This window comes from Oncorhynchus kisutch, linkage group LG9 (genome assembly GCF_002021735.2).
Source record: "Oncorhynchus kisutch isolate 150728-3 linkage group LG9, Okis_V2, whole genome shotgun sequence".
Lineage (NCBI taxonomy): Eukaryota > Metazoa > Chordata > Actinopteri > Salmoniformes > Salmonidae > Oncorhynchus > Oncorhynchus kisutch.
The window spans coordinates 15,841,734-16,117,952 of record NC_034182.2 but is presented as its reverse complement, the minus strand read 5'-3'; the positions used below and the strand labels follow the sequence as shown (position 1 = coordinate 16,117,952).

The following is a 276,219-nucleotide window of genomic DNA, read 5'->3' as shown; positions in this document are numbered from 1 at the left end:
GACCTTTACAGTGTATTGTTGTGCAAAGATGGGTGCTAAGCCCTATTGATCTGATGATGCAGAGAAGAGGACCCTGGAGATATGACGGGCCACTGCAGATATAGATAGACAGAGAAACGACTGATATAGCCTGCAGGGTTAACTGAACAGAAACCATACACATACACACACAGACAGATATACACACAGTACATGCATGACTAATAATAAACATATGCACATACATCAAATCTCTGACACACATTAACACACATGCACAGATACATATGTATTACACACTGAGTAAACATAATAATTACATAATGTAAACGTTATGCATAGAAATAGACACATACATTAAAGATACTGTGGGGGGGATAGAGAGAGAGGGAGAGAGAGGTACAGATCGCACAAGCGAGAGAGAGAGATGGATATAGGGAGCTGGAAAGGGACTCGGCATGTCTGCTGAGTGATTGACATTGACAACCACTTTAATGTCTCTGTTGTGGTCTGGAATGGACAGACAGAAGTCCTCTCGTAGCATGGTGGTAAGACACAGTAGGGCACAGGGTCGGCGACATGTATAGTCTACCAGTAACACAACAGTCAACAATGGCTGACATGGGCATATAATGCATGGCATGGGTATGACTCAGAGCTCGGGCTACCCTCTCCAAGGGCCACATTTATCAATATTGCGTAGAAACTATCCTAAAATACGACTTACAAATGAATGTTTATACGCATAGAAAAAGTGTGATTTATCAAACAATTCTACTAGCCTCTTACGCACACCGGAAGGAGATTACCATTGATAAATATCAATTGTTCTCAGCCTCAGTGCTCATGTACGACCTTGGCTATTTGCATTTCGAAACGCCCCTAATTAACCAGGGGTTAATCCCTTTACAGCCTGTGGAGAATATACAACGCTGTACAATGGAATATAAGAGCTCAACAACAAACAAAAAAGCTAAGAGGTACAAGTGTCAGAGATTGACACTACAACCAAAAGGTTGTATTTTGCTAGCTCAGTTGTGGCTTGACCAGTAAAAATAAAAACATAGCTACAAAGAGAACCATTAGGACAACTCGAGTTGCTTTAGCAATGGAAAATGTGTTTAAAATGAGTAGACAACACTCACCAATAAGCCATCCATCCTCAACAGCACCCTCCTGTAAAGGCATATAAGCCACCATTGCTGTTCTGCAGAAAAAGTCATGCTTTTCACCTGGCCACCTTTCCACCACATTCAGCAGCGTCTTTTGCGCATCACATAACCTATCATCTGCACACAAAGAGTTTTTGGGATGCTGATTTTATGACGATGTGGGTGCCGTCTATTGCTCTGTTCATATTTGTGAACCCATTGGATGCATCATGACAAAGAAACCCCTCTTGACTTTAGCCTGTTGTGCAATGCTGTATGGAAACTGTGTGTTACTGTTCGTTTTGATGATGATTGCATCCAAAGCATTGGTTTATCAAGGGCTGTGAGATGCTGACCAGCAAGCTCTCTCTGAAACGTGCCCGTTGCCAAAAACCCCGAGGGTGCATAGCACTTGGATGTGCACCGGAAGGGCACTGGTTTGACTTTTTAAAGTCTTAAATCCTTACAAAAAATTCTATAAGATTGGTTTTGGGAAACAATATCTTTTGAGCCGATCTGTACTTTCTGCAGCAAAAGTAGCACCTGTCTCTAAAATCCTGCTCTCTGTGAAATGCAGCGTGCCTTCAAACATAGCAAAATCAGCCATCTCTCATTCGATTTCCCATTATCTCAGTCTTTTATAGTATTTAACCAATGGTTTCACTTTCACACGTACCTCTAATTTAACAAATTACTGTACTTGATATTATTATCTTACAAAATGCACTGATGTGGTCAAATTATATAGCATGTCAAGCAAGATATGTTGCATCAATTCACAATGGATATACAATTCAATCTAAAAATGATTTTCCATTTATGCATAACCATAAACCATGTGAGGTAGCTATATTTGTTAAGGAGATCCAATGTACCAGTTATGATGCATTCACATTTCTTTAAATGTTTCCTGGAAATGTTTTGGCTGCAGGGGAAATATTGATAGAATTTCAACAAGATTGTTGTTTAATGTGAATATCGCTAATTCGGCTGTAGGGAATGGATGATGTAAGAGATATAGATATCTGTCTGGGCCCTGGGTTCATGGGTTTGACAGGCTGCCTTAGACTGCTGTGAAATGGCCTACATCACTGTGTGTGCGTGTGCAGTGGATAAATTGGGATTTGGGAGGTGAGGGTTCCCTTGTTCGGGGGGGCGGGGGCGAGGGTGATATCATTAATATACTAACCTAAACAATATATACTGACAAAAGCACATATCACAGCATATTACAGGTTATGAAGGGACTTACAATTTTGAGGGAGAGAATGACTGTGAGAAGGTCAGTTCTGGTGACCTTTTAAAAGGACATTCTACTACAAAATGAATTCAAAATAAAATGATGCCCCAGCAATGAAGCAAACAGTCAGCTGCATCCCTACTTTCAAAACGTATGTTTTTGCATCCCCCAACTGTTTGTTAAAAGTCAAGCACCCATGCAGAGATCTAAAACATAATTTCCTCCCCAGAAATGGTCCCAATGACATATTGGTCCTTGGCAGGTGTGCTATTTAGTATTAAGGATTATCACCTGATGTAGCCCAGTTGATGCAGCACAGTGGGTAGAAATAAATAGGTTGAGGGTTGCCCATGAAGTTACAGGTCTGTGAGAGCCAGAAATCTTGCTTGTTTGTAGGTGACCAAATACTTATTTTCCACCATAATTTGCAAGTAAATTCATAAAAAATCCTACAATGTGATTTTCTGGATTGTTTTTCTCATTTTGTCTGTCATAGTTGAAGTGTACCTATGATGAAAATTACAGGCCTCTCTCATCTTTTTAAGTGGGAGAACTTGCATAATTGGTGGCTGACTAAATACTTTTTTGCCCCACTGTATACTTTCCATTGTAAGAGCATGGTATCTCAAAACAAATTATGGTTGATTTTTCTTTGGATTTTCTCCTACCATATCTATTGTGTTATATTCTCCTACATTATTTTAATATTTCATCAAAAGTCAAAGTGTTCTCTTTCCAATAGTACCAATTATATGCATATCCTGGCTTCAAGGCCTGAGCAACAGGCAGTTTACTTTGGACATGTCATTCAGGCGGAAATTGAGAAAAAAAGGGGCCTAGCCCTAACCAACAATGCAGTTTTAAGAAAATAACCCCAAAAAAGTAAGAGATAATAATAACAAATCATTAAAGGGCAGTAGTAAATAACAATAGCGGGGCTATATACAGGGGGTACCAGTACAGAGTCAATGTCAATGTGCGGGGGCACTGGTGTCGAGGTAATTGAGGTAATATGTACTTGTAGGTATAGTTATTAAAGTGATTATGCATAGATAATAACAGAGAGTAGCAGCTATGTTCTGGTAGCCATTTGATGAGCTGTTCAGGAGACTTATGGCTTGGGGGTAGAAGCTATTTAGGAGCCTCTTGGACCTAGACTTGGCGCTCAGGCACCACTTGCTGTACGGTAGCAGAAAACAGTCTATGACTATGGTGGCTGGAGTCTTTGACAACTTTTAGGGCCTTCTTCTGACACCGCCTGGTATAGAGGTCCTAGATGGCAGGAAGCTTGGCCCCGGTGACGTTCTGGGCCGCACGCACTACTCTCTGTAGTGGCAAGCAGTTGCCATACCAGGCTGTGATGCAACCAGTAGTTGCATAATAATAATAATAATAATAATAATAATAATAATGCTCTCGATGGTGCAGCTGTAAAACCTTTTGAGGATCTGAGGACCCATGCCAAATCTTTTCAGTCTTCTCCTGAGGAGGAATAGGCTTTGTCATGCCTTCTTCAAGACTGTCTTGGTGTGCTTGGTCCATGTTAGTTAGTTGGTGATGTGGACACCAAGGAATTTGAAGCTCTCAACCTGCTCCACTACAGCCCCATTGATGAGAATGGGGGCGTGCTCGGTCCTCCTTTTCCTGAAGTCCAAAATAATCTCCTTTGTCTTGATCACGTTGAGGGAGAGGTTGTTATCCTTGCACCACACGGCCAGGTCTCTGACCTCCTGTCTCATCATTGTCAGTGATCAGGCCTATTGACATTAATGATGGTGTTGGTTTCATACCTGGCTGTGCAGTCATGAGTGAACAGGGAGTACATGAGGGAGCAGAACACACACCCCTGAGGGGCCACCGTGTTGATGATCAGCGTGGCGGATGTGTTGTTACCTACCCTTACCACCTGGGGACAGCCCATCAGTAAGTCCAGGATCCAGTTGCAGAGGGATTAGTCCCAGGGGGGGCGTGCACAGCCCCCTCCTGTACTTAGTCCCAAATCCTTATTTAGTCCCAGGGTCCTTATTTTAGTGATGAGCAATAGATATTGCATCATCTGTGAATCTGTTGGTGTGGTATGCAATTTGGAGTGGGTTTAGGGTTTCTGGGATAAAGGTGTTGATGTGAGCCATGACCAGCCTTTCAAAGCATTTCATGGCTACAGACGTGAGTGCTACGGGTCGGTAGTCATTTATGCAGGTTACCTTAGTGTTCCTGGGCACAGGGACTATGGTTGTCTGCTTGAAACATGTTGGTATTACAGACTCCGACAGGGAGAGGTTGAAAATGTCAGTGAAGACACTTGCCAGTTGGCAGGGGAAGCTCAGAGTACACGTCTTGATAATCCGTCTGGCCCTGCGGCCTTGTGAATGTTGAACTTTTTGAAGGTATTATTCACATCGGCTGCGGAGAGCGTGATCACACAGTCATCCGGGACAGCTGATGCTCTCATGCATGTTTCAGTGTTACTTGCCTCAAAGCAGGCATAGAAGTTATTTAGCTCATCTGGGAGGCTCGTGTTACTGGACAGCTCTCGGCTGGGCTTCCCTTTGTAGTCTGTAATAGTTTGCAAGCCCTGCCATATCCGACGAGCATCGGAGCCGGTGCAGTCCTGTATTGACGCTTTGCCTGTTTGATGGTTTGTCGGCAGGCACGGTGGGATTTCCTATAAGCTTCCGGGTTTGAGTCCTGCTCCTTGAACTCGGCAGCTCTACCATTTAGCTCAGTGTGAATGTTGCCTGTAATCCATGTATCTGGTTGGGGTATGTATGTACAGTCACTGTGGGGACAACATCCTTGATGCACTTATTGATAAAGTCAGTGACTGATTTGGCATACTCCTCAATGCCTTTGGAATAATCCCGGAACATATTCCAGTCTGTGCTAGCAAAGCAGTACTGTAGTTTAGCATCTGCTTCATCTGACCACTTTTTTATAGACCGAATCACTGGTGCTTCCTGTTTAAATTTCTGCTTGTAAACAGGAATCAGGAGGATAGAATTATGGTCAGATTTGCCAAACCAGTGTATGTGTGCTCTCCGTCTGGTCTTGGTCAGAACCCGTGCTGCAGCATTCTGTATGTTTTGCATTTGACCAATGGCTTTCTTGGGTAGACCAGACAGGAGAGCATTAAAGAGTCTCTCTGTATCAGCCTGAGAGAGAAATGGCTGCATTAAGAATATTGTACAGTAACTGGGCATGCATACTTCTCTCCCTGTGCGGCACTTGTAATTTGAATGCACCTCTGATTTTGCTGTTGCTTACTCATTTTGTTGGCTAAAGAAAATTAAATGTGGACAACAATTTTTCAGCAAAATGTGCATCAGCTCCTCCTAGCTCTCATTTGGTCACGGACACAGCGGGATCCGACCCAATTTAACCCCTGTGTGTGTGTGTGTGTGTGTGTGCGTCAATAGAGAGCGATAGGGCGAGAGAAAGGGAGGAGGACGGGGTGTGTATTGAACACAAACACTAAGATAACACATACAGGGTTTGGGGAGACATCCATATCAATCAAACAACAGGGAAATGGGGATACCTAGTCAGTTGTCCAACAGAATGTATTCAAATGAAATGTGTCTTGCGCATTTAACCCAACTCCTCTGCTGCCTTAATCGACATCCACGTCTTCGGCACCCGGGGAACTGTCCTCCTGAGAGCTGAAAATCAGACACACACAGGCAAAAAGATACACATTCATCCACCCTCACACATACACACACACCTGCCAGGTACTCAATGCACTGGTCGATTTACCAGTGTGATCCCAGGGTGTGTGTTGTGCTCCATTAGGTCTGGTGGTAATGAGCTGAGAGTGACTCCCTGTGACTCCGGCAGGGGAGCCCAATGGCCGCTGTGTGTGTGTGTACAGGCAGGGGAGCCTGACGCTCGCTGTGACTGTGTGTGTGATGGAAGAGGCACCCAGCAGTCACAGCCTCTTTTGCACAGTGTGAGTGAGTGAGTGTATGTGTTGAGAGCCTCTTATGCAGCTGATCTAGGCAGCAGGGGCTCCAGTGGAGCCATGCATGAGAATGAGCCTGAGCAGAGCAAAGCAGGCCGGGAGGGGTTGAATGGCACCCCGCTGTGTGTGTATATATGTATGTGTGTGTGATTCTCTCTCTCTATATATATATATATAAATGAGAGAGAGAGAGAGAGAGAGAGAGAGAGATGGGAAGGCTGTAACCTCACTGTACCCCATAAGCTGCACTTGGGATCCTACAGTAGTCAAGCCAAAGGGTTTTCCGAGCTCTAGAGCTACTGGAATGTGTGTACTTAGAAAGGTCGACTTTGTGAGACTGCAGTGTACAAACAACATGATGCAAGTACCCGCTCAGACCAAAGCCTCTTGTATGTTTAGCTGATCTCAATGTTTATGAATCTGTGTTGTATCTTTGCATTGTGAATCTATTTTTCAAATGAGCTGAGATATTGTTGCTGGCATTCTGTTGTAGAAAGGCTGCTTTAATTGAAGTCTTTGTTAACCCTTTCCAAGAAAATGGGCAATGAATCCTTTGTTTAAAGTCTGCTAGTTATTACACTGTCAAACATGAATGTTTTATGCACAATATTCTCAGCTTGTCTGTTAAGCTCGTTCTTTCTCCATCCGTTCTCTCAGCGTGAGTCCAGACAAACAGCATGGCTTCCAACAGCACTTATTCTCCACTACCACACTACCACCCACACAGGCGTACAGTACAGCAGCCCCCCCCCCCCCCCCCCATATATATATATATATATATATATATATATATATATATATATATATATATATATATATATATATATATAAATGGACTGGTGGTAGTGTGAAGAGAAGAATAGAGAGGCTGTCATGAAAATATGAATTCATAAGCAGACAAACGCACTTTACTGGATGGCTGACAATGGGTTGAGTATGTACATGTAATAGAACCTAGCTAGCCAAGTTCAAATAAATATTTAATTGCACATTACACTTAATGGTTGGCTGGCTGCTCGCTGATGAGGGGAATATGTAACGCGTCTCTGATCACTGAACACTAAGCCCTGCTGAAATGGTGGGTATTTCACATGAAAGGATGAAATTACAGACACAAATTGCAGCAAATAGGCTACAGAGATGTTGCCTTGTTAATGACGGCTATGATTCGTTTATGTAATTTCATGATGTGTCAGCTAGGATGCGTTAGCATATTGCTAAAGGTCGTAGGTTATGAATGTCCATGTACGGCTCAGTTAATGCATTAGCTGTAAGCAATTGAAGCTATAGCTGGTTTGGTAAAGTGAATGAGCACAAGGAATACAGAAATAGATATACTGTACAATGAGTGAAAACAGGAATTATAGCACATTTTCCCCCAACATCAGACACCCCTTAACTTCGGACACACTAGCTGTTGGAGGACTAAATCACCTTGAGCTCAAAATGTAAATGAACTGGAAAAGAACAGTATGTTTTGCGACTAAATAGTGTAGTACTGTATCTACTGTGCCTGCCAGGGGGTTGCCCTTCACCAGACAGAGGCTGATGAAATACACCGACAAAATAAGCGGGTATTTGGTGTTCTATGTGTACATGCATGTAGAATGCTGGACTGACTGTTCTCAATGTGTGTGACGTAAAGGTGGATGTGTATGGTGATCACAAAATTGAAATGTTCATCCTGGATGGACAATTCCTATTCTATTCTAGGTTTAGGCACCCAGGGGAGCAATCCCACCACTGGGGAAGAGGTGATGGGAAATGTTGAGGAGGCACAAGAACCTGAGCATGAGGAGGCCGGACACCCTGGACAGGGAGAAGATGAGTGTGCCACCCGTCCAACATTGGACACCTTCTCCACTTCTTGTGAGAAGCACTTGGAGGAGAGTGGGTTGAGGGAAAAACCCAGACAAATCTATAACTGTGATGAGTCTGTGTTTCGTAGCGACCAGAGCAGGCACATAGTGCTGGCTCACGGAAGCGCAAAACATGTGTACCAGCAGGCTCTGGGGACCAAGGAGTACATCACAGTGCTAGCCTGCTGCAACACAGCTGGGGAGGACATCCCCCCCCAAGCCTTGTATGGAAGGTCCAACAGTAGCTACATTGACAGGGACCTGTTTCAGGAAGTGGTTTCTGCACTTCATTAAGCATGCAGTAAAGGAACACCCTCTCCTTCTCCTCTTCAATGGGCACAGGAGCCACATGGACCCGGAGGTGCTGCGGGCGGCACTAGGGGAAGGGGTCATGCTTCTTTGTCTACCACCACACACCCCCATGTCCTGCAGCATCTGGACGTGAGATACTTTGTCCCTTTAAAGACTGGTTCTCCAAGGTAGCTGGAAACCTCAGCCATTTCGACTACTCCGACATGGTAAACAAATCAGAATTTACCTGATTATTCTGCTACCCATACCAGTGCTGCCAGGACATGCTCTATGTGATGGAAGGGATTAAGAAGTGTGACCTCTTCCCTTTGGACTCTTCAGCCATTGAAGGATCCTGTTTAATCCCATCTCGGTCCCTACTGGGTCACAGCACAGCCTCTCCTGAAACCAGAAGCACTGTGCCGTCGACCAGCACACCCTCCCCATCCTCAGCCCCTGCTCAAGGCCTAGCCGTAGAAGAGCACCCCATAATAGAGGGGGTGCTGATAGCGAAGGACCTGGGGCACATCCTTACTGTCCTGAAGTATCAGCCCAGACCAATACAGAAAACTCCCTGTGGTCGCCACATGCCTCTCTGGGGAGGAATATGTGTGCCAGTGACAGGAGAGGGGTGAGATGGAGAGGGCCGAGGCAGAGGAGAAAGAGTGTCGGGCAGCGCTCAGAACAAAGAAGGCACAGGAGAGGGCTGCCATGGATAAGACCATCGATGCCATCGCCTCTGCTGGACCCCCACTGGAACCACTCCTGACAGCTGCATCACCACCGCCAGTGCCTCCCTGTGTGCAACACCTGTAGGAGCCACTGGAGCCCCCAGCTGTAGAAGAAGGCTACGTGACTGCTCTCCTGGCCACACCACCATCGGCCCCTCAACCCCACCACTACCAACACCAGCTCCTCCAAGCCATCGGTGGTTTCGTCCACCACCACCACGATGCACACCAGACCCCCGTCTTTCACCACCGAAGCGGCCTCCTCTGGACCAACTGCCTCCTCCATCTCACCTGGTCACCACCACAGCAGGCTCGTCTTGTGTCCCTGCCCCCTGCAATTTGAATACAGCCACCGCCACACGTTAAAATCTGAAAAAAATACTGTTTGTTATTTGTTTTATAAAACTGATATGTTAAAAAAAATATGTATTATCTTTACATACCGTATCTACCGTCCATATCCTCCAAATCTTCTGCAGCTTCACCCAGTGGATGATGTAAAACAAAAAAGAAACATGCTCTGTCTGACACTACTTTTACTCTCAACTGCAGCACAGAAAGGGAAGAGGAAATCACCACCTTTGTCACGCCACCACCCTCAGGTACTTCATCATCTGTTTGTTTTTGTCTCGCTCAGCTTTATCAATTACTATTGTTGCTCTATTACTTCTACATTTGCAAACCATGTTAATCAATCTTATTGCATGATCCATCTGTAAGCTCCCCGCAGGACTGTGAGTCCGATGTGCCATGGGAGTGCTGTGACTTCTGCCAGCATTAGTTCCACTACAGGTGTGTGCAGTGGGATCCAGAGTTGGCGATGGAGCTGGATGTTTATCGTGATTTCTGTGACAATATTGGGATGGGGGTTGAGATTGAATTGTTTTGTTTTCATTTGTTAAAAAAATACATTTCTGAAATGTAATACAGTATATATAGTACCAGTCAAAAGTTTCTAATTCAAGGGTTCATCTTAATTCTCACTATTTTCTACATTGTAGAAAAGTAGTGAAGACATCAAAACTATGAAATAACACATTTTGAAATCATGTACCGTAATTTCCGGACTATAAGCCGCTACTTTTTTCCCACGCGTTAAACCTCGCGGTTTATACAATGACGCGGCTAATTTATGGATTTTTCCCGCTTTCACAAGATTCATGCCGCCAAAAAACTGAGCACCGTCCCATAATGTGACGTAAATCGAGCGCGCTCAAACTTCCCATCATTCTGATTACAGTAGTCATTTTGTCACCCTCATCATGGCAAAGACACAGATAAATGCATATGATGCAGCTTTCAAGTTGAAGGTGATCGCTCTGGCTGTTGGAAAATGAAATAGAGCTGCTGACAGCGTGGAGCATTGTCAAAAAATCCACTATCATCAACCGGTTTCGAAAGGCTGGACTGCTGCGTGTTGAAGAGGGCAGCGATCCAACATCGGATGAAGCAATTCTGAGGCTATTCAACTCCGACACCGAAGGAGATGACTTCAGTGGTTTCAGTGCACAGGAGGAGGAAGATAGTGACCAATGACTTTCTTGGTAGGCTACTGTTTAATTTTTGTTACAAACCGTGTTTCGTTAAAGCCAATTTATTTTTGTTACAAGCCGTGTTTCGTTTAAACTTCTTAAGGATGACGCAGAATGCTGTTCCCATGCAGGAACAACACTCAGCGGATTTCAGAGCGCCACCTATAGTTTTTGATAAAACTCTCAAACTTTCATTAAAATACACATTCAAGGTAGTGAATTAAAGCTACACTCGTTGTGAATCTATCCACCAAGTCAGATTTGTAAAATGCTTTTCGGCGAAAGCATGAGAAGCTATTATCTGATAGCATGTACCCCCAAAATACTACAACGTCACCTAACACGACAGATTTTGCGGTAGCCGGCGCTACCCAAAACGCAGAAATAAAATATAAAACATTCATTACCTTTGACGAGCTTCTTTCTTGGCACTCCTAGATGTCCCATAAACATTTATTTGGGTCTTTTTTTCGATTAAATCGGTCCATATATAGCCTAGATATCGATCTATGAAGACTGTGTAATCAAGGAAAAAACTGAGTTTGATAACGCAACGTTATTTTTAAAAATTAAAAAAGTCGACGATAAACTTTCACAAAACACTTCGAAATACTTTTGTAATGCAACTTTAGGTATTAGTAAACGTTTATAATCTATCAAAATGATCACGGGGCGATGTTTTTTCTATAGCTCCACGTCTTGAAATCATGTCCGTATATTTCTCAACCCAAACATCCTGTCGGAGACCGGAATAGATCGGCTGCCTTGTTTCGGTTTGACCAAGAAACAAATCCGAGACAAATGACAAGACTGTTGACATCGTGTGGAAGCTGTAGGTATTGCAACCTCGGCCCCATTTAATGTGGGTCACTTTTAACAATGGGTTGAAGTGGCGCATGGATATATTTTCCCATTTTCAGTGATCAGATTTTCCTGCACTTTTCGATGAAATGCACGTTCTGTTATAGTCACAGCCGCGATTTAACCAGTTTTAGAAACGTCTGAGTGTTTTCAGACATATGCATATGCATATACTATATTCCTGGCATGAGTAGCAGGGCGCTGAAATGTTGCGCGATTTTTAACAAAAAGCTGCGAAAATTCGCAGCCTCCCTAAGAGGTTTTAAAGGCTGTGTAAAGTTAATTTGTTTCAATGTACCGGTAGGCACCTGCGGCTTATAGACATGTGCGGCTTATTTATGTACAAAATACATCTTTTTTAATAATTCAGTGTGTGCGGTTTATATTCAGGTGCGCTTAATAGTCCAGCAATTACAGTAGTAACCAAAAAAGTATTTAACAAATCAAAATATATTTGATATTTGAGATTCTTCAAAGTAGCCACCCTTTACTTGATGACAGCTTTGCACACTTGTGGCATTCTCTCAACCAGCTTCATATGGAATGCTTTTCCAGCAGTCTTTAAGGAGTTCCCACATATGCTGAGCACTTGTTGGCTGCTTTTCCTTCACTCTGCAGTCCAACTCATCCCAAACCATCTCAATTGGGTTGAGGTTGTGGAGGCCAGGTCACCTGATGCAGCACTCCTTCACTCTCCTTCTCAGTAAAATAGCCATTACACAGCATGGAGGTGGGTTGGGTCATTGTCCTGTTGAAAAGCAAATGACAGTCTCACTAAGCGCAAACCAGATGGGATGGTGTATTGCTGCAGAATGCTGTGGTAGCCATGCTGGTTAAGTGTGCCTGGAATTCTAAATAAGTCACTGACAGTGTCACCAGAAATTCAACCCCACACCATCACACCTCCTCCTCCATGCTTCACGGTGGGAACCACACATGCGGAGATCATCCGTGCACCTACTCTGTGTCTCACAAAGACACGGCAGTTGGAACCAATAATCAAACATTTGGACTCATCAGACCAAAGGACAGATTTCCACCGGTCTAATGTCCATTGCTCATGTTTCTTGGCCCAAGCAAGTCTCTTCTTATTATTGGTGTCCTTTAGTAGTGGTTTCTTTGCAGCAGTTCGACCATGAAGGCCTGATTCACTCAGTCTCATCTGAACAGTTGATGTTGAGATGTGTCTTTTACTTTAATTCTGTGATGCATTTATTTGGGCTGCAATTTCTGAGGCTGGTAACTCTCATTAACTTATCTTCTGCAACAAAGGTAACTCCGGGTCTTCCTTTCCTGTGGCGGTCCTCATGAGAGCTAGTTTCATCATAGCGCTTGATGGTTTTGATGACTACCTCATGAAGCTGGTTGAGAGAATGCCAAGAGTATGCAAAGCTGTCATCAAGACAAAGGGTGACTACTTTGAAGAATCTCAAATATAAAATATATTTTGATTTGTTTACTACAGATACCATATGTGTTATTTTATAGTTTTGATGTTTTCACTATTACTCTACAATGTAGAAAATACATATTTTTAAGAAAAACCCTGGAATGAGTAGGTGTGTCCAAACTTTTGACTGGTACTGTATATTTATTCAACCCACCTTCTGTGTTTCTTCCTTTACTTTCCACGTGCATCTCTGACACACAAACTCCAACACAGTGTTTTCTTTGTTTTTGTCAATGCACGTCACTGAAAGTTTTATTTGATGTTATTATTCGTACTCATTTATATTTTAATATTAAACTGTTATCTACTTTCTGAAAACATACATTTTATCTGTAAAATAAATTATGAGACATCAAAATGATGATAGTAGTAGTATTTCCACTGAAATGTCAACCATGCTAATTGCTAACCGGTTAGCTAACATTTTACGACACCAATAATCACAAAACAGTGACGGCTTGATCACCAGATAACATTGAAGGTAATATATATCTTAAATGCTCAGGATAATACGGGGTTCCAAGCTACATTATAAAAAAAGCACTATTACAAAACGCTCAAGGATAATAATAAAGTAAGGACTTATTTCCGGAGTGGCCCTGCCTAGTTGGATGGGTTGGGCCAATGGCCTTGGTTGGAGGTCTGACCATGGGAATGATATGGCTCATACTGTATATGGCTCATATGGCAAGGGTCCATGAGTCACCCAGAATGCATCAGGGCATAAATGTGGATAACTTACAACAACATTATAAGTATGGGAAAAGCATACACCACTACAGTCACGTTGGCTAGATCATATATAGATGGATCATCTACAGCAGATAAAAAATTGACCTTTATCCTGCGAATGAACCTCGACGACGTCAGACAAACATTTAAACGTTCAATGACTCCCTGTGCACGGTCAACAGGCAATGTAGAGCGTTGCCAATCGCTCAGAGTAGACCTCCTTTTCGTGTCGCTACACAATGCTCGATGCCCTGTCATCCCAGAATCACTGACCTTTTAACAGAGAGTTAGATAGATAATACCAGAGTAAAGTCTTAAAGTAAACAAGGTAACGACAAACATGAGTAATGGCAGGCATTTTACTCTCAGGCTGTTGTGTAAGAGTGAAGATTTACACTTTGGGAAATGCTGCGGTTCAATGCTTTAGAGACACATCAATCAAATGAAAGCTATTCAGCCTTTCTCTATATAGACACCTGTTCAAGACTTCTAACACTTATACCACACTGAACAAAAATATAAACACAACATGCAACAAAATATTTGACTGAGTTACAGTTCATATAAGAAAATAATACATTCATTATGAACTAAATCTATGGATTTCACATGACTAAGAATACAGATATGTATCTGTTGGTCACAGATACCTTTCAAAAAAGGTAGGGGCGTGGATAAGAAAACCAGTCAGTATATGGTGTGACCACCATTTGCCTCATGCAGCGTGACACATCTCATTCGCATAGAGTTCATCAGGCTCTTGATTGTGGCTTGTGTAATGTTGTCCCACTCCTATTTAATGGCTGTGTGAAGTTGCTGGGTATTGGTGGGAACTGGAATGCACTGTCGTACACGTCGATCCAGAGCATCCCTAACATGTCTCGTGAGTATGCAGGCCATGGAAGAGGTGGGACATTTTCAGCTTACAGGAATTGTGAACAGATCCTTGCGACATGGGGCTGTGCATTATCATGCTGAAACATGAGGTGATGGTGGCAGATGAATGGCACGACAATGAGCCTCAGGATCTTTTCACAGTATCTCTGTGCATTCAAATTGCCATAGATAAAATGCAATTTTGTTTGTTGTTCATAGCTTATACCTGCCCATAGCATAACCCCACCCCCACCATGGGGCACTCAGTTCACAACGTGACCACACATCGCCATACACAGTGTGCTATCTGTATAGTTGAAACCACGATTCATCCGTGAATACTTTTTTTCGGCTTTCGTCGATTCCGGAGCAAACATCAATTATTCCGGAGCTAGCCAGCTGAAGAGTTCCATCAATCACTCCTGGGCTACAATCACCTATCCGGACCCGTTTTACTACCTACGCGGAGCACCACCAGGCCTTCACAACTGGACTGCCGACGTTATCTACCCGAAGGAGTTATCCGGCTGGCTCCTCCGTCGCGACTTTACCTGAACGCCCATCTGCGGCCCGCTAACCGTTAGCTGTCTTATCGGCTGCTATCTGAATAGACAATCGGACAATTTATTTATTTATTTTTATTATTTTGTGACCCCCAACCTCTCTACTCACTGGACCCTTTTGATCACACGACTAAGCATGCCTCTCCTTAATGTCAATATGCCTTGTCCATTGCTGTTCTGGTTAGTGTTTATTGGCTTATTTCACTGTAGAGCCTCTAGTCCTGCTCACTATACCTTATCCAACCTATTAGTTCCACCACCCACACATGCAATGACATCTCCTGGTTTCAATGATGTTTCTAGAGACAATATCTCTCTCTTCATCACTCAATACCTAGGTTTACCTCCACTGTATTCACATCCTACCATACCTTTGTCTGTACATTATACCTTGATGCTATTTTATCGCCCCCAGAAACCTCCTTTTACTCTCTGTTCCAGACGTTCTAGACAACCAATTCTTATTGCTTTTAGCCGTACCCTTATTTTACTCCTCCTCTGTTCCTCTGGTGATGTAGAGGTGAATCCAGGCCCTGCAGTGCCTAGCTCCACTCCTATTCCCCAGGCGCTCTCTTTTGACGACTTCTGTAACCATAATAGCCTTGGTTTCATGCATGTTAACATTAGAAGCCTCATCCCTAAGTTTGTTCTATTCACTGCTTTAGCACACTCTGCCAACCCAGATGTTCTAGCTGTGTCTGAATCCTGGCTTAGGAAGACCACCAAAAATTCAGAAATTTTAATCCCAAACTACAACATTTTCAGACAAGATAGAACTGTTGCAATCTACTGCAAAGATAGCCTGCAGAGTTCTGTCCTACTATCCAGGTCTGTACCCAAACAATTTGAACTTCTACTTTTAAAAATCCACCTCTCTAAAAACAAGTCTCTCACCGTTGCCACCTGCTATAGACCACCCTCTGCCCCCAGCTGTGCTCTGGACACCATATGTGAACTGATTGCCCCCCATCTATCTTCAGAGCTCGTGCTGCTAGGCGACCTAAACTGGAACATGCTTAACACCCCAGCCATCCTACAATCTAAACTTGATGCCCTCAATCTCACACAAATTATCAATGAACCTACCAGGTACCTCCCCATAGCCTTAAACACGGGCACCCTCATAGATATCATCCTAACCAACTTGCCCTCTAAATACACCTCTGCTGTCTTCAACCAAGATCTCAGCGATCACTGCCTCATTGCCTGCATTTGTAATGGGTCAGCGATCAAACGACCTCCACTCATCACTGTCAAACGCTCCCTGAAACACTTCAGCGTGCAAGCCTTTCTAATCGACCTGGCCGGGGTATCCTGGAAGGATATTGATCTCATCCCATCAGTAGAGGATGCCTGGATATTTTTTATAAATGCCTTCCTAACCATCTTAAATAAACATGCCCCATTCAAGAAATTTAGAACCAGGAACAGATATAGCCCTTGGTTCTCCCCAGACCTGACTGCCCTTAACCAACACAAAAACATCCTATGGCGTTCTACATTAGCATCGAACAGCCCCTGTGATATGCAGCTGTTCAGGGAAGCTAGAAACCATTATACACAGGCAGTTAGAAAAGCTAAGGCCAGCTTTTTCAAGCAGAAATTTGCTTCCTGCAACACTAACTCAAAAAAGTTCTGGGACACTTTAAAGTCCATGGAGAATAAGAACACCTCCTCCCAGCTGCCCACTGCACTGAAGTTAGGAAACACTGTCACCACTGATAAATCCACCATAATTGAGAATTTCAATTAGCATTTTTCTACGGCTGGCCATGCTTTCCACCTGGCTACTCCTACCCCGGTCAACAGCACTGCACCCCCCACAGCAACTCGCCCAAGCCTTCCCCATTTCTCCTTCTCCCAAATCCGTTCAGCTGATGTTCTGAAAGAGCTGCAAAATCTGGACCCCTACAAATCAGCCGGGCTAGACAATCTGGACCCTTTCTTTCTAAAATTATCTGCCAAAATTGTTGCCACCCCTATTACTAGCCTGTTCAACCTCTCTTTCGTGTCGTCTGAGATTCCCAAAGATTGGAAAGCAAGGGGGATGTATCCTACCATGGCTTTCTAAGGTCTTCGAAAGCCAAGTCAACAAACAGATTACCGACCATTTCGAATCTCACCATACCTTCTCTGCTATGCAATCTGGTTTCAGAGCTGGTCATGGGTGCACCTCAGCCACACTCAAGGTCCTAAACGATATCTTTAACAGCCATCGATAAGAAACATTACTGTGCAGCCGTATTCATTGATCTGGCCGAGGCTTTCGACTCTGTCAATCACCACATCCTCATCAGCAGACTCGACAGCCTTGGTTTCTCAAATGATTGCCTCGCCTGGTTCACTAACTACTTCTCTGATAGAGTTCAGTGTGTCAAATCGGAGGGTCTGCTGTCCGGACCTCTGGCAGTCTCTATCGGGGTGCCACGGGGTTCAATTCTTGGACCGACTCTCTTCTCTGTATACATCAATGAGGTCGCTCTTGCTGCTGGTGAGTCTCTGATCCACCTCTATGCAGACGACACCATTCTGTATACTTCTGGCCCTTCTTTGGACACTGTGTTAACAACCCTCCAGGCAAGCTTCAATGCCATACAACTCTCCTTCCGTGGCCTCCAATTGCTCTTAAATACAAGTAAAACTAAATGCATGCTCTTCAACCGATCGCTACCTGCACCTGCCCGCCTGTCCAACATCACTACTCTGGATGGCTCTGACTTAGAATACGTGGACAACTACAAATACTTAGGTGTCTGGTTAGACTGTTTTACTCCATGTGTAACTCTGTGTCGTTGTATGTGTCGAACTGCTTTGCTTTATCTTGGCCAGGTCGCAATTGTAAATGAGAACTTGTTCTCAACTTGCCTACCTGGTTAAATAAAGGTGAAAAAAAAGACCACACTTCTCCAGCATGGCAGTGGCCATTGAAGGTGAGCATTTGCACACTGAAATTGGTTACGACGCCAAACTACAGTCAGGTCAAGACCCTGGTGAGGACGACAAGCATGTATATGACCTTCCCTGACACAGTTTTAACACTTTGTGCAGAAATTCTTCGGTTGTGCATACCCACAATTTCATCAATTTAATAATGCCACTTTAAGAATGTTTACATATCTCACATTCTATATTATCTATTGCATCTTAGCTGCTCTGTCACTTCTCATCCATATATTTTATATCTATACATTCTTATCTCATTCCTTAACTAGATTGTGTGTATTAGGTTTTGTTGTGGAATTTGTTAGCTATTAGGTTTTGTTGTGGACTTGTTAGATATTACCTGTTAGATATTGCTGCACTGTCAGATCTAGAAGCATAATAATTTCGCTACACTCTCAATAACATCTGCTAACCATGTGTATGTGACCAATACAATTTGATTTGATCCGCTGTCCAGGTGGCTAGTCTCAGTCTCTACCAGGTGAAGAAGCCGGATGTGGAGGTCCTTGGCTGGCATGGTTACATGTTGTCTGGGGTTGTGATGCCAGTTGGATGTACTGCCAAATTCTCAAAAATAAAGTTGGAGGCAGCTTATGGTAGAGAAATTAACATTCAATTCTCTGGCAAAAGCTCTGGTGGACATTCAGCTCATGAAACATGGGACGAACACTTTACATGTTACGTTTATGTTTTTCTTCAATGTAAAAAATGCTCTTTTAAATCTTTTCGTTATCACTTCACAACATGTTTTACTAAGGTTTTCACCATTAACATGGAAATATTGTATGTTGGCGAGTGCTGGGCATGCTTACCCATAAATGCGGGCATCCCACACAGTAGATTCATATCCACCGTTTTAGTCTGCAGTGGCTCTGATTGAGATTCCTCCTTATTAAAAACCCTCTCACTGCCTGGCTGCCTGTCTGTCTTTGGAAAGAACCACCGTTGGCTGGGGCGAGGGGGTTGCTGTGGGGAGCTGTTTTGAAGTTGTGAACTCCTCATTTGTTTTGCCTAGTAGGCTGCCAAGTGGAACATTTGCAAAATGTTCTTTTAAATCTTTTCATTGAGAGAAGTCAATTCAGCATAGATGCTCTATAGATGGAGGGAGGGAGGAGATGAGAGGGGGATGCCGGGTGAACTGCTAGAGAAAGAAAACAACAGGTGGAGCAACAGAAGTTTGGTACCTGCTCAAACAACTTCACTGATCTGTACAACGGAGTTTATCAAAATACACTGAGTGTACAAAACATTAAAAACACCTTCCTAATATTGAGTTGCACCCATCCCTTTTGCCCTCAGAACAGCCTCAATTCGTCAGGGCATGGACTCGACAAGGTATCGAAAGCGTTCCACACGACTCCAATGGTTCCCACAGTTGTGTCAAGTTGCCTGGCACCTACTACCATACCCCATTTAAAGGCACTTAAATCTTTTGTCTTGCCCATTCACCATCTGAATGGCACACATAACACAATCCATGTCTCAATTGTCTCAAGGCTTAACAATCCTTCTTTAACCTGTCTCCTGCCCTTCATCTACACTGATTGATGTGGATTTGACTGACATCAATAAGGGATCATAGCTTTCACCTGGATTCACCTGGTCAGTCTGTCATTGAAAGCAGGTGTTCATAATGTTTTGTACACTCAGTGTAGCTCTCTCTCTGTGTAATGAATAAACAGGTGGGACCATAGCAACCAACACATTAGAATATCCCATCCCCTCCTTTCCTCTCTCTGTGTATTTTCCTCTATGTGTACCAGTATCCACAGCCTGTGTGTGGTAGAAGTAATGGCCTTTATAAAAACACATAGTCCCCACAGCCCACCACGCTTAGCTTAGCGGAGCGGCAGAAGCTTCAGGAAAGAGAGGTCTGCTGCCCGGAACAAGGTTTAATGCCTAATTAACATTTCTGTAGCGAGCTGAGACTCAATGGGAGCCCAATTCTTTCTCTCCAATAAACAAGAAGAACTAGGGCTCACCAGAGAGATGCCTGGGCTGTGGCTCTCCTGAACTACTCAGTCGTCAACTCAGCCAGAGAAGGTTAGGACATGAAAAGCGCTTTGAAACACTGCCAGAACACACTCTGACACAATTAGCTACAGTTTAGGACGAAGCCAGCATGTTAAAGGGACAGCCAGTCTTTTCTTGGTAATAGTGATGGGACAGAATGAGGTTCACTAGTTGAGTTTACTTAGCACCCGACACTGTTAATAGAAACACAAGGGAGGCAAAATTAAGTCTGCTGTAGTTGAGCAACAATATCTTTGTACTCAAATAAAAGTAAATGTTTTATTCAGTTCAGACCCAAAATCCAGCAAGAAATAAAGAAATATGTAGACAGGATTGATGTTCCCTGCTCGGGGTTAGTCTGCATTATAATCCAAAGGAAAGTCATGTTTAGAAGAATGAATGCAATATTAGGCTAGTGGCAAGGCTTCCAACATTTTGAGATACTCCCACCCAAGTTAGAAAAAAAACACAACCATGTTTTTTCACATTTCTAACGTCTCCCATTTCTGAAATGGATGACTGTGAAAAAAAATATGTTTTACTGCAAAAGTGGTAAAATTGATAGATATTGGGACACACCCACCAAACAAAAAATGTGCAGAATAATGCCTTGGTGGAGGGGGAGATGGGCCACATAAACTTATGTAACCCAATATTGCAAGCTCTAATATTGCACAAACTTGGAATACAAGTAGTTAGTTGTCTGCCCTACATACACAAACAAACAGCATTAGGATGTCTTAAAATCTTTTAGATGTAAAGTCCCCTGTTCAGGGGACCTTTGTGGTTCTGGTACCGGTTCCGACCGACATTTCTGCTTATAAATTGATCTGTGGACACCATAGATCAAAATGCATTGAGCGATAGCCCTGGCTCCCATGGACATAGTACTGAAATAAATGATCCCTGAAATAATTTGATCCAATCAACATTTACTGGTCGCGTTCACAGATTTACAGATTCATAGTTATAGCAGGTGTAGTGAAATGCTTATGTTACTATCTCCAACAGGGCAGTAGAATGTCTAGCAAATGCAATACAAATACACAAATAACAAAACATCTAAAAAAGAAATGACAGAACGAGTCCAATTAACAATCCAAAGTAGATATTTTAGTGTGAGCATGTCAGAATCCAGAATATACAGTGCATCCTGAAAGTATTCAGGTGCCACTTTTTCCATATGTTGTTATGTTATAGCCTTATTCTAAAATGGATTCAATAAAAAAAAAAACTCTTTAATCTACAAACAATACCCCATAACGACAAAGCGAAAACAGAATGTAAATATCTTCTTAACATAAGTATTCAGACCTTTTGCTATGAGACTCGGAATTGATAAAACTATACTAAATATAGTCACGTCACCAAATAATTGATTAAAACACTATTCTGCAAAGGTCTACAGTAACCTCAACAGCACTCTGTAGGGTAGCAACATGGTGTAGCCGGAGGTTCCGTCCTTCTCTGGGTACATTGACTTCAATACAAAACCTAGGAGGATCGTGATTCTCACATCCTTCCATAGACTTACATGGTAATTATGACAACTTCTGGAGGACATCCTCCAGCCTGTCAGAGGTCTTGCAGCATGACCTGACATGTTGTCCACTCAATCAAAGGATCAGAGAATTAATCTAGTACTGAAAGCAAAAGCTACAGCTAGCTAGCACTGCAGTGTATAAAATGTGGTGAATAGTTGACAAAGAGAATGAGACAATAGTTGAACCGTTTTGAACAAAGTCATTTTTTTTCAATATGAAGGGGGAAGCAAGAGAGAAAGAGATAAATATTGTAATTTCTTTCACTTTCAGTTTCACTTACTTAGCTAGCAAATGCAGCTAGCTAGTTTAGCCCACTGAGACACCCTTCTCAAACAAAGGGATGTTATGTTAGCTAGCTGATTATGACTTTCCAACACAACACTGGAACTCTTCCAAGTCAAGGTAAGCGATTGGTATTACTAATTTATTGCCTCAGGGGCACGCCGGTGTAACTGCTTTCTGACCTGTACACTGTAGCCTTACTGCATGTAGCGGGTTTACAAACATGTTAGCTCTATTAGCTATGCTAATTATGAGTTTACTTCAGCTAATATGGAAAAAACGATGTAGGCTGTGTGTAGCGGTTTGGCTTGGAAAGGTTTTTTCACCTGGTGAACTGTATTTACACGTGATCAGGGGGGGAACTCCTTCCACCGATTCTGTTGAAAAAGGATTCTCTAAATGGAACAAAATGGGGATAAACATATGTTGGGAAAATTATGATTAAATTACTGAACAAATCATTTTAAATGGAACTGTAACTAAGTAAAACTTATACTCTGTTTTATTATATCTGATTAACAATATGAGTTCATAAGAAGGGATTGTGTGACACGGACAAGGAGTAATTAAAGTTAATGAACACCATTCCAACTAGGAAGAAACTAATGGGTTGGGGACTGTGTAAACACATAAGGTCGTTAGCCTATGGTTGACCCTACAGAAACTTAGCTCTGGGGTTTTTAGAGAAGACAGTGAGTGCATTCCTACGTTTTCTGTTAATTAGAACTGTCAGCTCAGTGGTGATCGATAATGTTGAGGAGTCAAAAGTTATCTGGGAGTGTGTTAGTAAGTTAGAATTAACTTTTCACCTCACTTTGTCCCGGTCGAGAGGAGGGAATTCTGTTAAAGCAATGAAATTACGTCATGATCTGTATATAAACTGTTGCTCGTGGTTAAGTGTCAGCGCGCTCCGAGAATAAATTCTGTTACCTATTATTGAAAGACTGGTCTGCGTCTATTTTATGCAAACAAGAATATTATAAATTCTCATAAAATAGATTAAGGGTTTTCAATTGATGAAAGCACATTGGCATAATTAAATTACAGTAACAACATACCCCAATTTGTCCAATAGAAACTCTTGTTTGCAACTGATTACATCCTATATCATCTAGATGCAGGCAAGAGTGTGCAAGGCGGTATTAAATGTCACTGTCTGTCCATGCGTCACTGTCTGTCACCTCATGATGGATTGTAGCAACCTCATGATGGGTAATAGGGAACATTTGAGAATCATGTAGCCTAAACCTATCGCTGTTACATTGAACTGGGTGAATGGGAGTCACATCCAATTTCTGTAATAGAAATTAGGCCATGCTCATGAAAAAGAAGAAGAAAATGTCCTCCCTCATCTTAATAAGGCTCAGACCCTTTTTAAATATATATTTTTGTCTAAAATGACATACCCAAATCTAACTTCCTGTAGCTCGGGACCTGAAGCAAGGATATGTATGTGATACCATTTGAAAGGAAACACTTTGAAGTTTGTGGAAATGTGAAATTAATGTAGGAGAATAACATATTAGATCTGGTAAAGGTTAATACACACAAAAAACGTGTGTTTTTCTTTTTTGTTGTTGTTCCATCATCTTTGAAATGCAAGAGATTGGCCATAATGTATTATTGCAGTTTAGGTGCAATATAGCAGTGTGTGTGTGTGCAAAGTTTCATTTTGATCCAGTGAAGCATTTCAATACTGGACAATATTTTGTATCAAGTCTGCCCAAATGTGCCGAATTGGTCAATTGATACATTTTCAAGTACATAACCATAGAGAACATACAACAATTATATGGTAATACAACATTTAAGTTTATACACCCAGGAATGTCATACATGATGGATCATTAGCTCATACACTAACTTTCACACATCTCGATGGCAGGGTGGGTATGGAACTAGACACAGCAGGGGTTCAAAACTGTAGAAGCCAATTCTTACATTTGAATATAAAATGGATTTTATCAAACAAAACTATGCTACATTTTATCTCTGCGACCCTCAGGATGACAAATGTGAAGGTGAAGGTATCAAACCAGTTGTCGTGATTAAAGTTTTTTATTGTTGTGCAGTCTTCTCAAACAGTAGCATGGTATTTTTTTCACTGTAATAGCCACTGTGAATTGGACAGTGCAGTTAGATTAACAAGAATTAAAGTTTTCTGCCCATATAAGGCATGTCTATGTCCTGGGAAATGTTCTTGTTACTTACAATGTCATACTAATCACATTAGCGCACGTTAGCTCAACCGTCCCGGTGAAGGGACACCGATCCCGTAGAGATTTAAACAGCACGGACCGCCACTGCTGTATATACACAGTCAATAAACAACAGCATATAAACAGAATATGAGGTGACCAGCATTCAATGACTATATACATGGGGCATTTGTCTCGAGGTGTAGGGTAGTGTATTGGGCAAGTAGCTGGGTAGTTCAACAGTCTGATGGCCTGGAGATAGAAGCTGTTTCTTAGTCCCGGCTTTGATGCACATGTACCGTCTCTGTCTGCTAGATGGTAGCAGAGTAAACAGACCGTGGCTCGAAAGGCTGATGTCCTTGATGATCTTCTTGGCCTTCCTTTGACAGTGAGTGCTGTAAATGTAAATGAACTGCAAGAGGGGGACTGATGGTGGAGTGGGCCTATCGAGGACAGTTCTGGGAGATGTAGGATGGCATTTAAATTGGAGAGGTGTGTTGGTTCAATGTGGTGAACACCTGCCATATGAGCTCATCATCACGTGGTTGGATCCTCCCCATAATGTTACCAAGTCAACATGTACGGCAACTCCAGGGCAGACTGGGAGATTCAGGATGGCATTGACATTGCATAGGCACAATACCTATGACATGTGAAGGCCCACTAAGTTGATTGCATTTCTTGTCAATGCGTGTCAGGTTGTTGTTTGATTGTAGTGAATACCTGCCTTATTTGCTTGTCATCATATGTGGTTGCATCCACCCCATACACCATAATGTCCCCAAGTCAACATATAAGTTAACTCCAGGGCAGACAGCCAGGTTGGTGAACATGCCAGCTCAACCCAAACAGCATAAGAGTGCACCGGAACATCCCAATGTGCATCACGAATGCAGTGAGCCAGTGGAAGGTCATGTTGGATTCAAGCAGCCATATTGGACGAGCAATGAACCAAAGCTTACTTCTAAATAATAAGGAGGTGACAGAAGAGCCCAATCCTGGAGCTACAAGCTGTACCACAGTCCGAGTTGCCTAATTGATCCTCAAAGTGGTTTGTGACTTAGAATACTTAGTGTTGCCATGCCAAGCAGTCTGCCATATCCAGACAATGGTGTTTGAGTGTAATTAGGACAGGCCTATTGGATTTCCAACATAGTTAAATTACACAAAAATAGTATTGAGTACAGTACACAAATCTAAAAGATGTCTCTCATTTAAAACACGTACAGTTGAAGTCGGAAGTTTACATACACCTTCGCCAATACATTTAAACTCAGTATTTCACCATTCCTTTTTTATTTTTTTATTTCACCTTTATTTAACCAGGTAGGCTAGTTGAGAACAAGTTCTCATTTGCAACTGCGACCTGGCCAAGATAAAGCATAGCAGTTTGAACAGACAACACAGAGTTATACATGGAGTAAACAATTAACAAGTCAATAACACAGTAGGAAAAAAAGAGAGTCTATATACATTGTGTGCAAAACGCATGAGGAGGTAGGCGAATTATTACAATTTTGCAGATTAACACTGGAGTGATAAATGATCAGATGGTCATGTACAGGTAGAGATACTGGTGTGCAAAAGAGCAGAAAAGTAAATAAATATAAACAGTATGGGGATGAGGTAGGTAAATTGGGTGGGCTATTTACCGATAGACTCTGTACAGCTGCAGCGATCGGTTAGCTGCTCAGATAGCAGATGTTTGAAGTTGGTGAGGGAGATAAAAGTCTCCAACTTCAGCAATTTTTGCAATTCGTTCCAGTCACAGGCAGCAGAGAACTGGAAGGAAAGGCGGCCAAAGAGGTGTTGGCTTTAGGGATGATCAGTGAGATACACCTGCTGGAGCGCGTCCTGACATTTAATCCTAGTAAAAATTCCCTGTCTTAGGTCAGTTAGGATCACAACTTTATTTTAATAATGTGACATGTCAGAATAATAGTAGAGAGAATGATTTATTTCAGATGTTATTTAAATTGTTTAACTTGGGCCAAACGTTTTGGGTAGCCTTCCACAAGCTTCCCAAATTTTGGCCCATTCCTCCTGACTGGTGTCAGGAGCTGGTGTAACTGAGGCAGGTTTGTAGACGTCCTTGCTCGCACATGCTTTTTCAGTTCTGTCCACAAATGTTCCATAGGATTGAGGTCAGAGCTTTGTGATGGCCACTCCAATACCTTGACTTTGTTGTCCTGACGCCATTTTGCCACAGCTTTGGAAGTATGCTTGGGGTCATGGTCCATTTGGAAGTCCCATTTGTGACCAAGCTTTGACTTCCTGACTGATGTCTTGAGATTTTGCTTCAATATATCCACATCATTTTCCTCCCTCATGATGTCATCTAATTTGTGAAGTGCACCAGTTCCTCCTGCAGCAAAGCACCGCCACAACATGATGCTGCCACCTCCGTTCTTCACAGTTGGGAGGATGTTCTTCAGCTTGCAAGCCTCCCCCTTTTTCCTCCAAAAAGAATGATGGTCATTATGGCTAAACAGTTCTATTTTTTATTCATTTCTCCAAAAAGTACGATCTTTGTCCCCATGTGCAGTTGCAAACCGTAGTCTGGCTTTTTTATGGCGATGGTGGAGCAGTGGCTTCTTCCTTTCTGAGCAGCCTTTCAAGTTATGTTGATATAGGACTCGTTTTACTGTGGATACAGATGCTTTTGTACCGGTTTCCTCCAGCATCTTCACAAGGTCCTTTGCTGTTGTTCTGGGATTGATTTGCACTTTTCGCACCAAAGAAGGTTCATCTCTAGGAGACAGAAAGCGTCTCCTTCCTGAGCGGTATGACAGCTGCGTGGTCCCATGGTGTTTAGACTTGCGTACTATTGTTTGTACAGATGAACGTGGTACCTTCAGGCGTTTGGAAATTGCTCCCAATGATGAACCAGACTTGTGGAGGTCTGGTTGATTTCTTTTGACTTTCCCATGATGTCAAGCAAACTGGCACTGAGTTTGAAGGTAGGCATTGAAATACATCCACAGGTACACCTCCAATTGACTCAAATTATGTCAGTTAGCCTATCAGAAGCTTCTAAAGCCATGACATAATTTTCTGGAATTTTCCAAGCTGTTTAAGGGCACTGTCAACTTAGTGTATGTAAACGTCTGACTCACTGGAATTGTGATACAGTGAATTATAAGTGAAATAATCTGTCTGGAAAAATTACTTAGTAGATGTCCAACCGACTTGCCAAAACTATAGTTTGTTAACAAGAAATTTGTGGAGTGGTTAAAAAATGAGTTTTAATGACTCCAACCTAAGTGTATGTAAACTTCTGACTTCAACTGAATATACAGGTGATTAAAACCACAATTTAATGGCATTGTAGCAGCCGTATTGAATTTTGTACACCATAATGGATTTGGAGTCAAACGGATTTTGAGCCTAACATGCCGCTTGCATCGCGTGCGTTACAAAATAAATTTAAACATACATGTTATTCAATTATTGCACCCACACTGCTCGCACACGCCAACGAGCGTCTGCGTTGCGAAGCGCTAAAATAGATGTCAGTTCAATTTGTGACGCTGACCGCGGTGCAAGTCCTGCATCTCCCATCTCCTCATTGGTTTATAGAAGCAGATACCCACGTGCCATCTCCTCATTGGTTATACCCACGTGGGTGATTGAAAGATGAACTAGTTTGGTCGGTCGTCATGGTAACTATGAAAGTTAGATGCCAATCACCATATAAAGTCCAAAGAAGAAATATCCTGGAAGGAGGAGAGAAGACTAGAAACGATTCGATTGACCGCTTTATGTGTGGATTAATTGTCGGAGTAGGAGGACCTTGTGCATTTCATTTAAAATAACTCAACATTTATATCCCAGGACAAATCTACAGAGGAACCTTTGACTGAAAAGAAATGAGTTTTCACTCTCAACCCACTTATTTTCCTTAGAGCCGATTATATTACAATAGCCACAACATCATAAAACATATGTAACTGTATGTATTTCTGTCAGGCAGGATCATACATCACTGAATGAGAGAAAATTTGACTCGGAAAGTTCTGCATATTGTATCTCTGTGTTATCGGTCTACATTCCAAGACGCATTAATATCCTAATTCTGTTTCATTGTGTATGTAGTGGAGACAATTGACTACCTGCATTCGATATTTTAGCAATATCAATATTCGTTTACATGAGCTTATGCGGCCTACCCCCCTTTAGCCAGGCATTACTCTGCACTTATTGAGTTTAGGGAATGTTTTCTTTAGAGCTGATTAAAATAGGCACGTGTAACTGTTATTTTTGTTGTCAGGCAGGACCATAGAGCACATTTGCACATTGAGGTTAGTGGGTGTGCCACAATATCTACCAATTTAACTACTTTTGCAGTACAACTAGCAAAATTATTTTTGACCACTTTACACATATTTTGGGATTCCCCCTCTCACAAGAGGCTGGTGATGGGAGAACAGCTCATAATAATGTCCGGAATGGCGCAAATGGAAAACATGTGTTGGATGTTTTTGACACCAATTCACCCCTTCCGCTCCAGTCATTACCACGAGCCCGTAAACATCATTTGCCTGATGTGCTAGTGGACAAGGAAAGTCTAATTTCATACAAGCTCATTTGTTTCCACATTTCCTCTCCTCGCATCCTCTCCTCAATCACTTTTGAACTTTTACAAAAGAGGTGAGGAGAGGACAGAGGTAGGAGGAGTTAGCAAAAACCAACTGAGAATCTCTTAATGACACAATGGGACCTTGTATGTTACATATTTACCTAGGGATGATACTCAATGTTTTACTGTATACTTTGGGAGCGTTCCACATTGGCAAAATCATCTTGCATCATAAATATCTACTCAATATTATTTGTAGATCAGTCAGTCACAATTTACCCATGATACATCATGGGTTTGATACTCTTGAACATGGCCTTTATGTACGTACATTATATACATAAAATGACCCCACAAGGGTTGCATGTTGGAACACAGGTCACCTCTGAAGCATGGTTACATGGTTGCAAGTGAAGGCCACGTATATAAAAAAATTAAATAAATGTGGAGCAGAAAAGTGAACACTTAGTTTTATGAGTGGAAAAGTACATTTATAGAAAACTAAGTGCCCCACTTTCTGTGACAACAATACACAGTAGCCCTCTTTCACATTTCATTGTCTACATGAGTGGGAGTTCAACAGCCCCTCTACATCAGCGTGCCTCGTGCAGCGTGCCTCGTGCAGCGTGCCTCGTGCAGCGTGCCTCGTGCAGCGTGCCTCGTGCAGCGTGCCTCGTGCAGCGTGCCTCGTGCAGCGTGCCTCGTGCCTCATGCAGCGTGCCTCTGCTCTTATTATGAATGAAGCATGGATGACACCATGAAGCGCTGCTCTCTGGCTCTGCACCTCTAGAAACATGCCTCTTCTCAGTCTGAAGTGTGTGTGAGCACCTCTGTATGAATCAGGCCCTGCGTTAGCTATATTGCTGTGGTACTCGGTCGAGCTATCTAGCTAATCCTGTTTCCTTCCCTGGGTAAAGCGGCACAGGAGAGCTGAGTCAGGAGGAGACGGATCCACCCAGCCCTCCCTGCATTCATCCTCAATTTACACAGCCTATTGAAATGTTAATTCAGAAGAAGTGATTCCATATACAACATTCATAGGCCCCACACTGAGTACAGAGATGACATACATTTTTACATGATTCTACTGCTGCATGGATCAGAGATGTGATTTACCCATATTAATGTATAATATGTGTTACAGATGCGTGCATGTGTTGTAAGACAGCTGAATAATGACTACACTGTTTTAGGCCTACTGCACACACACCACTCAAGGATTCTATGAATAAACACATGATCCTAAATGGTTGTTGACTGTGTGTATTAGTTTCATAGCGATGCAATTCATAGTGATGGAATCTGTTTGGTGGCAAATTTGATCTTCTCATACACAATTTAGATTGCGAAAGTGCAAACCAACTTCAATAGCAACATATGTGTAGACTTCTATCACTACAACATGCTAATATACCTATGTCTATGTGCTTGACGTAAAGGCATGTGGGTAAGCTGAGCTCCTCTGGATCAGTGGGTTTGTATTATGATTCAAGTATCTGATCCTGTGGGAAGATGTTCTCAGCTGTGCTACATGTGAGATACATGGTTTTGTCAGCGGGATGCTTTTGTGATGCGTCCGTCACAGAGAATTCTGTCCCAGAGGATTCCCAGATTTATAGAGGATGCACCCCAAATGTCACTCTATTCCCTATATAGTGCACTACTTTGGGTTAAAACGAGTGCCAATTGGGACGCACACAAACATGTACTGCTAAGTGAGATGCTTCACAAGGCAGCTAAACTAATCAGAAAATCTATACTTCATGAGACCAACACACATATTCATCAATACATCTTGACATTTTTAACGGGGCCTAAGATGGTAAGAGTGCTTTGAAAGGAGGATGCAGTGACCACACTCCTGTTCATCCAGCATATAAATCAATACAGACAGTAAGGAATCTTTATATGGTCGCCATAACAACAAACTCCAAGACTTGTACCACGGTAACAGGTAGGCAGGTCTATGATTCTACCAACGCATGGAACGTTCTGTGGCTAGAGGGAGGGAGTGCGAGAGAGAGAGAATACCTGCGTGGTATTTGCTATAAAAGGAGAGGGGCGAGTTGCAACTCAAAATAACAATAACAATCAACTACAAACAGCGGGCTAAAGCTAAGTAGAGCAGAGTTTACTCGACTGGGGGTTCGGCATCTGTTTAAGTCAATTAGCAGTAAAACAATGAAATGCAACTGGAAAACATAGTGCCATGTTCAGCTCAGTGAGGGGTCTTAAACAGGAACCGTGTAGTCCACACTCACAACTAGGCTAATGTGTATTAGCTCATCACCATCATGGCACTGAGAACCCAGGGAGTTCAGAGACTGCCAGGGGCTTTCAGAGCCTCCTGATTAGAAGGGGAATAATCTGAAATAACATCAACAATGATTTTTACAATAATAAACAAATGCTTGGCAATATTATGGTGCGTTTCTCTTGTCAGACTTTACACCAGTGTTTTGGCCCAAAGATGTTTCCTTTTGTGCTTCCACCTACGAGGCCTGGCCCAAAAAGTCACTTTTTATGTGTTGATGAGGAAACATCACTTTGAGCTTCTTATATGGCCCTTGACCTTACAATCAGTCAAACACCACTTGCTTATTCATCGGGGTGCAACATTGCAAAACATTGCATATGCCTACCCCTGTGTTGCTCCTTTCCAAACACTTCCTTTCACACTAAACTTTGCATTACATCTACAATAAAGAGAACAAACAGCTGCCTTATTCTGTGTGGGCAGCACATTCCCTCCTGCTTTGGTTGGGTTTGGTTACTTCTACAATACACATTGTACATTATACAAACAGATGCTTAGCTAACTGTTTCAGTGGGCATCAGCCTTCTTACGCCTTGTGTTTTGGTTTCGTTGTGAAGGTTAAAAAACACTGGATGCTCAGCTTCTTCCTAAGCTCCATATCCTCTCCTTGGCCGCCATGCTTCTCCTTGCCTGTATGAAAATGCAGCAGCGAGAGGAGCTCTGCTCTGAAAACAAGATTAATATTAAATCACGTCTGCTAACGAGGCGGACCGCATAATAAGCAGACAAAAGGGCTCTGATTCACTCCCAGCGCTTCCTGATAAATAATACTGCGATTTCTGGAGGATATAGGACAGCCCAGGCTAGATTCGTGTGTGTGTGTGTGTGTGTGTGTGTGTGTGTGTGGAGGGGGGGGGGGGACTGTTTCACTGTAGTGTGATGGGTCAGGACAAGGAAGGGCAGGGGAGGGGTGTTAGGGATCGAGAGGGCATGCTGAGACATGACACACCTTCCTTGGACAACTTAGCCCAACCAACCAACTCACTCCCTCTGCCCGCCCAAGTATATGCAGGCTCATGCCTTTGAGCACTTTGTCCTAGGCTGCATCCCAGGTGGCACCCTATTCCCTATTTCGTGCTCTACTTTTGACCAGGGTCAAAGTAGTGCACCACATAGGTAATAGGTTGCCACTTGGTACGCAGGCAGAGACTCAGAAAGCAGGGCTGCTGAGTCATAAATTACGTCTGCACTTCGCTAATAATTAGCTTCTCCGTATTCAAACGTGGCTGCTGGAGCTTCTACTGTAGCCTACATTATGCGTGTGAGAGAGAAGAGAATATGAGAATATGTTTGAGCAGCCCACCATTGCTACACATACACATTATCATCATAGTTGTGTGTGTGTGTGTGTATATAGTCCAAGCATGCGGTTCTTTAGGGGTAAATGCGCCAAGCTAGCACGTTATTATTCCATTGAGCTGTCATTTGAATAAGTGGTTGTGACGTTTGGCGTTAGGAGGGAATGAGTGTCCAGGGCTCAGACCGGGGCTGGGGCTTATCCCTCGAAGGCAATTATGTGTTCCACATGAGCTGGCTGGGCAGCATCAAACCATTCTGTCTTTATCACTGCAAGACTTAGGGCTGCCAAGCCTACAACAATTCCAGCCAGCACAGCAGCAGATATATAGCCTATAGCGTGAGGCAAAGGATCAGAATCTCAAGGACAAAACTTTGATGAGTAGCTAGTTAGATGGAATGTTACATTGTTCTTTGTAAAGCCTTTCTTACTTTTCTCAGTAAAAATAGACATCACTGCATAGGGGAAGATGGGAGGAGTGAGAGATAGAGTGTTTGTGTGCTTACTTTCGCTATATGTGTTGACATTGGTTAATAGCTGTTAATCCAATCTCTGTAGCAGTATTAATAAGCGTCTACTTTACAAATAACTACACATCTAAACTCAACTCAAACTCATCAACATCCGTGTTATGACTTCAGCCATCAGGAGCATTAGTTTGTAGGCCTTAGTCTTTTTCATATTGTAACATTGCCCACGCTAGATAAGTGGTTTTCAAAACTCCTCTGGGGGACCACCAGACATTTCACAATTGTGTTGTATCCCTGAACTAATTCACCTGATCAAGGGCTGGATAATTAGCTGACAAATTGGGTCAGCTGTGCTAGCGCTGGAATACGTTGGCTGGGGGTCCCAGAGGAGCGGTTTGATAACCCCGGGTCTAGATAGCCTATATCCTATCTGTCACGGCTTGATATTTGCTTCAGCCTTGAAGTCACAGGGACATTTGTGAGCGTACAAGAGGGGCACTGTGTTTCCACTTGAAAGAAAAAGGAGAAGGGAACAGGCTGCAGTGTTCACTGAAGCAGATCTTTGAGCGACAGAAGCAATGGGAGGATGTCAGAGCATAGATACAAGTCTATTGGTGACTGGAGAGTAGCACTAAACTGTGTGTGGGTGTGTGCGTGTAAGAACACTGATACAATTGCAGCTAGCTAGCATGCAATGTTTTGATTATGCCTACTGTACGGTGGTTGAGGATGGGGAGAAGCCCAAATACAGAGGTGTACAGAGATGGCCATAACTGTATGGAGGACTAAGTTATAAGGCAACTCCTGAATTACTATTGAAGTGTGTTGTGCTTTCTGGCCCCTTGTGACTGCCGTACCATTATCCAAGTGGGTACTGCATTTTGGTAGTACAGAAGAGTAGCTAGCTACTAGTCCAGCGGCTAGTGTCATGACATTGTTATTGTTAATATGATGACATGCTATTTATCATTATCAAATAATTAACTATGTTTATAATTACATGATTTAATTAATCAGGTAACCATTAACTCAGTAACCTGGGGCACCACGGGAAACGTTTGTTTAATGAGCTACCGTTTCCCGAATCAACTCAAAGAATATCAGAATATCGATTTCATAGCAGTCACCAATTAATTAATTTCCTCATCAGTCTCTTTCTGAACGTCGCATAATTAGTAAATCTGTGCAAACCCGGGTCTCACTAAATCATTCCGTACCACACAAATTGAGTTTATTTATTTTCTGGATACATTTGTAAACTATGCTTAGTTTAACCCTCACACCTTGCCCTGAACTGCTGCTCATATGGGTCAGAAATATAATGCCTTTATTTACACTACTGTTCAGAAGTTTGGGGTCACTTAGACATTTCCTTGTTTTTGAAAGAAAAGTACATTTTTGGCCATTAAAATAACATCAAATTGATAAGAAATCTAGTGACTATAGTAGCTGGAAACGGCTGTTTTTTTTAAATGGAATATCTACATAGGCGTACAGAGGCCCATTATTAGCAACCATCTCTCCTGTGTTCCAATGGCAAGTTGTGTTAGCTAATCTTAGTTTATCATCTTAAAAGGCTAATTGATCATTAGAAAACCCTTTTTCAATTATGTTAGCACAGCTGAAAACTGTTGTGCTGATTAAAGAAGTAATAAAACTTGCCTTTAGACGAGTTGAGTATCTGGAGCATCAGCATTTGTGGGTTTGATTACAGTCTCAAAATGGCCAGAAACAAAGAACTTTCTCCTGAAACTCGTCGGTCTATTCTTGTTCTGAGAAATAAAGGCTATTCCATGTGAGAAATTGCCAGGAAACTGAAGATTTCGTACAACGCTGTGTACTACTCCCTTCACAGAACAGCGCAAACTGGAGGAGTGGGAGGCCCCGTTGCACAACTGAGCAAGAGTACATTAGTGTATTACTGAGTACATTAGTGTGTCTAGTACATTAGTGTGTCTAAACAGACACCTCACAAGTCCTCAACTGGCCGCTTTATTAAATAGTATCCACAAAACACCAGTCTCAACGTCAACAGTGAAGAGGCGACTCCGGGATGCTGGCCTTCATAAGCCAAATGCCTTATGAACCATAAGCCATTCCAAATAATACCACATTTGATCTGTAGGCCCATCTCTTGTACATCTCTTAACATAGTTCGAGAGAAGCTAAGGGATTGTTTTTTGATAAATCTGGAAAGACTATTTTACATGTCCATTTAAATCCACTTCACAATGGCTTATCAACTAGAAACGTTGTAGGCTAATCAAATACTTTACCATGATAAGGAAACTATTAACAATTCATTTTTTTTCACTATGTAATGCTAATGCTTAAAATAATAATAAAAAACCTTCATGGACTAAGCCGAATTCACGCCAAATGTGATATTTGGACTCATCACAATAGTCCCTAAAGAGTTTGAGATAATACCGTTGATGCATTAAGAGATTGCCACACTGTAGATGCATATTAAGACGGACGTTAATATGCAAAAAATACTTCTAAAATCTTATTTGCATGAACCATAGGACAAAATGACAACACATTTGGAATGTAGGCCCATGGTATATGTCTTCACTTAAAAAAAAAAAATGTGCCCATTTAAACCACTGTAAATCCATTCCACAGTGCCCCCCTCAATCTACATACAATACCCCATAATGATTCAGCAAAAACAGGTTCATAGATGTTAAAAACTATTTATTACATTTACATAAGTAGTCAGAATGTTTATTCAGCTTTGGCAGAGATTACAGCCTTGAGTCTTCTTGGGTATGATGCTACAACCTGGCACACCTATATTTGGGGAGTTTCTCCCATTCTTCTCAACAGATCCTCTCAAGTTCTGTCAGGTTGGATGGAGAGCGTCGCTGCACAGCTATTTTCAGGTCTCTCCAGAGATGTTCAAGTCTGGGCTCTGCCTGGGCCACTCAAGGACATTCAGAGATTTGTCCCGAAGCCAGTCCTGCGTTCTTGGTTTCAATAGACCAGAGAATCTTGTTTCTCATGGTTTGAGTTCTTTTGGTGCCTTTTAGCAAACTCCAAACGGGCTGTCATTTGCCTTTTACTGATGAATGGTTTCTGTCTGGACACTCTACCATAATGGCCTGATTGGTGGAGTGCTGCAGAGATGGTTGTCCTTTAAGAAGGTTCTCCCATCTCCACAGAGGAACTCTGGAGCTCTGTCAGTGACCATCGGGTTCCTGGTCACTTACCTGACCAAGGCCCTTCTCCCCTGATTGCAGTTTGGCTGGGCGGCCAGCTCTAGGAAGAGTCTTGGTTGTTCCAAACCTCTTTCATTTAAGAATGATGGAGGCAACTGTGTTCTTGGGGAGCTTCAATGCTGCAGAAATGTTTTGGTACCTTTACCCAGACACAATCCTGTCTCGGAGCTCTATGGACAATTTGACCTCATGGCTTGGTTTTTGCCCTGACATGCACTGTCAACTGTGGGAGCTTATACAGACAGCCTTTCCAAATCATGTCCAATCAAGTGAGCTCAATTTCAAGTCAAATAGCAGAGTCTGAATACTTATGTCAATAAGTTTTATTTTTTATAAACATTTGCAAAAATGTCTAAAAACCTGTTTTTGCTTTTTAATTATGGGGTATTGTATGTAGATTGACGATAAAAAAAAACATTTCGTCAATTTTCAGAATAAGGCTGTATTGTAACAAAATGTGGAGAAAGTCAAGGGGTCTGAATACTTTCCGAATGCACCCATGACTGCACATAAAGGAAAATAATTCCTACATGATAGAGGGCTTGCTTTATCATCCATCTGATTGCATGTCCTTTCTGTCATCCTGTGAACCCTGTTCATTGCTGCTCACAGCTATATTTAATATTATTTTTCATTACAGACTGGAGGAGCACTAAAGCAGAGTTCACTGATGATAACCATGGCAACCTTATGTACTGTACAGTATGGACAGCTCTCTGTGCACTGCGGTCTCTCTATGGAGACATTCTGTAGACATAGCTACAGCATGTAGAGCCATAGACATACAGCAGCTACAGATTTCAGACTAATCCATTACAAACACTCCAAACACTCTTGGAACATGGCCACCATTATAATTCAAAGGCAAAATCCCAAATGACTTCCTATTTACCACTGTACAAATTAGTACCACTGTAGGGTGGTATTTGAGCCATCATCAATCTCAAACAACGTTTGCCAAACTCTATATTTCTCTGCTCTGTACAGCAGTGTACATGCCCTACAGCCGAATCTACCTCTGTAAAAGGGGGTCATTGTGAGTCCCATCTCGGCCCATGCCACCTGTACCATGTGTGAGCGACTCAGGAAGTCCAGGTGATTCTAATGACTTTTTAAATTCCTGCTACTGTGAACATCAGTTAGCTTAATGAGAGAGAGGGAGGGGAAAAGGAGAGATAGAGAACGAGGGACTCCCTCCACACACGAAAAGGGCCTAATTACCACCACCACTCCACAGGATCACAACAAACCTGTTTACCAGCCGAGGCAGTGCGTGTGCATGCGTCTGTGTGGGGAGCAGCAGCCACACGCATATAATACAGAAGTTATTAATACAACAGTCTAGGCAAACAATGCAGAAGCTATTACAGCCCTTATTTATGCAGTTGCTAGGCATGCCTGGGATGAAGTGCCCTCAGCCGAGGTGAAAGTCATTTAAATAACAACGTAAATACTTGTAATTTTCATGTTTTCATTGTGTGGTATGGAGACTTGAAACCACTGGGTAATTCTGGTGTTGAATATATACAGTTCTAATCTTATTTGATATTATAAATTGTTGGTTTGAGCCCTGAATGCTAATTGGCTGACAGCGGTGTTATATCAGACCGTAAACCACGGGTTTGACAAAACATTTATTTTTACTGCTCTAATTACGTTGGTAACCAGTTTATAATAGCAATAATGCACCTCAGGGGTTTGTAGTATATGGCTAATATACCACGGAAAAGCACGTTGCGTCGTGCCCAAGAACATCCATAAGCCGTAGGATATTGGCCATATTCCACATACTTAAGTCTTATTGCTTAAGTATACCACGGGTATGACAAAACATGTATTTTCACTGCTCTAATTACGTTGGTAACCAGTTTATAATAGCAATAAGGCCCAAGAGGGTGTAGTATATGGCCAATACATCACAGCTAGGGCTGTTCTTATGCAAGACGCAACGCAGAGTCGTATATATTGAAGCATGATATTCAGATTTGATATTATAGTACAACGTGTTTACATCCATGAATATATACAAACAGTTTGGTCATATATAGCATTTATTTACACTTTTCTATTTACAGATCTTTGTTTCAAAATTCATTTGCTCTGTACACATACATTTAAAAAAATAATAATCACAATCCCTCTCCACTGTATGAGATTCACACTTTCAGATGTCTTAGTCAGAAGTCAGAAGGGAAAGAGGACCAGTCTTAGTTTGGTCAGAAACATTTTAACATCTCTGAAAAGAAACAGAACAAAAGAAAGAGTGAAATTCAACCCTTAAAAAAAGCTTTAGTAGGGAGACCAAACATGTTAAGGTCATGCCCCATGAGATGCTGACCGCAATGTCCAGTATGTGTGTCCGAGGGCTCCAGCCAGCAGACGGACACCTGGTCACCACAGTAACCATGGTAACCAAGGGCTTGTGACTTTTACAGAAGGTGTGTCTGTCTGTAAGGTTTGTTGGGAGCATCAAACCAAGTTGAAACACATAAGGATACCAGAGAAGGCAGCTGCTAGACTTACCGATGTGATTCTGTGTACTCACTGGTTGCGTCCCAAATGGCACCCTATTCCCTATATAGTGCACTACTTTCGACCAGAGCCCATAAAGTAGTGCACTATATAGGAAATAGGGGGCCATTTTGGATGCAGTCACTGTCATGGCTTAGCAAACACAGAGAGTGAACGCATCAACTGAATAAACGTCCTTGTTTCATTCGCAGAGCTTAAATTAAGGTAAAATAAATATCTATGATGATCTGCTCTCTCTACATTAGGCACAACTTAACAGGCTCATGTAAACAGTATGTAAAAAAGGGAGGAGAGAGACGCGGATTGCAAATAATATATTTCGTACAAAAAAAGGGAAGAAAATGTACTTTTATCAAGTGCAGTTTTTTAAATTTCTAATCAATGTGAGATAGGAAATTGGGCCTGGAACTGACATGGAGCGCAAAAACGTTACCGACATGATCAAAAGAAGCTGAGGAAGTTCAAATACTGAGAGTATTAAGCTGCCCCATCTATACATACACTCCCAACCCCACATATCAACAACACACATCATCGAGGGGCTCATGCAACAATTATTGATATTCAGTGTTACCTGACAGGATGTTTTTTGATGATACAAGTTGTACATATTATTTCAACATCTAATTTACATCATATATCAATCCTCTACACAAAGGGGTATACAACTCTTACCCCACGTGGTGCAGAGCCTGCTGGCTTTCTGTTCTACCTGATCATTAATTGCACCCACCTGTTGTCCCAAGTCTAAATCGGTCCCTGATTAGAGGGGAACAATGAAAAACAGGAGTGGAACTGAGTTGAATTTGAGCAGTCAAATGAAGGCAAACGGAGAGAGTTAATGTATTACACCCTAACGCCCTCAGTCAGTAAGTGTTTATGAATAGACTGAATAACCAACAAAGCTACTGGACTGGGTACAATGACCCATGTCAGCAATTTAGTTTATCTTTTCCAAAAATCTAACTATAGGCCCTAGTTCTGGGCTATGAGCAGTTAGTTAGTTAGTCTAGGAGTTTTGCCTGACCACGTAGCCTGACCAGAAAAGAAAGAAAAAAAACTTGTGGTCCTATTTCTGTGTTTTGGGGAGTCATTTTTACCCCTTTACACTCGTTGAAATCGGACTATATGGATAGGGCTAAATTGAAATGTTTCTTACAGAAGAAATATGAAAAGCATATGCATGACCATGGTAGCAATTGAAAGGGAACAGTTAGGAGTTTATGGGAAAATGATTACACATGATTTTATGTGCGTTCTACATTTACTGTACTTTCACTGCGTTTGTTGGTAACAAAATCTGAAAATACTCTGCATATATTCAGTAACATGATAAGAACATTCCTGGAAAATGTGGGGTAGGTGCAACATAAGACAAAACGATTACAAGGGTTTGAGAGCGAGGACTAACTGGTGTCTCCTTGTGGCCACATACCTCTCCAGTGTCCACAGCTCCTAGGTCATTTCAAAGCACTATGTCTTCAACTATAAGGTGCCTTTATGAGCTCTCCTAGCTGTGCCGTTGAGGAACTAGCGCAAATACATTTGTAGTTGTTTTGAACACAACCCTGCATTCGCATCATCACACAATCACTGTTGTTGTTTACGCAGTCCAAAAACGGTCCATTATAAATCGCAATCTGGGTCAGGTGGCCTCATTTGAAAGCTTGTTCTACTGCCAAAATGACTAGCTAAGTTATAAAATGTGATATTACTTGCTTTCACAATGCAATTCAGGGAAACAGATGATAATCTTGGTGCGCAAAGAAAGAAGTCTTGAGTGCATTCAAGTGCGTCTGCCGTGGCAAATTCTCATTCTGTTCAGAACAACGCAGTGTATGACACCATGCCATCTTGTAACTGTATATCAAACATAGTGATCATAAACGTTGACACTATATATGACAATGAGTTTTATGGGTGTTTGTCTTGCTTGCATGACAAAACGGTATTTATTATAATCCTCTATGCCTCACCTTTCAAAAAAATGTACAGCAATTTTCAGTTTTACCTGGTAAATTGACTGAAAACACATTCTCATTCACAACAAGGTCACGCGAGGTGCTCAAGTTCAGAACGGCTGTCAGTCAAAAACCCATACAGCGATGTGAAGCACAGAGCAAGAGCTCCGACATGTATAGCACGTTACTGTACAGCCACTGCATTCCAATTTAGTTGTTTACTAGTACCCAAATCTGCCATTATCAACCCGTATATGGTTACGAGTGTAAAGGGCTACGGCCTGGAGTTGGGTTTTTTTCAGACCATGTGACCTAACTGGGAAATCTCCTGGCCTAAAAGGTGACTGCTCCCCACTGCATGGTGCTGTGCCAACGTGTCTAACTGATAGACTGATCGAGTTAGGTAGTGAGTCCTAGGTTCAGAGACGATCGTAAGTCAGGCAGAGTCACGCGACACTCGTCACTCCCTCAGCCAACCGACAAATATCTGACATAATACAATAGAGTTCAGAGAGTGTTGTTAGACCTTATATTATTAGACCAGCCCTGCGGACCATGTCAGAGTCAGAATGAAACCATCCATAATAATACATACTTTCTGATCTCCCTATTAGCTAATTATTGCCTTTTATGTGAGTGTGTTTCTGTTTTTAACAAAAAAAAACACTTGTCTCTGGGGGATTGACCGCTTGTCTTAAACTGAAAGCATGGAGCGTGGAGATGAGAGAAGAGCTCGATGCCAGCTAGGGATGACTAGAATGATGACGTGTGTGTCCTCAGTTCCCTTAGGAATTAAACATGACAGATATCAACCTAGTACAGAAGGTCTCGCTCTCTATCCCCCCCCCCCCCACACACTGGGTTAGTTCAGGACTACAATTAATTCACTAGGTCTCGGGACATGTTGAGGCTGCTGTGGCCAGTCAGGGACAAACAGTATAGTACAGGACAGGACAGTCTAGAACAGTCATCCATGGGTCTGCAGCAAGATCTCCATTATCATACTGACTGGAGATCTTTCTTTTTTGGTTGGGGTCTACTTCAATGGGACAGGCATTGATGTTGTTGCAGTGTTGCACAAATGTAATTTCATTGTTAAGAACAAAGAGGAGTTAAGAAGAACAGTCGGTTGGAAAGGTACACACATACCAAGGAGCACTGGTTGGATGCTTCCCAAATGGCACCCTATTCCCTACATAATGCACTACTTGGGGCTCTGGTCAAAAGTAATGCACTTTGTAGAGAATAGGGTGCCATTTGGGACCTAAATGTGGTTTTTGTTTTAATCTATTATTAGCAATGGTCGTGGACTGCCGAGGGACAAGAAAGTCGTGGAGGGGGTCCATCCGTCCTCCAGGGGGCCTCTGTCAGGGGTTCAGTAGCTAACTGTCAGGGGCCACATGGGCCAGACTCATCTCTTGTAGTGGTTGGGGGCGTCAGCGAAGGCAAACTTCAGCCTGTAGGCCTCGGCCAGGAGCACGCTGACCTCCTCGTTGCCCCAGTGCATGGTGGGTAGGTTCTGCAGCAGGATCATCAGACCCTGTGGGGCAGAGAGAGAGAGAGAGAGAGAGAGAGAGAGAGAGAGAGAGAGGGGAACAGAGAGAGAGAGAGAGAGAGAGAGAGAGAGAGAGGGGGGAGTGCAGTGAGACAGAGAATAAGTGATATGGCCACAGAGAGAGAGAGAGAGAGCACGAGACAGAAAGACAACGAGGACCAAGTGAGAGAGAAGGGCACACCACTCTGTGAACATTACAGTGTGTGAATGTGAAGGTGTCGCCAGGGGCAACAGTAGCGAAACAATCAGCTCAGAGGAGCAAGAGGAACACACTTACACTTTTAATCAGCGAGTAATTCTATTTAACAATCTGCTGTGTGTCATTTCATTCTGAACAGAACCAATATGTTTTTCATTCAGTTCCACTGTTCTGACCAGCATAATACAATTCTAAACCGGTTTGAACCAGAATAAAAAAGTACTGGTTCATATAGTTCCTTTCTTAACTTGTGAAATCAACAGTTTTTACATTTAGCTCATTAAATTACTCAAAAATGTGTGCAGATAAAGCAGGTTTCTATGAACCAGGCAAGCTAGCTGTTTTCATACTCGATAGACAAGTGTAGGGAGTGAGATGTGACTGAAATGCAACGGGGTTGGGGGAGCGCAAGAGATAGGGCTGGACATGGAGGCTTGGCTTAAAGCGCTGGGCATCATGATAAGACATGCATTACAATGTGTTTAGTATTTTAGTAGGCCTATCATTACTTCACTGAATCAAATAAGTATATCCTAACAAGGACGAACGTCGGAAAGTTGGCTCAACGCTGAGGCTAGCTCAACTCCTTGGACCAGAGCTAGCTAACAACCTTGTGTGCGCAGCGGTACCAGAATTCAAATCACATCTTACCTTATTGTTGTAAATAAATCCAATGTGTAACGGGATAATTATAGTATCTTTAAATAGCCTAGAAAACTAGATGGCAAGCAGACACCGGAAAGAGAAGCTTCTGAGTGACAGAGTGAGTTTTTTTTGCATTGATGGCGTTTTTTTGTGAGACTGAAAAAAAAATGCTTGAAATTTAAAATAATGTTAGCAACCGGTTCCCATGATTTGGATATGAAGCGCAAAAACGCTAATATAAGTACCACCGACTTGCATTGGATTTGTGCCATTAACGCTAAAAAGTTAGCATTTGAAACAATGGCCAGGTAAACAAAACCAAAGCATGGGTTGCTGTCACACCTGCTCCATAGACTGATTACAGTTAGAAAACAACATGTATTTGTAATTTAGGTGAACTATCCCTTTAACAATGGAGGGGTATTCTTAAAAAATCACCCAATAGCAGAACAGTGTCATCTATTCGTCAGAACCTGGTATTATCAGGATATTTTCCTTGCCCAACAAAACGATACCAACAACCGATATTACATTTTTTAGTACAGTTAAATAGTTAACACACAAACATGGACGCAGCGACCTAAGGCACTGCATCTCAGTGCAAGATGCGTCACTACAGTCCCTGGTAGGAAATTATTTTATTTAATGCAATTAATGCATTACAATGTGTTTAGTATTTTAGTAGGCCTATCAGGACCCTTCTGCAAATAACAAATGTGTTTCTGTTCCAGGGTTTTATTTCTGTATCAGAAAGGGGTCAGATGGTAGGCGTGGTAGGGGCGATCCCGCAGGTGAAGAAGCTGGGCTGGCGTGATTACACGTGGTCTGCGATTGTGAGGCAGGTTGAACGTACTGCCAAATTCTCTAAAACGACATTGGAGGCAGCTTACAGTAAAGAAAAGAAAATAACATTTCTGGGATCTTTTATTTCAGCTCATGAAACATGGGACCAACACTTAAAACCTGTTTGGGATAGGAGGCAGCATTTTCACATTTGGATGAAAAGCATGCCCAGAGTAATCTGCCTGCTACTCAGTCCCAGTTGCTAATATATGCATAATGTTAGTAGATTTGGATAGAAAACATTCTGAAGTTTCTAAAACTGTTTTAATGATGTCTGGGAGTATAACATAACTCATATGGCAGGCGAAAACCGGAGAAAAATCCAACCAGGAAGTGGGAAATCTGAGGTTTGTAGTTTTTCAAAGCTTGGCCTATCGAAAACACAGTGTCTATGGGGTCAAATTGCACTTCCTAAGGCTTCCAATAGATGTCAACTGTCTTTAGAAAGGAGGGGCTCATAAGGGCTCTTTGAGTCAGTGGTCTGGCAGAGTGCCACAAACTCGTGACACTTGTTCACGTGAGAGGTAGTTCTTGTTCCATTGCTTTTCTACAGACAAAGGAATTCTCCGGTTGGAACATTATTGAAGATTTATGTTAAAAACATCATATAGATTGAATCTATACATCGTTTAACATGTTTCTACGGATTGTAACTGAACTTTTGGACTTTTTCTGGACCTAGTGCTCACACCTCATGAAGGTGGATTACTGGGCTGAACGCGCTAACAACAAGGAGGAATTTGGACATAAATTATGAACTTTATCGAACAAATCAAACACTTATTGTGGAACTCGGATTCCTGGGAGTGCATTCTGATGAAGATCATCAAAGGTAAGTGAATATTTATAATGCTATTTCTGACTAATGTTGACTGGCAGATATTTCTTTGGCTGATTTGGTCTCTGAGCGCCGTACTCAGATTATTGCATGGTGAAAAGTTTTTTTTAAATCTGACACAGCGGGTGCATTAAGGAGAAGTCTATCTTTAATTATGTGAATAACACTTGTATCTTTATCAATGTTTATTATGAGTATTTCTGGAAACTGATGTGGCTCTCTGCAAAATCACGGGATGTTTTGGAAGCAAAACATTACTGAGCGTTGCGCCAATGTAAACTCCGATTTTTGGAAATAAATATTTTTATTTATTTTTAAGTCACCTTTATTTAACCAGGCTAGTTGAGAACAAGTTCTCATTTGCAACTGCGACCTGGCCAAGATAAAGCATATGTAACAGTATAACTTTAAACCGTCCCTCGCCCATACCCGGGCGCGAACCAGGGACCCTCTGCACACATCAACAACAGTCACCCATGAAGCATCATTACCCATCGCTCCACAAAAGCCGCAGCCCTTGCAGAACAAGGGGAACCATTACTTCAAGGTGCGGGTGCAGGCAATGAATGGTTGAAAAGCATGCATTTGGTTATACTAGCGTTTAAGAGCAGTTGGAGGCCACGGAAGGAGTGTTGTATGGCATTGAAGCTTGTTTGGAGGTTAGATAGCACAGTGTCCAAGGAAGGGCCAGAAGTATACAGAATGGTGTCGTCTGTGTAGAGGTGGATCAGGGAATCGCCCGCAGCAAGAGCAACATCATTGATATATACAGAGAAAAGAGTCGGCCCGAGAATTGAACCCTGTGGTACCCCCATAGAGACTGCCAGAGGACCGGACATCATGCCCTCCGATTTGACACACTGAACTATGTCTGCAAAGTAGTTGGTGAACCAGGCAAGGCAGTCATTAGAAAAACCGAGGCTACTGATTATGCCGATAACAATATATGCACTTTATCGAACAAAACATACATGTATTGTGTAACATGTAGTCCTATGAGTGTCATCTGATGAAGATCATCAAAGGTTAGTGATTCATTTGATCTATATTTCTGCTTTTTGTGACTACTATCTTTGGAGGAAAAATGGCTGTGTGTGTTTTTGTGACTTGGCTATGACCTAACATAATCATATGTTGTGCTTTTGCTGTAAAGCCTTTTAGAAATCGGACATGATGGGTAGATTAACAAGAAGTGTATCTTTCATTTGGTGTATTGCACTTGTTAATGTGTGAAAGTTACATATTTCAAAAACATATTTTTGAATTTCGGCACGCTTTCAGTGGAATGCTAGCGGAGCCCCTAGCCATTATAAGTTTTTAACATGTTTGCGTTCATATTTTTGTTCAGTGGGGCAAAAAAGTATTTAGTCAGCCACTAATTGTGTAAGTTCGACCACTTAAAAAGATGAGAGAGGCCTGTAATTTTCATCATAGGTACACTTCAACTATGACAGACAGAATGAGAAAAAATCTAGAAAATCACATTGTAGGCCTTTTTTTAATGAATTTATTTGCAAATTATGGTGGAAAATAAGTATAACAAAAGTTTCTCAATACTTTGTTATATACCCTCTGTTGCTGGTATTTTGGCCCATTACTCCATGCAGATCTCCTCTAGGGCAGTGATGTTTTGGGGCTGTTGCTGGGCAACACGGACTTTCAACTCCCTCCAAAGATTTTCTATGGGGTTGAGATCTGGAGACTGGCTAGGCCACTCCAGGACCTTGAAATGCTTCTTACGAAGCCCCTCCTTCGTTGCCCGGGCGGTGTGTTTATGATCATTGTCATTTGTCCTCCAAACACGACGAGTTATTACCAAAACGTTATATTTTGGTTTCATCTGACCATATGACATTCTCCCAATCTTCTTCTGGATCATCCAAATGCTCTCTAGCAAACTTCAGACGGGCCTGGACATGTACTGGCTTAAGCAGGGGGACACGTCTGGCACTGCAGGATTTGAGTCCCTGGCGGCGTAGTGTGTTACTGATGGTAGGCTTTGTTACTTTGGTCCCAGCTCTCTGCAGGTCATTCACTAGGTCCCCCCGTGTGGTTCTGGGATTTTTGCTCACCGTTCTTGTAATCATTTTGACCCCACGGGGTGAGATCTTGCGTGGAGCCCCAGATCGAGGGAGATTATCAGTGGTCTTGTATGTCTTCCATTTCCTAATAATTGCTCCCACAGTTGATTTCTTCAAACCAAGCTGCTTACCTATTGCAGATTCAGTCTTCCCAGCCTGGTGCAGGTCTACAATTTTGTTTCTGGTGTCCTTTGACAGCTCTTTGGTCTTGGCCATAGCGGAGTTTGGAGTGTGACTGTTTGAGGTTGTGGACAGGTGTATTTTATACTGATAACAAGTTCAAACAGGTGTCATTAATACAGGTAACGAGTGGAGGACAGAGGAGCCTCTTAAAGAAGAAGTTACAGGTCTGGCAGTAAGCTCAGTGACTTTCAACATGGCACCTTTCCAACGAGTCAGTATGTCAAATTTCTGCTAAAGCTGCCCCGGTCAACTGTAAGTGCTGTTATTGTGAAGTGGAAACATCTAGGAGCACCAAAGGCTTAGCCACGACGTGCTCACAGAATGGGACCGCCAAGTGCTGAAGCGCAAATTGTGTAAAAATCGTCTGTCCTCAGTTGCAACACTTCCAAACTGCCTCTGGCAGCAACATCAGCTCAAGAACTGTTAGTCAGCAGTTTAATAAAATGGTTTCCATGGCCGAGTAGCCGCACACAAGCCTAAGACCACCATCTGCAATGCCAAGCATTGGCTAGAGTGGTGTAAAGATCTCCAGCATTGGACTCTGTAAAGTTTGGTCTGGGACTGTTTTTCATGGTTCGGGCTAGGCCACTTTGTTCCAGTGAAGTGAAATCTTTACGCTACAGCATATAATGACATTCTAGACAATTCTGTGCTTCCAACTTTGGGGAAGGCCCTTTCCTGTTTCAGCATGACAATGCCCCCATGCACAAAGCAAGGTCCATACAGAAATGGTGTGTCGAGATTGGAGTGGAAGAACTTGACTGGCCTGCACAAAGCCCTGACCTCAACCCCATCGAACACCTTAGGGATGAATTGGAATGCCGACAGCGAGCCAGGCCTAATGCCCAACCTCACTGAGTATATGGACCAGAGAATATTCTATAGGACAACTCATTGGTATTCAGTGTCCTACCTAATGTGTAGAATAAGCCAGTAGTCAAAACCACCTCCCTGGTGACTGGCTGGTGAGAGTCCTTCATTAATGACTTAAACATTCTAATGACCAGCTGTTGGCTATCATTTATATTCCGCTAATGAGCTTAATAGACCTTAATTACACACATCTCACAAGCTGCTGCAGAAATCACTTTACTAACACAGGAGGGGCACTTCAGAATGAAGGGGGTACAATGTCTGTGTGTCTAAATCTTTTAAGTCACATTCAAAACAGCATCAAAAGAGGCCCCCCAGAAGACTCAAAAACATCTGAACAATTAACAGCCTCTCTAAAGAAGCAAGGCCAGTGGCAGAAATGTATAACGTTTAGAAAATGACGGGTCCGTTTGTTAAAGCATCCTCTTCAGGAAGTACAAGGCCTTTCAAGCCGACCACTTACGCAAAGTACAGTTCTATGGAATCAAGGACCTGCACAAAAGGTAAACCAAAGACCCATTGATTCAATTGTACCACGACGAAAATGCTCTCCTCACACTGAATAGGACATTCCTGGATGGTGCTCAGATTGTATTAAGTTAAATGAAAAGCCTGGTATGTCTCAAAAGGACTCTGCTGTCTTTTCTCCCCACAGAGCTAACGAGAGATCGAATTGGATAGATGGATAGAGGGTGGACTGTGTGTGTGTGTGCTTAGCGTATGTCTGTGTGTGTGTGTGTGTGTGTGTGTGTGTGTGTGTGTGTGTGTGTGTGTGTGTGTGTGTGTGTGTGTGTGACAGTCCATTATGATCCCCAGGAGCACTAACACATTACACAAGATTTTATCTTTGGTTTAACCGAGATTAAGGCGCAAGCAGACACACAGTCACAGACGCAAAGCCAAGTCACAGACCCAGAGTAAACGTCACAGGCCCAGTAGAGGTAAAAGTTCACAACCCCGTCTCTCCAAGTTGTCCTTGTGTCCTGGTCTCTCTTCCCCAAACCACCTCCGAAGATAGCTCCTCAGCCAAATCTATCTCCGCTGCTCTCACTGCTTTCTGATTGGCTCTTATGTAAGGCAATAATGAAATTTATTTATTTAGCCTCTCTGAAATCACTGAAATGAAGAGGCGGCTATGGTTATTGAGTCCTGTCCGTATCGCAGGTGGCACATAGCGAAGCAGGAGCCAGAAAGAAGCAGTTTAATTATTTAGCTGCGCTTTTGGCTCACTGTGGTGGGTCCGGACCGAGCCAGACACGTAGCCACGCACACTGATAAACTGCAGGGCCAAAGACAGGTCTGGCAGCAAGGCAGACCGCCGCACCACAGGCCGCTGGCGTGGGGAGTGATAACTGCTTTTAGGACATTTGTGAGTACGGATGAAAAAACAACAATCGACTGAGCCCCTCGTCAGCATCAGAGCCGTGTGGCACCCTGGTGTGGTGTTTATTGATCACCGATGGAGAATGCAGGGGCAGTCACTATCATACTGCAAAGAAGTCTCAACACTTATACTGTATATCACTGATGGAGAATGCAGGGGCAGTCACTATCATACTGCAAAGAAGTCTCAACACTTATACTGTATATCACTGATGGAGAATGCAGGGGCAGTCACTATCATACTGCAAAGAAGTCTCAACACTTATACTGTATATCACTGATGGAGAATGCAGGGGCAGTCACTATCATACTGCAAAGAAGTCTCAACACTTATACTGTATATCACTGATGGAGAATGCAGGGGCAGGCACTATCATACTGCAAAGAAGTCTCAACACTTATACTGTATATCACTGATGGAGAATGCAGGGGCAGGCACTATCATACTGCAAAGAAGTCTCAACACTTATACTGTACAGTTGATGTCGGAAGTTTACATACACTTAGGTTGGAGTCATTAAAACTCGTTTTTCAACCACTACACACATTTCTTGTTAACAAACTATAGTTTTGGCAAGTCGGTTAGGACATCTACTTTGTGCATGACACAAGTAATTTTTCCAACAACTGTACAGCCAATTCCAGTGGATCAGAAGTTTACATACACTAAGTTGACTGTGCCTTTAAACAGCTTGGAAAATTCCAGAAAATTATGTCATGGCTTTAGAAGCTTCTGATAGGCTAATTGACATCATTTGAGTCAATTGGAGGTGTACCGGTGAATGTATTTCAAGGCCTACCTTCAAACTCAGTGCCTCTTCGCTTGACATTATGGGTAAATCAAAAGAAATCAGCCAAGATATCAGAAAAAAAAATGGTAGACCTCCACAAGTCTGGTTCATCCTTGGGAGGAATTTCCAAACGCCTGAAGGTACCACATTCATCTGCATAAACAATAGTACGCAAGTATAAACACCATGGGACCACGCAGCTGTCATACCGCTCAGGAAGGATACGCGTTCTGTCTCCTAGAGATTAACGACTTTGTGAAGATGCTGGAGGAAACAGCAGTATCTATATCACCTCCTATTGGGCCAGTAAGCAGACCCTGGGTCTCGACCCTGCCCTGTGCAATTGGGTCCTGGACTTTCTGAAAGGCCGCCCCCAGGTGGTGAGGGTAGAAAACAACATCTTCACCCCGCTGATCCTCAACACTGAGGCCCCACAAGGGTGCATTCTCAGCCCTCTCCTGTACTCCCTGTTCACCCATGACTGCGTGGCTATGCACGCCTCCAACTCAATCATCAAGTTTACAGATGAAACTACAGTGGTAGGCTTGATTACCAACAACGACGAGATGGCCTACAGGGAGGAGGTGAGGGCCCTCAGAGTGTGGTGTCAGGAAAATAACCTCACACTCAACGTCAACAAAACAAAGGAGATGATCATGGACTTTAGGAAACAGCAGAGGGAGCACCCCCCTTATCCACATCAATGGGACAGTAGTGGAGAAGGAGGAAAGTTAAAGTTGCTCGGCGTACATATCACGGACAAACTGAATTGGTCCACCCACACAGACAGTGTGGTGAAGAAGGCGCAACAGCACCTCTTCAACCTCAGGAGGCTGAAGAAATTCTGCTTGTCACCAAAAGCACTCACAAACTTCTACAGATGCACAATCGAGAGCATCCTGTCAGGCTGTATCACCGCCATGTACGGCAACTGCTCCGCCTACAACCGTAAGGCTCTCCAGAGGGTAGTGAGGTCTGCACAACGCATCACCGGGGGCAAACTACCTGCCCTCCAGGACATCTACAGCACCCAATGTCACAGGAAAGCCAAAAAGATCATCAAGGACAACAATCACCCAAGCCACTGCCTGTTCACCCCGCTATCATCCAGAAGGCAAGGTCAGTAGAGGTGAATCAAAGCTGGGACCAAGAGACTGAAAAACAAGGCCATCAGACTGTTAAACAGCCATCACTAACATTGAGTGGCTGCTGTCAACATATTGACTCAAATCTCTAGCCACTTTAATAATTAAAAATTGGATGTAATAAATGTATCACTAGTCACTTTAAACTATGCCACTTTATATAATGTTTACATACCCTACATTACTCATATCATATGTATATTCTGTACTCTATACCATCTACTGCATCTTGCCTATGCTGTTAGGCTATCGCTCATCCATATATTTATATGTGCATATTCTTATTCATTACTTTACACTTGTGTGTATAAAGGAAGTTGTTGTGGAATTGTTAGATTTCTTGTTAGATACTACTGCACGGTCGGAACTAGAAACACAAGCATTTCACTACACTCTCATTAACATCTGCTAACCATGTGTATGTGACCAACACAATTTGATTTGATTTATATCCACAGTAAAACGAGTCCTATATCAACATAACCTGAAAGGCCGATCAGCAAGGAAGAAGCCACTGCTCCAAAACCACCATTAAAAAGCCAGACTACTGTTTGCAACTGCACATGGGGACAAAGATCATACTTTCTGGAGAAATTTCCTCTGGTCTGATGAAACAAAAATAGAACTGTTTGGCCATAATGACCATCGTTAGGTTTGGAGGAGAAAGGGGGAGGCATGCAAACCGAAGAACACCATCCCAACCGTGAAGCACGGGGGTGGCCGCATCATGTTGTTGGGGTGCTTTGCTGCATGTCAAGAATTGTGAAATACTGAGTTTAAATGTATTTGGCAAAGGTGTACGTAAACCTCCGTCTTCAACTGTATATCATTTTAAGTGTATACTCTCCCCGGGTGGTATAGAAAAGCCAGTGCTACGATACTTCAATCTCTGTATCATATTGTCGAGCACCGTGCGATATGGTTGTGATGGCAGCAACATATGAGGCAGTCACACTCCCAACCTGTTCTATCACAACTACCAGGTGAGACCTATCTTAATCATGCAGAAGTTTACACCTCCTCATCTCAGAGTAGAGGTCTTAATAGACTCACAGCCATAACTCACAACAGCCAGGCATCCGATGCCTGACAAGCATCCGATGAGCTCCACACATCAATCTCTACTCCCAAAATACATTTGGGGAATTTGTTTATATACAAAAACCTTCATTCAATCAAGGGCAATTTTTTATTTTTTATAATAAATTAAATTTAACCCCCCCCCAAAAAAGGAGCATCATTTCCATTTCTTTTGGGAGTAGAGATTGATGTGTGGAGCGTGTCGGATGCTTGTCGTTTAGCTGCTGGCTGCTGTGAGTTATGGCTGTGAGTCTATTAAGACCTCTACACTGAAAGATGAGAAGGTGTAAACTTCTGCCTGATTAATACAATGCCCCCACCATTCATCAAAAAACATGTAATTTTGTCCAAACTTTGGCTGTGAGTGGAAACTCATTTAAACTGCGTGTAGCTTGTTGAATCACCGTGCGCATGCATGCACGCCGGCACACACTCATTCACTCACTCAGAGGGAGGGAGAGACGGGGAGAAAAGGAGTTAGAGAGGAAGGGAGAGAGCGAGAGAGCTAGAGGCAGGGCCTCCCCTGTAAATTGGCTTTAAAACACTCTGTTAATGGAGTCTCTCGCATCGGCAGTATGATTCCACTCAACACAGGCATTTACTGAAAGGAATGGAAAAAAACAAGATAATACTGTGGATGTAATTGTATAAACTCTCTCCCTGCATCGTTCTCTCTCTCCCTCCCCCTGCGTGTCTCTCTCTCCCTTTCTTTCTCTCCTTGCTTCTCTCTCGTTCTCTCTCTCTCCTGCTAACGTGTGTGGCCCATTGTGTATATTATCCATAAAACCCAGGACCTCCTGATAAATAGAGCTGTTGGTAAAGTTGCACGCAATCAATCACCCGTCTGTGGTGGTTAGTGTGTGTGTTCGTGTGTTAGTGCCTGTGTGTCCGTGCGTTGGTCCAGTGTGTCCGTGCGTTGGTGCCTGTGTGTCCGTGCGTTGGTGCCTGTGTGTCCGCGCGTTGGTGCCTGTGTGTCCGCGCGTTGGTGCCTGTGTGTCCGCGCGTTGGTGCCTGTGTGTCGGTGCCTGTGTGTCCGTGAGTTGGTGCCTGTGTGTCCGTGCGTTGGTGCCTGTGTGTCCATGAGCGTTGGTGCCTGTGTGTCCGTGCGTTGGTGCCTGTGTGTGCATGTGTTATATACCTTTAACTAGGCAAGTCAGTTAAGAACATTCTTATTTTCAATGACGGCCTAGGAACGGTGGGTTAACTGCCTTGTTCAGGGGCAGAACGACAGATTTTCACCTTGTCCGCTCGGGGGATTCAATCTTGCAACCTTACAGTTAACTAGTCCAACGCCTGCAGAAGCAGGTGCGTAAACATTCATTCAAACAGCACTTTTGGGCGTTTTGCCAGCAGCTCTTCATTGTGCGTCAAGCATTGCGATGTTTATGACTTCAAGCCTATCAACTCCCGAGATGAGACTGGTGTAACCGAAGTGAAATGCTAGCTAGTTAGCGCGCGCTAATAGCGTTTCTAACGTCACTCGTTCTGTACCTTCTAGTAGTTGTTCTCCTTGTTCTGCTTCAATGGTGGCTTTTGTCATTGTGTTTCTGGTTCGAGCGAGGAGAGGGACGGAAGCTATACTGTTACACTGGCAATACTAAAGTGCCTATAGTCCTATAATTCCTATAATAACTACAATCTAAAACTTCTTACCTGGGAATATTGAAGACTCATGTTAAAAGGAACCACCAGCTTTCATATGTTCTCATGTTCTGAGCAAGGAACTGAAACGCTAGCTTTCTTACATGGCACATATTGCACTTTTACTTTCTTCTCCAACACTTTGTTTTTGCATTATTTAAACCAAATTGAACATGTTTCGTTATTTATTTGAGGCTAAATTGATTTTATTGATGTATTATATTAAGTTAAAATAAGTGTTCATTCAGTATTGTTGTAATTGTCATTATGACAATGTTTTTTATTGTCTGATTAATCGGTATCGGCTTTTTTGGTCCTCAAATAATCGGTACCGGCGTTGAAAAATCATAATCGGTCGACCTCTAGTCAATACATGTTAGAATCCCCTTTGGCAGGGATTACAGTTGTGTCTTTCTGGGTAAGTCTCTTTGCACCCCGGGATTGTACAATACTTGCATATTATTATTATGTTTTATTTCTTCAAGCTTTGTCAAGTTGGTTGTGGATCATTGCTAGACAGCTATTTTCAAGTCTTGCCATAGATTGTCAGGCCCATTTAAATCAAAACTGTAACTAGGCCACTCTGGACCATTCAATGTTGTCTTGGAAAACAACTCCAGTGTAGATTTGGCCTTGTGCTTTAGGATATTGTCTTGCTAAATGGTACATTTTTCTCCCAGTGTCTGTTGGAAAGCAGAACCTTGCCTGTGCTTAGCTCTATTACATTTTTCTTAAATCAGCAACAACAAAAAATCCATAGTCGTTGCTGATGACAAGCATACACATAACATGAAGAAGCCACCACCATGCTTGAAAATATGAAGTGGTACTCAGCGATGTGTTCATCTGGATTTGCACCAAACATAACACTTTGTATTCAGGACAAAATCATAAATCCTGAACTTATTTAGGCTTGCCATAACAAAGGGGTTGAATACTTATTAACTCAAGACAAAGAGCTTTACATTTTTTATGAATTTGTAAAAATCCATAAAAACACAATTCCACTTTGACATTATGGGGTATTTTGTGTAGACCAGTGACACAAAATCTCTATTTAATCATTTTTAAATTCATGCTGTAACACAACAAAATGTGTAAAAAGTCAAGGGATGTGAATACTTTCTGAAGTCACTGTGTACACTCAAAAGTATAGGCCTACAGACATTGAAGTAGCACCGATATTGCTATAGTATAGAGTTATACATTCAGTACACATAAAGTCTAACTATTTTCTCTCTCTCTCTGCTAAGAGTGTCTATGTTTGTGTGGGTGTGCCCACGTCTGTTTCCCACAGTGACATTGTGATCTTTGATTTACACCAAACAAATAGCTTTATGTGCACATGCCAGTCAGGCCGGAATTAACTATCCAAATGAAGTTCCAAGCATTTATTCAATACCAGATAGTAATGAAATCATAGAGAAATGGCATGGCGGCTGTATCGAAGCCATTGCTATTCATGCTACATGAAACATTTCCTCAATTAAATTTGATGAATTCTAGGAAAGAAACATAACAGGCTCCCCACTCTTCTGTCCACTTGACCTTTTGTCACTAGCTGACTGGTCCAAATGGAAAGGCACCATTGAGTATAATTTGATATGATAGCCTTGACATCAACTTTGTGAATGCTCGTAATTCTTAGCAAAACATGACTGTGCACTTTATCCCTTGATACAGCTACAGGCCAGAGTGTTGGACGGATCAAGAGTTCTAGCATAGCGCTACTGTGAGCCAGTTAGAGCCAAACTCTTAGTCAATGTTTTTGGAGTATCTAGGGGTATGGTGGTAATGTAGAATGGCAGTGAGTGCTTCAGCCTTCTGAAAACAGCACCTCGGGCACTCTGCAATTCTTCCAGAGCCCTGAACAACACATTGTGTGTGTGTGTGTGTGTGTGTGTGAGTGAGTGAGAGAGAGGTAGAGGCAGAGTTTGTGCATGTGTTAGAGAGAGAGAGAGAGAGTCAGTGAGAGAGATCGTGAGAGACAGACAGAGAGGAAGAGAGAGAGTTGGTGTGTGTGTGTGTGTGTGTGTGTGTGTGTGTGTGTGTGTGTGTGTGTGTGTGTGTGTGTGTGTGTGTGTGTGTGTGTGTGTGTGTGTGTGTGTGTGTGTGTGTGTGTGTGTGAGAGAGAGAGAGACAGACAGAGACAGAAAGAGAGAGAGAGTTGGTATGTGTGAGAGGGTGAGAGAGCGAGAGAGAGTCAGCGAGAGAGATCGTGAGAGAGAGAGAGAGAGAGAGAGAGAGTTGGTGTGTGTGAGAGAGAGAGAGAGCGAGAGAGAGAGTCAGTGAGAGAGAGACAGAAGAGAGAGAGAGTTGGTATGTGTGTGAGAGAGAGAGTTGGTGTCAAGTAAGTTATTGAGGCAGACAGAGCGGGATACCAGTTACAGTCGCAACGGTTCCCAGCCACCTGACGTGGATCAGTAGAGAACATTTTCAGAGAACGTTCTGCCTGCTAGTTTCCACTTAGTCATTTACCTGCTTAACCAATCGAACCCTTTTTCTTCTCATTTAATTACTTACAAAATGTTGTTGTTTTTCTGTCTCTATTGTTTCATTACACTGCCTATTAGGGGTCTAGGAGGGCATCAGAAACTTCCCTGAAGTAAGTGTGATGCCTCCATGCACCTCACTTCAGTGTGCCGGTGAACCGACTCTCCCCAAGTAGAGCCCCACCAGCCATATAATTTGGGATGCTTTTAAGGCATACATTTGGGAATGATAATTTCATATTCTGAAAAAGTTAAATCTGAGATAGTGATTTATTTATCTTTCATTTTAATTTCTATCTTAGAAAAAGCCCATAGAAAATCTTTACAAGGTAAAGAAGAACATATATTTTCTTAACCTTTTTGGGATAGGGGGCAGCATTTTCACTTTTGGATGAATAGCGTGCCCAGAGTGAACTGCCTCCTACTCTGTCCCAGATGCTAATATATGCATATTATTATTGGTATTAGTATTGGATAGAAAACACTGAAGTTTCTAAAAACTGTTTGAATGATGTCTGTGAGTATAACATAATTCATATGGCAGGCAAAAACCTGAGAAAAAGTCCCAACCAGGAAGTGGGAAATCTGAGGTTGGTAGTTTTTCAACTCAGCCCCCATTGAAGATACAGGGTGATATTAGTTATGTTTCACTTCCCAAGGCTTCCACTAGATGTCAACAGTATTTAGAACATGTTTTGAGGATTCTACTCTAAAGGAGGGGCTCATACGGGCTCTTTGAGTGAGTGGTCTGGCATAGTGTCACAGCCTCAGTCTGGAGCGCTCACGTGAAAGGTAGCTACGTTCCACTTCATTTGTACAGACAAAGGAATTGTCCGGTTGGAACATTAATGAAGTTTTATGTTAAAAACATCCTAAAGATTGATTCCACACTTAGTTTGGCATGTTTCTACGGGCTGTAACGGAACTTTTTGAACTTTTTGTCCGATGTTCGGCGAGACCTGAACGCGCTTTTGGATTTGTTTACCAAACGCCCTAACAAAAGAAGATATTTGGACATAACTGATAGACATTATCAAACAAATCAAACATTTATGGTGGAACTGGGATTCCTGGGAGTGCATTCTGATTAAGATCATCGAAGGTAAGTGAATATTTAAAATGCTATTTCTGAGTAATGTTGACTACCCAATATGGCAGGTATCTTTTTGGCTGCTTTGTTGTCTAAAGGCTGTACTCAGATTATTGCATGGTTTGCTTTCTCTGTAAAGTTTCTTTGAAATTTGACACAGTGGTTGCATTAAGGAGAAGTTTATCTAAAGTTTCATGTATAACAGTCATATCTTTATCAATGTTTATTATGAGTATTTCTGTAAATTGATGTGGATCTCTGCAATATCACCGCATGTTTTAGAACTACTGAACGTAACGCGCCAATGTAAACTCTGATTTTTTTTACAGAAATATGAACTTTATCAAACAAAACATACATGTATTGTGTAACATGAAGTCTTATGAGTGTCATCTCATGAAGATCATCAAGGGTTAGTGATTCATTTTCTCTCTATTTCTGCGTTTTGTGACTCCTCTCTTTGGCTGGAAAAAATGGCTGTGTTTTTCTGTGACTTGGTGGTGACCTAACAATCGTTTGTGGTGCTTTCACTGTAAATCCTTTTTGAAATCAGACACTGTGGCTGGATTAAAGAGAATTTTATCTTTAAAATGGTGTAAAATACTTGAATGCTTGAGGAATTTTAATAATTTAATTATGAGATTTATGAGAAGCCCAGTCCTAGACAGGTTAAGCAGGAAAATTATATTTTACATTTGAAGAGAGCCAACAACTACAGGTTAAACTCAAATAAAGAGTACTACAGTGGTTCTTCCGTTAAAAGTTATGAGCTTATGCCGCGACTGTTAGTGGTAGATGGTGGCATTCTGTCATTGCACCACACTATCACAAGGGGGAGTAGGAACGCTGCTCTATCGGTAGTCTAAAAGTAAATTAATGGAGGCGTTTTCAGTCTGAGAGTCTCTCTTCTCTCTTCTCTGGCACAAGAGTCCTGCATCAGGCAACAACAACAAAAAACTGTCGGTGGTCCTGGAGTTAACAGAACTTGAGTAAATGCAATGGGGGAATTACACTTGACATGTTGCCTGAAGATTTTCGAAAATTAGGCACAGTGGGCTTTTGTTTTCTCTTCCTCTAAAAATTGAAATAATTCTAAAAAACTAATTGGCTTTATTTACAAATGAGTAAGAATGGCTCACCCCATGTTCAAGAATGGCGTTTTTTACTTTATTCAGATTACAACCGCTCACTTTCGGTTATTTGAAAACAAAATCTCCAAAATATAGTTATTTTTTAAACAATCAAATAAACCTGGTAAACACAGCCCTCACAAAACCAACTAATACACACCAAACTAGTTAAAGATACACAAAACATTGCAGAAAGCCTATACAACTAAACTATTGGAACCAACACCTAAAAATAACTGATAAGGGCACATAATGGAGTGAGTGTTAGAACACAACAAACTAAATGACAGTGTAACAAAAATGTATGCTTAATCCAGTATAAACTAATGTACAGAATTGTTTATACAAGAGACTCTGCCGTTTACAGCACAACGGCAGAGTCATCTCTAAAACTTACAGTGCTAGAAAGTCCAAAAGTTATGGGCGGAGTTAGAGTTGGCTGTTTTACTATATCAATGAATTACAATATCAATTTTAAAGACATGGCATATGAGGGTGCGGTGAGATACCCAATGGGTTGGACTCATTGTACTTTTGTCAATCATCAATCATTTTTAAAAACTTTTGCTAAAAAACTGGAAATCCAGACAGTGGATAAATCAAATGCATTATTATCTAAATACTAAAAAAACATGGGCTACAGAGAGAGGCAGAATTGTGCAGTTCGAAGCTAGATGGCATGAAGTATTGCAAACACTGGTGATGTCCAGGGGATGAGAAATGAGAAAGTGTTATTGTGAGACAGGCAGGATGGGTGAAGTTACAGTGGGAACATGTGGGTCTGAGTAAGTGTGAGGTCATTAATATTTGTGTATGTAAATGTTGAGTTGTCTACTGTTTTTGTATTGTCCAAAAAGTTGACAAATATTATTTAAACAATTAAAAATAAACCAAGTGTTATAAACCTGATGGCAGAAGAAAATGTAAATGGCAACTGCAGTCTAATATTAAGGGAATGAATGATACAGTGTGAGTGAGGCATGTATTATATAATGTGATATTGTAAGTGTGAGTTAACATGCAGGTTATTACATGGCCATACATCCTCTCTTTTTAATTAAAGCCTGCACTCATGTATGATGTCGATAATAAGAGTGCATTACTTCCAAGTTTTCTGCTACACACGTTTGATTGGCTGCTGGAGCTGCAAGGGCCATCTCGTGCGTGTGAGTATGTGTGTATGTGCCATTGCTCGACGACTGTAAGTGTGTATCAGGGTAAGTGCTCCAGGGCTGTGGTGTAGAACTGTGAACAGATACAGATTACAGAACCCTGGAACAGCCATACAACAACCCCTGCACGACAGCGTCTCAACTCCAAGCCCTCACCATTAGAGGCTAAACTCAATTTAAATCAAGTCAAACAGTGGAAGATTGATTAGACCCGTTTCTATTTTCTTTCTCTCTCACCCCATCTATCCACATTTAAACGTGTTACACTGGTTTCAGACTGGTCACAAAGATCACAGGTGTCTTTCACAAGAGAGTAAGAGACAGACACACAGAGATAGAGAGGGTGACAGAGGCCTACGACTCTGTTCTGTACAGGGCTAGGCTGGGAGGGAAGGTGTGTGGGAGGTGTCAGGTGAGCCAGCCCCTGGTGTATGGCAGGACAAAGACATCTGTATCGGACAAGTAATGGACAGCTAAGACAGCAGCTACCGCTAGATTGCTTGTAGACTGCTGACTTTAGACTGGCTAATGATGCTCTGAGGAATCTGTATGAGCATAGGAATGGCTGTTTAAGTAGCTCCTGTATATAAGCCGTATAAGCACAGGTTATATCCTGCAATAAAGATCATTTCGCCCCAGTGCCTTTGTTAAAATTTTTGTTGTGTTGATTCAACGGAGAAGAGGAGCATCCGGCAGCATGGTAAAAAATATTGCGGTACATAATCTGCTGTTCTATCGCGCGTGCGATGATGTCAGAGGTTAAAAACAATAGTGTTCATTGATTGCAGGAACTTCTTTGTTGTTGTAATTTCCCAAACGGACATGTCAGGATTTCTCCAATTAAGGATTCTAGCTTTAAGGTAATGTCCAGGATGCATTACAAGATGTTGGGCCTAGATTCTGTCCTGATTTGTAGACAAGTTATATCATCACATCATTTTCTGTGGAACCAGAGGCCAGGGGAAATGTAATCGCTAATCAAAGGCTGGAAGGAAAAACAATCTTTGGATGAATCCCAAATGGCACCTTATTCCCTACATAGCGCACAACTTTTGACCAGAGTCCTGTTCAAAAACAGTAAAGGGAATAGGGTACCATTTTGGGCTGCAGCCTTTGTGTCTGTTTCATTAGCCTGAGAAAAGGCTTCCCATTATGTGATAAACAAATAGATAATGAGGGCTCATTTGCTGCATATTGGCCTCAGTACATGCCAGCGGGCTCTGACATTTGGCTGTCTGTGGCCTGTGGTGGCTCACTGCAGGGGGGCCAGGAGGGGATAGAGGCGAGAGGGGTAGAGGAGAGAAAGAGGAGAGCAGATGGCAGGCACAGTGGAGAGGAGTGGTGAACTCTTCAACTCTCTGTCAACACACACAACAAGAAAACTAACTCTGTGTCTGCACATGCATGTGCGCACACCCATACACAAACCCGATGCACTTTGTGTCACAAGCAGTGCTCTTGGGAGCTATACGAATATACTCAGTGATTAGAGTGGCTGACCAGAACAAGGTCTGTGAACCACAGGAAGCTGTCATTATCCTCCCCCAGGCTAACAGGCTGACTACACCGCTTGCGTTGCGTGCGCTGCAAAATAAATTTAGACATACATGTTATTCAATTATTGCACCCACACTGCTTGCGCCAACAAGCGTCTGCGTTGCCAAGGGCTAAAATAGCAGTCAGTTCTATTTCTGACGCAGATCTCGCTGCAAGTCCTGCCTCTCCCATCTCCTCATTGGTTTATAGAAGCAGGTACCCACATGCCATCTCCTCATTGGTTATACCCACGTGGGTGACTGAAAGACGAAATAGGTCGGTGGCGGTAATGCACCTAATTTATGAAAGTTGCCAATCGCAATATGAAGTCAAGAGAAGAAAAGGCCTGGAAGGAGGAGTTGAAATGATTCGGTTGACTGTTTTATGTGTGGATTAATTGGCGAAGTAGAGGACCTTGTGCATTTCAGGTAAAATAACAACTCAACATTTATCCCAGGACAAATTAGCAAGCAACAACAAGCTAGCTAAATAGGACAAATTAGCTAGCAACTGAAAGCTAGCTAGCTAAATTGCCATGAATGTTTAATGCTTTTCGACCTCTCCCCAAATTAATATAATTGGTTCAGAGTTTGTTTTGATATTTTAACCTGCGTGTCGTGATCGCGTTTGGTGTGGGCGGACAAATTCAATTTGCGCACAATGACGCACGCACGCGGACGGTTTGGGTACAGAGCCATGGCATCACTATGCACTGCACTTACTACATAACTCCTCTATGGGTCATTCAGTTTACTGGAGGTGGAGGAGGGATGCAATAACCCTTTAGACTCGGAGTCAATTCAATGTTCTATCCTGCATTGAGTTGAATTGCATTGGAATGACCCCACAATCCAACCACACAACAAGGAAGCAGTGAATAATGGATTACTGAAGCCTGTTTTCTTTTAATAATCAGTCATCATGTCAATGACTTGCTACACCCTACCAGGGGGGCCCTAGTGTTCACTCCATCAATACTGAGCCTTGCTGTAGTCCAGTGAGGAGAGAGGAAGAGTGTATGTCTCAAATGGTACCCCATTCCCTTTATAGTGCACTACTTTTGACGAGGGCCCATAGGGCTCTGGTCAAAAGTACTGCACTATATTGGGGAAAGAGAACCATTTGAGACTCAGTCAGAACATTTGGGAAAGAGTAGCTTGGAGCTACCAGAAGAGTACAGTAGTGTGAGAGGAAAGCAGAATAGTGGGAGTTAGTGTGGTCTGTACTGTCACTGGATGGTAATCACAAGACCCAGACGAAAGGTCACTGCTGAGAGAGACAGACTGGGTGTGGGAGTAATGGAGCAGACTGAGGCCTGGCCAACCTGTGGAGATGGTGCCAAGGCCTGGAGCTGGGCTGGGTCAGGGTGGGTGGGCTGCTGGTGGGGACCAGCCCCACTGTGGGGGGGATTTCCTGGGGCTATCAACTAGAGTCTGAGGTCGGTTTGATGGAGGCTAAGGTCAAAGCCAAAGCCACTTAATAGGGTGGGTTAGTTAGCTTGGAGCCAAAGACACAGTCTTGGATGTGAGTTTGAAGGGAAGAAGCCCAGAGGTAGGATTGTTTTTCGGGGGATCAAAGCCCTATTACTGGGGTGGGTTTGCTTGAGGCAGGTTGGCCTGAACAGCAGGCCTCGGCCTGGGATGATGGAAGGAGGTACGGTCTGGTCTCTGGTCCTCCCCTGCCTGCCTGCTAAATAATGGACCTGAGATTGGGAGGGGAACTCGAGTCTAATGTCAAGTTCTGGTCCTCCGCTGCCTGGCAGCCTAATTAGGTCAAACTTATTACCAGCCTTTCTGCCAAGAATAGGCCTGGCCTAGAAGACATCAGTGGTCAGTACAGAGGAGGGGACTGGCTAGCTGGGGCTGCAGATGGTCAAAGAACTGTCAGAGCAGGAGGCACAGAACACTGACAGGGAGAATGTCAGCCACACAGACACACAGACTCAAACACATACACACAGACTTGCACACACACACACGCACGCACACAGCGGCATTAACCTATGTCTCATCCTGTAACACGGTCGCCGTGGTGACTCATTGTATAGCCAATCCACACATTTAGATTGAACACTCATTTCAGTTCTCATAATCACACTTCACTCTTTTCTCTGCCTATACCTCTCTTTGATGCCTATCTCTCTGCAGGGTATCACACTTATCCCCAGAGGGAAATGCCAAACCTCCATCCCATTCCAAGTAGACTCGATACAGTACTATATGGAATTAAGTAAGAAGAAAAGTGAATATGGCCCGTAGCTCTATAGTCAAAAAGGTATAGATGTTCTCTTGAGGTTTCACAGTGGGTGTAAGGTATGGGTGTAAATCAGTGGTGACTGTATATATACAGTGCATTCGGAAAGTATTCAGAACCCTTGACTTTTTCCACATTTTGTTACGTTACAGCCTTATTTTAAAATGGATTAAATAAATACAAATCCTCAGCAATCTACTACACACAATACCCCACAATGACAAAGCAAAAACAGGTTGTACATTTTTGCAAATTTATTACAGATTAAAAACAGAAATACTTTATTTACATAGGTTTTTAGAGCCTTTGTTATGAGACTCGATGTTTCTACAACTTGATTGGAGTCCACCTGTGGTAAATTCAATGGATTGGACATGATTTGGAAAGGTACACACCTGTCTATATAAGTTACCACATTTGACAGTACATGTCAGAGTAAAAACCAAGCCATCAGGTCGAAGGAATTGTCTTAGAGCTCCGAAACAGGATTGTGTTGAGGCACAGATCTGGGGAAGGGTACCAAAATATTTCTGCATCATTGAAGGTCCCCAAGAACACAGTGGCATACATCAGTCTTAAATGGAAGATACTTCCTTGAGCTGGCCACTCTGAGAAACTGAGCAATTAGGGGAAATGGGCATTGGTCAGGGAGGTGACCAAGAACCCGATGGTCACTCTGAGAGCTCCAGAGTTCCTCTGTGCAGATGGCAGAACCTTCCAGAAGGACAACCATCTCTGCAGCACTCCAACAATCAGGCCTTCATAGTAGAGTGGCCAGACGGAAGCCACTCCTCAGTAAAACGCACATGACAGCCCGCTTTGAGTTTGCCAAAGGCACCTAAATACTCTCAGAACATGAGAAACAAGATTCTCTGGTCTGATGAAACCAAGATTGAACTCTTTGGCCTGAATGCCAACTGTAACGTCTGGAGGAAACCTGGAACCATCCCAACGGTGAAGCATGGTGGTGGCAGCTGTGGGGATGTCATGCTGTGGGAATGTTTTTCAGCAGCAGGGACTGGAAGACTAGTCAGGAACAAGGCAAAGATGAACAGAGAAAAGTAGAGAGAGATCCTTGATGAAAACCTGCTTCAGAGCGCTCAGGACCTCAGACTGGGGCAAAGGTTCACCTTCCAAAAGGACAACAACCCTAAGCACACAGCCAAGACAACACAGAAGTGGCTTCTGGACATGTCTCTGAATGTCCTTAAGTGGTCTAGCCAGAGCCCAGACTTGAACCCGATCGAACATCTCTGCAGAGACCTGAAAATAGCTGTGCAGCAACGCTCCCCATCCAACCTGACAGAGCTTGAAAGGATCTGCAGAGAAGAACGGGAGAATCTCCCCAAATACAGGTGTTCCAAACTTGTTGTAATATCATTTTTTTTTGTTTTTGCTGTGTCATTATGCGGTATTGTGTGTAGATTGATGAGGGAAAAATTGAATCAATTTTAGAATAAGGCTGGAACATAACGTGGAAAAAATCAAGGGGTCGTATACTTTCCAAATGCACTGCATGTTCAGCTAAAGAGAGAGAGAGAAGAATGGAGGTAGAGAGAGCAAAAGAAAATTTGCAAAAGCAAAAGGTAGAGAAAAGGATAAAGAGAGAGAGGAACACTGAGGGTCTGAAGGAGGGAGAGGTACAGAGAGTGATGAAATAAAGACAGAGAAAAAGAGAGCCACCTCTCTTCCCCCTCTCTCTCCCAGGGGAGGAGGAAAGGAGGATAGATGGATGCGAGTGTTAGGGCCTCTGGCACGTCGGTGGCAGTCTGCATGCCAAGGTGTGTGTGTGTGTGTGTGGTGCAGCAGGGATAATACTAAATCAGTGGGTACTGTAAACACTATAAATCAACTGCGACACACATACACACAGGCGCATGCTCACACGTGTGCACACACACACCGACACACACACACAGAGCCCCTCGCAGCATGCACCACTGAACCTCTGCATATTCAACCACACACCAGTTTCAATTCAATTTGCACAGAGAAGGAAGAAGGAAGAGGGGGAGGGAAAAGGAGGGAGAGGAAGGTTAATGAGGGACTAGGAGGTAGAGCAAAGGAGAACTTCGAAACGGGTCTTATTAAAGTTGAAGAAGCACTCATTGACCTAAAACTCTTCAGAGTATGGTTGAGAGAAGACAAGGGAAGATACATCCGTCAATAAGAGAAACGGAGAGAATAGAAGAGAGGAACTAGGGGAAAGGGCCCAAAGTCTGATTCCTGCTTCATGCCAATGTCACCTTGCAGCAGCTGCTGCTGTCATCCCACTAATGCAGCCATTGTGACCCCTGATCCCTGTAGTTAATGATGAGCGTGGTGCTGGTCTGGGATGTGCTGGGGGAGAAGAGGACACTGGCTGGCACACTCTGTTCAGCCCTACTGGGACTCACATTCATACTTAGTGGCACAGTCTCAAATGACACTCTATTCCCTGTATAAACAGTGCACTACTTTTAAACAGCACCATCTGTGGCCAAATGACCAAAGCCCAAATTACACAATTTCTTAAATAGAGCAACATGGGAATAGAGTGAGACCTCACTCACTCTCAAATATAAAATGATGGAAACATCACTATTAAGTGGGGTATTTTTCTCACCCAGAACCTCAGAAAAAGGTGATGTAGGTATGACAACATACATTTCCATCCTTCTCTCTCTTACCTGGAAATCTCTCTCATCCAGAATCTCTTTCCTCCATCGCACCAGGAAAGCAGCACACACGTAGAGATGGAAGTGAGAGAATCCCTCTGGTTCAGCCTGCAAAGAGAGAGAGAGAGAATTACACAACAAAACACATTTTCTAACATATCAGGCGTTAGCAGCAGTGGAGCGACAGCGAAGATAATACTGTAGCATCCTCCCAGTGCCCTCCATCTGCATCTCTCCACTTAGGCCTACTCTACCTTGACATTATGTTTGATAGGAAGACAAATCTACACTCAGAGTGGGAATTTGGACACTTACTGCCTGGCAGAGCGAGAGAAGACAGGAAAAAGAAATAAAGACAGAAGATATTAAATATTTTCTGTCACAATCAGAGAATTTACAATCGACTAGAAGCTGAAAGACAAATCCCTGTTAAATTTGCCCTTTACTTTTTCTCCTGCCTTCTTTCAGACGCTCATTACATTTCCAGGCCGGCTTTTACAGGGCTAAATAAAGGAGGGGAATTAAAGTGAGAGAGAGCGAGTCTGAGATAGCCCTCTTCTATAGCCCTGGATAGCCCTCATCTAAAGGGCTATCCAGGGGAAGACAATTAAAGCTCTTAAAACAGACTGAAGAACTAAAGGAGTGGAAATGGGACAATATGTTCAAGTGCTTACAGTAATACTGGTCTTCACAAACTCTCAACATCCAGTCAACTCAACTGCATACAGTTGAAGTCGGAAGTTTACGTACACCTTAGCCAAACACATTTAAACTCAGTTTTTCACAATTCCTGACATTTAATCCTGGTAAAAATGTCAGAATAATAGTAGAGAGAACGATTTATTTCAGATTTGATTTCTTTCATCACATTCCCAGTGGGTCAGACGTTTACATACTGTAAAGGTTCTCTTGTGGTGAAGGAGAGTCGGACCAAAATGCAGTGTGTAGATTGCGATCCATGTTTATTCAACAAATGTAACACGAATCTAAATACAAACACTACAAAACAATAAACGTAACGAAAACCGAAACAGCCAACTGGTGCACATACACACAGAACAAGGACATCAAGACACTAAGGACAATCACTCACAAAACCCAACACAAAACAGCCTACCTTAATATGGTTCCCAATCAGAGACAATGACTAACACCTGCCTCTGATTGAGAACCATATCAGGCCAAACATAGAAATAGACAAACCAGACACACAACATAGAATGCCCACCCAGCTTACGTCCTGACCAACACTAAAACAAGGAAAACACATACGAACGATGGTCAGACCGTGACAGAACCCCCCCCCCCCCCCAAGGTGCGGACTCCGAACGCACAACCTAAACCTATAGGGGAGGGTCTGGGTGGGCATCTTCCGCGGTGGCGGCTCTGGCGCTGGACGTGGACCCCACTCCATAGTTGTCTTAGTCCACCTCCTTAGCGTCCCTTGAGTGGCGACCCTCGCCGCTAACCTTGGCCTAGGAAACCTCGGGACTGAGGGGAAGCTCGGGACTGAGGGGAAGCTCGGGACTGAGGGGAAGCTCGGGACTGAGGGGAAGCTCGGGAGTGAGGGGAAGCTCGGGAGTGAGGGGAAGCTCGGGAGTGAGGGGAAGCTCGGGAGTGAGGGGAAGCTCGGGAGTGAGAGGAAGCTCGGGAGTGAGAGGAAGCTCAGGCAGGTTGATGGATCTACCAGATCCTGGCTGGCTGGTGGTTTCGGCAGATCCTGGCCGACTGGCGGATCCTGGCCGACTGGCGGATCCTGGCCGACTGGCGGATCCTGGCCGACTGGCGGATCCTGGCCGACTGGCGGATCCTGGCCGACTGGCGGATCCTGGCCGACTTGCGGATCCTGGCCGACTGGCGGATCTGGCAGATCCTGGCTGACTGGCGGATCCTGGCTGACTGGCAGATCCTGGCCGACTGGCAGTTCTGGCAGATCCCGGATGACTTGCGGATCTGGAAGAGTCTGGTTGACTGGCGGACCTGGAAGAGTCTGGTTGACTGGCGGATCTGGAAGAGTCTGGTTGACTGGCGGATCTGGAAGAGTCTGGTTGACTGGCGGATCTGGAAGAATCTGGTTGACTGGCGGATCTGGAAGAGTCTGGTTGACTGGCGGATCTGGAAGAGTCTGGTTGACTGGCGGATCTGGAAGAGTCTGGTTGACTAGCAGATCTGGAAGAGTCTGGTTGACTGGTGGATCTGGAAGAGTCTGGTTGACTGGCAGATCTGGAAGAGTCTGGTTGACTGGCAGATTTGGAAGAGTCTGGTTGACTGGCGGATCCTGGCAGACTGAAAGATCTGGCTGCTCCATGCTGACTGGCGGCTCTGGCTGCTCCACGCTGACTGGCGGCTCTGGCTGCTCCATGTAGGCTGACAGCTCTGGCGGCTTCTTACAGACTGGCAGCTCTGGCAGCTCTGTGCAGACTGGCAGCTCCTTACAGACTGACAGCTCCTTACAGACTGACAGCTCCTTGCAGACTGACAGCTCCTTGCAGACTGGCAGCTCCTTGCAGACTGGCAGCTCCTTGCAGACTGGCAGCTCCTTGCAGACTGACAGCTCCTTGCAGACTGACAGCTCTGGCTGCTTCATGCAGACTGACAGCTCTGGCTGCTCCATGCAGACTGACAGCTCTGGCTGCTCCATGCAGGCTGACAGCTCTGTCTGCTCCATGCAGACTGACAGCTCCTTGCAGACTGACAGCTCTGGCTGCTTCATGCAGACTGACAGCTCTGGCTGCTCCATGCAGACTGACAGCTCTGGCTGCTCCATGCAGGCTGACAGCTCTGTCTGCTCCATGCAGACTGACAGATCTGGCTGCTCCATGCAGATTGACAGCTCTGGCTGCTCCATGCAGACTGGCAGCTCTGGCTGCTCCATGCAGGCTGGCAGCTCTGGCTGCGCTGAACAGGCAGGAGACTCCAGCAGCGCTGTAGAGGAAGAAGGCTCTAGCTGTGCTGAACAGGCGGGAGACTCCGGCAGCGCAGGAGAGGAGAAAGGCTCTGACAGCGCTGGAGAGGCGGGAGACTCCGACAGCGCAGTAGAGGCGAGGCGCACTATAGGCCTGATGCGTGGTGCTGGTACTGGTGGTACTGGACCGAGGACACGCACAGGAAGCCTGGTGCGGGGAGCTGCTACCGGAGGGCTGGGGTGTGGAGGTGGTACTGGATAGACCGGACCGCGCAGGCGCACTGGAGCTCTTGAGCACCGAGCCTGCCCAACCTTACCTGGCTCGATGCCCACTCTAGCCCGGCCGATACGAGGAGCTGGAATATACCGCACCGGGCTATGCACCCGCACTGGGGACACCGTGCGCACCACTGCATAACACGGTGCCTGCCCGGTCTCTCTAGCCCCCCGGTAAGCACAGGGAGTTTGCGCAGGTCTCCTACCTGGCGTAGCCATACTCCCTGTGAGCCCCCCCCCCCCAAGAAATGTTTGGGGCTGACTCCCGGGCTTCCTTGCCAACCGTGTTCCCTCGTATCGCCGGCTCCTCTCTCCAGCTGCCTCTGCTCTCCTAAGTGCCTCCACTTGTTCCCATGGAAGGCGATCCCTTCCCGCCAGGATCTCCTCCCATGTGTAGCAACCCTTGCCATCCAATATATCGTCCCATGTCCAATCCTCATTGTGCCGCTGTTGCTGCCTTTGTTGCCTCTCCTGTGGCTCCTGCCTGTTGACACACTGCTTGGTCCTTTTGTGGTGGGTGATTCTGTGAGTCGGACCAAAATGCAGCAAGTCGGACCAAAATGATTGCGATCCATGTTTATTCAACAAACGTAACACGAATCTAAATACAAACACTACAAAACAATAAACGTAACGAAAACCGAAACAGCCTAATACTGGTGCACATACACACAGAACAAGGACATCAAGACACTAAGGACAATCACCCACAAACCCAACAGAAAACAGGCTACCTAAATATGGTTCCCAATCAGAGACAATGACTAACACCTGCCTCTGATTGAGAACCATATCAGGCCAAACATAGAAATAGACAAACCAGACACACAACATAGAATGCCCACCCAGCTCACATCCTGACCAACACTAAAACAAGGAAAACACATACGAACGATGGTCAGACCGTGACACATACACTCAATTAGTATTTGGTAGCATTGTCTTTAGATTGTTTAACTTGGGTCAAATGTTTCGGGTCGCCTTCCAAAAGCGTCCCACAATAAGTTGGGTGAATTTTGGCCCATTCCTCTTGACAGAGCTGGTGTAACTGAGTCAGGTTTGTAGGCCTCCTTGCTCGCCCACACTTTTTCAGTTCTGCCCACACATTTTCTATAGGATGGAGGTCAGGGCTTTGTGATGGCCACTCCAATACCTCGACTTTGTTGTCCTTAAGCCATTTTGCCACAACTTCGGAAGTATGCTCGGGTTCATTGTCCATTTGGAAGACCCATTTGCGACCAAGCTTTAACTTCCTGACTGATGTGTTGAGATATTGCTTCAACATATTTTTCCTCCCTCATGATGCCATGTATTTTGTGAAGTGCACCAGTCCCTCCTGCAGCAAAGCACCCCCACAACATGATGCTGCCACCCCCGTGCTTCATGGTTGGGATGGTGTTCTTCAGCTTGCAAGCCTCCCCCTTTTTCCTCCAAACATAACGATGGTCATTATGGCCAAACAGTTCTATTTTTGTTTCATCAGACCAGAGGACATTTCTCCAAAAAGTACGATATTTGTCCCCATGTGCAGTTGCAAACCGTAGTCTGGGTTTTTTATGGCGGTTTTGGAGCAGTGGCTTCTTCCTTGCTAGCGGCCTTTCAGGTTATGTCGATATAGGACTCGTTTTACTGTGGATATAGATACTTTTGTACCCGTTTCCTCCAACATCTTCACAAGGTCCTTTGCTGTTGTTCTGGGATTGATTTGCACTTTTCGCACAAAAATACGTTCATCGCTAGGAGACAGAACGCGTCTCCTTCCTGAGTGGTGTGATGGCTGCGTGGTCCCATGGTGTTTATACTTGCGTACTATTGTTTGTACAGATGAATGTGGTACCTTCAGGCATTTGGAAATTGCTCCCAAGGATGAACCAGACTTGTGGAGGTCTACAATTTTCTTTCTGAGGGCTGATTCCTTTTGATTTTCCCATAATGTCAAGCAAAGAGGCACTGAGTTTGAAGGTAAGCCTTTAAATACATCCACAGGTGCACCTCAAATTGACTCAAATTATGCCAATTATCCTATCAGAAGCTTCTAAAGCCATGACATAATTTTTTTGAATTTTCCAAGCTGTTTAAAAGGCACAGTCAACTTAGTGTATGTAAACGTCTGACCCACTGGAATTGTGATACAGTGAATTATAAGTGAAATAATCCATCTGTAAGCAATTGTTGGAAAAATGACTTGTGTCATGCACAAAGTAGATGTCCTAACTGACTTGCCAAAACCATAGTTTTGAACTTTGTGGAGTGGTTGAAAAATGAGTTTTAATGTCCCCAACCTATGAGCATGTAAACTTCCGACTTCAACTGTATGTATATTTGCATATTATCTCAGCCAAAATCAACAATCAAACAGAGGGAGCAGAGAGATGGAGCAGAGATATATAGTGTGCGCATACTGTGTGTGTCTGGGAGCGAGCGAGCAGCTCCCACTAAGCAATAACCACATTGGGTCGGACTGGGCCAGCTTATGATTAGTTCCACCAGTGTCTCTACAAAACTTCCCGAGGACGTCTCTTACAGACGCAGCGCCATGTCAAAGACCCTCTGAAGGAAGGGAACTTATTCCCACTTTCCTGAGTAAATAGTCAGGACTAATGCTGTTCTCACTGGAGAAGAGGGGGTTGTTCAAAAATTACATTCTCCATTCCGGGGCAGGCGTGCTGCAGTTCAGTGGCGCAGCACAGTGAAGCGAAGCAAAGCACAGGGCGAGGGTGATATTTGCGTATTCACAGCGAGGGGCGACGGGCCGTCATTTATGCCAGACACGGAGAGAACGTAATGAAAATCAATGGCTGTGTTCCTTCCTCAAGCCAATAAACAGGCAGGACAGACAGGACAGGGATAGTGCTCTTCAAGGGTAACTAACTGTTGGAGGTACGGCTGTGGAAACATTCCCTTCACATTGAGGTTAAAACATACACAGGTTTGACACACTGCAGAGTGCAGACTGTTAATATGGATATAGCTGTGTAGGGAACATCGACTAAGCCAACAGCTAAGCAAATCACTTCTCTGCATGGAAATTCCAACACATCTATGCTATGTACATATTATGAATAGAGGTCGACCGATTATGCTTTTTCAACGCCGATACCGATAATTGGAGGACCAAAAAAGCCGATACCGATTAAATCGGACAATTTGTATTTTTTTAAATTATTTTTATGTATTTGTAATAATGACAATTACAACAATACTGAATGAACACTTATTTTAACTTAATATAATAGATCAATAAAATCTATTTAGCCTCAAGTAAATAATGAAACATGTTAAATTTTGTTTTAAATAATGCAAAAACAAAGTGTTGGAGAAGAAAGTAAAAGTGCAATATGTGCCATGTGAGAAAGCTAACGTTTCAGTTCCTTGCTCAGTACATGAGAGCATATGAAAGCTGGTGGTTCCTTTTAACATGAGTCTTAAATATTCCCAGGTAAGAAGCTTTAGGTTGTAGTTATTATAGGAATTATAGGACTATTTCCCTCTATACCATTTGTATTTAATTAATCGTTGACTATTGGATGTTCTTAAAGGCACTTTAGTATTGCCAGGGTAACAGTATAGCTTCCGTCCCTCTCCTCGCTCCTCCCTGGGCTCGAACCAGCAACACAACGACAACAGCCACCACATCAAAGCAGCGCTACCCATGCAGAGCAAGGGAAACAACCACCCCAAGGCTCAGAGCGAGTAGCGCGCACTATCTAGCCAGCCATTTCACTTCGGTTACACCAGGCTCACCTCGGGAGTTGATAGGCTTGAAGTCATAAACAGCTTGATGCACAATGAAGAGCTGCTGGCAAAACGCACAAGAGTGCTGTTTGAATGAATGTTTACTCGCCTGCTTCTGTCTACCACCGCTCAGTCAGATACTTAGATACTTGTATGTTCAGTCAGATTATATGCAACGCAGGACACGCTAGACAATATCTAGTAATATCATCAACCATGTGTAGTTAACTAGTGATTATGATTGATTGTTTTTTATAAGATACGTTTAATGCTAGCTAGCAACTTACCTTGGCTTAGTGCATTTGCGTAACAGGCAGTCTCCTTGTGGAGTGCAACGAGAGAGAGGCAGGTCATTATTGCGTTGGACTAGTTAACTGTAAGGTTGCAAGATTGGATCCCCCGAGCTGACAAGGTGAAAATCTGTCGTTCTGCCCCTGAACGAGGCAGTTAACCCACTGTTTCTAGGCCGTCATTGAAAATAAGAATGTGTTCTTAACTGACTTGCCAAGTTAAATAAAGATTAAATAAAAATAATAAAAAATAAAAATAATAATAATAATAATAATAATAATAATAATAATTCGGCAAATCGGCGCCCCAAAATACCGATTTCCGATTGTTATGAAAACTTGAAATCGGCCCTAATTAATCGTCCATTCCGATTAATCGGTCGACCTCTAATTATGAAGCATGACATATGGTAGCTTCACATGAGTTACTATCAATTATTATTCCTTTATAACCTTTAATTTAACTAGGCAAGTCAGTTAAGAACAAATTCTTATTTACAATGACGGCCTACCCCGGGCCAAAACCGAACGACGCTGGGCCAATTGTGCACCGCCCTATTGGGACTCCCAATCACGACCTGATGTGACGCATTCGAACCAGGGACTGCAGGGACGCCTCTTGCACTGAGATGCAGTGCCTTAGACCGCTGCGCCACTCGGGAGTCTACTCCATACCATTCCCCCATAAAACTAAAACATACAAGAAAGTTTTGAGTCTTTCTTCATCATCCAACCGCTCTAACATCCTACTAGAGGTCACTTTCAATAAGCAGACAGTATTAAATGGTAAACTAGACTAGTGGGTGTAATCATACATCATTAGAATTATACATGGCAGTGATGCCAGGGTACACCTTAAAGGAAAAAATACACTATATTTTGGTATCTTTTTCATTAGTCCACTGTTGATACGGAGTAAGATGCTTTTAGCTCCGAAGCAACTTTGCAGTATTTTTTATATTCATTATTTCTGACATTTTTAGCCCAAAGCGTTTTTTGTTGTTGTTGTGTTATTACATCCTACCGGAAAGCAATGCCACTCCGACATTTCACGTCCTATTATTTATTTAGTTCTTAATTCTATTATTTGACTTTTAGATTGGTATGTATTGTTGTGAATTGTTAGATAATACTGCACTGTTGGAGCTAGCAACACAAGCATTTCGCTACACCGGCAATAACATCTGCTAAATAAAATTAGATTGATACAGTCCCAAAATGTTGTGCGTGTCAGCAGTCACGTTTTCAAGAAGCAAATGTCACATCATGATGATTGTGTTTCGCAATATCTTGAAAACTTGCATGCAAAACATTTTGGGACTATATCAAATAAGGACTAATGAGAAAAAACAAAGATAATTTAAGTGGAGTTTTCCTTTAAGTGTCAGTTAACTGCAGCAGCGTCTACTCGTGGATCATTTTAATTGTTTCTCTCTCACTGCTCCTCGGGGGAATGGGACCTTAATAAATGACCACAATAAAAGAAAAGGCACTGGATGCTCTTTCTCCTTCTCTCTCTATGACTTTCCTTGTCCTTTATGCCTTCCAAATTTGTGCCTTTGCTTTCTCTCAAAACATTTTTTAAATATTTTTTTTTAAATGTAAACTTTATTTATCTAGGCAAGTCAGTTAAAAACAAATTCTTATTTGCAATGACGGCCTACCGGGGAACAGTGGATTAACGGCTTTGTTCAGGGGCAAAACAACAGATTTTTACCTTGTCAGCTCGGGATTCGATCCAGCAACCTTTCGGTTACTGGCCCAACCACCTGCCGCCCCAAAATACATCTTTGCACTCTAGTTCTTTCTTAGCCTCTGTCTTCCCTCTCAGCCACGCTCTCCTTCCCTCTCAGCCACTCTCTCTCCTCTTTCCCTCTCAGCCACTCTCTCCTCTTCTTCTTCCCACTCTCCCGCCCCTCCCTCTCAGCCAATCGCTGCCTCTCCTTTTTCCTATTAGCCAATCTCTGCCTCTCCTCTCCCCTCTCAGACAATCTCAGCCTCTCCTCTTCCCTCTCAGCCTCTCCTCTTCCCTCTCAGCCTCTCCTCTTCCCTCTCAGCCTCTCCTCTTCCCTCTCAGCCTCTCCTCTTCCCTCTCAGCCTCTCCTCTTCCCTCTCAGCCTCTCCTCTTCCCTCTCAGCCTCTCCTCTTCCCTCTCAGCCTCTCCTCTTCCCTCTCAGCCTCTCCTCTTCCCTCTCAGCCACTCCTCTTCTCAGCCACTCCTCTCTCAGCCACTCCTCTCTCAGCCACTCCTCTCTCAGCCCCTCCCCTCTCAGCCCCTCCCCTCTCAGCCTCTCCCCTCTCAGCCTCTCCCCTCTCAGCCTCTCCCCTCTCAGCCTCTCCCCTCTCAGCCTCTCCCCTCTCAGCCTCTCCCCTCTCAGCCTCACCCCTCTCAGCCTCACCCCTCTCCTCTCAGCCTCTCCCCTCACAGCCTCTCCCCTCACAGCCTCTCCCCTCACAGCCTCTCCCCTCACAGCCTCTCCCTCTTCCCTCTCAGCCTCTCCCCTCTCAGCCTCTTCCCTCTCAGCCTCTCCCTCTTCCCTCTCAGCCTCTCCCTCTTCCCTCTCAGCCTCTCCCTCTTCCCTCTCAGCCTCTCCCTCTTCTCCCCTCTCAGCCTCTCCCCTCTACAGCCTCTTCCCTCTCAGCCTCTTCCCTCTCAGCCCCTCCCTCTCAGCCTCTCCCCTCTCAGCCTCTCCCCTCTCAGCCTCTCCCCTCTCAGCCTCTCCCCTCTCAGCCTCTCCCCTCTCCCTCTTCCCTCTCAGCCTCTCCCTCTTCCCTCTCAGCCTCTCCCTCTTCCCTCTCAGCCTCTACCCACTCAGCCTCTCCCCTCTCAGCCTCTCCCCTCTCAGCCTCTCCCCTCTCAGCCTCTCCCTCTGCCCTCTCAGCCTCTCCTCTCAGCCTCTCCCCTCACAGCCTCTCCCTCTTCCCTCTCAGCCTCTTCCCTCTCAGCCTCTTCCCTCTCAGCCTCTTCCCTCTCAGCCTCTTCCCTCTCAGCCTCTTCCCTCTCAGCCTCTTCCCTCTCAGCCTCTCCTCTTCCCTCTCAGCCTCTCCCTCTTCTCCCCTCTCAGCCTCTCCCTCTTCTCCCCTCTCAGCCTCTCCCCTCTACAGCTTCTTCCCTCTCAGCCTCTTCCCTCTCAGCCCCTCCCCTCACAGCCTCTCCCCTCACAGCCTCTCCCCTCACAGCCTCTCCCTCTTCCCTCTCAGCCTCTCCCCTCTCAGCCTCTTCCCTCTCAGCCTCTCCCTCTTCCCTCTCAGCCTCTCCCTCTTCTCCCCTCTCAGCCTCTCCCTCTTCTCCCCTCTCAGCCTCTCCCCTCTACAGCCTCTTCCCTCTCAGCCCCTCCCCTCTCAGCCTCTCCCCTCTCAGCCTCTCCCCTCTCAGCCTCTCCCCTCACAGCCTCTCCTCTTCCCTCTCAGCCTCTTCCCTCTCAGCCTCTTCCCTCTCAGCCTCTTCCCTCTCAGCCTCTTCCCTCTCAGCCTCTTCCCTCTCAGCCTCTTCCCTCTCAGCCTCTCCCTCTTCCCTCTCAGCCTCTCCCTCTTCTCCCCTCTCAGCCTCTCCCTCTTCTCCCCTCTCAGCCTCTCCCCTCTACAGCTTCTTCCCTCTCAGCCTCTTCCCTCTCAGCCCCTCCCCTCACAGCCTCTCCCCTCACAGCCTCTCCCCTCACAGCCTCTCCCTCTTCCCTCTCAGCCTCTCCCCTCTCAGCCTCTTCCCTCTCAGCCTCTCCCTCTTCCCTCTCAGCCTCTCCCTCTTCTCCCCTCTCAGCCTCTCCCCTCTACAGCCTCTTCCCTCTCAGCCCCTCCCCTCTCAGCCTCTCCCCTCTCAGCCTCTCCCCTCTCAGCCTCTCCCCTCTCAGCCTCTAGCCTCTCCCCTCTCAGCCTCTCCCTCTTCCCTCTCAGCCTCTACCCACTCAGCCTCTCCCCTCTCAGCCTCTCCCCTCTCAGCCTCTCCCCTCTCAGCCTCTCCCTCTGCCCTCTCAGCCTCTCCTCTCAGCCTCTCCCCTCACAGCCTCTCCCTCTTCCCTCTCAGCCTCTTCCCTCTCAGCCTCTTCCCTCTCAGCCTCTTCCCTCTCAGCCTCTTCCCTCTCAGCCTCTTCCCTCTCAGCCTCTCCCTCTTCTCCCCTCTCAGCCTCTCCCCTCTACAGCTTCTTCCCTCTCAGCCTCTCCCCTCTCAGCCTCTCCCCTCTCAGCCTCTCCCCTCTCAGCCTCTCCCCTCTCAGCCTCTTCCCTCTCAGCCTCTTCCCTCTCAGCCTCTTCCCTCTCAGCCTCTTCCCTCTCAGCCTCTTCCCTCTCAGCCTCTTCCCTCTCAGCCTCTTCCCTCTCAGCCTCTTCCCTCTCAGCCTCTTCCCTCTCAGCCTCTTCCCTCTCAGCCTCTTCCCTCTCAGCCTCTTCCCTCTCAGCCTCTTCCCTCTCAGCCTCTTCCCTCTCAGCCTCTTCCCTCTCAGCCTCTTCCCTCTCAGCCTCTTCCCTCTCAGCCTCTTCCCTCTCAGCCTCTTCCCTCTCAGCCTCTTCCCTCTCAGCCTCTCCCCTCTCAGCCTCTCCCCTCTCAGCCTCTCCCCTCTCAGCCTCTCCCCTCTCAGCCTCTCAGCCTCTCAGCCTCTCCCTCCCCTCTCAGCCTCTCCCCTCTCAGCCTCTCAGCCTCTCCCCTCTCAGCATCTCCCCTCTCAGCATCTCCCCCTCTCCCTCTTCCCTCTCAGCCTCTCCCTCTTCTTCCCGCTCAGCCTCTCCCTCTTCTTCCCTCCCAGTCTCTCCCTCTTCCCTCTCAGCCTCTCCCTCTTCCCTCTCCCTCTCAGCCTCTTCCCTCTCAGCTTCCCCCTCCCCCTATTCTTCCCTTTCAGCCACTCTCTCCTCTTCTTCCCTCTCAGCCACTCTCTCTCCTCTTTTTCCTCTCTCTCAGCCCATTTCTCTCTCCCTCCCTCCCTCCCTCAGCCCGTTTCTCAGTTTCTCTCTCTCCCCCCCGGCCCTTCTCTCTCTCTCTCTCTCCCTCCCTCGGCCCCTCGCTCGCCTCCTCGGCCGCTCCCTCGCCTCCTCGGTCTCTCCCTCGTTCGGTCTCTCCCTCGGCCCCTCCCTCGTTCGGTCTCTCCCTCGGCCCCTCCCTCGTTCGGTCTCTCCCTCGGCCCCTCCCTCGTTCGGTCTCTCCCTCGGCCCCTCCCTCGTTCGGTCTCTCCCTCGGCCCCTCCCTCGTTCGGTCTCTCCCTCGGCCCCTCCCTCGTTCGGTCTCTCCCTCGGCCCCTCGCTCGTTCGGTCTCTCCCTCGGCCCCTCCCTCGTTCGGTCTCTCCCTCGGCCCCTCCCTCGTTCGGTCTCTCCCTCGGCCCCTCCCTCGTTCGGTCTCTCCCTCGGCCCCTCGCTCGTTCGGTCTCTCCCTCGGCCCCTCGCTCGTTCGGTCTCTCCCTCGGCCCCTCCCTCGTTCGGTTTCTCCCTCGTTCGGTTTCTCCCTCGGCCTCTCCCTCTGCCTCTCCCTCGGCCCCTCAACTCAATAAGGACATGTCTGTTAAATAAGTTTAGACTAGCCAATACATGTAGCGTGGAATGTAGGCTAGATTGGGAGAAAGGTCTTGCATAAAACGCTAATATGACTGGGATTCACCTTCTCGAGAAGGAGAGATGAAGTTGGAGGAGGAGTGGTGGAATTAGAAAACAGAGGGAGAGATTGAAGAGAGAGAGCTAAGACATGGCAGAACACACACCTCATCTTCCCTGTCAATCACTCAGGCAGGGGACAGGCAGAGAGGGTACAGGGCGGAGTAGTAGAGAGAGAGAGATCCGAGAGAGAGAGAGAGAGACCGAGAGAGACCGAGAGAGAGAGAGACCGAGAGAGACCGAGAGAGAGAGAGACCGAGAGAGACCGAGAGAGAGACCGAGAGACCGAGAGAGAGAGAGAGAGACCGAGAGAGTGAGAGAGCCCGAGAGAGAGAGACCGAGAGAGAGAGAGAGAGAGACCGAGAGAGAGAGAGAGAGACCGAGAAAGAGACCGATAGACTGAGGCATAAAGAGAGAAACAGATAAACTGACAGAGAGCGAAGGAAGAAAAACAGAGATACAGAGATAAAGTGAGTGAGTAAGAGAGGGAACGAGAGAGTGAAGTGTTTTGCAGAGTGAGTTATGGTCTGGCTGATGATTGCCTATTGGTCTACCCTCACAGCTTTAATCTGACCAGCTGATGGGTAGGCACACACACACACACACAGACACAGACACAGACACACTTTATTAACAGAGGGACTTCTGGGAGTGAGAGCGTGATCACCAATCGCTTGTGATTACCTCAGCCCCATGTTCTCCAACATTTCTCTGGGTCTATATCTCACCTCACACTCTCACTCAATATCCCCCCATTCAACTCTATCTTCCACCCTCAGCCTTTCATACAGACTACCTCATCCTCCATATAAGTCTTCACACTAAAAGACTACAGTACACCCTCTGATAATTACTGACTTCAAGTTTCTCTATATTGTGCAGTATGCTTCCATCTCCTTCCCTATTGTTATTCCTGGTGCCAGTCCCGGTGTCAAGAGTCACAGAATTGGAGAAGACAGGCATGGGTTTGTCTGAGTGGGCCTGACCTGCAGACATGGTGTACAGTACTGAGGTTCTCTATGTGATCAGGAGAGAGGTGCAGAGTCAGGGAGTCAGGTGCTCCAAACTGTATCGCAAGCGGTCTCAACCTTAACTAGTCCTATTTGATGTGGGACTAAAACGTCTGCTCTTTGTGGAAAACTGATAACCAGGATTCAAACCCTGAAGGTGAGAGTAACCAGGAGAGTTGAGGTAGTGGGTGATGTGTGTGTGCCTGTGTGTGAGGAAAAACTCCTGCTGAGAAAACACATCTACAAAAGGCCTGTTGCTGTATCCTGAGTGAGACAGAGGACATCCATGGGAAGGACGTGTGTGTGTGTGTGTGTGTGTGTGTGTGTGTGTGTGTGTGTGTGTGTGTGTGTGTGTGTGTGTGTGTGTGTGTGTGTGTGTGTGTGTGTGTGTGTGTGTGTGTGTGTGTGTGTGTGTGTGTGTGTGTGTGTGTGTGTGTGTGTGTGTGTGTGTGTGTGTGTGTGTGTGTGTGTGTGTGTGTGTGTGTGTGTGTGTGTGTGTGTGTGTGTGTGTGTGTGTGTGTGTGTGTGTGTGTGTGTGTGTGTGTGTGTGTGTGTGTGTGTGTGTGTGTGTGTGTGTGTGTGTGTGTGTGTGTGTGTGTGTGTGTGTGTGTGTGTGTGTGTGTGTGTGTGTGTGTGTGTGTGTGTGTGTGTGTGTGTGTGTGTGTGTGTGTGTGTGTGTGTGTGTGTGTGTGTGTGTGTGTGTGTGTGTGTGTGTGTGTGTGTGTGTGTGTGTGTGTGTGTGTGTGTGTGTGTGTGTGTGTGTGTGTGTGTGTGTGTGTGTGTGTGTGTGTGTGTGTGTGTGTGTGTGTGTGTGTGTGTGTGTGTGTGTGTGTGTGTGTGTGTGTGTGTGTGTGTGTGTGTGTGTGTGTGTGTGTGTGTGTGTGTGTGTGTGTGTGTGTGTGTGTGTGTGTGTGTGTGTGTGTGTGTGTGTGTGTGTGTGCGCGCGCGCGCGAGTGGAGACAGTTCAGCAGCAACACTTCACACACAGGGGGTTAGCACTTGGCGAAATGCTGCAGCATACTGCAGACCAGAGCAGTGTGGAAGCACAGCAAGGTGTTTACGGTGTGTGTTGGGTTCTGTGTGTCAGTGTGTGTCCTCACACGTGAAAGCTCAGTCCTGAATGGATTCCGACACAGCTTGTCAGTGTGTTTGTATGTCTACAGCATAGGAAAAAAAGGACAGAGAGACAGAGGGATGAAGCGAACATGGCCGTGGAGGAGAGGGATAGAGTGAAAGAGAGAACGGTGTAGAGGAGGAGAGAGGACAAGAAAAATGGAGAGAGCGGTGCATCAGAGGAGAGGTATAGAGAGATGGAGTGAGCGAAGCGGCAGAGTTCTGTTTTTTAGAGAGAGCAGAACAGATTAAGTATTGATGCTTGGGGCCGTGTGGCTGACCCCACCTCTAACCCTGTCTGTGCCTGCTGGGGATTGGCTCTCTGTGTCACCAATCAGCCAATCATTAAGAGGCCCCTGGGGGCCTGGAGGGGAGGGGTAAAGGGGCTGGGGCCACATCCCCGAGGTTCATTTTGCCGTTCCTGTGCCCTGCAGAGGTATACACTCGCTCTTCCTCACTCAATCTCCCTCAATATCTCTGTTGCGCTCTCTCCATCTCTCTCATTACTTCTCTGTAAGCCCTGCAGTCTCCATCTGTCATTCTCTCTTTCCTTCTCTCTGGATAGACATAACGTAATAAGGTAAAACATTACAGCAATCTCTGACAATATAGTCAACCAAAATATAGGAAAATAAATAAATAAAAATCTGAACAGACAAATGTTGGCTATACCATTGCCAAAGATAACACTCACATTTCAAGTTAAAGTAGGGCCATTGGCAGCGTGTGAGTTTCAAGTTCGGGGAAGCAACAACAACAAAACTCATGTTTTGTTTGTTTTATCTTTAATGATAAGTATTCCATGCATCTATCATCGCATTTTCAGACTCAAGTAAGATAGTGTACTAGTCCCTAATGTGATGAGTAGATTGGATAGTCCAGAAATTAGGCTAATAATATAACTGACTCACTGTTTGCAGGATATTTCATGCAGACATTCTACGACACTTTGCTCTCCACGACTGGAGATAATAGCAGCCTTTTTAATACACAAAAATGACAGGGCAGACTACTCTGCTGACACTGAAAAAGTGAGAACGACATTGTCGTGAACGCATCCATCTAATTGAGGCCGATGAAAAGGGGAGACATGTCGTAGGCTTTGACGTCCATCAAGCCTGGATGAGGTAATTGCTCTAAAAGAAAACTGTTCAGGAGCACGGACTCACCCAATGATAAAGACAGTGAATATGCGCATGGCTGATGCTCTCCCAATAAGATAAGCTACTGTTCTCTCAATAAATAGCCTATTGCGAGTTGAGCATTTTTATGGCCTCCCTAAAGACAGGTTCTAGTTTTATCTTTGTCTCCTCTCTTTTGTGTTTTTCCAGCGATTGTATTTTGAAATATTAAGATAGACCTAGGCCTATTTTAGATGCATTTCGCTGACAGCCGCAAATCAACAATCATCTATTTGACATGTTATGCGCGGTGCCCAATTCGCACGCCTCCCGACTTTAGGAAATGCCCTGGCCTTGTTATTTAAAAGAATCTGCAGCTATTGTTCAAAAATAAGCTAATGATAATCTGTGGCTAAATCATGCTCTCTGGTGTAGTGTTTTGAAGGATTGGAATATATTTTTGGAAAGACAGCAGTAATTATATACTGTCATTTTCTTTAGGGGAAGCTTCTATTGGAGACGCCACCTATGAATAGGGCAGATGTGCTGTGAAACGTTCCAACAGCTAGCACAGTTCTGCCTAAACCTAACACTCTTCTGCCCATATGAACAAAGTTGTTTCTGGCCATATAAAGAACAGGGACGCATGATTTCATGAAAAGCAGCAAACGGACAACATTGCGTCTTTTATTAAAGAAAACAAAACAGAAAACAAACAGAAACAAGCAATTGGCCACAGCTCGCTTCACAGTTTCCCTGCCAAATAGGCCTATATGATACCTTCCACAAACAGTTTTGCTCGACAACAACACACATAGGCATAGTTCTAGAGGAGGGTATCTACCTCCCTGCCTTGGGGCTCTTTACAATGGAGCGGTGTAGCAGTAGTGATGGGGGGGGGCAAAAAGGTATCCGGTTGCATATCGGGATATTCTTTTTGACCATATATCGTATCGTTTTTGACATTATCGTACCAAAACTCCAATATTTTTCCTTCACAGCTTGTTCTCCTTTTTTTTTTTTTAATAGAGAGCCAATTTGTTTTCAGCACTCATTTCCATGACTGAGCACAAATCGTTTTCTCATGGCTCTCGCAGCGGACATGTGGTGAGAAATATTTTGGGGGGTGGAAATGGAATTGCAATAGATATAAAATCAGGAGAATCGCAATACATATCGTATCGGCACCTAAATATTGTGATAATATCGTATTGTCAGGTCCCTGGCAACTCCCAGACCTATGTAGCGGCAGACATTCTGCACCATGCATACCGTGTTTCTATCTTCCTGGTTACACAAAAGGGGGGGGGCTTTCTGCTCCCTAACACCCCCTTGCTAATGCATTCACACAGAGCCACTTGCTAATTTCATGCTCTGTGCAACAAGGATAATTTGGACACCCCTCTGTCAGGGACGAGTGGAGCGTGGAGGGAAGGAAGGGTGGGAACAGTGTGAATGTGTGTGTGAGGGGTTTTAGGAACAGTGGTTTGGGTGAGTGTGTGGTATGGGTATGAGAAGAAGCCATGAATGAACATACACTACATGCAAACACACACTTTGTCTTTCTCTCTGGCGCACACACACACACAAACACAATCAAAGCCCACCTTCAAAAGTAATATTTACTCTATGTCAGTCCTGCCAGTCATATTGGTAATACAATGGTAATTCACACATTAACTTCTCTGTGTGAACAGCTGTGGAGGGCCGCTGCATTATGTCGCCTGTTTGACATTTGACCTGTGATGTGTGGCAGAACCACCACCGTACTTTAGCGGAACCCCTAAGGGCTGTACATGCCGTACCCTGATCCTGCCTGCATTAACGCGACACACACACACATTGACACACATGAGAATAGCCCTAGGGCTGGCTGCAGGTGTTTCCACCTCCAGGTCTGTCCACGGTAACTGTCACGGCTGGCTGAAGGACTGGACCAAGGTGCAGCATGGTAAGCGTACATTTTCTCTTTATTAGAAATGATGCCGACAAAACAAAGAACAAAACCAAACCGTGAAGCTTTGGGCTATTTGCCCTGAACAAAGTCAAAGTTAACTTCCCACAAAACAGGTGGGGGAAGAGGGTACCTAAGTATGGTTCTCAATCAGAGACAACAATAGACAGCTGCCTCTGATTGAGAACCACACCTGGCCAAACACATAGAAATAGAAAATAGACTGCCCAACCAAATAACACCCTGACCAAACCAAAATAGAGACAAAAAACGCTCTCTACGGTCAGGGCGTGACAGTAACTACCTGTGAGAGCAGATACAGAACCAGTCATGCAACAAACGCATCCGATGGCACGGCAGTCATTGCATGGCCAATACCAACCTGATACAAATCGAATAATCCCACATGGATGTGGTTAGACTGTGTAATTTACACGCATATGTATGTCATTTATAAAGCAACTAAAGCAGGCAACGATAATGAATTAGAAGGTCTTGTGAGTGCATACGGGCACATGGCATTACATATGGAGGATGTGTTGGAGAGCAGATGGGCTAACTGCAGAGAGAGAATTTCAACACAGGTTAAACCCTCCCCTGACATACTGCTGCTCTAATGGCACAATACAGCCCTGTTGAGGCTCAGCGGCTCACATTGACCACACACACACACACACACACACACACACCAGCCTAACCAATAACTACATATGCTCTGACATTGCTTTGCACTTTCTCTGGCGTTCATGAAAACAAGCACCAACTGTGCAACAGCACACTTATGCTGCCACTCGATGGACAACATTCTATACGTGACATTCTACAGCCTACATTCTACAGGCTTGGAAACAAAGCCAACCTCTCCAAAATCTCACCTTGACTTCACAACACAAGAAGTATACATACATGTACTCATACGTGTACGTGTACAGACTCTCAGGTTTGAAAGGTAGAACTATGTCCTCCTCCTGACACAATAACCACTAATGTAAAGAAATCCCCTCTGAACCTTGTGTGACCGAATTTATCTTTGGAAGCATGTCGAGAGCAGCCTTTGTAAATACAGTATAAACCTACCCAGTCTGATGGAGAATGTAGGGGAGGCATAAAGGAAGAGAAGAGGCGAGAAGAAGAGGTCTCCAAGACAAACATGCCCCAGTGAGAGCAACATCAAAGACAGTGAGGTACTGTGTTGTCAAAAGGCCATATGGCTCAGCAGGAGATTAAATATTAAGGTGTGAAAGTGGGCTAATTCGGACACTACTGAGATTTCCTCATGGTGAGTTAAGGCGTCCGCATGCTTCCCAGTTGAAACAGTTCAATAATGTAGTGTATATGCACAATCTCTACCAAATGTGTGTGGACAACTGCTCATCGAACATCTCATTACAAATTCATGGGCATTAATAAGCAGTTGGTCCCCCCTTTGCAGCAAAAACAGCCTCCACTCTTCTGAGAAGGCTTTCCACTACACGTTGAAACATTGCTTAAGGGACTTGATTCCATTTAGCCACAAGAGCATTAGTGAGGTCGGGCACTGATGTTGGGAGATTAGGCCTGGCTCGCAGTCGGCGTTCAAATCCATCCCAAAGGTGTTCGATGGGGTTTGAGTTCAAGGCTCCACGCAGGCCAGTCAAGTTCTTCCGCACCGAACGACAAACCATTTTGGTATGGACCTTGCTTTGTGCATCGGGGAATTGTCATGCTGAAACAGGAAAGCGCCTTCCCCAAACTGTTGCCACAAAGTTGGCAGCACAGAATTGTCTGGAATATCATTGTATGCTGAAACGTTAAGATTTCCCCTTCCCTGGAACTACACCATGAAAAACAGCTCCAGACCACTATTCCTCCACCAAACTTTACAGTTGGCACTATGCATTGGGGCAGGTAGCGTTCTCCTGGCATCCGCCAAACCCAGATTTGTCCGTCGGACTGCCAGATAGTGAAGCCCGTTTCGTCACCCCGGAGAACATGTTTTCACTGCTCAAGAGTCCAATAGCGGCTAGCTTTACACCACTCCAGCTGACGCTTAGCAATGGAAACATATTACATGAAGCTCCCTACGAAAAGTTAATGTGCTGACGTTGCTTCCAGAGGCAGTTTGGAACTCAGTAGTGAGTGTTGCAACCGAGAACAGATTATTTTTACACGCTACGCACTTCAGTACTCGACGGTCCTGTTCTGTGAGCTTATGTGGCCTAACACTTTGTGGCGAGCCGTTGTTGCTGCTAGATTTTTCGACTTCACAATAACAGGACTTACAGTTGACTGGGGCAGCTCTAGCATGGCAGACATTTGACAGACTGACTTGTTGGAAAGTTGTCATCCTACGACGGTGCCACGTTGGAAGTCACTGAGCTCTTCAGTAAGGCCATTCTATGTTTGTCTATGGAGATTGCATGGCTGTGTGCTCGATTTTATACATCTGTCAGCAACAGGTGTGGCTGTAATAGCCAAATCCACTAATTTGAAGGTGTATGCACATACCTTGGTATATATAGTGTATTATGACGAGACTTTGAGATGTTTTTATTCGTTTTAGACTTCGGGGAGTCTTTTTCCGGCTGTTTAGGCACATTGCGAGGCAAGTCGAAGAATGGAGCCAAAGTCTACGCCCCTTCGTCTGTGACTGATCAACAGTAGGTATTCTTCAACAAAGTCTTTGTTGTCATTCAACGAGAGACGACTTGTTTTCATGCACATTTTCTCATAAAAAATAACGTAAAATTGCGCGACTAAGATCTCTTTGGCAAAAACGTTAAATTTAATGACAGATTTCTTGAGTTTTCTTAGATTAATTCTGACTATTTTGAGGAAGTGTATGTGGACAAACAGTACTATTGCCGCTTTTTTCTTGTTTGTCAAGCGAAGGCTTTTAAAGGGAATTATGGGAGCACACTCGCTCGGTTCGACTAGGCGCCAGCTGCACTGAAGTATGCTGATGCCTTAACTGTGGCACAGACTGTCTCAGGAGCATGTGGAAAGGAAAGGAGGAGAGGGAGGGACACAGACCGTCATAGGTCCCTCAGAGAAGGAGGGAGAGAGTGTCGTCATTCTCAACTATTTTGCAAATGTATTAAATATTAAAGGACTGAATTACATTCTATTTTTGGGTTTTGTTGAGGAAATTAATCTGTTTAAACTCTTTTTTTATGGTATACTTTTTCAAGTTGTATAATTATTGATAATCATTTCTCCACCTTGCTACAGCAGCCTAAACTTCAAAGTTAATCTCAGTGCCTAGTCTTCAATAGTTACTGGGTTATAATATAAACCATACAGTGACTTCCGAAGTTATTAAGACCCCTTGACTTATTCCGCATTTTGTTGTGTTACAGCCTGACATATGATTAAATATACATTCTCACCCATCTACACACAATACCATATAATAACAAAGTGAAAACATGTCTTTAGAACATTTTACATTTTGCTAATTTATTGAAAATGAAATACAGAAATATCTCATTTACATGAATTCACACCCGAGTCAATACCTTGTAGAAGCACCTCGGGAAGTGATTACAGCTGGTAGTCTTTCTGGGTAAGTCTAAGAGCTTTGTACACCTGGATTGGACAATATTTCCATTTCTCCTTTGCCAAGATAATCCATACATCTGACAGGTATGCCATATCAAGAAGCTGATTAAACAGCATGCTCATTACACAGGTGCATCTTGTGCTGGGGGTAATAAAAGGCAACAATAAAATGTGCAGTTTTATCACACAACACAATGCTACAGATGTCTCCGGTTTTGATGGAGCGTGCAATTGGCATGCTGACAGCAGGAATGTCAAATCTAGTCCTTTTATTTTTATCCTAAAAAACTCCCTTATCTTTGCCGACAACAAGCATAGCCATAACATGATGCAGCAACCACCATGCTTGAAAATATGAAGTGGGTACTCAGTGATGTGTTGAATTTTCCCCAAACATTACCCTTTGTATTCAGGACAAAAAGTTAAATTTCTTAGCCACATTTTTCCCAGTATTACTTTAGTGCCTTATTGCAAACAGGATGCATGTTTTGGAATATGCTTTATTCTGTACATGATTCCTTCTTTTCACTCTGTCATTTTGGTTAGTATTGTGGATTAGTAATGTTGTTCATCCATTCTCAGTTTTGTCCCATCACAGCCATTAAACTCTGTAACTGTTTTAAAGTCAACATTGGCCTCATGGTAAAATCTCTGAGTGGTTTCCTTCCTAACCGGCAACTAAGTTAGGAAGGACGCCTGTATCTTTGTAGTAACTGGGTTTATTGATAGACCATCCAAAGTGTAATTAATAACTTAACCATGCTCAAAGGGATATTCAATGTCTGCTTTTAAAATGTACCAATGGGGTCTTGGTTGTTGAACCTGTGTTTGAAATTAACTACTGGACTAATTCTATGTGTAGGATACAGAGATGAGGTAGTCACTAAAAAATAATGTTGACTATTATTGCACACAGAGTGAGTACAAGAAACTTATTATGTGACTTGTTAAGCTAATTTTTACTCTTGAACTTATTTAGGCTTGCCACAACAAAAGGGGTTGAATAGTTATTGACTCAGACATTTCAGCTGTAAATCTTTTAGAATTTGTAAGCATTTCTAAAATCATAATCCCACTAACATTTTGGGATACAGTGTGTAGGCCAGTGACATAATCTCTATGTAATTATTTGAATTTTGAGGCTGTAACACAACAAAATGTGGAAAAAGTTCAGGGGTGTGAATACTTTCTGAAGGCACTGCACATTACCTTTGTGCCCAGACATAAAATAGCCCCATTTACAAGTTTTTTCCTCCTACTCAAAATGATTGGGGAAGGGATCAATTCTACACTGTAGACCCTACTTGGATATAAACCCCCACTATGGCAGAACCACACATCTGAGAACACAGGGGTTGTCTTTAATCACGGATGCAGTAGCAGACATTTTCTCTCAATGCGAGAGAAGACATACAGCTTTTAATCGTTTCGCTACGTATTGGAGTGTGTGTGGGTGTGAGACTTGCGTGTGTACCGTGTTGAGTATGCGTACCGTGCTGAGTATGCTTACCGTGCGCGCGTGTGTGTGTAGGGGGCTTGGAGATGAAGAGCCAAGTGGAGGCTTGAGAGGTCCCTGTAGACAGGTTGTTGGCAGTGATCTTACGGTCATAACTGAGGGGAACAACCAAGGTTGTTAGCCCAAAAGGTCAACCACTCAGGGTTTAATTCATGTCGCGGTCACTCCCTGCAGGCCCGACCATTGATTAGAGAAACTCCACTCATTCACCACTCAAACCTCCAAAAACTCATATCAGCAAGAATGAAGTCTAGACAGTTATTCCTTATCACAACCCATCATCAGTGGATCCATAGTACAGGCAGCACATACTTCATATCTGCCAGGGCCTGCAGAGCCAGGGCTCAGAAGTGTTTTTGGAGATGTGATTTACTACCAATAATTCATAGGTAGAAATCAATGGAGTTTTATTTTGCGGTTAATTTTTGGTAGGCAGCAGCTCAGTGTTGACTTCATAAAAGCTGAATGTTTGAGGCCTTCCTGACTGCTGCTCTCTGGGATTTTTTTTTATTTTTTTATTTTACCTTTATTTAACCAGGCAAGTCAGTTAAGAACAAATTCTTATTTTCAATGACGGCCTAGGAACAGTGGGTTAACTGCCTGTTCAGGGGCAGAACGGCAGATTTGTACCTTGTCAGCTCGGGGGTTTGAACTTGCAACCTTCCGGTTACTATTCCAACGCTCTAACCACTAGGCTACCCTGCCGCCGATTACGACCTGGGAATTTGACTGGGTGAGTTCATAAGCAGTCAGAACAGTGATCTTGAGAGTGTATTAAACTTCATAACAACGTCATGAGAGTTTACAGGCTTACCACTTACTGTATGGTCAGTGACTTTATCTTGTCACTAAGGGGCTTCTCCTGCCATTTTGCTTTATTATTACGTGTCATAATGCTCTCTGACTGAATCTACAACCTTCACTTTGCCTGTGTGTGTGTGTGTTCTCTCCCAGTCAATAAAGGGGGTAGAACGGTAATTGAAGGAGAACAAGGGTATAGGTACACAATTACACCCCTCTACCCTCCGAGCGCCCCACCAAGACGTTGATGCCATGGTAATTAAAGTGAGTCATCAGGAGAGGAGGGTCAGCTTCCTCTACATCCCATAATGTAGACACACATTTTATACTCCAACACAACTGACAATCAATAGAGACACAATAAGTAATATCCTGCTATTATTGAATCCTAGTGTTATCCTAACAAGAGAGCACACAACAACAAAGTACATATGTCAACAAGCATCTAAATCAATGGCAGGGTCTGATAGTGGTGGATACAGAGGTACAGAGGAAGCCCTCCATCTCTCCCTTCATAATTTCCTCCCTCTCTCTAACGCCTTGAGGTAAACAAAAATAAAAGCCACGGCCGCTGTCAGACCACACACACACAAGGGCGCACGAAGTCTGTGTGGCTCGTCGATAGGGCTGGAGAGTTTTGACCACCAGCTAAATTCTAAAGTCCTCATACGACTTTAAGGAAGTAGCTGATTAGTAGAACCAAGTGAAAAGCCAGGGCCACTCCAGAGCTACTCTGTGTGTGTGTGTGTGTGTGTGTGTGTGTGTGTGTGTGTGTGTGTGTGTGTGTGTGTGTGTGTGTGTGTGTGTGTGTGTGTGTGTGAATGAAAGAGAGAGACAGAAAGAGAGAACGAGATGTGCATGATAAAATATATTAACAAATATATATATAAAATAATATACATTTATGTCAAATATATATACAGTTGAAGTCGGAAGTTTACATACACCTTAGCCAAATACATTTAAACTCTGTTTTTCACCATTTCTGACATTTAATTCTCGTAAAAATTCAGTGTCTTAGGATCACCACTTTATTTTAAGAATGTGTAATGTCAGAATAATAGGAGAGAGTGATTTATTTCAGCTTGTATTTCTTTCATCACGTTCCCAGGGGGTCAGAAGTTTATGTACACTCAATTTGTATTGGTAAAATTGCCTTTAAATTGTTTAACTTTGGTAAAACGTTTCAGGTAGCCTTCCACAAGCTTCCCACAATAAGTTGGGTGAATTTTGGTTCTGCCCACACATTTTCTATAGGATGGAGGTCAGGGCTTTGTGATGGCCGCTCCAAAACCTTGACTTTGTTGTCCTTATGCCATTTTGCCACAATTTTGGAAGTATGCTTGGGGTCATTGTTCATTTGGAGAACCCATTTGCGACCAAGCTTTAACTTCTTGACTGATGTCTTGAGATGTTGCTTCAATATATCCACATAATTTTCCTATCTATTTTGTGAAGTGCACCAGCCCCTCCTGCAAAAAAGCACCCCCACAACATGATTCAGCCACCCCCGTGCTTCACGGTTGGGATGGTATTCTTTGGCTTTTTCCTCCAAACATAACAATGGTCATTATTACCAAACAGTTCTATTTTTGTTTCATCAGACCAGAGGACATTTCTCCAAAAAGTACGATCTTTGTCCCCAAGTGCTGTTGCAAACTGTAGTCTGGCTTTTTAATGGCGGTTTTGGAGCAGTGGCTTCTTCCTTGCTGAGCGGCCTTTCAGGTTATGCCGATACAGGCCTCGTTTTACTGTGGATATAGATACTTTTGTACCTGGTTCCTCCAGCATCTTCACAAGGTCCTTTGTTGTTGTTCTGGGATTATTTGCACTTTTCGCACCAAAGTACGTTTATCTCTAGGAGACAGAACGCGTCTCCTTCCTGAGCGGAATGACGGCTGCCTGGTCCCATGGTGTTTATACTTGCGCACTATTGTTTGTACAGATGAACGTGGTACCTTCAGGCATTTGGAAATTGCTACCAATGATGAACCAGACTTGTGGAGGTCTTGGCTGATATCTTTTGATTTTCCCATGATCCAGAGCAAAGAGGCACTGAGTTTGAAGGTAGACCTTGAAATACATCCACAGGTACACCTCCAATTGACTCAAATTATGTCAATTAGCCTATCAGAAGCATCTAAAGCCATGACATAATTTTCTGGAATTTTCCAAGCTGTTTAAAGGCACACTCAATTTAGTGCATGTAAACTTCTGTCCCACTGGAATTGTGATACAGTGAATTATAATTGAAATAATCTGTCTGTAAACAATTGTTGGAAAAATGACTTGTGTCATGCACAAAGTAGATGTCCTAACCGACTTGCCAAAACTATAGTTTGTTAACAAGAAATTTGTGGAGTGGTTGAAAAATGAGTTTTAATGACTCCAACCTAAGTGCATGTAAACTTCTGACTTCAACTGTATCTGTCCTTCATGAGATCACCAAATGAAACACACTCGACATGACTGTCCCTTAAGTGTCCACGGACCACTCCCACATTCTCAAAAATATAAATATTGTTTAATTATTCAAGCTGTTGATGTCCAAGTGTCTCTCTGTGTTCCACTGTTTACATTCAAATCGCGAACACTACAGAGCATAGAGGCAGCGTATTTTATGAATGCCCATAAAACAACCGACTTCCCGCTCTCCCCCTCTACGAGAGAGAGAGCATGCTGTAGTGTGGATCCACTGTAACCTGATCCTTCAGATCGCCACAGGGGACTTACGACAGTAACTAGGCTTCTCCAAAACTGCACTCTGATGCCTACCAAACTTGCCAACAACTAATAGTGGGTACTCAGCACCCTGTTGTCTCTCAAATCACTCTGACATGAATGCAAATGCAACGAAATTCAAATCAAACACTTTGTGAGACCCTGAGTTTGAGTGGAATAGGGTTGCTTGATGCGCAGCGAGTCAGCTCCTCATAGCTGGTTGATGCCTGGAATTAAATAAGTGTTCCTATAAACCCATGTTGTGCAACATTTCTATAGACTATGCCATGCAATGAGAAAACAGTGTTTTGATGGCCTCTATTAAAAAAAGAAGGATCCCATCAGCTTCCTATAGGCTAGGCCTACTATACATTTATTTTGAAACTTTCCTAATATTAAGCACACTGCTTAATATACAACTGGAGTAGCCTACCTGGCTGGCAAGAAAATGAACTGCAGGAAAAGCGTCCTGCATTCACTATTCAAGTGTCCCTGTTCCGACAGATAACGGCCCATTCGAAACAGTCCACAGGGATGCTGGCTGGCACCTACTACCATTCCCCAATTCAAAGGTACTTAAATCTTTTGTCTTGTCCATTCACCCTCTGAATGGCACACATAACACAATCCATGTCTCAATTGTCTCAAGGCTTAAACCTTCTTTAACCTGTCTCCTCCCCTCCATCTACACTGATTGAAGTGGATTTAACAAGTGACATCAATAAGGGATCGTAGCGTTCACCTGGTCAGTCTATGTTTTGCATACTCAGTGTATAGTGCACTACTTTTGATTAGAACCCATAGGGATCTGGTCAAACATAGGGAGTAGGGTGCCATTTGAGAGATAACAAAAGGCAGTAACACTTTATGGTTTAATTAGGAAGTAGAATAGAGAGAGGGTGCTGTGTTTTTATGTCCTTACAAAACGCCTTCCTTGGCTCAGTGCTGTGCTGTAGCATGGTGTATTATACCGTATGTGGCGGAACAGAGGAGAGATGTTTGTTAGATAACCTACCTGTGGCCTAGGGTGTACTAGCGTTTAAGCAGCTCCCTCTGGAGCACATGTACAATAAAACAAAATGAAATAAAAAGATAACAGGCTACCTTAGATGATGCACTGCTGAGGCAAAGGAACACAATGCAGGACACATATACCTGCTTCCTACATGGAACCAGTCCTTCAGTGCTGCAGTCATTTTTATCTCTGCGATACTTCATGGATCAACTCATGTCATTAACGAACCGCCAGTTTATAGAAGTCAACCGCCAGTTTATAGTCAGACAGAAAAGCAGCAGACACTGTGGCCCTTCAGGGCCAAGCCACAGAGTTCTGCACCATTGTCCTACTGCAGCCTTTCAGAGGCTAGCTAGGTCGTACAATCTGAGGGGAGGGATGGGAAGAAGTCGGGGAGTTATAAAGGATGGTTTGTTAACAAGGCTTTTGTTTAGTAATAGTTCAGTGGTGCTGAGGCACGGGCTCATTGCTCTGAGCTGCTGACAGACCGAGAGAGCGATTGAGAGATAGAGAGCCAGAGGCACAGGCCACAGAGGCGAGGACTGACAGAGATGGATGACCTCCGCTGGATAGGGTCTTATGAAGGAACACAATGGGAGAATAATACACACACTGTGAGTGAGTGAAATGTGATAATTTGTGTGAATGCATGTGAGTGTTTTGTGTGTGTTCCTGCGTGCGCACAGTATGTGTGCGTACGTACGAGCGTGTTTGTGGTGTGTGTGTACCTGGTAGGTGTCCCAGAGGCGTATAGTGCAGCGTAACGGCAGCTCTCTCATCAGCAGGTTGTTCATCCAACGGAAGGCAAACTGGAGATACTCCACTTCATACTGCTGCATGTGGACGTGCACCGTTTCTGAAACACACCCATACACACAGATTCGTTAAACTGAAACACACACACACTTCCGTCAAACAATGATCAACGCACGCACATACAGTATGCACACACACGCCGGTCAGACACTGATGAACACACACATGCGCGGTTCACATGGACAGCCGCTGATAATCTTCTGATATCCACAGCGCGTACACACACACACACACAATTCTCTTTCCACCGATGATGGCTGGGCGGTCAGACAATACCGCAGTAATTGCATAGCTGTCAGTGGACCTCTCAAAGAACATTAAAGCTCCTATAGAGCTAGGGAGAAAGACAGCATTATAACAGTGTGTGTTGCGTGCAAGCGTGTGTATTACTGGGAGCGATTGACACTGGGAGCAGGGAGGGAGAGACGAAAGACAGCAACCAACCAAGCCGACTTGTGCTATAGTAGACTAATAGCTGTCATACAGCTAGGGTATTTATCACCTCAACCCCATCGAATACCTTTGGGATGAATTGGAACGCAGACTGCGAGCCAGGCCTAATCACCCAACATCCGTGCCCAACTTCACCAATGCTCTTGTGGCTGAATGGAAGCATGTCCCCGCAGCAATGTTCCAACATCTAGTGGAAAACCTTCCCAGAAGAGTAGAGGCGGTTATAGCTGCAAAGGAGGGACCAACTCCATATTAATGCCCATGATTTTGGAATGAGATGTTCGAGGAGCAGGTGTTCACATACTTTTGGTCATGTAGTGTATCTCCTAACTTTTGCCACACACAAGGCTTTACGACAGTAGCCTATTGCCACTTTGATGACTTATGATTGGCTAACAACAAGCTACAAGCGTCACACTCCACTTGTGAAAAGCAAGAGCAGCAGCATAAATGATAAAATGTCTCTCGCTCTCTCTCTCTCTACTGCAGCAGTCACGTTCGGGATCTGTACGGGCCCTTCCGGACTAGTCAGTTAAAATGACACATACCCGAGACCCGCAACAATCAGATCCGACCCGTTACATTATTTACAGTTCTGTGTCCGGAACGACTCGTGTCCCGGATTAGGTCTTGGGTACAGGTGGTTTTGTGAAGACCTCTAGTGTGCATAAATCTGAGACTCTGAAACAGCTAATCAGTTTGTTTGCATCAACAGAGTGACCAGGGGAGTGCAACTAGTTTTTCTTCACACACAATAAATGAATGCAACACATTCAGCAGAAAATAGCTTCATTTTCATCAGATGAAAAGAGAAGTGCCACACTATTTAGCCAGCGGCCACACATAAGTACATTAGCTTACAGGGAAAAAAAACGAGGTATTTCTTTGCAAAAACTATTCATGGCCATCGATTCCTCATGTTTATCATAGAAGAATGTAGCCAGCTACATTTCCTAAAGTTTTGCATGAAGTTCATCTTGCATTTTAACTACCCGGAGAAAAGTACGCATTAACGTGACCCCTGCTGTACCCATCACGATTCACTTCGTTTGTCACCCGACACATGTCAAGACACTTCACATTAGTTCGTTCTCGCACGCACACCCACACAAACACTCTCAGAGGGTGAGGTAAACAGTGAACACTTTCCCCTTTTTCGCTCTCGTCTCCACAGTTTAATTATCACATAGCTATGCTCCTGCGTAAACAACTTAGGCCTACCCTCATTAACAGTGAATAAATCACAGTAATATATCACTTCCAAACAGCTTCCATAATAAGAGGCAACAAACACTTTAGAGGAAATAAATAAAACATCTTGAAATTAAACTTCTCACATGTAGTCAGAGGAGTTGGCTTGGCTAAAGTACACTCAGATCTGGTACCAGGCTAAGACTAATGTTAAGAAGAGTAGAGAAACCATCCTACTATGTGTGTGTGAGAGAGTGGAGAGAGAGAGTGTGAGTGAGTGAGTGAGTGAGTGAGTGAGTGAGTGAGTGAGTGAGTGAGTGAGTGAGTGAGTGAGTGAGTGAGTGAGTGAGTGAGTGAGTGAGTGAGTGAGTGAGTGAGTGAGTGACACACAGAGAGAGACTGAGTAGTGAGTGAGTGGGAGAGAGAGAGAGAGTTGTCTGAGTTCCTCCTGGTCCCCTGGAAGTTAATTAGTTAGTTATTGTTTATCTGTTCTAGAGCCAGTAGGAGAGAGGAACAGCTGCTATAGCTGGGGAAGGAAGACCGAGAGAGTAAGATTATTAGTGTTTGCTTCAGTACTACGGAACCATTCTTTCTGCTCCCTCTCTTTCTGCAATAGAGAACATTATTTTACTCCGTTACAAACCCAGGGAGGAGGGAAGCACCTGCTTTTTTTTTTGGTTGAGGGAGAATTCAGTCAAGCCTGTGGTTGAAATTGTTTGCCCCAAAAAGTGCTTTACCAGATCAAAATCAAAGTCAGTGGTAATTAACTCATGAATTCGGTTTGCGAGTAGTCAGACTATAATATGGCAAAGAAGATGCAAGTTTTAGCAGGACTGTTTGTTTAGTAGAGAGTTTTGTTGCGAATTTAGCATCTGGGCAGACTCAGACTGGCAGCGCACGGCCTGCTAGGTAGATTTGGGTTGCGGGAGGACAGTTTGAGGTCAGGGGTCAGAGAAAAGACAAGTGATGGCGCTGAGATGCATTCTGCTGAGCTCCACACCTCTCCCTGACTTCTGCTCTCCTCCATCTATCCAATAATTACATCTTCGCAGTGACCCTCTCTTTCTCTTTCCGCATTCTCTCTCCCGCTCTCGTGCACGCTCTTTGTCCCTCATCTCTCTCCTCTTTCTCTCTCTTTCTTTACTCCTCTCTTTCCCCCCCTCTCCCTCCCTCTTAGCTACGTTTTCCGTGTGCATGTCCTGCCTGCATGGGTTCTCTGCGGAGCTTTTTCTATTACTTTACCAGACCTCCAGTACTCTGACAGTACTCTATAGAATTCATTTTCCATGGCATACAAACAGCGTGTCTTTTTGCGTCTGTGACAGCTCTGCTGTAGTCCTTGTCATGTTTCAGTGTCAGGCAAAGTTGATTACATAAGGAGATTGATAAGACACACCACAAAACGGTGCATCCTATATTCTTGAGTGTGTGTGTGGGTGTGTCTGTACTCTATATCCCAGGATGACAGTGTCTGTATGCCAGGCTACCAGTTCTTTCTCTCTGTGCTCTTAGTGATGGAATTTGTCACAACATCAGGAACGCGTCATTCAGTGCATCCTTCAATCACACACAGGGCTACAGCTCTGACGACTATGATTTAAGCCATCGACCAGGGACTCCAGTGTCCAAGATCAAAGTCAAATCCAGCAATAAAGAAGAAATCCTTCATACTCTCACTTACAAATCTCTTCAAAGCACAATAAACACATTCTTTTTTCATGCCAATGAATTAATGCATATTTGAGTTGCTTTTATGGTAAACAATATAGCAATATGCATAGAGCTGCTAAGACGGTAGAGGAAAGCCAAGCTCTATGGCCCTATGTGAATCAATAGGTTATGTGTAGGTGGATTGAGATGTCTAGAGGAGATGAGAGGAGCTCAGAGGAGAGGCAGAGAGATCAAAGGTGGGGTGACTGCAGGTTGAATCCTCACAGCAGAGACTTGACGTCAGAACAACCTAAAGCTCTGCCATGGACCTGTAATCACAGGCCTACTTAAGAGAGTGTGTGAAAGACACACGCAGGGAAGCACGCACAGTCACACACACACACACACAATCATGCGCATACACACGGAATAATACCATCTAACATCTTCAAACAAAGGAAACATACAAGGTTTTTCTTCATAGATACACTAGTCAACTGTTTTCCATTAATTCTATTCATACTTCTGCCTCAACAATCGAACCATGGGAGTCTTACATGTACATGATTCAGAGCGCAGAAACCATGCTGTTTCTCTCCTTCATTTGCATAAATAAATTCACCTTTAGCAATTTCCATGCTGATGAACCCTGAATGTATTCTGTATTCACACAGAACAGAGAGAGAGAGATGAGGAAAAATGTACAAACCTTACAGAGAGACACATAAAATTCATTTTAGGGGGTAGATCAGCTTTAATATTTCAGATAGATTGTAGCTTCCGGTGAACATTGGCGTGCTGGTAGAAATCACACGCTTTAGTGTCACGATAAGAAAACGGGGCTATCGTTTAATACTGTGTCGTTAGTTAGAGCGAAGCCCCTGATTGTTGCTAAAAGCACCCGGCGAAGGATCTGCCTTTTGGCTCCTGAGTAGAGGGGATAAAATGAATTGCATAATGAGGGGAGCAGGGGCAGCCAGGGGTGGAGAGGTGAAGAGTTCCACAGATTAGAGACGGCTCTGTTTTAGCTATAGAGTCAAAGGGGGGAATCCCAGGGCCTCAGAGAGAAGATCAATAGGTTAGGAGGATCTCCGCATCCAGATCAGGACTAAGTGGCTAGAGAGTTAACTCACCTTGTGTCCTATGTCTGACAAGAGTCATCTCACGCTACACTACCACTCAACAGCCTAACGGTCCAACTGATGGAGCAGCCCATCATAACTAAATGGACATAAACCTCAATACCTGTCTGCATTTCCCAACACCTCCGGAAAACGGTGTCTAACTCACTGACTAATGTCACCTGTAACATCAACTCAAGTAGAAAAATGAAAAGTGAGCATAAAAGATATCTTTAGCTGTGGTAGGCTAAACGCATAAAAAAAACGACCTCCCCTTTTGGCTTAAACTAGGTTTTTGTTCCCGTCCCACTCTCCTGGATTGAAGGTGACCGTTTTCTCCTCCTCATTTATCTAGAGCACACCCTGTGCACTACCACCTCAGCGCATTCATTTGAACTGTGAATGCACTCATCTCCATGCCTGGTTCTGTTTAAAGGGCCTGAGAGCTAGGATGGTAGTGTGGGCCGTGCCGGAGCAGGGGAACATGGGGGATTACAGGACGAGATAGGGGGCTGTCATCGATCACGTGGAGGGACGAACTCAACACACATCTATATGCACACACACACACACCACCTTATCTCTGCTTCAAAGAGATATAGATAACTTAAATTAGTACATAGCTTCCATACTGTACTGTACATACAGGAGCCCATCTTTCTACTCTTCACAAACTCCTTGTAGTATATAACATGTTAATACCCATCTAATCAACACATCAATCAACTTATGAACCCCGTTCTTTAAAAAAAAGCACAAAACAAAATGACACCCTGGTCAGGCAGCTAATGACAGACAGCAGTGACCCTAGGCGGCTACTGTGCGGTGAGTGAACACAATGGCATGAGTGACTGATTTCTAAAGCTATAGTGAGTGAACACATTGGCATCGACTCCTTTCTATAGCTCCACACGGCCCAGGCCATCCATCCATCCATCCACGGGAGTGTATTTCTAAAGAGCAGAGAGAGAAGAGAGGAGACGAGCTGCCGCGTCCCTGCATCAGTCGGTCAAACGTAAACAAAGCCCAGAGAGAGGCAGAGAGAAGGGGAAAGGAAATGGAACAGAGGGAGATCGATGCTGTTGGGGGGGGGGGGGGGGGGGGGGGGCTTTGTGTGTGATCTGATTCCCATTTCTGTAATAGCCTCACACCAGCCTCTGTCTTTTAGAGAAACACAGCCCCACACAAAGGAGGATGAGGATAGAGAGGAGGAGAGATGTGTATTACTCCTGCTGTGTTGTGTGGAGAGGAGATTAGGCCCTGAGAGAGAAGATGCCATGTGGAGGACGAAGAGGAGATTTGAGGGACGCACAGTCCCACACACGGTTAGGGTGCACGCAACCCCGGTCTTAGTCATATTCCGTTTTAACCCTGTAAGCCTCTTCAGCTGGAATCTATATATCTCTACACACTGTAGCCTATATTTTAGATGTAGTGCACACGTACAAAGGCATGAATGTCTGAATGGCATGCAATGTTCTTTTCGAACCCTTACAAGAGTAGCATGGCTGACACCAGCTCTCAAAGACACAGCTCGTTGTGTAGTCAAATGGGTCACGCGGCAGCCATGCTGTTACAAAAGCAGACGTCTTTCATACCAGCTATCGCCATATCATCCTGGCAAATCAACTATTATACAACTGTCTGTCCTTGAATATACCAAGCTTGAATAACCTCAAACACATTACGGAATCGGAGCGAATCTCCAACATACTCATCTGCGCCTATAAAGTATACGCTCCCTGCACTAGTTCAGTTACACGGTCTGAGATAAAGTGAACATTCTTTGAAACATTCTGTGGAAGTCTGCAATAAATAATATAGTATAAAGTTAGATATTCAATGAGGGGGGGGGGGGGGGGGGTACAGCAGGTACCCCTCCACCCCTCATCCCTCCACTTCTCCTCCCCCGTAATAATGCAGGCCTGTAATAACAGAGCTAGAGGAAGCAGGAAACTGCTACAGGGGGACAGGACCCATTGGCTCCCACTGCCTCTCTGCTCGGAGATGTACAGATTAGGTGGTACGGTAAGCAGAGACCTGGTTATACTAGAATAGGGGTAGGCAACCCTGTTCCTGGAGTGCCGCAGGTACTGTATGATTTTGTTCCATCTAGGCACCCCACCTGACCAACTGAGCTAATTGATCAGTTCAGTGATTGCCTAAATTCAACACACCTGGTCTTCCAGGTCGGTTAAATCAAAAAACATTTAGTGCCTGCGGCACTGCAGGACTAGGGTCGCCTACCCCTGTACTAAAATAACCAGGGTGGTTGTTTTGACCCGAGACGGGTCGTGCACCAAAATGTGTTAGTGATTTGTCAGGGGCCTATTGGAGGTTGAACGTTCACTCCTCTGTTAAATTCAGCAGGGATTGGTCAGAGAGCCTAGGCTATGCTCTCTGCTATATAGGCTACTGTACTCTATGGACCTAGTGCTACACAGAGGCAGAGAAAAGGGAGAGTTCTTGAGGCATCGTGCCAAACCGTTTTCCTCTCTACACCCCTGCCGATTTGAGAGGCAAGTGTGGGTGGTTGAGGGTCCAGGGAGGGCTGTGCCCTCCCGCTCTCTCTATTCCTCTCTGTTCTGTTTCCTCTTCTCTCTCTTTCCTCTTCTCTCTCTGGTCTCTCTTTCCCCACGGTGTGTTTGTGTTTTTCTTTCTACTCGCTCTACTCTCTCTCTCCTTTGCTCCCTGTTTGAGGGAGATAAAGGCAGGTGAGCTGGCAGTGTTTGGGCTGAAGGGCAGGCAGGGAGAGACTGAAGGACGGACCTGAGCTGCTGATACAGAGCAGACGAGTCACAGGGTAGGACGGGACGAAGCGTTAATGCAATCAGACACTGGGGTGAGATCAGCACCACTTCACCACCTCTCCCCTCCGTCACAGGTGGTCAAATTGGACTGGATCAGCCAAGGAATGAGGAATTACAAGACTCTGTGGAGGCCGTATAACACAACAACACAGATCAGTTTCTGTATTATCATCATCATCATCAGGTGGGGATCAGTTTCTCATGTCATCACATATTTGCTATGCATGTAATTTAATCTATCAGCATCACTGCAAAGGACAATGCAAGGTGAGATCAATTCACCATTACACTGTCAACTCGTAAGGCACCTTGAAAAGCCCTACAAAATGCAGCATCATTAGTATCTAATATAATTACAGGGGCCAAATTAGAAAATACCTCTTCATATAGTGTAGTCTGGGCAGATATTGTGGTTGCTGTTCTAGCATGATGTGGCTATTCAGCTGTATGACCACAATGTGTCTTTGCTGATGGCATCACGAGTGAGGGACAGTTTAGGTCTTTCTCTCACACTACCTCCACGCCCTCCTTCCACTCCCATCTTTCTCTGTCGCGTCCAGACGCTCCGCTGTGCTTACAGACATTATGTCAGGGAAGGCTGGCAGGCTGGTTAGATTCTGTGATGTCCCTGTGGTGCTAAGATAGCTCCTTCCTTTCTGTCACCTGACAGAGCAGAGCCATATGGCTGAGGAGCCAGAGGTGTGCTTCAGGAACATGTCTGAACATCAGGGCCACAGCCCATCAAGTAGCACCAATCTGGGCAGGCCATCTTTCAGTGGTACACCTCCAGCCCTGGCTAGCACACACCGTATAACATCAGAGACTGTGGTAGGGGAAAAATACACCGTGGTAATAGGATCAAATACAAATTGGTTTGTGTACCACATAGAGCAAGAGACTAAGGCTGATATGTGTCTCTGAAGGAAGGGAATGTAGCAAGGGCACTGATCTATCTCTTCACCACAGCTGTTGCATCTAATTCTTTCTTCCCATCTTCCCTTTTTCTCTCTCTTCTTCACTGGCTCCATGTCCTTCTCTTCCTTTCTCTTCCCCTTTTTCTCTATTTTTCTTTCTTGTGCCCTGCTCTTCTCTGCACTCTGAACAATTTCCTCTTTTCAAGATGTAAATTCCAGTGTGGAATGGTGGTTTGGTGGTTATTTTTAAGTCACTCTGGGCTTTGTAGGACTGTTGTTACACTGTGCCATTATCCCAAAATGACCCCCTTGGAGCCATGTCCTGTGTCAGGTTTAATCAGCTAGAAGAGAGCTGGCAGAGTGGTGCTGCATAACATCTCCCCTAGAACAGCCCTAATGGATCTAGTTACGCAGAGGTGGAAATCAATCCACACCAACTCATACATGTACAAGGACATACTCACACACATAAACATGCATGGGCAAACACACAAACTGATATGCACACGCACGTGTATTTGATTATTTCCTGTGTATTTAAGTCGTTGTGGCCTGAATCAACTGGAATATTGGAAGTATTCAAAAGTATTTTCAAATACTTTCCTAAAAATAGCCTACTACTTTAAAGTATTTTCACAAACATATTTCGAAATACATGATTTAAAATACCAAACAGACCTGGTTCAAGTGCATGTACATCCTAGATGTAGAAATAAATGTGGAAATGTAAAAATAGGTGTACTTCCTAAATTAAGAAAGCTAAATCAAGCTACTCTCTAAGTTATATCACAGACTCTGCTGGTGATCCATCTACATTTTGGAAAATAGTTAATGCATTGAAGCATGGCAATTCCTCTCCTTCCCTGCATAAGCAAGTTGTGTCAGACACTGGCATCATTACTGAGAAAAATAAGACAAGTGATGCTTTCACCATTTTATCTCTCCAGGCTTTTTATTTTAAGAAATGCTGGTTAAATCGACCCTGGGCAGTCAGTCGACTACTATTCCCTCTCCCAGCCGCCACTTGGCTCGTTGGAAGATCAGTCAACTTCTAGTGAATATGTTTCCATTTTCAACAACCAGGGCTTGACATTAACTTTTTTAGCCACTTGTCCTTTGAACAAGTAGGACAGATTTTTTTTTTACTTGTCCGAAAGCTGAAGTCACAAAATAAAAGGTCTGTAACACCATCAGTCAAAAGTGTGACTGAAAATGTGTCAAGTACATAGTAGTGATATGAAAAAAAATGATGTGCTTGCCCATAGACCACGTGTCAAACTCGTTCCACGGAAGGCCGAGTGTCTGCGGGTTTTCGCTCCTCCCTTGTGCTGATTGATGAATTAAGGTCACTGATTAGTAAGGAATTCCCCACCTGGTTGTCTAGGTCTCAATTGAAAGGGAAAAAAAACTATAACCAGCAGACAATAGGCCCTCCATGGAATGTTTGACACCCCTGCCATAGACGATGATATCTCCCCCTAGCAGCCATCCAAAATAACGTACAAACTCAATTATTCCATTTTTTTTAAAGAAGGAAAGACCGCTACGCATTTATTGGCATGCTATTGGAAGGACAAGAAGAATCATGACATTGGCAAAATACATTTAGCTGAGCCAAATCTTTTCAAATAGCTTATTTCACTCTGGTGGAGTTGTGACACGAAAGAGATGTGTAGTAGCCTAGGCCTATCTGGCTAGCTTTGTCTGCCAAAGTGTGCAGATGGAGCGAGTGACACAGTCAACGAGCCTCGCTAGCAGTGCGTCTTGTGCTGGGTTGTCATCACGGGCTGCAGAGCAACTCTGCTATCCTCAGAACTGGAAAATTATAAACTGATTAGCATTTTTTTCCTCATCCTCTTCTCTTATTAAACCTAGGCTACTATATGCATTGTAAGTAGGTTGCACTATGCTAGAATAATATGGAAATAGGCATAGGTCACCTACTCATTTCATTTCATAAGCATTCCTCAGCTGAAGCCTAAGTTTTTGACTCCTCATTGGATTGAGAATAGCATAGACTCCAACTTCCATAATTCATCTCATTTAAAAGCTGCAACTTTAGGACATTAAACGCTCAAATAATTTGGAAAATACTCTTCATAACTTTAATTTGTCTTTGACTTTTATGATATTTTATTTTGGTTTATAAAGCTTTTGGTTGTTTGGTTCACAATGGCAAGGAATGATTTTTTTGGGGCCTCGTATGCATAAAGTCTGTCTTATAATGCTTTGCTCAACAAGAAGGTGTTGTTCAAATTTCTCATTAGATGTGTATATATTGCTATCGTTTCTTCTCTCTCTCTCATTATTATCATAAGCCTCGGGGTTATTACCATAAGCCTTGGGGTTATTCAAAAACAATAAAACTTTCTGAGAAAGTCCAGAACTCTGTTACATTCATTTATTGCACCTTGATCATGAAAAAGCATGGCAGGAGAAATCTAGGATGAATTACATTGAAGAGTGGCTTAATAGGCCAGGTCACATTCATATCAAAACTACATTTTCTGACCGGATATTTTGTGGTGCTTTGGTGAGGCTCTTAGCTCGGTCTACATTGTTCTCGTTTTGTATAAATATAACTTATTTAGAGAAATTTGTTATAGCAAATTGGAATATAGGCAATTTACTGTAAACCATGCACTGCGGAGCTGCTTGATCCAATTCTGATCTGATCTGAGTAATAGTTTGATAGTGATTTTCAATTTTTTTTGTAAAAAATGTTTTTACTTACCCCATACAAGCCTTAATGTAGAGCCCTGAAAACATGATATTAATTAATTGACAACTTAGATCCTTCCTTCCTATGAGATGTATTCTAAGTGCTCACAAGTCTGGTTTCATGCTGGTTTATAGCACCATCCCTAATGCAACCTTGGTGTTAAACGATGTGGTAAAGGGTATGGATAAGAGAATACTGTTGACCACTCTTTATTGATTCAAAAATTGTCTCCAGTCGTTTGACATGTTTCTGTGGACATTATGGATATTATTTGGAATATAATATTCGTCTGCGTTGTCGTGAATGCTCTTTCCTGTGGATTTCTGAACATAACGCAACAAACAAACGTCGGTATTTTGGGTATAAAAATAATCTTTATGGAACAAAAGGAACATTTGTTGTGTAACTGGGAGTCTCGTGAGTGAAAACATCCGAAGATCATCAAAGGTAAACTTTTTTTGGGATTGCTTTTCTGATTTTCGTGACCTAGCTACTTAATGCTTAGTGTACACAATGTTATGTTATGCTATCGATAAATTTACACAAACGCTTGGATTGCTTTCGCTGTAAAGCATAATTTCAAAATCTGAGACGACAGGTGGATTAACAAAAGGCCAAACTGTGTTTTGCAATATTGCACTTGTGTCCATATAAACAATGCTGTTCCATCTACAATTCCCCCCCAGGGAAATTGAAGAGAATTCTCTTTGGTTATAGTCATGTATATCCCCCCTCAAAGAACTTCACTGGACTTTATGCAAACTGGAAACCACAAATCCTGAGGTCGCATGTATTGTAGCTGGGGACTTTAGCAAAGCAAATTTGAGGAAAAGAATGCCAAAATTTTATCAACACATTGACTCGCGCTGCTAAAACAATCGACCACTGCTACTCCAACTTCCGGGATGCCTTACAAGGCCCTCCCCCGCCATCCTTTCGGCAAATCTGATTAGTAGTCCATTTTGCTCCTCCCTTCATATAGGCAGAAACTCAAACAGGAAGTAACCATGCTAAGAACTATTCAACGCTGGTCTGACCAATCGGAATCCACGCATCAATATTGTTTTGATTACATGGATAGGGATATGTTCTGGGAAGCCTCAGAGAATAATAATATATTATTGACAAATATACTGATATGGTGACTGAGTTTATCAGGAAGTGTATAGGAGATGTTGTACCCACTGTGACTATTAAAACATACCCTAACCAGAAACTGTGGATAGATGGCAGCATTCGCGCAAAACTGAAAGCATGAACCATCGCATTTCACCATGGCAAGCTGACTGGGAATATGGCCGAATTCAAACAGTGTAGTTATTTTCCCTCCGTACGGCAATGAAACAGGCAAAACGTCAGTAATGAGCTAAACAGGATTTGCAATTCAATGTCTCAGCCACAAGACGAATGTGGTAGGATCTACAGACAATCACATACTACAAACTAGCCACGTCGGACACCGAGATCTTGCTTCCGGACAAGCTAAACACCTTATTCGCCCGCTTTGAGGATAACACAGTGCCACCGACGCGGCTCGCTATCAAGTACTGTGGGCTCTCCTTCCTGTGGCCGACATGAGTAAGACATTTAAACGTGTTAACCCTCGCACGGCTGCTGGCCCAGACGGCATCCCTAGCCGTGTTCTCAGAGCATGCGCAGACCAGCTGGCTTGAGTGTTAACTGACATATTCAATCTCTCCCTATCACAGTCTACTGTCCCCACATGATTCAAGATGTCCACCATTGTTCCTGTACCCAAGAAAGCCAAGGTAACTAAATTACTATCACCCCGTAGCACTCACTTCTGTCATCATGAACTGCTTTGAGAGACTAGTCAAGGACCATATCAAATCTACCTTACCTGATACCCTAGACCTACATCAATTTACTTACTACCCCAAAAAGATGCACAGACGATGCAATCACCATCGCACTGCATACTGCCGTATCCCATCTGGACAAGATGAATACCTATGTTAGAATGCTGTTCATTGACTATAGCCCAACATTCAACACCATAGTACCCTCAGAGGTCATCATTAAGCTTCAGGCCCAGGGTCTGAACACCACCCTGTGCAACTGAGTCCTGGACTTCCTGACGGGCCGCCCACAGGTAGGGAAGGTAGGAAAACACACCTCCACTTCGCTGATACTCAACATTGGGTCCCCACAAGGATGTGTGCTCAGCCCCCACCTGTACTCCCGGTTCACCCAAGACTGCATGGCCTCGCACGCCTCCAACTCAATCATCAAGTTTGCAGGCGACACAACATCTGTAGGCCTGATTACCAACAACGACAATACAGCCTACAGGGAGGAGGTGAGGGACCTGGGAGATTAGCACCAGGAAAATAACCTCTCACCCAACATCAACAAAACAAAGAAGATAATCGTGGACTTCAAGAAACAGCAGAGGGAACATCCCTCTATGCACATTGACGGGACCACAGTGGAGAAGGTGGAAAGCTTCAAGCTTATATATTTGTGTGTATTGTTGTTTGATCTGCTTTTAGGGTTTTTTGCAGCTTCCTTGTCCAAGGTTCTCAAAAAGGTTATGAATTGATGCCTCTAGGGCAATTCAAAAGGCTGATTGTTTTCTATGATTGTGTTTTGATTTGTGTATTGATGTGAATATTTATGTGCATTATGAATGTGTATGAGTGTTAATGCAGGGCTCAACTGAGAAACACACATTGGTCTCAGCATGACTCCCTGTTGAAAAAAAAAGTATAAAAAAATGTATATGAATAATGTATAAGTATTTTCAAATATATGCCAATACTTTCCATTCCCATATCAAAAAATATCAAAAAACTTGCTTCCAAATGTCTTTAAAAGTAGTTTAAAAATACCCTAAATAGTATTTGAACCCAGGACTCACGCGCACGAACGAACCCTGTGCAAAGTATTTAACCACAGCCAATTAACACATTGGATTTGTCACATGCGCCAAATACAACAGGTATTCACCTACAGTGAAATGCTTACTTACAAACCCTTAACCAACAATGCAGTTTTAAGAAAAATACCAAAAGAAAAATAAACAAAAGTAACGAACATCAGTAAAATGACAATAGCAAGGCTATATACAGGGGTACTGGTACAGAGTCGATGTGCGGGGGCACCAGTTAGTCGAGGTAATTGATGTAATATATACATGTAGGTGGGGGGGGGTGCAATGCAAATAGTCTGGGTAGCCATTTGATTAGATGTTCAGAAGTCTTAAGGCTTGGGGGTAGAAGCTTTTTTGAAGCCTCTTGGACCTAGACTTGGCGCTCCGGTACTGCTTGCCGTGCGGAGGCAGAGAGAACAGTCCATGACTAACGTGGCTGGAGTCTGACAATTTTTAGGGCCTTCCTCTGACACCGCCTGGTATAGAGGTCCTGGATGGCAGGAAGCTTGGCCCCAGTGATGTACTGGGCCGGACGCACTACCCTCTGTAGTGCCTTGCGGTCGGAGGCCGCGAAATTGCCATACCAGGCAGTGATGAAACCATGCTGTCGTTGGTGCAGCTGTAGAACCTTCTGGGGATCTGAGGACCCATGCCAAATCTTTTCAGTCTCCTGAGGGGGGATAGGTTTTGTCGTCCCCTCTTCACGACTGCCTTGGTGTGCTTGGACCATGTTAGTTTGTTGGTGATGTAGACACTAAGGAACTTGAAGATTTCAACCTGCTCCACCAGAGCCCCATTGATGAGAATGGGGGCATGCTCGGTCCTCCTTTACCTGTCGTCCACAATCATCTCCTTAGTCGAGATAACCTTAACAAGTTGAGGTTGTTGTCCTGGCACCACACGGCTAGGTCTCTGACCACCTCCCTCGTCATTGTTGGTGATCAGGACTACCACTGTTGTGTCAATGGCAAACTTCATAATGGTGTTGGAGTCGTGCATGGCCGTGCAGTCATGAGCGAACAGGGAGTACAGGATTGGACTGAGCAGGCACCCAAAGTGCCAACGTGTTGAGGATCAGTGGCGGATGCGATGCCACTTACCCTTACCACCTGGGGGGCGGCCCGTCAGGAAGTCCAGGATCCAGTTGCAGAGGGAGATGTTTAGTCCCAGGGTCCTTAGCTTAGTGATGAGCTTTGAGGGCACTATGGTGTTGAATGCTGAGCTGTAGTCAATGAATAGCATTCTCACATAGGTGTTCATTTTGTCCAGGTGGGAAAGGGCAGTGTGGAGTGCAATAGAGCAGGCATCATCTGTGGATCTGTTGGGGCGGTATGCAAATTGGAGTGGGTCTAGGGTTTCTGGGGTAATGGTGTTGATGTGAGCCATGGCCAGCCTTTCAAAGCACTTCATGGCTAAAGACATGAGTGCTATGGGTCGGTAGTCATTTAGGCAGGGATGAGAGAGCCAAGCCTATGGTTTCGTATTTTCAACCCGACACCACACACACACCAATTGATTCATGGACTGCTGAATATTTGTTTTCTTCTCTTGCTTTGTTTGCTCTTTTCAGTATTATGTCTGTCTCTGATAAGCTACCCAGGAAAGGACTGAAAATAGCCCATATTAATATATGTAGCCTTAGAAATAAGGTTCATGAAATCAATAACTTGCTAACATCAGATAACATTCATATATTAGCCATTTCTGAGACACACTTAGATAATTAATTTGATGATACAGCAGTAGCAATACAAAGCTATACCATCTATAGAATATCTTTATTGGGGGGGGGGGGGGGTGTTGCTCTTTATATTCAGACTCATATCCCTGTCATGCTTAGAGAAGATCTTATGTCAAGTGTTTTTGAAGTGTTGTGGTTGCAGGTTCACTTGACACATCTGAAGCCTTTTATTTTGGGTTGTAGCTATAGGCCATCAAGTGCTATATATAATATGTGTGAAATGCTTGCTAGTGTATGTGATGTAAATAGAGCGATCTCCTTTCTGGCGACCTGAATATTGACTGGGTTTCATCAAGCTGTCCGATGAAGAGGAAGCTTCTTACTGTAACCAGTGTCTAATCTGGTTCAGGTTATTAATCAACCTAGCAGGGTGTTTACAAACACTACATGAAAAAGATAATCCACATGTACCGATCACATTTTTACTAATACTGTAGAACTTTGTTCTAAAGCTGTATCCGTATCCATTGGATGTAGTGATCACAACATAGTGGCTATATCCAGGAAAGCCAAAGTTCCAACAGCTGGGCCTAAAATTGTATATAAGAGATCATACAACATATTTTGCTGCGAGTCTTATGTGGATGATGTTAAAAATATCAGTTGGTCTGATGTGATTAATGAGGAGCATCCAGACGCTGCAGTTGATTAATTTATTAAATAGTTTCTTCCAATTATTGATAAACTGTTAAGAAACTGACTGTTAGAACTGTTAAGGCTCCATAGCTTGAGGAATTGGAAAAACTGTATGGTTGAAAGAGATGGGGCAAAAGGAGTGGCTAATAAGTCTGGCTGCACATCTGACTGGCTTACTTACTGCAAATTGAGAAATATGTGACTAAACTCAACAAACTGTATTATGAAGCCAAGATCCATGATGTAAAGAATGATGAAAAAAAAACTTGAGTACTTTGAATGAAACTATGGGCAGAAAGACAAATTCAACTCCATCTTTCATCGAAAGCTTATTCATCACAAAACCATTTGATGTTGCCAATTATTTTTATGATATTTTCACTGGCAAAGTGGGCAAACTTAGGAAGGAAATGCCAACAATGAACAGTGAGCAATTGTATTCATGCAAAAAATAATAATAATAATGAAAGAAAAGCATTGCAAGTTTGAATTGTGTAAAGTTAGAGTGGGAGAGGTGGTAAAATGACGTATCGATCAATGGTGACAACTGTCCTGGCATTGACAACTTAGATGGAAAGCTACTGAGTATGGTAGCTGACTCTTTTGCCACTCCTCTGTGTCATATTTTCAATCTGAGCCTAGAGGGAAGTCTTAGTCCTTAGGCCTGGAGGGAAGCCAAAGTAATTCCGCTACCCAAGAGTGGTAAAGCGGCCTTTACTGGTTCTAACAGCAGACCTATAAGTTTGCTGCCAGCTCTTCGCAAACTGTTAGAAAAAAATGGGTTTGACCAAATACAATGCTATTTCTCTGTAAACAAATTAACAACAGACTTTCAGCAGAGAAGGGTACTCAACATGTACTGAACTGACACAAATGACTGGTGAATGGTTGAAAGAAATTGATAATAGGATTTCAGTGCAGCCTTTGATATTATTGACCATAGCCTGTTGTTGAAATAACGTATGTGTTATGGCTTTTCAACCTCTGCCTTATCGTGGATTCAGAGCTATTTATCTAATAGAACTCGAAGAGTTTTCTTTAATTGAAGCTTTTCTAATGTCAAACATGTAAAGTGTGGTGTACCGTAGGGCAGCTCTCTAGGTCCTCTACTCTTTTCTATTTTTACCAATGACCTGCCACTGGCATTAAACAGAGCATGTGGGTCCATGTATGCTGATGATTCAACCATATACGCATCAGCAACCACAGCTAATGAAGTCACTGAAACACTTAACAAAGAGTTGCAGTATGTTTTGGAATGGGTGGCCAGTAAAAAACTGGTCCTGAACATCTCTAAAACTAAGAGCATTGTATTTGGTACAAATCATTCCTTAAGTTCTAGACCTCAGCTGAATCTGGTAATGAATTGTGTGGCTGTTGAACAAGTTGAAGAGACTAAATTACTTGGCATTACCTTAGATTGTAAACTGTCATGGTCAAAACATATAGATTCAATGGTTGTAAAGATGGGGAGAGGTCTGGCCATAATATAAAGAGATGCTCTGCTTTTTTGACACCACACTCCAAAAAGCAGGTTCTGCAGGCTCTAGTTTAGTCTAATCTTGATTATTGTCCAGTCGTGTGGTCCAGTGCTGCAAGGAAAGACCTAGTTAAGCTCCAGCTGCCCCGGAACAGAGCAGCGCATTCTGCTCTTCATTGTAATCAGAGGGCTGATATAAATACTGTGCATGCCAGTCTCTCTTGGCTAAAAGTTGAGGAGAGACTGACTGCATAACTTCTTTTTATAAGAAACATTAATGTATTGAAAATCCCAATTTTTTTGCATAGTCAACTTACACACAGCTCTGAGACACACACTTATCCCACCAAGCATGCCACCAGGGTCTTTTCACAGTCCCCAAATCCAGAACAAATTCAGGAAAGTGTACAGTATTATATAGAGCCTTTTGCATGGAACTTCCTTCTATCTCATATTGCTCAAATAAATAGCAAACCTGGTATAAAAAACAGGCAAAGCAACACCTCACGGTACAACACTTCTCCCCTATTTGACCTAGACAGTTTGTGTGTATGCATTGATATGTAAGCTACGTGTGCCTTTAAAATAAATGTACGTAGATATGTTCTTGAGCTGTTCTTGTCTATTGATGTTCTTTATTATGTCATTCTGTATTATGTTTTATGTGAACCCCAGGAGGAGTAGCTGCTAATGGGGATCCTAATAAAATACCAAATACCTTAGTGTTCTTGGGCACAGGGACTATGTTGGTCTGCTTGAAACATGTTTGTATTACAGACTCAGACAGGGAGGTTGAAAATGTCAGTGAAAACACTTGACAGTGGGTCAGCGCATGCTCGGAGTACACATCCTGGTATTCCGTCTGGCCCTGCGGCCTTGTGAATGTTGACCTGTTTAAAGGTCTTACTCAGGTCTTACTCACATGGGGATCCTGTACACAGGGTCTATGGTGGTCTGCATGTTATTGGGGTAGCCTAGTGGTTAGAGCGTTGGACTAGTAACCGGAAGGTTGCAAGTTCAAACCCCCGAGCTGAACAGGCAGTTAACCCACTGTTCCTAGGCCGTCATTGAAAATAAGAATTTGTTCCTATCTGACTTGCCTAGTTAAATAAAGGTCAAATAAAATTACATAGAGTGTGATGTAATAACATGTTATTACAGAGAGTGTGATCACACAGTCGTCCGGAACAGCTGATGCTCTCATGCATGTTTCAGTGTTACTTGCCTCGAAGCGAGCATAGAAGTAATTTAGCTCATCTGGTAGGCTCGTGTCACTGGGCAGCTCTCAGCTGTGCTTCCATTTGTAGTCTCTAATAGTTTGCAAGCCCTGCCACATCCAACGAGCGTCGGAGCCGGTGTAGTACGATTTGATCCTAGTCCTGTACCGACGCTTTGCCTGTTTGATTGTTCCCTGGAGGGAATAGCGGGATTTCTTATAAGCTTCCGCTCCTTGAAAGCGGCAGCTCTACCCTTTAGCTCAGCGTGGATGTTGCCTGTAATCCATGGCTTCTGGTTGGGGTATGTACATACAGTCCCTGTGGGGACAATGTCATCGATGCACTTATTGATGAAGCCAGTGACTGTTGTGGTGTACTCCTCAATGCTATCGGAAGAATCCCAGAACATATTCCAGTCTGTGCTAGCAAAACTGTCCTGTAGCTTAGCATCTGCTTCATCTGACCACTTTTTTGTTGAACGAGTCAATGGTGCATCCTGCTTTAATTTTTGTTTATAAGCAGGAATCAGGAGGATAGAATGATGGTCAGATTTGCCAAATGGAGGGCGAGGGAGAGTTTTGTACAAGTCTCTGTGGGTGGAGTAACGGTGGTCTAGATTTTTTTCCCCCTCTGGTTGCACATTTAACATGCTGGTAGAAATGAGGAAAAATGGATTTAAGTTTCCCTACATTAAAGTCCCCAGCCACTAGGAGCGCCGCCTCTGGATGAGCGTTTTCTTGTTTGCTTATAGCGGTATACAGCTTGTTGAGTGCGGTCTTAGTGCCAGCATCGGTCTGTGGTAGTATGTTGACAGCTACAAAAAGTAGAGGATGTAAACTCTCTAAGCAGATAGTGTGGTCTACAGCTTATCATGAGATACTCTACCTCAGGCGGGCAAAACCTTGAGACTTCCTTAGATATCGTGCACCAGCTGTTGATTACAAATATACATAGACCACCACTCCTGCCGATACAGTGTATAACCTGCTAGCTGTATGTTATTCATGTCATCGTTCAACCACGACTCGATGAAACATAAGATATTACAGTTTTTAATGTCCCATTGGTAGGATAAACGTGCTTTTAGTTCGTCCAATTTATTATTCAGTGATTGTACGTTGGCCAATAGTACCGATGGCAAAGGCAGATTGGCCACTCGTCGGCGGATCCTTACAAGGCACCCTGATCTCCTTCCGCGATACCTTTTCCGTCGCTTTATCCTGTGAATGACGGGGATGGGGGCCTGTTCGGGTGTCTGGAGTAAATCTGGTCTGAAGGATTGCACTATCTAGAGGATAGGGTGCCATTTTAATATCAGATGAATTAACACATTGGGATTCTTAGAAGAATTCCCAGGAGAAAATGTTTGTCCCTAATTACAATGAGTACAGAGTTTGCTTGTAGTGTTGGTTCTACCTATAAGGAGACCTGTGTGCGCGTGTATAGGTGTGTCTTTATGGTTCAAACCTTTAAGGAGCTGTGTGTTGAATTAATGAGAAAAATGTTAAATTGTAAAAAAAATTGATGTTGAAACATGTTTTTGTCATTTAGAAAACGGTCTTATCCAGAGCTACTTACAGGATCAATTAGGGTTAAATGCCTTGCTCAAGGGTACGTCGGCAGATTTTCCACCTAGTTGGCTCAGGGATTTGAACCAGCAACCTTTTGGTTACTTGCCCAACACTCTTAACATCTAGGCTACCTTCTCTGTTACAAATCAACAGAGAAAAGGCCACAGAAATAAATACCTGGCAAGGTATGGTTTATTATTTACCGGTAATTTACAGTAGACCTGTACTGTAGGATCAAGAAAATGGAGAAGGCAACAACACTGGAAACTCAAAATGATAAAGTAAGAGAAAAATAACTGAAGTTCTCAAGGAGGACTGGTAAAGTTCAATATCTGTTTAAGAACAGTCTCTTACTCCAGAGAGGGTAAATCTAACCTGCGACCTAAAGACATTTATCTAGTCCAAAAAGACCAACTCAATTTCCCTCCCTGCATAAATTTGGTTGTTAAATATAGCCAAGTCCAAACTGAGTAGAGACGTCAGGAAGAAAGAAAATATAAGACCGTTGTGGAATACAAATGCCTGGGTCTGGGCTGGATCTGGCAATAGGGTATAGCGCTAGGTCTGGTGTTGAATCTGGGTCTAGAACTGGGCTGACTGTGTGCAGTGCAGGGCTCGGATTCTGTCCCTGTTCTGTAAGAAGATGTCCACTGAATCCTGATTACAACTCTAATATTAAGAAAGTATAGGAGTATAGGACTAGGACTAGAGTCTAGATCTGGTCCTGGTCTGGCTTTGTGCTGTGCAGGGACAGGTCTCCCTCTACCCTGGCCTTATCCTGCTCTGTGAGGAGATGGCGGGAGGAGAGGATGGCCAGTGAATTCTGATTACACCTCAGTAATTTAAAGTAATGAGAGGATCTCATGCTCTGGTGGCTCCTGCTTCCCCCCGGCGGACCAGACGCCAGCCAGCCACCACTCTTAAAAGCCACACTGACCCGCCGCTGATTGGGGATGACACACAGCAGTCAGGGTCTGTGTGTGTGTGTGTGTGTGTGTGTATGTGTGTGTGTGTGATCACTCTGACAGAAGGACAGACTAATCATCATTCTGACAGACAGGAAGAGAGATATGGTCAGACAGACAAAGAGAGAGAGATATGATGCAGGGGTGTGCTCAGAGACAGGATTTCCCTTCTGGAAACCACACAGATCGAAAGAGGGAGATAGAAAGTGGGAGAGGACAAGCCAAGGGGAGGGAGGGGTGAGAAAGATGGAGAGGAAGAGGGAAAGGACCACAGGAGAGTAGAGGACCACAAGAGAGGACAGGAGAAAGAGTGAAAGGGAGAGAAAGCACTCACCATCGATCCTGCTGACCAACTCCTCCAGAGCCTTGACTTTTCTTTGGATCCCAGGCTGGGCAAATGTGTAGTTGTCCTTGATTGGAGAGAGAGCGAGAGAATGTGAGAGAGAGAGCAGAGAGAGAGAGTGAGAGAGAAGAGAGTGTGTGAGAGAGCAGAGAGAGGAGAGAGAAAGAGAGAGATGAATTTCACAGTAAGGTGAGGCCTGACTTACTAGGAGTGATGGCTGCACTATTATTGATTTGACTTAAAAACAGAGACAAGACTGTTGTACCAAACTGTACTTCAGTAAAGAAAAAGAGGATGTGTGTGAGGAATATTAATGATGACATATGAACAAACATCTGTGTATACTAGCTGAGGGACACTGGCACACAGAGCATACACAGTCTCATCTCAAGGGCTAGCTACCACAGCTCGTGATCACCCTGTGGCCATTTTGAAGGGGGCGGACGGGCGGACAGACGGACAGAAGGAGATACAGAGAGATGGGGAGAGGGAGAACAGGAGAGATCAGGAGTTGCGCTGTCCTCTCAACCAATAAACACATGCTGACAGGGGATTAAATGCAACATTTACAGTCTAAATGCAAATATCAGACAGCAGGGCTTGAAGGGTGGCTGAACTCACTGATTTGGCATCTGTTTTTCTCCTCATTACTACATTTGACTGTTTTGAGACTAGAATGTATGTTTATAACTATGTCGTGATGTGACAATCATTAACGTGATGACTGTTATTTATCTTATCAACTAACTATGTTTAAGTGTTATTCGATTAAATTAATAATGTAGCAATTAACTCATTAGGAATTTGGGGCACCACGGAAGAAGTTGTTAAACGAGTTACCTTCGCCCGAATTAAACTCAAAAGATATATAGATATCTTACATCAATAACAGTCAATTATTACCTCAATCTCACTCTGAACGTGGCATAATCCTTGGATCCGGAAGAACCCTAGCCCTTCTGAATATTCAGTACTAAACAAATTGATTTAAATAATTTATTTACCAACAAAATATTAACAAAGAATACACAAAATACACTTACATGAGATAAAAGTCCCTAGTGGACTAACAAGATATGACGGCTTGTTACACATGGAGAGGGAGGGGTAGGTAAAGTTCCCTCCTACTTAAATGGAACTTACGCTCAAAGGAATAATAATACTTTGCACATGAACCACCGCTCTTTCGGATAAGAAATGAAATATATATACTAGCGTTCAAAAGTTTGGGGTCACTTAAAAATGTCCTTGTTTTTGAAGGAAAATAGATTTTTTTTGTCAATTAGAATAACATAAAATGTATCAGAAATACAGTGGAGACAGTCATTTACAACATTAACATTGTACCTTTATTTAACTAGGCAAGTCAGTTACGAACAAATTCTTTTTTTCAATGACGGCCTAAGAACAGTGGGTTAACTGCCTTGTTAAGTGGCAGAACGACAGATTTTTACCTTGTAAGCTCGGGGATCGGATCTTGCAACCTTTCGGTTACTAGTCCAACGCTCTAACTACTAGGCTATCTGCCACCCCATACATAGGCGTACAGAGGCCCATTATCAACAACCATCATTCCTGTGTTCCAATGACAGTTGTTAGCTCATTTAAGTTAATAATTTCAAAAGGCTAATTGATCATTAGAAAACCCTTTTGCAATTATGTTAGCACAGCTGAAAAATGTTGTGCTGATTAAAGAAGCAATAAAACGGTCATTCTTTAGACTAGTTGAGTATATGGAGCATCAGCATTTGTGGGTTCGATTACAGGCTCAAAATGGCCAGAAACAAAGCACGTTCTTCTGAAACTCGTCAGTCTATTCTTGTTTTAAGAAATGAAGGCTATTCTATGTGAGAAATTGCCAAAAAACTGAAGATCTCGTACAACGCTGTGTACTACTCCCTTCACAGAACAGCACAACAGCAAAGACTCTAATCAGAATAGAAAGAGGAGTGGGAGCCCCGGTGCACAATTGAGCAAGAGGACAAGTACATTAGTGTCTGGTTTGATAAAACAGACACCTCACAAGTCCTCAACTGGCAGCTTCATTAAATAGTACCCGCAAAACACCCGTCTCAACGTCAACGGTGAAGAGGCAACTCCGGGACGCTGGCCTTCTAGGCAGAGTTCCTCCGTCCAGTGTCTGTGTTTTTTTGCCCATCTTAATATTTTATTTTTATTGGCCAGTCTGAGATATGGCTTTTTCTTTGCAACTCTGCCTAGAAGGCCAGCATCCCAGAGTCGCCTCCTCACTGTTGACGTTGAGACTGGTGTTTTGCGGGTACTATTTAATGAAGCTGCCAGTTGAGGACTTGTGAGATGCACAGCCGCAGACTGAATGTTTCTGGTCTTTCTCTTCTTCACCCGTGTTGAGAGTTTCAGAGTTTCTTACCATTTAGTAGCGTGTAGCCCCGCTCCACACGGTCTATTCTTGTAGTTTTAACCATTTGTGACGTCCAGCTTACACCGTCTGTCTGCTTGGTCTCAAGGTTGATTATTCAGGTTCAGGCTCCCGACCATTTTACACGCCAGCAGCAAGCAGGCAGGCATGTTTTGGTCTCACCGTTGTCAGCCGTGTAGCCACCGCTAAATGCTTTCTGCTCTGGTAGTTTCAACCATTCGTAACGTTCGTCTCACTGTCCCGTCTACTTGGTCTAATGTAAATGTTGTTACCAAGGCTTTTATCCTCAGGTAAAATGGGGCATTCCATTACGCCTACACAATGTCTGTGCTCACTTGGGCATGGTTACTGACTGACCAAAAGTTTATGACAAACCATTCTAATTTAGAAGACTAAAATCACATTTCTATTTTCACAAAGTATTCTCATATTTAATCACATATTTTATACAACATTTAGATGTAAACTTGATACATAGAAAGCATACACGTCCAGAGTTAGTTACTTTGTTATACCACCCTTAACGACATCACAAAATAATAAACAATATGGCATGATTATTCTTTAGATCCCCACCAACCATTCTTAACATTCCTATCTATTGAATATTGTTCCAAAGTTCATTCTTTGGCCGTTCGAGTTTTCACAAAGGCCTTTCTTTGGTGGATTTTTAAAATGTATTTAACCTTTATTTAACTTCTTGACGCTACCCATCCCTTAAGCAGGATAATTGTCATCAGCAACCACTGAATAGCATAGCGCCACAGTCAAATAATATTACAAAAAAATAATCATATTCATGAAATCACAAGTGCAATATTGCAAAACACAGCTTAGCCTTTTGTTAATCCACCTGTCGTCTCAGATTTTGAAATTATGCTTTACAGCGAAAGCAATCCAAGCGGTTGTGTAAGTTTATCGATAGCATAACAAAACCTTATGTACACTAAGCATTAAGTAGCTAGTTCACAAAATTCAGAAAAGCAATCAAATTAATAATTTACCTTTGATGATCTTCGGATGTTTTCACTCATGACACTCCCAGTTACACAACAAATGTTCCTTTAGTTCCATAAAGATGATTTTTATATCCAAATACCTCCGTTTGTTTGTCGCATTATGTTCAGAAATCCACAGGAAAGAGCGGTCACGACAACGCAGACGAAAATTCCAAATAATATCCATAATGTCCACAGAAACATGTCAAATGTTTTTTTATAATCAATCCTCAGGTTGTTTTTATATAATCGATAATAATCGATAATATATCAACCGCAAATGTCTTTCACAGTAGGAGAGGGAAAAACAAATTCTGTTGCCCGAGCAAAACTCATGTGACCACTTGAGGGAGCTAGACCATGTTTTCGTTCTGGCTCATTTTTCAAAATAAAAGCCTGAAACTATGTCTGAAGACTGTTGACACCTTGAGGAAGCGATAGGGGAAGGAATATGGTTGATATCCCTTTAAATGGAGCAATGGGGGGCTATGGAACATGGAGCTTTCAAAATAGAAGCCACTTCCTGGTTAGATTTTCCTCAGGTTTTGCCTGCAATATCAGTTCTGTTATACTCACAAACAATATTTTGACAGTTTTGGAAACTTTAGAGTGTTTTCTATCCTAATCTGTCAATTATATGCATATTCTAGCATCTGGTCCTGAGAAATAGGCTGTTTACTTTGGGAACGTTATTTTTCCAAACATAAAAATAGTGCCCACTAGCTTCAAGAAGTTAACTAGGCAAGTCAGTTAAGAACAAATTCTTATTTACATTGATGGCCTACACCGGCCTAACCCAGACAACGCTAGGCCAATGGGTCTCCCAATCACGTCCGGTTGTGATACAGCCTGGATTCGAACCAGGATGTCTGTCATGATCCCTCTAGCACTGAGAAGCAGTGCCTTAGACCGCTGCGCCACTCGGGAGCCCGATACTGAAAGGCAGAGAGGGAAAGTTCCCTCCTACTTAAATGTATGATCCAGTGTTAATGTATCATGAACGGCACAGCCCCCATTCCCCTCTTCTGTGGGAGAGAGGGGGTCTGGCTATCTTCAAACATTTGCCTAGCTGATGGGTCCTTTCATCCACTGTCTGGAGAGTCATGACAACTACTACCGATGCCACATAGGCCGCTTTTCAACCAGAGAAGTCATTTTTTGGTTCAGTTCCTCTTAAAGTACTGAGACCATTATACATCCATTGATGTCGCCTTTAGCCACAGTATGAATAGATGACAGTTCTTGAAGAGCTAATGATGTCTCCTTATAGCATAGTGAAGAGGGTATCCATCTAATGGGCACATGTACGATCAACTTTATATAACAAGCTCCATTTAGAGAGTGCATATGGGTGTGCTAATAACACAGGCGAACAGTAATTGGAAATTGAAAAGTCACATGTGTTTGACGTTTGTCCTAATGTACAAATTGTCATTGGAAGTGGACTTAACATAGTGGAGCAAGTCACATGTACATACAATCCCAGTTTTGATCCTAATGTACATTTAAGTAATCAAATAATGTATTATTTGATTAAGGGCTTCGGGGACAAAAAGCAGCAACCTCACAACAGGCCTTGGATCAACCATGCATTTACGAAATTATAAATGATAAAATCATGGTCACTAAGTTTATGTTACTACAAATTGTGTGTGTGTGTGTGTGTGTGTGTGTGTGTGTGTGTGTGTGTGTGTGTGAGACAAAGGGAGCGAGACCCAGGGAGCGAGACCCAGGGAGCGAGACCCAGGGAGCTAGACCCAGGGAGCTAGACCCAGGGAGCTAGACCCAGGGAGCTAGACCCAGGGAGCTAGACCCAGGGAGCTAGACCCAGGGAGCTAGACCCAGGGAGCTAGACCCAGGGAGCTAGACCCAGGGAGCTAGACCCAGGGAGCTAGACCCAGGGAGCTAGACCCAGGGAGCTAGACCCAGGGAGGGTGACCCAGGGAGGGGGACCCAGGGAGGGGGACCCAGGGAGGGAGACCCAGGGAGGGAGACCCAGGGAGCTAGACCGAGGGAGCTAGACCGAGGGAGCTCGAGACATTTTAGACAGAGAGCGAGACAGAGAGCGAGACAGAGAGCAAGAGACATTTTAGACAGAGAGCGTGAGACATTTTAGACAGAGAGCACGAGACATTTTAGACAGAGAGCACGAGACATTTTAGACAGAGAGCACGAGACATTTTAGACAGAGAATGAGAGACATTTTAGACAGAGAGCAAGAGACATTTTAGACAGAGAACGAGAGACATTTTAGACAGAGAACGAGAGACATTTTAGACAGAGAACGAGAGACATTTTAGACAGAGAGCGCAAAATATTTGAGACCGAGAGAAGGAGACATTTTAGACAGAGAACGCGAGACATTTTAGACAGAGAGCACGAGACATTTTAGACAGAGAGCACGAGACATTTTAGACAGAGAACGAGAGACATTTTAGACAGAGAGCGCAAAATATTTGAGACAGAGAGAAGGAGACATTTTAGACAGAGAACGCGAGACATTTTAGACAGAGAGAAGGAGACATTTTAGACAGAGAGAAGGAGACATTTTAGACAGAGAGCGAGAGACATTTTAGACAGAGAGCGTGAGACATTTTAGACAGAGAGCACGAGACATTTTAGACAGAGAGCACGAGACATTTTAGACAGAGAGCGAGAGACATTTTAGACAGAGAGAACGAGACATTTTAGACAGAGAACGAGAGACATTTTAGACAGAGAGCAAGAGACATTTTAGACAGAGAACGAGAGACATTTTAGACAGAGAACGAGAGACATTTTAGACAGAGAGCGCAAAATATTTGAGACAGAGAGAAGGAGACATTTTAGACAGAGAACGCGAGACATTTTAGACAGAGAGAAGGAGACATTTTAGACAGAGAGAACGAGACATTTTAGACAGAGAGCGTGAGACATTTTAGACAGAGAGAAGGAGACATTTTAGACAGAGAGAACGAGACATTTTAGACAGAGAGAACGAGACATTATAGACAGAGAGCGAGAGACATTTTAGACAGAGAGAACGAGACATTTTAGACAGAGAGCACAAAACATTTTAGACAGAGAGCGAGAGACATTTTAGACAGAGAGAAGGAGACATTTTAGACAGAGAGAAGGAGACATTTTAGACAGAGAGAACGAGACATTTTAGACAGAGAGAACGAGACATTTTAGACAGAGAGAACGAGACATTTTAGACAGAGAGCACGAGACATTTTAGACAGAGAGCACGAGACATTTTAGACAGAGAGCACGAGACATTTTAGACAGAGAATGAGACATTTTAGACAGAGAGAAGGAGACATTTTAGACAGAGAGAACGAGACATTTTAGACAGAGAGAACGAGACATTTTAGACAGAGAACGCGAGACATTTTAGACAGAGAGAACGAGACATTTTAGACAGAGAGAAGGAGACATTAACCGATAAACAATTGCTGCCCGACCTTCAGGCTCAGCTGTGCATCCTGCAGTGAGTGTTGTGGCCATGAATACAGGAGTGCCTCTGGATACAACACACTACTGACAGAGGGGGAGAGAGATGGAGAAAGATAGAGAGGGTGGGGGGGGCAGAGATAGAGAGCGAGAGAGATAGAAACCTTGGCCTACCATCACCTCTCCCTTCACTGTGACCTTCCAGTGCTACTGTACAGCCCGGCTATAAAGAAGCTACTTCAAGAAAATAATACACTATGTAAAATGTGACAAGGATTTCATGTAGGCTGACACATATAAATTATATTTCAATGGCTGGCATGGATTCAGGAGTACACAGCAGTACCGGGTCAAGGCATTTTCCTTTGTTTCTTCCTTACCTCGCTCCCTCCCTTACTCCCTAGAGTACCTCTACTCCTCATCTAACTCCATTCAGCAGGAGTCAGTCCATTTTCCTATAGTAGAGCTACAGGGCCAGACTAGACAGTAATCTCCCTAACCTAACCACATTAAGAGTGAGTGTTCTGAATCCCCTGAAATCACTACAGTGAGATCATATCTAGTTTGATGGGCTACGGTCTGACTTATTAGAGAGAGTAGGGATTGAGACTTTCTGGCTCCATCTGCACACGTGCAGTAGCCATGTCCCCGGGTCAACAGACCATAATACGCTTAATCACTCTCCCTCCCTCTTTCTCTATCCCTAAATGCAATTACCTGTTAAGAGAGTGAGCAGTAGGCCAGTTTGAAGCATGCATTAAGACTAACCCAGAGCCCACAGGCACCAATAAGTACGTCAGCTTTAAGATCCCCTGCTTTAATGAAGTAGCTACTGTACCGGTCTCTCTGGTCCACTCTAAGCACTGCTTCATGCAGAGAGTCGTAAATAGGGAGGGCCTAACGGACACATGCACAAACTCTTAAACAGCTGCAAATTAGAGAGACATCAAAGTGTCACCAACAAAAACATAAATAATAAATATGTAGTAAATGCACCCTCCCTCCCCCCATTTATTTTTCATGTACTGTATATTGCACTTTTGCACATGATATTCCGAGGGCAGCGTTTACTTTTCAAATCAAAGCAATGAGCCCAATCAGTCCTCCATGACAACAAAATCATAAACAACAGAGTAGGGCTGGCTAATTAGTCTTTCGCTTTTGGGTTATGCGCAGGTAAAACAATTGGGGTAATCTATAATTTCATATTTCCAAGTCTTATTCTTGAAGACCAACAGGTATTAAATTCATTGTAATGACTGGAAATCTGACAGACTTTGGTTTTTAATGTAAAGATATGGCCAAATCGTATTAATATCTGCAGAATAAAGCAATGGGTTAGAAGAAGTCTACATAACCAACCCATAAAGTAAAATGCAAAATCAATTTATGGCCAGCTATGTAAACTCTAAACACTGATTTATCCTGCAACAGATGTTGTTGAATTAGTAATATAATGTTTTGTCTTAAGGGGAATGTAATCTAAAAGTAACTGAAAGTAATCTGATTACATTACTGAGTTTGGGTAGTCCAAAAGTTACCTTACCGATTACAATTGTGGACAGGTAACTAGTAACTGTAACAGGCTAAGCATGCTTAATACCTGGCCTACTGCAGAGCACTGGGGAAGTACGGAGTGAGGCCACAGCGCAAGTGTACGGATTATGGTACACTTAACCTGACCCATAGCACTCAGATGATACCCTGTGATCTAGACTGTCCAGCTCAGTATGAAGACAGTGTGATGCTGTCTCTCATATCTGATTCTTCCCCTACCTAGCGCTCTCTCACTTTATCTGGCTAAATTCCCAATCTGGCCCTCAAACCATCACGGTCACCTAATAATCCCCAGTTTACAATTGGCTCATTCATCCACCTCCTCTCCCCTGTAACTATTCCCCAGGTCATTGCTGCAAATGAGAACGTGTTCTCAGTCAACTTACCTGGTAAAATAACATAACAAATAAAAATAAATGAATCTATTGCCCTCTCTCGCTCTGTACTACCCTCGCTCTGTACTACCCTCGCTCTCTGTACTACCCTCGCTCTCTGTACTACCCTCGCTCTCTGTACTACCCTCGCTCTCTGTACTACCCTCGCTCTCTGTACTACCCTCGCTCTCTGTACTACCCTCGCTCTCTGTACTACCCTCGCTTTCAATCACACTCTCTCCATCCCTTTCTCCATAACACCATCCCTCGCTTCTTCTTCTCTCTTCCTCCCTTTCTCGCTCCCCATATCTCCACAAAGCCATATTGTCTGTGATAAAGTATTTGACCGTAGCTTTGATCCTCTGAGGCAATGGCAGGAAATATCCACATTCCACACTTTGTTCTTCTTCTTTTATTTTCTCGCTATTCTGTTATTCTCAACTAAAAACTGAGCCATTGGGTCACTGTCTGTCTCTGTCACGTCTCTGCCCTCACCAACAATGACAACTATTCCCTTTTTCATCCCAGGAATGACAAGACTCTCACGATCGATGCATGGCTAATGAGGTTTTCAGGGCAGCCATTTCTTCCCCTTTCTATTCTGTTAGTGGCTAAACAATGTAAAACACAATCTTTGGAGACTGAGGCTATTTATTGTGTGTGTCGGCGCCTATCAACAAAGTGAACAACATAGAAAGTGTGCCTGGCTGTCTGTTTGTCTGTCTGTCGCTGGAGGCGTCTGCTGTAGAGATGACAGCTACAGATAACCCTGAGTCACAATAGACCTGCTGAACACCGGGCTGTATGCACACACACAGACCTCTACAAACACACAGGAGGCGTGTTGAGGAGGACAAAGCCATATTGACGCACCTCCATCAACCTTCTCACCATCTATCGCTCCCTCTGCCGACTGGCAAATGGCTGTGTGTGTGTGTGTTCAGGGATAACCTGGCTCCTCACTGTGTGGGAACAATCAGCAATCATGGGCTTAACTGAAAAAGATCTCACTCACACTGAGAACCTATCCTCTTCTCTTCTCCCCCTACCTCTCTAAATCTAGGACTCATTGATTGTGAGTGCTCTCACATATTTTAACGGGGTCTGCAAGGTACTTAAATGTGCATGTGAATGGGGTCTTATAGTTTGAGTATTTGTTAGATGTGTCAGCAAGAGGACTGAATAGAGAGTGTGAGTGCTGGGTGTGTGTGAGTGTGTGTGTGTGTGTGTGTGTGTGTGTAAGAAACAAGGAGAATATGAGTGACAGGCCTCTCTATCAGCTGTGTGATTGAGTAGCTAGCGGAGCTGAAAAAGAGGCATCCAGCTGTCAATAAAAAGGTAGGGGAGAGAGCCGCAGTCAGCCAGAAAAACTCCCTCTTCCCCCTGCCTCCCCAGGTCCCCATCACTCCCTCCCCGTTTCATTCCATTCTCTCAGTCTCTCCTGCCTCTGCCTCCCTCCTGCCTGCCACTCTCCCTCCCCCCTCCCTAAACCTGAGTCTCGCTCCCAATGTTTCTCCTTACATCCCCATTGTTTCATTATCCTACCTAAATTTAGAATTGGCCGAGCTGCACATTTTTACATGGTCACCTCCTATTTTTAGGAGGCTAAAACCAGGATTTGGTCAAACAGAAAAGTAAATTATCCTCATGATTCTTATAATTAAAGTGTCTGCCTGCTCTGGGAGGGAAAAAAAGTGGTTCTGATTGTATAACATTTTAAAATCCAATATCGGGGAAAACACAGCGATCCTGTTGTCACAGTTAAGGAGGTTCTCAGCTTTCTGTAATAAAATAAAAAAATCAACTCAACTATTTTACAACCAAGACATTTGATACGGCTTTGAGATAGAGTGTGATAAATGCGTATTGGCCATTGCGATTGCATAGGCCTCATTGGGTGGTAGGCTACAACTGCAAAGGTTTTTGGAGATTACATTAACTTTTAGACTAATACATGGCTATTAGTGGGTATTACAGTATATTTAGAGTTGGTTTAACAGTAAAATAAAACAGCTTAATTGTCTACCCAAAATGCATGACCCACTGGATTAGGTTGCAAATTAGAATATTTTGAAACATGAATAGATATGATTTTTTTAAATTATTGAATAGCATCTCAGTAGTCGATTACACGTTTTAATAAAGAACTGAATAACTTTATAAGATGATAAAATGTTGCTCTATCAAGAAAAATGGGTGCAACCAAATTATGGACTGGTGCCACCAACTGAAAATGTTTGGAGCCTTGTTCTCCCTCTCCTTTACTCTCATTCTCCCCCTCTCCCTGGCTCTGGCTCTTCTCCATGTCTCCCCCGCCTCCTCCTGGGCACAGTTGAATGAATCTAATTGGCAGGGGTGCGCTAGGGTGAGATATTCCCCCAAACAAAGACTGGCATCACCCTTCCCTAGGCTCCAACCACAGCCACCCCCACACACCACACACACAGGAGCAAGCTGAACCCGGGCAGAAGCTATGAGTCACGGTTCATTTTAAACATCCCGGAGCAGTAATAACAGGATAGCAACCCACTGCACCTCTCACTACATCGCCTCAACACGGGCTACACCAGCAGGCTGCACCAGCCTCCCACAGCAGGGACCCTTTAGCTCACAGCTAAACCAGCAGATAGTCAAGTGAGTGTCTGTGTGTGGTCTCTCCAGTTGCTTGTGAGACAGACATTACACAAACCTTGCTCTTAATCCACCGCTCTAGCTATGTCAGGGATGGGCCTCCTTTTGAAGGATCAATTCCCCCAGGTCTCAACTTACTGTTGCGAGTTCGAATAGTACAATACACAAGGTGCAATTTAAACATTTATTTGTACGTCAACAGTTTCTCTCTTGTTATGTCAGTCACTGATAGTCAGCCAATTAGCCCATGTCAGCAAAAGTATTTTAGATTGCTAAATCATACTGAACAAAAATATAAACATGATATATCCCATAATGTAAAAGTTCCCAGAAATTTGCCATATGCACAAAAAGCTTCTCCTGGCTAGTGAGCATTTATCCTTTGCCAAGATAATAATCCATCCACCTGACAGCTGTAGCATATCAAGAAGCAGATTAAACTGCATGGTTATTACACAGGTGCACCTTGCGCTGGAGACAATAAAAAAGGCCACTCTAAAATGTACAGCTTTGTCACACAACACAATGCCACAGGAATGCAGGAATGTCCACCATACATATATTCTTCTCACTTTGCCCCGACAACATGATGCTGCCACCCCTGTGCTTCACGGTTGGGATGGTGTTCTTCGGCTTGCAAGCCTCCCCATTTTTCCTCCAAACATAACGATGGTCGTTATGGCCAAATAGTTCTATTTTTGTTTCATCAGACCAGAAGACATTTCTCCAAAAAGTATGATCTTTGTCCCTATGTGCAGTTACAAACTGTAGTCTGGTTTTTTAATGGCGGTTGTGGAGCAGTGGCTTCTTCCTTGCTGAGCAGTCTTTCAAGTTATGTCGATAAAGGACTCGTTTTACTGTGGATATAGATGCTTTTGTACCTGTTTCCTCCAGCATCTTCACAAAGTCCTTTGCTGTTGTTCTGGGATTGATTTTCACTTTTCGCACCAAAGAAGGTTCATCTCTAAGAGACAGAACGCGTCTCCATCCTGAGCGGTATGCCGGCTGCGTGGTCCCATGGTGTTTATACTTGTGTACTATTGTTTGTACAGATGAACGTGGTACCTTCAGGCGTTTGGAAATTGCTCCCAAGGATGAACCAGACTTGTGGAGGTCTACAATTTTTTTTCTGACGTATTGGCTGATTTCTGTTGATTTTCCCATGATGTCAAGCAAAGAGGCACTGAGTGTGAAGGTAGGCCTTGAAATACATCCACAGGTACACCTCCAATTTACTCAAATGATGTCAATTAGCCTATCAGAAGCTTCTAAAGCCATGACATCATTTTCTGTAATTGTCCAAGCTGTTTAAAGGCACAGTCAACTAAGTGTATGTAAACGTCTTACTACTGTGAATTATAAGTGAAATAATCTGTCTGTAAACAATTGTTGGAAAAATTACTTGTGTCATGCACAAAGTAGATGTCCTAACCGACTTGCCAAAACTATAGTTTGTTAACAAGAAATTTGTGGAGTGGTTGAAAAACAAGTTTTAATGACTCCAACCTATATGTATGGAAACTTCTGACTTCAATTGTAGATATTACTGATTAAAACTCAGCAAAATAAGAAATGTCCTCTCACTGTCCACTGTGTCCAACCTTGTTGAGGATGGCTCGTTGTCAGGCTCAAAAAGCCTCAAATTTGTTCGGATGGCCACCAATTTTTCAACCCTTTTATTGGTCAGCCTGTTGCGTGCTTTGGTGTGTGTGCTCCCCTACAAAGGTCCAGTTGCGCTCTGAGGCGGCTTATGTTGGTGGGATTTGGAGGATGATGGAGGCAACAGGGGAAAAAGCCTCAGATCCACAAACTCCCTTCCAGAGTCTGAACATCAGACAGGAAGTCTCCCTCAATCCGTGCAATGGCTAACGCTATAGGTTTCAGGAGTTTCGGGCTGCTTACCACTCTCTCCCAAAATACATCATCCAGGAGGATCCTCTTGATGGGGCTGTCCATATCGGCAGGCTGTGATATGGCCATTTCTTGGAAAGACATCTTCCCCTCGAGGAGACTGTCAAACATGATGACAACACCACCCCGAACGGGTGTTGATGGGCAGCTTCAATGTGGTGCTCTAATTCTTCTCACTTTGCTTGGGGAGGTAGCTTGGGGAGGTAGCATCATTTTCATCAGATAACAGAAGTTCAACGCTATTTGGCTGGCAGCCACACAAGTAAATGAGCTAATGATGAAAAGGCAAGGTTTTTTTTTGTTGCAAAAATGATGTATGGTCATCCTGTTTCTAATGTTTCTCATAGAAAGAATGTAGCCAGATACACTTCCTGAAGTTTTGTTTAAAGTTAATCTTGCATTTAACTGGAGAAAGGTGGGCTGGCTACACAGTACTGGAGAAAAGTAGCTACACATCAGTTAGAGCGCTGTCTGCTGATAGAATGCCCGTTCATGAATGAATTCTCATCCTCGTGGAGAAGTGTAACTGAAGTGTAACTGAAGCACAACATTTGTGTGATGCCGAGCAGAAATGACAATTAGAAGAATTTTAGATCTGCGTTTAAAAAACGCAGCAAGATATTTCTTGTGTGTTTATTTCTTTCTTTCCTGCGTGAAAAAAGCTGAATTCTGCATTAACTAGCAAGTGAAACGTAGGGGTCACGTTAGCAAGTAAGTTGCTGAATTAATAAGGTGACGGAGCCTCATATTGTGTTAGCTTTCTGCTGTGTTTGCATAGTCAAAGCCCTTTGGATGCGATATCTGTATAACTGCCGTTGCCATCTTGACAAAGACACAGCGTGCACACATGCTGCTCCAGAGCCAGTAATGTTCTTCCTTCAGACAAGCATGCGTCAAAACTTTGTTCATTTTTAATGTCTCTTGTTCATATTCGCTTGTAAATGTCCAAACTCACAAAAAATATAATCTGGTAGCTTCTATGTACAAATTTATGAGCTGGATTGCCTGTCTTTACAATTCTTTATTTTTGTTTGCACTCGTTAGCATATTTAGCTAGCAGCCACCATGAAAATGTGATATTACTTGTGTATTAATCCATTAATACTGTAAATCCCGGGGTGAGAGAAGGACGGTATGAAGATATGGAAATCTGGATACCGCCCAACCCTAGTGTGTGGGGCTAGCTAGCCAGTGTTTAACATCTTTGTATGTTTGTGTGTCTGTCTGCATCTAGTTAAGTAGTGGAGCAGATTACTGAAGAAAATGGTAAACAGCTAATCCAGACAGACAAGAAGATTTCGGAAAGACTGAGACAACAGAACAAATGGCACTTTAAACAACCATGTAAAACTAGACGCCAATACTAGTTTTATAACACAACAGAAAAGCTAAATTAAAAAGAAGGCCATTGTAATGACAAGTAACCTAGTTGCTGGAAAATCATTTAAGCTCCATTTAAAGTTCAAGCTGAGAGGAATTTATTAATATATTACGGAAAGAAAAGCCTTTTCTATTCCAGATCTGATACTACTCTCACAGTAGCTTTCACAGTGTTTTATACCACTAATCTCTAGGGGCTCTGAGGTAAATGCTTCCAATTTCTTCTCTGTTAAGTTAGCTATAGAGCACGTTAAAAATAGGCTATATAAACAAGTGGCTCATTAATATCACTGAATGTGTTTTAGCGACAAGGCCCCATAAGGGACCTATTTATTTAGGAGATTTAATAAAAGCGTGCTTTGGCTCCTTTGTCCCAGCGTAAATGCTACTACATTCTGTCGACAGCAGCAGATCCTACAGGAGCAACAGAGAGAGGGTGTGTGTGTGCATGTGTGTGTGTCTGTGTGTGGTTCCTGTGACCTTGTCTATATCTAATTATGTGTGTGTGGCAGAGAGGGGTAGGAGCACGTCATTTTGCCCCTAATGGTTTCTAAACAATCTTTACGGGCCTGAACACCTCTAGCACCTTAATTAGCCAGTTTGTTATCCATCCTGTCCCAGCCGTTAACTTATTCTCTCTCTCTCTCTCCCACTACTACAATAGCCACAGAGGAGACGGGGAGTGCAGGGGTTAAATAGCAGAGGAGTGGGGGGTCTAGAAAGCCATTACCCTCTTTGGGTTCGGATGTTTTATAGGGTGTTTTCAAAGGATGTATGTCAGTTATTTTGTCTTGCTACTGAATACAATTACATGATCAATTCCTAGAGAAAATCCAAGTGTTTGTAGGTGAGTGCACTTCACTAGAGCACCTTTATTGGTCTTTTGGTCAAATAAACACCAACTAAAAGACTCCAACTCTGATCACCAGCTTCACAAGCAAGCTGTGTGGCCCCTTCCCTCCCTGAGAGAGCTGCTCTCCTCTCTATGACACCATACATCTGTTTACAGATCACCTAGCCGTGCTAATCAGAGATGGGGTCTCCCAGGGCCCAACACAGGGGTCCGAGGTCGGCGTTAAGCAAACGCCAGCGTGGTGCCGTGTCCCGCTTCGGCGAATCACAGGGGTTTAGGCTGCACCGCTCACATATCAGTCATCAAAACACAACAGCTGGTGATGTGTGTGAGTGTACCCACAGCTGTGTGAGTTCACCAAGTGTGTGTGTGTGTGTGTGTGTGTGTGTGTGTGTGTGTGTGTGTGTGTGTGTGTGTGTGTGTGTGTGTGTGTGTGTGTGTGTGTGTGTGAGAGAGAGAGAGAGGAGTGGTCTTGTTGTGTCGTTGATTGAGTGCCATACGAAGAGCCTCTAGGGAGCAGAATCAAAGCCTGTAAAGTCTCTCCATCTGTCTCTAAACCTAATGCTCAACATAAACAGCAAGGATTAAAGAAATGCATGTTAGCTTCCACACAGGTCATTGTGACATGTAAACGGCATCAAGTGGTGCGGGAGACCAATAGAAGAACAGCTAAACAGAAGATGGGGTTAGTTAGCTAGTCTCATGCTTGATTCTGATGCATGCTGGTGCAAAATGAAAGATAATATGACAAGTGATACACATTGAGTATTGTACATTGCTATATGAAGCAGTGTTTTTGTGGTGTACTGCCTTCAGGGCAGAAAGCTGTAGAAAGCTGTCTGAAAGCTGGATGTTATTGTGAATTTTACTTTAGAGCTTTTAGGAAACCAAGATGTCAATAATTGCAGTCTGCTTTCTATACTAGGAGCAATGCCATCTAGTGTTGTTAGCCTCATTGAGGCTGCATCGCAAATGGCACCCTATTTCCTATATAGTTCACTTCTTGGTCAAAAGTAGTGCACTATGTAGGGACTAGGGTGCCATATGGGACACATCCTTAGTGTTGTTAGCCATCCTTTGTATTGTCCTTGAATGTCCAAAGATAAAGGTCAAAAAAGCAATTTGCTGTGATACAAAATGTTGTTTACTGCTTAATACCTATTATGATATGTTCATCACGATCTTATATCATTCCGTGGAGATGTAAGAATGCTATGGTGTCAGATAATCTTCAAAGTAAGCATTCCTTTCTGCTGCAATAATCAGAGGCAGTCCCTGTCTCTCTCTCTCACACAGACACAGCCCCACACAGACACACACAAACACCTCTAAGCACTGTGTAAAAGTGAAGTACGAATATTCCTGGGTTATAACTGAGTATACTGTGAAGTTATGAAGAAAATCATAAGTGCCTGTGCGAATCAGCTTTGTACACAAGTTACTGCGGTAATTAGGGACAAAACAGCACAAAAGGGTAGCTGGCTGGGAGTGCATCCTAATGCACTGCTACCTCTGAAGAGAGGTGAGTCACCAGCATACAAATGGCCCTCTCTGGAGTAGAGAGAGACTGGAGTGAAGGAGAGGACAGACCGCCTTCTGAATGACAGATACAAAGAGGCCAGGAAAGACGATGAGAGGAGAGAGATGATAGAAGTAAGCGAGGTGAGCGGAGAGAGAAAGAGCGGGAGAGAGAAGAGCGAGCGAGAGAACGAGAGATACAGTATGTATATGATTGCCATAGCCTAAGAGTCATCACATGACCATTAATTCCATGTAGTATTTACATTGTATATAACTTATAAGTAATGAATAGTGTAACCATCATGCATGTACATTTTGTTGTTTATTTATTTCTCATTCCGTCTTTTTCTTTTATAATCTTAAAAGGTATCTATTGAAGATTACACAATACAACAGCAGTAGTGTTGTACCTGTATACATGATTATATGTACAATTATTATTACTACTCAAATGAACTGTATTTCATTAATTTTTTTAAAGCATATTGATGAGTAAGTTAAGAAGCTGAGAGTACCCCCTAAAACAAAATACCTGCAAAAATGGAAGATAAATAAATACAAAATAAAAATGGGCTTCTTCTATAGAAATAGGCACTGCCAACCGCTAAACAGTAGAAAACAGAATATTCAGTTGATGTTTCTATCAGTCCTAGACTACAGTGGCAACGTCTACAGTTCATTTACATACACTTTAGCCAAATACAATTAAACTCAGTTTTTCACAGTTCCTGACATTTAAACATAGTAAAAAGTCCCCGTTTTAGGTCAGTTAGGATCACCACTTTATTTAAAAAATGTGAAATGTCAGAATAATAGTAGAGTGATTTATTTCAGCTTTTATTTCTTTCATCACATTCCCAGTGAGTCAGAAGTTTACATACACTCAATTAGCGTTTAGTAGAATTGCCTTTAAAAATTTTAAATTGGGTCAAACATTTCAGGTTTGATTCCACAAGCTTCCCACAATAAGTTGGGTGAATTTTGGCCCATTCCTCCTGACAGAGCTGGTGTAACTAAGTCAGGTTTGTAGGCCTCCTTGCTCACACACACTTATTCAGTTCTGCCCACACATGTTCTAACGGATTGAGGTCAGGGCTTTACAATGGCCACTCCAATATTTTGTGTTTCTTAAGCCATTTTGCCACAACTTTGGAAATATGCTTGGGGTCAATGTCCATTTGTAAGACTCATTGCGACAAAGCTTTAACTTCTTGACTGATGTCTTGAGATGTTGCTTCAATATTTCCACATCATTTTCCAAGTACACCAGTCCCTCCTGCAGCAAAGCACCCCCACAACATGATGCTGCCACCCCCATGCTTCACGGTTGGGATGGTGTTCTTCAGCTTGCAAGCCCCCCCTTTTTCCTCCAAACATAACGATGGTCATTATGGCCAAACAGTTCTATTTTTGTTTCATCAGACCAGAGGACATTTCACCAAAAAGTACGACCTTTGTCCCCATGTGCAGTTGCAAACCGTAGTCTGGTTTTTAATGGCAGTTTTGGAGCAGTGGCTTCTTCATTGCTGAGCGGCCTTTCAGGTTATGTCAGTATAGGACTCGTTTTACTGTGGATATAGATACTTTGCACCGGTTTCCTCCAACATCTTCACAAGGTCCTTTGTTGTTGTTCTGGGATTGATTTGCACTTTTCGCACCAAAGTATGTTCATCTGTAGGAGACAGAACGAGTCTCCATCCTGAGCGGTATGACGGTTGCGTGGTCCCATGGTGTTTATACTTGCGTACTATTGTTTGTACAGAAGAACGTGGTACCTTCAGGCGTTTGGAAATTGCTCCCAAGGATGAAACAGACTTGAGGTTGCACTGAGTTTGAAGGTAGACCTTGAAATACTTCCACAGGTACACCTCCAATTGACTCAAAATACTTTTCTGGAATTTTCCCAAGCTGTTTAAGGCACAGTCAACTTAGTGCATGGAAAATTCTGACCCACTGAAATTGTGATACAGTGAATTATAAGTGAAATAATCTGTCTGTAAACAATTGTTGGAAAAATGACTTGTGTCATGCGCAAAGTAGATGTCCTAACCGACTTGCCAAAACTATAGTTTGTTATCAAGAAATATGTGGAGTGGTTGAAAAACTAGTTTTAATGACTCCAACCTAAGTGTATGTAAACATCCGACTTCAACTGTATATGAACACAGCTGCCACTTCATTAAAGCAGTTAGTTGCTGTTCATCATAGCGCACAGAGCTATATTACTGGGTGACAATTTTAGTGCTCATCGAGGCATTCTCTACCAGAAAGTTGGCTGGCCCTCTTTGATGTCACGTAGGTTGATACATTTCTATGTTTTCATTAAAAAATCCCTTTAACAAACAGTCCCACTGTACCCAACATCTTTACTAAACTTTAGACATACTAGTTACCACACCCGGTTTCAGGGATAACTTTGGAAATTCCTTTGGTCTCTACTGAGTTCGGTAAATCAGCTTTAAGTTCTTGCATCTTTTTTAAAAAAATTTTATCTTCAAAATGTTCTTCAATTTGATATTTTGGGGACTCGAGGGCAATTCAGAAAGCTGATTGAGGACCGTATCACTGATGAAAGCGTTTGTTTTTTATGACCGTGTTCTTCTTTCTGCTTGCATTTTCTATTTATGTGTGTATTTTCTGTCATGTATGTCATTCAGGGCTCATCTGTAAACCTTGGTCTCAGTATGACTCCTTGATAAAAATAAAGGTTAAGTAAATACATTTAATTATCCTCATTGTATTTACTGAAATGCTGTACAACTATACTGCTTTGGCAAGATCTACAAATTGTATTTCATGCCAAAAAGGCAATCTGTGTGTGTGTGTGAGTGAGTGAGTGAGTGAGTGAGTGAGTGAGTGCGAGAGAGAAGGAGAGAGAGCGCGAGAGAGAGCGCAAGAGAGAGCGCGAGAGAGAGCGAGAGAGAGAGAGAGCGAGAGCGAGAGAGAGAGAGAGAGAGAGAGAGCGAGCGAGAGTGAGAGAGAGACGGAGAAAAAGAGAGAGAGTACTGGTTGAAGTAAATCGAATCCTCTTCCGCACCCTGGTGTAATTACACAACATTTCATCCCTTGCGAGTGTTTAGAAAAAAACACAGCGAGACAAAACGGTGGAAGCGGGCAACACCCAGGAGCAGTGTCGGGCATGTGGCTAGTAGCAACACTCCGCTCTGAACACACTGTTGAATGGCTGTATGGAGAATATAGCCTTGCCACCTACCTGCCTTCTTCCACTGCCTAGCGAACTCTGTGTATGGGGCCATTTACATCAAGGCCAAACACACACTCGCATGCTCACACATACGGGCACACTCACACACACACACGGGGCTCTAATGTTATGGCTGTAAATCAATAAGCGACAAAGAGAGCGAGAAAGTGAGGAGGCGGACCAGTTCCCTGGGTGATATGCTCAACGCTGCCCACCACCAGGCTGACAGGTAAAAGGCTGTATTTGGCTACGGTACAGTGCAGAAAGAGAATATGTACCACACACTCTAATTCTGAAGAGATGGAACAGAGGGGGAAGGTGGGAGGGAGAAACTAACCTACACACAGGGGAACCTATTGTGACTAAACCTGTATGCATTCATGTTTGTGGCCAAATCAACACACACACACACACACACACACACACACACACACACACACACACACACACACACACACACACACACACACACACACACACACACACACACACACACACACACACACACCCCTGGAACTACTACTCCACATAAATATACACAAGCCTAACCGTTCTCTCCTGTGGCGGTGTTACACACACACAGGCACACAGTGAATGTAAACAGCGGAAAGGAAAGGAGAATCCATGTACCTGAATGCCGTCCAACAGCTTGCTCATGCACCAGAAACTGTCAGCCTCGATGTTCCGCAAAGTCTCCTCCTGCAAGCTGGACACATCAAAGTTCTCCACCTCCTCCTCTGTACCAAGAGAGAGAGAGAGAGAGAGAGAGAGAGAGAGGGTGAAAATAAGAGTGAATTGGGTCTACCAGCATCACAGCAGGGGCCTTCTATTAAACTGGGAAAAAAATAAGAGAAAGATGTTCGTGAAGAGAGCCTGGGGAGTCTCTCTCCTTGATGAAGTGTAGTGGTACAGATGGTTGTTCTCAGCGCTTCATGGAGGGTCTCTCTAACAACACCTGTTAATGTGTCAATTTCCTCTCCACCCCCATTCACACACACATTACTTACATTATAAAAATACAAATACAAGTATTTCACCTTTATTTGACCAGGTAGGCTAGTTGAGAACAAGTTCTCATTTACAACTGCGATCTGGCCAAGAATAAAGCAAAGCAGTTCAACAAATACAGCAACACAGACTTACGCATGGAATAAACAAACATACAGTCAATAATACAGTAGAAAAAGTTAATAAATAGGCCACGGTGGCAAAGTAATTACAATATAACAATTAAACACTGGAGTGATTGATTTGCACATTCATCTTCTGCACGTAGGGATACTGGGGTGCAAAGGAGCAAGATAAATAAATACAGTATGGAGATGAGGTAGTTGGATGGGCTATTTACAGATGGGCTATGTACAGGTGCAGTGATCTGTGAGCTGCTCTGACAGCTGGTGCTTAAAGCTAGTAAGGGAGATATGAGTCTCCAGCTTCAGTGATTTTTGCAGTTCGTTCCAGTCATTGGCAGCAGAGAACTGGAAGGAAAGGCGGCCAAAGATTTGGCTTTGGGGGTGACCAGTGAGATATACCTGTTGGAGCGCGTGCTATGGGTGGGTGCTGCTATGGTGACCAGTGAGCTGAGATAAGGCGAGGCTTTACCTAGCAGAGACTTGTAGATGACCTGGAGCCAGTGGGTTTGGCGACGAGTATGAGGCGAGGGCCAGCCAACAGGAGCGTACAGGTAACAGTGGTGGGTAGTATATGGGGCTTTGGTGACAAAACGAATGGCACTGTGATAGACTGCATCCAATTTGTTGAGTAGAGTGTTGGAGGCTATTTTGTAAATGACATCGCCGAAGTCGAGGATGGTCAGTTTTACGAGGGTGTGTTTGGCAGCATGAGTGAAGGAGGCTTTGTTGCGAAATAGGAAGCCGATTCTAGATTTAATTTTGGATTGTAGATGTTTGATGCGAGTCTGGAAGGAGAGTTTACAGTCTAACCAGACACCTAGGTATTTGTAGTTGTCCACATATTTTAAGTCATAACCGTCCAAAGTAGTGATGCTGGACGGGCGGGCAGGTGCGGGCAGCGATCGGTTGAAGAGCATGCATTTAGTTTTACTTGCATTTAAGAGCTGTTGGGGGTAACGGAAGGAGAGATATGGCATTGAAGCTCGTCTGGAGGTTAGTTAACACAGTGCCCAAAGAAGGGCCAGAAATACACAGAATGGTGTCGTCTGCATAGAGGTGGATCAGAGAATCGCCAGCAGCAAGAGTGACATCATGGATGTATACAGAGAAGAGAGTCGGCCTGAGAATTTAACCCTGTGGCACCCCCATAGAGACTGCCAGAGGTCCAGACAACAGGCCCTCCGATTTGACACATTGAACTCTATCAGAGATGTAGTTAATGAACCAGGCGAGGCAATCATTTGAGAAAGCAAGACTGTTTTGTCTGCCGATAAGAATGGGGTGATTGACAGAGTTGAAAGCCTTGGCCAGGTCGATGAATACAGCTGCACAGTAATGTCTCTTATCGATGGCGGTTCTGATATCGTTTAGGACATTGAGCGTGGCTGAGGTGCACCCATGACCAGCTCTGAAACCAGATTGCATAGCGGAGAAGGTACGGTGGGATTCGAAATGGTTGGTAATCTGTTTGTTAACTTGGCTTTCGAAGACCTTAGAAAGGCAGGGTAAGAGAGAGATACGTCTGTAGCAGTTTGGGTCTAGAGTGTCTCCACCTTTGAAGAGGGGGATGATCGCGGCAGCTTTCTAATGTTTGGGAATCTCAGACGACACGAAAGAGAGGTTGAACAGGCTAGTAATAGGGGTTGCAACAATTTTGGCAGATCATTTTAGAAAGAGAGGGTCCAGATTGTCTAGCCCGGCTGATTTGAGGGGGCCAGATTTTGCAGCTCTTTCAGAACATCAGCTATCTGGATTTGGGTGAAGGAGAAATGGGGAGGCTTGGGCGAGTTGCTGTGGTTATGCAGACTGATGCTTCTTACTACATCTACAACCATAGTCATTCAACTACATCTACTCTCCACAGTCATTCAAATATACAGCACTAATCTATATTTTAAAAAAATACTGAACATTTTAGTGCCATCTTACTCTTTCAGTATGTTCTCTGCACATAGACCTATCATCTAAACCATGCATAATATCTTCAAAAGCCATGGAAATACAGTACAGATTATGAAGCTCTACATCAGCAATGAAGTCCATCCGTGGGTAACATATTGCAAAAGGGTTGTCTAATGATCAATTAGCCTTTTAAAATGATAAACTTGGATTAGCTACCACAGTGTGACATTGGAACACAGGAGTGATGTTTGCTGATAAATGGGCCTCTGTACGCTTATATTCCATTAAAAAATCTACCGTTTCCAGCTGCAATAGTCATTTACAACATTAACAATGTCTACACTGTACTTCTTTTCAATTTGATGTTATTTGCTTTTCTTTCAAAAACAAGGACATTTCTAAGTGACCCCAAACTTTTGAACGGTAGTGTACATACGTACAAGGGTTGAATGGTGGGAACCCGGTTACCGAGATTTACTGCCCAAAATCACTCCCTTTGACCAGGATAAATAACTGAGAAACCAGTAAATTATCTATATGAACAGCATAGCTTGAAATGGACCTGCTAAATGATATGTGATGTCTAAATCTGGCTTTGCTACGGCCTCTGCATGATGTATCAACACTCAGGGTGGGGACAGACAGCCCAACGCCGTATGCAACGCAGTTCACAATGCATGTAGACCAATCATCTCATCAGGTTAACTTTCTTTTCTTGTGATAGGTAATATAAAGACTGAAGTCTTGCCTCCATCTGGCTTTCGGGGGATCATATTATTTTTTAATTGCAAAGATATATTTTTTTAATTGCCGCTGCAGATTTTTTTTATCAGCCTATCACTTGAAAATCGTTGCTTTGAATCAATGCACGTGTGAGCACTTTCAGTCTTTCTCTCTCTCTCCATTAACTCTATTTAAATTGCATCCAAAATAGATAATCCTGTTCTTGATTGATATACAATCCTATATATAGATGTCCTAGCCTACTTCTTTCGGGTAATACATTCAATGCAGTATTAGCCTTTTGGATTATGCATAATAAGCTTATAAGCTTGTCTCATGCGCAATACGCAAGCACCTGTGCTCCGCTGGCCTCTCATTAAAAAAACATTACTTAACTCTTTTGCATTTCTTATACCAATAGACAATTCGAAGAGGGACACAAGCTCATTTTTGATGAATGTTAAACACGGCAGCCAAAAGAAGAGCGAACCTGCGATGGCGGTAGGCTATAGCAGTTATTTATTCAGGCCCATAAACATTCAATGTTTGTGAAGAGAAGTGAAAGCCATCTGCCTCTAATTCTAGTCCTATATTATTAAAGGACGTTATTAGAATGATGAAGATAAGGGCAACAAAACGTATTGCATTTACCTGTTGAAAGGCAAGGAATGAATGAAGCAACGATAGAGAGAGAAAGAGGTAGGCTAATAACATTAGGGGAAATATTATTAAAGCTATATACTGTATGCGTAAGCCTACTAATTATACAAATAGGCCATAATATATTTCCAAATTAAAATCCCAATTCGCTAGCCTGTACTTGTAACTTTGTAGGCAATGTGCTGAACCAGAGTCGCATGTTATCTTCTGCTTTAGCATTATTTGAACGATGTGCGCAATTCCTGGTGCTGGAGCAGGTTTCATTTATGTACTCAAGAGAGCATATTGCTGGCTACCTATGGAATTTTCTGTTTTTCTGTCGTGCGTAATGTGCAGTAGCCTATATCATATATGTATTGGATAACAGCAAGATCATTTGGGCTTTTTGGGGGGATCGGGCTCGTTAAATGTAATTAATGTTGGGCTCAAAAAATTTACACTGCTCAAAAAAATAAAGGGAACACTTAAACAACACAATGTAACTCCAAGTCGATCACACTTCTGTGAAATCAAACTGTCCACTTAGGAAGCAACACTGATTGACAATAAATTCCACATGCTGTTGTGCAAATGGAATAGACAACAGGTGGAAATTATAGGCAATTAGCAAGACACCCCCAATAAAGGAGAGGTTCTGCAGGTGGTGACCACAGACCACTTCTCAGTTCCTATGCTTCCTGGCTGATGTTTTGGTCAATTTTGAATGCTGGCGGTGCTTTCACTCTAGTGGTAGCATGAGACGGAGTCTACAACCCACACAAGTGGCTCAGGTAGTACAGCTCATCCAGGATGGCACATCAATGCGAGCTGTGGCAAGAAGGTTTGCTGTGTCTGTCAGCGTAGTGTCCAGAGCATGGAGGTGCTACCAGGAGACAGGCCAGTACATCAGGAGACGTGGAGGAGGCCGTAGAAGGGCAACAACCCAGCAGCAGGACCGCTACCTCTGCCTTTGTGCAAGGAGGAGCAGGAGGAGTACTGCCAGAGCCCTGCAAAATGAACTCCAACAGGCCACAAATGTGCATGTGTCTGCTCAAACGATCAGAAACAGACTCCATGAGGGTGGTATGTCGGGTGGACGTCCACAGGTGGGGGTTGTGCTCACAGCCCAACACCGTGCAGGACGTTTGGCATTTGCCAGAGAACACCAAGATTGGCAAATTTGCCACTGGCGCCCTGTGCTCTTCACAGATGAAAACAGGTTCACACTGAGCACGTGACAGACGTGACAGAGTATGGAGACGCCGTGGAGAATGTTCTGCTGCCTGCAACATCCTCCAGCATGACCGGTTTGGTGGTGGGTCAGTCATGGTGTGGGGTGGCATTTCTTTGGGGGGCCGCACAGCCCTCCATGTGCTCGCCAGAGGTAGCCTGACTGCCATTGGGTACCGAGATGAGATCCTCAGACCCCTTGTGAGACCATATGCTGGTGCGGTTGGCCCTGGGTTCCTCCTAATGCAAGACAATGCTAGACCTCATGTGGCTGGAGTGTGTCAGCAGTTCCTGGGAGGAAGAGGAAGGCATTGATGCTATGGACTGGCCCGCCCGTTCCCCAGACCTGAATCCAATTGAGCATATCTGTGACATCATGTCTCGCTCCATCCACCACAGACTGTCCAGGAGTTGGCGGATGCTTTAGTCCAGGTCTGGGAGGAGATCCCTCAGGAGACCATCCGCCACCTCATCAGGAGCATGCCCAGGCGTTGTAGGGAGTCATACAGGCACGTGGAGGCCACACACACTACTGAGCCTCATTTTGACTTGTTTTAAGGACATTACATCAAAGTTGGATCAGCCTGTAGTGTAGTTTTCCACTTTAATTTTGAGTGTGACTCCAAATTCAGACCTCCATGGGTTGATACATCTGATTTCCATTGATCATTTTTGTGTGATTTTGTTGTCAGCACATTCAATTATGTAAAGAAAAAACAATTTAATAACAATATTTAATTCATTCAGATCTAGGATGTGTTATTTTAGTGTTCCCTTAATTTTTTTGAGCAGTGTATTTAATATATATATATATATGTGTATTTAATATATAATATATATGCTGTGTATTTAATATATTTAATATATAATATAATATATAAGTCTCATCAGACTCGGGAAGCATCAGGTTAAAATTTCCATGCTGATCAAAGCTCTAATAAAATCCAGACATATTTATATGATTTATAATGCTTTCAATGACACTTCCGGTTTTGGCGGGAAATACCGGGTTACCCGGAAGAAAGGTGAATTATTCTCGGGATGCAACATTTGTAAAATACCTGGAAAATATTAAACCCTAATACTTATGTTCTTTTAGTCACATATGATATCGCAGACACCAAATTCCAGACTTTGAACAAGCATATCTCCTGTCCCATTTGTGTTAGTCAGTTTCACGATTCCTGACATTTAATCCGAGCAGAAATTCCCTGTCTTAGGTCAGTTAGGATCCCCACTTTATTTTAAGAATGTGAAATGTCAGAATAATAGGTTTCCTTTTTTTATTATTAAAAATTATGTCAATTATCCTATCAGAAGCTTCGGTCATGCACAAAGTAGATGTCCTTAATCGACTTGCCAAAACTATAGTTTGTTAACAAGAAATTTGTGGAGTGGTTGAAAAACGAGTTTTAATGACTCCAACCTAAGTGTATGTAAACTTCCGACTTCAACTGTATATGCATCTTCTCATGCACAACATGTTTCCCATAAGGACCTATAAGCCATACATACAGCGAATGAAAAAATACAATAATTTGTTGCCTTGTTAACCATACGTCCTTCTAATTACCTCTACATGTCCATCATGTGTCGACCTGGGTTAATATAGACCAGGTGTAATATAATTTCTTATCACGCTGATGGATGCCATATGGGATCATGAACATATAACCCGATTGATTAGGTGAGGCGTGGGGAACATGAGGTGTGTGTGACAGATATGGTGTGGGCTTTAGGGAGGGCTGTATGTAGGGTTTGACACATTCTTGACAACTGCAACAGAGTGGAACACTAGAGGGAGATGATACTGATTAATCACACTCTACTACTCTCACACACCTGACGAACCACTCTCTCTTTATACACATCACTGGCCAGCCGCCTATTACGTTTGTCTGTCCTCAGTGGCTACTCTGACAGGTAACACCAGGGGAGGTGAGCAGCAGCCGCCCTCAGGTAAATAGGGAGAAGAGAGAAGAGAGAAACTGCTGAAGACAGGCTCTAATATGGACAGGGAGAAGGAATGGCTGGATGGATAGATTGTGGAGAGCCTTTTCATGAGCCCTTAACTTCTTCGATAATTTTTAATTTCTTTTAATTTTTGGATAAAAAAACATTCCCGTTTTAAACAAGATATTTTGTCATGAAAAGATGCTCGACTATGCATATAATTGACAGCTTTGGAAAGAAAACACTCTGACGTTTCCAAAACTGCAAAGATATTATCTGTGAGTGCCACAGAACTGATGCTACAGGCGAAACCAAGATGAAATTTCAAACAGGAAATGTCCCAGATTTTGAAGGCGCTGTGTTCCAATGTCTCCTTATATGGCTGTGAATGCGCCAGGAATGAGCCTATACTTTCTGTCGTTTCCCCAAGGTGTCTGCAGCATTGTGACGTATTTGTAGGCATATCATTGGAAGATTGACCATAAGAGACTACATTTACCAGGTTCTCGCTTGGTGTCCCCCGTCGAATAATCTCCAGCTGCGTGCATTTTTCCATTTGGTTCAGAGGAGAAACCAAACTGCCACGAATGATTTATCATCGAATAGATATGTGAAAAACACCTTGAGGATTGATTCTAAACAACGTTTGCCATGTTTCTGTCGATATTATGGAGTTAATTTGGAAAAAAGTTTGGCGTTGTAATGACTGAATTTTCTGGTTTTTTTCTTAGCCAAACGTGATTAACAAAACAGAGCGATTTCTCCTACACAAATAATCTTTTGGGAAAAACTGAACATTTGCTGTCTAACTGAGAGTCTCCTCATTGAAAACATCCGAAGTTCTTCAAAGGTAAATAATTTTATTTGAATGCTTTTCTTGTTTTTGTGAAAATGTTGCCTGCTGAATGCTAGGCTTAATGCTATGCTAGCTATCAATACTCTTACACAAATGCTTGTGTAGTTATGGTTGAAAAGCATATTTTGAAAATCTGAGATGACAGTGTTGTTAAAAAAAGGCTAAGCTTGTGAGCCAATATATTTATTTCATTTAAGTTGCGATTTTCATGAATAGTTAACGTTGCGTTATGGTAATGAGCTTGAGGCTATGATTACGCTCCCGGATACGGGATTGCTCGACGCAAGAAGTTAATACAGTGTTCACCAACCGGTCGATTGCGATCGACTGGTTGATCACCAAACATTTCTGTAGAAAAGCCAACGATATAGCCTTGCGCACCTCTCTATCTATTTGTATTCGTCTTGCGCTGCTGGCGGTAGGTCCACTTGATTCAGAAGCCCTGCACCCCGGGTGGGCGAAGTCTTCCCATTTTTAACCGTTTAATTTGTCTGAAGGGACAAACTCCGTCTACCCGGCAGACCAGGAGAGCTAAATCAAGTGCGCCTACTGTGCTGGCCAATCGGATAGCTCATATCAACGTGCCTACAGCTTCCACGAAACTATCAAAGAATTCATTCTTGTCAGTTTCTTTCTCCAACACTTTTACAAAACATAAAATACGCTTATCCCTACTTCCACTCGTGCTACAAGCAGCACTGCAGCTGCAAAGAATGAAGTAGCCAAGTGTATCAATATGTTGCGTTTTTATTATTAGCAGCTTGTCGTGTCTATTTTAATATCGAAGAATATTTCACTTGTTCTGGTCATGCGAACACCATGAATTCGTGCATGAGGCAGAAATAAAGTGGTGCGACTCCAGTTGCCCCATCAGGTGGAAGACTGTGTCCCCTCTGTTCAGTCTCACCAGAGGAAGAGAGAGAGCAGGGGCCATGAGAGGCAGACACTCTGCTGCTCTCTCCTTTCCTCCGCTGAGACTGACCATCAGATACAGATCAAGTCCAGTAAAATAAAAAAGCGAATTATTTCAATTTATGCTCAGCTGTGCCTAGCAAGTGATGCAACAACTGATCTATTTTGTTATCAAAGCACGAGTTCTGAAATATAATATGGTCTGAGAAGAACAATATTGGCAGGCCAATCATAGCCAATATGATGTGATAATGTATTAGACTTGCTGCACAAACCTCATTCCTACAGAGCTATTTTTATTACGTTTTTTTCTTTTTTTTCTGAGTGGTAGATCTCGACTTGGTGACCACTGCCTTAATACAAATCAGACCCTCCCCAGGTCGTCTTAACTGCCAGTTTAACATTGTTCTGTTCAAGTGAGGTGAGGGTAGGGGAGACACTTGTATAGGAGTGTGTACAAGTGTCTTGGGGGTAAGGGGGTTGATGTGGAATTGGGGCTAACTCAGAGTATGCATGAACAAGGGTACAAGAAAGAAGGCGCTGTGTTTCTATTCGTCTGTACTACTTGTTCCACAAATCAACAGCTCCCCCTGTGGTCACTGGAGGAACTGAAGCCTGGGACAATGCTAAAGAAGTGAATTTCCATTGCGAAGGAAGCACAGCAAATGATTTCCTTTGTTATATTGGGAGATCTGAGTCACCTACACAGTGTTCTCTGCTTTATTCAGCCACACACTCACTCTACCTCTCTCCCCTACACACTCTTTACTAAGACAAGTCACTGAGCCACCACTCAGTTTCTGACGTCATCAGTAGTAGACGCCACAAAGCTAGAATGAGTTCTATTTCTATGAGTCAACATGACACACAAACCCAAGGTGTAGTTCATATGCAATAATAAGAGCCTTTTGCTGAGAGGAAGAACGTGTCAGTAAGAGTGTGAGGGTTAAATAGGCAGAGTGAAAAGTCCCAAGCTCTGCACAAACACACACTCTCCCTCCCTCTCGAACGATAGGACCATGCTATCTGTCGAAGCGTATCGTCAGGAGAAAGAGAGGGGCTGTAGCCTGTGATCAGCCACTACAGAGGCAAGGTGACATGGCCACTGAGCATCACAAACACACAGACAGAGAGACAGAGCAGGAGCGAGGACACAGGCACTGAACATCACACTGACTGGACACAGGAACCAGAGAGAAAGAGGGACAATAGAGAACAGAGGACCAGAGAACAGGGATGCAGCCATACGAGGTGAAGCCCAGTCCATGGGAGGGTGAGATAAAGGTGTTTGACCATTAATAGCGGGATACAGGTGTATGGCTAGACACACACTAGTACACAGGAACAAGCAAACACACACACAGACTAGGGCTGAACCCCAATAAGTCAACTGGTCGATTGTTTAGTCGATAGGCTGTTGGTCAATCGAGATTGCGAGCAGTAGGGAAAAAAAATAAAGAAAATGGTCATGGTGTAGCCTACAAGGCACCTGTCTGATTCGAGTGTACTGATCCACTGTGGAGGCTGTTGGGTGGCACGGTCCATCAGTCTAAGACATGTGCTACTGAAATTGTATATGGTTATTATTGTGTAAGAACAATGGTGCCACACAAATAAAAAATATTATACAAATGGGCTTTCTCCAGTGTTGAATAGCTGTTGCAGTTAAATGTGCCTGGCTTTATAAATCATCCATATATATATATATATCTACAGAAATAAGATAAACAGGGAACACAAGCAGGATCTGAGTGTTTGTTTAATAGCACCAAGCCGCAAGCAACCGGTCGATTGTTTGATCGATAGGCTGTTGGTCGATCGATACCACAACATGTCGGATAAACAATTTCACAAATTCGGCTGTTTTTAATATTTGCTATGCTTTACACTTTTTGTTTGTTTGAACAGCCTCTCTGGAATTACTTATAATTTCTTTAGTGTTGTTCACACAGTCCTAAATTGTCAAAAAAATATAGTTATAATAATAACAATCCCTTTTCTTGATCTCCGTCTTATAGTTATTATTACTATTATGATCATCATTAACAAGGCAATTAACCCACTGTTTCTAGGCCGTCATTGAACATACGAATTTGTTCTTAACTGACTTGCCTAGATAAATAAAGGTCAAATCAAATAAAAAAATAAGTAATGCCATTATCATTAGCAGGCTGAGTATAGCGGCCTTGTATAACCACCATTGAGCTGTAGGCCTTAGACCGCATCCTGCTTAGTCTTAATACACTAACTTGCTTAAGCCCATATTTCAATACTTATATAGGCTATTGTATAAATCAATCATTCATTTGTTCATGTCATCACACAGTATATGAGTCATTCATGACTTCAAATGCAATCAAGCGTTTACATTAAAAAAATAAATTATATATAAAAATGCGGCACTTGAATAATTAGCAAACCATTCCATTTTGGCAATTGCATTCACGAATGCATGCGACTGTTTAGTCTTTGCGGTAATAAAGGCTTTAAAAAACAACAACATTACAACATACTCTTAGGTGTGCTTATAATTTATTTAGTGTTGTTTACATTGTTCCAAGCGGTCAGAAAATGTTTTATTGTCATCTAACAGCACCTGTTTAGCACACATTATGCACGCAGCGCTTGCTGCTTACCTTGATATCCAGTATTTTCCACAACTACTCAAATGTATTCCACACATCTGACTTCCCCTTTATCCCCCGAGCAACCAAACATTCCACCGTTTCGAGTTTGTCATGTCATTTGCATCTATTTCGCTGCCACATGTTTTACAGTGTTCAGCATTTGTTATAACCAATTTATTGATGTGATTATGATATGCTATAGGTCAGACACTATTGGTCACGTGCATGCGATGCATATGCCTCACGTAAAGAAAGCAAGGGTTGAGGGCACAGGGAATGTTTTTCCTAAACAAATGAGGGATTTCGGGCAAGATACATTTTCAGTCAGAAATGGCTGTAATTATGTTGCAGCTTCAGCAACACACACAACGCAATAAACACTGTTAATGTTCTGTGGTGGACGGTGCAGTAGGGAGGAGAGAGCGACAATGGGTGCTCGTCACACAGTCACTCGCTGTCATTTGTTTAAAACACAGCCAGTTTGAGTCCTGCCCGGCACAATCAAATCAAATGTGGTCAGACTCCCTCTAGTCATTTGTGCGTCTTAATTATTTATCAAACAGGGCACTTAAAGCATCAGACAAGCTCAGTGCATATAGTTGATTAAAACACATAGGATGTGTCTATATATGAAAACCTACAAGTGATACAACTTTGACCAATTGATTGATTGGTCGAAAGAACAGATGACACTCGGTATACCAAGATTTATAAAGTCAGGGACAGCCCTACATATATGCAGCGCACAAGCCATCGCTCTCTCTCACTCACGCTCCTGCTCACACACACACGCACACACGCACACACACACACACACACACACACACACACACACACACACAGATCCCTAGAGCCTGGTGTTGTGATCATCTGGGTTCATTAACCTTTTCCCTACAGATTAGAAAGAGAGGGCTGGTAAAACTAGTGCTGCAGCTCTACAGACCACAAATTCCAAAATAGAACCATGCATGTCTTTGGCCGCCCAGGGAACAGTGGGTTAAAACTGCCTTTCTCAGAGGCAGAACAGATTTTTACCTTGTCAGCTCAGGGATTCGATACAGCAACATTTCGGTTACTGGCCCAACGCTCTAACCACTAGGCATAATTATTTTGTTGCCTTATAACCTGTCATTAAAATATATATTTTTTTTTTTTTGGGGGGGGGGGGGGGTTGTATCATTTGATTTACACAACATGTCTACCACCTTGAAGATGCAAAATATTTTTAATTGTGAAACAAACAAAAAAAACTGAAAACTTGAGTGTGCATAACTATTCATCCCCCCAAAGTCAATACTTTGTAGAGACACCTTTTGCAGCAAGTATTGCTGCAAGTCTCTTCGGGTATGTCTCTATAAGTTTGGCACATCTAGCCACTGGGATTTTTGCCCATTCTTCAAGGCAAAACTGCTCCAGCTCCTTCAAGTTGGATGGGTTCTGCTGGTGTACAGGAATCTTTAAGTCATACCAAAGATTCTCAATTGGATTGAGTTCTGGGCTTTGACTAGGCCAATCCAAGACATTTAAATGGTTCCCCTTAAACCTCTGGAGTGTTGCTTTAGCAGTATGCTTAGGGTCATTGTCCTGCTGGAAGATGAACCTCCGTCCCAGTCTCAAATCTCTGGAAGACAAACAGGTTTCTCCTCAAGAATTTCCCTGTATTTAGTGCCATCCATCATTCCTTCAATTCTGACCAGTTTCCCAGTCCCTGCTGACGAAAAACATCCCAAAAGCATGATGCTGCCATCACCATGCTTCACTGTGGGGATGGTACTCTCGGGGTTATGTGAAGTGTTAGGTTTGCGCCAGACATAGTGTTTTCCTTGATGGCCAAAAAGCTCAATTTTAGTCTCATCTGACCAGAGTACCTTATTCCATATGTTTAGGGAGTCTCCCACATGCCTTTTGGCAAACACCAAACGTGTTTGCTTATTTTTGTCTTTAATCAATGGCTTTTTTCTCACCTCTCTTCAGTAAAGCTCAGCTCTATCGGGTGTATGGCTTAAAGTGGTCCTATGGACAGATACTCCAATCTCCGCTGTGGAGTTTTGCAGCTCCTTCAGGGTTATCTTTGGTCTCTTTGTTGCCTCTCTGATTAATGCCCTCTTTGCCTGGTCCGTGAGTTTTGGTTGGCGGCCCGCTCTTGGCAGGTTTGTTGTGGTGCCATATTCGTTCCATTTTTTAATAATGGATTTAAAAATGGTGCTCCGAGGGATGTTCAAGGTTTCAGATAATTGTTTTTATAACACAACCCTGATTTGTACTTCTCCACAACCTTGACCCTGACCTGTTTGGAGAGTTCCTTGGTCTTCATAGTGCCGCTTGCTTGGTTGTGCCCCTTGCTTAGTGGTGTTGCAGACTCCGGGCCTTTCAGAACATGTGTATACAGTATATCACAAAAGTGAGTACACCCCTCACATTTCTGTAAATATTTGAGTTTATCTTTCCATGTGACAACACTGAAGAAATTACACTTTTCTACAATGTAAAGTAGTGGGTGTACAGCTTGAATAACAGTGTACATTTTTTGTCCTCTCAAAATAAATCAACACAGCCATTAATGTCTAAACCGCTGGCAACAAAAGTGAGTACACCCCTATGTGAAAATTTGAACTATTTTCTGAATGTTCATTACATGAAATCCAAATAAAAAAAAGTTGTAATGCAACAAAACAGGGAAAAACACCAAGGGGGGTGAATACCTTTGCAAGGCATTGTACATGGTGATTTTCCCCATACAAATCGAGTGTGGAAGGGTGGATTTTAGTGTGTGTGCGTGTTTCCATGAGTCTGTTCCACTATCAGCCTAACACAGGTCCTCCCCTCCTCTACATCTGCCAAGCCCGAGCCAAGCGGCTTCTTATTGGCCGTTGAGATACCACAGCTTCCAGTCTGCAATCTTCGTGTGAAATGTTTTGTTGTTGGGAAAAACAATCATGGAACCAATAATTGCTTCTAATAGATCATATGCATTGCGATGTAACTGAACCAATTATTTTCAAATTGCACACAGAACACATAAGGACAATTTAGTTGCTAATGGCAGACTGCAGGAGGCTTTATCCGGCTTATCTTAACTGGGAAAAATTGTGTAGTAATTATTTTAGAGTCTGTGACAACTTAGACGGCATGTAGAGTCAAACATTTGGACACACCAACTCATTCAAGGGTTTTTCTTTATCTTTACTATTTTCTACATTGTATACAGTGGGGCAAAAAAGTATTTAGTCAGCCACCAATTGTGCAAGTTCTCCCACTTAAAAAGATGAGAGAGGCCTGTAATTTTCATCATAGGTACACTTCAACTATGACAGACAAAATGAGGAAAAAAATCGTTATTTCCACCATAATTTGCAAATAAATTCATAAAAAATCCTACAATGTGATTTTCTGGATTTATTTTCCTAATTTTGTCTGTCATAGTTGAAGTGGGCCTATGATGAAAATTACAGGCCTCTCTCATCTTTTTAAGTGGGAGAACTTGCACAATTGGTGGCTGACTAAATACTTTTTTGCCCCACTATATGTAAAATAACACATATCCAATGTAGTAAAATAAAAAATGTTAAACATATCAAACCCTTTGCCTTGATGACAGCTTTGCACACCCTTGGCATTCTCTCAAACAGCTTCATGGGGTAGTCACCTGGAATGCATTTCAATTACAAAGGTGAGCTTTGTTAATTTGTGGAATTTCTTTCCTTCATGTATTTCAGCCAATCAGTTGTGTTGTGACAAGGCAGGGGTGGTACACAGAAAATATCCATATTAGCCCTATAAATCCATATTATGGCAAGAACAGCTCAAATAAGCAAAGATTACTTTAAGACATGAAGGTCAGCAACCCGGAACATTTTAAGAACTTTAAAAGTTTCTTCAAATGCAGTCGCAAAACCATCCAGCGCTTTGATGAAACTGGCTCTCATGAGGACCGCCACAGGAAAGAAAGACCCAGAGTTACCTCTGCTGCAGAGGATAGGTTCATCACAGTTAACTGCACCTCAGATTGCAGCCCAAATAAATGCCTCACAGATTTCAAGTAACAGACACATCTCAACATCAACTGTTCAGAGGAGACTGCTTGAATCTGGCCTTCATGGTCGAATTGCTGCAAAGAAACCACTAGTAAAGGGCACCAATAAGAAGAAGTGACTTGCTTGGGCAAAGAAACACGAGCAATGGACATTAGACTAGTGGAAATCTGTTCTTCGGTTTATGAGTCCAACTGAGATTTTTGGTTCCAATTGCCGTGTCTCTGTGAGACGCAGAGTAGATGAATGGATGATCTCTGCATGTGTGGTTTCCACCGTGAAGCATGGAGGTGGTGTGATGGTGCTTTGACGGTGACACTGTCTGTGATTTATTTAGAATTGAAAACACACTTAACCATCATGGCTACCACAGCATTCTGCAGCGATACGCCATCCCCTCTGGTTTGTGCTTAGTGGGACTATCATTTGCTTTTCAAGAGGACAATGACCCAACACACCTCCAGGCTGTGTAAGGGCTATTTGACCAAGAGTGATAGAGTACTGCATCAGATGACCTGGCCTCCACAATCATCCGATCTCAACCCAATTGAAACGGTTTGGGATGAGTTGGACAACAGAGTGAAGGAAAAGCAGGCAACAAGTGCACAGCATATGTGGGAGCTCCTTCAAGATTGTTGGAAAAGCATTCCAGGTGAAGCTGGTTGAGAGAATGCCATGGGTGTGCAAAGCTGTCATCAAGGAAAAGGGTGGCTACTTTGAAGAAACAAATCTCAAATATATTTTGTTATTTGTTTAACACTTTTTGGGTTACAACATGATTCCATGTGTTATTTCATAGTTCTGATGTTTTCACTACTATTCTACAATGTAGGAAATAGTAAAAATTAAGAAAAACCCTTGAATGAGTAGGTGTCCAAACTTTGACTGATACTGTATATCTTCAACCTAGTCCGAGTACCCAGATTGTTTGTCTAAAAACATTTGTTTTTCGCAATAAATTTTCGCCCAAAACGTGTTACATTCACAACTGAATTATCTTCATCAGGCTTCCCTTAGCTGAAAACATTGTGGAGAGATGGTTTTGGAGTCTATGAAAGCCTGTATGTCATATCTAGATGTGTCAATATCATCTTGTATAGTCTTCACAGAGCCAAGAGTGGCCAGAAACCACAGATATCAGTAATCTCACTGAGATTAACCCAACCTGACTAACACATGCCAACTATCCTTAAACCTAGTGTTGGTTAATGATTATCACAGATTCCTCTCAGGTAGGTCATTGAAACAGTGGATAATTAATATGAGAGTCAAATCTGGCAAAGTTGTTTTAGTAGAAAGAAACAAGTGATGCTGAGAAACAAATGATGCTGGGAGCGTAATTACACAGTGTGAGAGAAAGAGGCGAGAGAGCATTGTGAATCCATCTGTGATTTATGGAAATACACATTGTGCGGTAATAAACAAATAGATATGCACTGTGTGTGTGCGCGTCTTCCTCCTATAGTAAACATATGATAGCCTACAGAGGACACGAGCTAGAGGATGAAAATAACTGCCTGCGGCCATAGGCTTTGCACTGGACTAGACTAGCACCAGCCCACGCAGTCAGCCAACACACACAGCTTCTTCTCCTCTACACCCAACCAACCCATCAGTACGACTCACCTACCAACGTCCAACGCTTGCTCCGTAATCACGTAACCATGGCGATGGTACAGCAGCAGAGCAGAGGAGAGCAGAGCTGCATTTCAGATCTGTTTCTATGGCTGTATCTGAAATGGCACTGGCACTGGGTGTCATTAAAGATGCACAGAGATGTTGTTGCTGTTCTCTCTGCGGCCTGCTGGTTGCTTGGTTAGTGGTCCAGTACTGTATTTAGGGCTCTCACTGCCACATAGAAATACATGAGCCATAGATGATAGACATATCAATTGGACAGATGTGGGGTACAGGTCTTTGCGGATCGACCTATACCCGATCCGGGACCCGAACAGATTTGGATCCAGAATTCTAAATCATTTCACAGGTCTGGGAAGGAGCTGATATGATTGTCACGGGTCTTGGGTAACTGACTTGTCCAAAAGGGCCCGTAGAGATCCAACCTCGACTGCTGCAGTAGAGAGAAAGAAATTCTATAACTTATGCTGCTGCTATTGCTTTTCACGAGAGAGGAGCATGGCGCGTGTAGCCCATTGTTGTTGTTGGCCAATCATAAGTCATCAAAGCGGAAATAGGCTATAGTCATAGAGCCTCGTGTGTTGCATCATTTTTGAGATATCGAATCAATGGACGATGTAATTACAGTGACGGAATAAGTTAAAGGAGAAGGATAGGCTACAACGACCAAAAGCCAACAGGTAGACTGCTACTTAATATTCCGAATGGACTGGTTGTCATTTGTAACTGTGGGATGCTGCCTTAATTAGCCTAGCAGGCTATCTTAACTAGCTTCTCCCAGTTTGATGCAGTCAAAACAGATACTAAGTAATCACATCTGATAATCTAGCTGTATGACAGCTATTAGCGTACTAAAGCACAAGTGTGCTTGGTTGGTTGTTGTCTCTCGTCTCTCCCTCCCTGCTCCCTGTGTCACTTGCTCACAGTATGGCCCTTCCCCCATCTGCTAGAGAGGCACCTCTCTCCCCCTCCATTCGCTCTGTATCCCTCCTTTCGCTCTGTATCAGCTCCGGTTAAAAAAGTAGCTTAAAAAAATGACTTTTCTTCTGCTTCCCTCACTCGGATTGGGTCTTGATCCGACCAGGTCTATATGGAACGTTTATAGTTGTCCACGAGTCCATTCGGAACGGTTCTCTAGGTTTTAAAAATGTATTTATGAAAAACGTGTACGGGTGGGAAAGCCCCAGGCACATTTCCGAACGAGTCCCGTGAAGACCTCTAATGTGGGGAGAACTAGGCTCTAACTGCATGTCTGGGAAGGCTATAGTATAGCTGTACTATAGTCTACACACAATGTGAACATCTTACCGCTTACTTGATTACCGCATTGTTGGGAAAGAGCTTACAAGAAAGACATTTCACTGTACTTGTGCACGTGACAAAACTTGAAACTTACCATAACAGAACACTAACACTAATCCCCACCGACTTCACCTGCTATTGAGGCAGAGATAAACAGAGAGTCATCACTCTAGATGAGCTGCCACTAACGGAGAAAAGAGGAGGATAAGAAGAGGAAAAGAAGAGGGATCATTTCTAGAATGTGAAATACGGAAGAATCCATGAAGAAATGAATTTGCAGTCTCACAGAAATCATTAGAAGTATAGTTAATGGGGGCCTCCCGAGTGGCGCAGTGGTCTAAGGCACTGCATCGCTGTGCTAGCTGTGCCACTAGAGATTCTGGGTTCGAGTCCAAGCTCTGTTGCAGCCGGGGCGGCGCACAATTGGCCCAGTGTCGTCCGGGTTAGGGGAGGGTTTGGCCGGCAGGGATGTCCTTGTCCCATCACGCACTACCACCTCCTGTGGCCGGCCGGGCGCAATGCACACTGACACGGTCACCAAGTGCAAGGTGTTGCCTCTGACAGATTGGTGCGGCTGGTTCCGGGTTCTGTGGGCATTGTGTCAAGAAGCAGTGCAGCTTGGTTGGGTTGTGTTTCAGAGGACGCACGGCTCTCGACCTTCGCCTCTCCAGAGTCTGTACAGGAGTTGCAGCGATGAGACAATTGGATACCACGAAATTGGGGAGAAAAACAAGGTAAAAAAATATATATATAAAAATGTAAGAATGTTATGCTCTACCCCATATGGCACCCTACTCCCTACATAGGGCTCTGGTCAAAAGTAGTGCACTATATAGGGAATAGGGCACCATTTGGGACGTAGTGTTGGTCTACGAGGCTGAGTGGGATGTTAATTGATAAATAAACTCAGCCAGGACACTGTCTTTCAAAGACAATTTGTAAAAATCCAAATAACTTCACAGATCTTCATTGTAAAAGGTTTAAACACTGTTTCCCCATGTTTGTTCAATGAACCATAAAAATTTATGAACATGCACCTGTGGAACAGTTGTTAAGACACTAACAGCTTACAGACGGTAGGCAATTAAGGTCACAGCTATGAAAACTGCGTGAACGTGCCTTAGGCATGCTGCAAGGAGGCATGAGGACTGCAGATGTGGCCATGGCAATAAATTGCAATGTCTGTACTGTGAGACGCCTAAGACAGCACTACAGGGAGACAGGACGGACAGCTGATCGTCCTCACAGTGGCAGACCACGTGTAACACCTGCACAGGATCGGTGCATCTGAACATCGCACCTGTAGGACAGATACAGGAAGGCAACAATAACTGCCCGAAATACACCAGGAACGTGCAATCCCTCCAGACTGTCTGCAAAAGGCTGAGAGGGGCTGGACTGAGGGCTTGTAGGCCTGTTGTAAGGCAGGCCCTCACCAGACATCACCAGCAACAACATCACCTATGGGCATAAACCCACCGTTGCTGGACCATCAACGGACCGAGCTTGTTGTCATTGCAGGCAATTTCAACACTGTGCGTTACAGGGAAGACATCCTCCTCCCTCATGTGGTACCCTTCCCTGCAGGCTCATCCTGACATGACTCTCCAGTATGACAATGCCACCAGCCATACTGTTCGTTCTGTGTGTGATATCCTGCAAGACAGGAATGTCAGTGTTCTGCCATGGCCAGCGAAGTGCCTGGATCTCAATCCCATTGAGCACGTCTGGGACCTGTTGGATCGGAGGGTGAGGGCTAGGGCCATTCCCCCCAGAAATGCCCGGGAACTTGCAGGTGCCTTGGTGGAAGAGTGGGGTAACATCTCACTGGAAGAACTGGCAAATCTTGTGCAGTCAATGAGGAGATCAGCTGCATTAAGTACTGCAGTGTGTGGCCACACCAGACACTGACTGTTACTTTGACCCCCCCTTTGTTCAGGGTCACATTATTCCACTTCTGTTAGTCACATCACTGGAAGTTGTTCAGTTTATGTCTCAGTTGTTCAGTTTATGTCAGAGTTGTTGAATCTTATGTTCATACAAATATTTACACATATTAAGTTTGCTGAAAATAAAGGCAGTTGACAGTGAGATGACGTTTCTTTTTTTGCTGATTTTATGTGCAGTAGCTACAATCTGAATTACTATCAGAAGAGTGGAAGATTATTCAACAACAAATGTGTATCTTAAAAAAAGATGGCACTCAATTGCATCATGTCAAGTGCATTTTAGCGGGATGACAAAATGATAAAGGAGCAATTTTTCATGGCGAGAAATCCAATTTATGCCTTTTTATAGTAGAGGAATTAACGTAATACCAAAATATTCAATAACCGTGATTATTATTCATGGAAAATGTATTACATCTTGACAAGGAGTTTTTTCAGAACCATTCTCGGCTCCAGTGCATTTTATGGAATCAGGAATGATGAGAAAATGTGTGGAGAAAGTCTCAAAATAGATCTAGTGTTTCAGTTCCTGGCCATTGGAATAATGAGTCAGCTTCTCCATCATCTTAAAGAAGAAAATATTTCAAGACGTGATACGAACTATTCCAAGTACTGTACTTATTAGTATGATAGTGTATATTATATTTCACAACAATGATTTAAAATTTAAATCAACTAGAAATATGAGGAGTGTGTAATAAATAAATATAGATGAAAAGCCCAAGTCGAAAAAAAGTGGCTCAAGCCAAAACCGATTCTAAATAACCCTATTTAAAATAACAGAGCAAGAGGCAAAAACAAAACTAAAGTTAAGAGTCTTTCTTTCTAATTGCTAGGCCTACTTCAGATGCACATTTCTTTACTACTGCCAATAAGTACTGTGTGTGCACTGTTCCCTGCCTTCTACATCAGTCTACTAGACACAAACTTGGGTCAATGGGGAACTCCATCAGAGAACGATAGAAGAGGGGGATAAGAGAGAGCAGAGGAGGAAAGAGGGAGGGAAACCTCCAGTGAATGCCAGTGGCCGTGCAGAGGCAATTACTTAATGACTCGTTAGAGCAAATAAAGAACGTTAATCAGCTAAGCGTTAAAATCAGCGCCTGGCGATGGGAGACTGCGAACAAACCGATACTCATTAAATACTCAGCAACAAGACACACCACACTGATCCCCCGCTCAATCAACAGACAGCACGACAGAGAACCCACACACCCCACTGACACTAAACTCAATCCACAGACCAAATGACAGACAGCCAGCTGAATCTCCGCTCAATCCACAGACACCAGATAGACTACCCCCAACTGACCCAGTGCTCCATTCACAGACACACCTCTGGCCCTCCGCTCAACCCACAGCCAGACCAAACTGACAGACAGTAGGCGTGATTCTCTGTCGTGCTGTCTATTCATTGAGCAGAGGGTCAGTGGTCTGTGTCTGCGCTGTCTGTGGATTGAGCGGGGGATCCGTGTGGTGTGTCTTTAGACAGTAGGCATGATACTCACGCAGTCGATACGGACCACTTAAACATGGATAAACTAAACCAGCCTGGTAGTAGCTGACAAAGTAGTTGGCTAAAGCTACAAGACTCTGATGGAGAGACAAGTAAAACAGAAGAGTGGCATTTTGACTGCGATTCATTACATCAAAAGTCTCCCGTTTTAATCACATGGTGTAAACACAAAATATAGGCCCACTACTCACAATCACAGCGTGTTGACTTCAGTCACTTCTCTGCTTAGTAGGAAGGGATCATCTTTAACTTGCTTGGAGTAGTCCAATAGGGCTGTGGTTGAAGCTCAATATGTGTATTTCTCTCTCGTCTACATGGTTTCTCATTTAGGCTGACTGTGTATTCCTCTCTACATGGTTTTTCCCTGACTGCTCCGCCTACAATCCCCAATCCCTCTGTCAGATGCTGAGGGTGACACACACAATAAAAAATAAAAAAATTTAAACATTAGCGCTGTTTAGAGTTTGTCAGAGATGCCCAGTGTCAGCTAGGTCTCAGACTGTAAACCAACCAGCCATGCTAACAACTTGCTAGGATAGCACTGCTAACAGAGCAGGTAGATTCTCTTCACTTAGCTTATTTGGTCTTCTTTCACACTGTTCTGTTGCTGTTATTAAAACCAACCTTCATCTCTATGCGTCGGCTTACAGTGTAGACTCTGTCAGAGCTTGGCTATATGTCTGGTTTATTATTCTGAATCAAAACCTGATAAGTAATGTATTTGCCAGCTCTGTCACAATGTATCATTTTCAATTTCTTAAGAAGTGCACAGTTGGAGCTAGGAACACAAACAAGCATTTTGCTATACCCTCAATAACATCTGCTGAATATGCGTATGTGACCAATAAAATTTGATTTAAGTGATGGTTCACTTAAGACACAGTGAGCTCCAAAAGTATTGGAAGAGTGACACATTTTTGTTGTTTTGGCTCTTTACTTCAGCACTTTGAAATGATACCATGACTATGAGGTTAAAGTGCAGACTGTCAGCTTTAATTTGAGGGTATTTACACCACTTTATGTATATAGTCCACCCATTTTAGGGGGAAAAGGGTATTGGGACAAATTCCCTTATGTGAATTAAAGTAGTATAAAGTTAAGTATTTGGTCCCATATTCATAGCATGCAATGACTTCATCAAGCTTGTGACTCTACACATTTGTTGGATGCATTTGCTCTGTTTTTTGGTTGTGTTTCAGATTATTTTGTGCCCAAGCGTAATTTTGGAGTAACTTTTATTGTAAATAAAATATCATACCCCCAAGACATGCTAACCTCTCACAACTACAATAACAGTGGAAGTTAGCATTATTGGGGGGATATTTGTGTCTGCAACTTTCTCACTCATTATTATTCACAACTCATTCAGGATTATCCCTAATCATGGTAGCAAGTATAAGTAGAAACATAAAAATTAAATAAAAATTAACAGCTAATGGGGATCCGAATAAGGGGGATTTCTCCCTCTGAGCTCCTCACTTCCACTCTTTTCCCCCCTTCTCTATCCTTCTCACAGCCTCTTCCAATCCCTGCCTCTGCTCCTCTCTCAGCCCGTCTCAGTCACTCACTGTCCCTCTATTTCCCCTCAATGCCAGGACCAGCAGGCAGGACTTGAGGTAGTTGAGAGCTCTGGACAGACTGAATACCCACCTCATTCCTCCCTTCATTATTACATTCATTCCCCTCACCTCTCCGCCAAACCTCCTTGGCCGTGACACCATCATGGTGTTCTTGCCTGCTGCCCACTGGCACACTGCCTGCTGCCCACTGGCACACTGCCTGCTGCCCACTGGCACACTGCCTGCTGCCCACTGGCACACTGCCTGCTGCCCACTGGCACACTGCCTGCTGCCCACTGGCACACTGCCTGCTGCCCACTGGCACACTGCCTGCTGCCCACTGGCACACTGCCTGCTGTCCACTGGCACACTGCCTGCTGCCCACTGGCACACTGCCTGCTGCCCCACTGGCACACTGCCTGCTGTCCACTGGCACACTGCCTGCTGCCCACTGGCACACTGCCTGCTGCCCACTGGCACACTGCCTGCTGCCCACTGGCACACTGCCTGCTGCCCACTGGCACACTGCCTGCTGCCCACTGGCACACTGCCCACTGGCACACTGCCTGCTGCCCACTGGCACACTGCCTGCTGCCCACTGGCACACTGCCTGCTGACCACTGGCACACTGCCTGCTGTCCACTGGCACACTGCCTGCTGCCCACTGGCATACTGCCTGCTGCCCACTGGCATACTGCCTGCTGCCCACTGGCACACTGCCTGCTGTCCACTGGCATACTGCCTGCTGCCCACTGGCACACTGCCTGCTGCCCACTGGCACACTGCCTGCTGCAGCCCCCTTTATTACTCCTGACCGGACCCCTACACTCACTCACACAGATGCAGGCACAAGTTATATTATCCTTTTCCATCGACTTTGTACTGACATCACTACTGCACCTGTATAAAGCCTGTATAAAGCCCAGCAGTAGGTCATCTTCCAGGAAACACGTGCAGCTTCCTTCTGACAGCACGGATCCTCTCTCTCCAGTCTCCACACTGACAATCAGAAAAAGACCGGAGCTCATCTGTCCTCTCCTCCTGAACTTCATCCAATCAAAATAAAAAATGTGATTCACATTCAAATAACATTTAAAAAAGAATCTTCACAAAATCTTCCTCGCCTGAATAGCCTCGTTTCACTGCCAAAAATAAAATAACGTACAAAAACGTTCCAGACCTAGAAGCTACTTAATTGTAGGCCTATTCACTGCAAATGGCATACTCTGGCTCCGCAGGCACACCGAAACCATACTAACTACAGCCTACACCAGTGACAAAGTGGTGCCATGAAGTCAATGTTGAGAAATACATTATATGACTATCCTCTCTGTAACTAGACAGAAGTTGCTTTAAAAACTGTATTTTTCTCTCAAAAGCATTTTGAGCAACGGTAATATGCTTGTGCTTCTCAGAACCAATCTTTCCCTACTCCGTGGGCACAAAGGGGAGACGGAGAGAGTCAGCAGACAACGGGAAAAACAGGGACAGGCAGATACTTTCATAGCCTATCCATTGTTGATTCCAGCTATCACTGTTGAACAAATAGTATAATATAGAAAACGTGGATTTTTATTAAGATGCAAAGAGGAAAGCAGTGTCGTTCTTGTCAGAAAAATATTTTAACTGCATGCTGTTGTTCAATGCAGAGTGAATCTTGAGTATGAGGAACTGCCTGGTTGAGTGACAGGGGGTGGGGCTTGGTGTGTGGGATTTGGAATCAGCCAAAGCATTAGTGTGCAACTACAGCCACCAATTCGGGGCTGCAGTTGCATCCCATTGTTCTTGCATGAACCCCCGCCCCCCACCCCCCTTGAGCAACCCACTGGTTTCTGCATGAAACACAACGTCTTAGTTCTTGCATCATCAAAGGAAGGAAGATAGACGTTTGTTTGAAAACTAGCAGCAACAAAGGAACAAAAATAGAGACACAAAAAAAGCGATAGCTTAGCGTTGTTACAGAGCGAAGGCAAGGCGAGAAGACAGAGATGGAACCGCAGCATTGATCCTGTCTGATAGACGTATTTAGATGGTGTTGATGAGAGAGAAAAACACCTAGTGCAGGTGGCCATCTTAATAATTTCCCTGACAGAGGAAACTGTGATTCACATTTGACACAGCATGTCACTCAACTTCCTCACATCTTTAACACCTCTCTCTGGTGTTACAGTGCCTTCAGAAAGTACTGACACCCCTTGACTTTTTCCACATTTTGTTGTGTTACAGCTTGAATTAAATTATTTTGTCATACCCCATAATGTCAAAGTGGAATCATGTTTTTCAATATTTTTACAAATCCTTCAAAAACTGAAATGTCTGAAGTCAATAAGTATTCAACCCCTTTGTTATAGCAAGCCTAAATAAGTTCAGGGGTAAACATGTGCTTAACAAGTAACAATGTATTTTTATTTAACATTTAGTTAACTAGGCAATTCAATTAAGAACAAATAATTATTTACAATGATGGCCTACCAAAAGGCAAAAGGCTTCCTGCGGGGACCGGGGCAAAATATATATATACAGTGCCTTGCGAAAGTATTCGGCCCCCTTGAACTTTGCGACCTTTTGCCACATTTCAGGCTTCAAACATAAAGATATAAAACTGTATTTTTTTTTGTGAAGAATCAACAACAAGTGGGACACAATCATGAAGTGGAACGACATTTATTGGATATTTCAAACTTTTTTAACAAATCAAAAACTGAAAAATTGGGCGTGCAAAATTATTCAGCCCCCTTAAGTTAATACTTTGTAGCGCCACCTTTTGCTGCGATTACAGCTGTAAGTCGCTTGGGGTATGTCTCTATCAGTTTTGCACATCGAGAGACTGACATTTTTTCCCATTCCTCCTTGCAAAACAGCTCGAGCTCAGTGACGTTGGATGGAGAGCATTTGTGAACAGCAGTTTTCAGTTCTTTCCACAGATTCTCGATTGGATTCAGGTCTGGACTCTGACTTGGCCATTTTAACACCTGGATATGTTTATTTTTGAACCATTACATTGTAGATTTTGCTTTATGTTTTGGATCATTGTCTTGTTGGAAGACAAATCTCCGTCCCAGTCTCAGGTCTTTTGCAGACTCCATCAGGTTGTCTTCCAGAATGGTCCTGTATTTGGCTCCATCCATCTTCTCATCAATTTTAACCATCTTCCCTGTCCCTGCTGAAGAAAAGCAGGCCCAAACCATGATGCTGCCACCACCATGTTTGACAGTAGGGATGGTGTGGTCAGGGTCATGAGCTGTGTTGCTTTTACGCCAAACATAACGTTTTGCATTGTTGCCAAAAAGTTCAATTTTGGTTTCATCTGACCAGAGCACCTTCTTCCACATGTTTGGTGTGTCTCCCAGGTGGCTTGTGGCAAACTTTAAACAACACTTTTTATGGATATCTTTAAGAAATGTTGTCCTATGGACAGAGTCTCCCACCTCAGCTGTAGATCTCTGCAGTTCATCCAGAGTGATCATGGGCCTCTTGGCTGCAGTTTAGAGGGACGGCCAGGTCTTGGTAGATTTGCAGTGGTCTGATACTCCTTCCATTTCAATATTATCGCTTGCACAGTGCTCCTTGGGATGTTTAAAGCTTGGGAAATCTTTTTGTATCCAAATCCGGCTTTAAACTTCTTCACAACAGTATCTCGGACCTGCCTGCTGTGTTCCTTGTTCTTCATGATGCTCTCTGCACTTTTAACGGATCTCTGAGACTATCACAGTGCAGGTGCATTTATACGGAGACTTGATTACACACAGGTGGATTGGATTTATCATCATTAGTCATTTAGGTCAACATTGGATCATTCAGAGATCCTCACTGAACTTCTGGAGAGAGTTTGCTGCACTGAAAGTAAAGGGGCTGAATAATTTTGCACGCCCAATTTTGAAATTTTTTCAGATTTGTTAAAACAGTTTGAAATATCCAATAAATGTCATTCCACTTCATGATTGTGTCCCACTTGTTGTTGATTCTTCACAAAAAAAAACAGTTTTATATCTTTATGTTTGAAGCCTGAAATGTGGCAAAAGGTCGCAAAGTTCAAGGGGGCCGAATACTTTCGCAAGGCACTGTATATATTGGACAAAACACACATCAGGACACGAGAGACACCACAACACTACATAAAGAGAGACCTAAGACAACAACATAGCATGGCAGCAACACATGACAACACAGCATCGTAGCAACACAACAAGACATCATGGTAGCAACACAACATGGCAGCAGCACAACATAGCAGCAGCACAAAACATAATTACTCTGTTTGCAATAATAGTGTTTAACATGATTTTTAAATGAGTACCCCATTTCTGTACCCCACTACAGTCCTTCCTAACTCAGTTGCCGGAGAGTAAGGAAACCACACAGGGATTTCACCATGAGGTCAGTGGTGACTTTAAAACAACTACAGAATTGAATGGCTGTGATAGGAGAAAACTGAGGATGAATCAACAACATTGTAGTTACTCCACAATACTAACCTAATTGACCGAGTGAAAAGAAAGCCTGTACAGAATACGAAACTAGCCAGCTAACATTGAACCTAGTTGGGGGTGATTACAGTCATCTATTAGACTAGATAAAGTGTATTTTTGCTATTACTTTCACTCTTGAAATCTTTGGTTGTTTCCTACACTACCTTAATCTGTTTAGCACATGGCCTCACATGTGAATCCTTAAATAGGTAAGTGGGGCTAAAGCTTAAGAGGGTGTGAACGATACTGAATGAGTATCTGGATAATGAGTTTTTGGATAAACGCAGAAGGTCTGCCAAACACAGGCTTAGGAGATTTTGTTCTATGAGAATCTTCTTCAGCTAAAATCACCTTTTGTGTATGTTGAAGCATTTATGTAATTTAAAAGTACATAAAGCACATTAAGGCTTCATAATTCATAAAGGTCATGCTAACTGACTGATATCTCATAGAACAAAACGTAGATCTCCTAAGCCTGTGTGAACTAAAGCCCTTATGTTCTGCATTCACCCCAAAAACCTGAATCTTTCCGCATACATTTTCCCAGAAGGAGCAGCTGAATGAGGTAACTAATTTCCGGGTTTTAGGACTACAAGCTGGCAAGCACTATAATGCATGGTACCTGACAGCAGCAGGCACAACACAGCATGACTTACTGGCCTTTCTATTACATCCCAGTCATCATGGGTCATCATCACCGTGCTTCTACACCTGCATTGCTTGCTGTTTGGGGTTTTAGGCTGGGTTTCTGTACAGCACTTTGAGATATCAGCTGATGTACGAAGGGCTATATAAATAAATTTGATTTGATTTGATGGGACGGCAGGTAGGCTAGTGGTTAGAGCGTTGGACTGGTAACCGAAAGGTTGCAAGATTGAATCCCAGAGCTGACAAGGTAAAAATCTGTTGTTCTGCCTCTGAAAAAGGCAATTAACCCACTGTTCCTAGGCCGACATTGAAAATAAGAATTTGTTCTTAACTGACTTGCCTAGTTAAATAAATGTAAAAAGTTTTTAAAAAATAATATATATATATATATATTTTTTTAAATGCATCTTTAACACACAGGCATTCAACCAGCACAATCCAGTGAGTACGAATCACGATATGGCTGCAACTACTGCAAACTCTGCTGAAAAACAACACACACACACAAACAGATCCAAACACACACTAGCACACCTCCTTTCACCCTCCTCCTTTAATCAGAGAGAATCAGCTAAAACAGAAAGCAGCATTACCTTCAACAGTAATGTCCCCCAGGAGTTTGTACTAACACCTTGTAAAATGCTACTGAAGAAAAAGTGATTAGGAGTGTACAAACCCATCTACTTCCTTTAAAGAGAGACAGGGCCTGCTAGTCAGTGGAGCTTCCTGACAAGATCAGGAGACTAAAGCCAAGTCCAACAACACACAAACACACACAGACAGCGAGAATCTGACTCAGAGAGAGATGTCCTACACTAACAGCTTTCAATTACTCTGAAATCTCCAACCCTCTGACTTCTTTCTTCTCTCTCTAGTGATGGAGAGTTCTTTCTTTTCTTCCCAAAGTGATAAAGAGAGGGAGCATGTTAAATAAAGTTGAGATTTGATCCCTTTCATTCATTTCAGTCAGACTGCGATGTTCACGCGGTCTGACAAATGAATGAAAGGGATAAAATCAAACTTTATTTAACGTGCATTTTCAATCACTCCAATGTCAGCCCTCATTAGGCTCTGTAGAATACTGGGAAATAACAAATGGCTGCCAGCTAGCTGTGACGCAGCACCATCAAAAGTTGAACTGAGTTTGTGTGTGCGTATACAAGATAGAGTGTGTGTTTGAATGAGTGAGCGAGCGGGCGCATGAGAGAAAGCCTCAGACAGAAGGGTAATTAGCCTGCTCATTCCCCGGCATGAACGCCCAAAAATCGCTCTATCCCTCTCGCTCTCTTTCTCTTAACCTCTCAAAAAAACACGAGTGAAAAGCAACAGACAGCACATCAAACCATCGTGTTACGTGTCAGGCGGAGCACGTTTGAAGGTTTGTTGGCTTTGTAAGCTTTCAAGGCTCATCAGTAGCAGCACATGAAGATGCATATAAACAAAGCGAAGCAGGCCAGGAGACTTTGGGGATCTGACAGACCGACAGAGAGACAGGGTCTGAGTCAGAGACAAGGAAAGAGAGGGGAGTCAAAAGCAACAGAAATAACTATTTTCTGTTTCACGCTTCAGCATACAAAACAGCTGCAATCCCCCGGGTTCACAACCCAACTTCTCACCATGCCTTTAGAGCAACCCCTGGAGTGGCAGAGGAGCCATTTATTCAAGCACAAACACACTAGAGTGCAAGCACGTGCATACACACACACAATCCCCCCCCCCCCCCCATACACACAAACTTCATTTGAGATGCTTTACTCTCTGCAAATCAATGTTTGCGGCTCAGTTCAGTCTGCACAGCACAAGAGAACATAGTCATCAATTTAATGAAACATTCATAACACAAATAATTTACACCACATAAACTCATACAGCAGGGACCCAGGCAAGCTCTATTGTGAGAGGAGAACCTATTAAAACATTTAAATTAGGATCTCTTCATGGCTTGGTATTCTCTCGAGTGGGGGAAGTGGACGCTACTATCTAGTATTTGGCTATCTACTCCAGTGATTGAAGCAAAAAAAAAGAGGACAATTCCCTTAAATTAGAGAAGCGGCTAGAAGAGAGGGACTCACCAAAGTACAAACGCATACTATCTAGTCTTTGGCTTTGGCAACTCCCTTGAGTAAGGAAAGAGAGGAGGGAGGAAGAATAGGGAGGAAGAGGACAGAGGAAGAAACGGGAGGACAAAGAGCGAGGACGAAGACGGAGGAAGAGGGACTCACTGATGTACTCAAAGACATAGACGACGAAGAAAGGCGTGACGAGGTCGTTGATGCCCTGCACGTAGCCGCTGGCCGGGTGGCGGATCGCCCAGATGAACAGGATACGCTCAAAGATCTGACGGACAGATGGAGGAATACACAGGTCAGCACACACACTATGTATAGAGCACAGTACATAGAAGAAAAGCTACTTCTAGAATCAGTATACGCAAGCTATCTTGTTAATAGTTGTAAACTGAGAGGAATAAGTAAGCTTGCTTGTTTTAATGTGAAAGTCAAAGTCCCTCTCAAGGACGATAAAGTCAATCTAGCCATCTCTCCATCTAAGACGTACCGAAATAGGAACAGACACAATACAGATGACAAATCCATGTAAAACAGTGAATAATGTAGACTTACTTCTATGTTTTATATATTTGACTTTCTTTAACAAGGTCACATGACGGTTTCAAACCAACCGAGAAAAGCCCCATCCCATGCCCACCAGTCAATCAAAGAGCAATATCAGATTAAATTATAAAAATTGACATACAGGTTTGATCGTGTTAGAGAAGTGAGGAAATTAGTCATAGGACATGCATGTGCGGTGAGCAGTGACATGGAATTGAAGCGTGCACACGACAACATCAACGTAAATGTCTCATCGCCGTGCTGGACCCGTCTGTCTCTCTACTACTGCTGGATCGAGAACTTTGAACTCGCTCACAAACCTTTTAATTTTCTCCTTTCTTTTCTTCTTTCTCTAATCTTTTTCTGGAAGGCAAACACCTCCATCTTCGTTACAGCCTCGGTTTTAATGTTCCACCTTGCTGCTGTCATCCCCCAAGAATTAAAGGAGGCTTGAAGTTCAGCACAAATCAACCACACAACACCCTGCGTCCCAAATGGCACACTATTCCTCCTCAAAAATAGCGCACTACTTTTGACCAGGTCGCATAGCATTCCTGTCAAACGTAGTGCACTATATAGGGAATAGGGTGCCATTTTGGACGCACCCTTGGATTTCCATTCTCTTTCTCATCCCTCTTCTAGTCTGGCCCCTGAATGTCTGTGCCGGAGTTCTGACATGTCAGGCGATGCATTACACATGCAGAGCACTTTCTCGGACACCATGTTTCTGTCATTTTTCTAAATAAACACATTTCTCAAAATTGTGATCGCCCCGGCTTCCAAAAACATGTTGGTTGGCTGCCTGGGATGCTGGCGCGTTATGCTAGCTAGTATGGTTTGGCGGTGTCCCTTTAAAACGCTGTTACATGGACATGTATGGGATTCACATCTCCCTACTGCTGTCCCCCTGCTTTCATCATCAAAGTCACATCTATCAAAGCGGGGCGGGGAGGAGAAGGGGGGGGGGGGGGAGTGAAGGCAGAGTGCTAATGTGAGTTTCTCCCTTTAACAGCCCACCCTCCCTTCTCTCCTCCCCATCCATGTCTTCCCCTTCGCCTCCCTTTCCTTCCCACGCTAATGCTCTCCCCTCCTCACCCTCTCTCGTCACCCACCGTCCCTCTTCTCTTTTTGTCCTCTCACTCCCTGAAACAACCCATGTTCTTGCTCCTCATCTCTCTCTCACCCATCATCTCCCTGCAGCTAGAATTCATGGCCAGAGCACCCACAGTCCGTCAGAAGCCCATCAGAGGGTGGAAAATAGACACTAAACCAGGTGGAGGAAATCAATGGCCAGAGAGAGTGAGTGTAAGAGAGTTAGGGAGAGAGGCCAATAGCAGATTCAAGAGGCTGAAAGACTCTGCCAACATAATAAAATATTGTAATTAAAAATAAATGGATCAACAACAATAAAAAATGACACGCAGCAGAGTAACAGATGAGGTATGTTGACCTCATGGTGGTAACTGATTAGATAGTGGTCCGTGTGTGATCAGGAGAGGACAGTGTTGAACAGTGTCAGTGTGTGAGGGTTAGGTCCAGACATTAGTGTGTTATGTTTATGCAGTGAACAGGCTGCCCATCAAGTCACAAGCACAGGGAATAAAGGTCAGTGAGTGGTCAGTAAGCCTGGTCCCAGGTCTCCATGTTATTTTGCCCAAAAATGTAGTAGCGGGGAGTTGGCTTGGCTATTGCAGATCTGGGACATGGCAAGCTTTACAATACAGCTCTGATGAAAAAAACATTTTAAAAAAGGGACAAAAGGCTACTAAAAATCATAGGACTGATGAGTTATGTTTTCATCCAATAGCTTGTGCATAATTCAGTGCACCATCACGGAATTATTTTAATTTGATCATGCATAAAAGCACAACTTGCTTGGATGAGCATTAGGTTTTCACCCCTCCGTCACCCTCCGCATCCTTCTCCTCTTTCCACCCACGCTGCTACATTGCCTCCTCAAGGGAAATCATGAGGACAGAAATGTATGTATGGACACACGTGCGCTTCTCTCTGGCGCTAGCATCACTGCTAATGTGTGAACAGCATGTCTACAGCCATAGTGGTGCACCGAGGCCAAGTTTATGTCCAGTGCTGTAGGTCCCTTATGAAGAGACCTCGACCCACATGGTGTGAAAAACTAAATGTTGCATTACTCAGTAATGTACAGTCTCAGGAGAGTCATAGAGTGCCTATAGAAAGTCTACACCCCATTGAACTTTAATCACATTTTGTTGCATTGCAACGTGGAATTGAAATGTATTTATTTGTAATGTTTTGTAATTGATCTCCACAAAATACTCCATAATATGTGAAAGTGAAAATAAAATGACTCTCTCCAAATGAACACAAAAATTATATAACTAAAATAGTCATTGCATAAGTATTCACCCCCTTTGTTAAGGCAATCCTAAATTAGTTCAGGAGTAACAATTGGCTTAATAAATCACAAGTTACATGGACTCACTCTGTGTGAAATAATAGAGGTTGACATGATTCTGAATGAATACACCTTCCTCTATCCCAAATACATACATCTGTAAATTCCCTCAGTCAAATATTGAATTTCAAGCACAGATTCAAACAAAGATCAGAGAGTTTTTCAAAAGCTTCATAAAAAAGTGATTGGTAGGTGGGTAACAATAACAAATCAGATATTTAATATCCAGTACTAGTCAAAAGTTTGGACACCTACTCATTCAAGTGTTTTTCTTTATTTTTACATTTTTACAAGTCCATATTATGGCAAGAACAGCTAAAATAAGCACAGAGAAATGACAGTCCATCATTACTTTAAGACATTAAGGTCAGTCAATGCTGAAAATGTCAAAAACTTTGAACGTTTCTTCAAGTGCAGTCGCTTACACAATCAAGAGCTATGATGAAAGTGGCTCTCATGAGGACCGTCACAGGAAAGGAAGACCCAGAGTTACCTCTGCTGCATAGGATAAGTTCATTAGAGCCTCAGAGTTCAAGTAACAGACACATCTCAACATCAACTGTTCAGAGGAGACTGCGTGAATCAGGCCTTCATGGTCGAATTGCTGCAAAGAAACCACTACTAAAGGGCACAAATAAGAAGAAGAAGCTTGCTTGGGCCAAGAAACACAAGCAATGGACATTAGACCGGTGGAAATCTGTCCTTTGGTCTGATGAGTCCAAATTTTAGATTTTTGGTTCCAACCGCCGTGTCTTTGTGAGACTGATTTATTCAAGCCACACTTAACCAGCATGGCTATCACAGCTTTCTGCAGCGATACACCATCCCATCTGGTTTGCTCTTAGTGGGACTATCATTTGACTCATCATTTGTTTTTCAACAGGACAATGACCCAACACACCTCCAGGCTGTGTAAGGGCTATTTGACCAAGAAAGAGAGTGATGGAGTGCTGCATCAGATGACCTGGACTCCACCATCACCCTACCACAACCCAATTGAGATGGTTTGGGATGACTGAGACCACAGACTAAAGGAAAAGCAGCCAACAAGTGCTCAGCATTTGTGGGAACTCCTTCAAAACCATTGGAAAATAATTCCAGGTGAAGCTGGTTGAGAGAATGCCAAGAGTGTGCAAAGCTGTCATCGTGGCAAAGGGTACTGTATCTTTAAGCATGGTCAATGATTATGTTGTAGATGATGTATTAAACCACCCAGACACATCAAAGATGCAGTCGTCCTTCTGAACTGAGCTGCAAGACATAGGAAACTGCATAGGAATGTCTTTATGAGGACATTGACGATTTAAAAATAGCTACAGTTAAATGGCTGTGAAAAGAGAACTGAAGATGGATCAACAACATTGTAGTTATTCCACAAAGAATAATATAAATATACAAAATAAGAATATTCCAAAACATGCATCAGTATGCAAAACACATAGCCTAAATGCAAAGCCTTATGTTTGAGGCAAATCCAGCACCACATCACTGAGTAACTGCCTCCTTAGTCCTTTAGGTGCCTTTATAGGCTCTGGAATGGCGCAGTGGTCTAAAGACACTGCAGATCCTGGTGTGAATCCAGGTTGCATCACATCCGCCCGTGATTGGGTGTCCCATAGGGCGTCGCCCGGGTTAAGCCATCATTGTAATTAAGAATTTGTTCTTAACTGACTTGCCTAGTTAAATAAAGGTTAAATAAAAAAATGAATTATCTTCAAACATGGTGATGGCTACGTCATGGTATGGGTATGCCTGGCAACGACAAACACAGGCAAAATCTGCTTCAGTCTGCTTTACACTACACACATATAGGAATTCACCTTTCAGCTGGAGAATAACTTACAACACAAAGCCAAATCTAGAGTTGCTTACCAAGAAGAAAGCGAGTTGAGTGCCCAAATTAGTTTTAATCCCACTTACAGTGCATTCGGAAAGTATTCAGACCCCTTGACTTATTCCACATTTTATTACGTTACAGCCTTATTCTAAAATGTATTCAATATTTTTTTGCCCTCATCAATCTACACACAAAACCCATAATGACAAAGCACAAACAGGTTTTTGCTAATTTATAATAAATACAAAACTGAAATATTTACTTAAGTATTCAGAACCTTTACTTAGTACTTTGTAGAAGCACCTTTGTCAGCGATTACAGCCTTGAGTCTACTTGGGTATGACACTACAAGCTTGGCACACCTGTATTTGGGGAGTTTCTCCCATTCTTCTCTGCAGATCCTCTCAAGCTCTGTCAAGTTGGATGGGGAGCATCGCTGCACAGCTATTTTCAGGTCTCTCCAGAGATGTTCGATCGGGTTCAAGTCCAAGTCCGGCTCTGGCTAAGCCACTCAAGGACATTCAGAGACTTGTCCTGTAGCCACTCCTGCGTTGTCGTAGCTGTGTACTTAGGATCATGTCCTGTTGAAAGGTGAACCTTCGCCCAAGTCCTGAGCGCTCTGGAGCAGGTTTTCATCAACGATCTCTCTGTACTTCGCTCCATTCATGTTTCCCTCGATCCTGACTAGTCTCCCAGTTCCTGATGTTGAAAAACATCCCACAGCATGACGCTGCAAGGTTTCCCTCCAGACATGATGCTTGGCATTCAGACCAAAGTGTTTAATCTTGGTCTCATCAGACCAGAGAACCTTGTTTCACATGGTCTTCAGAGTCCTTTAGGCGCCTTTTGGCAAACTCCAAACGGGCTGTCATGTGCTTTTTACTGAGGAGTGGCTTCCGCCTGGTCACTCTACCATAAAGGCCTGATTAGTGGTGGCTGCAGAGATGGTTGTCCTCAGCCAGCATTTTCCCACCCCCACATTGGTCACCTCCCTAACCGAGGCCGTTCTACCCGATTGCTCAGTTTGGCTGGGCGGCCAGCTCAAGGAAGAGTCTTGGTGGTTCCAAACTTCTTCCATTTAAGAATGATGGAGGCCACTGTGTTCTTGGGGACCTTCAATGTTGCAGAAACATTTTGGTACCCATCCCCAGATCTGTGCCTCGACATCATCCTGACTCGGAGCTCTAATGACAATTCCGTCGACCTCATGGCTGAGTTTTTGCTCTGACATGCACTGTCACTTGTGCAACCTTACATAGACAGATGTGTGCCTTTCCAAATCATGTCCAATTAATTTAATTTACCACAGGTGGACTCCAATCAAGTTGTAGAAACATCTCAAGTATGATCAATGGAAACAGGATGCACCTGAGCTCAATTTGGAGTCTCACAGCAAAGGGTCTGAATGCTTTTGTAAATAAGGTATCTGTTTTTTATTTTTGATACATTTCCAAAAATGTCTAAAAACCTGTTTTCACTTTGTCATTATGGGGTAATTGTGTGTAGATTGACGAGGATTTGTATTTATTTAATCCATTTTAGAATAAGGCTGTAATGTAACACAACGTGGAAAAAGGGAATGGGTATGAAAACTTTCCGAATGCACTGTATAACACAATAAAATGTGAAGAAATGCAAAGGGGATGTAGAGTTCTATAGGCACTATTGTACACAGACTAAGAGAGACTGAAATGTGTGATTTTTAGACAGCTCTGCGGTCGCATGCATCACCACCACAAGTTATTTCGGGACAGAAATAAAAAATGATCCCCAATTAAATTCTCTAAATATTTCAACGCAGGCCTGTGGCCAGATACACCAGCATGCAAGGAATGGGAGAGAGATGAGGAAAAAGAGCAGCATAGGGAGAGAGTGTCTGAGGAATTAAAAAATAAAACAGTAGGAAGAAGGAAAGAGGAGAGTTGGAAGAGGGGGAGAAAGGGGCAGCTAGAGAGAGAAATAGGTGAGGGACAGAGAAAAAGGCAAAGGAGTGAGTGAGAGAAAGAGAGGTATACGAAGAAAGAGGGAGACACTTTAAATTAAGAAAAATAGATATTGGGGTGGGTGTATGTGAGGACGGTTGGCCCATTCATTAGTATTCTCTCATAGCACTGAGGTAGGAGTGTGGTCTGGGAAGGGAACAGAGGTAGAGACCAATAGAGGACATTGAGGAAGAGGGGTGTGACTCGCAAATACTGAACAAACTTATCCAGGACACACAAGCAAACACGGTCCATTATAGCCAACGACGAAAACGATCTGTTTTCTAAAATACTCATTGCAGAGTGCAAAAACTACTCATACCAGAGTGCAAACACAGTAAAACCACACGGGAGAACCTTTGATTACACCAGATTGTTTCCACTCTTCAGTAGTCAAGAGGATGCTTGAGTATACGTGCATGCATGCATGGTGCAGTGTGTGTATGTATGTGTAATAAGATGAACAGGATGTCATACACTAGCTACGTCTAGGTGAGGCAGGGCAGTCTGTATAGAAGGTCTCACCTCTTGGACAGAAGCTTGTTGAAAGAGAGGAATAAGGGGATTGGTTCTCGGGATGTCAATGTGAATCTGCAGAGAGGAGAGAGGAAACACAAAACAGAAGAGCAGCAGAGGTTATCATACGCCGTCACAGAGAGGGAAGAGAGGAGAGAGAGAGAGCTGGTTAGTGGATTCACTGGATCGATGGTCCAGGGCGTGTATTGTCGGCAGAGAACTGAAGAGAACTGGAGCTCCTAGGCTATATTTCTGAACTGGGTGGCGGGGTAGTGTGTCTCACAAGCTCTCCAAACCAAACCCTGTTATCTCTACAGAACCACAGTGGGTCAGTGCAGGGCACAAGCAAATACACCATGTCATCACTTATGTGTGCAGGAGCGCTTCGTCAAACCAGAGAACCACCGTCAACCAATTCAGAACTTGGAGCCTGTAAACAGAAGGACAAACAGGGCAGACCAGACGGGAACCGGACCGGTGTCATTCTGGCGAGTGAGGGTTGGTCGGCAGCCCCTTTAACCAGTCTTACTTCTGTCACCATAGGCTGCAGCAATAGACACTCCGGACTCATCCGGGAGATGTCTATACGAATCTGGTGGCGTGGAGAAAACAGTTAACACAAAACACATGACACCCACACGCATACTCAGTCTTCACGCATACACACACGGACCGTGCACAACACACCCACACTAAGGAAATAAGTCAACACACTCAATTGATCAGATATCCAGTGGAGTTTTTCCCCAGCCCTAGATGAGGGGGAAAAAACTGCTGTTTTTCCACAAACAGTACATACCGCTAAACGCACAACAACATGAGACAATTCAACAGGAAACAGTACAGAAGTGTGACTGAAAATGAAAATATGAAAACTCTGACAGATTCGAACATGTCAACTCTAAAAACTACTGTAGATGTATGAGAGAGTGCCTGACAGTACCCTCCTGAGAGTGTGGGCGGGGAGTGCCTTTCTAGAAAGTTTTTCCTAGCCACCGTGCTTCTACATCTGCATTGCTTCCTCTTTGGGGCTGGGTTTCTATATAAGCACTTTGTGACATCCGCTGATGTAAAAAGGGCTTTATAAATACATTTCATTGATTGATTGATTGAAAGAGAACGTTAGAGCAAGAGGGAGAGCTTGAGTGAGAGAGGGAGAGACAAGGAGAGAGATTCATGTACAAAAACAGAGAGACAGACAGACTACTGTAGGGAGATGAGAGGAGTTACAGAAGAGAGCGACTGGGGAACAGACAGTCACAGGAGGCTGACCGTCAGGTCAGGCAGACAGACAGACAGAGGTCTTGCAATGCCAATGTCAGGAAGTTGAGCGCTGACTCGGGAACAGCAGGGAGCCTGTGATCAGCCAGAAAACATCCTCTGCCACTGAGCACAGAACTGAGATCAGTGGAGAGAAGGACTCTCTCAAGACTCCCTGCTGAGACTACATTTCTACTCGGTTTGCTGGAAGCCTAAAACTCTCATTTTAAAGTAAATATCAGTCATTTTCTTAAAGGCAAAGAGAGGACTTTTCTCTCTTCATCTTACTCTAGCGGGAAACGGGTGTATATCTCAACATAGCAAATATTGACGCACCAAAGTAAATATCGACAATACACTGCATAGTAAATATCATGCGTGCATGCGGTGTGTATTACTATCCTCGTGGGTACCGGAAATCTCCAAAAGGATATTAAAACAAGGACAATTCTCCCTTCTTAGGGAAAAAGGTAATTTTTTAGATTAGGGGTTAGGTTTAGTGTTATACAATTAGGGTTAGGGAAAATTGTACTTTGAATAGATCTTGTTTTTAAGGTAGTAAAACACGCGTGTGTGGGGGTCAGCAGAAGTGATTTCCCTGATAAACAGAGTGAGGGAGAGAAAGAGACTGACACCAAAGGTGGGAGGGGGGGGAAGAGAGAGAATTTTGAGAGAGAGAGAGAGGGTCATTCTTGTCTAGCCTCCATAGTGGCACCTGCTATGTGTGAGAAGAGAGCAGCATGGAAAACCACTTATCACCGTATAACTGGATCTATAAAGCAGACTCGTGGCCGCCGACAGGCAGTGGCTTGGCTAGTCTGGGCTGCGGGGGAACGAACACATCAGGGACAAAGGGAAGGGCCTGGTAAGAGGGCTTGGGGATTGACACCCACAGGACAGCCTGTGGAGAAAGAGTGACTGAGAAAGAGAGAGAGAATGTGACTGTGTGTGTGTGTGTGGTCATAGATAGCATGCTTACCTGTCTGTATGTGTCTTGGTGGTGCTCGTCATTGCGCGAGTCGTAGTACTGTTCTATGAAGCCAAAGTATTCCTGTCTCTTCCTCTGTAGCGTGCTCTCTCTCCTCTCTGTGTTGGCAGGAAGGTACCCCTGGGAAGAATACACCAGAACTGTTAGAATAGCATAGGGTCCGTTACCGCGAAGCCAGTTGCACTCCTTTTTAAAATATTGTTTCCCGAGCCCCTCCCCTAATTGGAGTAAACTAAATGGACAACAACACTTAGGATTCTATTTCCAGATTAAATATACCATAAATATTTTACAGACACAGTATATCTTACATTACTTATCTTTTGTTTGTTTTTAGTCCCATCCTCCAGCTACTCTCAACCCCTCCCATCTATCTCTGAAAACCATCCAGTTTGATTTCGATTTGCCATATACTGTGATGTTATGTTCAACAAAAGTTCTGAACCTTTCTATTCTCATAGTTTTTACAGATTGTAAATTAAAGATAAATATTTTTGGTAAGAGTAGTATTATATTATTGATCGATTGAATGACTTTTCAGATCACCCAGCAGTGCTATTTGCAGAGTTAACTCCAGGTAAATTAAATTCTTCAGCCATTCCTGGACCTGCGACCAAAAACAAGCTACATATGGATAGTACTAAAACAAATGATCTAATGATTCTGTCTCTACTCTGATTCTGTAGAGCTGGGATGGCTGTATCTCCCCACATATATAACATTCTATTGGTTGCAAGAATTTTGTATAATAATTTAAATTGAAAAACTAAGTTTTCAATCTGGTTTTGTGTTTCTCTTTATGTAGTGTCCTACTGATCATGGTGTGTGTTTTGTCCTATATTTTGATTTTATTTTTAATCCCAGCCCCCGTCCCCGCAGGAGGCCTTTTGCCTTTTGGTAGGCCGACATTGTAAATAAGAATTTGTTCTTAACCGACATGCCTAGTTAAATAAAGGTTAAATAAAAAATTTAAATAATACGCTTATGAACCATGTACCATGGAACCAGTCCATCAAAAATCTATATGGCACAGCTGCCAATTTTTTGGTCCTTAAATGAAGCTGGTATACTTTTTATTTATCTCAGTTTTCTTTAACCAATTTTGGTCTTTAATGCAGGGCCAACAGACAGGTTCCTTACCATCTTCCCTCTTCCATTTTTGAAGTAATGCTGCAATTAGTTGGACGCAATTTGTTGATAGAGCAGACATTTCCATATATTCTTGTTAGCTGCATGTGTGACATCATTTACAAAAAATTATACTGTTTTGATGGATTCTTTTTAATCAGTTAGCATATTTGAGTTTAACAATAATATTTGTTGAAATAATTGTTCTGTCTTTTCTGGTGTATTAAACTGAAATTGCAACGTTCTATGGCTGGTTTAAAAATACAGATATTTTGGAGAGGATTTCATTTTCAAATAACCGAAAGTGAGAGGTTGTAATATGAATAAAGGGAAAAAGGCCACACGGGGTGAGCCATTCTTACTAGTCTGCCAGGGATCCAGTTTGGATGTAAGTATAACTTTGGATGACTGAAGCCTCTAATGGTTTAATATTTAACCATGTCTGCCCTCCGAATTCATATTCATTATATAAACACGCCGGTTTAATTTGGTCTGGCTTGCAATTCCAAATAAAATTACATTTTTTGCTCATATAATTTAAAAAACAAGTTGTTAGGTATAGGCAGGGCCATAAGCTAAATCGGTAAACTGGGATATGACTAAAGAGTTAAATCAGGGTGATTTTACCACAAAGAGACAGGTATTTCCGTTCCATGGTAGCAATATCTTATCTATTTTTGCTAACTTTCTATTCAAAAGGCACTCGCACATCTGCGCTATCTTTGTTGCAGGTGCATGGTAACAATTGAATAACATGAGGAAAAAAATAAGAAACATGCACACTGCTCTTGCTAGTATCACTGCCTTTTATTAAGCTTTACATATCGGACATATCGGCCTCAAGGCCTTCGCCAGAGGTTAGAAAAAATATCTAGATCCACTATGAGGCATGGAGGGATCCATATTGTGGATTTCAATGAAAATCTAATTTTATTTGTCACATGCGCCGAGTACAACCTTACAGTGAAATGCAAGCCCTTAACCAACAATGCAGTTAACACTAGTTTTCTTAAGAAAGTATTTACTAAAAATAAAAGAAATCTAAAAGAAATCAAATAAAAAAATAACAATAATAGGAATATAGCCTCGCAACAATAAAATAACAGTAGCGAGGCTATATACAGGGGGTACCGGTACACAGTCAGAAAACAATCATCAGCGTACAATGACACCTTTGTATTTAAGCCCTGGATTTCTAGCACCTTGATATTATTGTTTTAAATAGCTAATACTTCAATGGGAAAAAAATTATAAATATGCCGATAGTGGACAACCTTCGTATATTTCTAGTTAGTTTAATACTTTCTGAGAAGTAGACAATATTTACTATTTTACATAACTTTAACCTGTTGTATAAAGAGATTCTCCAAAATGGAAAAATTCCAGGCATTTATATATAAATTCCAGTCGTGATTTTTCATTGTGTTCAATTGTTCCAGTACTTGTCTTATATTATCTCAAATCGATTGTCCATGTAAAAAAAAAATTTGTTGGTTTTATGGTTTGGATCTTTATACAGTGCATTCAAAAGTATTCAGACCCCTGGACTTTTTACACATTCTGTTAAAGCCTTATTCTAAAATGGATTAAACACATTTTGTTCCTCATCACACAGGATTCGACATTTTTGCAAATGTATTAAAAATGAAAAACCAAAATACTTTATTTTACATAAGTATTCAGACCCTTTGCTATGAGACTAAATTGAGCTCAGGTGCCTCCTGTTTCCATTGATCATCCTTGAGATGTTTCTACAACTTGATTGGAAAGGAGGATACCTAGTCAGTTGCTCAACTGAATGCATTCAACTGAAATGTATCTTCCGCATTTAACCCAACCCCTCTGAATCAGAGAGGTGGGGGGACTGACTTAATCGACATCCACGTCATCGGCTCCTGGGGAACAGTGGGTTAACTGCCTTGCAGAATGACAGATGTTTAGCTTGTCAGTTCGGTGATTTGATCCAGCAACCTTTCGGTTACTGCCCCAACATTCCTATAAGCTAGGTTACCTACAGAGAGATCCTTGATGAAAACCTGCTCCAGAGCGCTCAGGGCCTCAGACTGGGGTGAAGATTCACCTTCCAACAGGACAATGACCCTAAGCACACAGCCAAGACAATGCAGGAGTGGCTTCGGGACAAGTCTCTGAATGTCCTTGAGTGGCCCAGCCAGAGCCCGGACTTGAACCAGATCGAACATATCTGGAGAGATCTGAAAATAGCTGTGCAGTGACGCTCCCCATTCAATCTGACAGAGCTTGAGAGGATCTGCAGAGAAGAATGGAAGAAACTCCCCAATTACAGGTGTGCCAAGCTTGTAGCGTCATACCTAACAAGACCCGTGGCTGTAATCGCTGCCAAAAGTGCTTCTACAAAGTACTGAGTAAAGGGTCTGAATTACTTACAGTGTGTAAATGCAATATTTCAGTGTTTTATGTTTAATACATTTCTAAAAAGCTGTTTTCGCTTTGTCATTATGGGGTATTATTTCTAGATTGATGGGGGGGGGGGGGGAAACCAATTTTAGAATAAGGCTGTAAGGTAACAAAATGTGGAAAAATTCAGGGGGTCTGAATACTTTCCAAATGCACTGTATTTACCACATGGGTCCTGTTACAGTACTAGTGAAATCAGACCTTGTTCAGTATCTGATTATCTACCATTTTTATAGGAGTGGTTAAAACATGCTAATAACGGTCCTCTGAGCACATCAAAAAATGTTTGATACCTTAGCTTGCCTTAACCGGTATGCAATCTAGCCCTGGAGTTTTCCCGGACTTCAAGGCCTTAATTACATCAGGAAGTTCCTCCTCTGTAACAGGCCCATACTCTACACAGACCGGTGCACCATAACCAATCAGAGCTGCAGTATCCCTATATGCAAATAGACCATTGACATATATGGATCTGTGCCATTCACTTTGCACTGGACTGTGTTTACAGCATGAGTGGTTGTGAGTAGATGCGTTTGTTTTGCGATCAAACCAACAGCTGCATGTAGCCAGGTGTGTGCATTTGTTCATATTCTTTGCTAGTAAGTGAGTTATTAGCCCAGTTATAGCTCATTGCTAGTCAGAGCACAACAAGAGCACAACAAGTGTATTTTTTGCCATCTTTGAAAAGCAAGTCAGGTAAAGAGCTTTTGTTCTGCAAGGGGCAGTGTTGTATTTTGAGACAGGCTTGAATATAGCCAATAGGGAGCATAATTTGCCTGAATCTCTGTAATAATGGTATGAGAAAAACATTGCATTTTATGTTGTAAAGTGGTTTCTTGAATCAAACACAACATGTTCAGTCACCTCCTTGTCTGAAAGACAAGTGGATAAACAGGTTAATATCAATCCCTACAAAAGTCTGAATGAAAGTAGGCCTACATTGAACACCACACATTGGCTGCTACTGTAGGATGAAATACAGGACAGCTATTTCCATGTTAAAATGTCATGTGATGCATTTTCTCCATTGCTTTTTATGCTAGGCCACTCTGATAGGCCCATATTATGATCAAATAGCCACAGTAGCCTACTTGGCCACTGTTATACCTGTAACTTAAAGCGGGTACAGTGTCAGTGTTCAACGTAAAGGTGTGCCAGAAGTCGCACAGAATTTTCACAACTTTCAAGTTTGCACTAAAATGTGCTAAAAGCTCTGCAGTTGTGCATTTGATTTGACAATGTACTAGCTAGTTAGCTATCTATCTAGCTAAATGGTTAGATTCTTCCAAAATCAAGCTTCACTTGGTAACAGCAGAGAAACCCCTGCTCGAGCCTTGCTGTCTTAGATTTGTTTTGTGCATGGCGAAAACTGTGAGTAACTTTTTTTAGTTGCTTGTTTACTTGTATGGTTAAGTTCAGAGACTGTAAAAAATGTTTGCAATGCACTCGTTAGCATTTAGTTGTCATTCTCTATGGATTTTTAAATGTACCTCTAACTGCTCACCTTTGGATTACAGAGCCTCAGTGAGGTTTAAAAACAGTGCCCTTTGTGTCCAGTGCCAGTATTACCCGATATCTCAGTATGGCACAAGGTCTGTGTGAAGATATGACAATCTGGATACCACCCAAGCCTAATAACTAGACTGAATCAAAACATACAGCTTTGAATCAATTCACTGGGGAAAAAACCCCAGCCCACGCTAGTCATGCTAGCCTTGTGTGTAGTTGAGAATGACTTCTCACAAGCCCAGCTTACACACTAGTCTAGGCTAGACGCACACACACCCATGCACCCACACACATAGTGAGAACTACGTTAGGGATACAGTAACTTCCAATCACTTTAAATCTGCTAAATGGACTGCGCTCCAGTGGGCCTCACGCTGGGCAAATGTAGTGCACTACTCTATGTAGGGATGAGGGTGCCATTTGGAACACAGCCTGTTAGCGCACTGTACTACTGACACACTTCCACTACATGAGAAAATGTTTCAGTACGCCAGGAGAACTTGAAAAGGGAACTGTTCAGGTTGTTGGCCATATGAAGAGAATAATATCAACCCACATTCAATAACAGATAGGCAGAGATTAATGCAGAGAGGGTTAATGTCCTAACAGTGGCATAACATTGAACACACACCTCTCCCTCTCCTCCAGTGAGAATGTATCTAGCTACAGTATACACCATATGTCTGGGACAGAAAAGTCCTGGTGGTGTAGACTAGGCCTATAGTGATTCAGTAATTGATTGCCTAGAAATCTACAACCGCAGAAAACCATTAATCTCTGGAGCAGTTGAGGCTTGTGCCCATTCTTCACTCCCACGGCCCAACAAAATGGCTCTAACAAGACGTATGTGTGCCAGGCAGCCCCCTGAGCACTGGCTGTAAGGGCTATTACCATATATCCATGTAATCACACTGACTTTATAATGTGCTGTAAAGGGAGGAGGTGAGGGTTGGTATTCTATTGTTGGTGACAGTGGAAGGTCAAGTATTTGAAGAGACTCGGAAGTATTATCCGAGTGCTACTGCTGTGAGATATGCAGTGCATAACTACGTTTGGTGGGGGTCAAATCCCTTTGAAAACTCCATTAAATCAGGATGCGAGTGGAAGTTTAATTCGTGAATCGAGAGAGGAGAAATGGGTTACTTTATTGATGGAACATGTTGGACTTTCCAGCAGTGGTTAAGTCAGAACATGAATAGGAGTCCTTCGAAATTTTGAAACCCCTCCGTCATACAGTTTGAGTGAGTCACACACGGGTTATAGTAATTTGGAGGTGGGCTGGCAGTATGTTTGCTGGATACAGTAGAGAGCACATCAAATATTAGAATTTTCTCCTCTTCACCTACAAAAATATATGTCAACAGTAATAAAATGTTGATCAGTGCGAGCTGTCAGTTCCAAGCAGGTTCAGGAGGATTGACTCTTCCTTTGGAGTCAGGACTGTCATAGTTGTGAGCAGATGTTCTCTACAGCCAGGCAGGCACACAAACCACAGTTAGGTAAATGAAAGTGTCATTCCTAAAATGAGGTGTCCTCCTGTCCAATTAAAAATCGACCCCTAATCCTACCGTGTAACCTCATTAGTGAAGATGGGAGAGCAAATCTTCATCAAACGTACTTTTTGAACTATAAAGTGTGAATTTGTGCTCTTTTTTATTTTATTTTGGGAGTGTTTGTACATAGCCTTGTAGGTGTTATTTTTGGAGAGGATGTTGTGAGAATAATAGATAAGGCTGTGAGATGAGCTAGAGCACCTTGCTGTCTCCCCAGCTGCTGCCAGACTTTACATAATAAAGGGGAAGAGAAAGTTTCCTCCACCAAGGTTAATGGAGGGTGAACTGAGGGTCAACAAGGGAGAACACACACACACACACAGCCGAGGGAGGCACTGCACTTTATCAAGGTTTTTATAGGCCTGTAAATGTCTCCTACAGCATGCCGCAGTATTTAAAACTACACAGTGAGAAACACAGGCAGGGGGAGCTGCTTGGGGGGGGGTGGGGGTTTATGGTTGTGTTCGGAGGTATCTGTGCCAAGGGTTGGAACCGGTTTCGAGAACAGAACCGAATAATTCAAGGGTGCCAATATATTTGACTTACATCTGTTCTTGTGAAAATGAGAAGAATCAATAGCCGGGCCCTTGTGAAAGTTTTGGAAGAGGAGAGAGTAAAACTATGAGGTGCTGACAGTCGGTAGGCTACTGTTTTAGAGCTGGCCAGCCAAGAAACATCGAAAGATCCCTTTAACTTGCTGGTGATTCCTTTCACCACTAATCGCTCTGTGAATCCATGGGCTGGCACCTGACACAAACAACCTGTTCTCCCACCGCTCTCCCTCAGAAAAAAAGAAGCCTATGGAATCAATTTAGGGATTAAATTAAATCTTTATTTTCTAGCGAGGAACTGACAAACAAAAAAAATGTCTACTTAGTAGAGTGCTGGGGAGGGTTGCTCAAGTCTGAACAGTACGTGTGTGTGCGCAGTAGGTTGTGAGAAGTCAGCAAGATGAAGAGAATTGATTTTGCAGGAAAACAACAGCGCCTCAAGAGGTGACGGCAGCCCCCTCTGCTCCCACAGAGGCCTGACGAGTCATCGCTCTAGTTTAAAGATGATTCCCTGCCGTTTTAATTCTTATGTCAAAATCACAGATACACAAACACAGGACTAGATGCAGAAAGACACAGAAGAAGGATACCAAGAACACAGACAGAAACGCACATACCAACCCTCACCACACAGGGGGTTCAATAGCGTGCATCGATGTGGAGTGATTGAGTGGAGCTCGAGCTCTGGGTCTGAGTCAGGATGACAGATGAGCGAGCCATAGGCAGATGAAGGTGAGACAGGTGAACTAGATATGGCTGTTTGTGTGTGTGTGTCAGTATTTTCTGTGCAGTCATTTAATTGTGGCACAGCGCGTGGAACACCACCCTACCTCAAAATCAGTTTATTTGGAGTGATTTTATTTATTTTCTTTAAATGTTTAGTTGAGTGTCAACCAGGGAAAGTGTTGGGGGATAAAATGGTGATGGTTTCTGTGAAAAGTACAGGCAGGGGGCATGTTAGCCCAGGTGGCAGGTTACCAAGTTAATGTAGGCCTACCTGTTAGGTTAAATTCACTGCGTTTTTTTGGGACATAGCTTTTTTGGGACATAGCATCCTATTTATGAATTTTAACTAGTAAAAAGATTAAATTTCGGATCTAGCTAATGATTAGCCCAATAGGGTAAATGCAAATAGGCAACCCCATGCTTCAGCTTATTTATTTATAGCCACTATGCTGCATCAGTTAGGCTACAGATGATAATGCTTATTGCTAATAGCATACCTGATAATATGGACCATGTTGTACCAAATCATTTCCTCAATATGTTAGGCTCATTTTTGGAGGTGGAAATTATATTTCAGATGGTGCCAGTACAATTTTATTTTCATTCGGTTTGGAGTAGTCCTTTTTAAAAAGCCACCTGAACTGAGCTTCTCAGTCTTTCTACATAAAAATCAGAGCTGTTTGTCCCTCACCAGAGACTGTTCAGAGACACGGGCCGTGATAGCACCTTTCTATCACCTGCTGTCTACCCTGTCCTTCATTGGCACCTCCAGCATCAGTGTGCCAGTCTTAACATGGCAAACACTGAGGCACCAGGGCTTCCTGTAGCCTGAAATGGGACATAGTCCTGGCCTGAGGGGAGAAGTACTCAATAGCACGGTGCCTCTCACCCACCCAAGCAAGACACTAAATGACTCAAAAATGGCATGCATCTCAATGGTCATAAAGTTATGTTTGTACTAGAGTTAAGCTGGTTATATCTGCTACTTTTCTGGTTTAGTGGCACTGAGTTATTTTGGGTGCAGAGATATGATTTTCTATATACAGTTTCTACATGGGTCATTGCATATGAAAATCAACTAATAAAAAAATGGCTTTGGAAAAAGGCCCTCAATTTGATATAGAATGATCCATAGGCCTATATGCTACAGCTAACATGCTGTGCTGACTATGGGGCCTACACTAGGCTATATATCACATCTGGCCTTGCAGCCACATCAATACCACAAAGCCAGTTAGCTGCTACTTTACCAGCACTTAACATTTAACAATTCCGCTCCATTAGGAAAGTGTACACATTGCCACGGGCGGCTTAGCCATTCTTATCACCGAAAATCCACTTAATTGACTCCCTCCAGGCACTGGAACGCAAGTGGACGATTCTTCTTTAAAAAGCTTCTTATTCATTATTCCAGAAACAATTATTATTTTTCACAGAGCCGGAAGCTGAAGTTCTCTCTGTGTCTTATGGTACAGACAGACAGAGAAGAGTCTAAACATAACTGTAGCGCATAGAGATATCACCCAGGGAGAGGTAGAATGACGAGAATATAAAAAGGGCTCATTCAATGTTTTCTTACCTTATAATTACCTCCGTTTCCTAATAATGATTGAGACAGTTATGTATAATTTGTGCAGTCAGGTGATAAAATGCAACTGGGGGGGGGGGAATAGTATGGGTGGTGATGCAGCATTAAAATGTATTAACAACCTAGAATGCCTGATTGTCTCTTTCAGAGGAGGTAATACAGCTAGCACTAACCAGCCTCTGGAAAGGAATAAATTGAATATCCACGGCACGGTCGGGAGCAGAGAAGGTCACAGGGGACGCGCCGAGAGTGAAGTTTTATTATGTGGCTCCAAGTTTATGGAATAGCGGTAGAGGGTGGAGAATAGATTCTCAGAGCCTCTCCTGTCTATCGCAGACCGCATCTTGACAGAGAGGATTTAAAGGTCAGGGGAGTGTTCAGATATTCCAGGATCCTTCAGGGGAGGATAGGGATGGCATGTTGCAGGGATTAGACATCTTTCTGTCTCCTCCCTTTCCATGTTTTTTCAAACCACAAACACTTGCATGTCTCGTGTGTCTGTTGTGCAGTATAGGCCTATATTAAAAATTGTGGGACAAGGCTGGGACAATCCCAGAAAACCAAGCCGTTGAGAGCCAACAGCACAACCTGATATTGGATTGGGTTATTGATGACTAATCTGAAACTGATAGCCATATTGTATCGATGTGATACCATCACCAGCAAAATAATAGGTGATTCCATTTAGAGGCAAAGCACAGATAGAGTGCAATGTACTGTAACCCATTACTTCCCTAAAGTTTCCAATACACAACGTGTCCTATCCTGCTAAGCATTCGAAATGTACTTTTGGGTATCAGGGAAAATGTATGGAGTAAAAAGTACATTATTTTCTGTAAGAATGTGTTGAAGTAAAATAAAAATTTGTGAAAAATAGTAAAGTACAGACACCCAAAAAAACAACTTATGTAGTACTTTAAAGTATTTTTACTAAAGTACTTTACACCACTGCATCTCAGCCCCTCAGACCGAACTGGGGACCTCTGACACTAATTTGTGTTGACAACAAACATCTTTGCCGTACCCCTAGGCAATTTAATGAGCTATTGTCTGTGGGACATTAACTACACACAGCAATTAATGTGAAAGTCACACCACTCAAAGTAATGCTCCACACACTGAAGTGATCACCAGACTGAAGTCACTCACTAGTTGGGTCACTGTAAACTGCAACAATAGCTTAATGAGTAAACATTCTGTATCGTGAATACATTATTTGTGCCTGGCAATTAATTTCTAAATGGAGGTAAAGAGCGTTATTAATCTCCATGAATCACAGAGAGAGAGAAAGAGAGAGCGCACACGAGAGAGTAGAGAGCACGCGAGAGACAGAAGAGAGCACGCGAGAGACAGAAGAGAGACATAGAAGAGAGACAGAGAAGAGAGCACGCGAGACAGAAAGAGAGAGCGAGACAGCGCGTGAGAGAGCAAGAGAGAGCGAGACAGCGCATGAGAGAGCAAGAGAGAGGAGACAGCCTGTGAGAGAGCAAGAGAGAGGAGACAGCCTGTGAGAGAGCAAGAGAGAGGAGACAGCGCGGGGGGAGCAAGAGAGAGGAGACAGCGCGTGAGTGAGCAAGACGGAGCGAGACAGAGAGCGTGCGCCAGAGAGAGTGAGAGCGTGCGCCAGAGAGAGTGAGAGCGAGCGCCAGAGAGAGTGAGAGCGAGCGCCAGAGAGAGTGAGAGCGCCAGAGAGAGTGAGAGCGAGCGCCAGAGAGAGTGAGAGCGAGCGCCAGAGAGAGTGAGAGCGAGCGCCAGAGAGAGTGAGAGCGCCAGAGAGAGTGAGAGCGCCGGAGAGAGTGAGAGCGCCGGAGAGAGTGAGAGCGCCAGAGAGAGTGAGAGCGAGCGCCAGAGAGAGTGAGAGCGAGCGCCAGAGAGCGAGAGAGCGAGCGCCAGAGAGAGCGAGCAATGGCCAGAGAGAGCGAGCGAGGGCCAGAGAGAGCGAGCGAGGGCCAGAGAGAGCGAGCGAGGGCCAGAGAGAGCGAGCGAGGGCCAGAGAGAGCGAGCGAGGGCCAGAGAGAGCGAGCGAGGGCCAGAGAGAGCGAGCGAGGGCCAGAGAGAGCGAGCGAGCGCCAGAGAGAGCGAGCGAGCGAGGGCCAGAGAGAGCGAGCGAGGGCCAGAGAGAACGAGCGAGCGAGGGCCAGAGAGAGCGAGCGAGCGAGGGCCAGAGAGAGCGAGTGAGCGAGGGCCAGAGAGAGCGAGGGCCAGAGAGAGCGCCTGGGAGAAAACTGACAAGATGGTTTTAGGGTGTTTTCACACATGGTCCCTTTCAGACAATTTGTGAACACTCCAAAGGAACTCAAAAGAGCCTCTGAATGTGAACACAAAGCTCCACACGTTCTCTCGTCATTATTCTCGACTCGGCTACACCGTTTCCCCTGCCATAACCCCTCACATTGGTGCCACAAAAGAGAGACGATGATGTACAGGTTCACAGAAGAAACGTGTGCCGTTTTTGAAAATTGATTAGAGATTGTCATGAATGCACAGAAATTCCCAAATGTGTGTAGAGTTTTGTACTGACACAATGTTCAGATAATTATTTTGCAATATGTGATCTATAGAGCTTCATAAGCTGTTTATTTGATTGTGAGGTTTGAATAGTGTGAGAAGAGAACATATTTGGTGACAATCACAACATATGGTACAAAATCAATGCAGGCTCTTAAAGGGGCAGTGGCCTACATTGGGTGTTACATTTTCAATTACAGCATTATGTAATTAAGCAATAATACGAGGCCACAACAGCCACCAGAGCCATGGTAAAAATGTCATAACACATGGACTCGAGTGTAGAATTGCTTTTATACAACAGGTTACTCGCATTAAAAAGCAAGATTCTTTCCCAAACCATAAATTGTTCAACAAAATGTGATGCTATATTCACTAACGCTAGTTGTCCAAGTGCGATTTTAAGTATTCTCTGGTCATTAGGTCTATTCATACTGACTGCCATGTAAACCAAAGTCACCCGAGAGCTGGTAGACATTCCAGAACTTTGCAGGTTGCTATGGCAAAAAAAGGGTTGATATGGAGGCTCCTCCCCCCCATTGCTAGCTGGCCAACTACACAGCTAACACAATCACTTTAGACTGAAGCTGGAAAGATAGCAAAGTAGCTGCATTTCATTTCAATAGTTCTTTTATTGACATTTCTTTGTATATATCCATAAAAACTATGCAGATTCCATGATTTCGACTGGCTGAGAAAAGGTGTCTGTCTCGTCCAGACTCCCAACAGGTTCATTATTATAGCACAGTGAAGATCGAATTTCAATGTTGCAAATGTCTAGATGCTTTTTACAGTGGAGATAAAGTTTATAAGTTGCACGGCTAGGCAGATGAGAAAGTGGATCTGTAAAAGTAGTAGTGCGTTGCTAGGTAACAATGTAAACAATGGCACTTTTTATGAATGTGGCCATGTGCATGTTGCCTTGTATATCATGGGCAGAATAGGCTCTAACAATGGGAATTCCAAACCATCTGTAGTAACGAAGCAATAATACATGAGACGCCATGTGTTATGACAATTGTATCATGGCTGTGATGTGGTCATAGCCACAAGGGAAAGATCATTAAATTGGACTGAGATCGTTTTTTTTTTTTATCCCCCATATAGTCCTCTTTAATGTGAACTCCGGGGTAAAAACTTTGAATGAGGACTCAACTCTTTTGCCAGTTCACTTCACCTATTTTGTGGACAGAGTCCTCTTTGCATTCACATTGTTATGTTAAGGAACCAAGATCATTTTCCAACATTCACTCAATGCACTCTGGGTTTTTACAAAGTGCTGAACAAGCTATTTAATCAGAATGTGCTATCGGGCAGCTAGATATACCTACTTACATTTTGGAAGCTAATAGATTGCGTTTAGTTAAATATACTATTAACATGTACATTTGATTAGACATTTGATTAGACACCCTAGGTAGGCTAAGCCCCCCTCTCAAGATGGTCTCAGTTCGGTTCGCATCGGGGGCTCTTCTCTTTTGAGGGGTCTGAGTTCTTTATGAGTGTTCAAACTACACACAGAAAATTGACAGAGTTCACAAAAATTGTCTGAAAGGGATCAAGGGTGAAAACACCCTTAAAGACGACTGAGAACATTCTTTTAAAAGAGGACTGTGTGTGAAAACACCCTTACTTACCGATAGGAGCTTCCACGTGATTGGACGAACCTGGCGAGGAATTCCAGACCAGCTCAACTTTCGTAATTCCTCTGAAAGGGGAACAGACAGAGAATTACATTATGACACTTTCAAAGAATATACAAGACCACTGAAATTCTTTGCCTGAAGAAAGCAAAAGAAAAGAGAATAATTAAATAAACACAAAATGTCAACAATTCCATATTCCACTACTAAGCCTTAGGATACAGATAAGCCTACAGCATCAGCCTAATGCATTTATCATGTTTGCTTCGGGGGGAAACATATTTCCTGGAAAGACAGCGACATGCATATTTACTGTACAGCCTATTTCCCCCAAATATTCAGAATTCCCAACACCTACAGGGATCATGATGCCAGAAAATGAACCCAAAACATATGGTCGATCTAGAGGAAAACATATTTCCTTGAAAGACAACAGCATGCAGATTTCTGAATTGCTGTATATTTTTCCAACATTCCCTGATATCCAACACATACAGGCATCGGGGTGCCAGGAAATGAATTCCAAACCCAAAGCTTCTCCTCACTGTCTCTGACTTCCATAACATTAGAATTTGATGGGTTTAAAGAGGTTTCCCACCACATTGTCAGGAGGCCGGGGTCTGGGGCCCACGAGCGTTAATGTGAATAAATCTCACAGAGAGGTGCAAATTGGACTTTTAAATTGGGAAAGATGAGCTCCCTCTGGGTCTATAAAACCACCAAAAAAATTGTTTATGCTGGATTCTTCACATTGGCTGTGTCCCAATTTGCAACCTATGTAGTGCACTTTTGACCAGGGCCCATTAGTGCACTGGTCTAAAGCAGTGTACTACTGTATATAGGAAACGGGGTGTCATTTGGGATGGATGCAGCCATGGTTTAACGCTGGATACTTTCACATTAGGTCCACTGCATACTTCAAACTCAGAGAGTGGACAGTGCTAAATTGGGCATAAAAACACCCCTATTTGAAGAGGAAAGGTCTTTATTTCCATTTCCTGTTGACAACATGGACACCTATGCTGGCTACTCTACCCATTGACTACTGTAGATATGATGAGTATTATCATAACAAAAAGACTGACTGAGGAAACTGGCTGAGTACATAGCAGAGGAACATTTACATATTCAGAACAGGACAATCAGAAATGAGCTAGATAGCGTTCCTATCACAAAATAAAAGTATGACATTGATTGGGGACTTGCTAGCTGAATAGTTTTGCTTTGTACATAACTTTATAGTTCTATGGTTTGTGACCTACTCTACAGAAACCTAAAGAAATATGACCATGAACAATTTCTCTTCACTTGATGAGAGTCCTTGAACATACATGCATATAGCAATATGAATGCACATGAGGTACAGGATTACAATTGTTTGCATTAGTCTGTGCACTAAACTATAGGAACCTTTAGATAAAGATATGACATTGAACCATCTCTCAACTCAGAGAACCCTTGTGTGTGTATATATATATATATATATATATATATATATATATATATATAGAGAGAGAGAGAGAGAGAGAGAGAGAGAGAGAGAGAGATATGGAGATCCTATTGAATTGCAGTGAATTCTCAGTATTGCTATAGTTTGCAACTAGATTCAGCTGTGAGAAGATTTTTGTTGGAGTGGATGGAACATAATTAAAATAATTTACGCTCTGCAAATTGAACACAACTAAACCTAAAAATAGATTTTATTTTAAAATAATAATTTCATAGCTTGCTTATATTGACACACGATAACTCTTTTTGTATTCGTGGAAATACTTGAGAATACTTGATTTCCTAAACTAAACAAATTTTGGGCTGAATTACTGGCGGGACAGTAAAGCTAAATAAAATCGCGGGCCAACTGTTGCCGACCCCTGCCCTATACAGTACCCTACTTTTAGCCAGAGCCCTATTGGCCATGGTAAAAAGTAGTGCACTATAAAATGGAATACTAGGATGCCATTTGGGACGCACACAAGACCTTCACCGGTGTCATTCAGCCATAATTCACAAATGGCCATGCATCGAGCCTCGCTTCAGCCTAACTAAAGTTTAGGACTGTATCATTAACATTCCGCTTGCCTATTCCAATCCAAATTCAACAAGAATCTCTTCAGTGTAATTGCATATTGTGCATTGTTTCACTCGTGTTAGGAGAGCCGGGGAAACTGATTTGAGTGTAAATGAGATGACACCGGCAGGCAAAACATCGCTTCTTCTTCCCCTCCCCCACACCACCTCCCCATCCATCCCTCCCACTCTACCTCCCTCCATGTAAAAACAGAAGCATCTCCGACTTAGGCCTAACCTCGACTCTTGTTCAGAACGCTGGCATGAAATTGGTACAACACAGCAGACATATTGATTAGTTCCAAATTACTTTGCCCGGCAGTTCTAAAACAAACGCAATAGAGTATTGTGTTACTGACAGATATTGCAATGGGAAATGTTGGCATGTTCTAAACAGGAAAGGCCTTGATCAGTCCATTGGCTAAATCAAGCATCCACTTATACAATTACTAATACGTTGTATAGCCTATCACTAATGCTTTGTATACCATCGCCACTTAAGCTAAACAACATTCTGAGCATGTTTGTTTTTCATTTATTTATCCTTTTATTTATTATTTTCATTCCCATTGAGATTCAAAACCATTTTCAGGGCCTCCTGAGTGGCGCAGAAATCTAAGGCACTGCATCGCAGTGCTAGCTGTGCCACTAGAGATTCTGGGTTCGAGTCCAGGCTCTGTCGCAGCTGACCGGGAGACCCATGAGACGGTGCACAATTGGCCCAGCGCCATCTAGGTAAGGGGAGGGTTTGGCCGGCAGGGATGTCCTTGTCCCATCGCGCACTAGCGACTCCTGTGGCGGGCTTTGTGCAGTGCATGCTGACACGCCAGGTGTACGGTGTTTCCTCCGACACATTGGTGTGGCTGGCTTCCGGGTTAAGTGGGCATTGGTTGGGTTGTGTTTCAGAGGACGCACAGCTCTCGACCTTCGCCTCTCCCGAGTCCATAAAGGAGTTGCAGCAATGAGACAAGACTGTAACTACCAACTGGATACCACTAAATTGGAGAGAAAACTGGGTAAAAAAAATAAAATTTTAAAAAGATAACATTTTTCAGAAGGGAGCAAGAAATCAAGCATTTATTAGATATACACCATATAAAATCAACAACACAGTGACGGTAGGCACAATTGATCCATATTTCCTCTCTGTATGTCCAGGGTCTCGACTGACATACATAGATTCTATAGTGAATCACAGCCCACAGAACACTATGGTCGCGTCCCAATAATCTCGCCTTCCTCCTGAAATGTGCAATCGTAACTGACATTAACCTCACGGTGGGGAGAGAGAGTCGTACACAGCCTTATACACTTTCTCTCCTCGGCGTCGATGATCTCCAAAGACAACCGTTCTCATGGCCATACGTGCATGGCTTCAGTGTTTGGGAGGGCTGGAGGCCAGACATTTACCTGGCACCAGCTGGCCAGCAGTGTGAGAGCATCTGCCTGCTGCAGCCATACATCACAGGAGGAATATCACAGAACATGACGGAACACACCCTCTGTGCTCACTGCATTTTAAAACACTACTCGAAACTGACAAAGGTGGCCGCAGCTGGAAAAATCTAAACTGGGAAAATCTCAAATTACATTCTGTTCACGCATAGGGATTAGGTCAAAAGTACTGCACTACATGGGTCCCCTCTGATTGAAAGTTGAAAATGAGTAGAATGTTATTTAAGATGCGGTCTGCATGTCCCTTTAACATCCTCTCCCTAGCTGACTCAGTCAGATAACTGATGAGGAAATTCCATCCGGAGCTCCTGCTACATGGGGAAGGAAACAACACGACCGTGCTCAGTTTCCTAGAGCCAGGTCTTAAAATTGCAAATGCTGTTTCATTACTGGCCGGAGCTGTCTTGTTTGTCAGAAAACACAGCTTTTTCAAGAATGTATCACATGTTCATTTGAATAAAATAGCAAAGCCTGAAGCACTAGATGAACAAGGTCCCTGGGGACGTGGACCAAGGTCCCTGGGGACGTGGACCAAGGTCCCTGGGGACGTGGAACAAGGTCCCTGGGGAAGTGGAACAAGGTCCCTGGGGAAGTGGAACAAGGTCCCTGGGGAAGTGGAACAAGGTCCCTGGGGAAGTGGAACAAGGTCCCTGGGGAAGTGGAACAAGGTCCCTGGGGAAGTGGAACAAGGTCCCTGGGGAAGTGGAACAAGGTCCCTGGGGACGTGGAACAAGGTCCCTGGGGACGTGGAACAAGGTCCCTGGGGACGTGGAACAAGGTCCCTGGGGACGTGGAACAAGGTCCCTGGGGACGTGGAACAAGGTCCCTGGGGACGTGGAACAAGGTCCCTGGGGACGTGGAACAAGGTCCCTGGGGACGTGGAACAAGGTCCCTGGGGACGTGGACCCAGAGCTAAATCAAATCAGAAGTCTCAGAGCCCTGTGTGAGATTATGAGGGGAAAGCACAGTGTGAAGCACGTCAGTCAGCATTGTGATTGTGTCTGAGCTATGAGGCTAATCTAAGAGAAACAGAGGAAAGGCGTGTCCTGGACAGGGTAATACAGGCCAAGTCAAATGATATTGCAGGCACAGACTACGAATGACAAATAGAATATACTGTAGGTCTATTTCTTCTAAAGAGAGGGGTGGGGGTGACTCAGTCGAACCCTGGAATCACAAACACAGATAGTTAAGACATGGAAAATGTGTAGAATTGCAGGAAATAACCTTTAAAAACAGCAATACTCTGCCCCATGCAACATGTGTAAAATTGGTTGGAAATTAGCTTTAAAACTGCAAAACACAACAACAACAAAAAGAGAAAAAAAGGGGGTGTAGAATTGCAGAATAAAATGAGTTTTAAAACAACCACCACTGGCCATGCCCCCCACCCCACTAACATTTCCACCGCTGCTGAAAAATCCTAGGGGAAACACTATGTTATAGACTCTCTCTCTCCCTGAGACCACTTCCTATCCTATCCCAGTCCTTAGACTAGAGTTAATGGTTTATTCATGAGCTCACACCGGACAGGTCTTGGCTACAGTACAGTTTCACTTGTGGCCACGCCGGTACTTTGTAACATCGTGTACCTCCCGTTTAAGCATTGTAACAACTGTATCCCTATGGGTGAAGTTGAATTAATGGATGCTAAATACCTTTAAAATATGGCCATGTTTATAATGTACTGTACAATCCCAACAACAGATTGTGTCGTTTCATTCTCCAGCTGGAGAGTCAAGTGCTTGGATTTGAGTCCAAATCATGTGTGTGTGTGTGTGTGTGTGTGTGTGTGTGTGTGTGTGTGTGTGTGTGTGTGTGTGTGTGTGTGTGTGTGAAAAAGAGGAATATAATAAAATATATAGAAAAGGCAAGACAGGCCATTTATCAGGAAAGATGAGAGCTGTCAGTCTGTGTGCTGACTGAGTGAGGTAGTCAGTTGGGAAGCCGGAGCCATGGTCGATTCAAACACTACTCAGACGGAGAGGGGGGCAATGGGGCGGACAGACAGCCAAGAGGTCCTCACACACAGCTCACATTCACAGACTCACACACAACCAAAAAGCGTAGAAAAACACCCCTCAATAAGCAAACACCTCACTCCACTTCTTCTGACAGATTCCCCTGTTGCCACAAATCCACTACAGCCCCCTATTTTCAACAAATACCAAAACATAGCCCTCTCTTGAATAAAAGCATGTCAACAACACAAAACAAACACTTACTTAATAAAGTGATACGCTATAATATCAGACAGCGACAGCAGATCCCGTAGGCCTATTTCTATCACGGCCGACAACAACCCAATAAAGAAACATCCCCAGCAACATCCCGATACACTCCGATGTAGGCCTGTAAAACTAAAGGTGGAGAGGCTACAATCTCAGTGGCAGGCAGATCCCCTTTTCTTCAAACGCAGGGGCCCAAGACAACATCCCCAGCAGATAAACTAGGGCCTATCTCCACATCATCACTATCATGGCTAACAGGGATGTCATCCGGCCTGACGCATTTATGCGGCGCTGTAAAAGTTTTAGCTGATGCTCTAAACCTTAAGCACTATGTCTGTCTGTGTGAGAGGCAGAGTACAGTGCTGTTAACTCAGGTAAAGGACGAAGAGACAAGCAGCTGGTGACGACAGGCTCGTGAACTAATAGGAGTCTTGTAAAAAGATACTCCTCCGTATTACCACCTGGATTCTGGACGATGGAATGTACTCTACATCCCAAATGGTACCCTACGCTCTATAAAGTTCACTACTTTTGACCCAAGCATATATAGCACACTAGGCCTATATAGGGTATAGGGTTCCATTTGGGACATAGCCATGGTGAGATTTAGTGCAGATGACTGGGGAGTGAATGGTACAGTAAGGACCCTGTCAACTCCCCTCTAGCCCGGCCTCTCAAAGTCACTGCAGAGAGAGGTGGTTGGCTTCTTAAACTGATTGCATTATAAATTCCCCTACTTCTTATAAACGATCCTACTTCTCTCATGATGTTAACAACGTACAATATTCTAATTTCAGATGACACTTTTAAAAAACTTTTTTGAACTTCTCCCTAGTCTCTAAAGTGTGTGTGATGCCAGCTTTTTAATGAGGTTGAGTAAAATAAAAAGTTTTAGTGCCAGTTTTGAGGCAGGCCACCAGATCTCTATATTGGTTGTGATTTGGCTCATGGAGAGTTCACAGTCAGTCTTTGTTCTACTATGGGAAGACCAAGTTCTGCATGGCTGCCATTGAACCACACTGTAATCTAGTGAATCATACTTTTTCACTTTTTCCACATTTTGTCACGTTACAGCTTTATTCTAAAAAAAAAATTTTTTTTAAATGACCCTCATCAATCTACACACAATAACCCATAATGACAAAGCAAAAACTGGATTTTAGACATTTTTGCTTATTTATTCAAAATAAAACACTTAAAAATCACATTTACGTAAGTACTCAGACCCTTTACTCAGTACTTTGTAGAAGCACTTTTGACAGCGATTACAGCCTCGAGTCTTCTTAGGTATGATGCTACAAGCTTGGCACACCAGTTATTTTCAGGTCTCTCCAGAGATATTCTATTGGGTTCAAGTCCGGGCTCTGGCTGGGCCACTCAAGGACACTCAGAGACTTGTCCTGAAGCCACTCCTGCGTTGTCTTGTCTGTGTGCTTAGGGTTGTTGTCTTGTTGGAAGGTGAACCTTCTCCTCAGTCTGAGGTCCTGAGCGCTCTAGAGCAGGTTTGCATCAAGGATCTCTCTGTACTTTTCTTTGTTCATCTCTTCCTCTAACCTGACTAGACTCCCAGTCCCTGCAGCTGAAAAACATCCCCACAGCATGATGCTGCCACCACCATGCTTCACCGTAGGGATGGTGCAACGTTTCCCCCTAGAACTTACGCTTGGCATTTAAGCCAAAGAGTTCAATGTTGGTTTCATCAGACGAGAGAAATGTTGTTTCTCATGGTCTGAGAGTCCTTTAGGTTCCTTTTGGCAAACTCCAAGCGGGCTGTCATGTGCTTTTTACTAAGGAGTGGCTTCCGTCTGGCCACTCTACCATAAAGTCCTGATTGGTGGAGTGCTGCAGAGATGGTTGTCCTTCTGGAAGTTTCTCCCATCTCCACAGCGAAACTCTGGAGCTCTGTCAGAGTGAACATCGGTTCTTGGTCACCTCCCTGACCAACGGCCTTCTCCCTTGATTGCTCAGTTTGGCCGGGTGGCCAGCTCTAGGAAGAGTCTTGGTGGTTAAAAATGTATTCCATTTAAGAATGATGGAGACCACTGTGTTCTTGGGGACCTTCAATGCTGCAGAAATGTTATGGTACCCTTCCCCAGATCTGTGCAGACACAACCCTGTCTCGGAGCTCTACGGACAATTCCTTCGACCTCATGGCTTGGTTTTTGCTTTGACATGCACTGTCAACATTGGAACCTTATATAGACAGGTGTGTGCCTTTCCAAATCATGTCCAATTAATTGAATTTACCACTGGTGGACTCCAATCAAGTTGTAGAAACATCTCAAGGATGATCAATGGAAACAGGATGAACTGGAGGTCAATTTCGAGGCTCATTGCCGAGGGTCTGAATACTTATGCAAATAAGGTATTTTTGTTTTTTATTTGTATAACATTTCTTAACATTATTAAAAACCTATTTTCCCTTTGTCATTATGGGGTATTGTGTGTAGAATGATGAGGGAGGGAAAGTATTTAATACATTTTAGAATAAGACTAACGTAACAAAATGTGCGAAAAGTCAAGTGGTCTGAATACTTTCCGAATGCACTGTATATTATGACGACTGGTTTTCATGCAAACTTTTTCATTGAGAGGTACTGCAACAAACATCTCAGTTAGATGTAAAATTGTGCGACTATTATCTGCTCGGCTAAAATGTAAAAAGAGTCATCTTAGATGAATTCAGACTATTTTGAGGAAGTGTATGTATACAGCATCTCAAAATGGACAAACAGTACTATTGCCGCTTTTTTCTCGTTTCTCAAGCGAAGGTCTTTTAAGGTAATATGCGAGCACACCCATTTGATTCGCCAATAGGCAGCAGCTTTTAGACACACTTTCCTAAGAAGCTCGTCAGCCACTGAGTACTGCATAAGTTTAACTGGGGAAAAATTCCATCGTTGGTGGCCAGAGGCCTTTCAAGTTTGGATTCCTCCAATGGGGATGAAAAGCTGTTGATAAAGTCGAAAGGACACAAACACACTAAAAGCAACTCAAGTTGGTGCTCTACAGCAGTTAGGAACTTAGGCCTACTTCAGAGTAGCCTTAACATATTACTGGCCTGGACAGGCAAAAACAACTTGTATTGGTTACCATACACCTGACTTTGTGTGCTAAGTAATAACGCACAAAGGAATTAGCAATCAGAAGAGGGAGACAACTGGCACTTGAGGGCCTGCCTGGTGAGACCAGCTACAGTTGAGCAGCTTTCGGCCTAGGGCATCGCCATGAGAGACATAATCATCACAGTACTTGTCATTTAGCCTCTGGTCTTAAATGAACACGGAGGTCTGTGAAATGCTGTACCACACCAGACAGAAACTTGAGCTACTATAGTGGTCCAACTTTGCAAAATTTAGATGCTGTTAATGTTTTTGCGGGATGAGTGTCTTGCGCTCCTACTCTACGGTCCACTCTCCAGGGTATTCATCATTGGATGATCGTCATAATAGACAACTTACCTAAACTCTAAGACTTTTTCATAGAAAACCATATTTTGGAGGATCATACTTTCATCTAATTTTCATACACACTGGAGAAATACATCAGAAACGCAGTCCCAGTACAGATTTTCAACAAAATGTCAGAATTGAGTTGAATTAGATGCCCACTTTGAGTTCTGATGTCAACTGAGGGCACACAGTCAATGTATTGTAATGTTTTAAAAATTGTATAAACCGCCTTAATTTTGCTGGAACCCAGGAAGAGTAGCTGCTGCCTTGACAGCAGCTAATGGGGATCCATAATAAATACAAATGTTTCAGTCAGAAGGCAGGGAGGGGCAGAACTAGTCTAACTTTCCTCTTTCAAAGAGGATATATTTTATCCCCAAAAAAGGAGGTTAGATTAAGATAATGATTCATGTCTGTGTCTGGAATGGCAGCCTATTTGTCATAGGCCTATATTGCACAACTTTTGACCAGGTGCCATTTCAGACACATCCCATGCACAGTATTTTTATCGGTTATCAATCAGTGCTTAGCTAGACCCCTGCCTGAGGCCAGGGAGGTTCAGTTGGGTAAACTCCAAAGCAGGATCAATGAGTTAGCCAGCTATCTTTGATAAGAAAGCTCAATTTAGATATGCGTTTTAAGTTGTTGAATCAATCAGTCCAGGGGTTCCCAACCTTTTTTCCCCCAGGGCCCCCTTTTTCACCTTTGAAAAATGTCACACCCTCCCAGCGTTCTTCTTATTATTGTTTATTGAGATAGCCTTTATTAAAAATACTTTCAGCTTGATTGTTTAATTTGAGGGACGTAAGGAAACTTTTGTTTTGAAGCTAATTTAATGCAATTCTACATAGTCTAAACAGACTCATGATTTATTTTATAGGTAGGCTATCATAATACATTACAATTATAAATGGATAAGAAAAATAAAGTGCAGACCAGATTTAACCAAATTGTATTCCGCTACCAAATATGTTTTATGATCATTTATATTAACCCTCAATTTAATTATACATGATGTTTAACAGAAATTGACTAGATGAATTGATAGCGACAGAGTCACACATTGCATAACAATACTTCCCATGCAAAGTCAATTTGTTTTTACTCCTCCACTTTATAGAGTCGTATCTCCGATTCTGAATGTCAGAGACAAATCAAAAAGATATCCCCATGTGCAGTGTGCAGAGTCGCATTTTCCTCGGGCAAATCAAGGAAGGCCCCGCACCTACCCACGTTGGTGCCCCCTAGGTTGGGAACCCCTGAATTAGTGCCCACCCATTTCAAGCTTATATTTCCCCAAAAAAATCTAAATATTTAGGTAGCTTGCTAACCCCATGGACTTTGCTTTGTAGTATACCCTTCTGGTTCAGAAGAAACCTAGCCTGGTGACTTCTGTGACCTCATTGGGTCCCAAAATTAGGCTATTTTCAATGCTAACTTTGCATACAACCTATTACGTAAAGCACAGGGTACATAAACATTTTGACAGATGGAATTTCATGACTTCTCCATTATTTTTAACCAAATTTCCAAGACTAACAATTGGAGGAGTCTCTACGCAAGTATACATTTATTTTTTGGGGTCTTGTTTTAGCAGACGCTCTTATCCAGAGTGAATTACAGTAGTGAGTGCATACATGCTCATACTTTTTTCCGTTCACACAACCCTGGGGTATCGACACTGGGAGGCTAATCTCTAATCACATGTAGCCTACTGTCGTTCTGCAAGGCACTTAACAACCCCCCCCACCCCCACCCCACACACACAGTAAAATACATGTTAGGCAACTGTATAAAACACGTGTTCAACCCTCGGTCTGGAAATCTACTGGGTGTTCAGGCTTTTGATCCAGCCCTGCTCAAACGTCAAAGTCAGTTTATCAAGGTCAGGTTGAGCAACTGCTTTCTAAAATGGTTGACCACCCTTGATGTAAAACATTGTAACATTTTATCAAATAATTCAATATGTGAGGCGGCCAACGAGAACCCTTCAGATGTCGCACCAACTCTGTTGGGGGAAAAACCCAAATTCAACAAAAAATCTGATTGATTGTTTTTGACACTTTAAACCATTTACTTTATTGTAATGTAAAACTGTTGTTTGATAACTTAAGGAAAATAGTAGATTTTGAAGGTTTTTCTATATTAGCCAGCATGCCCAATTTGAAAACGCTAGCTCCAACTTCCCTAACCTGAAAAGTGTTGCAGCTGACTTGTTCCATTCAAGATAACGTACAACAGATCAATGAAATCAGACTGGTTAAGACACAGAATAATTAGCTGGCTAGTTAGTAATGTAGTAGTATAAAGTTGTCACTTACATTCAACAATGTAGTTATGAATAGAAGAGGGTCAGATTTTCATTTTGCCTACAAGTAGCACTTTGTGCTGGGGACAATAAAATGCTACTCTGAAATGTCCAGTTTTGTCACAACGCAAAGAATTTGACAGTAAGTCCAGCCTCACAGACCACGTGTAACCACGCCAGCCCAGGAGCTCCACATCCGGCTTCTTCACCTGCGGGATCGTCTGAGACCAGCCTCCCGGACAGCTAATGAATCTGAGGAGTATTTCAGTCTGTAATAAAGCCCTTTTGTGGCGAAAAACTCATTCTGATTGGCTGGGCCTGGCTCCCAACCAGGTGGGCCTATGCACTCCCAGGCCCACCCATGGCTGTGCCCCTGCCTAGTCATGTGAAATCCATAGATTAGGGCCACATTTATTTATTTCAATTGACTGACTATATGAACAGTAAAAGTAAAATCTTTGAAATTGTTGTTTATATTTTTGTTCAGTATATATCAAAAATCAAACGACTATGTTAGGCTACAAATCTTTTTATACAGCTGAATTAAGTCCACAGTTTTACAGGAAATATATACTGTATTTTCTAGATTAGTCATATTTATCGTAGAAGTGTTTATTTTGCAGGCTGACTAGCAAATATTAAGTTGCAATGTCCCATACATTGGATGCCCAAATCAATTGGAATTATTGCAGCCACATAATCCCAAAAAATGTCACATCGAATCTCTTTAGAAAGAGGGAGACAGAAACAGGTGACATAGCGAGAATGAGAGAGAAAGTGACAGCAAAAGGGAGAGAGAAGGGGAGACAGAGTTCAAATGAAAGAGATGAGAGGCTGTGAATGAGATCCATTCATATTCTCGCTCTCAGTGATGATAAATGGGTTTTGCCTGCTCTTGCCATGGTCTATCTGGCCTTAGTGCTGCAAAGCCTGCTCTGTTCCGCTGTCAGCCTGCCTACCTCTGCAAGGTTCACTGCTCTGTCTGGAGAAACCCAGAAATCCTGACATAGACAGACTGCACAAGTGCTAAACATCAAAACACACCCACCCACAAACACAGATGGCTGATGATTGCTTAAATTAGATACAAAAACTAAATATTACATCTGGAAAAACTAAAGTACCTGATTGTCACAAAGATTTTGAAAAGAAAATTAGGAGCATGGGAACTGGGAATGACAAGAAAAATAATGATTCCTTTTTTAGGCCTAAGGGTTTCAGCCTCGTTCTCTCCCATGACTCATCTACTAATCATTAAACAGGTGAGAGTGGAGCAGTCAGTCAGTTGTTCACACACAACTCTGGAGACAAATCACAACATGATGGAGGGCTAGACCCACAAACGAGGCTGCAATCCATCAGGCTGAAGAAAGAAGCGCACGCACACACCTTCCCTGACACACACACAAACACACACACTTCCCCCAACATCAAGGACAAGAGTCATAGCAGTCGTTCTACACTAGAGGGCAGAGTCTCCTCCGATAGATAGCTGTGTGATTGAGAAAGGGGTGAGGAGATGAGGTTTGAGCGAGAAAGAGCGACAGTGTGTGAGAGATGGAGGTTTAAGCGAGCTCCGTTGGTAGTGAAAGGACTGATCAATGGCTATGTAGCGCTACAGATGCTGTGATGTCAGAGGGGAGACCAGGACAAAAACCAGGTCGGCCACCTCAACCACTGAACACAACCATCTGTCTCTGTCAACACCTCTCTCGCTGTCTGTTCACTCGCTCCCTATAGGCTCTCTCTTTCTCTCTGTCAATCAATCCATCTCCCTCTCTCTCTGTCTCTTAATTATGGCCTCTGAATTAAATTCATCGCTGGCACCATGTGTCTGGCTAGTATAAGACTATTTTGAAGATAAATACACAATGCAGAGAATGAGAGGACGAGAGTACTATAAACTAAATATAACACTAATGGTCAATAGGGAATTGTCAATGTAAATAGGAGTTAGTTCTAAACAGCTGTTTAGAATCTGTGAAATGTCACTCCTGAACTCAGAGCTACGTTCTGTACATTGAGTCTGGAGCAGGATACTGGTTATCTGGCCATTGGCCCAGTGGTACTGCAAGGACTTCTGATTGGTCAACCCCAGGCTAGGCTGGGGGGCTATAAATGGCATTCTGTTCCTTTGTTCGGTGGAGAAAAGCTGAGGAGAGGGGAGACTGAACATCTACCTCCCAGCAGAACATCTTGACTTGTCCTTTTCAAATAAACCTATTTTTCTCCCCCTGATTTGCTTTGAAGTTTGTGTTACTGAAGAATAACATAAATTGCTAACACTTTTTGCCGACAGGTCAGGGCTTTGTGATGACCACTCCAATACCTTGACTTTGTTGTCCTTAAGCCATTTTGCCACAACTTGTATGCTTGGGGTCATTGTCCATTTGGAAGACCGAGTTGCGACCAAGCTTTAGCTTCCTGACTGATGTATTGAGATGTTGCTTCAATGTATCCACATAATTGTACATCCTCATGATGCCATCTATTTTGTGAAGGGCACCAGTCCCTCCTGCAGCAAAGCACCCCCACAACATGATTCTGTCACCCCCATGCTTCGTGGTTAGGATGGTGTTTTTCAGCTTGCAAGCATCCCCCTTTTTCCTCCAAACATAACAATGGTCATTATGGCCAAACAGTTCCATTTTTGTTTCATCAGAGCAGAGGACATTTCTCCAAAAAGTATGATCTTTGTCCCCACATGCAGTTGCAAACCGTAGTCTGGCTTTTTAAATGGCGGTTTTGGAGCAGTGGCTTCTTCCTTGCTGAGCGGCCTTTCAGGTTATGTTGATATAGGACTCGTTTTACTGTGGCTATAGATACTTTTGTACCCGTTTCCTCCAGCATCTTCACAAGGTCCTTTGCTGTTGTTCTGGGATAGATTTGTACTTTTCGCACCAAAGTACATTCATCTCTAGGACCCAGAATGCGTCTCCTTCCTGAGCGGTATGACAGCTGCGTGGTCCCATGGTGTTTATACTTGTGTACTATTGTTTGTACAGATGTACGTGGTACCTTCAGGCATTTGGAAATTGCTCCCAAGGATGAACCAGACTTGTGGAGGTCCACAATTTTTTTTCTGAGGTCTTTGCTGATTTGTTTTCATTTTCCCATGATGTCAAGCAAAGAGCTACGGAGTTTGAAGGTAGGCCTTGAAATACATCCATAGGTACACCTCCAATTGACACAAATAATGTCAATTAGCCTATCAGAAGCTTCTAAAGCCATGTCATCATTTTCTGGAATTTCCCAAGCTGTTTAAAGGCACAGTCAACTTAGTGTATGCAAACTTCTGACCCACTGGAATTGTGATACTGTGAATTATAAGTGAAATAAATCGGTCTGGAAACAATTGTTGGAAAAATGACTTGTGTCATGCACAAAGTAGAAAACAAGTTAATGATTCCAACCTAAGTGTGTATGTAAACTTCAGACTTCAACTGTATATATAAACATAGAGATATATATATATATAATACAACTTTTGACGTTAATGTAATGTCACTGTTAAGTGAGAAAACCACTCTGGAAAAGGGTGGAACAGCTCTTTCGGATGTGAGCATGAAAGAGATTATAAAATTGACTGATGATTGAGTGATATAAAAAGCCATTTCAAAGTAGAGCAGGAGACACGGGTGAAAAAGTCAGACGTGAACCTCACCTGTGGGCTCTCTGTCCCCTCTATCTATTCTCACACTGAATTGGGCATGGCAGATCAGGTTTCAAGCAACTGGTCAGCACTGCCTGTCCTTGAGTCAACAGATTCTGACAGCAGTGACGAACGATGTCTTAGGCCAACCAGAACACAGGCTTTAAAAGGGAGTAAAGACAAACCTCTAGAGACGGTGATCACACACAAATCAGCATCTCCAAAACAGTTGGATGAATGGTCAAAAACTTGAAAGTATTCACGAGACGTGGTTATCAGAGTTGTGCAGGTTCCGAGTGAAACCAACAACATTATTTGTTCAGCAAAAGAGAAACCTGGAGTATGTCCTTATTGGCGGGATTTCTGGTCACTGGCAATGAGAATGTTGGAAAAGAAAACGGGATTTTATGAGAAGTGGCCAGGAGAAGAAGAGTCCGTTTAAGGGAAAATGGAAACAGGACAAAAGCCCCAATGACACAACAATTATGGAGACATTTAAGAAGCTCTCTCCGGCTCAGCAGCAGAGTTTGCTGGATGCTGTGGAGGTAAACTAATACACTCCCTCTTACGTCCCATCTCAGCTGGTGTATATATGAAATCGGATGGAATAAACGTGAACATGATGGTTAACTTTGCATTAGATTTGTTTTAGTAGATACGGGTGCTGAGGTCACTGTATTTCCCATATCTTAAGCAAAACACATATGTCCTCAGCACACGGGCAAGAAGATGAGAGCAACAGGAGTAGGGGGAAGAGGAAGACAGATATGAAACAGACCAAACCATTATCAATTTCTATTGGTCCAATGAAGAATTATGCAGGAATCTATAGTTCAGAATCATGCTATTTGGACTACGAAGAACATTGAGTGTGGAACTTTGGATATGGAACCAGTGTGTTTGACAGGTGTTGCACCACCTTGCACAAAACAATATCCCACTAGCAAGGAAGCTATGGATGCTACTAAAGTACTGGGTAAAAAGATCTATGGGACATGGGTATAGTTGAAAAGACACCATGTAATCCAGCTACTCTGATGTATCCTACAGATACCACATTACTTGAACAAGACAATGCTAAACTATTGCATACAACTCTCTAATGGGGAATAACCCCCGAGGGGGACATGACGTAGTGCCGGGACAGTGTGTGATGGTACAAAAATATGTGACAGACACATTAGGGCCAACATGGGAAGGTCCTTATCAAGGTTCGCTCATAACGAGGTCAGCAGTAAAAGTCCAGGGAAAAATCGCGATGGACACATGTCATTCATTGCAATGTTGTCGATATCGATGACAAAGCAGGGCCTGGAGAATAAAGAACCGATTGCTAATCAATCTCGGGTGAAGAAGCATAGTAAGATGATCAGAACCTGATACAGTGGGGCAAAAAAGTATTTAGTCAGCCACCAATTGTGCAAGTTCTCCCACTTAAAAAGATGAGAGGCCTGTAATTTATCATAGGTACACTTCAACCATGACAGACAAAATGAGGAAAAAAATCCAGAAAATCACATTGTAGGATTTTTAATGAATTTATTTGCAAATTATGGTGGAAAATAAGTATTTTAGAGAAATGTTGGGTATATGGAGAGATGTTAATTGGTATACGGTGATTATTGGTAATAATTTGGGTGAGAATGTTGAGTATCAACATGCGAGAGTACCTAGTTCTGCAGTTCCTTCCATCAATCGAGATTACCAATGACACTAATCAGCGACCACCTTACCTAGTTATTACACATGCCCCTGTTGGGTGGTTATGTTAAAATAGGTCACTCTCTAGGAATTTGTATCAACTGCACCAGGACGCATGCGTTTGTCAAAATAGGACAGTAAGTGTGATCAGACAACAGATCGACCTATCTGCCTGTGATGGTACTAAGGTCGTGGGAATGTCTAACGTCTGCTGAATTGACTCAGTAATAACACTATGACTACTTTTATGCCAATACCTTCAGTAATATCATCAATAATGGCATGATAGCTCCTAAAGGGACTTACTTTATCTGCGGATCCTATGCCTATTCCTGGTTACCAAAGTTGAGGCAAGGGTCGTGTTATTTGGGATATGTCGTACCCCAGTCATAAACGTGGGATTACAGAAACGGAGAGATTCTCTGCGATTGATTTTCCCACTGATGGTATTTCTAAAATAGCACGGGAAGTTATTAATAAGGCTAGCTCTTTGGAAATCCTAGCTAATAGTACAGCTGAGAGTCTTGAGTTAATTACAGCTGAGATGGTTGCCATCTCGGTCTGTGGCAATGCAAAATCGTTTGGCCCTTGATTATCTTCTGAATACTGTGTTTATATTCCGGAAATAACTGACCTAATCCAAAAGATCAGGACTGAGGGCGCTAAATATCATGATTACATTCCAGATGATCTAGGCTTAGTCATGTGGTTGTCTTCCACATTCAGTACATGGGGGGCTATAAATGGCATCCTGTTCCTTTGTTCGGTGGAGAAAAGCTGAGGAGAGGAGAGACTGAACATCTACCTCCCAGCATAACATCTTGATTTGTCCTTCTCAAATAAACCTATTCTTCTCCCCCTGATTTGCTTTGGAGTTTGTGTTATTGAAGAATAACGTAAATTGCTAACACTAGTCAGTTTGGATATCTAATAAAGCAGCGACAACTCCATTTAAAAAGCAGATCCCGACTGCAGGCCTGGTATAATCAATGTTGACAGGCTTAGAATCACTGACTGTACACTGCTGCCTGACCCGGCCTCCATCCATCTCTCTTTCTCTCATCCTCCTCCCAGGACACTAGAATAATAGAGAGACAGATGAAGACATGCATCGGTATATGGATGGCTTTAAATCCTCGTATGACCTCGCCATCCTGGATTGCTGCCGTTTTGCAAGCTTAGACCCAACTTTGCTATTTTGTCATTCTTTTGTCATTTATTTTTACTCTATTTTCATTAAATGTATCCGCTATTATTTCTTACAACCGACAAGAACTCTTGAACATCAGATCGGCAGTTACTTACCCCAATTCCGGCTTCTAATTCAACTCATCTGCCCTGGGCTCTCTCTGTAATTTTCGGGCTACCCGAAAGGGAAAACGCCAGCGTTACAGAGGCAAGAGAGGGGGATCCTGGTGAGATTAACGAGAAGGGAAAACCGGCCACCTCTTCCCTCCATTCTACTGGCTAATGTACAGTCACTTGATAATAAGATAGATGACCTCCGATCTAAGATTTGCTACAAACGAGAATCTCGGCCCTTACAAAAATTTACCCTGGTCCTACTATGATACTTTCACTTATACCATGATATAGTCAATCATGGAAATGTACCATGGTTTTAGCTTTGAAGTATGATGGTACTGCAATGATGAATGAAACTGTTGCTGTGAAAAAGGGGAAATACTTTCTGTATTAATAGTACTGTTTTTTTTTGCTCATATTTGGGTTCCCTGTGTTGCCAACCTGAAATGTGGGAGAATGTGAGATATCTGGTAGCCTTATCTTTGGAATTCTGGAATAATTTACAGTAGATATAGTCAAGGGGTGCTGTGCTTGTTTTGGCCCACAGAGAGAGCCGCTCGCTCTAGTGGTTTCTTCACATGCTCTCACGCTACAGTGGCTTCTGCGCTAGACTGCCTAGTTAGTGAGTCAGTGAGAGAACCACCAGAAAAACAAAATATTTTAAATGTTACCATTACGGTGAGAGAGTTATAAAGCATAGGGTATGAAACACCAAGTTAAGCGGATTGTAATAGTATAGCCAATTGTCATTTTCCGATGATGTTTTGATAGTTTAATTAATTAATAAAAGTCCGTTAGCATAGAAGATAACGTCAGGTAATGTTAGCTTCAGTCAAGCTAGCCTATCATAGTCTTGGTGACAGGACCAACGAACAAGGCCCAAGGGGTGTGGTATATGGCCAATATAACACGGCTAAGGGCTGTTCTTAAGCGCGACGCAACGCGGAGTGCATGTATACAGCCCGCAGCCGTGGTATATTGGCCATATACCACAAAGCGCTGAGGTGCCTAATTGCTATTATAAACTGGTTACCAACGTTACTGGAGCAGTAAAAATAAATGTTTTGTCAGCCAATCAGCATTCATGGTTTTAACAACACAGTGAATAATAAGAATTACATACTTAAAATGTATCTATGAGATAAGAATGTATACACTGCATGACTAAAAGTATGTGGACAACTGCTCATCGAACATCTCATTCAAAAATCACGGGCATTTATATGGAGTTGGTCCCCCCTTTTCTGCTATAACAACCTCCACTCATCTGGGAAGGCTTTCCACGAGATGTTAGAACATTGCTGTGGGGACTTGCTTCCATTCAGCCACAAGAGCATTAGTGAGGACGGGCACTGATGTTGGGCGATTAGGCCTGACTCGCAGTCGTCATTCCAATTCATCCCAAAGGAGTTCGATAGGGTTGAGGTCAGGGCTCTGTGCAAGCCAGTCAAGTTATTCCACAACAAACGCGACAAACCATTTCCGTATGGACCTCACTTTGTGCACAGGGTCATTGTCATGCTGAAACAGGAAAGGGCCTTAGCCAAACTGCCACAAAGTTGGAAGCACAGATTCGTCTAGAATGTCATTGTATGCTGTAGTGTTAAGATTTCCCATCACTGGAACTAAGGGGCATAGCCCACACCATGAAAAAGAGCTCCAGACCATTATTCCTACTCCACCAAAAGTTACAGTTAGCACTATGCATTGGGGCATGTAGTGTTCTCCTGGCATCCGCCAACCCCAGATTCGTCCGTCAGACTACTACTAGATTCATCACACCGGAAAACGCATTTCCACTAATCAAGAGTGCAATTATGGTGAGCTTTACACCTCTCCAGCCAACGCTTGGCATTGTGCATGGTGATCTTAGGCTTGTGTGCTGCTGCTAGGCCATGGAAACCCATTTCATGAAGCTACCAACAAACAGTTATTGTGCTGACCTGGTTTCCAGAGGCAGTTTGGAATTGAGTAGTGAGTGTTGCAACTGAGGACATACGATTTTCAGCACTCGGCGGTCTTGTCCTCTGAGCTTGTGTGGCCTACCACTTCGCGGCAGAGCCGTTGTTGCTCCTAGACATTTCCACTTCACAATAACAGCACTTACAGTTGACCGAGTCATCTCCAGCTGGGCAGAAATTTTGCAAGCTGACTTGGAAAGGTGGCATTCTATGACGGTGCCACATTGAAATTCACTGAGCTCTAAGTAAGGCCATTCTACTGCCAATGTTTGGCTATGGAAATTGCATGGCTGTGTGCTCGATTTTATACACCTGTCAGCAACAGGTGTGGCTGAAATAGCCGAATCCATTCATTTGAAGGGGTGTCCACATACACTATATATGCAAAAGTATGTTGGCTATTTAGAATCGTATACGAGTAGCCAAGTCAATTGAATGAGAGAGAGCCAACTGAAAACTGTATTGATGAGAGAAGTACCAGAAACATTTTTAATTCTTCAAGGTTTCAGAATGCATTCTTCTCACCATACTCTATCCAGGTCCCAAGTTTTAAGAGGGTACACAACTAGACCAAGTGTGTTGTGGTTCACTATGAGCTAAAGGGGTTTAAGAGGGAACTAGGCCTACGCTTTGCATTTGAAGTAGTCAATGTTGCATCACCTGAGTACATTTTTAATTTGTCATTTAGCAGACGCTCTTATCCAGAGCGACTTTAGGTAGTGAGAGCATACATTTTCACACTTTTTCGTACTGGTCCCCTGTAGGAAATGAACCCACAACCCTGGTATTGCATGTGCCATGCTCTACAAACTGAGCTACACGGGACTAGCGAAGTTCCATATTTTACTATGTTTTTGGTCACTTTCCCCCCAAAAACGGTGGGACACACAACATCATAATACATTGTAAACAACTACCATGCTTTCATGTATGCTAGTATAAAACCATAGTATTTTTTTCATTGTACTACCATGGTTAATATTTGTACCAAGGTAGCAAGTCCAATTAAAGAAATGTCATGCTTTTTGGTCACTACCACGGCAGGAAAGTACCATGGTATTTTCCTGCCATTTTTTCCCCCATTGTACATTTTTGTAAGGGGGAACTGCAATATTCTTTGTTTTTCATAAACATGTCTCTCAGACAAGATACCCCCACGGCTATCCAACTTGATGGATTCTCCATTCACAGGGAGGACAGGACAGTGGTGTCGGGGAAATCGATGGGGGGGGGGGGGGTTGCCTCTTCATCAAGTCCAACTGATGTGTTAATTCCAGCTCGGTGGAAGTGTTGACCCACTGCTCACCTATCTTGGAATAGCTGATGGTCAAATGCCGACCTTTCTACCTCCCGAGGGAGTTTTCAGCTGTTATCGTGAATGCTGTATACATTCCACCTCAGGACAATAAAAAGAACAAGCTGGCGCTTAACAAACTGTACAAGGCTATAAACAAGCAGGAAAACCTACACCCAGAGGCTGCCTTTCTGGTTGCTGGCGATTTTAATTTGCCGTCAAGAAGACACGTGATGCCCAACTTCCATCAACACATCTCCAAAGCCACTATGGGCGATAAAGTCCTAGACGACTGCTTTTCTACCCACAAGAAAGCAACAAGACCCTCCCTTATCTGCCATTCGGCAAATCAGATTGTGACTTACTTCCTGTTTACAAGCAGAAGCTCAAACAGGAAGTACCCGTGATTCACTCTGTTGAGAAATGGTCACCAGAATCAGAGGTTATGCTACAGGACTGCTTTGCTAGCGCTGATTGACGAGATAACCACCTCCGTCACCGGCTTCATTAGAAAATGCATCGGCGACGTTGTACCCACGGTGAGGGTTTGCTGCTTCCCCAATCAAAAGCCCTGGATTAACACAGAGGTTGTCGTTAAACTAAACAGGGCTACCGCACACAGAGCTATTGTAGACAACCCTGATGCTACGGTCAAAGAAAGGAATAAGTACAAGAAGGCCCGCTATGACCTACACAGAGTCATCAAACAAGAAAAAGAACAATATAGGAATAAGGTGGAATCCTATTACACAGACTCTGCCGCCCGCCGCATGTGGTTACAGTCCATTACGGATTACAAAGGAAGACCCAACCATGGTCTGCCCAACGATGCCGCTCTACCAGACGAACTCAATGCATAATGTGCACGCTTTGACAACAACATTGAGCCTGGTGTCACTGACCCAGAGGATTTGGTGATCTCGCTCACCGAGGCCAACGTGAGAAGGGTCTTTAAATCAGGTCAACACCCTCAAATCCACAGCCCCCAATGGTATTCCAGGGCGCGTGCTCAGAGCATGCACAGAAAGGTTGACAGGCAAATTCATAGTAATTTTCAAAATCTCTTTGTCCCCGTCTGTAATCCCCATGTTTAAGATGACCACAATCAATCCTGTTCCTAAGAACGTGAAGTATTCATGCCACAATGACTACTACCCTGTAGCACTCACTTCTGTAATCGTTACGTGCTATGAGAGGCTGGTTATGGCACACATTAACTCCCTCACCCCAGACTCCCTAGACCCACTCCAGTTTGCATACCGCCCCAACAGATCCATAGATGATGCAATCTCAATTGCACTCCACATCCTCACTAACCTAGATAAGCGGAATACCTATGTGAGAATGCTGTTCATTGACTACAGCTCAGCTCAACACCATTGTCCCCTCCAAGCTCGTCACCAAGCTTATGAATTTGGGTCTGAACACCCAAGGTCACTGGATCCTGGACTTCCTGATGGGACAACCCCAGGTGGTGAGGGTAGGCAACATCACCTCCGCCACGCTGACCCTTAATGCAGGTGCCCCACAGGGGTGTGTGCTTAGTCCCCTCCTGTACTCCCTGTTCACCCACAACTGTGTGGCCACGCATGAAACCATTATCAAGTTCGCTGACAGCACAACGGTAGTTGGCCTGATCACCAGCGATGATGAGTCAGCCTACAGGGAGGAGGTCAGTGACCTGGCAGTGTGGTGCCGGAGCAACAACCGCTCCCTCAACATCAGCAGGACCAGGGAGCTGATCGTGGACAGGAAACAGAGTGTGGGGGGGGGGGGGGGTGAGCACACCCCCATCCACATCAATGGGGCATCTGTGGTGCAGGTAGACAACTTCAAGTTCCTCTGCTTCCAAATCACTAGACTTAAAATGGTCCAAGCACACACACGCACAGTCGTGAAGAAGGCGCGACAGTGCTGCTTCCCTCTCTGGAAGTAAAAAAAGTCTGGCATTGGCCCTCAATATTGACTGGCTGCATCACTGCTTAGTATGGCAATAGCAACGCCCTCAATTGCATGGAGCTACAGAGGGTTGTGCGGACAGCCCAGTACATCACTTGGGGCGAGCTCCCAGCCATCCAGGACCTCTATCAGGCGGTGTGAAAATAAGGCTAGGAAAATCGCCAACCACCCAAGCCATAGACTATTTTCAAGTCTGACACCAACAGGCTCCTGAACAGCTTCTCTCCCAAATAGCTAACAAAATGATAAATTATAAATAGCTAACAAAATATCTACACAGACTATCTTTTTTGACCTTTTATTTCAATCTTGCACTGTCTCTATGAACACTCACACACACTGTCACCCCAACACACACACTCACTCATGATTTTCTCACTCACACATAATATGCACATACATTTATACTGACTTTACACACCCGCTCACATACAAGCTGCTGTTACTCTGTTTATCTTATCTTCCATCCTGTTGCCTAATCCCTTTACATATCTACCTCCATCACTCCAGTATCCCTGCCCATGTAAATATGGTATTAGAACTGACTTAAATATTTCCAGTATATTGTATGCTTACTTACTTTGTGTATTTCATATTCTTATTTCTCCTGGTATTGATTATTGCATTGTTGGGTTTTGAGTTTGCAAGAAAGGCATTTCACTGTACTTGTACATGTGACATTAAAACTTGAAAAAAACTTGCCACTGTTTGTGTATCAACTGAGCTCTATATAGTGGTCCCTTCTTTAGTCATGAGCTGTCCAGGTTAAATGTGTCTATTGAAAAGGAACAGGTGGCAAAAAAAAGGTGAACCTGTTATGGTCTTTGCCTTTCAAAATCGGACGTGGTCTTTTGACATTCAGCGCGTCACTTACCCCACTCCTACGCCCTCATATATCTCTGCACGACCCTGAACCACCTCATGACTTGTAGCTCACCTCAGGTTGTATGGATCCTGGACAGACAGTTGGTGACACTAAGCCTCACTAAATGATACAGCTAGTGGGTTGAATCAGCGCTACACAATGACTCAATAGCATTGACTCCCTCACAGGTATAACCTCACCAAGACACCTTCACCTCTGGCTCAGGCACAACGACAGAAGCTGAAATCATTGAGGCGGAACAGACAGCACACACACAATCACACAGGACATTCAGAGCATTACAAAAGACGACTGCAGGGAAAATCATCAAGGGTACAAGAGGGCTAAGATTGAGTCTGACAACACGTACACACTCGCGCACACGCCTGAGCAGCTCCAATGCAACTCACTAGCGATCTGCCCCCATGCCTTTCCAGGACGGAGCTGATAAGACAGACAGATGGTGCAAGATTAGGGGACTGACAAAGAACAAGACCTTGAAACTTATAGGAGAACAAGTGGGAGTCAAAGGGTGAATAGACTCCTTCAAATCACCCATAGAACTTTAAAATCCTCCACAGAATAGCCCGTAGAAGTTGAAAGCATAACCAATAAAACTTTCAAATCGGCCATATAAATGCCCATAGAAGAACTATACCAAAGCTACTGCCGTTACCCCATTATGGCCTTGGATCACATCTAGCGGCGCACAATTGACCCAGCGTCGTCCGGGGTTTGGCCGTCATTGTAAATAAGATTTGCTCTAACTGGCTTGCCTAGTTAAATAAAGGATAAATAAAATTAAAAACATATCAAAGAAGTACAGTAGAAGTAAGCTAAAGAACGAGCAAGTAAAAACTCAAATCATCATTTGAATCCATTGGATTATGCACGGTGGCCACTGGCCAGATGGCAGAGCTTAGTTCCCCCTCAGCTATTCATATGGCATCGTTAGAACACCGCAGATGTTTCACTGCTTGTTTTCTCAGATGGAGTTCAATACCACAGAGCTGGGAATGGTGTTTTCAAAAAAAAATTAAAAGAGGATGTCTTTATCTTAGCAAGGTGAGACAGAGAGATGTTGTAACCAAAAGCAATGATACAGGATCAGATATCTTTCCCCCCCAAATGGTTTAGTTTGGGTTGGGGTGAACCTGTGTGGTTAAGTGGTAACGTTCCTACACAAAGCACATATCAGAGCTTCAAACATTGTGGGTTCAATGATCCCTATGACCACCATTCCTACAAGCGTCTGATCTTAGATCTGTAATTAATATCCAAAAACATACCAAGGTCAGTGTTGGGTCCAGCCAGGACCTGTCTGAACTTGTCCAGGCGAGAGGCCTCTCTCTCTGTCATGGCTGGGGTCCCGGAGGTGTTCTGGTCAGCTATACGAGCCACCATGGGGATGGTGGGCCGGTGGGGCAGGGACTGCTGTCTGTGGAGCGACACATCTGGATAAACAGAGAGAGGGGACAGATACTGAGAACAATAAACACGCAGACACACACAAAGATGCACACACACTTGGTCACACGCAAAAACACACAGACAAACACGCACACACACCTGTTGGAAGCACCTTTCCTCCGAGAGCACCCATTGAAGTCACACGTCAAATAGACACACACAAATACTGTGTAACCCATCCACCATTCTCCATTCCAGCAACAGAAAACTGTGATTACAGGCAATTACAGGGCAGAGTCTAGTTTTTTCCCAGCAGCAGAAGGTAGAGGACAGTAGAGGACAGTGGAGGACCCAGAGAGGGTGTAGAGTGCTGCAGGGTCAAGGTCAGCTCACTCTCTCTCTCTCTGTCTGTCTGTCTGTCCATTAGCAGAGAGCAGCCTGAGTGCAGGCTGGGTGCTGAAGCCTAATGAAAGCCTTGCAGTGGGCCATTATCTAATATAGGACAAGGCAGCTGGGTCCACAGAGACAGACCACAGCAGCAGACAACAACAACACATCAGAAGGTAGGGAGGCAGGGGAGTGCCAGGTTAGACAGACAGGAGAGCATAGAAGGGGGTAGAGAGGAGCTACCAGATAGACACAACAAGATTATAGTGATGTGACTAAAGGAAAATGAACACTGCGGTTTTATGTGATGAGTTGAGCTCAAGGTGGCAGCTTGTTTGAACACAGCATGCAAAGGGGAGTGTGTGAGTACTATCACTTCATGCAGACAAAGAACAAGAAGAGAGGGGGTAGCTCAACAGGCACTGCATTATCACCATGATTTATAATTTACCCAAACACTACAGTTGACTCAATAATAGAGAGCAGAACAATCAGAGATAATATGTCGTCTCTCACAGGAGGAAGAGGAGTGTGTGAGCAGGGGGCAGTATGTGTGTGTGTGCATCTGTCTTCGTGTGTGTGTGTGTGTACTGAACAACACAGGTGAATGGAGCAGACACGAGACAGTATCTGCTCAGCCAGTGTCTCCTCCATGGAGATAACTACTGGTGTTAGGGCGGCTACAGGCTGCTTTCTTATCTCCTGCACCACCACAGACAGCAGGCAGGCATTCCCTACTGCACAACACAAACACCACCCTCTGCTGCTGTTACCACACTTACAAATTAACATGAAAAGCCTAACAGGCTCAGAGCAGAGGCAAGGAGAGAGGAACTATTGTGTATAGAAGGAGTGGGTGGAGACTGGAGACAGTTAGGAAGTTGATAGTCGCATCTATCACCTCACCTGAAGCTTACATTTGTTTGTTTGTCTGTTTGTTGATTGATCGATAGAGAGGAAGAGAGATAGAGAGCGGGAGAGCGAGACCGAGAAGTGAGAAACGTGCGACAGATGTCAACTTACCCTTAGGTGATCCGATGGGGGCCTCACTCAGTGACTTCACAAGTCTGCCATCGCCAAGCGGGCTGGGCTCAGAGGCAAACGACACCTCAGGGGTTGATTCCTCCCCTTCCTCCCCCTGCTCTTCCTCTTCTTCCACCTCTTCTTCATTTGCGTCCTCTTCCTCTCTTTCCTCCAGCTCTGACGCGCCGGCATCGTCCTGTCTCTGCTTCTCCTGCTGCTTGCTGTGGTTCTCGATAACCTGCATAATGATAATAACGATACAGTACATTTTTTAACTCCTTACAAACAGCTGAATGTATTATAAGGGCTTATATGTTAACATAAAAAGGTCTTATGAGTGCATAATAAGCGCCTTTGAAACACCCAAGGATGACTGACTGCTGTGTATGTTTACATCACCTTGTTGGCGGTTTCCATGACGACCTCGATGTTGAGGTTCTGTGCGGCCATGGCGAGTAGCTCGTCGTCGTCGTCCCCTACGTCCCAGGCATCGCTGGTGATGCTCTCAAACTCCTGGAAGGTGGTGGCTTTCTTTGGCTTCCCTCCCGGTGTCGTCTGGGGCTTGTTGCCCGCTTTGATTAGACTGAGAGGGAGAAACATAAGGAGAAGTTTAGGGTACTAGAAGTCATCCAAAACATTAAAGAAGACATCAAAAAGCACCAAAAATATTCATGTATTTTCAAATTCATGTTATTTTTTGCAGAAGGTGGAAGGGGTTGGTAATAATGGTGATTTGAAGGACAGGTGTAAAACTTAGAAAGGATGAACAGAAGGGCCATGAAAGATTAGGACAGGGAGCCAAATTCACTCTGGAAAGGCAACTTCAAACAACCTTCAACTGTCCATTAGATGGCATTAAGATTCAAATGCCAAATACAGTTTGTCAAAAAGTGCCTACTTCAGCCAAAGAGCATAATCTTGTACTAAATTCCAAAAATGCACGGGTCCTTTTTAAGTTATATTAGTCAGACTGCATGTGTGCCTTTGATATCGACAGGCTACGGATGGATATTCTCACGTTGACGCAGCGAGCCAATGTTGAAAATAACTGACTGACGATAATGTTGGAAAAAACTGAATGACGATAATGAAAGAAATTAGACAACCACAAAAACATTCCACAAGGACAATCAATGAGTCAGCATCTATTTAAATTATTTCAAAATGGTTATTGTAAAAAGGTACACAATCATTGCAGAGATGAAATCAATTAAAAATACAATCTCACAGAAAACCTTCCTTTGTGTATGAGAGATGTTTTCTTCAGGGGGAAAATGTAATAAAAAGTCCATTTAAATGTATCCTTTTTCCTCTCATGTCCATGAAACTCAGGTGTGCACCAAAGATTGAAAAACAGCACACGTGGAAGAAGAGAGGGAGGGGGGACCCTTCCTTTCCATCTAATTATTTTCATTCAAAACCAAGCATTAGCATAACAAAAGCAAAGCCAAGTTCAATATGACTCTGCCTGTCACTAGCCCACTCCTGACAGGTGATAAAACTATGGAACTCGGCCTAACAATAACAAGTAACTGAAATAAACCCCTCTGTGGACATCAACCACATGATTAAACTTGCTGCACTTTAATCTCAATGGCAAAGCAACAAAAGCCTATTACTGAAGATCAGCTGCTTCGTGTATTTCCGCTCCCTCCTTGTCAACCCACAACCAACAGTTGGGAGAATATACTTGGTATACTGGTATGTGAGCAGATGGGTGGAGATTCAGAACTCTGCTAGACTGGACTGCACAGCCCAGAGAGCCAGCAGAGAGAATAATATAATGTTACGTATATAGAGTATTTGATTTGGCCTAACTTGGATCTGTGTGTGTTAATCTAAACAGATGTCAAATGGTGATAAGACAGATCATAAACAAATATATAGTCGGTGCCAGGCAGCCTGAGAAATAAGCCCTTCTAGGTATCAGTCTGTCTCTGCTTTAGGGAATTTCCATCAAAAAGGACACATGAGCACCGACATGTGAAGTTCATAGGCACATATAAAATTGTGTCAATTGAAAGCTATATATTTGGGGAAAATTAAGGCATAGATACATTTTTCAACCATTTTCCATCTTAAAAATTCAGCATAGTCAAGGCTTTGATTTCTGGATTATCAAATGGAAAAGGGCCTCCCGAGTGCCTGAGACGTCACGACAGATCCGGGCTTGATCCCGGGATGTGTCGCAGCCGGCCGCGACCGGGAGACCCATGTGGCTTGGCAGGGTCGTGTTTCAGAGGACACACGGCTCTCAAGTCCGTGCGGGAGTTGCAGCAATGGGACTTGACTGTAACTACCAATTTGATATCACAAATATTGGGGAAGTAAAAAGTTAAATTATAATTATAATGGAATAAAAATCTACGAGAAAATGTAGTCAACGGTGTTAGAAATATATCAAAAGACCATAATGTTGATGTATAGACCCCTGACAACTAATATCATATTAGTATTGGAGAAATTGTTTACCTTCAGTAAGTTTAAGAAATATTGTCTTGTACCTTGTATTTCTGTTACCAAAAACTGATACCTTTAAGATATTTTCAAATTACTCTTCCTCAAAAGGGAGGACAATGAAAGTTAGCAGAAGTAACAAGGAATGGTAGACCTACCAGTAGTTAGTGATTTTACTGATATAAATTTTGTTTACTAATTATTATGTAATTAAAACTGGTAACGGAATAACCCCACGAAAAAATACCTGCAACTGAATTGGCTCCAATGGGAAATAATAAGTCACAAACCAGTCACCTTCTATTGTCCTCCCTTCCACTGGCACACTTATGTTCAGCTCAAAATGAATTTCTTTGTCTTTCTGTGGTCTGGTAGTCTAACCAAGAGTGTTAAAACAGTCTGAGTCCCAGTTAATGTCTTACTGACACCTACCCATGACCCCTCTCTCTTTCCCTCTTTTCATTTACATTAACTAGCATCGTCACCCACTGAGCACCGACCAGCACCGGACGTTCATGAACATTGAAAAGTAGTTCACATTTGGTCAGGACACCCTGGCCTTGACGTTAACACCCAGACAAAATGGACTGGACCAAATCTGAACCAACTGTATCGTAGAAGTAAGTGCAGATTAGTGAGTAGAGCACAGTACAGTAAGTAGAGCACAATAGAGTACAGTCCAATACAATAGTACAGTATAATATTAGGACAGTAGAATACAGTACTATACTTTACTGAACTCTGCTGTATTGGACTGTCCTCTTCTGTGCTTCGTAAAATATGAGGACAATATCATATCCATAATTATGCATTTCTGTGTAGTACAGATCAAGGAGCCATGTTGTAAATCCATTACCATAATTATATTACCGGGTGTAAATCCAACTCACTGACTGTAGTTCAATAACCAAAATAAAACAAATTCAAACAAGGTGCCATGTCATAGCTGACACCACAATCTTTCTGCAGACATCTTTGAATCTTAATTCAGAACTGATATTTTTCGGTTCTTGGAAAATGTGGTCTCATAAAAACCTAAGGGAGATGTTACCGTAATTCCGTTACCATAGTCATTGTGAATAGATTTGTATGGTCAGGTCAACTTTGAATCAATGTTTTTTGTTTGGCATACATTTGAAAGTGAAAAAACTCAGTCAAAGCATAATTCTGTTACCGTGGAATTGCCCTTTAGCCAATCTGCTGTTGTCTTGGCAAGGCAACGATGTAGCTAGTGTTGATTAAACTGTTAGACAGCCAGGCTAAAGTGGAGCGGACATGATTCTCTATTCTCAATCAAGTCAAATGGGTGCTTAAAAAGACAGTTAAACTAGGACATGCAGTGTTTCTGTAATTACAATAGCCCTACCGCATAGATCACACTGACAGCGTCGTGGCGCAAAATGGTATGAAGCATCATCTGGATAGCTGTGCAAAAGTTCAACATTCACCTTCTGCTACCATTTCTGTCAAGCCATACAATTTGATGCATATGTTCGATAAATACAATGTATGCACCACACAGAATGCACTGAAACTGTCTCTGCAATGCAATGCTGCAAGGACACAGTGATCCATTGGAAATGAATGTAATTAATGTACTTCTGGTGTACCAAAACGCAATGTCGCTGTATTTGAGGCTTAAGGAAGTTACAATAGCATTGAACGTCAGCCTCAGTATTTTCTGAAAGTGCGAAACACACCCAGTTTATTGACTGGATTTTCAGGTACGTTCACTACTTCAACCTGAATGACCATCTTAAATCCCCATCAAAGGACCAACAGTCACCATTATAGAATATGTCCCAATATTATAGATATTATAGAATATGTCCCAACGTTATTCCCTATATTGTGCATTACTAGAAGGACATGGGGTGCCATCTGTGACTCAGACATACTGTTGGGCCTATACAGTACAACTAATCAGACACTTACTTAGCATGCAGAAGAGGGTCGAAAGGAGGATGTTGAGCACCATACACATGTTGTATGCTGTGGAGAGGAAAGAAAACACAGTGACAAATTGCTAAGCTTTGACAAGAAATCTATTGAATGAATGTATTACTGTATTACAGTGTGTTATAGTGAACAGTGGATAACACGTCTCTGTCAACTAATGCCTTGATTCAGTTAAAGTGCACTCCAATAAGGAGCAAAGTCGTAGAGCATGAATGAGCAGACTAACTTTGGTTTACTCAGGTTTCATTTGAAAACAACAGAAGTTGGCAATGTGATGCCCCATTTCATTATTTGATGAGCATGTAAATTAGCTAGCTAACCTAAATGTGAAGTTACTTGAAAGATGGCTACACATCAGAAAGAAGTTCAATAAGTCGTCTTATTTCATTGTTGGTGTGTTTACAATACGCTCTGACAACGAGTCAGTTCAATCAGAAAAGGCTACTAGCTAGCTAAATGAAAACCCTAGCAAGTTAGCGAACTGGCTAGCAAGGAATGTTAGGCTGGTTAGCTAAGCTAGCTGTTTACCAATCCGACTAAATTATACTAGCCTTAAACTAGCAAATGGCTGCTGATATGTTCTCTGAACTCACTGTCACATGCACACGTTTGACAACCCCAAAAAGTATAACATAAAGCAAGAAATCATTCTTGGTATGTGAAAATGTTAATGTTTTAACGTTACAGTCAGTGTGATATGCATTTTCAGATTCAATAGTGCAACGTAGCTAGCTATCAAGCAGTGAGTAAATGTAGCTAACAAGAAGGAACACGTCACTAACCTGCCAGGGACCTTAGCTGTGTTTCTTTTCCAGAATTGTTTCTTGTTTCCGTCAGTTGACATTTTACTTCCCCGGTACAATATGTCATATACACAAAAATGCGAGTGTTGTTAGCTATAGCTTTTAAAACGTCTAACGAGTGTTTATTTACACCCAGTTCCCTCCGCCATGTTGGATCTGGGTTCCTCTGAGCAAGCCCTGCAGGGATTGGTCCGTTTCACATTTCCTAGCCATCGCCCAATCAAAAGTACGATCTACCGAAAGTGATTTGAGACGCGGTTGACGTCAGTTTTCAACTATTGTCAGTTGCTGAATTCACGTACTAGCATTTTACCTCATAAATCTAATTGTGCTAATGGCAAAGTTTCACATTCATACATGTAAATTCACTAATAAAAAAAAAACACTCTTCCGTGATTTCTATAAGGAATTCGAGCAGTACATTAAGACCATTCTACATTATTCTAATAAGAAAGCTGTTAAAACAATCAGTATGTGTGTTTCTTTTAAGGTCTTTGTATAATCTGTCATTTGTTGTAACGTTACCCCCTAGCATATGGTATCATTGTCTATGTACTTATTGTATGTATACAGACTTTTCTACATTGGTATTAAATAAAACAAATTTAAAAATGAATAACATTTTTTTATGTGCTAATCGATACTAGAAACTCGGAAATGTCCGACTCCTTTCCTGGTTTAAGTTATTTGCGGCAACGTGCCGCGTTGAACGATTCAGCAAATCGGGCATTTCCAAGGTTCATAGTTCCGACTAGCTTTGTGAACGCGGCAAATGTCACTGAGGTATAATGTTGCGTTATCATGGTAGTCGGAATAGGAAACTCGGAATATGTCCGACTTTTATTTTTTTATTAACAACAAATCAATACAGGAAGTACATGTAGGAACACAAGTATATATAAATAATATACAAAGGACAATTGGGCTAGGGGGCGGGGCTAGGGGGTACAATATCACATTACACAAGGACCTTAAGGGACATACATACACTTATAATTCTAACAGCTTTTTTGTTAGTAAGAGTATTTAATTGTCTTAAAATATAGTTCAATGTATTTTTGTAAGGTAAGAAAATGTGGTGTTTTGTTTGTAAATTTACATTTGTGAATATGACATTTGGCCAAAATAATAATTCCATTAATTGCATAAAATAGTTTCATCTTATTTCTATTGTAGGTAAAGAATCCAAGCAGTACATCTCTCCATAATAGTGTAAACTCTTCATAAATGTGTTCAATTATAAATCTACGGATGTCTTGCCACAGTTTCCTTACATGAACACAATGCCAAAAAAGATGCAACACGTTTCTTGGTGGTGATTACAAAAAGGTACAATTTGAGTTTGTTTTCCTTAAACTTCTTCATATAGTGGTTGGCAGGATAATATTTATAAACAATTTTGTTAACAAGTAGGTATGTGTGACAACATCCAAACTTTTTTCCAACAGATATTATCAATGAAACCATTCCAATAAGGCATGACATAAGGTCGTGGATACAACATCCTACTGAAACAAGGTTTGTATCACTCTGTTGTTGAACGGACCAAAAGATAAAAAAGCTTTCCTACTGATGAGTCAACAGGATTAATGGAAGGTAGGCTTTGAGGGACAGGTCTTGACACGTTCCTGAATAATAAAGCAACACATGAGGGAATGGCATCTAAAACAATTGCAAAATCTTTAGGTGTTACAGGGAACTTATAAAGTGATAAGAATTCCTTGTAACTAAGTAAAACAACCTCTGCATTTAGAAGATGGCTCACCAAGAGGATATTATTTCAGAGCCAATATTCTAAAAACAAATAAGTATTTTTATACAATATATTCCAATTATTCCATATATAATATATGTGTGGAGAAAAATGATGCTTATAAATTATGACCATGACAAGAAAGCCTGCAGATGAAAAGCAGAAAGTTTCATTGGAACTTTGTCAATATTATAATTGCAAACCAACATGAAGTTAAGGCCACTTAAAAGTAGAGAAGACATGGTGAGGAATACAATTCCACATAGAAGTAGGTCTTCTTAGGAATTGTTTTATTCAATTGATCTTAAAAGTATTATTTAAGGTAGTAAAGTCCAGAAAATTCAGTCCACCAAGTGTTCATTACAACAGTTTTCCTGGTGTAATGGGTATGGTTTCTACACAGAAAGCTGAAAAGCATCTGGTCTATCTCCTTGTTTATTTTACTGTCAAGTTCTAAAAACAGAGCGCCATATGTTAGCCTAGAGATACTTTCAGCCTTGGTTATTAGGACGCTTCCTTTTAAAGATAAGTCCATCTATAGCCGTTGATTTAGCTTCTTCTGGGGGTTTTTAATAAGAGGAAATGTCCGACATCATTGAACTCAGTACGTGATTAACGAAAAGCAGTTAGCAAGTCAGACATTCCTAGTTTCCTAGTTCAGACTAGCACTTAAACACGGAATAATATGAACAGTCAGAGCGATGATAATTTCCTGTACATAGAGGCAGATAGTCTAGTGGTTATGAGCGTTGGGCAAGTGGCCTAAAATGGCCTAAAAGTAATATATTAAAAAAATATCAGAGGTTTGGACGATTCACAAAATACAGTTGAAGTCGGAAGTTTACAAACATTTAGGATGGTGTAAATAAAATTACTTTTTCAACCACTCCACACATTTCTTGTTAACAAACTATAGTTTTGGCAAGTTGGTTAGGACATCTACTTTGTGCATGATACAAGTCATTTTTCCAACAATTGTTTACAGACAGATTATTTCACTTATAATTCACTGTATCACAGAAGTTTACACACACTGAGTTGACTGTGCCTTTAATCAGCTTGGAAAATTACAGAAAATGATGTCATGCCTTTAGAAGAATCTGATAGGCTAATTGACATCATTTCAGTCAATTGTAGGTGTACCTGTGGATGTATTTCAATGCCAAGCATATCAACTCCTTTAGAAATGGCACTATGGTTATTGTGAGTAATTTTATTTACGTTCCTTTAACTCATCCTTCTATTGAGTTTATACGGTACAAACTGTCATCTCCTACCATTCTGATAGATTGGAGACTGTCAGAAAACGTGTTTGTAATGTTAATCATTTGGTGATTGTTCTTTCTCGTAAATTACCTCATTACTGAGCGCAAAGTTGATCGCATGTCCTTGAGCACTATGATAAAATCATTGTGTTGGGCGACTTTAATATTCATGTTGACAAAGAGACTGTCTCTAAGGCCATTGAATTGATGAATCTTTTGAGCTCTATTGTAATGCTCCGGGTGTCGTGGGTGTGGAGTCAAATGCAGGAGACAGAGAGTTCAATGCTATGCGTCTTTTAATAGCGCCTAACACACCACAGGGTGCTCACAAAAGTAACGTTCCCAAACACAGGGAATCAAAATGTACAATGGAACAAATCATGACCAGGCACAAAACATGTACCTCTACAACAGAGCCGAAGGTTACATAGAAATAATCCCGCACAACAACCAGGCGGGCCGGCTGTCTAATAAAGACAAACTAATTAACCCTACACAGGTGCTACCACTAAACATACAAGGAGGGGGAGGAAAAACAATCAGTGGCAGCTAATAGGCCGGTGACGACGACCGCCGAGCGCCACCCGCCCGGGAAAAGGAAACACCCTCGGTCGGACTCGTGACAGTACCCCCCCCCTGACGCACGGCTCCCGCAGCGCGCCGACACCGGCCTCGAGGTCGCCCCGGAGGACGAGGTGCAGGGCGATCCGGATGGAGGCGATGGAAATCCCTCAACATGGAGGGATCCAAGATGTCCCCCACCGGTACCCAGCACCTCTCCTCCGGACCGTACCCCTCCCAGTCCACGAGGTACTGCAGGCCCCTCACCCGGCGTCTTGAGTCCAGAATGGCCCGGATCGTGTAAGCCGGGGTCCCCCCGATGTCCAGAGGGGGGGGGGACCTCCGGTACCTCACTGTCCTGCAGGGGACCAGCCACCACCGGCCTGAGGAGAGACACATGAAACGAGGGGTTAATACGATAATAGGAAGGGAGTTGTAATCGATAACACACCTCGTTTATTCTCCTCAGGACTTTAAAGGGCCCTACACACTGCGGACCCAGCTTCCGGCAGGGCAAGCGGAGAGGTAGGTTTCGGGTCGAGAGCCAGACCCTGTCCCCCGGTACAAACACGGGGGCCTCACTGCGGTGGCGGTCAGCACTCCTCTTCTGCCGTCCACTCGCTTGTCGTAGAGAGTCCTGGACGGCCCTCCAGGTCTCCTTGGAGCGCTGTACCCATTCCTCCACCGCAGGAGCCTCGGTCTGGCTCGGATGCCATGGTGCCAGGACCGGCTGGTACCCCAACACACACTGAAAAGGGGACACGTTAGTAGAGGAGTGGCGTAGTGAGTTCTGAGCCATTTCAGCCCAGGGAATGTATCGTGCCCACTCCCCTGGCCGATCCTGGCAATACGACCGCAGAAACCTACCCACCTCCTGGTTCACTCTCTCCACCTGCCCATTAGTCTCGGGGTGATAACCGGAGGTCAGGCTGACGGAGACCCCCAAGCGTTCCATGAACGCTCTCCATACCCGAGACGTGAATTGGGGGCCCCGATCAGAAACGATGTCCTCCGGCACCCCGTAGTGCCGAAAGACATGGGTGAATAACACCTCCGCAGTCTGTAGGGCTGTAGGGATACCGGGCAACAGGAGGAGACGGCAGGACTTAGAGAACCGATCCACAATCACTAGAACCGTGGTGTTCCCCTGAGACGGCGGAAGATCGGTCAGGAAATCTATGGACAGATGTGACCATGGCCGCTGTGGAACGGGGAGGGGTTGTAGCTTCCCTCTAGGAAGGTGCCTAGGAGCCTTACTCTGAGCGCACACTGAACAGGAGGAGACATAACCCTTAACGTCCTTAGCCAACGTAGGCCACCAATACCTCCCCCGAAGGCTCCTCACTGTCCTCGTCACCCCAGGGTGACCCGAGGAGGGTAGGACGTGAGCCCACCGAATCAGTTTGTCCCGAACACCAAGCGGCGCATACCTTCGCCCCGCTGGACACTGAGGAGGCGCGGGTTCAGCCCGTAACGCTCGCTCGATGTCCGAGTCCACCTCCCATACCACTGGGGCTACCAACTTTGAGGCGGGAAGGATGGGAGTTGGTTCGGTGGACCCATCCTCCGTGTCGTAAAGGCGGGACAGTGCGTCAGCCTTTACGTTCTGGGAGCCCGGTCTATAAGACAAAGTAAACCGGAACCGGGTGAAGAAGATGGCCCACCTTGCCTGACGTGGGTTAAGTCTCCTAGCTGCCCGAATATACTCCAGATTCTGGTGGTCGGTCCAGATGAGAAAGGGGTGCTTAGCCCCCTCAAGCCAGTGTCTCCACACCTTCAGAGCCCTAACCACCGCTAGCAACTCCCGGTCCCCCACATCATAGTTACGCTCCGCTGGGCTGAGCTTCCTCGAGAAGAAAGCGCAGGGGCGGAGTTTTGGTGGCGTACCCGAGCGCTGTGATAGCACGGCACCCACCCCAGCCTCGGACGCGTCCACCTCCACTATGAATGCTAGAGAGGGGTCCGGATGCGCCAACACGGGCGCATCAGTGAACAGCGCCTTCAACTTGTTGAATGCTCCGTCCGCCTCTGCTGACCACTGCAAACGCACCGGGCCCCCCTTCAGCAGTGAGGTAATGGGAGCCGCTACCTGGCCAAAACCCCGGATAAACCTCCGGTAGTAGTTGGCAAAACCCAAAAACCGCTGCACCTCCTTTACCGTGGTCGGAGTCGGCCAATTACGCACGGCACTAATGCGGTCTCCCTCCATCACTACCCCCGAGGTGGAAATGCGATATCCCAGAAAAGAGACGGCTCGTTTAGAGAACACGCATTTCTCAGCCTTGACGTATAGGTCATGCTCCAGCAGTCTACCAAGCACTTTGCGCACCAGAGACACATGCGCGGTGTGAGTAGCCGAGTAGATCAGAATGTCATCGATATAAACAACCACTCCCTGCCCGCACAGGTCCCTGAGAATCTCGTCTACAAAGGATTGAAAAACGGCTGGAGCATTTTTTAACCCATACGGCATGACAAGGTACTCATAGTGGCCTGATGTAGTACTAAATGCGGTTTTCCACTCGTCTCCCTTCCGAATACGCACCAGACTATACACGCTCCTGAGATCCAGTTTTGTGAAGAACTGCGCTCCGTGGAACGATTCCACCGCCGTAGCGATGAGAGGTGGAGGGTAACTATACCCCACTGTGATGGCGTTTAGACCTCTATAATCGATACACGGACGCAAACCTCCCTCCTTTTTCCTCACAAAAAAGAAACTCGAGGAGTCGGGTGAAATGGAGGGCCGAATGTACCCCTGTCCCAGCAACTCCGTGACATATGTCTCCATTGCCAACGTCTCCTCCTGGGACAGCGGGTACACGTGACTCTTGGGAAGCGCAGCGTCTACCTGGAGATCTATCGTACAATCCCTTCCCGGTCGATAAGGTGGTAATTTAGTCGCTTTCACTTTACTGAAAGCGATTGCCAAATCGGCATACTCGGGGGGAATGCACACCGTGGAACCCTGGTCTGGACTCTCCACCGACGTGGCACCGATGGAAACTCCCAAACACCTTCCAGAACACTCCTCTGACCACCCCTGGAGAACCCCCTGTCTCCACGAAATTTTAGGATCGTGCCGGGCCAACCAGGGAGTCCCCAGCACCACTGGAAACGCAGGCGAATCAATAATAAAGAAACTGATACGCTCACTATGATTCCCCTGCGTCACCATGTCCAGTGGGACCGTGGTCTCCCTGACCATCCCTGACCCTAATGGCCGGCTATCTAGGGAGTGCACGGGGAAAGGAGAATCTATCGGCACCAGCGGAACCCCTAACTTAAGGGCGAGTCCGCGATCCATAAAGTTCCCAGCTGCGCCTGAATCGACTAGCGCCCTATGCTGGGAAGAGGGAAAAAAGTGAAGGAAAAAGGTTAAGACAAACATGTGGCCAACAAGGGGTTCTGGGTGAGTTTGATGCTGACTCACCTGGGGTGACCGAGAAGCGTTCCGCCTGCCATCTCTACTCCCAGACGGACCCCCCCAGCACCGATCAGACGTGTGTCCTCTCCGACCACAGTTGGTGCAGGGAAGGCCTCCTCCTCCGGTACCCCTCGGCGCAGCCCCTCCCAACTCCATCGGAATGGGAGCGGAGGGGCTGGGTGGTGGAACGCACAGGACCCTCTCTGAACGCCCGTGGGCAGCCAGCAGATTATCCAGTCGAATGGACATGTCAATCAGCTGATCCAGTGACAGAGTGGTGTCCCGACACGCTAACTCCCGGCGGACGTCCTCTCGGAGACTACACCTGTAGTGGTCCATGAGGGCCCTGTCGTTCCACCCAGATCCGGCTGCCAAGGTCCGGAACTCCAGCGCGTAATCCTGGGCGCTCCTCCTCTCCTGCCTGAGATGAAATAGTCGTTCTCCCACCGCTCGGCCGTCTAGAGGGTGATCAAACACGGCACGGAAGCGGCGGGAAAACTCTGGGTAGTGCTCCCGCGCTGAGTCTGGGCCATTCCAGACTGCGTTCGCCCACTCCAGAGCACGACCCGTGAGGCAGGAGATGAGGACACTCACCCTCTCTGCTCCTGAGGGAGTGGGTCTGATGGTGGCCAGGTATAGCTCCAGCTGAAGCAGAAACCCCTGGCAACCTGCCGCAGCTCCATCATAAGCCTTCGGTAGCGTCAGACGGAGGGTGCTGGAGTCGGGAGATGGAGAGTCCGGAACCGTGGGTGCCGAAGCTGGAGAGAGGAGACCACTCCTCTCCCATCTGTCCATTCTCTCCATCACTTGATCCATCGCGGATCCGATCCGATGGAGGACGGTGGTGTGGTGGAGAACCCTGCTGCTCCTGCTGACTCCATTCAATTTGATAGGTGCGGGATTCTGTAATGCTCCGGGTGTCGTGGGTGTGGAGTCAAATGCAGGAGACAGAGAGTTCAATGCTGTGCGTCTTTTAATAGCGCCTAACACACCACAGGGTGCTCACAAAAGTAACGTTCCCAAACACAGGGAATCAAAATGTACAATGGAACAAATCACGACCAGGCACAAAACACGTACCTCTACAACAGAGCCGAAGGTTACATAGAAATAATCCCGCACAACAACCAGGCGGGCCGGCTGTCTAATAAAGACAAACTAATTAACCCTACACAGGTGCTACCACTAAACATACAAGGAGGGGGAGGAAAAACAATCAGTGGCAGCTAATAGGCCGGTGACGACGACCGCCGAGCGCCACCCGCCCGGGAAAAGGAAACACCCTCAGTCGGACTCGTGACATCTATGTACTTTATCCAACATGTTACTTGGCCCACCAATAACGCAGCCATACTCTGGGCCTGGTTATTACCAAGGGGCTTTCTACTGACATATCCTTTATTGTTGCTGTTGCTTTATCTAATCACCACTGTATTTTTTAGTACCTTGTTGCCCATAGCACAGTGTAATACTGAACGCATTATTAAAACGTAATCTTACCTCTGAAGTTGCTACAGATTTTGAGTGTATATAATAATAATTATAATAATAATAATACTCCACCACCTATTCTGCAATCCTCTTGTGATGATTTGGTTGATAACTTTAATAGCAAATTAAGGACAACCATTGATGCCGTAGCTCCAGCGAAGTTGAAAAAGGCCACATAAAAATGGAGAGCCCCTTGGATGAGTGAGGAAACTAATCCATTAAAGAGAAATTGCAGAAAGGCAGAGTGGAAGTAGAGAAGGTCAAAGTTGCAGGTCCATTATGATATTCTGAGAGAGAAACTTGGCATATATTACAAAGCAATTAGAAGGCACAGGCACATTTTTGTAACGTGATCACTATTAATCAGACTCATTTGAGAATACTCTTCTCGACCATTGATGGCCTGATAAATCCTGCCCTCGCAAACCTGTGAACCTTCCTCCTTATCTAAATGTGATGAGATGTGGCATATTTCAGAGATACACAGCCTAATGTTGGTTATCAGTCAAGCAAGACCGGATGAGAAGTTTGATATGTGCCCTAGCCTACCATGCAAAGGCACTGTCGTGACTTTACTTTCATTAATCTTTTGACTGTTATTTATCAAATAAACTAATTACACTACCATTCAAAAGTTTGGAGTCACTTAGAAATGTCCTTGTTTTTGAAAAAAAAAGCAAATTTTTTGTCCATTAAAATAACATCAAATTCATCAGAAATACAGTGTAGACATTGTTAATATTGTAAATTACTATTAGCTGGAAACGACAGGATTTTAATGGAATATCTACATTTGCGTACAGAGGCCCATTATCAACAACCATCACTCCTGTGTTCCAATGGCACGTTGTGTTAGCTAATCCAAGTCTCTGATTGAGAACCATACTTAGGTAGCCTTTTCCCACCTGTGTTTTGTGGGAAGTTATTTTCTGTTTTATGTGTCTACACCAGACAGAACTGTTTTGTTTGTTCCGCTTTGTTATTTTTTGTTATTGTGTTCAGTTTTTATTAAAAATCATGAACACGTTTTTTTTTTTTGCTGAATTTATATACTGTAGCTAAGAAAGTAATACTAATTGTATGTTGTGTAGTAAGCTGTTAACAGCCCATGTACCTCACCCTAATAATTTGGTCCCTTTCCCCCTCATAACTAAGCCTACTGTTTTGACTTGGTGGTGCACATGTAGCCTGTAGCCTGTTTTAGAGAAATGTAATCATTGAATATTGTTAGAGCTTTCATTCTCTGCTTACACTGCATTCGGAAAGTATTCAGAACCATTGACTTTAAAAAATGTTGTTACCATACAGCCCTATTCTAATATTATGCTGGTCCCTCATCAATCTACACATAATACCCGATAATGACAAAGCAAAAACACGTTTTTAGAAATGTTTTCAAATTTGTAAAAATAAAAAATTGTATTCAGACCTGTGGTAAATTCAATCGATTGGGCAAGATTTGGAAAGGCACACACCTGTCTATATAAGGTTCCAATGTTGACAGTGCATGTCAAAGCAAAAATATGAGTAATCAACATACTTTACTCAAAATTACAAAAATACAAAGCAACATAGCGAGCCCACTTGTATTTTCATGAATGTTTAATATTACGATTTTGTCATTTGAATTTGGCACGCTCCAGCTTCACCGGATGTTGCTGCTTTTGATCCCTTCAACGGGATCTGTGCACATTGCACACTGCCATTGGCCTTTCTCTAAGTGGAACCAAATGTCCTTTAATAACCCTCTAAAGCTCTTAGGTCAATGTTCACCTAGGAATATCAAACACACAGATTCATACCCTCGACCAGCACACTGACGACAAGGGTCACTGTCCTTATCTGTAAACTAAACAAGGGCCGGGGGAGTCGGGGTGTTAACCTGGCTAATAACTCATTAGGGCATTTCCATTGAAAAGGACCCATGAGCACCAACAGATGAAGTTCATAGGTGCATATCAAATTGTGTGTCAAATGAAAGCTAAGAGTCTGTATTGTTTCGAAAATGCAGGCATAGATACATTTCTCAACCATTTTCCATCCAGTAAAACTAAGCATAAGTAAAGGCTTTAATTTCTGGATGAATAGAGGGAAAGGGGATCATAGAATCTACCAGAAAAAGAATTAAATGGTATCAGAAATACATCCAAACACAATAATGTTTATGTAAAACCCCTGACAACTAATATCAACACTTATATGTCATTTTGTAAAAATTGTTTACCTTGTGCCGTGTAGTTCCGTTACCAAAAATACAAGAGGAGGGAGGATAATGAAAATAACAAATAATGGTAGACTATAACCATTTAGTTATAGTGATTTTACAGATATTAACTTTGTTTACTAATAATTAAGTGATTAAAATTCATAATTATTTTACCAAAATTGGTAACGGAATTACAAAAAAATCCTAAATGGAATTACTGCAACTGAATTAATGGGTTAATGGGAAATCACAAACCACAGTTGAGTCACCTTCTACTGTCCTCCCTTCCACTGCCATACTGTTATGTTCAGCTCATAACAGCTCATAACAGCTCATAAAAAAAATATTTCTGTTGTCTGGTGGTCAAGCCAAGAGTTTGACAATCTCTCTTTCGTTAATTTTACCTCTCCCAGCTCTTACTGACACCTACCCATTAGCCATCTCTCTTTCCAATTATTTCAACCAGCATCCTCACCCACTGAGCACCGATTGACGTTAAAAGTAGTTGAGATTTGGTCAGTTCCCTTGATGGCCTTGATGTTAACGTCCACAACTGACCGGACTGGACCAAATGAACCTACACTACATGACCAAAAGTATGTGGACACCTGCTCGTCGAACATCTCATTCCAAAATAATGGGCATTAATATGGATTTGGTCCCGCCTTGCTGCTATAATAGCCTCCACTCTTCTGGGAAGGCTTTCCACTAGATGTTGCAACATTGATGTGGGGACTTGCTTCCATTCAGCAGCAAAAGCATTAGTGAGGTCGGGCATTGATGTTTGGCGATTAGGCCTGGCTCGCAGTCGTCGTTCCAATTCATCCAAAAGATGTTTGATGGGGTTGTGGTCTGGGCAGGCCAGTCAAGTTCTTCTACACCGATCTCGACAAACCAATTCTGTATGGACCTCGCTTTGTGCACGGGGGCATTTTCATGCTGAAACGGGAAAGGGTCTTCCCCAAACTGTTGCCACAAAGTTGGAAGCACAGAATAATCTAGAATGTAATTGTATGCTGTAGCATTAAGATTTCCCCTCACTGGAACTAAGGGGCCTAGCCCAAACCATGAAAAACAGCCCCAGACCATTATTCCTCCTCCACCAAACTTTACAGTTGGCACTATGCATTGGGGCAGGTAGAGTTCTCCTGGCATCCGCCAAACCCAGATTCATCTGTCAGACTGACAGATAGTGAAGTGTGATTCATCACTCCAGAGAATGCGTTTCCACTGCTTCAGTCCAATGGCGGCGAGCTTAACACCACTCCAGCCAACACTTGGCATTGTGCGTGGTGATCATGTGCTGCTGCTCGGCCACTTCATGAAGCTACCAACGAATCGTTATTGTGCTGACGTTGCTTCCAGAGGCAGTTTGGAACTCAGTAGTGAGCGTTGCAACTGTTGCTCCTAGACGTTTTCACTTCACAATAACAGCACTTACAATTGACCAGGGCAGAAATTTGATGAACTGACTTGTTGGAAAGGTGGCATTCAGACGTTATCGATAGATGGGCAGGGACACCGCTGTCCTGACTTTAGGGGGAAGCTTGCCTTGTTCCACTATTGGGGTGCCATGACAGAGAAGAGCTTTGACCGAGCAGAAGCTGCCCTCCCGTGGGAGGGCAGAGAGTGGGAGGGCCAAGAGAGTTGGAATGTAGGTTTTGATTATAGCCTGAAGGTAAAGAGGTGCAGTTCCCCCTGCTGCTCCGTAGGCCAGCACCAGGGTCTTGAAGATGATTCAAGCTTTGACTGGAAGCCAGTGGAGTGTGCAGAGGAGCGGGGTGACATAGGAGAACATAGGAAGGTTATCATTTAGAAATTGTAATATCCCATTATCAGGCCAAGTAGCAATGGGTTTGAGGTTAAAAACTGCTTTGTTGGTACTTTATAAAAAAACATGCTTTGTTTTACACAGCTCACCTTTTTATGGATTTGTTCTATATTTTAGTTGTAGCTGGAGGACTGCCAATTCCCCCTTTGGGATGTTTGTATAAGCCAGATATAATGAGATAATTTTCACACTTCTTCCCTTGGTTATATTTGACTGTACTCATTAGGACTAAGTTGTTTTTCCTGACCATATGACCTGACTATAAAAACTCTGGGTCCCAGTTAGGTCTTGGTGCCAATACAATCTCGAAATCCTGTGCATTCTATACATAGTAGTTGTCAGACAACTTCTCTTGGTTATAGCTGTGCCAGACCAGTGAATTGTGTGTGGAAAAAGCTCCTGTGTTTTCTAAACTGTGTCACACCATCAGGTCAGGTCACATACTGTCCAGCAACAGTAATTGGGTTGTGTGTTCAGCGTGGTAGGTGAGTCAGTTGTGCAAGCCAGGGATTCTTAGCCGCCTGCTTTAGAGGCTTTACGCAAATTGGGTCTGCTCTATAATCATCAGCTCCTAATGCTGACATATCTTGAAGAGGAAGACCCAGTCACAGAAGACTGAGGCCGGGCAATGCACACGTGACACTGTAGTTCACTTATCCTCACTTTGACAGTTTCTTGCTGACCAGATTTTTGTTGTTGTTCTTAGGCGTTATGCCTTAATAAAGGCAGAGCATCTTTGGGTCCGTTGGAATGTCAGCCATTGTTCCAGCGGAACTTTCCACTTACCCAGTTTAGTGAGGGTTGTCGTCTTCATACTGGGGTGCCCCAGAGACGGCCTGACTGATTCTCAGGCACCTCTCTTATTTGACCTAGCATAGGAGCCTAGCATAGTGTTTGATCAATGTTTGATCAATGTATTTAATTATATTTTTAGTGGAGTGAATCAAAGTTTGGTTTATTCCATCATGTCATACATAGAGCCATAGCGTCACAGTGATACAACAGATTCAGCCCAAGACCTTATGATTATGACGGGCTGTAAACCTCAAGTCACCCATCCCATCTCTCTGCAATCACTAATCAGAGTCCACATGTGACTAAAGAATAACCTCTCCTGTTGATATACTGTCGCTAATATACTGGAGAATGTACAAGCAACACCGCCCTTCGCATTGTTTAGCATTGTCAGTACTGGAATGTTTCGAAAGCTCCATTGTTCTTTATGTTGAGAATAATGTGTGATATTATGACTAGATATAGGCTCCAGAGCGGCATAGCGGTCTAAGGCACTGCATCGCAGTGCCTGAGGCGTTACTACAGACACCCTGGTTCAAATCCAGGCTGTATCACAACTGGCCGTGATTGGGAGTCCCATAGGGCGGGGCACAATTGGCCCAGCGTTGGCCGGTGTAGGCCGTCATTGTAAATGAGAATTTTGTCTTAACTGACTTGCCCAGTTAAATAAAGGCTAAATAAAAATAGAACCAATTGTTATACTACTTGACCGAGCGGGTGTAAGTTGGTTGACTGCCTATATCACAACACTAAAAGGTACAACACACACAAATGGCAGGTTTCAATCAACTAGATTCCTGAGAGGATGGCCAGAACATATTTCCCAAACAGATATAACTTTTGACTAAAACAATGATTTCAAACCTTGCTTACATTTGTGTACGTTCACATATATCTCTTTATTTCAGGGTGTTTTATTGTCTTTTATGCCCAACAACAACAACAATTAAACACTTTTTTTGGGGGGGGGGTCAGGACTTTGGGGTCCAAACAAAATCACCCGCAGTGCAAATTCATCCAGAGGGCACCCATTCTTCAAGGGTTGTTTTTGCTGCCCTCTATAATTTTCATGGTGTCAGCTAACTTCCTCCAAAAGATTTCATCATGACGCAGGTTAGGCTGTACTGTAGACCTAGACGTTTATGTATGTCAGCGTTAGGTGGTAACTGTGTATGACTATGAGGTAGATGATTAACGTCACCTAGTGCCTGGTCTAAACCCTCCACTCCCTTGAACAAAGCCATAACCACTGTCACCCTTCCCCCCAGTATGTCACAGTCACATGAGATGTTTACTGGCATCCAGTGACGCAAACTGTAGTGCCCACAGCCTGTTAATAGGAAAGTCAACAAAACAGGAAGGCTCATTCCAAGCATTCACATGGTCCCAAGACAGATACAATGTTCCTTGATTTAAGTCATACAACCACTGGGAATATGACCCTAAGAATATGCCCAAGTTATCTTTGCCTTTTAATATCATATCTCTGTTATCGTTGAATTGTTAATCCTGACCGCAGGTCAAACTGTCCTTTCTGTAATTGATGTGTTATTATGGGCCACTAAACTGTTTTTCGGTTGTTGTTTCTTAACGTTTACAGCAGACCATCATTTTCTCCTGGTGTCTGAGATAGTTGGTGCCAGAGAGACCAAAGAAGATGACCAAACAAACTAAGATGGTCGAAGGAAGCATAAAGTTCTGTTGTATCCGTCTGCATTCACAGGTAGGGGAGGGATACATCATCTGGCATGGGATGGTTTGTAGAGGCAGAAATCTTTGTTTTGTTTAATCTACCCTTGTTGGAATGATAGAATCCTTCTGGACTTTTTACAGTTTTTCAGTCTCTGTCTTTATCGCTCTCTCTTTCTCTTACCTTTTTCTAATTAAAGTGTCCTACATGGAGAGGACCAAACATCCCTGCTGGCGGTGTAGACATCATCTTCCATTGCTTGGATGAGGCACAGCGTCAACAGTGGGTCCAGACCATCAAAAACCAGCTCTCACTACTCAGTATGTCCTCTTTCAATGCCGACTGTTTTACTGGCTCTACTTTAAACAAACGCCAACTTTAAAGGTTCATAATTTGTGAAACATCTATGAAGGCCTAACCCTATAAATGTGTTGTGTAAAGTGGGACCATTTACCCAAACCATTAGCATACTATTTAGCATCTTACAAAGAAGTACCTTCGCAATGCTTTTTGCTCATCTAGCCTTCAATATCCCAACAATTCATTCCCATAGAACATTAAGCGAATCAGTCATAGGAATTCAGTTTGATGATGACGGAGCATTTCTGTAAAGTTTTGTTGGTTAATGAAAACTTCATGAAGTTGTCAGACAGTCATAGACTACCATCCGTTAAACTAAATGTTGAGTCCTCCGTTTTAATGACCAAACCAGACTCTTCTTCACTTTGCAGGCAGCCGACCGAAACGCTTGCTAGTGTACATCAATCCCTACGGTGGAAAACAGCGTGGGAAGCGGCTTTACGAGCAGAGAGCAGCACCACTCTTCTCCCGAGCCTCCATCTCCACCGACGTGATCAGTGACTTACTGTCATAGGACCTACATTAACATTTACATAACAAATGAGCATTTATGGCCAACAAATATTTATTTGTTGACTTGGCAAACAGCGTATACCCGCCAACCACTCCCAAGAATATGGTTTTATTTATAGCACCATCCATCAAGGGAACACTAATGGAAGCTGTGATAGTCGATAAACATGAGAATCCATTCCAAACACATCTATGATTCGTGGGATGCTTTGAGAAGATCATGGATCATCTAGGGCAGGGGTACTCAACTCTCACCATATGAGGTCCTGAGCCTGCTGATTTTCAGTTCTACCTGATAATTAATTGCACTGCATTAATTGCACCCACTTGTTATGCCAGATCTAAATTGTGAACCCGGATTAGAGGGGAATAATGAAAACGAGTACTGGAACTGGCTTCGAGGTCCAGAGTTGAGTTTGAGGGGTCTAGGGTATTGGCAGGGGGAGGCATCACATAGGTTGGGAAGATCAAGGATCGTCTAGGGCAGGGATGGGCAACTCCAGTCCTCGGAGGCTGGAGTGGTGTTTAACCCTTTCCCCATCCCTAGCAAACACAGCTGATTTAAACAAATTGCATTCTAAACTGAAGATCATGATTAGTTGATTATTGGAGTCAGGTGTGTTAGCTGGGGCTGGGGCAAAAGTGTGACAGCAATCAGGCCCCCGAGAACTGGAGTTGCTAGTCCCTGGTCTAGGGTATTGGCAGCTCGCGACCATAGAACCGTCATGGGCTTAAGTCTGGAACCAGCCCCATAGCTCAAGGTGTTTTAATTGGTGTGGGCATTTTACCATTAGTTGGAACACCTTTTTTTCCTTTTAGAGAATGGGAGGAGAAATACTGTGTGCAGGATTCTTGGCTTAACTATTTTTGTGTTGTATGTGCAACATCTTGACAAGCTTGTGAGATATTCGTCATGGGTTTCTAATTCTGACCATATAACTTGTTGCCATAGTTACGGAGAGTGCCAATCATGCCAGGGATCACTTGAAGACAGAGGTAGATCTGAAGCAATGTGACGGGTGAGTTTTAGACCTTGCAGGAAGACACTTCAATCACCTGGCATAGACTTTATTATCTTGGTCAGAAATGACTTTGTTGGTGCAAAAGACTAAGTGAAGATTTCCGTACAAAACAGTCCATGTCCAACAACAATGCATTCATATCTGAGGAAAGGGGACTGCTGAGAGCAAAGAGGACATTAATGGCAGCATCAATGCAACAACAACATTAAGACGAAAGCTTAGGGGGACGGAGTCTCTGCGGGTTTTTACTCCTCCCTTGTACCTGATTGATCAATTAAGGTCACTGATTAGTTAGGAAATCCCCTCACCTGGTTGTCTAGGTCTTAAGAGGACACAAATTGAAGGGAAATAACAAAAACCAGCAGACACTCTAAGGCTGGTCTCAAAGTAGTGTTTTCATGCATCGTGGGTGTGTGTGTCCCTGATCAGGCTGGTGTGTGTGGGAGGGGACGGGATGATCAGTGAGGTTGTCCACGGCCTGGACCCAGAGTGATTCCAGAGTGGACCAGAACCAATCGAACCAGGACCTGGTTCCATGTGTGCTCCGCATTGGAATCATCCCTGCAGGTGAGAGAGGAGGGGTGAGGAGATGAGAGGGGAAGGGAGGAGAGAAAAGGAGAAGAGGAAAGAAAGGGAGAAGGTAAGGTAAAGGCCAGTTATAGCCCATAGAGTGTTATAAACGTTAGTGGCCATGGCTATGATTGACTCTCACAGTGGCTAACTTCAGCTCCCATGTTCTGTTATCTGGCTGTTGCTGAGTTACGGGAAGGAATCCCAATAGCAACGGGACACGGGGTCCTACAGGGGGTTGTGAAGACTCTATCACTCAAAACTGCATTAAGAGGGGGCCTGTTGTGCTGCATGACACTTTTTAAAATAATATATTTCACCACCGTAAAATCCATTACTTCACAATACCTAAGGTTGAAGATAGAGGAGGAGAATCAAATCACAGCTGGTTAGGCCTTAGAGCATTGGGCCAGTAACCGAAAGGTTGCTGGATTGAACCCCCGAGCTGACAAGGTAAAAATCTGCCATTCTGCCCCTGAACAAGGCAGTTAACCCTGTCAGGTATGCGTAAATGGGTGTAAGAGAGTCAGGTGCAGGAGAGCAGATATTGGGTAGCCAACGGAGCCTTTTATTTAGGCGAACGTAAAACACACAGCAAAGTGAACACGAAATAACAATACGGTTAACATAACCCAGCACAGGAGAGGCATTGACTTCAGCAGAAGTCGTGACAAACCCACTGTTCCCCGAAGACGTGGATGTTGATTAAGGCAGCCCCCGTCTCTGATTCAGAGGGGTTGGGTTAAATGCGGAAGACACATTTCAGTTGAAGGCATTACAGTTGTACAACTGACTAGGTATCCCCTTTCCCTTTCCTATAGCTTCAGTGATTCTATAGGTTAATGCTACTTCTTAGCATCAAGTGCCTGCTGCTGCTGGGGTCCAGAATTACAGCCTTTTCCCGGTCAGTCAGATGAAGGTGAAATTATTGTCACCAAAGTATAAGCCAGTTGACATCTATATCTAGAGAAAAGGACTCACAGTATCACAGTTTTTGTTGTGCATTTGCCTTGGTTGGTTTCTCACTGACAGGGTTCATGAGGTCAAGTGTGGCCTCTGCTGCTGCCACTGCTCAGGCTGTATAAACCTTTTAAATATCGTTACCTATCAATCAATCATTCTGTAATTTTTGAGGCCGATAATAATAACACAAAGTAATAATGATGTATTAAGTAGACGTGGTAAGATGGCGAACAAAACCTCTCAGTATCAAATAGACGTTTACTGACTAATATGAGCAACACAGCACACATACAGCCTTGGTTAGAGTATCCAAGTCCCTCCAGTTTTTATCAGGTAACCTACTTAGATACCTAGTGGCTGTGTGTAATTCAACACATTGTCTTATCACATATTTTCTAGGTACTATGTTCAGGTAAATGACTGAACCTTGACTGTTAGTCTGTTAGTTAGGCAGACAGAGATAGTGAGAGAAGCTTTGGAAAGATTCAAATGAGGAAGTGAGCCAAAACTGCAGAAAATATCTCTTCGATAAGAATCTGGAAATCCACAGAGGGATATATTTAGCAGAGAGAGTAGCTAGTTTCCTCTCTTCTGTGAATATTTTGGCTGGGTGTTAAGATTTGTTGTTTGATCATGAGTACATGCTTGGCTCACACAGTCACACACCCAAGGCAGCCAGGCTTCCTTCATACAGATGTCTTCACTTGAGTAAGAAATAAGGAAGTGTAAACCAGTCTGTAGCACTACAGTAAGTTTTCATTTAAATTCAAGAACTTTTCAGAAAGTATTGGAGAAGCAAACCAGTCAGTCTGCTGTGTCATTGTCAAATATTCTTCATAAGAGCAATATGAAAAGGGAGGAGTGTGATTACTAAGCAATGATGAAGAGAGGAAGATAACTCATCTTCGTACTTATCTCTGTGTCCATCTGTAAACGGCAGGGCTGATTTCCCTGGCTGCTTTCTGCTCTGTCACGGTTCACTGAGTCAGCTGAAAACATCTAGCTTGCATCCCAAATAGCACCCTATTCCCTATATAGTACAATACTTTGGATCAGGGCCTATTAGGGAATAGGGTGCCATTTGGGAAGCATCCCTAGCATCAGTCTGCTGTCTAGCTGTAGAGATGGAAATAGGAAATAAGTCTGTCTCCTCACCAGTCTGTCTTGGTGTCGTTGGTGCGTCTCAACAGATAGTGAATTATCAAACTGTGACAGATATGCCTGAAATTACTGTCCCCCGGCTAAACGGTAGTGCACGGTCGATAGAGACCTATTACCATAATATAAAATCAGAGATTTCAAAGTAAAACTGAACATTTCTCTCAAGTGCCAGGCAGGGTCTACTTCTCGCTTTCCCCTCATTTACTGTGTAGTGAGTGCTAATTGACCAGACCCAGACAGACCCATTGGCTATGATATCTTTCTTTGGCTCTGATACATATCACCTCTTTTCTGCCTAATAAAAAAATCTATTAAAATGTTATTTGTCACATACAACCAGTGTAGACCTTACAGTGAAATGCTTACTTTACAAGCCCTTAACCAACAATGCAGATTTAAGAAAATACCTTTAAAAAAAGTAAGAGATAAGAATAACAACTTAAATAACAACTTAAAGAGCAGCAGTAAATAACAATAGAAGGGCTATATACAATGTTTGGGGTATTTGAGGTAATATGTACATGTAGGTAGAGTTATTAAAGTGACGATAAAGTGACTATGCATAGAAAGTAACAGAGATTAGCAGCAGTGTTACGGGGGGGGGGGGGGGGGGGACTGATATTGAATTGGAATTCACCCCGACTCTGACTCCAATACTATTCTATTTAGAGTGCTCTGTGACATTAGTCCAACCTGTTGAATAAGGCCCTTTCTGTCTGTTCTGTTTGTTCCTCCTCCAGGTGACTCCCAACTCATGGACGTGTGTTCTGTCCGTCACAACAACACCTTCCTCAGGTAAGTCTCGCTGCTCGGATACGGTTTCTACGGAGACCTCCTGATGGACTGCGAAAGGAAGTGCTGGATGGGGCCTCCCAGATACGATCTCTCAGGTAAATAATGGAGTTATAATTGTTATTACAATGTAATTACCACATTATTAAAATGTAGTTACAATTGCAGTCAAACAATGTAAGAATGGTATTATTATTAGTTACTATGTTATGTAATTGGAAAAAAAAATCTATTTCCAAATATGACCAACAGAGAAAGGGAAGAATGAGTGGAGAAACTAAATATTTCACACAATGTCACCATCATGATTTCCAAAGCCACGCACTGCTTCTGTTGCAGGTCTAATGATGTTCCTGACCCATCAGTATTATGAAGGGAGTCGCTTTCCTGCCCGCTGAGGACAAACCTGGGGAAACCTAGAGACAAGGTCAAGTGCAGAACTGGGTGCCATATCTGTGAGCAGGTTGCCAACAATAGGCAGCCCCTCTTAGGGGATCATGTCTACTAGATGGCTGAAGAGGACTCTGACAAGGGTAAGAGGTTATATCCCTCTGTAAGTCTGTGCTGTGTGTAGTCTTTTCCCGGTTGCCATGTCTGTTAATAAAGCTGTCCATTATCCAGCCATAAGCATGATGTCCTTCCTATCCCCATGTCTGTCCCTTGTCTGTCTGTCCCTCACTGCCATGACACCCTACAGACAGTCAGAGTAGACTGTTTGGTGTTGAACACACACACACACACACACACACACACACACACACACACACACACACACACACACACACACACACACACACACACACACACACACACACACACACACACACACACACACACACACACACACACACACACACACACACACACACACACACACACACACACACACACTCACAGCCCACTCTTCTCATCACAAACCATTATCTACCCCCCCAAACCCACTAACACCGCACATACACACACTACAGTCCCCACTATTGGGAAATGGGAAACTCTCTTCTCATCCAGCATTTGTTTATTCCGAGCAGCAGATAGGAGGATAAGTCATGTTTACTGAGAGCCACAGAGAGATCCCCTTTCTCCTCTCCTGGGACTCTAATTGGTGTTAATTTCAGGCTTCTCTGTCGAGGCTGGCTGGAGCGCTGGCTGAGGCGACAGGTTCCTGTGGAGCTGGGACACACACTCGCACACACAAAACACACAGAGGGAGACCGAACCCCACTAATCAGAGTTGGCGGGGAACTTGCTGCGCTCATTTTGGCAAGGAAATCTCCAACAACTGCTTAAACAATGGGGCAAGACACCGGCTGGGTGCCTCGTTGAAAACAAGCCTCCCAAAATACTAATGTGTGAGGGACACTTGAGAGGTTCCCGAGCTAAGACAATGCCAAGTCCCACAATAAAGTTTGTAAATGTCTCATCATAATCAGATTGGTCGTTTTTAAGACATCTAATCATTTACCCTCCAATTAAATGGGACACATACCCAATGATTTGTTTTTTAATCCCCGTGGACTTCATGTTGGTTCAGGTTTTAGCTCGTGTGATTTTGTTATATGAGAAAAGAAGAAGAAGAATTAAGCTTTTATGGCCTCGGATCACATAATATTCCCCCTGCGATCAGATATAATATTGTAAAACACTCAGGCATTTTGGAGTTACTGTATATCCCCCATTAAACCACTCAACCACTAATTGAATGGCAGAAGACTTTGATTCACCTGAGTGTTACCTAGTGGCATCACAAGAGTGTAATAACACATAATATTTTGTCCAGCCTTGTTCCTGATTGTAGAGTACCCCAAAGAGTTAACAAGAGTGTTTATATTTGACTAGCATTCTACAAATCAAATCAAACTTTATTTGTCACATGCGCCAATTACAACAAGTGTAGACTTTAGAGTGAAATTGTCACGTTGATAACAATGATTCAGGAGACAGGCGCAGGAATAGTTTTAGAAAATTACGTCCCAAATTACGGTGTGCCATGTTAGAGCACGGGGACAAAGACCAAACAAACACGTATACAAAACACAGGGTTGAAACCCAAACAAAAGAGCGAGGAGTACCTCGAATAAAGACACACGCGCACAATGATTAACACATGGGACGAGACCCGTAATCATATGCGCAATCCACAAGGGCACGAAAGCCCAAAACTCACAGCACAGGTAATCACACGCACCAATGGACATTGTAACAATAATCAACAGCCCAATGGAAACCAAAGGGCACACTTATACCAGTACAAATCAGTGGGAATAGGGGACAGGTGTGCGCAATGAAAGTTCTGATGGGATCCGTGACAGAAATGCTTACTTACAAGCCCTTATAAGCCCTTAACCAACAGTGCAGTTCAAGAATAAGAAAATATTTACCAACTAGGCTTTAATAAAAAGTAACACAATAAGAATAACAATAACAAGGCGGGGGACACCGGTCAGTGTGCGGGGGTACAGGCTAGTTGAGGTAATCTGTACATGTAAGTGGGGGCGAAGTGACTATGCATAGGTATCAAACCAACAGCGAGTAGCAGCAGTGTACAAAAGGGAGGGTGTCAATATAAATTGTCCAGTAGCGATTTTATGAATTGTTCAGCAGTCTTATGGCTTGGGGGTAGAAGCTGTTGAGGAGAATTTTGGTCCTAGACTTGGCGCTCCGGTACCGCTTGCCGTAAGGTAGCAGAGAAAACAGTCTATAACTTGGGTGTCTGGAGTCTCTGACAATTTTATGCGCTTTCCTCTCACATCGCATTTTATACAGGTCCTGAATGGCAGGAAGCTTGGCCACAGTGATGTACTGGGCTGTTGTCATGCCCTCTTCACGACTGTCTTGGTATGTTTGGACCATGATAGTTCGTTAGTGATGTGGACACCAAGGAACTTGAAACTCTCGACCTGCTCCACTACAGCCCCGTCAATGTTAATGGGGGCCTATTCGGCCCACCTTTTCCTGTAGTCCACGATCAGCTTCTTAGTCTTGCTCACGTTGAGGGAAAGGTTGTTATCCTGGCACCACACTGCCAGTTCTCTGACCTCCTCCCTATAGGCTGTCTCATCGTTGTCGGTGATCAGACCTACCACTGTCGTGTCGTCAGCAAACTTAATGATGGTGTTGGAGTCGCGTTTGGCCACGCAGTCGTGGGTGAACAGGGAATACAGGAGGGAACTAAGTACACACCCCTGAGGGGCCCCAGTGTTAAGGATCAGCGTGGCAGACGTATTGTTGCCTACTCTTACCACCTCGGGCGGCCCGTCAGGAAGTCCAGGATCCAGTTGCAGAGGGAGGTGTTTAGTCCTAGAGTCCTGAGCTTAGTGATGACCTTTGTTGGCATTATGGTGTTAAATGCTGAGCTGTAGTCAATGAACAGCATTCTCACATAGGTGTTAATTTTGTCCAGGTGAGAAAGGGCAGTGTGGAGTGTGATTGAGATTGCGTCATCTGTGGATCTGTAAGGGCGGTATGCGAATTGGAGTTGGTCTAGAGTGTCGGGGAGCATGCTGTTGATGTGAGCCATGACCAGACTTTCAAAGCACTTCATGGCTACCAACGTGAGTGCCACGGGGCGGTAATAATTTAGGCAGGTTACCTTCGCTTCCTTGGGCACAAGGACTATGGTGGTCTGTTTGAAACATGTAGGTATTACAGACTCGGTCAGGGAGAGGTTGAAAATGTCAGTGAAGACACTTGACAGTTGGTACAAGCATGCTTTGAGTACAGGTGCTGGTAATCCGTCTGGCCCAGCAGCTTTGTGAATGTTGACCTGTTTAAAGGTTTTGTTAACGTCGGCTACCGAGAGCGTTATCACAGTCATCCAGAACAGCTGGTGCTCTTGTGCATGCTTCAGTGTTGCTTTCCTTGAAGCGAACACAAAAGGCATTTAGCTCGTCTGGTAGGCTCGCGTCACTGGGCAGCTCACGCCTGGGTTTCGCTTTGTAGTCCGTAATAGTTTTCAAGCCCTGCCACATTTGACGAGCATCAGAGCCGGTGTAGTAGGATCCAATCTTAATCCTGAATTGAAGCTTTGCTTGTTTGATGGTACGTCTGAGGGCATAGCGGTATCTCTTATAAGCGTCCGGATTAGTATCCCACTTCTTAAAAGCGGCAGCTCTAGCCTTTAGCTCGATGCAGATGTTGCCTGTAATCCAAGACTTCTGGTTGGGATATGTATGTACAGTCATTGTGGGGACGACATCATCAATGCACTTATTGATGAAGCCGATGACTGAGGTGGTGTATTAATCAATGCCTTTAAATGAATCACGGAACACATTCCAGTCTGTGCTAGCAAAACAGTCCTGTAGTGTAGCATCCACGTTATCAATACTTCCGTATTGAGTGAGTTGCTGGTACTTCCTGTATTACAGGCACAGCAATGCAGGAAGAATTTCCCCAAAGGAATGACACATTTAATCGATCAACTCCTTATAGAGACGAGCGGTGATTGTGTATGGCGGTTGATCCGGGGGAAGTTCCTAGCAATCAACGCTGCCGGCATGAGCTGTGCCTGTCCTTGCAGCCCAAGAGGCCTGTTGCCAGAACCGGGCGGCCCTATACACTCACTACGCAAGTAGGACCCTGCAAATTACACTAGGGCCCCCCTCCCCCTTGTGTCAAAGCGGGTGTCAATGTTTACAACTTCGATGAGAGGATGAAGTGGAAGTATCCTTCTGGTCACGAAAAGAGAGAACAAAACACCATGAAAGTGAATTGTGGGAACAGCAATCAGGTAAACTTGTGTTCTCTCCTCTCCAAGTTTGATGTCAGCAAATAGCAGTAACGTTAAGTTGATGTGCTAGCTTGCAGTGCATCTCTCTCTAGTCTGTCTGTCTTGCTAACCTAGCTGGGTAGTGCATCTCTTGGTCTGTCTGTGTCTTGCTTGCTTGCCAGCCACTTCCAAGGCTGTGTTCTGTGAACTTGTGCCTAACAAAAGTGAGAGTGAAATAAAACTATTTATTACGTTTGACAAACGTCAACGGACAATGGTGTTTATAAACTGCAGCTCGGAAAAGATAACCGCATTGCGCGTGAAGATGCGTTCATATGTGCGTGCACGAAATGAACCTCGCGCTTTCCAGCAGCAACCTCTGTGGGGACCAGTCCAGAAAATATATGGGAGTGACGGTACTCCTCATTTTAAAACAATAAAATTATTATCTAGTCACTCAGTCAAGGTTTAGTTACAACTCTGGACTAATGCAAGATGGAAAGCAATGGATTGACATTAACTATTGATTTATATATTGAATAAAAAATGTTGATTAGCTGGGCATACTGGGCAATATGGAAACACATCCCTCAGTAAATAACAACCATAAATTACTCAGCCAAGCCATAGTATAAATAGTATTTTATGTTTGAAAATATATAAAAGGAAATCAAGGGGGAACCAGTTTGAATGGGCCTGATGCAGCTGATAAAATGAATACTAGTACTAGTTATCTATAGTTTACAGGTGCTATGCTTACGTTTCTCAGCAGAGGAGATGCTGGATCATCAGCCAGTACAACCACAGTTAATCCACATCCAGCCTCAGCCAGTACTTACACAGATCCAGGTGAAGTACAGGCAGCCTCAGACAGTACTAGCACAAACTAGAGGTGTACAGCCAGCATCAGATACTAGCAGCTCAGACATAGAACAGTTGCTGCTCCACAAAATGCCCCAGCAGATTGGCCCCCAGTCTTAACAGATTTTATGAGGACTGAGTTAGTGCTCAGTGGTCCATTCAAACCAGGACTGGATTTTTATTACCCTAAAGACAAGTCTAGAAGAGGTTTCCATTCAGGCTTATTACAGAGACAGCTGTCAAATGGGGGAAAGATGAGCTGAGCAAGTTGTGTATTGTTTTAGCTGTAAGCTCTTTTCTACAAAAGACTATAAAATAATAAAGGAAGGCGTGAATGACTGCTCAAATATCAACGCCATTCTGAAACACCACGAGGGTAGTCCTGAACACACAAACAAAATGAGTAAGTGGAGAGAACTTGATCTGCGCCGAAGTCGGGACAGACTCTCGACCAGATACAAATGACAATTTTGGAGGCTGAAAGAAAGAGATGGCGGGATGTCCTTACACGTTTAATAAGTATCACCCAGTCTCTGGCTGAAAGAAGCCTAGCATTCAGTGGTTCATCAGATAAACTCTTCCAATCAGATAATGGAAACTTCCTAAAAGAGGTTGAATTACTAGCAAATTTGACCCCATTATGGAAAATCTTCTCAGCAAAAGTAAAGATGGAGAGACACATGCTCATTACCTTGGGAAGCACACACAGAATGAGCTGATATAGATTGTGAGTGACAAGATTCTGGAAGTAATAGTGACTCAAGTAAGAGACTCAAAGTACTTCTTCATCATCTTGGACTGTACACCTGACATTGGTCACCAGGAGAAAATGTAAATTATTCTGAGAAGTGTGGCTTTAAAGGGAAAGCCAGAGATCAAGGAGCACTTCCTCGGCTTTGTGAATGTTGAGGTTTACAACAGGCTTGAACCTGTCCACTGTCATCTTAGATAAGCTGAACGAGCTGAAGATTCCATTTGAAGATTGCAGAGGGCAAGCTTATGATAATGGGGCCAAACATGAAGGGCAAGCACCAAGGAGTACAAGCCAGACTGCTCAAAGAAATCGTCCCATGTGGAGCACATACTCTAAACCTTATCATTGCAGATGCTGTCAAATCTTCAAAAGATGCAGAAGCCTAGCATTCAGAGATTCACACTTTAGAGTGTTTTTAAGAAACACGTGAACATAACTGAAGTCATGGAGTGACACAAGATGGGAGGGTAGGCTCCAAAGTGTTCATGCAATCAGGTATCAGGCTTCTGAGGTTCGGGAGGCATTACTGGAAGCCAGACAGATGATCAACGATCCTGTGGCCAAAGTGGAAGCACAAGTGCTTGCAGAGGAAGTTGGGTCCTACCGCTTATTGATTTGCTGTGTCGTATGGTGTGAGATACTGACAATGACAAACAAGGTGAACAAGCTCCTCCAATATGTCTCAATTCAGTAAATTCGCAGTGAATTTAATCTCAAATGCAAAGGCCTCCCCCACTACATACCGGGAAACTGGATTCTCTGTGACCCAGACAACAACCAAAAGCATTTTTGAAGAAATGAATGTGGAGGATGTTCTGAAAGAGAAGAGACTGAGAAACAGCAAGAGGCATTTCATCTATGAGGTCGCTGATGATCCAGTGACTGATGCACTGAAAAACCTTCAAGTCAACTACTTCATGTCACTGCTGTGATATTCATGAGTTTTGGAACACTCAACCAGGTGAAAACCAAATATGGAGTTCTGCTGAACTTCCGCACTGCCTCTCAGATGTCCAGTGAGTCTTTAAAGGTTCACTGCGTGGAAGCTGAAAACACTCTAACCTTCAGTGGAATGGATCTGGCACACGAGATTCAGAATGTACCTGATCTTCCATCAGATAAGATGACTGCCTTTGAGCTGCTTTCCTTTCTCTGTGAGAAAAACTGTGAGAAAAACCTGGAGGAACTCTAGTCTAACCTTTGGATAGCCCTAAGAATTGCAGTCACCCTACCAGTAACAGTAGCATCAGCAGAGAGGAGCTTTTCAAAATTAAAGCTCATCAAAAGCTACCTGTGACAGGTCTGTTCCCGTCGGGCCTCAGCCGGACTGTCAGTTCTTGTTCGCCTGGCCGGTCCAGGAGTCTTTTTTGTTTGCTTTTTGTTTTGTTGGTGACGTTGGGGTGGATTCCGCCGTCGATGGACCCGGGAGTGCCTAAGCCAGCATGTCAGGCTTTCACGCCCTGGCTGGCTCAAGCGGTTTCCTTGCCTCGGTTGGCTCAGCGGCTTCCCATCAAACTTCACACTCCACCGGATCTTCGGGCTCCCCCTCTGCAGCGGGATTGACAGGCGTCTTGCCTCAGCCGGATCATCGGGCTTCCATGCCTCACACGGCTCACCAGACTCTCACGCTTCCAAGCCCCAACCGTCTTGCCCAGCGCCCATGCCTCGGCCGGTTCGCCCAGGTGGGACACCGGGTGGCACCCTTAGAGGGGGGATACTGTCACGTCTGCTCTGTTCCCCGCTTCTGCATTAATTGTTTTTTTTGTCTTTATTATTAGTTTGCTGACGCTGTTACTGTCTCGTTCCAAGTTTTACTCCCCATACATGCTTCGTCTCTCCAGCGTCATCCAATGTGACAACCTGAAGTATTCCATGTCACAGGAACATTTGAGTGGTCTGGCCATCATGAGCATAAATCATGACGTGGGGAAACACATGTCCTATGATGACATCATTGATGATTTTTCTCAAAGTGCAGAAGAGGAATATTTTGATGGTAAGATTTTAATTCAGACATTGAAATGTTTACATTCTTCGTGACATTTAAGATTGTATGGCAGAAGTGCATTTGTGTAAATGACTGCTTAACTAACTATGTGACATACTTTCTCAACTTCTTCCAGACAGTCCAGATAGACTGGTGCTGATGCTGGAAATGCCCAGACTGCAGAGGGAACCAAAGTTAATCACACAGATGTATAGGTTTTATTTTACTATTTTGAGACATGTAGCTGCAGCCAGAGCCTATAGGTTTATGTTTACATTGTATAGCCAAAGCTAATTGTATAATACTGTGAGGACTGGACTAATTGCCAGGCAGCAGCAGAGCCAAAGCTCAGTGTTATATTTGATTATTTTCTACGTTTGATCATTTCTACAATTTCTTATTTATGTTCACGTTAATATTCACTCATCTTAAGATTCTATAGAAAATATTCTATTCATTAAAATTGTTTGTTTATACCTTTGTCTGTATAGGTCTACTTATTCTTCGATTGACAGGTGGAGCAAACTGTTTTAAAGGAGGGGGGATTGTAGTGGGAGCACTGGGGGATCAGGTGTGACTGCGTGGCAATGGCAAATGGTTTACATGGCTCACGGTTCAGGTAGGAGGGCCCTTTAGCAGAATTTCTGTTTAGGGCCCCAGGGAGGTCAGGACCGGCTCTGCCTGTTGCCCTCTGCCAACCTGGCTGATGGCACCACGGCTGAGGCTTCCCGCCTCGACTTCCTCCGACACCTCATACGACACACCAACCAGGATGACCATGTAGGGAACTCTTTGAGTTCATAAAAGATAATTAGATGTAAGATGATTCAATCAGAGGGGGATATCACCCCCTCCCCCCCAAAAGTTAGAAGATTTAGCAAAGTTACTTGCTAAGTAAGTACAGATTTTTTCCAAACCATATTAATCTCAGGTAATGTATTATGGATCAAGCCAGTAAAACTTTTGAAAGTCACAAGGAGTTCAGGAGGAGATGGAGAATGCCTCAGTCACTTACTCACTCAGTCACTTACTCACTCAGTCACTCCCATGTACTGCATGTCATGGGTTACTCAGCTTTCACAGAGAGATGGAGATTGAGTGGGAGAGAGTTTCCCTGTACTCTGCTTGCACACCTCATGGTTTAGTTTGCTGACACAGCTCTTTCTAAATCGGGGTATACCTCAATTCAGACATGCTCTTGCTTCCTACTCTTGCTCTCGCACTTTTCGTAAATATCCCAATTCTACAAAGTGATATCCCAATTCTACAAAGTGCTCTGGATAGCTTGCATCATCCTCCTACACGCACACGCGGGATGGTAGGATGTTCATTGCATTATACCTCTGTTATATCTGCATAGCCCATTCACCAAGGAGAGAAACAAGGAGTGAGAGGCCACTAGGTGTATTCATAGTTTTGACAGAAAGCTTTTTAGGGGAAACTTGGTGTGAATACTAACCAGGCCCAGTCATAAAGTAAGTCTGATCGAGAATAAATCGCTCCTCTCCTCTCAGACAGTCTGTGGAGTAGAACTGAGTAGTGATGGGGGGGATAAAGAGATTGTTTTCTGGGGCAGTGAAAGATTGAGATCTTTGGCACTGTTGATTGACCCCTTCTTTTCTGCATCTTTTCCCTACTCTCTATCCATCCCCTCTTGTCTTTACTCCCTTCTCCTTATTCCTGCCTCTATCCATCCCTCCCTCTCTCCATTCCTCCCTCCCCTAACTTCCCTCCATCCCTCCCTCTCTGCCTCCACAGTTTGACATGTCCTTCATGGAGGTGCACTGTGTGCGGGAGATCCGGTTTGTTCCGAAGCACAGCAATGGGATCTCAGAGGTGGACCCGAGTGAGGCCAGTGGGAAGAAGATCTGTAACCAGGTCTGTACGGCCCATCCCAGCTACGACACAGGCCATAGCAACTGGAACTGTGATGAGGAGATCATGCCTCATGCGGCTATACATGTCAGGTACACTATTCATAATTTGAATCTGTTGGTTTTGTTAAGAGATTTAGGAGTTTGAGGTTTACCCACACGCAAACACACACACAGTGGTCCCATATCTTCCACCACAACATCAGTAGAGATCTTTTTATAGCATGATGGTGGCCCTCCCTCCACCACCACAACATCAGTAGAGATATTTTTATAGCATGATGGTGGCTCTCCCTCCACCACCACAACATCAGTAGAGATCTTTTTATAGCATGATGGTGGCTCTCCCTCCACCACCACAACATCAGTAGAGATCTTTTTATAGCATGATGGTGGCTCTCCCTCCACCACCACAACATCAGTAGAGATATTTTTATAGCATGATGGTGGCTCTCCCTCCACCACCACAACATCAGTAGAGATCTTTTTATAGCATGATGGTGGCTCTCCCTCCACCACCACAACATCAGTAGAGATCTTTTTATAGCATGATGGTGGCTCTCCCTCCACCACCACAATTTCAGTAGAGGTCTTTATATAGTACAACAGTGGCTTTCCTCCTGAACACATCATTTACTTTATGCTCCATTATACTTTGCCAATGAGGCATGGCTGTGTAATTCTAGTTTATCTAATTTAATATCCCTTCCACTGTTAAGAGCCTACTCCCTTTTAATTAAAATACAAGTCCATTCATTTATTGCCTTTTTCCTCTCTAGTAATTGTTCTTGGAATGACTCAGCAAATGAGCGGCTGAGATAATTGATGGTGATAACCCCGATCTCCCCCCAAAAATAAAGAAAAAAAGAAGACTGAGAGAAGTTGGCTGCATTCTTTCACTGCTAGACACAATATTAGTAGGTGACTTCAATAGTATATATTTTAAAGTAAATATGGTTAAGTGTTTGGTTGCGTCTGTCTGGATTGCCTGATGGGCAGTGCATGCACAGTTGGGCCTATTCAAATATTATTTGAATCACCAGTGTGACTGACTGGAAAATAAAATCTGTATGGTCCTTGAAGCATCATCTGAGTTGAATTTTTATTAAAGTCGGGGTCTCCATACTGCATTAACAACTGTCTCACTACTAACGGACCATTCCAAGTCCCATCACCAGTGTTTCTGTCACCAAACCATGTGAAATCTAAATACCAATCTCCATTTTTACTCTAAAATGGGCAATAAAGTTCCTGAACTTGGAACTTGATCTGCATACCATTAGTTTTACATCTGTGATATGGACCGTAAAGTCAGACTGGAAACGAACACTCATTATGTTGATAAATGTGTAGCTGTCCTTCTGTGTGTCTCTCTACAGTGTTCACTGCCTGCTGATCAGACTATTTGACCGAGGTGTTGAAAGAGGGACCATAATAGGATCAAATCTCTCGTGGCAAGCAAACTGTCCCGAATTATGCTAGAAAGTCCTGCATTTGGGCCCTTTAGCCCTCATCCTGTAACCACACATGCATGTCCTGCATTTCATTATTTTTTTATAAGTATAACATAAAAAAAATGTAAAGTCAATTTGTCACGTATTTGACTTCCCATTTATTTGATGAGAATTAGCATCAGGTTGCGGTTTTGACAAGATATATAGGCTATCACATGGTGCTTTCCCTTCTCAGTCAAGTATCTTACTTGATGCATCTCCCCCCAGAACTTACTGTTAGCGAGTATCTGATATCTGACACAATTATGCAAGATTTTAGTTCAGGTTTCCGAGATTATGGAGACCCACAATGAGATGAAAGAAAAGAAGGACTCTGTTCTATATTCCTCAATCAAGTACGTGACTGATATTCTGTGTGGACATCCGAAGACAATGTGTGGAAGTAGAAATCACCTAGCTAGACTGTCAGTATTGCATCACTGTTTCTGCATATCACTGTGATACGATGTGAGGGCAGAGAGACTCATGGGCAATCAGAGGTTGCTAAATGATTTTGCTTCCCCAGGAAGTGTCACACCTGTGGCACAAAGCAACAGTTTGTCTATTTAGAAGTTATTTAGTTAAGACTAGTAGCCCCCCTCACTAGCGGGGTGGGATGCTGCCAGTGGGTTGTCCTTTGTGTGTAGGGTAATGTCTTTGTGAGAGTGCCATCATAATGAGTTAGCTCCGTTACAATTATACACCAGACTGCCATCAGACAGATGCTGCTTCTTACAGCCAAAACATCAGCCAACTCTAGGACACACACACACACACACACACACACACACACACACACACACACACACACACACACACACACACACACACACACACACACACACACACACACACACACACACACACACACACACACACACACACACACACACACACACACATCCATCATCTGCCACTGTGAAACCACACACACACACCTAAACTCTCAACACCGTGGGAGGCTCTGCCTTTTCTTTTAGAAACCTCTCCAAGATCATTAGTGGTTGCTGTGAATGGCCATGATTATATTTCAACTCTGAGCTGTGAGTGAATCAGGTAGTGCTATAATGTTCCCTGTGGGTGTAAGGTGTCTGTGGCTGTCAGATTGTGATGAACTGGCTGAGGTTAGTCTCTTTGCTGTATAATACATATATCTGTGTGGAACCAAAAGGTGCTATGTCAGTCCCACCCTGACCCACTAAGCCAGCTGACTAGGGGGAACGTTTTGACTAGCACATGGCTCTTGTATGGATATGAGTTTATAATGACTGAATATTATGTAATCCATTGCAGGTCTCAATATGTGTGTAACTAACCTGTGATGTGGATTAGGAATTGATAAAGATTGAATATGTATGAATGTTTGGATACAGTGGTTTTAAACTAATATTAGCTTGTTAGCATGATTTTATTTTCTAGAAATGGGGGGGAGGGCATTTTGAAGATTGTGATTTTGGTGTCAAGTGCAAGTGAGATATTTTATAGTAGTCTTTGAAGAAACGTAAAGCCTTCATCAACCCTGTGAAAGTTTTGGAGTGGGTTTATGTATGTTGCTTGTTCATTTATTCTCAGTGTGTCTTGTCTTGTTATTCCTTTAACAGGGAAGGACATTTTCCACACACAAAAGCACAGTCCGAAAAAACAGACTCAGCCCTGTCTGTGGCAGGCAACCCTATCCTCTCTTGGCATTGTTTACAGGATGTAATTACAAATATACCACATGAAACCAATACATGTTTCCCTGTTATCTCTAAGGGTCTTCCATAATGCTGGATGCGCCGCAAAGCCCATTCCGCTGACAAATATGCGCCACTGGGGCAAGGGACGAATGAGACGCCCACAGCATTTAATAGGCTTGTTACATAAAAATGACTGCAGGGGAGATAAAAAATTGTCTCTGGCTCCACTCTTCTCCCCTGGCATCCGATGGAGAGATATTTTGCCTCAACCACATTTGTTCATCCACCCAGTCTCGCTCACTGTTTTGATATGGCCCATACATTATGGTGCTATCTGGACCGGCATGGCAATGAAGCAAGGTAATTGTCCGATTTTCCAACCCGCAGAGTACGTTCCGTTTCCTCCCTTCTCTCCCGTTTTTCAGGCTTCACTGTGTCTTCATTGAAGGCGGTTGCGGGTCACGTTCCATGGGGACCCACTGTCCCATTCTCCTTATTAAGAACCTGTTCTGAGACACCACAATAAACACACACACAGCCAGCTCCTGTCCTCGGCTCACACCTAAACTGGATGGAGATTGGTGACAACTCTTTGTGAGTGTGATTACACTTGCATTTTTTATCAAGTCGATGAGCTTCCATTCCCATCCACCTTGAGACCGCTCCGCTCTGTCAGATCCCAGGATAGTACCTGTCTACACTGATCCCTGGTCTTGGGTCTTAAAGAGCCACAGCTGGGATCAGGTAATGCATTCTAATGGGCAAGAGAAACAGCCACTCTGGGTAAGGAGCCAATGCAGCGACGCGGAAGGAATCATAAGGCCATGTGACGCAGAACTGGGTAAGCAAATCATTCGGGGCCTTAAAAGGGCAGTATTTTTTTCAAAAATAACTAAATATATCCCACATTGATGAGGGAAGGGAAAGTGGATACCTAGTCAGTTGCACAACTGAATGCATTCAACCAAAATGAGTCTTCCACATTTAACCCAGTCCCTCTGAATCAGAGAGGTGCGGCTGCCTTAATCAACATCATCAGCACCCGGGGAGTACTTGTTGGGGGTTAACAGCCTTGCTCTGCGCGAGGATTTGAACCAGCAACCTTTCAGTTACAGGGCCAACTGCCACTGCCTCTGAGTGGGAGAGATGGAGAAAGAGTGTTTTGTATTTCCTGAGGTGGTGGCTGTGAGCAGAGGAGAGAGAACCGGGATCAGAAGAGTGAACCCAAACTGTTGCTGGCTGCCACAGGGCTCTATCTGTCTATTGATTGTAGCAGTCTTCCCGTTTCCATGTCTCAGCAATGAACTCCTGTGAGACTGCCACAGATCAATGAGTCTATAACACTCTCACTTCAAACACCCTGATACCTGGCCCCCATCACAGCAGGCCATGAGAGGACTGACCACACATACGAGACACACACACACGCACAAACAAAAACGCATCCACACACACAGACTGACACACAAGTACATACACACACAAAAACCACTGTGCCAGACTAGGCAGCCTGCTATGAGAGCCGTGTAAACCCAATTACCCCGACCCCTAGCTCTCAGTGCCTGCTGGGCCTACACCGGCCCTCACAGTGTAACCCTTCATAGCCTCTCAGTGGGACACTAATAAAAGCTTCACAGGACTGGCTGGGGAGAATGTTACCTACTGTGAGGTCACAGACAGGAGTGAACACTGAGAGTGTGGTGAGTAAATTACTGTATTGGTAAAGAACCGGTCTCTGTCTACGACTGGAGCCATGCTTCATTGCAGTCGAATGATTTGTCATCCACAATAATCAGCTGTCAGATGTAATTCCCAAAACACTGGTATTTGCTGCTGTCATTTACTTCCTATTTAGTTCGAAACAGAAGATGATGCATGACATGGCAAGGTGAGCAGAGACCTTTCTGCCTGTAGCAATTTACCCTCAGGTGTAGTAACAGGCTACTACAGGTACCAGGGTTTAGGTAAATGTTCTATTGAAAGCAGTCAATTCAGGAAGTAAACTGAAGACAGTTAGTCAGTTGATTAGGAGTGTGTATACTGAAACAACGTAGCTTTTTCTCTGTCCAATTCAGACCAGCCTAGCTGGACTTGTAGCGAGACACTCCAAGTTATTGCATTCCTAATGGTGCTTAAAGTAATTACACTTCGTAATGTTCCTCCTTTTTCCCCTTCACCGAGCCCCATCAGATCAGCCCAATCCAATGGGAACAATGTATACATCCCAAATGGCACGCTATTCCCTACCTAGTGCACTACTTTTGACCAGGACCAGGGTCAAAAGTTGAATAGGGTGCCATTTGAGACACACTCAATGTCTTCCATTCCCATCTAAATGACGCTGTTAACCATGTTGCATTTGCTGACTCTCAGGCAACTGAACTCAAATGAGCCTCGGTTCACTGAGAGTTTAATTGACCGGATATAAGGTTTATCTAAAAGATTCCATGGTTGGATAGAAAACAACTACAGCATAACAAGTGGTTAGAAGGGATTTATGTTATTAGGCAGTTGATATAAGATCTGTTGTGCATTGTTATACATTCATCACCACAACCTCAGGGCTACCTTGGAGGAAATAGAGACATTTTCAGCCCCAGACCATTATTCCTCCTCCACCAAACTTTACAGTTGGCACTATGTATTCGGGCAGGTAGCGTTGTCCTGGCGTATGCCAAATACAGATTCGTCTACCAGACTGCCAGATGGTGAAGCGTGAGAATGTGTTTCTTCTACTCCATAGTCCATTTGGCGGCGAGCTTTACACCACTCAAGCCGACACTTGGCATTGCGTATGGTGATCTTAGGCTTGTGTGCGACTGCTCGGCCATGCAAACCCATTTCATGAAGCTCTCGATGAACAGTTGAGCTGATGTTGCTTCTAGAGGCAGTTTGGTAGTGAGTGTTGCAACTGAGGACAGACAATTTTTATGTGCTACGCCCTTCAGCACTAGGCACTCCCGTTCTGTGAGCTTGTGTGGCTTACCACTTTGAGGTTGAGCCATTGTTGCACCTAGATGTTTTCACTTCACAATAACAGCACTTACAGATGACCGGGGCAGCTCCAGCAAGGCAAAAATTTTACGAACTGACTTGTTGGAAGGGTGGCATGCTATGACGGTGCCACATTGAAAGTCACTGAGCTCTTCAGTAAGGACACTCTACTGCCAATGTGTGTCTATGGAGATTGCATGGCTGTGTGCTTGATTGAAATACCCGAATCCAATCATTTGAAGGGGTGTCCACATCAAATCAAATCGAATTTATTTATATAGCCCTTCGTACATCAGCTGATATCTCAAAGTGCTGTACAGAAACCCAGCCTAAAACCCCAAACAGCAAGCAATGCAGGTGTTGAAGCACGTTGGCTAGGAAAAACTCCCTAGAAAGGCCAAAACCTAGGAAGAAACCTAGAGAGGAACCAGGCTATGAGGGGTGGCCAGTCCTCTTCTGGCTGTGCCGGGTGGAGATTATAACAGAACATCGCCAAGATGTTCAAATGTTCATAAATGACCCCAACCAGCATGGTCAAATAATAGATCTGGGACAGGTACCATGTCCGATGAACAGGTCAGGATTCCATAGCCGCAGGCAGGACAGTTGAAACTGGAGCAGCAGCACGGCCAGGTGGACTGGGGACAGCAAGGAGTCATCATACCAGGTAGTCCTGAGGCATGGTCCAAGGGCTCAGGTCCTCCGAGAGAGAGAAAGAAAGAGAGAATTAGAGAGAGCACACTTAAATTCACACAGGACACCGGATAAGAAAGAAGAAGTACTCCAGATATTACAAACTGACCCTAGCCCCCCGACACATAAACTACTGCAGCATAAATACTGGAGGCTGAGACAGGAGGGGTCAGGCGACACTGTGGCCCCATCCGATGATACCCCCGGACAGGGCCAAACAGGAAGGATATAACCCCACCCACTTTGCCAAAGCACAGCCCCCACACCACTAGAGGGATATCTTCAACCACCAACTTACCATCCTGAGACAAGTCCAAGTATAGCCCACAAAGATCTCCGCCACGGCACAACCCAAAAGGGGGGGGGGGGCGCCAACCCAGACAGGAAGATCACATCAGTGATTCAACCCACTCAAGTGATGCACCCCTCCTAGGGACGGCATGAAAGAGCACCAGTAAGCCAGTGACTCAGCCCCTGTAATAGGGTTAGAGGCATCCTTTTGAATCCACATCCTTTTGTAAATATAGTGTACTTCTTCCCCTGCCTCAATTTCTGTCTCTCCATTGGTCTCATAGAGCTTGGGGATGTTTGATTAGAAGTTTACAATACATTAGTTTCTTCCCCCCTCCTGTGTCACTTTATTTCACATGACTCTCTTCCTGTTTGTCATTGATGGGGATCATGGGCCATTGCGTCAGGGAAAGGACCCTGTTGGAAGCACAGCATGACAATGACAAACAAATATTGTCATTATCTGATGGGGTTAAACTGACATTACCTCCAGGACGGAGACATTTTTATCTGTGTCGGGGAGGAAAACACACACACACAAGCACGCACACACACAAGCAAGGGCACACACACAGACACACATGGGTGCACACACTCAAACACACACATTGTCTGTGGGAAGGGAAGAAGCGTTGTTGTGAGAGAGCAGCCACATCCTATTCCTCTTTACGGCACAATAAATCGTCCCAACCTGGCTCTCCAAGAGATGGAGAGAGAGAGAGAGAGAGAGAGAGAGAGGACATGTCCCTGAGTCTGCCGTCCCCATTTGTTAAACTGTCTGTGCAAAGAAGAGGAGAGAGGAGGAGAGAAGAGGAAAGAGGATAGATGGTCCTACAGTGCCCCCCTCAGGTTGTCCTATGTCACTTTCTTCTCTCTCTCGTCTCTCCCCCTTCTACTCTCTACCCTCTCTCAATCCCGTTCTTTTCTCATTCTTTCTTACCCCGCCTATTTCCCTCTCATTCTCCTACGTCTCACTCCCTCCATCTCTGTCTCTCTAGTCTTTCCCCCTTTATCATGCACCTGGAGCCGTGCCTTTGAACCCATTAAAATGAGCAAAGAGAACATCCAGACCCACAAATACTGTGCGGCTGTTGGAGTGTGAACACACAGAATGGAATGATAACACTAGCTAGGTGTGTTGGAGTGTGAACACAGCACGGAATGATAACACTAGCTAGGTTTCCAATCCAATTTTGCGATAGACTTTCATGTGAATATTCTAAAATCTGCACATTTTCCTGCCAGTGTTGTGTTTTTCACCGAACAGACTTGTTGCGGATGAAAATCAGTGCATGATGATGTAGTGCACACAAATGTACTTTTTTCACTTAAAAAATCTAAAGTTCAATGTGTTTCCATCACATTTTCAACTAGTTTGGTCACAAAAACTGTTGTGTTAAATAGCAAAATGTACCTATACAGTGCAGGTAGGGTGCGCGCTCAGGCAAATCTACATAATCATATTATTTTGGATAAGAATATTTCAATTTGTCAAACATAGTGCTGAATGAGTAACTGACATTTTTGTTGTTGTTGTTAAACAACTAATTGACAGTTCAGTCAGTTCAATTATTTAAATTCCATTTCTTTAGGGTTTTTTCTGTGAGCTAGATGTGGAGTTTCTGTAGAGATAAATCAGATGAAGCCTGAACTGTGTGATGTAGTAGGGAGTTGTAGTTTGCAACAGGTCAATATTCAATATAGTTTAGCGCAAAACACGTGGTAATTAACTACAATGACCATAATCCATTGCGCACCCGCTTAAACTTGTCCGATCTGTGCTGAGCAGACACAGAGACAGAGAGAACACACATTGATTATCTGAATCAGATAAGGACTCAGTTTGGGAAACCCTGATCTAAGTGATTGATAGTTGGTATTCGGCAGTCATAAAGTATGCCATATTTACTTTGAAGAACTACTAAAAACTACTGAAATCCTAAACCGTGATCATTTTTTTCGAATAAAACCTAAGCAACCTCAAAAGGCACTAATTGCTCAGCACTAGTCAAACAGCAGTCAAGAATCGACCATCATGTCACCAGAAAAAGACCCTCGATATTTATTGGAAAATAAGAGGGAAAGGAGCATCAAGATCACACTGCACTTTCGAAGTTCATCATAAGTTGTTTCGTCTGTAGCATAAACTGCATGGTTTCCTGAGTCGTAGTGGGAGGACCACACACCATATCATTGCGTGACTCCAAGTTTACTTCAATATGGTTAATATTAGCCATTTCTCGCATAATTCAATTAACCACACAAAAAGATCCCACCATGTCGAACTAACAAATTATCTGTTGGCATTTTTCAAATTGTACCGAAACTTCCTGTTTCCATCACAGCCGTTGTGTTTTTTTTTTAATACGGTATGACTTTACTCGCATAAAAACTGTGAATGGATACGTGGTTAGTGAAACACACACATGGACACACAGTGTTGGAATGATAACACTTCTGTCAGGTCACTGCACACCATCTGGGACGGTAAAACAGGTAGGTTTGTTGGAACAGTAGATTATTTCTACACCTGCTGGGGTGCTAATATTTGACCATACCCCTGCATGCATGTCTGTAATGATTTTGTCTACAGGGAATCATAGTGCCATTCTCTGTTGGAATCCCTTTGTAAAATAGTAAAGCTCGCTCTCTCTCTCTCTCTCTCTCTCTCTCTCTCTGTCTGTCTGTCTGTCTGTCTGTCTGTCTGTCTGTCTGTCTGTCTGTCTGTCTGTCTGTCTGTCTGTCTGTCTGTCTGTCTGTCTGTCTGTCTGTCTGTCTGTCTGTCTGTCTGTCTGTCTGTCTGTCTGTCTGTCTGTCTGTCTGTCTGTCTGTCTGTCTGTCTGTCTGTCTGTCTGTCTGTCTGTCTGTCTGTCTGTCTGTCTGTCTGTCTGTCTGTCTGTCTGTCTGTCTGTCTGTCTGTCTGTCTGTCTGTCTGTCTGTCTGTCTGTCTGTCTGTCTGTCTGTCTGTCTGTCTGTCTGTCTGTCTGTCTGTCTGTCTGTCTGTCTGTCTGTCTGTCTGTCTGTCTGTCTGTCTGTCTGTCTGTCTGTCTGTCTGTCTGTCTGTCTGTCTGTCTGTCTGTCTGTCTGTCTGTCTGTCTGTCTGTCTGTCTGTCTGTCTGTCTGTCTGTCTGTCTGTCTGTCTGTCTGTCTGTCTGTCTGTCTGTCTGTCTGTCTGTCTGTCTGTCTGTCTGTCTGTCTGTCTGTCTGTCTGTCTGTCTGTCTGTCTGTCTGTCTGTCTGTCTGTCTGTCTGTCTGTCTGTCTGTCTGTCTGTCTGTCTGTCTGTCTGTCTGTCTGTCTGTCTGTCTGTCTGTCTGTCTGTCTGTCTGTCTGTCTGTCTGTCTGTCTGTCTGTCTGTCTGTCTGTCTGTCTGTCTGTCTGTCTGTCTGTCTGTCTGTCTGTCTGTCTGTCTGTCTGTCTGTCTGTCTGTCTGTCTGTCTGTCTGTCTGTCTGTCTGTCTGTCTGTCTGTCTGTCTGTCTGTCTGTCTGTCTGTCTGTCTGTCTGTCTGTCTGTCTGTCTGTCTGTCTGTCTGTCTGTCTGTCTGTCTGTCTGTCTGTCTGTCTGTCTGTCTGTCTGTCTGTCTGTCTGTCTGTCTGTCTGTCTGTCTGTCTGTCTGTCTGTCTGTCTGTCTGTCTGTCTGTCTGTCTGTCTGTCTGTCTGTCTGTCTGTCTGTCTGTCTGTCTGTCTGTCTTCTGTCTGTCTGTCTGTCTGTCTGTCTGTCTGTCTGTCTGTCTGTCTGTCTGTCTGTCTGTCTGTCTGTCTGTCTGTCTGTCTGTCTGTCTGTCTGTCTGTCTGTCTGTCTGTCTGTCTGTCTGTCTGTCTGTCTGTCTGTCTGTCTGTCTGTCTGTCTGTCTGCTGTCTGTCTGTCTGTCTGTCTGTCTGTCTGTCTGTCTGTCTGTCTGTCTGTCTGTCTGTCTGTCTGTCTGTCTGTCTGTCTGTCTGTCTGTCTGTCTGTCTGTCTGTCTGTCTGTCTGTCTGTCTGTCTGTCTGTCTGTCTGTCTGTCTGTCTGTCTGTCTGTCTGTCTGTCTGTCTGTCTGTCTGTTTGTTCAGATGTCAACACCTTCTGCAGCCTGGTTAATGGATGAGATCCCGGCTGGCATATACTATATCATACAGCACTGACCTACTTATATCATAGACCATTGACCACACTCATGTATTCCCTAAGTGTGTGTGGGGGGGGGGGGGGGGGGGGGGGGGGGTTGAGATGGACTAGCGGTGTACTGGTCCGGAGAGGCTATAGAGGAGAGGAGAGGACAGGTAATGGCATCATTGATCACAGTGGTCCCCAAAGGGTGGTCGCTCTGACCGTCGTCAAGGCCCAGTCAATCAATCAAATGTATTAATAAAGCCCTTTTTACGTCAGCAGGTGTCATAAAGTGCTATACAACCCCAAACAGCAGCAAGAAAGTACACCTGCACTTCGCTGATCCTCAACACTAGGGCCCCACAAAGATACATAATTGAGAGCATCCTGTCAGGCTATATCACCGCCTGGTACGGGAACTGTTAAGACTGTTAAACAGCCATCACTAGCACATTAGAGGCTGCTGCCCTATACATAGAATTGAAATCACAATCAAGCCTGTCCACGACCATCCTCTTGCCTATTCCCTTTGGATTTATTAAACATCGTAAACTCCAACCATCTGCCTCCTGTGTCTGCATTTGGGTCTCGCCTAGTGTCATGATAAACACGTGTATGTGACAAATAACATTTGATTTGATTTGAATGCAGATGACTCTGTGTGCCACCTCCTCTTCACTGCAGATACCCTCATACCTTGGGTGCATTCATGTGGTTGAAATGATAAAGACCACTGCAGACAGAAACAATTTGTGCAGAACAGACGTAATTCTCTAACCTGCTCTTATTTCAGTTACAGCCAGCAAGATGGTTCCCCCTGTAACTCATCCACCTACGAAACGCATCCATTCTCCACCATCTAACCCCAGCCCATAGATATGGAAAGAGGTCTAAACTTGTATCTGTGCCATTATGGCATCTGTGATGGCATGGGCAGTGCCATTGAGGCTTTCTCCATTTAAAGTAGTACATTTTCTTCTTCTGTGTTTGAAAAAAAGTGTAAAGCTAATATTGGTGACAGCTTCTATCTCAAGGCCATCAGACTGTTAAACAGCCACCACTAACATTGAGTGGCTGCTGCCAACACACTGACTCAACTCCAGCCACTTTAATAATGGGAATTGATGGGAAATGATGTAAAATATATCACTAGCCACTTTAAACAATGCTACCTAATATAATGTTTACATACCCTACATTATTCATCTCATATGTATACGTATATACTGTACTCTATATCATCTACTGGATCTTTATGTAATACATGTATCACTAGCCACTTTAACTGTGCCACTTTGTTTACACACTCATCTCACATGTATATACTGTACTCAATACCATCTACTGTATCTTGCCTATGCCGCTCTGTACCATCACTCATTCATATATCTTTATGTACATATTCTTTATCCCCTTACACTTGTGTCTATAAGGTAGTAGTTTTGGAATTGTTAGCTAGATTACTTGTTGGTTATTACTGCATTGTCGGAACTAGAAGCACAAGCATTTCGCTACACTTGCATTAACATCTGCTAACCATGTGTATGTGACAAATACAATTTGATTTGATTTGATTTGATTTACTGCCATCTGCAGTTCTGTACCAAATCATTATTCATTCATTTATTGTGGCCCCTAGATGGCGGTGATAAATCTTAAAGCAATTTACAAACCATAGCATCCAATTTGAAGAAGACCATGCTCTGCTCATTGACTGATTGCTGCCAACTCATAGGAATCCCCACCCAGTGGACTACTTTAAAATGGTGGAAGCCCTCAATGGTAAGGTCCATTCAAAAAACGGGTTATATCCACATTGAGTCCTATAACTATCTCTTTAAGCCCCAGCCCCAGCCCAACCTCAAGTCCTCCTTTCATTTAGGCCCTAACTTAACAGAATCATTGAAAAAAACAAAGCATTAAATATTCAGCAGGTCCAGCCTTCCATTAAGATTCTCTTAAATATATGATTGAACCTAAACAGCAAAAATATTTTGGCCCATAGAAGCAGAGCAATCATTCACCTCACTTCTCCAACATGGCATGCCAAAAAACAAAACAAAAAACATGTCCTTCCGAGTGTCGGCTGTGTGTGTGTGGTGTATGTTGCGTGTGTGTGGTGTATGTTGCGTGTGTGTGGCGCATGTTGTGTGTGTGCGTCTGTGTTCAGGGCAGTGTCTGCGGTGAAGCAAGCTTGGCTGTGCTGATGATTTCTCGCTGCTGACAGTTGGATTCTCACATTCCCGGGCTGTGAAGTCAAACATGGCCCGCTGTGTCAGGATCCATCATCTCAAAGGTTACATTGTGCGTCAGGCAAACAGGAGGCTGCAATGTATCCCAAATGCCATCCTATTCCCTATTTAGTGCACCACTTTTGACCAGGGTATACTACACTAAAAATGGTGCCATTTGGGACGCAAGCCTGCCTGTTACAGTCTGGTTACATCCACTCCTCATGAGGGCAAACCACCAGTCAATCTAGGCAGCACTGGCCCAGGAGACACATGCATATGTATGATCACGCAAACACATAAACAGCTGCCATCTACAGCAGCATTTGTTTGAGTAAGCACTATATTTGCCATGTGACATTCAGATAGATTGGATGCTAATGATTTCCCCCCTGTCACCGACAGCATAGGTTGCGGATTGAAAGGATGGAAAATGGCAGCACTGACCATGGGAAGGAAGAGAGTACACAAGGCCATCGTCTCTAACTATAACCCTACCTAGGCCTTAGCCCTGACCCTAGCTTTATGTCCACATCTCAGTTCAGCTGCTACCCTAGCTTCAAACATAACCCTAATCCTATGTTCTTTTCATATCTTTTGTTGACATTTTTCTTGTTTTGTTTGTGTAAGACAAAACAAAACCATTCCACCTGGTGGCGGACAAACAACAGATTCATGCAATAAAAGACGAAACAACATGAACAAACAATTGACAATAGCGCAAAGAGAAAAAACAGAGGCATAGTTTGGGTCCTTTAAGACACTAACGAAGTTGTGATGTGAGCTTGGAACCCTAACCCTTACCCTAGCTTCATGTCCACATCCTGGCCCACAAGCAGGCCCCACCCCTGTACGCTTTGAACACATGCGCACACACACACACACACACACACACACACACACACACACACACACACACACACACACACACACACACACACACACACACACACACACACACACACACACACACACACACAAACGGCTAGGTCGTTGTCTGTACCAGTGTTTCAGTCCGGAACTCCATCCGGCTTTAAACTTAATCTTGACTGTTCTAATGGTAAAATTGACAAGCTGCAATTTCGAAATTGGGTAGCTTTCCTCTTTTCATGTCAGTCATTGCATACCGTAGAGAGCTATTTATAACTTGTCAGAAATGTCTAGATCAACTAGGCCATGTCAGCTAACGTTTCATTATTTCATTTTTTTAGCCCATAGATATTGTTGTTGTAATTTGTTTGTCACTCAAATCACATGAATACACATTAGACATGTAAAAACATATAGAATTGCAAGAAACTTTGCTTTAAACTGCAACATTTTCTTTGGAAACAAGCTTAAACCTGCAAAATTCTCTCCACCAACAAGAGGGGTGTGAACAGTTTGTGTCATGAACAGTGCTTGTGCCCAAGGAAATAGACGTTGTGCATGTGTGCGCACGCCGGTGGGGGCGCGGGATGTTCCCCATTGCTGGAAGTTGGGCCCTGAGTGAAAAAGTGTGGGAACCCTTAGTCTATACCTGCGATTTTCTGACAGTCACTCCAATGGTTAAAACAGGTAATGAGGTCAATTTGTTAAGGTCCAGGCAGAGTGGAGGAGGAGAAGCCAGTCGCTCCCGTCAAAATCTGTCCTCGATAAGCAGACCGTCTGCCTTTGCAACTTAGGGACAACGAAAGGCAGTGAAAAGAAAGTAAATGTCAGCCTCAAATAAGATTTTTTTTATCGTGGTTAGGGAGACAGAAATGTTGATTTGAAAATGAGTGGATGTTGATTTCTGTATCGAGGTTAGGGAGACAGAAACGTTGATTTGAAAATGAGTGGATGTTGATTTCTGTATCGAGGTTAGGGAGACAGAAACGTTGATTTGAAAATGAGTGGATGTTGATTTCTGTATCGTGGTTAGGGAGACAGAAACGTTGATTTGAAAATGAGTGGATGTTGATTTCTGTATCGAGGTTAGGGAGACAGAAACGTTGATTTGAAAATGAGTGGATGTTGATTTCTGTATCGAGGTTAGGGAGACAGAAACGTTGATTTGAAAATGAGTGGATGTTGATTTCTGTATCGAGGTTAGGGAGACAGGAACGTTGATTTGAAAATGAGTGGATGTTGATTTCTGTATCGAGGTTAGGGAGACAGAAACGTTGATTTGAAAATGAGTGGATGTTGATTTCTGTATCGAGGTTAGGGAGACAGAAACGTTGATTTGAAAATGAGTGGATGTTGATTTCTGTATCGTGGTTAGGGAGACAGAAACGTTGATTTGAAAATGAGTGGATGTTGATTTCTGTATCGTGGTTAGGGAGACAGAAATGTTGATTTGAAAATGAGTGGATGTTGATTTCTGTATCGAGGTTAGGGAGACAGAAACGTTGATTTGAAAATGAGTGGATGTTGATTTCCGTATCGAGGTTAGGGAAACAGGAATGTTGATTTTTGAGAGTAATGTAAGGGGCTCTATTCAACCCGTACCGGTGAAGTTCAGCGTTACAGCGTGATTGACATTTAAAAGGAATGTTCCTGCGTGAGCGGAGACTCTCACGGCAAATGCTGCCTACGCAGGCTCAATTGGAAATGACCTTAACATTTCTATCACACAATCTGTAATGCCTCATTGATTAAATAGAGCCCTAAGACAAAGTTTCATCCACACTGCTGTTCCGCTCTGCGGGGAATACCCAGGGTATGAAAAGCACACAAAATAAATTTAAAACACAGAGGAACAAAACTGAAAATCCATTGTTCAATTATACTTAATTGAATTGAGGTAATAAAAGAAGCTAAAGAAAACTGGGAATATAATAGAAAGCCACTCAGCTCTCTTAAGAGATTTGACATATTCTACAGTCTTACACAAACATACTATGAAGGTTGCGTGTAATTTCAGAATGTATCAAAACCGTTATGGCTATTGGATTAGGTCCCCATTTTCAGTTGGAGTGCAGAGTAATGAACTGACTCAGAGAGATTTGCACCTTTTTGATTCTTAATATGGAGTACCGCAAAGGCAGACAAAAGACTCTCCGTATCAGCACAGTACAGTCTGTCTACTGGAGTCCCCTAATGGGCTCTGGACACATTGCGAAGCACGAACACACACACACACACACACACACACACACACACACACACACACACACACACACACACACACACACACACACACACACACACACACACACACACACACACACACACACACACTTGCACAAGCAGTCAAACGTGTACGCAGGCATGCACACACAACCAAAACAATGTGGGAATGAATGTGGCTCACACAAAGGCATGGTAATGAGAGGAAGGATCTATTCAGACAAGGGCCGTCAACGGAGACCTGCTGTGTGTGTGTGTGTGTGTGTGTATGCTTCCGTGCAAGTGTGTGTGTGTGTGTGTTTGAGTGTGTCTGTGTATGTATGTATGTATGTATGTATGTACAGTGCCTTGCGAAAGTATTCGGCCCCCTTGAACTTTGCGACCTTTTGCCACATTTCAGGCTTCAAACATAAAGATATAAAACTGTATTTCTTTGTGAAGAATCAACAACAAGTGGGACACAATCATGAAGTGGAACGACATTTATTGGATATTTCAAACTTTTTTAACAAATCAAAACAGAAAATTATTCAGCCCCCTTAAGTTAATACTTTGTAGCGCCACCTTTTGCTGCGATTACAGCTGTAAAACTCTATCAGTTTTGCACATCGAGAGACTGAAACTTTTTCCCATTCCTCCTTGCAAAACAGCTCGAGCTCAGTGAGGTTGGATGGAGAGCATTTGTGAACAGCAGTTTTCAGTTCTTTCCACAGATTCTCGATTGGATTCAGGTCTGGACTTTGACTTGGCCATTCTAACACCTGGATATGTTTATTTTTGAACCATTCCATTGTAGATTTTGCTTTATGTTTTGGATCATTGTCTTGTTGGAAGACATATCTCCGTCCCAGTCTCAGGTCTTTTGCAGACTCCATCAGGTTTTCTTCCAGAATGGTCCTGTATTTGGCTCCATCCATCTTCCCATCAATTTTAACCATCTTCCCTGTCCCTGCTGAAGAAAAGCAGGCCCAAACCATGATGCTGCCACCACCATGTTTGACAGTGGGGATGGTGTGTTCAGGGTGATGAGCTGTGTTGCTTTTATGCCAAACATAACGTTTTGCATTGTTGCCAAAAAGCTCAATTTTGGTTTCATCTGACCAGAGCACCTTCTTCCACATGTTTGGTGTGTCTCCCAGGTGGCTTGTGGCAAACTTTAAATGACACTTTTTATGGATATCTCCAGGACCAGCAAGATTAGAACATAACAGTGGTGGAAAAAGTACCCAATTCTCATACTTGAGTAAAAGTAAAGATACCTTAACAGAAAATGAGTAAAAGTGAAAGTCACCCAGTAAAGTATTGGTTTTTAAATACAGTTAAGTATCAAAAGTAAATGTAATTGTTAATTGTTAAAAGTAGAAGTTTAAATAATTTCAAATACCTTATATTTAAGCAAACCAGATGTCACAATTATTATTTATTGACGGATAGCCAGGGTCACACTCCAGCGCTCAGACATAATTTACAAATGAAGCATTTGTGTTTAGTGAGTCCACCTGATGACCAGGGATGTTCTCTTGATAAGTGTGTGAATGGACCATTTTCCTGTCCTGCTATGCATTCAAAATGTAACGAGTACTTTTGGGTGTCAGGGGAAATGTATGGAGTAAAACGTACAGTATTTTGTGTGGGGGGAGAGAGGGAGGAGAGAGGGGAGAGAGTACATTATGCGTGTGTGTGCATTTGAGGCGCATGTGTGCGTGTTTTCGTATGTGTTTTCGTATGTGTTTTCGTATGTGTTTTCGTATGTGTTTTCGTATGTGTGTGTGCTTATTTCTTTCTATGTGTGTATGTATTTTTTAATGGACTGGATCTTTATATTTATCACTTTGGTCGAATTATGAAATTCTTGTTGCGTATCTGATATTTTTATAGGAGTGGTTAAAACATGCTAATAACAGTCCTCTGAGTACATCAAAAAAGTGTTGGTATACCTCAACTGGTATGCCATCCAGCCCTGGAGTTTTCCCAGACTTAAAGGCTTTAATTGCAGCAAGAAATTCCTCCTCTGTAATTTGGCCTTCACATGAGTCTTTCTGTTCAGCTGTTGGCACCCTATTCCCTATGTAGCTTTGGTCAAAAGTAGTGCGCTATACAAGGAATAGGGTCCCACACATACCTGCACCCTCCACTATCACAGCCAGAAGGTCACCAGATGTCTTCTTTCAAATCAAATCAAACTACTCATGTGGTCTGTGTGTCACTAAAGTACTGGGGCAGCCCGGAGCGAAAATAAATATGGAATGGCATATCTGGGAGCTGGGAGACTCGTTTGCTGGGTAGGTCTGAGTGACCTCTGTCTGTCTGTGTGTGTGTGTGGGGGGGGGGGGGGGTTTGGCACTGTAGTCAGCCAACAGTTTATTAAGTCCCTCAACACACGTAAAATTGAGTGGTAGAATGCAGTTAGATGCAACTGCCATTATAATCTTATTTTTTATTCAATTCCATTTATTGACCTACGATTAGACAATACAACAGCAGTAGTGTTGTACCTGCATACATGATTATATGTACTGTTATTATTACTGCTATTATCCTCATTGCATTCTACTGTATTTATGCTGTACCACTATACTGCTTTGGCAATATCCACAAATTGCATTTCATGCCAATAAAGCAATCTGAATTTGAATTTGAGAGAGATAGAGAGAGATGGAGATGAGGAGCGGGAGACAGAAAGAGGGTTTAATAGGTAAATCCACAGGAGGTTGGAGCACAATGTAGGATGCATACGGAGTCAGCTAATAACCCGTGACCACAGCGTAATTATAAACAATTTTGCAATAATGAATTGCTTTCGTAGCGGTGTTATGACCGCGGCACGCTAAGCTGCTCTTAGCTGCCTGCGGCGAAGATAACGAACAACAACGGAGAGCAAGCGAGAGCCTTGGTGTTGAGCTTTACTATTTTACAAAGGAAATCCAAAAGAGAAAGTCACTGTGATTCACTGTAGACAAAATCATTACACTCTTAGCCCTAAATCCTGTCTCATTTGGGGGCTCTGGGTGTAACAAACAATATCTAGTGTAAAGAAGAAATGGTGGATGGCTGGTGGTGGGTGGTGGAGAGGGAGGCCTACTGAGTGTGTCCCAGTCAAAGTGCCTGAATCTGGGCTTAGAGCAGAGCGGTGGCAGCCTCTCCCTGGCTCTGGTGGAATGAGATCTGACTGGGGCTGGATGGTTATTAATGTGCCGCTGAGTTTGGGGGTGCGGGGCGCATGCACGTGTGCGTTTTAGGCTAGCAAGAGAAGATAAATCCAGAGGCAGACTGCGGGAGACAATCTGATTACAGTTCCCCTCAAGCTTTTCATCTTCATACTGCTCAGAGCTCACCATGGCAACCGGGTGAAAGATCCAACTGCCACCAACAGTTAGACAGTCACCCTATAGCCGCATGTCCTTACAGGATACAAAGGAGGGTGACAACACAACCACACAACCTACAGTACACCTAGCATCTAACTAGCCTCTTTCTTTTGCTCATCCTTTTCAGAATTTGGCCAAATATTTGTCTCTTCTTATACCATTGTGTGGTGATTACAGGGGACAGAGGGGAGTATTACAACCAAAGACATAGACATAAAAAGGACCATCCTGACAATTCTGGACTATGGTGATATACTGTACCAGTCAAAAGTTTGGACACACCTACTCATTCAATGGTTTTTCATATTTATTTTTTAAACTATTTTCTACATTGTAGAATAATAGTGAAGACATCAAAACTATGAAAAACACATATGGAATCATGTAGTATTTTGATTTGTTTACATTTTTTTGACTACTACATGATTCCATATGTGTTATTTAATAGTTTCGATGTCTTCACTATTACTCTACAATGTAGAAATGAGTAGAAATAAAGAAAAACCCTTGAATGAGTAGCTGTGTCCAGACTTTTGACTGGTCCTGTAGTTTACACGCTTGCCCCGTAAACCTCCCTCAATAAACTCAATGTAATTTATCACACAGCTATCCTCCTTGTTACCAGTGCCCCCTGCAACATTCATCACTGGGACCTTTACACCCTGGTCAAACTGGCCCTTGTTACATACACAATGTCAGACCCACTGGTACCAATTTACTTACAAGTCCCTCATAAGCAAGTCTCCCCTATACCTCAGCTCACTCTTCAACATCTCTGCTACCAATAGCAACCTGCGCTCTGGTAAATGTATCACACTGGTCATTCCCAAAGCTTGCACTTCCTTTGGCCATCATTCATTCCAATTTTCCTCCGCCAACGACTGGAAGGCGCTGCAAAAGACCCTCAAACTTGACACATTCCTCCAACTAGACTCCTTCAAAAACATTAACTGAGCTGCTATCTGATCAATGTATCTGCTGATCATTAAGTCTGCGGTGTTGCCTTGAACTTTTCTGCTCTAACCAACCCACTGTGAATATTTCTTATTGTTGTATCTTTGATACATTTGTACCTTTCCTCTGTATATTGTGTTTGATTTATTTTTAGTGGTATCGTGTGTTGTCCTGTTCACTGTTGCAATGTTATTTAAATGAGTATTGGTTCTCAATGGACGTATCTGGGTAAAGAACGGTGAAATAAAACAAATAAATAAACATAGCAAGGTAGAGCCAAGTCTAGACACCAACCATACTCCAATCCTTCCTTACTTATTTGTCACATGCTCCGAATACAACAGGTGAAATGCTTACTTATACAAGCCCTTAACCAACAATGCAGTTTTAATAAAAAATACGTGTTAAGTAAAAAATAAGAAATAAAAGTAACAAATAATTACAGAGCAGCAGTAAAATAACAATAGCGAGGCTATATACAAGGGGCACCGGTACAGAGTCAATGTGCCGGGGCACCGATTATTTGAGGTAATTGAGGTAATATGTACATGTAGGTAAAGTTAAAGTGACTATGCATAGATAATAAATAGAGAATAGCAGCAGCATAAAAGCGGGGGGGGGGGGGGGGGGGGGCAATGCAAATAGTCTTGGTAGCCATTTGATTAGTAGTTCAGGAGTGTTATGGCTTGCGGGTAGAAGCTGTTGAGAAGCCTTTTGGATCTATACTTGGCGCTCCGGTACTGCTTGCCATACAGTAACAGAGAGACCAGTCTATGACAAGGGTGGCTGGAGTCTTTGGCAATTTTTAGGGCCTTCCTCTGACACCGCTTGGTATAGAAGTCCCGGATGGCAGGAAGCTTGGCCCCAGTGATATACTGGGCCATACGCATTACCCTCTGTAGTGCCTTTTGGTTGGAGGCCGAGCAGTTGCCATACCAGGCAGTGATGGTGCAGCTGTATAACTTTTTGAGGATCTGAGGACCAATGCCAAATCTTTTTCAGTTTCCTGAGGGGGAATAGGTTTTGTCGTGCCCTCTTTATGACTGTCTTGGTGTGCTTGGACCGTGATAGTTTGTTTGTGATGTGGACACCAAGGAATTTAAAGCTCTCATCATTGTCGGTGATCAGGCCTACCACTGTTGTGTCATCAGCAAACTTAATGATTGTGTTGGAGTTGAGTCTGGCTATGCAGTCATGCGTGAACAGGGAGTACAGGAGGGGACTGAGCACGCACCCCTGAGGGGGCCCTGTGTTGAGGATCATCGTGCGGATGTGTAGTTACCTACCCTTACCACCAGGGGGGCGGCACATCAGGAAGTCCAGGATCCAGTTGCAGAGGGATGTGTTTAGTCCCAGGGTCCTTAGCTGAGTGATAAGCTTTGAGGGCACTATGGTGTTGAACTCTGAGCTGTAGTCAATGAACAGCATTCTCACATAGGTGTTCCTTTTGTCCAGTTGGGAAAGGGCAGTGTGGAGTGCAATAGAGATTGCATCATCTGTGGATCTGTTGGACCTGTATGCAAATTGGAGTGGGTCTAGGGTTTCTGGAATAATGGTGTTGATGTTGGCCATGG

General features: G+C 43.5%; 1 protein-coding gene across 1 annotated transcript; it reads right to left on the bottom strand.

Moving 5' to 3' along the window:
* Positions 1 to 38,126: 38,126 nt before the first annotated feature.
* Positions 38,127 to 223,369, bottom strand: tbc1d22a (TBC1 domain family, member 22a). Its single transcript, XM_031832031.1, has 14 exons — positions 223,158 to 223,369; positions 222,352 to 222,408; positions 218,359 to 218,542; positions 217,960 to 218,197; positions 216,429 to 216,593; positions 190,884 to 190,954; positions 177,239 to 177,367; positions 175,009 to 175,074; positions 167,838 to 167,952; positions 137,159 to 137,265; positions 116,257 to 116,332; positions 94,471 to 94,598; positions 66,186 to 66,281; positions 38,127 to 42,126 (listed from the first exon to the last, which is right to left on the bottom strand). The coding sequence occupies exons 1-14, from the start codon at positions 223,217 to 223,219 to the stop codon at positions 41,998 to 42,000; spliced, it is 1,623 nt and encodes a 540-aa protein (XP_031687891.1). The 5' UTR covers positions 223,220 to 223,369; the 3' UTR covers positions 38,127 to 41,997.
* Positions 223,370 to 276,219: the final 52,850 nt, after the last annotated feature.

Excerpts from the sequence above, each read along its gene's own strand:
- tbc1d22a (XM_031832031.1), bottom strand. The coding sequence starts at position 223,219 with ATGTCAACTGACGGAAACAAGAAACAATTCTGGAAAAGAAACACAGCT. Across the intron at positions 218,198-218,358 it reads TCATGGAAACCGCCAACAAG|GTTATCGAGAACCACAGCAA; the intron begins GTGATGTAAACA and ends ATCATTATGCAG. Across the intron at positions 94,599-116,256 it reads GTTGGTCAGCAGGATCGATG|AAACGGTGCACGTCCACATG; the intron begins GTGAGTGCTTTC and ends GGTGTGTTTCAG.